The 223,170-nt window shown below is 32.3% G+C and overlaps 2 protein-coding genes, 1 non-coding gene and 1 pseudogene across 7 annotated transcripts; 3 read left to right on the top strand and 1 right to left on the bottom strand.

Annotated features, from left to right (window-relative positions):
- Positions 1–24,453: 24,453 nt before the first annotated feature.
- Positions 24,454–24,526, top strand: TRNAT-CGU (transfer RNA threonine (anticodon CGU)). The gene has a single exon. It is a non-coding gene; the product is annotated as a tRNA-Thr (tRNA).
- Positions 24,527–28,836: 4,310 nt separating this feature from the next.
- On the top strand, positions 28,837–29,538 carry LOC118199183 (elongation factor 2 pseudogene; annotated as a pseudogene).
- A 15,866-nt stretch (positions 29,539–45,404) lies between these two features.
- LOC118199184 (pseudouridylate synthase RPUSD1-like) lies at positions 45,405–59,489 on the bottom strand. 2 transcript variants are annotated; one of them, XM_035370988.2, is made up of 2 exons: positions 59,351–59,489; positions 45,405–46,384 (listed from the first exon to the last, which is right to left on the bottom strand). In XM_035370988.2, exon 2 carries the CDS (start codon positions 46,368–46,370, stop codon positions 45,528–45,530), a length of 843 nt encoding a protein of 280 aa, XP_035226879.1. In that variant the 5' UTR covers positions 46,371–46,384; positions 59,351–59,489; the 3' UTR covers positions 45,405–45,527. The 2 variants fall into 2 exon arrangements, with proteins under 2 accessions (XP_035226879.1, XP_035226877.1); XM_035370986.2 differs by having other exon boundaries at positions 59,438–59,484.
- A 242-nt stretch (positions 59,490–59,731) lies between these two features.
- LOC118194710 (uncharacterized) lies at positions 59,732–205,738 on the top strand. 4 transcript variants are annotated; one of them, XM_085820658.1, is made up of 31 exons: positions 59,732–60,070; positions 78,391–78,479; positions 78,995–79,100; positions 80,986–81,055; positions 86,185–86,327; positions 90,059–90,199; positions 114,200–114,348; positions 119,715–119,796; positions 120,238–120,309; positions 120,415–120,501; positions 128,171–128,317; positions 129,685–129,823; positions 132,794–132,927; positions 136,344–136,421; positions 136,580–136,750; positions 140,266–140,568; positions 142,308–142,496; positions 142,884–143,008; positions 144,942–145,019; positions 145,115–145,267; positions 153,539–153,635; positions 155,896–156,156; positions 156,449–156,625; positions 180,263–180,391; positions 181,677–181,877; positions 183,717–183,859; positions 183,939–184,031; positions 188,611–188,668; positions 189,148–189,262; positions 195,130–195,257; positions 201,233–205,738. In XM_085820658.1, the coding sequence occupies exons 1-31, from the start codon at positions 60,011–60,013 to the stop codon at positions 201,671–201,673; spliced, it is 4,359 nt and encodes a 1,452-aa protein (XP_085676784.1). In that variant the 5' UTR covers positions 59,732–60,010; the 3' UTR covers positions 201,674–205,738. The 4 variants fall into 4 exon arrangements, with proteins under 4 accessions (XP_085676784.1, XP_085676780.1, XP_085676788.1 ...); XM_085820654.1 differs by having other exon boundaries at positions 132,791–132,927; positions 156,449–156,622; XM_085820662.1 differs by having other exon boundaries at positions 132,791–132,927; positions 183,942–184,031.
- The last annotated feature ends 17,432 nt before the right edge of the window (positions 205,739–223,170 follow it).

The following is a 223,170-nucleotide window of genomic DNA, read 5'->3' as shown; positions in this document are numbered from 1 at the left end:
GAATCTGAATTATCAATAAAATTCTTTTAATAATATGCGATTCTATTTTATTTTTTTGTTTAATGAAAAATTAATTTAAGCGACAAATCTCTTACATTTAGAAAAATTTTCGATTTTCGAAACGAGTTGCTGTCAAAAGCGCATCTTCTCGTTGCTGCATATATTTATTTAAAGCAAACTGCTTGGCGCGTGTGCTTTTATATTTGAAAAGATTCAGAGAATTTTCAACATGGAAATAAAGTTATTAATTTTACTGAATTTTGTGGATTCTTTGTGTTTTGAGGTAAAATTCAAACCATCAGATATGTGATAACCTTAAAATAAGGGTATATATAATCAGGATTTTGCGGCCAGACATTCCCAGCGAAATAAATTACAAAAAATTATCTATGTAGAATTAATGTATATTCCGTTTAGTATTTTAATTTATCAGTGTTATTACACATCAGTTTATCAGTGTAAGTTATATCGAGTTTTAGTTGTGTTCGATATAAGAATTTTATTTGGTTTATATAAATCCGATTCGTTTAATAATATTATATTTATTAAATACTATTTATTAGGTTTTCAAATCTGTCAAACCCAATCAATGGCCTCCTGGCTAAGATATCTGATTATTGCTATTTCGACTCGTATTCGAACCCATACAAACGAACTGGTTGAATTTTGTGATTTCCCCTATGTGTAACATGAACATGAGTACGTTTTACTTAGAAAGTCGTCCATGGAGACATTCATTGCCTTCGGCTGATAGATCTCGTTTCCTTTGCCATACTCAAAAAATCTAAAACTTTTTCAAAAACACTAACAGATGCATATAACAAAATAAAATTAAGTAAATGCATATAAGAAAATAAATTAAGTAAATGCGTATAAAAAAACTGAAATAAATGTATATAACGAAAAAAAAAAAAAAAAAAAAAAAAATGAGGTAAAAACAAATTTTCAATAATTTTTCAATACAATAGTTTTTAAATTGCTTGTTTTCAAATTTTATTTCATTTTTATGTATGTGCTAATATACAGTGTATGTGTGCGAAAGTGCGCTTGCTCGGCATATCCATATATATTAATTAAATAAATCTGATTTGAAAATGCATGCACTAACGCGCTATTCTCGTAATTTGAAAAACACTAAACTATTGTCTGAGAAAAATATTTATAAAGAAAATTAAATTTCGTCTCCTTACTCGATGCTGTGTAAAAAATTTAAGTAAGCTTATTAATTTTTTTCTTCTTTATTAAAAACAAATTAGTTTATTTTCATTTATATATGAAAAATAACAAAATCTTGTTGTCAGAATGGAAATTCTTAAAAATATGAAGTTCGTTTTTTTCGAACAAAAGTTTCTGAGAAATTTCTCTAGGTCAGCAGATAGTAACAGGACCACTGACTGCTTTGTTTGAAAAACCCGATGAAGTGGATGATTTTACCCCCAAAAGGTTTTCTTTAACAAAGCAGATGCGGTCCAAATGGCTTTTCTGAGAAGCGTTCGTATTTGAATAGCTTGAAGCTTGAAAGCTTGAGTTGGAAGATGTTCCCGAAGTCAGACAGCAATAAAATTTGTTATAGATATTTCTTTCTCTCTGTGAGTTCTTGAAATCTTGGGATGGGTGAAAGTTTATTTTGTTTTACATATATAAGGAAACTGCATGTAAAGCAAAATAATTCAAGGCACCCATTGTATGTTAATCATTGTACGTCCCCTCAGCTCTTCGGTTGGGTATTAAGAAAAGAAATTCCTATACTGCTTTTGTATTACTTGTATAGTGAAAGATTTGAAAAAAATAGCTTCATATGAAAAGTTTTTCTCCGATGAACGAATACAGCTGAAACATGTTTCTGTCTTCAAGTATATCCACAAAACATGAAATAGTATTGTACTCTTTTGTATTCTATTGCATTTTTATATTACTTCGTGGTAAATTTTTTTATTCTTAAATTTCTCTCTCTCTTTTCTTATAATACACAAGTACTCTTTCAAATATGGCTGACCTATGAACCTAAATTTTTATACTATAAAATTATATTCTTGAATACATGCCTGCAATTAATACTAAGAATACTATTGATAAAATTCGTGATATAATTAATAATGAAAATACTGTTTAAGCTAAAAACCAATTTGAATCTTTTTTTCATTATAGGGTAACATGAGCCAAACAATTTTCGTTAGAAATATACAATTATGCTAACTTGACACATCAGATAGAAAATATTTTATCGTCATCATCGGCTATGATAAAAGATTTATACGCTTAAGATTTTGGATTATGATAAAGCACACAGGACCTATTTGTCTAAGGGAAAGGAAGTCTTCAGAGTAGATTTTTTTTTTTTTTTTTGTGGGAAACAAACTGTTAATTCACAATCCATTGTACTTATGAAAAACCCCTAAGCCTCCCATGCAGCCGCTAGAATTTACCGGTGCTCAGCTATCTTACCGCTTGGAGACTAGTTGGCTTTCTGAACTTACGCAATATCTATCTGAATTTGAATATTTGCAAAAAACGAGCAAAATAAAATGACACATTGTAAATAGTACATTTTACTGAAATCAAACATTCTTTGAAAAAGGAAAATTAATTGTAAGGAATAAGATGGATGCATTTAATTAAACGGCGGGCGATAACAGCGCTGATCATATGTTTCGTATAGGAAATCATTTTCTTCGTGTTATCGTATAACGTTGCGCGCCTCTAACTTGCCGCAACCAAGAGGTGACTGTGAAAACTTGTATAAAAGATAGAGTCTTGTAAAGGGTTTAAGTCCCTTTTTATTCAACGTAATAAATTACAATTGCGTCCTCTTGACGCTTACAGACGGTGCCAACTTGGCAGTCAAATAAAAATAATAACCTGAAAAGAAAGTAAAGACAAGATTCTAACTACGAGGCTCTCTAAAATAACTAACTCACCGCGTTTTACAATACCGCTGCTAATTCAGCAGACTTGAAGCTCACTGGAACGATGACCACTACTTCCCGCCAAGCACATAGGCCGCAACGCGGGGTTCTTCAATTCTCGCTAACTACCTCCGCGCTCGCTAAGTAAGAGAATCTCTCACACCGAACTTGTTTCCTTCTATTTAAATCAGAATACTTCCGCTGAAATTTGAATCCTTGCGCGTTCTACTCAAATTTACATATTCTGGCATTCGCAGTTCCAGGCGAAAGTAAGGCTTGACAGGAAAGATAGTTTAAACTTAAAATAAATATTAGTTAAAATAAATATAAACCCTACATTTGTCGCTGCCAGAATTTGGAAAACTTGGAAGCAGGTCCTACAAACGACCTGTTGTAAGTTTCTCTAATTCTGAACTAACTGGCGAGAACCTCGTTTACACACAAAAAAAAAAAAAAAAAAAAAAAAAAAAAAAAAATCTTATGTAACAATTATATATTAAAATTCTGTTACTCGTTACAAAGCTTTCTTCTTACAGCAACTTTTCCTGGACTTCATCAATCAATCTTGGTCTTTCCTTCCAGCATCTGGAAGGAATAAGTATCAGTATCTTTCTACATACATTATAATTTACACTTTCTTGACACAATAAATTTTTGTTTTTAGCGATTCGTTTTTCTTAGTTATTGCTTACTTCACATTCATTCAATTTTTCAAGCATTAATTTAACTTTACCCTGGCTCTCCACCGTGTGTGGTGTCAAACGGGAATATTCGTGTTTTAGTCTTACAACACTTCCCCTAACCACCATGATTTGTTAGAATTCAACAACCAAATAGACACACCCTACTCGACATTCTACAACTCAATGAGCTACTTTAATATTCTTAAAAATTCAAATGTAGGTGGAGAACCCTACAAAACACATTCATTCTAACTTCCCCCTCATTCATCTTTAAACATGCAGGCTTTCGCTCTAAAGCATGAATTTACAGTTTAATACTTAAATTTTGACTTCATTGCTTTTAAGCATTCACTTTTAGCATCTACAATTTTATGCTTCTAGACTAAATTCTACTTTTACATAACCTTCAAGTATTTACATACATTTACAAAATTTTATACATATGCTTTTTACAATTTACCATAAAATGAATAAGAGAAAATAAATTTTTACTTTACTCATTCTTCGCCAAGCTGGCGGCACTGAAAGTAAAATTCTTATTAATACAAGAATACGAAGTTATTTTTATCTTCGGCCAAATTTTGGCTTTAACATAACAGAATTAGTCTTTCGACCAACAGATAATGCTTGTTTTTAGCTTTTACACTTAAAGAAAATAATACTTTTGCCTTAGCTAAATAAAGTAAAACAAAACTAAGTCTAAACCGAGACATATTGACTTTCGTCAAAACATAGAACTTCGTACTTATGCATAACATTTCGGAACAAAAGAGAAAAAAAAAAATTATAGAAGGTTTTAACTTATCTTTGAGTTTTCGATGCTTGAAACTCCGTCATCCGTTTTTGGCAAAATTGATCCCAAGTTAGAGGTTTCATGGATGTCAATCTTCTCCTTATTGATCTCCGAGTGTCGTCCACGTTGCTCTTTCTTTCGCGTCCTCTACATGCTGGCCTCTTGACGGAGTAATCGTCTGGTTGTTGGCCTTTGCGTTTTTGCCTGGGACGGCTGGTCTTGACGTCCTCCGGTCTGGAGTCCTTCTTGAATTTCTTATGTTCCTCGTATTTTTGTGCCTCCTGCTGGCGTTTCAGTTTCCGGAACGGCGGCCTTGCTGGCACCTGACTCTGTGGCCGTGTGCGCGTTCTCCTTGATGTGTAATTTCTCCTGCCATCCTTTGTAGGTGGTGTTTTTCTCTTTACCACGGTTTCTTTACCCGGTTCATCTGTATTTTTGTTTTTCTTAAACGCCGGAGTTTGAAAATCATTTTTTCTTTTTGATACCGACGTCCGGGTTGTAGAAGTGCTAGGTCTCTCTTCAGTGCTCCGTTTCTTGGGTGGTGGAATAGTTGTTGCAGTCTCTAACCCTTCTATTTCGTTTAGACTTGAGTCCTGCAAGAAACTTTTAAGGATTTCAAAATCATTTGGATTATAGTATTTTTTCACCTGGTCGGGATTTGCTTTACAGATTTCCCCTCTGTCGTTCTTAAGATATAATACTACCCCTTTGATTTCCTGAATTACATAGGGGCCTTCAAACTTTGGAGCTAGCTTTGCCATAAAATTGTCTGGGGCACTTGATAAAGAAAATTTCCGCTTCAATACTTTATCCCCAACTTTAAAATCTGCTTCACGACGTTTTCTATCATAATATAACTTTTGTCTATTTCTTGCCGTATCCGAGGTTTTAAGCGCCTGATCAATCAACTTTTGCACATCTTGTTGTTTAAACTCCTGCTCTCTTTGTTGCACAAAGAATAATTTATCTAAAGGCGTAATTAACTTTCTGCCTAAAAATAATTCTGCTGGAGTTTTTCCCGTAGAATCATGATGTGCCGTTCTTAAAGCATAAGCTAATTCATTTATGTAGCCATCCCAGCGCTTGTGATGTGTGCTCACGTAACTGCGAATTATTTTTACTATGTTTTATTAACTCTTTCTGCTATGTTAGCCTGTGGTCTATACGGAACCATTTTGATATGGCGTATGCCAAGTCCATTGCATATGTTTTCAAATACTTGACTAATGAATTGTTTTCCGTTATCGCTAATGACTTTTATCGGTGCACGATATTTTAAAATGTATCTGTGTAAGAATGCATCTGCGACTGTTTTGGCTTACGCGCGTTTAAGAGGAACAATTTCTGTCCATTTTGAAAAATGATCTACTATTACTAAAAGAAAACGATTTTTATTTAACTCGCTCTGGGGGAAGGGACCAAGGAGATCTATTCCTAAAATTTCATTCGGAAATGTAGCGCGAATGCTATTTAAGTACCCGGCCGGGCTGTAATTAATATCATTTATTAACTGACATTGATTGCAGGACCTGACATACGCCGTTACTATTTTGTATAATTGCGGGAAATATACCGCCTCGCGTACCCTTTTTATAGTCTTTCTGACCCCGAGGTGGCCCGCTGTTTTTTTTCGTGCAACTCCCTCAAAATGCTTAATCGAAGCGAGGCTGGGATGACTGGCTTATACTCAAGATTTTCGTTTGTTGTTTTCGTATAGAATAATAAATTATCTATTATTTCATAGTTTTTTGCTCTATTTCTTATCGCATCGATATCTGTGTGCTCAAAGCTTTCGGGGTCTTTCAAATAAGCATAGATATTTCCAAATTCAGGATCAGCTTTCAGTTCAGTAATAACCGTATCTCTAGAATCTAAAATTTTTGAAGTCAACACAGCGCATTTAAGTTCATTTCCTTCGTCGTCCAGTTTTATACGAGAAAGTGCGTCAGCTACATTGTTTTCCTTACCCGGTTTATATTTTATTGTGATATTATATTCTTGGAGTTTTAAAGCCCATCTTATTAACCTGGGCGTTAGGTTTTTTTCCCGAGTAAAGTCTACCAACAGCCGCATGATCCGAAAAGACTGTTACTGGCGATTTGCCGAAATAAACTCGAAATTTGTGTACAGCCATTAATACGGCTAATGTTTCTCTTTCTGTAGCTGTATAATTCCTTTGTGTCTGATTCAATGTTTTACTAAAAAATGCCAGCGGATGGTTATTTTGCATAAGAACCGCACCCACCGCATAGTCTGACGCATCTGCTGCAATTTCCAGGTTTTCGTCCCCCTCAGGGAATTTTAAAACAGGGGCATTAATAAGCGCTTCTTTTAATCTTTCAAAAGCTGTGTTAGCTTCCGCTGTCCACGTAAATTTACTCTTTTTTCTTTTGATTACTAAGAGTGGTTCAACAATATTAGCGAAATCTTTTATGAAAGATCGATAGTAAGAACATAATCCAAGGAAAGACGAAAGTTTCTTGGCGGTGTTGGGCGGTGGGAAATTCTTAATAGCTTTTATTTTTGAATCTTGCGTTTCTATACCCTTTTGCGAAATTTTATAACCGAGATATTTAAGTTCTTTAGTTGCGAACTTGCATTTTGAGGCGTTAATTGTAAGACCGGCCTCTTTTAATAATTTAAAAACTTGTTCGAGGTCATTAATGTGTTGTTCCAACGTACTACTCGTTATAATTATATCATCTAGATAAATTAAAGTTGATTTTCCTAGGACAGGTTTAGAACAATGTCCATATCTCTCTGGAATGTTGATGGGGCCCCACACAACCCAAAGGGCATGCGTAAAAATGCATAAGTGCCCGATTTTGTTGTAAACGCGGTTTTGTGTATATCTTCGGGTCTCATAGCTATTTGATAGTAGCCAGACGTTAAGTCCAAAGTAGACATATATCTTGTCGATTTGATCAGTCTAATGATCTCGTCTATAACCGGCAAAGGGTAAACTGGAAATTTAGTGATACTATTTAGTTTTCTATAATCGATAGCAAACCTCCAAGCCCTTTTATCTGAAGGAGGAAACTCGTTCTTTTTCCTACATAGTACGACTAGACTTGCGTACTCACTATTTATGGGCGTTATTATTTTATTCTTTAACATCTCCTGAATATGTTCTTCGATGATTAAGTCTTTTTGTTTATCATAGCGATACGGTTTAGTCCTACGAGGTTTTTCGGCATTTAATTGAATCTTGTGAGTCACGATTTGACAGTTTCCTGGTTTTTCTGAAAACAAATGAGAAAAATTACTCACCACTTGCTGTATTGCTTTACTTTCCTGGTCATTCAAATGGCTAAGGTCCAATTCAGGTGTCTCCACAGGTTCCACCACCCTCTGGTCCCTCTCCAGCACCACGGAACTATCTTGAAAATTTAATTTGGCCCTCGCGGCCTTTAAAAAGTCCATACCTAAAATAAGAGAGTGTTGCAGGTGTTTCACCACAAAAATTAATACTTTGAGATTTTCCTCTTTTACCTGTACGTTTAATGATACTTTCCCGATGCAGTGACATGTTTTTCCTTGCGCCGCTATAATTTCCGTATTTCTGGTTTTAAATAGTCGTCTCCTATAAAAATTCTTTTTGAAGAACTTTTCACTCATGAAATTTCCTTCTGCTCCTGTATCGATGAGGGCTACTGGTACATCGCCAACCAGGACTTGTATAATTGGTAGCTGTGAGTTTTTTACGATGACTGTATTTAAATGTCTATTTGAGGGTTTTTTTAAAACTTCCGGGGTCTGGACCCTCCCTTTCACAGGCCCCTCTAGTCGTTTAAAGCTTTCCTTTCAATCTGTGTCTTCTGGGTACGCGGATGCTTATTTTCAAATTTTCTTTTTGGGCCTTGACCTTCGAGTTTCGATGCGTTAGCTTGATAGTTCTTTCCCCCATAAGAGCGATTTCCATTTCTGGTTTCCTCATTTGAAGATTTCCTTCGGGTACTTTGAGAATATGTTTCCCCTCTCGCTTTTTCCGCTATTCTGCGATTTTGAAACTTCACCGCCAATTCGAAAAGTTCCTGCAATGTGTTTGGGTTTCTAATTTCAAAGTAGTCTTGGACAGCGGGTAACAATCTTGGTAATATTATTTCAATAATCTCCGCATCGGGTTTTTTACCATACAGCATATCCGTTAGCTTGATTTTTCGTAAAATAAAGTCCGTCAAATCTGCTGTATCCCGTTGACAGAAACTATATAGCTCGGCTTTCAGCCGTGCGCGATCTTTCACTATGGGGAAGGCCTTTACTAACGATTTTTTGAAATTTTCAAATGTATACGTCGGGCTTCCAAATTCACCTAGAAGAAATTTGCCTATATTTTCCACCATAGCGCGGCCTGTCCTCTTAGTGCTGATGTGGCGATGGCAACTTTTTGTCTTTCAGGCACAGGGTAGAGCTGAAAGTGGTTTTCTATACCTTCTAAAAATACGGACACCGAATTTTTTCCGTCGAAATAGACGTTTGGCTTGATTGATGCTCTCAAAGTCTGGACCAGGTATCCAAATCCTTCTAACTGCGTTGTCATTTCTTGGTGTTGTCCAGCGGCTTCCATCCAGTTTTCGGCCATTTCAGTTCGATAAGTGTTCGGGCGCCAATATAACGTTGCGCGCCTCTAACTTGCACGCAACCAAGAGGTGACTGTGAAAACTTGTATAAAAGATAGAGTCTTGTAAAGGGTTTAAGTCCCTTTTTATTCAACGTAATAAATTACAATTGCGTCCTCTTGACGCTTACAGACGGTGCCAACTTGGCAGTCAAATAAAAATAATAACCTGAAAAGAAAGTAAAGACAAGATTCTAACTACGAGGCTCTCTAAAATAACTAACTCACCGCGTTTTACAATACCGCTGCTAATTCAGCAGACTTGAAGCTCACTGGAACGATGACCACTACTTCCCGCCAAGCACATAGGCCGCAACGCGGGGTTCTTCAATTCTCGCTAACTACCTCCGCGCTCGCTAAGTAAGAGAATCTCTCACACCGAACTTGTTTCCTTCTATTTAAATCAGAATACTTCCGCTGAAATTTGAATCCTTGCGCGTTCTACTCAAATTTACATATTCTGGCATTGGCAGTTCCAGGCGAAAGTAAGGCTTGACAGGAAAGATAGTTTAAACTTAAAATAAATATTAGTTAAAATAAATATAAACCCTACAATCGTATAACGGAAAATATCCACAGATTATATTTTACAGTTTTTAAGAAGTCATGGGTTATCTGCTTTAAGAGAACACCTTCGTGGGCAATTTTCTAAATAAAATTGGCTTGAATTCACGTTACGCATCGAGAAAATCATAAATACCACAAGCAGCTAAACTGTTCGGTTGCCAATAACAAAATACCAACATCCAGCAATCTTATTCACTCAACTATAGTGAACTTAAACTAATGTTTGTATATTATTAGTAGTATTAAAATAACGAAAATATTTATTCTAATAAAAATTTTTGTTTGAATATCCTCCCTAGTAAGGTATTTCCTTTGGTTGGAGATTTGTCAACAATAAATGCTATGTTTAAACAAGACATTTATTTAGAGCATAATGCTTCAAAAATGTATGCTGGGATCCCTAGAAAAAAAAAATATCGCCGGAAAATATATCTCCGAAAAAATATTTAATTATTCATATTCTTATGATTAATTATTAAATAATTAATAACTTTTATAATTATTAAATGGAATGCTTATTTATACTTTACCAAATGTACAGCAACACTCTTTCTTTACAAAAATACCATATTGAATAAATTATATTAAGCTAATAAGTAACAACATTGCTTTGTTTAATTAAGATACAATAACAAGCCGAACAAACATTAAATTGGAAGTCAAACAACAAAAATCAGCGTTATATTTTCAAATTTTCACAATCTAATTTTCATTATATCTTATCTCGTTTATTTGCGCTTTTGCAGCTGAAGATGATGGTTCGGTAAAACCATCGAAACTAGTCCTGTGAAAATTTGAAAATATAACGCTGATTTTTGTTCTTTGACTTCCAAATTAATTGCTTTGTTTCTTATTAATATGTCTCATCCTTCCTATTTCGTATAAAATTTACTAGTGTTTCTTGGATCGGAAAGCAAGAATTTTTAATTTGAATCCATAAATTTATGATACACTGAAAACGGTTTCATGTTATAATTCCCTTTCTGAATATCTTGAATGTATATGAAAAAGTAAAATGCAAAATTAATATTAATATTACCACCCTTAAAAACACCCAAATATTTCGTTTATTACTCTCTTAAAACTACGTAATAATTAAGGAAAAAAGAAATTATTTAAAATAATTATTAGTTGCCTGCAGTTGAAGAATATAGGAAAATGCAGAAGGTTTTAAAGATTTTTAATTAATGACAAAAATACAGAAAATCGGAAATAATACGAAATGTTTCAGCAATATCTCAGAAGGAATGAAAATTGCACCAGATATTTGTCAGAATATAATTTTAGTGATAGCAGTTTAATCAGTCTGCATTGAAATTCCGGTGATAATCAGTGACATACAGATTTAGGTTACTTAGGTTAAAAATGCGTAATAATTTAAAATTTAACCGGGTAAATTTTAAAACCAATTTATTTGAAAACTATCAGCTTCGCTGCGAGCCTTCGTCTGGCTTTTAAATGTACCGGGAAAATGGCTGAAGGGAACTCCAAACGTTAAATTTAAAAACTGCGTAGGATTTTACTCTGCAGAACAACTTCATAAAAAAAGTTATTACGTATAACAAAATTACAATGAAATAAGCAATGTCCCTTAATACAAATATTAATTATCCTAATAAATAAATTAACCAAATTCCCTTTGCAAAATCTTAAGAACTCAAATGGTATAAAGGAGGTTAATAACTTTGTTTCCTAAAAAAATCAGTCAAAACTTTTCAATATCTTAAAAACAGTGAAATGAGCAATAAATAAAATAAAGGAATGCAAAAAATTCTGAAAAGCAAAGTATAATTAATGATATTTTATCTTATGTTTTCAAGGGAAAAAATTACAATGAAATAAGCTATATCCTTAATACAAATATTAATTATCCTAATTAAAAAATTAACCAACTTTCCGTAGAAGAACAAAAATCATGTAAAACTTTTCAATATCTTATAAACAGTGAAATAAGCAAAAAAATGACATGAAAGCAGCTCAAAAAACATAAAATTCCGCGCAGAATTTTACTCCACAGAACAACTTTATCAAAAAAAAAAATATATATATTTATATACTCGTAAAAATGACAATGAAATATGCCAATCTCTTAAAAACAGTGACATAAGAAATACGATGAAAAATTGTTGCCAAACCCATATTTCTAAAAGAATGAAACTATTCAAAATGATGCGATTTCATCAAAAATCTATCAACAACAATAAGACAGGAAAATTGTTGCCCAAATCACATTTTTAAAGATGTGAAATGTGAGAAATGTACTCGGAAGCTTCATTTAAAAAATCTTTTAAAAATACAAAATATTATAATTTTTCCAAAATTCTTTTTGTAAAAGCATTCGCAAGGATGAAAGTTTAACGTGTCCAAAAACCAAAGAAAAATAATCTGTACATTTTTAAAAATAAACTTTTTTAGAAAAAATCCCATTGAAAAAGTGTTAAGCTCCCTTTGTTAAATAAATTCGTATTTAATCGATTTATTGAAACACGAAATTTATTTTAAGTTCGTAAAATAGCTAAGTGCCTACGTTTCATGACGATGTGAAAATGGAGTGTGTAGAGTAAAATCTCACTTTCCTATAGCACATTATGTTTCAAAATGACACGATTTCGTTACAAAACATGAAATAAAAAAAATTCGAATTCGAATTTCGAAAAAATCGCTTCGAAGTGCACTGGCTCTTGTGTAGATGTACCTATGTACCAAATTTCGTAATTTAGCTTACGCGCAGCGCGAACGAAAGACGCGCACACACAGACAGACTCTTTCTTTTATTATATGTAGAAAAGATATGTAGAGATAAGATTCTTTAAGAGAAGGAAACTTTCAAGTTTCGCAGCTGTACCCCCTGCGGCATTAAGACGATCATCACGGAGAGTCTAGCCCTTTGCAATTCTCTTGAGAGCTCACAGGTACTGAACAATATATAGCAATCAATCTCACTTAGCGGAATCATTGAAGTAAAATTCTGGGAGGGATGGGAAATAACAAAAGAACTGCTTGACAATTTTCAGAGGTTTAGGGTTATTTTCGCGACATTTTACGGGAAGTTCGGTCCAAAACTAGCGACAGTTTTAAAGAGATTCGCAGATAATCACTCGACAAGCTAAGGGTTAATTGCTATGTATAGCCAAGACTTTCAGCTTTAATTAGACACCAAGTTCGTCAAGATCGGATCATCCAGTAATTACTAAGAGACTAATTACTGCCTCAACGCGTCGTGCACGTGGTAATTCATATCGAACTGTGCTTCCAGATTCGCATAGCAGCCGCCGTTGCCCGATGTCACTGGTGTTTAGTATCGTCGGATGCGGAATTTTACGCTGAGCAATTTGACAGTAATTATGTATGTGTGCGGTCAATGGATGCCGAGTAATTGATTTTTAATTGCTTTTACAAGTTTTTGACCGTGAACTTTGACCTTTTCCCCGTCCCTACGGTCAGTTAGAAGCATTCGACCCCCGTCGCCTGTTAACCCGAGTGATTTCCTGTTGTCAACAAAGGGAGAAAGAGGTACTGGAGGCAATTAAACGAATCGCTAATTAAGCCCCTAATTGGCCTAGCGATTTTGTTCAAACGGATTCTTCTGATTCAAGCCATGGGCTGTATGAGATTGTAAATTTGAAGAAGATCGGTCTGCTACTTCAAAAGTTACTGTTTTTCCGGCATTACCAGGACTTAGGATTATCGTCTTCTACAATAGTGATTAATGCAGTGTGTGTGTGCTTTTTAATTAATTCTGTGCCTGTGTTTATCAATTGGATTACTCTGCAGAACTACCTATAGTGTACAGCTGATGCACAGAAGAAGTATCGCAGCCAAGTGCATTTCTCTGCAATTTGCTTGCTAGTCACTATTGATTATAGCACTCAACATTTATGTAATAAAATGTACCTGTTACATTTAACCCAGCAATAATACCAATATTTCCTAATAATATACAAGGCATTTTTGCGGTGTTCTTAAAATGGAAGTGTGTTTTTGTGTCAAATTAACGTGAAAGCTATGTACGTGGTACAGGTGAAAAGTGATTTAAAGTGTTAACGTGAAAGTGTTATTAAGTGTTGATATTGCATGGTGAAAGTGTTTTCAAGTGTTAAGTGATTTACGCGAAAAGTGATTTAAGGTGTTTAAGTTCCGTCAACGGTGATTTATAGTGTGATTTAAAGTGATTTAACGTGATTAAAAGTGATCCAAAGTGTTAACGTGTCTGCAATTTGCGTGCTCGTCACTATAGATTATAGCACTGAAATTTATGTATTAAAATGTACCTGTTACATTCAACCCAGCAATAATACCAGTATCTCCTAATAATATACATGACATTTATGTGGTGTTCTTAAAGTGGAAGTATATTTTTGTGTCAAATTAAAATGAAAGTTATGTACGTGGCACAGGTGAAAAGTGATTTAAAGTGTTAACGTGAAAGTGTTATTAAGTTTCGATATTGCATGGTGAACGTATTTTCAAGTGTTAAGTGATTTACGCAAAAAGTAATTTAAAGTGTTTACATCCCGTCAACGGTGATTTATAGTGTTATTTAACGTGATTAAAAGTGATCCAAAGTGTTAACGTGTCTTCAATTTACTTGCTGGTCACTATTGATTATAGCACTCAATATTTATGTATTAAAATGTACCTGTTACATCCAACCCAGCAATAATTCCAGAACTTTCTAATAATATACAAGGCATTTATGTGGTGTTCTTAAAGTGGAAAAGTGTGTTATTGTGTCAAATTAACGCTAAAGTTATGTACGTGGCACAGGTGAAAAGTGATTTAAAGTGTTATTAAGTGTTGATATTGTATGGTGAAAATGTTTTCAAGTGTTCAGTGATTTACGCGAAAAGTGATTTAAAATTTTACGTTCTGTCAACGGTGATTTATAGTGTGATTTAAAGTGTTTTAACGTATTTAAAAGTGATCCAAAGTGTTTACGTGAAAGTGATATTACGTGGTGAATTCCATCAACACTGATTTAAAGTGATTAAGGTGATACAAGTGTTAACGTGAAAGTGATATAAATGTGTTATTAAGTGAAAAGTGCTCAACGTGTATCGGTGATTCAAGAATGACACGTAACTCATCTGCACAGTCGGAAGGAGAGCCTCAGATGCAAAGGTCGGATTTCGATCCGCAAGAGATACTCGACAGTGACCAAGACCATCAAGGCAAAGTTCACCTGCTCTACGAATTTATAAGAAAGACAGCCAGCACTTGTAGAAGGGGCAAATTCCTCCTACCTCAAGATCTTCGTGAGCGACTGCTATGTGCTCTGGATGCTCTGGAAGCGCTAGCCTTGAGATGCCCACACCTTGCAGAGAGTCCAACCCTAGCAGACATAGGAGTAAACACGTCGACGGTTCTTTGTTGTGAACTTGCTCACTCGATTCAGCAAAATGCAAAAAGACAGGTGAAGCAGCTCCATGCAAGTAAAGATACTATACAGCAGGATGAGCACCCGGTTATAGAGGGCAAAGATGGCCAACCTACGTACGCGCACGCGGTAAAGCGGAGATGGAAAAGGAAAGTCACGAACATGCCGACACTGCTGATCCTCCTAAACGTGATGAACAGAGTGCGGATATACGCGGGGTACTAGAAAAGCATGTCCAAATTGAAGATGTGTGTGTCAACCTTCGGGGCATCACGAACTTAAGTAGTGGAGGTGTGGCGGTGCGATGCAACAACAAGGATGAAGTACAGAAGCTAAGTCAGTTCCTAGCTCAGCACGATAACCTAAAGGATACAGTACGCACGCGTATACCACGGAAGAGAACACCGAAATGCACAATCGACAATGTACCGTACGGCACCTCGGAGGTGGAAGTACAAGAAATGCTACAAAAGTCTTGCAAACTTGGGAATGAAGAGCGCAGAGTCCTCTTCAAGCGCCCGGACAGAAGGAATAGAGCCACAAAGTGGGTGATTGAATGTACCCCTGGTGCCTTTCATGTCCTCATGTCCAAACGAAGATTGTTCCAAGGATGGAGGGAACATAGTATCTACGAGTTTACAGGAGCCAAGCGCTGTTTCCGCTGTCAGGACCTGGAACATACGTCGAAAGAATGCTGCCACAGGCCTTACTGCGCTTACTGCGGAGGCTGTCATGACATTAACGAATGTAAGGCGGACTGCCCTGAATGCATTAACTGCATCATAGCAAACAGAGATTCAAAAGTTAAAGTGGATACACACCATGCAGCGTACGCAGCAAACTGCCCAACATTCCATGCGCACATCCAGAAGATTAAAGCACGTACTGACTACGGCGAGGACAACTAATTTAATAGCCCAGCAAGCAAGGCATCGTCTACCTACTACAACAGCCAGTTCACTTAATAACAAGCGCACCTCTAGGAAGCAAGTCAAGTATTTTCACAGTTAGTAATTTTACCTTAAAAGTCAATTAATTTACAAAAGTAATGGAAGTGAATTCAAGAACAGAAGAAAGCAATGTGCTCAAGTTTGTCCAAATCAACCTCCAAAGAGCGCGCGCGGCTACTGCACAGCTAGTGCAATATGCTATGGAGGAAGAGGCGGACTTCCTTTTAATTCAAGAACCTTTTCTTTATGCAGGGCAAGCAGCAGAATTACCCCTCCAATGGACCGTCATCCAGGATTCAGGAAGTGAGGGAACAAGAGCGGCAGTAGTTTGTTGCCACAGCAGATGGTTGCCAGTTGTGCTAGCAAAGTCAAGAGACATGGTCACAATTGCAGTCGAGGCTATGGGACTGAGTGTCCTGGTCACGAATGTTTACATTCCACCTACAGTAGACGTTTCTCCCACATTAGATGCCTTGCAGAATATCCTTACGTCCTACCCGCATGCACACCATGTATTGGCAGGAGATTTTAACTCTCATGAGGAGGACTTCGGATATCCGACCACAGACCCAAGAGGTAGAGAAGTTGTGGACTTCATTGCATGCAACGGACTCATTCTTCATAACGTGCCGGACAGTCTGCCGACCTTCGAGACCCAAATGGGAAAAGGATGGCCCGACATCACTCTGTCAACAGCGCGTCTGGCTCAGAAAATACAGCACTGGACCGTAAGTGACACTCCCTCAAACTCGGACCATCGCTATATAACGTTCCAGATAGGTCAGCCACATGCGCAGTTTATGAACAAGCGTTATAGAACCAATGGCAGTAAATTAAAACAACTTGTAAGCAGGCTAGGACCAGTACTAGAGCAGGTGGACGAGGCACTTATGAAATGTCAGAACATAAAGGATGCTGATGACTTAACCACCAGTATGATACGAGATATTCAATCTATCTGTGATGCCACCCTAGGCCTGAAATCACCAAAAGTTTTAAGAGTGGCAAACTGGTGGACGAAAGAGCTCCGTGCACAGCGCAGTCGCACCAGGGCATTTAGGCGTAAGATGAAGAGCGAAAGAGACCTAGACAGGAGGCAAGCCCTTAGTGTTCTTTAGAATAAAGAGCAAGCTCAGTATAAAAGGGCAATTACAGCCGCAAAACTTGCCAGCTGGAGGGAGTTCTGTACTAAGAATGTAGAAGTCTATGGTGCTCTCCACAAGATAGCTTCGAACAAAGTTTACAGACCACCGGAGCTAAGAGCCTTTGCAGGGCAGCAGGCTGGACACATAACAGAAATCATGCTTAGGACAATTCTTGACGCCGTACTTCCGGAAGAGGATATTACAGATCCGTCCGACCACCAGACTTATACGCTGCACACATCTGTCCCAGATGACATGCCATTTACGGAGAAGGAAGTCTCCGCAACGATCAAAATTCTCCCGAAAAGTAAAGCCCTGGTCCGGACTCAATAGACTATCCAATCTTGAGAGCAATACATAAAGCAAGATCCGGCATTCTCACGCGTTATTTTAACAAACTGCTAGCACTGCAAAGCTTTCCGGAACCTTACAAAACGGGGCAGGTTGTGCTCTTTAAGAAAGAAGGGAAGGATCCAAACAGCCCATCTTCTTTTAGGCCGATTTGTCTTCTCCCGGTAATAGGGAAACTCTATGAGAAGCTCCTAGTCCAGCGGCTTAAATTTCATATGACGCAGAGTGGGGCAATCTTTGACGCACAATATGGATTCAGAGAGCTACGCTCAACGATTGCTGCCCTATCAAAGATAAGAGACTATATCAGCCACTTGCATGAAAGGAAACAGCATGCAGCGGTCCTATGTCTGGACCTACAAAGCGCATTTGACTCTCTGTGGTGGCCCTCAATTTTAGAGGCACTGCACCAGGCAAGGATCCCAGATAACCTCTTGCAGGTTTTCAAGCAATACCTGTCCAATAGAAAGTTCATAGTAACACACACTGGCGGTGTCATAACCAGAAGCCAGACAAAAGGCTGTCCACAGGGATCGTGTGCGGGTCCAGACTTGTGGAACGCAACTTTCGATTCCATCCTACGATACGAATGGCCGTCCCATACACAGATAGTAGCCTTTGCGGATGACGCGACCTTTGTGGTGGGCGGCAAGAGTAGAGATGAACTGCAGCAAAACTGCAATGATGTAATTGATACCTTCTCTCGGCTATGTCAGGAGAAAAAGCTAATAATTTCTGAGGCAAAATCGAAATATATAATTTATCATAAGCCAGGCCAAACTTTAATAAGAAACCCAACCATCCAGCTTAATGGGAAGACCATCAAAAGGTTCAGAGAACTAAAACTCCTGGGTATTATATTGGATGAAAAGTTCACCTGGCTGCCTCACCTTAAAGCCCAAAGAGAAAAGGCTCGCCGAATCGCAAACAATCTGCAAAAAATGCAAAGCCCGCACTGGGGCCTTCGGCCCAATATCTACAAGATACTTTACTCCACTGTCCCGGAGAGGGTCCTAACCTACGGAGCAGCCATCTGGGCAGCCCCGATGACAGTCAGAAAGGCAAAATTGCTAATTAGTGCACAGCGACCATTTGTCCTGGCCATAACGAAGACCTACAGGACAACGTCGACTGCGGCCACTTCGGTATTAGCAGGGCTTATGCCGCTCCCAATCAAAGCGCAGCAAGAAGCCTCAATTGCAAAGGTGATGCAACTCCAACAGCCATGCACATATGGGGATACATGCTATCTGCCAGAAGTCTACGAAACACGCAGGTCCAAACTAAGCACACATCCGTCGGAATATGGACTGGGCATAAGGACTTTCCTCCACTCACCAGCGTTAACCCCGCGCTTAGACGGACCAGGGGCCGTGCTTTATACAGACGGGTCAAAAATTGATAACGCTGTAGGCAGTGCCTATATAGCCTATATAAATAGAAACATAGCAAAGGAATGGAAGGGCCGTCTGGGCGCACAAAACTCAGTGTTCCAAGCGGAAGTAGTTGCCCTCACAAGGGCAGCGAAATGGGCAATTGACACACGGCAGAGTCGAGCTACGATATTTACTGACAGCCTGTCAAGCATTTATGCTATCAACAACCCTCTCCAGCGCTCCGCACTAATCTCGCACCTGCAAGAAGTCCTCCGTCTACAAGAAAAGTCAATGAGAATCCAAATTTCCTGGGTGAAGGCGCACGCCGGAATCCAGGGAAATGAAGCAGCAGACGCTCTTGCCAAGAAGGCTGCCCAAAACGAGGAAACGGAGCAGATTCAGGTGCCCCTGCTCCGGCCATGCCTAAAGAGACAAATAGAGGAGTCCGCCATTGGAAACTGGCAGAATGAATGGGACCAAATCCCGCAAGGCCGCAGAGCATATGAGTTCCTGCCCAAGGTAGAGGTGGACCGGCTCATCTCAGCGCCCTACCTCACGCGATATATAACAGGCCACGGCCCCTTTCCGACGTACTTTGCAGAAAGGGATCTAGCAACAACTGATATGTGTGTTTGTGACAACGTGAGCTCACCAGACCATTATGTCACGGAGTGCCCCTTGACAGCAGAATGGCACATCAAATTCCCAACTACCAATGTTCTGCCTTTCAAACGCCTTCTCGTAAAACATCGAGGCACGCGGCAAAAGCTTAAAAGCATAATGGACAAACTAGAAAAAATGGGCATAGACCTCTGCAGGCCGGTATAGGGCACATGCAATAAACACAATTGGCATAAAAGCGTCTTACAACTGTGAAGTCTCTAGATGGTTGCAGGGCCAGGGTAATACCCGAGTAGTCATAGAAAGCCGTCCGAGTGCCCTGTCCTGCTGTCACCTGTACATCCGGAGGACAACCGAAGAGCAGGTCACTTGACAGATGGAGATCGCGGCCGAAGAGCATATGGGATAGAGAATAACTGGGGCTCTCGTGGACCGCACTACGATAAGCAAAAAAGAACATGGGCAGCTTGCGATCCCAGTCTTCCTGGTTCTTGGAAACCATGAGCGAGAAGTGGTTCAGGATTGTACGATTAAACCTCTCAACCATGTCATCAGACTGCGGATGTAACTGAGTCGTCTGCGTCTTCTTGATTTGCAAATAAGTCAAAAAGTTCCTTGAACACAGGCGAAGTGAATTTCCTGCCTTGAACGGAATGAAACGGTCGAATCCTAAACCTGGAAACCCAGCTCTGTAACAGAACTCCAGCTGTCGTGATAGCCTCTTGATCTAGAATTAGGTATAGTGGGCCACTTCGTAAAATAATCCATGATAATGAGGATGTATATGTTGCCATCCGTAGTCTGTGGAAAAGGTCCGAGTATGTCGACGGCAATTCGCTCGAAAGGCGCTCCTAACATTGTATCGCTGCAGCCTTAGCCGGCAACGCCGCTTCTGTCCTTTCTTGGGTGCGCAAGTATCACAAAATCGACACCGCTTCGCCGCATCGATTCTCGCCGAACTCCAGAAGAAGCGCTCTCGAACATTGTTTAGTTTCTTCATATAGTCGAAATGCCCACCTGTTCGGCTGCTGTGTATTTCCTTCATAACATCAGGTATTCGGTTTCGAGGAAGTAGCAGCTGCCATCTCTTATTAGTTCCATCGTCGCTTTCCCATAGTCGAACTCCGAAGTGGAGTGAGTCCCAGACTTCCCTTCCGAAGTGGAGTGAGTCTCAGAGAGCTCAGTACTTTTTAGTTGTAATACTGAAGATGAAAATGCCCTGCCACTTCGGGTTTTGTACTGGATTACTCCTTCAGCGCTATTATTCTCCCCGGATCTGGATAGGCTGATGTTGAAGATGTTATTTGCCGGATGCTAGGATTCGCCAGCCCCTACTTAGCCTCGGCTCTTGAACAATGCCTGTAGTGTGCAGGACAAGACTTCCCGGATAAAGCATCCACATTCCCGTGGGAGGAGCCTTTACGATGTTTTATCTCAAAGTCATATTTTGGAGTCTTTGAATCCATCTGGCGATTTGTCCTTCAGGATTTTTGAAATTCAATAGCCAAGTTAGGGAAGTATGATCAGTCTGCAATAAAATTTTTCTGCCATAGAGATAATGATGGAAATACTCTATGACCTTTACGATAGCGAGCAATTCTTTACGGGTGACGCAATAATTCCTTTCCGGTTTGGACAAGCACTTACTCCAATAGGCTATTACTCGCTCTTGACCATCAATCATTTGGGAAACTATAGCTCCCACACTTTCGTTGCTTGTATCTGTGTCTAACATAAATTGTTTGTCGGTCTGGGGATATGCGAGCACGGACGTAGATGTTAATACCGCCTTCAACTGATTAAAGGACTTTCGCAATTTCTCTCAAGGGAGGAATTCCCCCTGTTTGAAAACCCCTGGTATAGCAGATATCCCTCGAAAGGATACACGTCGTCAAGCTATCAAATAAAGAACGGCAATTAGGTGCTTTTCTTTCTTTCCAGTGCCGCACCTCTGCTTTTAACTGTTTTGTTGCGTAGAATCAATTGTTTGTAATTTGATACTGAAGGAGAGTTTACTCCTTTTCAAACTAAAATCCAAGTGAATTTAGATTTTTTCCTGTCCATTAAGGTACAGATATAAATACAAGTGTTTCAATAGCGGACCCATCAGCCACCGAACGGTAAAATCACTGAACGCTGGAATTTCGACTTGGGTTCAATTACTGGCAAATGAGGTGGTAGTATGGGCGTTTTCACCCTTTTTTTCACCTGTAACGTGAATACGAACTAGTTTTCTCTAGAAAGCCTTTCCCGAAGTTCTATTATTACATTTTATTAAAGTCTAATCCTTAGGCAAGATAACCATCGACTGCTTTGACTTAATCAAATACACTAAACCGTCTTTCAAATATTGAGCGAACCCTATAATTGGAAAATAATTACAAAACAAGAAACATCAGCATTTTCTTTCAGTTTGTAACAAAGCACAGAGAGTTTCGTAAGGCCTGTTCAAACTTAAAAAGATTTGAAAAAAGTCAGTTTGAGAGCTGAGAAGATTTAAACTTTAACCATTTTTAACTAATAGATAAAACATTTTAGAGACTGATGTAACTTTCAATATACCGTTTCAATCTGTTTCAGCTGTTTTAATGACTCTTCTAAAAATGCACAGTTTAACTCCTCTGTTACCACTCTTTTCTGTTAACAATCAAAGACATATTTCTATTTTTGTATTTATTCTCCCCTTTTCTATTACTTTTTATTAATGTCTAATTGTCAAACTTGTAATTAAAAAATGTATATATAGTTTAAAACTTGATTTTATTTCAATTTCTTCAATTAAAAATTGATACTTTTATGATTATTTAAAAAATATGAAAACTTAATAAACTAAAGGGTTGTTAATGAAGCAGCGTTTCATAGTGTAAAATATCTTCTTGGAGATACTTATCAATTGACGGAAATAACAAAAAATGCTACGAAAGGCTTGATTATTATTTCATTGAAAGAAGAAACTAGACAGAGATAAGTATAATCGGATTTTCCACGCACACGTGAAACTCAAAGGTTAATAATCACGTGCGGAGGAGAGCTATCGTATGACCTTTTTTGAACCGCAGTTTCATGGGAAAATGAGAACGATTTGGCCCTTTCTTAGGTGATGCAAAAACAAGACGCCGTTGTTGAATCACTTGTTTGTTCAGCTGCTCCAAGGTCCTCGACAGCGTGGTGCCACAGATAATTATGTTAGAGGAATCTGACAGGATAAATCTATCTGGTTTTACATAGCTTAAATATTGTTTTACACTACAACGTGTTTCTGAACATAAAAGTCGCTGAAAATTGGATGAACAAAAATTAGAATTGAAACAAATAAAATATTCCAGATATCTGAGCTAATCGAAAAACAGTGAACACTCCTGTCTTAACCCGTGGGTAACCAAGGTTTAAGACAATTCTGTGGAGGTGTTCGTTTAAGAGAAACTGTCATTTCTTGATGATGTTTTAGGCTTGGATTTATTCTGTTTAAGAGTTTGGTGCCTGCTGTAGAAAAATACTGCAGCAAAAGTGTGGTATATCAGTTTATCAATGCCACTTTATTAATAAAATTATGAACTGATTACAAAGATAGAGAATACTCTAGCAAAAATAATATTCATTTATATCACATTTTATAAAATGCTGTGAGTAAATAATATTTTAAAATGTGCAAAAAAGAGCATTTGTATAAGATAGAGCAAAATTATAATTTGATATACTAGGTCGTCGGTCATGAGTCGGTCAAAGCTGATCCTTCACCCCCCCCTCATATTTATGGCAGGAGTTGAACAGAAAAGCCTTCATGCTGTGTTGGAACGTTTCTCATTACTGAGTTTTCTTGTTCAGCTGAATTGATGTCTACTGAAAGATAGAAATTACTGATCACAATTTTCAGGAATTTGGAACTTAAATAAATATAAGAGAGAAAATGTAATGGAATTTGCATGATGGAATAATACCAGGGAGTTGTGAATAACATTTTTAAACAAGAGTAGAAAAAGCATAAAACTACGGATTGCTTGAATATAAAATATAAAGGGATATGATTCAGTAAAGAAATTCTGAGAAGACTATTATATTATTCTTTTAGAAAAATGTTCGATTATGGCAGAAGTTTTTACATCTAAGGCATTTCCATTTCAATTCTATGAAGAGATGGACTGGAAATGCATAAATTAGGCGCTAAAAATTTAAAATGAGTTAAAAATTCATAATTTTCATTGAAAATATTAAAATTATTATTAACAACCACTGCATATTTGTAAGCAATGTCAATCAAATAAAATGTTAAGAAAAAAACGAAAGTTATTAAGTAATTACTCATAAGAAATTAATGCAATATTCTTTCGAAAAATATCAAATTCAGACATATTAGGTTGCAAAAAATTTTGAATATTTTATTATTCCACTTTTAATTTAATTCTTGCATATTCTTGAACAGATGCATGCTCTATGCAATTAAAAGCAGTTAAAAAAATGACTAGCAAGCCATTAGCGCGGCGAGCCGTCTAGAATAATTATTTGTAACGTCGTGCATGTTTTGCTATCACAAAATGTACGCGACGTTGAAGACTGTTAGGTGAATTATCACCAAGTCTTTTAAAGTACTCCAAACCCAACAGATGGAGAAGGGGGTGAAAAAGCCTTTATTAACTCAAACAAAGGTTAACAGTGGCACCAACTCGTGCTTACAAAACTCAACACTTTTGGCTTAACTTGGAAGTTAAGTATTGTCTCACAGGTTAACTATCACGCAAGCTGGCTCTGACTCGAAAATCGGCGTAACCAAGCCTAACGGCAAGCATAGCTGAATGCTGCAGAATTATAATCGCTAGAGAATCAAAAATAGCAATGTGGCCTTCAGGCAGACATAACACGCTTTGATTTCACCTTCCAAAACTTTCCTTCAAATACTGCCTTGTTTAACCTAATATGAATATCGCGTGTGCTGGAAATTTTCATTCTGGCAGGGAAATGAAATGAGAATTGAAAGGAAAGGTACTTAAAATAACGGGTTAGAAAATTAAACAATACATATTATAATACATATATACATTTATAAGGTATTTCTCCCGCCTCCTTAGCATGCCTTCGTGGTGCAGTGGTCAGCACGCTCGACGCGTATTCGAGAGGTCCGTGGTTCGAGTCCCTGCGAGGGCATTGCTCATTTTTCACCTCTCCTGCTTTGAAATAACCTAATACCTCTACAGTGGCGCACGAACTAAAAAATATGGTGAATGATGATTCTTCACCACCAGCATTTGGCGATTGGGTCCCCTAAAACCCCAATCACCCTTTAAAAGGGGAATTATTTAAGGTATTTCTCCCGTCTCCTCATCATGCCTTCGTGGTGTTGAGGTCAACACGCTCGACGGGTATTCGAGAGGTCCATGGTTCGAGTACCGGCGAGGGCGTTGCTCATTTTTCACCTCTCCTGATTCGAAATAACCTACTGTCTCTACACATTAATATATAGTACATTAATTAATGAGTACAGTTATGTAATTTGACGAGTCTAGCTAGAAATAAATAAAGGAGATTAACTCTGTTTGTTGCTTTTAAATCGCTTTGTTCAGTGTTTCTCAAACTTGTTTGAACTGGAGATCACTTTTGTGAATTAACACGTTTTGCAGATCAGCAATTTTTTAGCATATGTTACTACCAATATAATTATATATTTTTAAATACAATAAATAGTAATTTAACTTATTTAATATATTTGTATAAAGTTATAAAGTTAACAGAAGAAAATTTATATATGTTTTTAATAGTTCAAGGTTATTAAAGCTTGGATAACTTTTGATCTTTTTATTTAAATTGACACATAGTTAAAAATAAAATGATCATGTGATCAGACGACCGTTAATCACGCCGAATGTTAAAAATAAAATGATCATGTGAGCAGACGGCGTGATTAAAAGTCGTCTGAATTCTTTTCAAGGCAGGCCTTGCGGCAAATATTTTATGAAAAAAACTTTAGAATTTTTGTGTAACATATTTTTTGGCTTAATAGATTTAGTTTATTCTTTTTCTAAGATTACCTGATTAATTATACTTGGTTTATAATTCAATCTAATATGTTATGTACAAGACATGTTATGAATGAAAATGACAAAAATTTGAACAACACGGTCTTGCGAGAATCTCGTTTAATTTTTTAGTGATGAAGCTAATGTTTATTTTTTCATGGTGCCGAAAACCCGAGAAGGTTGTTTGGATTACTTCTTTCGGATTGCACTAGGCTAAATTTTGAACACTTGGATTGCAGGTACTGTAACTTTGTAATTTAATAGTTTATTTATCACTTGAATTGTTATTACTTTCAATTTTGTTTCGTGTATAAATTGGAAACTCTTGACAAGTTGAAATCAAAGAAGAAAGTTATTAGGAGTGCTTTGCACAAAATTAATTAATAGAATTGACTCTTATTTTGATAGTCTGGATATTCATAAAGATGAAAGCGTTATGGAGAATTTGTCGGAATTTTGTTAAGTTTAGAAGAAAACAGAATGAACTTCTAACTTGAAAATCAAAGATTTAATTCATGACAGTACGGTGTTCGAAATGGAAATTCAAAATTCCCACGAGTATAATGAATCTATAAGTAAAGTTAAATTCAAAATCAAAACAAACTTAAAGGTATGAAACTGAACATTTTAAATCTTCTCAAAATGTTAACGTTTGTAATTCGAATATTTGCAATACATCATCTTAAATTTGCCTAAATTACTTATTCCCGCTTTTAACGGCGATTCTAGTTTATTTCAAGAATTCTTTAATAGTTTCTCAAGTGCAATTGACTCTAATGAGTCATTAAGTAATGTTGACAAGTTCATATATCTAAAATCTTTACTTTCGGATGAAGCTTACAAAATTGTTTCGGGATTCGTGGTCACGGACGAAAATTATAAATTATAAATGTTTGGATTTGTTAAAGGAGCGATACGGTAAACAAGAACACTTAATTAGTTGTTTCATGAATAAATTATTAGAAATTGAGCCGGTAAAGTTTTCTTCAAATCTCCTTGCACTTCGAAAATTGTATGAAGAAAGTGAAGTTAGTATAAGAAATTTAAATTCTATGGGAGTTGCATGCGGAAATTACGCTCATGTGCTAATACCAATTTTATTAAAACAATTACCTCAGGATTTAGCAATAGAATTTTATCGCAAGAATGTTCCTAAAAATTCTAGTGGTATAAATCAGCTAATGAACTTTATCAAACTTGAAATGGAATGTAGGAAAGCTGCAAGAACTGTTTTTGGGCTTTCTTTAAAGACACGGGAACCTTTAAAGGGAAAGGATCTCAACCTCAGGCTAGATTTAAAACCAATATTCCAACATCCTCCCCGGGGGTCGACGCAGAGCGCTCTGTGCAGTACTGGCTAGGATCTGTACCTAGGCAGTCTCGGCCACGGGGTTATAAAATTTATGAACTTGGCGGTTCCCAATGGTCCATGGGGTGGGTCTCATGCTCACTCTTCATGGGCCGGATGATGTCAGTCCCCTCCACCAGAGTATTGGTAGCCAAATAGCACCTGGGCCATTGAGCTTCCAGTCACTGGTGCCCTTGGTATTCCATATAAAGCCTAAGAAGATGGGCTTCCCGTGTAGTGCTGTCAGGTAGCCATTATAACGGCCAGTCTTCACTCCAAGTTCTCAAGCCCACCCCACTGTGGTCTCGGTCTGGCCGGGACGGAGATTCTGACTGGCCCGTGTTTAGCGGTGGGAAATAAGAGGGAGCCTAAAATGTGTTGGTGTCTCAGGGGTGTGGGACCCTGGGCCCAGCAAGCGTGTACGATGTCATCTTAGGGTGACGTACCAGTCCCCGAATTTTTATGAATGAATTTAGTTCACGGGCGGTAGTATGACATTACAATTACAATATTCCCAACATCAGCTGCATTAAATACGGTAGTGAAGACGTGCAACTTTTGTAATTCTAATTCTCATTCACGATTAAAGTTTAAAACATTCACCAATGAACAAAAGCGATACAAACTAAAAAAGGAGGGACGTTGTTATAAATGTTTGGTTAAAAAACATTTAATTTTGCAGTGTAAAGTAAAAATAGAACCTTGTGAAATTTGTCAGAGTTTGCAGCATAATTCATTATTCTGCCTCACAACAAGGAATAAACATACATCGGAAATCAAACCGTCAGTAAAGGCCGAACTTATTCAAAGTTCTGATAAACAAGCTGTGACGTCTTCTGTATTTAAGTCACAAAACTATGTACAAAATTACACTACTTTACTTCAGACAGCTTGCGTACAAGTGGAAAATAATTCTAAACGGTTAAGTGCATTGATGTTATTTGATTCGGGCTCTCAGAAATCATTTATTCCAAAAGATTTAGTAAGGACTTTAAATGTACAACCCTTAAAGAAAGGCTTTTAGTTTATACTTTCGCAAAAGATAACCCTTATTAGAATGATTTTGAAGTCGTTAATATAACTCTTAGAAGCAAATATCCTCCTTATTCTAGCATAGATATTCAAGCTTTAGTAACTGATGAAATCAGTGGAGTTCATATGTATTCTAATATCAAACCTGAATTATTAAAAGATTTAATTCCACACGGCTATGAAATTTTTGAAGCATTACGAGATGCACTTAACCAATTAGATTTATTTTCCACTTGTACGCAAGCAGTCTGAAGTAAAGTAGTGTAATTTTGTACATAGTTTACTCTTAGGCGCCGATCTTATGTATTCGATGCTAATCGAAGAAGTTAAAAAAATAAATAAAAACTTATATATTCAACAGACATTATTCGGTGATACTATGACAGGGAAGATTCCGGAAAATCGTCTGCATAATTCTACTTCCCGTTTGAAGATTGCATGTACTTCGGTAGAAAATGATTTGACATGTTTGTGGACTTCTGAATCCTATTTTCTTGAGAATGGAAACCAGAAAATCTCGGATAATATTACAGAATTCGAAACGCAGCTACGGTTTATAAATGGAAGGTATGAGTCACCACTTTTATGGAAGTCCGAGACTTTAAGAGAAAATTTCTCTAGTAATTTAGAAATCGCGACAAAAAGATTTTTTGCATTAGAAAAGAAGTTTAAGGCTGATGAGTTATTATTTAGATTATAATGCAGTTATGAAGGAACAACTAAATGACGGGGTTATTGAATTGTGCAACAATAGTTGTTTCACTGGATACGTAATGCCTCATAGAGAAGTTTTCAAGAAAGATACTTCTAGTACTAAACCTAGGGTAGTTTATGATGCCAGTAGTAACCAAAGAAGTTGTAATAGTCTTAATGAATGTCTCCTTCTCGGAAAGAATTTAAATGCTAATCTCTTAGATATTATTTTGAAATTTAGGGAACATAAAATTGGATTCTGTGGAGATATTGCACGGGCATTCCTTTAAATTTAAGTCACGAGAGATGACAGAAATTATTTATGTTTCCTGTATTATAAAAACTGTGATCCCAATGGTCACATGATTATGTATGTTTCCAAAATGGTACCGACTAATAACAAAGGACGTTTCTATGCTTTTGGTCGTGTTTATACGGGTACTGCATCTTCTGGCCAGAAAGTGAGGATTATAAGACCAAACCATAAACCTGGCAAGAAAGATGATCTTGCAGAAAAAGCAGTTCAAAGAACTGTGCTGATGATGGATCAATACGTAGAGCCCATTGAAAGTGTTCCTTGTGGTAACATCTGTAGTCTAGTTGGAGTGGCTCAGTATTTGGTTAAAATTAGTACTATCACAACATTCAAAGAAGCACATACATGAGAGTGATGAAGTTGTCTGTGAGTCCTGTTGTAAGAGTTGCTGTGGAGTCCATGCATCCTTCTGATTTTCTAAAATTAGTTGAAGGTCTAAAACGTTAACTAGATCAGATCCTACGGTCAAGTGTATTATAGAAGAATCTGTGAGCATATTGTTGCGGGTGCTAGTGAATTGCACTTGGAAATTTGCTTGAAAGATCTGGATGAAGATCATGCTTGCATTCCTCTCAAAAAGACCGATCCTGTTGTTTCATACAGAGAAAATGTTGCTGAAGAATCTAACATTATGTGTCTGTCAAAATCTCCTAATAAACATAACGGACTTTACATGAAAGCTGCTCAAAGGGACGTTTTCTCTGAGGAAATTAATTGTTTGAAGAATGGCAAGCCTTTACCAAAAGACTTTTAAGTTGTTGTGCTTAAACCCATTTTTGAATTATGAAGATTTATTGCGAGTGATAGGAAACTCATTTATCTACTGATGAATACCTATTATACTACCGTCAAAATCTAAACTCACTGAGTTACTGATTTGGGAATCCCATAATAAAGTATTTCATTCCGGCGTATCTCATACGCTGGTGCAGGTGAGAGAAATATATTGGATACTAAAGGCCAAACACAGTTATAAAATATCTTCTGGGTAAATATGTTATTTGCAAAAGATTCAGCATTTCTTCAGAAGATCAGATGGTTGCTCCATTACCAGCTCTTCGAGTGGAACAATCAGCCGCATTTGCAGTAATTGGAATCGATTATGCTGGTCCGTTATTTGTGAAAGATAGTAAAAATGAGTAATGTATTCTATTGATAATCTGTGCTGTTACAAGAAGTGTTCATCTGGAACTAGTTAGTAATATGATTCCAGATGCATTTTTTGCTTGACTTCCTACGTTTTGTATCTCGAAGAGGATTTGCAAGTAAAAACCGAGTCATCAGTTATTACAACCTTACCTGTAAAACTTTTGTACAGTTTAGAACTTCAGAACTAAAGTGTTAATCTTCAGTGTTAATTTACAAATATGTATTCTGAATATATCTTTTTATGGCTGTTTATTATTTTTGAATTATTATGTTAAAATTTGTAATTCTAGCAACTTCCGTGCACAAATTTAATGATTTAAAATGTGCTTAAGTTCCCGGTATGCTTCACGAAGGCATGATATGCTCTCTTAGGGGGCCATTGAATAATTTTCTAAAAAAGGTAAATATTGTTTCTTTTGAATTTGGATAATGTTATATTTAAATTGCTTAATGTTTCATTTAAATTCTCAGTTATTTAGATGATATACGTAGGTTGGGGCAAAAGTCATGGCAGCTATTTTTTTTCTTGAAGATACCAGTCCGGTTGGAAAATGTGACATATACAGACGAAAGGACAATGTCTTAATTACATGTGTGGACAATGAATAGCACTGAAATATCGTAACACACGAATTTATTACGGTAGTATACAGGGCAATATGACCTTTACCGTGCAAAAGAATGATAACAGAATACACATAAAGTTGACATGAGAAACCTGGGCCTAAAGACCCTCAATGTAGTCCCCTGCTACTGTCACCACACGCTGCCAACGATGTCGGAGGCGCTAAATACCATCAGCCTCAGCATTTGCCGCACCATGTGTGAATCGGGTCATCTGTTGGCGTACAGCATTAGCAATGTCCTCTCGTGTTGCAAACTGCCTACCACGTATTGGTTCCTTAATCTTGAGAATGAGATCAAAGTCATAGGGCGAAAGGTCAGGAGAGTACGGTGAGTGATCCGATTCTTCTCATCCCCAACGTCAGAGTAGCTGCCGTACACATTCTGCTTTATGTGGTCTTGCATTGTCGTGCAGAATTATTGCACTGTCCACAAGATCTTGACGTTTATCCCGAACGCCACGACTTACCTGTCGCACCAGGAAGTCCCTGTAATACTGTGCGGTCACTGTCCTGCCATGAGGAACAAAGTGGCAAACAATGACACCCCTGACGTCATACGCGACGATCACCATCAATTTGACTGGGAAAGGATTCTGACGGACCTTCTGCTGCCTTGGTGATCCAGGCTGTCGCCACTCCGCGGACTGACGTTTCAGTTCTGGTTCCTATGCCCTGGCCCAAAATTCATCGATGGCGATTATTCGTGACAATAATTGATCGCCGTCCTGTTGCCAGCGTGCAAAGTGGTCGGAGCATATTGCATAGCGAATCCACCTTTGAATTTCCGTCAGTGCATGCGGTACCCACCTAGAAACGTAGCTGTAGCTCATTACGCAATATCCTGTGGACAATGCGTTTCTCGATGCCACTTGCCCTCTCTAACTACAGTAGCGTCCATCGTCTGTCTTCATCCATGAGGTGCTCGATGAACGGCACGTGCCAAGTCGGTCCGCACACTCACCGGTCGTCCCGAACATTGCTCATTACTGGTTGACACACGTCCTTGCTGAAACTTTCCTACCCACCGTGCTACTGTACGATATGGTAGGGCATTATTCGCAAGGGCTTCTACTAATTCACTGTGACATTCCATCGCATTTCTCCCTCGGAGAACGGCTATTTTGATGTAAGCGCGCTGCTCAACACTGGTTACTTCCATCTCGCACGGCACTCACCAACTGACTGATTTCAGAGCCCTCGCTACCACAGAGCCAGCTATCACAGAGCCATCTGTTGTTCTGCATACACACTATGCCTGCAGAACTTCCACACGACACATATACATTTTGTGATCCGTTCACATATCTACAAGAAAAAAATAGTGCCCATGACTTTTGCCCCAACCCTCGTATATTTTCTTGTGTCTGGAACTCGAGTGTTTTTGCAATATAAATGTATACTTTTCGCCATGATACAGGCTTCCGACCTAAGGTAATTGCGAGAACTGTTAAACGGAATTAGTGCCTGGCCAGTGGAAGTATTCAACCTCTCCATCAGCGTGCCCTACATGTCAGTGGCATTTAAATTCAAAATTCAAGAGTTACAGAGTCACAGCAGTATGAGGTATACATAATCATCTGTGCCAATGGCTACGAATATACATTTATTAATATACATTTATAACGTTGCGCGCCTCCAACTTGCACGCAACCAAGAGGTGACTGTGAAAACTTGTCAAAAAGATAGAGCCTTGTGAAGGGTTTAAGTCCCTTTTTATTCAACGTAATAAAATTACAATTGCGTGCTTTTGACGCTCACAGACTGTGCCAACTTGGCAGTCAAATAAAAATAATAACCTGAAAAGAAAGTAAAGACAAGATTCTAACTACGAGGCTCTCTAAAATAACTAACTCACCGCGTTTTACAATAACGCTGCTAATTCAGCAGACTTGAAGCTCACTGGAACGATTACCACTACTTCCCGCCAAGCACATAGGCCGCAACGCGGGGATCTTCAATTCTCGCTAACTACCTCCGCGCTCGTGCAGTAAGAATATCACACCGAACTCGTTTCCTTCTATTTAAATCAGAATACTTCCGCTGATAATTTGAATCCTTGCGCGTTCTACTAAAATTTACATATTCTGGCATTGGCAGTTCCAGGGGAAAGTAAGGCTTGACAGGAAAGATAGTTTAAACTTAAAATAAATGTTAGTTAAAATAAATATAAACCCTACATTTGCCGCTGCCAGAATTTGGAAAACTTGGAAGCAGGTCCTACAAACGACTTGTTGTAAGTTTCTCTAATTCTGAACTAACTGGCGAGAACTTCGTTTACACAAAAAAAATCTTATGTAACAATTATATACTAAAATTCTGTTGCTCGTTAAAACTTTCTTCTTACAGCAACTTTTCCTGGACTTCATCAATCAATCTTAGTCTTTCCTTCCAGCATCTGGAAGGAATAAGTATCAGTATCTTTCTAAATACATTATAATTTACACTTTCTTGACACAATAAATTTTTGTTTTTAAACGATTCGTTTTTCTTAGTTATTGCTTACTTCACATTCATTCAATTTTTCAAGCATTAATTTAACTTTACCCTGGCTCTCCACCGTGTGTGGTGTCAAACGGGAATATTCGTGTTTTAGTCTTACAACACTTCCCCTAACCACCATGATTTGTTAGAATTCAACAACCAAATAGACACACCTTACTCGACATTCTACAACTCAATGAGCTACTTTAATATTCTTAAAAATTCAAATGTAGGTGGAGAACCCTACAAAACACATTCATTCTAACTTCCCCCTCATTCATCTTTAAACACGCAGGCTTTCGCTCTAAAGCATGAATTTACAGTTTAATACTTAAATTTTGACTTCATTGCTTTTAAGCATTCACTTCTAGCATCTACAATTTTATGCTTCTACACTAAATTCTACTTTTACATAACCTTCAAGGATTTACGTACATTTACAAAATTTTAATACATATGCTTTTTACAATTTACCATAAAATGAATAAGAGAAAATAAATTTTTACTTTACTCATTCTTCGCCAAGCTGGCGGCACTGAAAGTAAAATTCTTATTAATACAAGAATACGAAGTTATTTTTATCTTCGGCCAAATTTTGGCTTTAACATAACAGAATTAGTCTTTCGACCAACAGAAAATGCTTGTTTTTAGCTTTTACACTTAAAGAAAATAATACTTTTGCCTTAGCTAAATAAAGTAAAACAAAACTAAGTCTAAACCGAGACATATTGACTTTCGTCAAAACATAGAACTTCGTACTTATGCATAACATTTCGGAACAAAAGAGAAAAAAATTTATAGAAGGTTTTAACTTATCTTTGAGTTTTCGATGCTTGAAACTCCGTCATCCGTTTTTGGCAAAATTGATCCCAAGTTAGAGGTTTCATGGATGTCAATCTTCTCCTTATTGATCTCCGAGTGTCGTCCACGTTGCTTTTTCTTTTGCGTCCTCTACATGCTGGCCTATTGGCGGAGTAATCGTCTGGTTGTTGTCCTTTCCGTTTCTCCCTGGGACGGCTGGTCTTGACGTCCTCCGGTCTGGAATCCTTCTTGAATTTCTTCTGTTCCTCGTACTTTTGTGCCTCCTGTTGGCGTTTCAGTTTCCGGAACGGCGACCTTGCTGGCACCTGACTCTGTGGCCGTGTGCGCGTTCTCCTTGATGTGTAATTTCTCCTGTTATCCTTTGTAGGTGGTGTTTTTCTCTTTACCACGGTTTCTTTACCCGGTGCATCTGTATTTTTGTTTTTCTTAAAAGCTGGAGTTTGAAAATTATTTTTTCTTTTTGATACCGACGTCCGGGTTGTAGAAGTGCTAGGTCTCTCTTCAGTTCTCTGTTTCTTGGGTGGTGGAATAGTTGTTGTAGTCTCTGGATCTTCTACTTCGTTTAGACTTGAGTCCTGCAAGAAACTTTTAAGGATTTCAAAATCATTTGGATTATAGTATTTTTTCACCTGGTCGGGATTTGCTTTACAGATTTCCCCTCTCTCGTTCTTAAGATATAAGACTACTCCTTTGATTTCCTGAATTACATAGGGGCCTTCAAACTTTGGAGCTAGCTTTGCCATAAAATTGTCTGGGGCACTTGATAAAGAAAATTTCCGGTTCAATACTTTATCCCCAACTTTAAAATCTGCTTCACGTCGTTTTCTATCGTAATATAGTTTCTGCCTATTTCTTGCCGTATCCGAGGTTTTAAGCGCCTGATCAATCAACTTTTGCACATCTTTTTGTTTAAACTCCTGCTCTCTTTGTTGCACAAATAATAATTTATCTAAAGGCGTAATTAATTTTCGGCCTAAAAATAATTCTGCTGGAGTTTTTCGCGTAGTATCATGATGTGCCGTTCTTAAAGCATAAGCTAATTCATTTATGTAGCCATCCCAGCGCTTGTGATGTGTGCTCACGTAACTGCGAATTATTTTTACTATGTTTTTATTAACTCTTTCTGCTATGTTAGCCTGTGGTCTATACGGAACCATTTTGATATGGCGTATGCCAAGTCCATTGCATATGTTTTTAAATATTTGACTAATGAATTGTTTTCCGTTATCGCTAATGACTTTTATCGGTGCACGATATTTCAAAATGTATCTGTGTAAGAATGCATCTGCGACTGTTTTGGCTGACGCGCGTTTAAGTGGAACAATTTCTATCCATTTTGAAAAATGATCTACTATTACTAAAAGAAAACGATTTTTATTTAACTCGCTCTGGGGGAAGGGACCAAGAAGATCTATGCCTAAAATTTCATTCGGAAATGTAGCGCGAATGCTATTTAAGTACCCGGCCGGGCTGTAATTAATATCATTTATTAACTGACATTGATTGCAGGACCTGACATACGCCGCTACTATTTTGTATAATTGCGGGAAATATACCGCCTCGCGTACCCTTTTTATAGTCTTTCTGACCCCGAGGTGGCCCGCTGTTTTTTCTTCGTGCAACTCCTTCAAAATGCTTAATCGAAGCGAGGCTGGGATGACTGGTTTATACTCAAGATTTTCGTTTGTTGTTTTCGAATAGAATAATAAATTATCTATTATTTCATAGTTTTTTGCTCTATTTCTTATCGCATCGATATCTGTATGCTCAAAGCTTTCGGGGTCTTTCAAATAAGCATAGATATTTCCAAATTCAGGATCAGCTTTCAGTTCAGTAATAACCGTATCTCTAGAATCTAAAATTTTTGAAGTCAACACAGCGCATTTAAGTTCATTTCCTTCATCGTCCAGTTTTATACGAGAAAGTGCGTCAGCTACATTGTTTTCCTTACCCGGGTTATATTTTATTGTGATATTATATTCTTGGAGTTTTAAAGCCCATCTTATTAACCTGGGCGTTAGGTTTTTTCCCGAGTAAAGTCTACCAACAGCCGCATGATCCGAAAAGACTGTTACTGGCGATTTGCCGAAATAAACTCGAAATTTGTGTACAGCCATTAATACGGCTAATGTTTCTCTTTCTGTAGCTGTATAATTCCTTTGTGTCTGATTCAATGTTTTACTAAAAAATGCCAGCGGATGGTTATTTTGCATAAGAACCGCACCCACCGCATAGTCTGACGCATCTGCTGCAATTTCCAGGTTTTCGTCCCCCTCAGGGAATTTTAAAACAGGGGCATTAATAAGCGCTTCTTTTAATCTTTCAAAAGCTGTGTTAGCTTCCGCTGTCCACGTAAACTTACTCTTTTTTCTTTTGATTACTAAGAGTGGTTCAACAATATTAGCGAAATCTTTTATGAAAGATCGATAGTAAGAACATAATCCAAGGAAAGAAGAAAGTTTCTTGGCGGTGTTGGGCGGTGGGAAATTCTTAATAGCTTTTATTTTTGAATCTTGCGTTTCTATACCCTTTTGGGAAATTTTATAACCGAGATATTTAAGTTCTTTAGTTGCGAACTTGCATTTTGAGGCGTTAATTGTAAGACCGGCCTCTTTTAATAATTTAAAAACTTGTTCGAGGTCATTAATGTGTTGTTCCAACGTACTACTCGTTATAATTATATCATCTAGATAAATTAAAGTTGATTTTCCTAGGACAGGTTTAGAACAATGTCCATAGCTCTCTGGAATGTTGATGGGGCCCCACACAACCCAAAGGGCATGCGTAAAAATGCATAAGTGCCCGATTTTGTTATAAACGCGGTTTTGTGTATATCTTCGGGTCTCATAGCTATTTGATAGTAGCCAGACGTTAAGTCCAAAGTAGACATATATCTTGTCGATTTGATCTGTCTAATGATCTCGTCTATAACCGGCAAAGGGTAAACTGGAAATTTAGTAATACTATTTAGTTTTCTGTAATCAATAGCAAACCTCCAAGCCCTTTTATCCGAAGGAGGAAACTCGTTCTTTTTCCTACATAGTACGACTGGACTCGCGTACTCACTATTTATGGGCGTTATTATTTTATTCTTTAACATCTCCTGAATATGTTCTTCGATGATTAGGTCTTTTTGTTTATCATAACGATACGGTTTAGTCCTACAAGGTTTTTCGGCATTTAATAGAATCTTGTGAGTTACTATCTGGCAGTTTCCTGGTTTTCTGAAAACAAATGAGAAAAATTACTCACCACTTGCTGTATTGCTTTACTTTCGTGGTCATTCAGATGGCTAAGGTCCACTTCAGGTGTCTCCACAGGTTCCACCACCCTCTGGTCCATCTCCAACACCATGGAACTATCTTGAAAATTTAATTTGGCCCTCGCGGCCCTTAAAAAGTCCATACCTAAAATAAGAGAGTGTTGTAGGTCTTTCACCACAAAAATTAATACTTTGAGATTTTCCTCTTTTACCTGTAAGTTTAATGATAATTTCCCTATGCAGTGACATGTTTTTCCTTGCGCCGCTATAATTTCCGTATTTTTGGTTTTAAATAGTCGTATCCTATAAAAATTCTTTTTGAAGTACTTTTCACTCATAAAATTTCCTTCTGCTCCTGTATCGATGAGGGCTTCTACTGGTACATCGCCAACCAGGACTTGTATAATTGGTAGCTGTGAGTTTTTTACGATGACCGTGTTTAAATGTCTATTTGAGGATTTTTTTTAAACTTCCGGGGTCTGGACCCTCCCTTTCACAGGCCCCTCTAGTCGTTTAAAGCTTTCCTTTCAATCTGTGTCTTCTGGGTACGCGGATGCTTATTTTCAAATTTTCTTTTTGGGCCTTGACCTTCGAGTTTCGATGCGTTAGCTTGATAGTTCTTTCCCCCATAAGAGCGATTTCCATTTCTGGTTTCCTCATTTGAAGATTTCCTTCGGGTACTTTGAGAATATGTTTCCCCTCTCGCTTTTTCCGCTATTCTGCGATTTTGAAACTTCACCGCCAATTCGAAAAGTTCCTGCAATGTGTTTGGGTTTCTAATTTCAAAGTAGTCTTGGACAGCGGGTAACAATCTTGGTAATATTATTTCAATAATCTCCGCATCGGGTTTTTTACCATACAGCATATCCGTTAGCTTGATTTTTCGTAAAATAAAGTCCGTCAAATCTGCTGTATCCCGTTGATAGAAACTATATAGCTCGGCTTTCAGCCGTGCGCGATCTTTCACTATGGGGAAGGCCTTTACTAACGATTTTTTGAAATTTTCAAATGTATACGTCGGGCTTCCAAATTCACCTAGAAGAAATTTGCCTATATTTTCCACCATAGCGCGGCCTGTCCTCTTAGTGCTGATGTGGCGATGACAACTTTTTGTCTTTCAGGCACAGGGTAGAGCTGAAAGTGGTTTTCTAGACCTTCTAAAAATACGGACACCGAATTTTTTCCGTCGAAATAGACGTTTGGCTTGATTGACGCTGTCAAAGTCTGGACCAGGTATCCAAATCCTTCTAACTGACTTGTCATTTCTTGGTGTTGTCCAGCGGCTTCCATCCAGTTTTCGGCCATTTCAGTTCGATAATTGTTCGGGCGCCAATATAACGTTGCGCGCCTCCAACTTGCACGCAATCAAGAGGTGACTGTGAAAACTTGTCTAAAAGATAGAGCCTTGTGAAGGGTTTAAGTCCCTTTTTATTCAACGTAATAAAATTACAATTGCGTGCTCTTGACGCTCACAGACTGTGCCAACTTGGCAGTCAAATAAAAATAATAACCTGAAAAGAAAGTAAAGACAAGATTCTAACTACGAGGCTCTCTAAAATAACTAACTCACCGCGTTTTACAATACCGCTGCTAATTCAGCAGACTTGAAGTTCACTGGAACGATTACCACTACTTCCCGCCAAGCACATAGGCCGCAACGCGGGGTTCTTCAATTCTCGCTAACTACCTCCGCGCTCGTGCGGTAAGAATATCACACCGAACTCGTTTCCTTCTATTTAAATCAGAATACTTCCGCTGATAATTTGAATCCTTGCGCGTTCTACTAAAATTTACATATTCTGGCATTGGCAGTTCCAGGGGAAAGTAAGGCTTGACAGGAAAGATAGTTTAAACTTAAAATAAATGTTAGTTAAAATAAATATAAACCCTACACATTTATTAACTGTATACATTACATATAATAGCATAATAATAGACATATTGTATCCACACAAGATTCACATCAACTTCAACCATCTTTGCAAAGAGTATATAATGTGAAGGCGTAATAGTAATGAAAGGCAGGTGGGATCTCTTTAAAATAATAACAAGATGATATAATAGTTTAAGTACAGGAAAAATAGTTCGCTCTATTTCTACATGACGAAAAGTACTTGCTATTTACAGTTTATAGATCATTCATATTTAGTGTGCAAGAAATGTACATTAACAAAAATAAGTATAACCAATGCATTTTAAACAGTACTGGAATGAAATTGCAATAGAGATGTAACAAGTGCAATACAGTAAGGACATAACAGAACATACCTAGGCAAAGATAGATCACAAAAATGACAATAATTTACAAATTACCGTCACAGTATATATTGATTTACTTACTGGGGTAGTAAAATAAGAACTATATATTGTATTGTCAGCATCAACGGATACAAAGCTATATATTATACTGTCAAGATCATCAGAAAATACTAAACGATCTTCAATTGAATTTGATTTAACTGGTAATACTTATAAATGTGCTTCCCTAGTTACTACAGAGATTTATCGTGCAGTAAAACATGGTAACATTAAGTGTGCGAAAGTGGTTAATACATAACATTCCCATATCTCAAGATACGTATCACTTCTTATGCTGTCATAAGTAAGACAGCATAAGAAATTTAGTACAATATAAATATACACATTTGAAGTATTATAAGGATATTAATACAAAATTAATAAAAAATATAATGTAATATAGTAAGTAAAAACAATAAAGCAATTGAGTTATAGTGTTATCCTAGATTATTTACAATTAGGTTACATAAATAGTTATGCAATTCAAAGAATTGAGAGATGATTGCAAATATTGCAGTGCAGTGTAAGACATAATGAAACTACATTTTAATAAGTCGGCCCCTAATGTAGTTCTATGCTCCAGAGAGCTTAAATGAAGCGTGTGCTCTGAGCACCACTGTAAAATGTTATTAAACTTATTTAAGTTACCAGAGTGTTCCATCAGGTGTTTGAGCCAGGCAGTTCTGTGAGCATCTGTAAGTCTTGCAAGTCCAGTCAAGAAGGTAGTAGTGCAGGAGAGAAATTTTGTTGATACCTTTTTAAGATAATTAAATGTCCTTCTACCAGTAGGCGAAGCATTTCATCTACTTTGCCACTGTATAAGAAGCTGTATATGAATGTATACTGTTTATATACAAGTTTGATGAACCCCCTGTGGGTTCATCAAACTTGATGAACAAACTTGGTGGGGGAGCAAGTTGTTAAAAATAAAATGATCATGTGATCAGACAACAGTTAATCACGACGAAAGTTAAAAATAAAATGATCATGTGATCAGACGGCGTGATTAACGGTAGTCTGAATTCTTTTCCCGGCTGGCCTTGAGGCAAATGTTTATGGATAAACACTACAGAATTTTTGTGTAACATATTTCTTGGCTTACTAGGTTTATTTTATTCTTTTTCTAGGATTACCTGATTAATTATACTTGGTTTATAATCCAGTCTAATATGTTATGTACGAGATGTGTTATGAATTAAAATTACAAAAATTTGAACAACACGGTCTTGCGAGAATCTCGTTTAATTCAAGTGATGAAGTTAATGTTATTTTTTTCACACATTAATGAGATGGATGAGGCTGCCAATTCTTGCATAACTGTTCCATGTTTGAATTATGCTTGTAAGAAATATCATAGCCATAGTTCTTTAAATATCTCTCTTTATTCCTAAGATATGGAAAGTCCATAGCTAGGGTCACCGGAAATAAATTTCATAAAATGTTAGTTTTTCTAGGAAACGCTTTAAACCATTTCCATGCACAATGTCCAAATGCTGAGAATTTCAGCTATAATGTGGTATTCGCAATTAATTTGAATTTTCTTTTAGTCCTTTTGGGAAACCTACCAGAACTACAACGGCAGGCTTTGAGCATCATCTGTGGTCTGCGGTTCACAAGTTGACCTAGTTCGTTAATCAGTAAGTTAATCTAACGGTGAAAGAAAATGGAAGTTGTCGAATAGATCACACTAGCGCATAAAAGATTAAAAAATATTTTATTTCTGGCAGTGGAAAACATTTTTTTTTTCAATTGCTGATATTATTGTTGATAAATTCTGAGCATAAATATCCTAACGCTTTCCCGAATAGCCATATAATGCCTTTAAATTGCATTTGTTTATGATATGAATTTACTATGTCTTTGGCGATAAACGCTGTCAAAGTTGGTGATTAATCTCTGATCGCTGACAAAATTGACAAGCAGAACTTTACTTTTAATTACCAAAAATACTTTTCATGTTCCTCCGTAAAAACAGCTGTTACAAGTGTCACTTTACTAAATAATGTCGATAATTGTTAAACATCACAATTACCATCTGTATGAAATGTTATGCTTCGTTCTACGTAATATTTAATATGACAGGTAAATGCTTTTTCTTTTTTACTTCCTTGTACGAAGTAAAAAGGAAGTATTGTAATCGCGAAAAGTTTCAGTCATCATATTTCAACGCAAATATCCATTTATCCATTTTCACAGCTATCGAATGCAATTTAACGACGTTTTTGCGTGGCATCTGTATATAAGGACAGGATAAAGGACTCATCCCCCCCAAAAAAAAATTGTAAAACTAATTTAAAATGAATTTTGAAGAGAATTTTTCGTGGCGTCTGTGCGTACGTATGTATCTCGCATAACTCAGAAACGAGTAGCCTCAGAATGTTGAAATTTTGTATATAGGACTGCTATAATATGTAGATGTGCACCTCGTATTTTGGTTGCAATCAGCCGCACCAAAAGTATATAAATATATGTATATATCCGCTCTGTTACTCGGCTCAGTGATCTGTTTTATTATTCTTGTATGTTTGTAAATTGTGCATTCTTGCTTTAAAAATGATTGAATTATGTTGTTCTTATCTTCCGGTTAAGGTTTTTATGCCTTTAGTAAATCTGTATGCAATATTTTTAGAATTATCAACAATTTAAAAGTTGTTTAAGTGCCGCTAAGCCTAATAATTTTTTCCATGGCGGCCATTGCTTGTTTACATTTGAAACAGCATAATAGTAGATTTGTTGCCAATCTAGAGAAAGTAAGCTTCGCAATAACAAAGATAACGACTTTTTTATCATTGCGAATTAAATCATGCTTAATCCATTCTGGAATTTCTTCGAGGAAATAAGTGTTTAAGATTTATTTCATAATTTTCAAAACAGACATTTTCAGTTTTTATGTACCTTTTGCCTTGTCACGTAGTGAGAACTGAATTAATTGAATGAGAAATACTGAATCATCTGTGAAAACCTTTTTCTTTTTGTAGCTAGTTGTTCTTTGCTTAATTCCTTGTACACATCGTTTTAGATTTATTATTGTATTTGAATAGAACATGTGGCAACGATTAGACAATTCTTAAGATGATATAAATTTTGTGCATTCTAAGTTAAAAAATGAATGAAATGTTGAAATGTAACGGTGTTACATGAACCTAGCGCCAGAGTGTCACTATGGTAAACAGAAATATAGTGAATTTTAAAGAGTGCATTTATTCTAGTGTGGTTTATGCGCTATCAAAGAGGTAGATTTAATTTAATTCATTAAGTTTAAATAAAATGGAATAAAAATGCGTATAATTAAATATTCCGTACAAGGAAGTCATGTGGTGCTCACATCAGATTTTTTTAAATATTGCGATGAAATGCCCAGCCGCAGTAAGATAGCTTCCCCGCAAGGCGGGTTTAGGTTTGCCAGCATACGTCAAGTAAGACAGGGCTGACATATGTGGCGCGTAATCGCTCATTTGGTGACAAAATTGTAGGAACGAATTCTTACCAGTTTGGCGCACACTGTTCTCGAAGGCAGGCCAAAAGCTATAATCCTTGTCTCTACACGGAATAGTAGTCCAGTGTCGAGTGTATCGCAAGTTGGTGCATCGTTGAGGCTATCGACTGTATAGTCGAGTGAATCCCGAGTTGTAGCGCGGAGAGTCTTGAGCGTACGTTGATTTCCGAAATCGACCAAACCGAGTCGGGAGCTGTACTTTAGTGCTTTGCCATGAAGCTGTCTTCACAGTTATAGCCTGAAGGCTGTGTTGCAGATTGTTTCAGCTTGTCCTAGTTTTTCCATGACTGTAAACGTGTTTTTGAAACTGTCCAGAGTAATACTGGCTAATACATTATGTTTTAATGCTTCATCAGGTGCTGTCCTCAATCACTCCAAGACGAATCCACGAACCCGTAAGAAACGCAAGAACTGGTGTCAGAAGTGGGATTTGTGAGTGGATGCCAGTGACCCGCCTACATTAAAAAGCTACGGCGGAGGAAATGAAGCTGATGGTCTTCTTAGCAGCTGTCAAAGTCGAAATGGAAGAGATCAAGGCCGAGATAAAAGCTGGATATGAAGAGGTGAGGGCTAAGATGAAAGCCGGACAAGAACAGCTGCGAAAGCAACTTCAACAGGTGAAAGTGGAACTTAAAAGGTGTGGAAATGATAGAAGTGGCATCTGAAGAATTAAAGGATGAAGAAACCAAGGAAGTTGCTGATGAATGAAACATCTAACGATATTAAAGAAAGAGAAGACGGGAAAGAAGCTTTTGATTCTTAAGTACTTGAAGTAGAAAGGGATGAATGTGAAAAATGCGACTGTTAAATTCGTAGCAACTGATAGAGGAGTTACGAAGTCGCAGTCAGCAAGTACTGAACCATCTGAAAATGCATGTGATGCAGAGATGACAGAAGCTGATGTACAGCTTAAGCAGAGTGTTCCAGTTTGGAAAGAAAATACTCCGACTTCACAAAATAAGTGTGTGTCTCATAATCCAAGTTGTAGAGACACAAACTTGATTCTAAACCAAGATACTTCTTTTTGTAAAGAATCTGATTCTGTTCATAACTGTAATGCAAAATTTGGAATTGATTCCCTGGAAATAGAAGAAAATAAGGCATGTACCAACTGCTAAAAATACCGAGGTGAACTGTACACATGATGAGAATAAACTACGGAGTGGTAACCAAACTGTTTCAGATCTTCCTGTGGATGAAAAGTTTGAAAGGACTGAATCTTTAAATTGTGATATGCAAAACAGAAATACATTTGAGAACTGCAGTGAAAACGTATTTAACCAGGGTATAAATTAATGAAAAGACTGAGGCTGAAATTCATTGTGCACTTTTAATTTGTATAATTTAAAATTGTTATGTGATTAATTTGTGTATAAAACTTGTACATAGCGTAAATATTTTTTTCTTTAGTTTTATTACATTTTGTTTGTATCGAATTTGGCTTCTGACCAAGGATTGTACTGCCCGGTAAGTGCAGTCCTTGGGAGGGAGCAGTTTTACGAAATGCCCAGCCGTGATAAGATAGCTTCCCCGCAAGGCGGGTTTGGGGTTGCAGAAAATGGCAAGGGTAGGCAGGGTTGACATATTTCGCTATAGACGAATGGAGAACATTCTGGAACGAATTCTTACAGGTTTGGCTCAGAATGTTCTCGAAAGCAGGCCAAACGTTATATAAAACCCTGCCTGTACGCGGAGTAGCCGTCTAGTATCGAGTGTATCGCAAATTGGTGCATCGAGAAGTGTGCATCCTTGAGGCTATCGAGTGCATCGCGAGTTGTAGCGTGGAGTCTTGAGAGTACATTGAGTTCCAAAAACGACCGAACCGAGTCAAGAGCTGTACTCTAGTGTTTTGCCGTGAAGCTGTCTTCACCGTTATAACCTGATAGCCTGAAGGCTGTGTTGCTGATTGTTTCAGCGTGTTTGTCATAGTTTTTCGAAAACTGTAAACGTATTTTTGGAGCTGTCATGTGTAATAATGGCTAATAAATTATGTTTTGATTCTTCATCAAATGTTGCCAATCACTCCAAATCCACGAACCCGTAAGACACGTAAAAATATGTTAAATATTGTTGATAATTTCTGATTCCCATGTACTTATGACATTATAATGAGCAGTAACGCGTCATTTTGGTGTTGGCGACAATTTTCAAAATTGCGCTAAGGGCGACCGTATGCTAGGATTTTACCGAAATCCCACAAGCATACCTTTTAAAACCGAGTTTAAGACAGCGATCACGGTTTATCTATCAGAACCGTTGAAATTTGAAATATAACAAAGCACATACGAAAACAGTGACGTTGGTCATCAAAACTGAAGAAATGTCACGCGCACGTGGTTGCCAAAGTTTGACGCATTCTTAAACTCTGATGATTAACCAAGTTGGTTTTGATAATATGTAAGTAGTACCTGAAAATCTGTGTAAATGCAATATTTAATAATGTGATATATTACTAGATCTGTTTTTTGATCATGGGAAAAATTGCAAGAACTTCAAATAAGATTTATTATTTAATTCCTCAATATTCAAATACAAAACAGAAGTACAAGAGAAAACAATAAATCAATGAGAATAAAAAAGAAACATTTAATTAAAAATTTCAACAAACTTTATACAACAGTAAAAGTTTCATCATTCAAATTATGAAAAGTTTGTACAGGACACCACTTGTTTCGAGAATCATTTTCCGTAAAAGGATCATTAGTAGAAACGTCCAGATTTTCCATTTCAGATGGCAGAACTAATCTATATGAATGCAGGAACATCCGATAAGGAGATATATCTTTTCTATTACTATATGTGTAATCACCTATGATGGTATGTCCGAGTTCATGACAATGAACACGAAGCTGATGACGGCGGCCAGTTATTAATTTCAGTAAAAGTTTTGATGCTGGACTGCCATTATAGAAACCATGTTGAAGAACTAATAATCTTGAAACTGCCCACCGTGGATTTATGCAATATTCTTTATCAGCTGTACACATGCAATGTGAATATTCTTGTCTAGAATCATAGCCAATTGGCTTGTCCACAATTAAATGCTCACTTTGAACATGGCCATATACTAAAGCTAAATAATATTTCTCCGATTTTTTAGAACTCATAGCTAGATAACTTTGCTTAGCAGCATTTTTATTTAAAGCAATGCACAACACACCGCTCGTAGAATAATCAAGTCGATGACAAAAGCGAAATCCAAACTTTACACTTGGGTCGGATAGAGCTTTAAATTTATGATTTAACTGAGTAGCTACAGTAACAGGATGTTGAACAGATGATTCAGAATTGATTGCTATGTCACATTGTTTGTTGACAACTAAGAAATTGTCACTTAAGTGCAAAATTTCTAAATCATCTACAATAACAGGTTTGCAACCCATTACGTAAACTTTCATAATATGTGATATCAGCCACCTTGAGTTTACTTCCAGTTTGTGAATTAGAGACATAGGAATGCAATAAGCTAGAAAAGAATTTTTACAGAATAAATATCCTAAATCGGATTTTCAATTTTAATTAAAGTATAAAACAACAACAAACGACCTTTAAAATTGATCCACATATATTATGAAAAATAATAAGTAAATTTATCATTGACATAGTTCTAACTATAAAATTTGTAAACCAAGACTAATTCCTGAATTTCCTTTTTTTGAAGTAATTTTTAAATCTAACACAGGTTCCTCAATGTAATTTGAAACCAGTGAAAATTTACCAAAATTTCTTTTTAATAGGTTAATAAAAATTTTAGTGTAATGTTAAACAGTTAGAAATAATATACAGCACCCACGAAGAAAAAAATAAAATAGGTTAAAACAAATTTTAAAAAAGACAATAGTTTTAAAAGTAATAAGATACATTGAAATCCTAAGAAAATTAATTTTATTTACTTTACATACCTATACAAATAATTATTTAAATGTTCCAGCTATTCTTATACATAGGATTTTGAAATTCATACATTACAAATAATTTTAGAGTGTAGCTAACTCATTATTTTTAACCCTGTGCACTTGAAAGGTGGTTCTTGACTGCCACTTGATTTGATCCGGTAACTCGAGAGGTGACTCGGTTTGATGCGATAATTCAAGCCGTAACGATGTTTATTTAGATTTGATTTGGCCGGTTGGTTGGTTGATTTTTAATGGCACAAAACCTTGATTAGGTTTGGTTTGAGCAATATCACTTCAAGAGTATATTCAGCAATACATGCGTATAAAACAAATGCTAATTTTTTAACTTAATTTTTTAAAGAAAAGATTTATTGTTATATATGCGTGTTTGTTGTTAGTTAGAACTCGAAAGTCGTGGCAATAGGAATATTATTACGGAACTCAATAAGCATGGAATACAATGAAGGAATCAGTTCGAGTGAAGATGAGTTCCATTTTTCGTTGATGAAGAACGAAATTACGTCTGTGCATAGATATCTTGACCATAGAGAGGAGGACAGCATACTGATTATAGAGATGAAGTAAGAGGTGTTATGAAGGGAAAAATTCAGGTTAACAGATAATGAATGTGAAAGCTACAATGATTCCGCAGAAGACACAAAAAATTCAGAATATATAATGAGCACAGAATCCGAAGACATACCGCAAACAATACAGTTTGTAAACGGCGAAACAGCCGCAAGGCCACAGTGTCTTCAGATAATAAAAGAACCATTAGATTTCTTGAATTGTGTATGGGTGAATTTCCTAAATTCACCAAATATGCGGAAAATCGTCCCGAGTTGCTGGTTCGCCCCTAGCGAAAAAGACCTCGAGTGCAAACGGTTAACTTTGGTACTCTATCCTCTTCTGAGATTTTGATCTATTGCAACAGAAAGTTCATGCACTTTCATTTCTGTTAAATACATTCTGCGAAAATATTTTGGCAGAATATTTTTGCTCTCTGAAGAAATTAGTCAAGTCTAAAAAAATACATAGAATCTTTCTTGTTAGTAAATATATGTCAATATTAGGATCTTTGTTGTTAGTAAATATATGCCAATCTTAGGACAACAAATTTAAATTTTAAATTAAGGTGCTTTTCTTCTTCATATCATTTGCATTTATTTCGGGAATATAAAATATTATCTACTCAGCAATTTCTTCTGCATATTTATTTTCAATGTTAAATATATTTTATTAACTTTTCAGCATTTAAATCTTTTTAAAAACATTAAAACTATGTCCATAATATATTTTTCAGCCCCTATTACTACTACTCAGTAGCTAGAATAATTAACTCAAATCTGAAAGAACTGAAATTCAATTCCAAACAGATGCCAATATTGCCAGTTTACATTATATTAACTTTGGAAACTAATTAAAAATTTTTTAGATCATAAAAAAATAAAGATTTCAAACTAAGGTTTACTCACTAATTTTTTATGACAAGAATATGGTACTTTCCGATTCTTCATATTTCTACAAAAAATCGCTTAATAATGACTTACTGACAAAAAACATTTGCTTGGATATCATTACAACACATATGTACTGTTCTCGTCATAAATAATAGCAAAAAGAAACACATAATAAAAAACAAAAAATCTGAGAGAAAACAAAAATTTAATTTTTACATTTTCACAGTAGGTGATATTTCTGCCTTTAAAATTGCTATGAAACAATCTCATGCCCATTCTACTTGTATAATATGTATGTGAGAAGCCTCGGTGTGAATAGGCTGTGTGTACTCAAAAGTATTTCATAAAACGGCAATTCTACTCAAAGTTGAAACCGGGAGTATGGAAAATCAGGAAGTACCAAAAGTATGAATAAAATGGAGTAATCTGCATTCTGAAAATTTGTCTTATTGAAACGTCTGTCTGCTATTTGAAATTTCACTTATTAGTGATTTTTCATTTTCTTTTTTTCACATGTGCTGCAAGAAGAGACTTTTTACATTTCAGTCTACATATGTATTCTCAAAGCACCCCTATTTTTAACATTAAGCACATAAAAATAAAATGCAAATGTTAGTAACTATTTACGTTTGTATGCCATATGATTATCCATAAAGAGATGAATTAACTTAGGAAGGAGAGGAAACTATTCTGATGTTTAGTTCAAACATTAAAAAAAAAGTATTTTCAAGACTCAGTACACTTAGATTTTCAAAAGCAATGATCATTAGAATTATCTGGATTAACCCATAAGATATGACACACAAACAGAATAAAATTTTGTTATATGTTCTGGCTAATGAAAGCAAATACATGGAGTTGATCCCAACTGAGAAGCCTCCATATCAAGCAGGAGGTGAGCAAGACAGTGAAAATCACTTCAGAGAAAGGCTACAACGAATTCCTTTATGTTACTAGCTGGAAGTCTCAATCTTGGAAAGGAGGCTCATACAAAAACAGAACTCTTTCATAGATCCCCATTGCTGAACGGGCTCAGGTACACAGAAACGATGATGGAGCAGATAACAGTGATTATGATACCATATTCTTGGCTGTCAGGTTACCTACTCGGACAGGCAAAGGCACTAGAATTTGGGACAGAATAAGCTGCTCTTTCTGCTGTCATAGTATGAAGCTAAGACACTGTATGCAACCCCAGAGAAAAGAGATACTTGATCTTACTTCTTTCTATATAAGTATCAAATTTGAACAAATGCTAAATTGCACCTATCAAGCATATCAGCAAACTTTTTATTTCAGTTTTCACATGTGTGTGATGTAAAACATTTTGAAATCAATTACAGTCATTTGAATATTTACAAACTTCATTATTAATGAACATTCATTAAACAAAATTATTTCACTTTTCCAGTGAAATAATAAAGAATGCTGAGTAGATTATGCTTCTCTTAAAGTATACAATGGGCCCACAGAAGTACTTATCCAACCTTTATTTGTGCAACTGTTGATCATAGCTATATACTTCTAATTACAAAATATTTGAAATGATACAGATTCCTGTTTTCATATTTCTAAATTTAAAAAAAAGGTATCAAAAATTAAATCTTAACTTCCTACACATTTCTCTGATAACTCTACTTATATTTAGGAAAATTTTATACTCATTATAAAAAATAAAGCACAAAACGGTACTTACGTATTAACGCAACCAGGCCAAAATTCGCATAAATCGCCAAATTTGGCGACCCTACTTACGGCAACCCTACGTGTTATACGTAGTTTTTCGTAAAGAAATTATTTTTCTTACTGGTTAGATTGAATGCCCTGAAATACTTTAACTACTTTTTTGCAGAATTACTTTTTTGGTTACTGTACCTAACAGAAGCGCCGTTACCCTCATGGAAAAAATTTGCGAAAATATCAAGGAAGGAAGCATCATTTATTCGGATTGCTGGAAAGGATACAATACAAGTGAGTTCGAAAATGCTGGATTTCTGCATGGAACTGTTAATCACAAATATAACTTTGTGGATCCCAACACGGGCGTTCACACACAACATGTAGAGCGCATGTGGGGCTCAGCCAAATGGCGCAACAAAAAACAGAGAGGAACAGCCCGTCATCATCTTGACTCATACCTTATCGAATTTATATGGTGCCAAGCTCAAGCTGTTAATGGCGAAGACGGTTTTCAATCAGTGTTAAAAGCAATAGCCAAAAGATTTCCGCCGAAAAAATAATTCTGCAACTTATTCAAATTCGAAACCGGAAGGGTTTAATTGCTGTATTAAAAATTATCTGTAATTAATAAATGTACATTTTCTTTCTATTCATACTTTTTTACTCAAACTTACAAATTGCGCCAACCTGGTTGCGATAATACGTAAGTACCCACAAAACATCTGATTTCTGTATAATAAATTTTGAATTTGTACTGAGGGATCAGTTAACAAATAATTTAAGACTAGTTTGAGATTGATTTTTTCTCCTCTTAAATGCCATTCAGTTAAACTGTTTGTAACCTACTGTTCATAATTTTGCTACATTTGGCATTGCAAAAGAATTTTCATACAAATAATTTATGAGTTTTTTTCAAAGTGTAAAAATATGTTATTAATAGATTTTATGAAGTACTTTAGACTCATAATCTGGTAATTGTAAACCTTTTAATTTGAATTATAAACATAATTCAAATTAAAAGGAATAATATTACAAATTGGCTGTGTGCCAATACTGAAACCTGCCAGTGTTTCCCAAAACACTAATTCTATTAGATTGTATGAAGTTTAAGGCGATCAATATTTTTCACAATAATCTGCATAAAAATATTTATTACTTAATCTCTTAACATCAGAAATCTTTCTTTTAATTGATATTTTATCTTTAGTTGCATACACATGCAAATATTTTGCTCTTCAACTTGTGTATGGCACCTGGAATAATCACCAATTTTTAATATCAAATATTTCGGTCAATATTTTTGTAAGGGAATCAATATTTTGTGTTTTATGATGCGTACAAAATTTTCCAAAATATAGGGGCCGGAAGGATTTGTAAAAATTTAGATTTTTTAATTTTTATAAAACTGAGTTCTTTAAGTTTAAAAAATGCAAAAATGTTAATCTTTACAGCATTTAAAATATTTTTCCAACTGGAAGTATATATTTATGACCAGTGGAACTTATGTAATGGTTGGGTAAGGACTTGATGTAGACACTGTGTATGTCTTAGATTAATGACTCTTAACTTATTTCCAATAATGACATACACTTAAATAAAAGCTCATGATATTGTGGTACATCAATTTAGAATTTAAATTATTATAAAATATTAATCTTATTAATGTGAAGTGTTAACAAGACAAATCTAAATTTAAATCAATGAAGTGAATGCAAATCTAATTAAAACCAACTTTATATAACATAACTTATGGCCAAAAAAATAAATAAATAAGATAAAAAAGAAAAATAAATAAATAAATTCTACAAGATGCACACAGTTTATAAATTTTACAATTTTAAATTCTGGTATTAATTTATAAAGAGTTATACAGATAGCAATAATAGCTGTTCCTCATTCTGAGATCAAGCTGAATGTGCAGACTAAATGATGTTGCATGCATTAAAAATTTCCAAGAGCCGCTTAAAAATAAATAAATAAATAAAATTTAAAAAATACAACTAATCTGGAAGTAATAAGTAATCTGGAAGCTTTCAGATTTTATATTATGCTCAAAGAGGCTTTTTTTTTTTTTTTTTTTTTTTTTAAACATTTTGTGTGTTAAATTTATTTACTAAATATCATGTTCTCTCCTTAAAATTCAATTCAACAGCAATATTGCAAAATAATTTTAAAATTAGCATATCTTTAGAATTTCTGATACAGTCTCATGTGCTAGAGATAAAATTTCCCCGCCCCCAGTGTTCCCATTGCTCGCTTTGAAATCAGTTGAGTTTCTTGAGAATTCGTTAAAGTTTTGCAAAATATGAAATAGATAATAAAACAAATTCCTTATTCCAAGTTTAGACTTCCAGATGCTCATATTCTACTGAAGGACAATTTATTGAAAATTTGAAGTCTATAGATACACTATTTTCTTTCGCAGCGCGAGAAACATACATACATTTGTGCAGATTCTTCATTATTTAATTTCTTTAAGAATAATGCAAGGGCTCTAATATTTAGTGGCAACATTTTGAAAAATGAACCGGCATTTATAGTGAATCAATGCAAAATTGCCCAAATGAAATAAATAGCCCTTCTGGGCTAAAGCTCTTTCGGTTAAAAAAATAAATAAAATAAAATCTGAAAGCTTTCAGTTTTACATTATGGCCAAAGGGGTGTTTTTTAACATTTTGTGTACTATCTTTATTTATTAAATATCATGTTCTTCGCACTTAAACCATAAAATTCAGTTCAACAGAAATATCACAAAATAATTTTTAAATGAGCATATCTTTAGAATTTATGATACAGTCTTGCGCGCTGTAGTTAAAAATATTTTTCCCCGTACATGTTGCCATTGGTTCGTTTTAAAATCGTTCAGTTTGTTAATAAAAAATTCATTAACAGTTTTACAAAATATGAAATAGATAATAAAAGAAATTTCAAATTTGGGCTTCCAGATGCCCATGGGTGGAAACGTAAGTTATTCAAAATTTGATGGCTCTAGGTACTGTTGTTTTATCACAGTATGAGAAATATATATACATTTATGCAGATTCTTCATTATTTAATTTCTTTAAATATAATAGAGGGCTCTATTATTTGGTGGCAACAATTTGAAAAGTGAATCAATGTCTATAGTGAATCAACACAAAATGCCAAAACAAAATTAATAGTCCTGGGCAAACTGCTCCTTTGGACTAAAAAAAAAAGTTTTCAAAATAAATATGTGATAAATAAATTTTTGATTGGAAAAGTAAATCAAACATTACTGCACATTCGACAATTTGATACAAGCTTGACCCAAAATCAAATTCATTGATGATTACATGGTAATTATACAATAAGTTGTAATTTCTGTTTGGCATAAAATACATACACACTTAAAAAAAATTTTGAAACACCATAGTCAAATTAAAAAAAAATCCTTATTCCATCCCAAAATTATAATACATTGCCTCTGTTAATACAATTCATTTAATTTCCTCTCTGTTTACCCTTACCTCACTGTAGTCATATGGCATTACATTTGCTATTATAATTTATATATTACTTTCATTGTGAATTATAAATGGAACTCATTTCCAACAAATCGTAAATATGACTATGCTGATATATCAAAGATTACATGGTTTCAGATTTCACTCAGTAGAAAAAAAAATTTTCATAACACTTCTATTCAATAAAATATAAACATGCAACATAAAAAGACCACAGCTGAATTTTTTATGGAATATATTCCAAAATCCGAGAGCAAATGCCAAACAACTTCTAAAATGCATATTTTCTAATGTACTGCATATAATTCTAAAAAATATATATATACACTCTCAAATACAACAGCAAATTTACACACCACTTTCCCAAAAATTTATATTTGTTTCACAATTTTTGTCTGTTGCATGCCAAAAATGAGCAATCCTGTTATACTCTAAAGATAAATTTTAAACAAGAATTAGATAAAAGATGATTAAATTAGCAGCCTAAAATGATAGTATGATTTTCGTATCAGTTTAAAATACATAATGTTAAAAACTGATAGAAATAGTGAAAGAAAAAAGTAAAGCGAAAAATTAATTTCTGTTACATACAAAATTCTCCAAATAGCAAAATGGAAAGATCTCCAATAAAATTTACTTTCATGCATTATTATAAACCTGAATAATAGTTTCTATCTAGCTTTGGAATGCTCAACACATTAATTGCCATTTTTATTTCAACTACTCACAACAATTTATTAGTTTAACAGACCACTCACATTCGTGACATGCATTCAGATTTGGCTGCATGTAAAATTTTATGATAATTTTACGTATAATTGAATAAAATAACGGTTTCAGGTGGCCCAGAGGCACACAAAACTTTGGCTGAAAAAAAAAAAAAAATTATCCCTGAATGTTAATATTACATGAAATAGATTAGTTACAATCCTGCAATTAATCAGGGGGGAAAAAAACCTTGCAATTTCATGAATAAAAGTAAAAACAACAAATCAAACCAAATATAGTTAGCTATTTCTAAGACAATCACTCATGGGACAGACAATTTCGGTCTCCTGTGGAGGTGATCATCGTACAGAAGATGACTACCAATGATGACAGTTACTGATTTGCATAATGGATTATCCTATTTGAAGCTCTTGGAATTTAATAAAGAAAATACAAACGTAGAGCTATGATATATCAAATTATTAATACTATTATATTACTAGTTAGTTACAAATTAATCACAACAAATAATAGGTAAAAAAAATTTAAAATATGACTTTTTTTATACTTAATTTTCATAAATACTCAAAGTATATATAAATTTTAAATAATATTAAAATGTTTATGTCTCTAAAATAAAAAATTCTTAGAACTAACATTTGTTAAAAAAAAATTTTATGTATATAATGCGTGCTGTCGCCAAGAAAGTCTGCTTGGCGAGATTTGCGCCAGCAAAATGGAAAAGTACCCTTTAAAATATAGAAAACAGATCTTAAATGGGGCAGGAAGTGGCAGATAAATAACTTCTTTTTGAAAATAGTTTGAACTTTGTCAATATATCAACCACTTAATTTCCTAAATTATGAAAAAAATTCCAACCACCTTCCTAAATTATGATCCGTTTCAAGTTTTACAGGTCATATACAATTACTCTTGTCAATCAGGATTTTTGATTTGCAGAACACTTCACTTTCAGTTTAAATATACTGTCATTTTTTTAAACATCTCAGTTATAACAACTTGTTTATTAATAATATATTTTTTTTTTCTAGCTAAAACATTGGTAACTTGGGTCATCGCAACCTTGAATATAAGTGGTTAAGTGGGTACTGAGTAATAAACACTCATCATTATTCATGTTTTAGAAATCATAATTTTATTAATGATGGTATGATCTATCATATTAGCAGAGCCAGTTCCATGCATAGGTAGCCCATACCTAGGACTACTAACTAAGGACACCAACTACACAATCACACAAATTATTCAAAACAGTGCTCACAAGCAATATATAAATACATACAGTCAAAAGTCGTTAATCCGGACTCGTCGGGACTTCGGCGATTCCGGATTATCGATTTTTCCGGATTATAGATCATCAGTTTAAATCTCGTAAGATGGCATGCAGAAATTCTAAAATTAAAAATATGAAACCGTAATTTATGAAATAAAGAACAATTATGATCTAAAGGGTATCAAAATTTGCAAAAAGAAAAAGCTTAATATTTATTTGTTTACTTTATTAAACATTTCTTTCAATGTAAGTTGTTTAAGTTTTGCTTCGTTTCATGTGATAATACTTTCTCTTTAATTCTATTAAACAGACATAATTTCTTGTTCAGTTACAAAGTTCCGCTGTTCAAGTCCTATAATTGCTGTGTCTAGAACACCGATTAATTTGTCAATCGAAATTTTTTCGTTTTCAATAACCTCTGTCACTTTCTTCGCTATCGAAAGCGAATTATAATGACGAGGAACTTGTTTTAAATCATATCGAAGACGGAGCATATCGAGATGAAATACTACATTTGGTAAGGAATTATAAGCCAAATAAAATAAAAACATCTGCGCTGAAGATAAGGATAGTGTTGACAGATCAACTTCCAATTCATTACGCGCCCGCCGCGGCGATCCCCCCGCCGAGCAGCGTGAAATTGATAAACATATTTCGGATTTCAAAACATACTTTCGCTTTAGATCCTTTACATATTAACAAATATATATCGGAAATTCTATTTGATATAATCGAAAGTTTAAGCTTACTTTTATAAAATTGCTCTTACAGTCTGCAAAAAATAATAAGTCGGATCCAATTCGAAAATTAAGGAACCACGCAATCATCAACATTAACTGAAATAGATAATTAGATAATTTTACCTTATACATCCATTATACATAAAACGCGCACGCGAAAACGTATTCTGCACTTGCGCACACTCATATGCGCAGTCGTAAAAGGTCTTACGCGCTCGCGTAAACGCCTATGCGCATGTGTCAACGCGGCGCATGCGCAGAAAGTTTTTAGTTTTGAGGTCCGGATTATAGATCATTCCGAATTATGGGTGTCCGAATTAACGACTTTTGACTGTATTTCCTATTGGATTATTAATAAGTCTAATACACATGAGGCACCAACTGTACTGTTTGCATGTAGAACTGAAATTGCTGGAAATCAGCCTGCATATCAGTCTGCCCAAACAATGTATGGAAGAATCAGTATGTATAGTTCAGGAATGCAATAAATCATTTAAAGTATTAAGTACATTAAATATAATGTGATATATTACTGTGCCGAAAATGATAAAAAAAAGCTTTTGCATCATAGATACATAATTTAATTCTGCTTGAAAATATTTTAAACTGATATTAAACTTAAGAGGTTTTTGTCAATCACAAATAAAAGTATTTGATAATCTTGGTTGGGTTCGGGAATGACTTTCTTACAGAAGTATAATAAAATTATCAGATCTGATATTTATGTTCGCTAAAATACTAGTGACTTTAAAAGGTGGTTGCTAGAAGAGGGTTCACTGTATTTAAATATAACCATAAGGTAACAAAGTCAGATTAAGTGAAAATAATTAAATTTTATAACTTGATATCATATTTCGCCATTCCTCAGTTATTCAAAATACAGTGATAATTTTTTGGGTTGATCTTTACATTATGGTAACTTGGCGTTTTTTTGGCGACCAACTCTCCTACAGCAACCCTCTATTTTTTTTTCCCCACCTCCATTTTGTCTTCACGAAGTAAAGACATGTTTCTTTTCTTTTTATCTACTGAACACTTCTTCCAACAATCTACTAGCCGAATTACACTTATGCTAGAAATTTTATCTAACAAAACTGCTTAATCATGACAAATATTCACTGCAAAATTGGGGAAAAGTGCACAATACCATACTCCTTACGTGTTTTTCAAAATAACACATACACATAAACCATGTACACGCCGACTTATTTTTACTTAAAAAAAACATCTCAGAATTACACAAAAATGGCATTGCGCACACTCTTCACTATATCCATGTACACTGCTTTTTTCTCATAAATTAGAAAAATTTTACGAAAATACATGACAATTTTCTGAATCTTTAAACCCGGTAAAAAGAACATATATGAAATTACCTGATCGCGAAAAAGTTTATACCCTTTCCAAATATGAACATTTCCACATATAAAATAAATAAAATATCCAAAAACTTTTACCTCTAAATCATCTATTATAATATACACGTCACCAACGAATTCATACCGCAAGCATTACAAATACAGTGTCAAATAATTAAATTATTTCCATGCACGTTTACTTCAAGTTAAACATATACCAAATTCCTACAAACATAAAATTCACAAAATAACTATAATTTAATTAAAATATCACTAAACCATGTACATGTCGACTTATTTTTACTTAAGAAAACATCCCAGAATTGCACAAAAATGGCATTGTGCACACTCTTCACTATATCCATGAACACTGCTTTTTTCTCATAAATTAGAAAAATTTCACGAAAATGCATAACAATTTTCTGAATCTTTAAACCCGGTAAAAAGAACATATATGAAATTACCTGATCGCGAAAAAGTATATACCCTTTCCAAATATGAACATTTCCCCGTACAAAATAAATAAAATATCCAAAAACTTTTACCTCTACATTATCTATTATATTACAAACGTCACTAACTAATTCATACCGCAAACATTACAAATGGTTACAAATACTTAGTGTCAAATATTTAAATTATTTCCATGCATGTTTATGCAAATTACTTTACTTCCACTTTACGTTTAGAACAATGCATAAAAATAATATCCTCAAATAATTAAAAATACTAACTTACCTACTCTTCTTCAGAATTTTGATTACGTGTCCGATAAACTTTTCTTATTTCTGTTTCAGGATCTTTAAAATCATACTTACAGTTCACACCAAGGTACCAGGTAAAATAAATAACTTAATAAAACATCTTTACTTCTATCTCGCACAACCTTAAAGAAACACTTCTTACTACCCCTTTCAATCCCACTAAATACCCATTTCGAATTCACTTTAGTTAGGGCCATGGGATCCAAAAATTAACGAACACTGTTTCACACAACACAGAATAAAGCCAAATACAAAATTTCCAGATTTTTTCCCGATTTCCCCCCTCCCTTTTTCGATTAAAGAACCGTAATTCGTCCATTAATATCACATGACATATCCCATGATCTCTCATTTCCCTCACACAAAATAATGCGTAATTGGAACTGAGTACTGCTCACATTATTACCAAAGTCCCAGGTAGTAACCTTTATCGCCTCCAAAATGTCGCCAAACTACCAGTTACCATATTCTAAAGATCAGCCATTTTTTGCTATTTAACTTAAGAACAGTATACCTTTGTTTCTAAAAAAAAATATTTTTATCCTAAGAGAATTCAAGTATTATGTAACATATATGTAACATGCGCATATTATTTTGGTTCAGCTTTCAAATAGCCGATTAAGAAGGATATAAGAACAGCCTTTTCTTTTTGAAGTAAAATAAGGAGCACTAGTGGAAAGAAATCTTGAAAATTTATAACATCCGAAAGACATACCAATACATAAATATCAACACATAAAATATCACTAAATAAAATATCACCATAAAAGTATCAATAATAATTATGTCGAAATGTTACAAAATATATTTGCGACTTAAAATGAATAATCACCATTCATAAATTATAATTCAGCTTCTTTACCTAAGTGTTAATGACAAATGCTATGTATATAAAAAAAAAAAAAAAAATTAAGTCTGAACTCCGGGAATACAGGGATAAACACTTAAAAAGACACCACGCACAAAGAATAATTATTTCAATTTATATATATATATATATATATATATATATATATATATATATATATATATAAAAGAAGGACTTACACAATAAGGAATTTTTAATGATATAAAAACTACAATTTATTCAAAAGTTAAATAGTTTACAGATATAATTTATTAGAATTTTAATACCGAAATAGCAGTTTATAACAAACAGCGGGAAAAAAGCGTAAGAACAGTTTTTGTTAGTAAACAAATAAGTTGAGGTGTTACATTATGAGCAACAAAATTAAATTTATGAATATTACGCCTTATTTCTAACCGAAAATTTATTTGACAATTTTATGAATTCATATTTTTATATTTTTAGTATTATTATGCACATGATAAAATTTTAATTTCCTCTTTAAAGACTTTTATAATTAAAAAAAAAGCACACACCTGTTTTTATCGAAATCGAATCGAATCGTTTCGTAACAGTTTTTTCTTGTTGATGTGTTGACCGTGATATTAAAGCTTTTTATTGTTTAACGTGTATTGTTAAATTAATGACCATTGTTGTGCAATCTCAGAATTTTAGTTCGCTCTGAGCATTTAATTGTTTATTTGTACCTAATCTAAAGTACTATAAAATGAGTTATTTGAGATCTTAACCTTTTTATTTTTGACATCTCTGACTTTAAACTTGACAGTACAATGTCAGAATTTTTTTCCCAGCTTGATTATTTCGTTATACCTTTTATCAAGGAAAAGAAATGACTAAAAATGACTACCGGAGCGGTTTCAGCCGTCGGAACTTTTATGAAAAGTCCTTTAGTTTCTTGGGTACGTATCGTAACCACGCACAGTGTAAATTTCTCTTTCATACGTTTTATATGCTATTTAAAAATGTTTCTTACAGAGAAATATTAAATTCTGAGAAAATGTTTTATTTTTCTTGTGTTTTGACGTGTAATCGAATTGGACATAAAATATTAGGGCTGATTTATATTTGATGTTTCGCTAGCTATCCTGGAAATTCATTTACATGGAATGATATCGTTTTCATTGCAGTTTTTATTCTTCACGATCTTATTTCGCATATAAAATATCGAGAAAAGAAAAGTTAAGTATTTATATTGAACTTTGTGCATTAGGTACTATGTGAGTTTTCATTAATTTGATAATTTGGTCCTAATTTTATATAATAATTAAGCTTTAGAGTTAATTAATTATATTTTAAAGTTAAGCAATTACATGCATGAATTTTACAATCATGTAGCAATTTTTACAAGTTATTACTGTAGGATTATAGCTATTTGGCACCTTGCCAAATTTGTCAGATTATAGAAAATTTATAGCATTCAGAGTATTAAACTTCATAAAGAAAATTTATTATTTAGTTGTATGAAATAGTTAAATCGTGTAATACATATACCATTTTTAGTGCATGATAATCTAAAGTGGTATGCTCCATAGTGACTTCACACATTTTTTCATGAGATTTGGAAAAGTATATATTGACTGCCTGTTTTATAAAATACCTCAAATGGATTAACAGGTGCTTGTTTTTATAGTAAATGTTAATATCAACAGATTGATATGTACTGTTGCTCATATCAAGTTTTATTTATGAATGTTTAATTTTCTGCAAGAAAAAGTTATTTGAATATTTATGTTAAAATTTTGTGCTTACCATTATGAAAATGGATTAAATACAAGCATTTCTATATTTAAATAATATTTAAATAATCTTGTTAAAAGCAAGCATATGATGGCTTTCTAGAATTTGATTATGATATAAAATTTAGCACCAAATTTAACTATTATTCAATTATCATGATTATTTAATATTGATTGCTAGAACTGCATGATACTTTGTATTTACAAGGAAAGGTTATAAACTTTCTAAACTTTTTCATAATTATTTTCTAAACGTTTTCATAATTATTTCTAAACTTTTTCATAATTTCTAGTATTTTCTAAACTTTTTCATAATAATTTATTTTATTGAATTATCTCTGCTATTTAATCCATTTAAAATTGTAGGTGACTGAATGGTGCATATAAACAAAATAAAATCACAGTAACATTCTAATGTAAATTTATATATTTAGAATCTGTGTAGATTTTCTTTAAAAATGTTCTTTTAATTAATGAGGTTAATCATGAAAACATATTAAATCTTTTTATATATGCATCAACATGGCTTTTCTCAAGTAAGCAAAAAGTAGATTTAATATAACAAAATGCTATTAAAGTGTGTTAATAATTAATTTATTGTTCATGATTAAAATGTTTACTTTATTGAATTGGTACTATAAAATGTACATAATACTGCACTCTAAATATAAAATATCTAAAATATCGGTTGATCTTTACAATATGGTAACTGGTAGTTTGGCGACATTTTGGAGGCGATAAAGGTTACTACCTGGGACTTTGGTAATAATGTGAGCAGTACTCAGTTCCGATTACGCATTATTTTGTGTGAGGGAAATGAGAGATCATGGGATATGTCATGTGATATTAATGGACGAATTACGGTTCTTTAATCGGAAAAGGGGGGAAATCGGGAAAAAATCTGGAAGTTTTGTATTTGGCTTTATTCTGTGTTGTGTGAAACAGTGTTCGTGAATTTTTGGATCCCATGGCCGTAACTAAAGTGAATTCGAAATGGGTATTTATGTATGTATTAATTTAATGTATGTGCTCATTTATATTTTAAGTAGTGTTTTTGAATTTAATTATATTTTAATTAAATGATAGTTATTTTGTGAATTTTATGTTTGTAGGAATTTGGTATACGTTTTAGTTGAAGTAAACGTGCATGGAAATAATTTAAATATCTGACACTAAGTATTTGTAATGGTTGCGGTATGAATTCGTTGGTGATGTGTATAATGTAATAGATGATTTAGAGGTAAAAGTTTTTGGATATTTTATTTATTTTATATGTGCAAATGTTCATATTTGGAAAGGGTAAATACTTTTTCGCGATCAGGTAATTTCAAATATGTTCTTTTTACCGGGTTTAAAGATTGAGAAAATTGTCATGTATTTTCGTGAAATTTTTCTAATTTATGAGAAAAAAGCAGTGTACATGGATATAGTGAAGAGTGTGCGCAATGCCATTTTTGTGTAATTCTGGGATTTTTTTTAAGTAAAAATAAGTCGGCGTGTACATGGTTTATGTGTATGTGTTATTTTGAAAAACGCGTAAGGAGTATGGTATTGTGCACTTTTTCCCAATTTTGCAGTGAATATTTGTCATGATTAAGCAGTTTTGTTAGATAAAATTTCTAGCATAAGTGTAATTCGGCTAGTAGATTGTTGGAAGAAGTGTTCAGTAGATAAAAAGAAAAGAAACATGTCTTTACTTCATGAAGACAAAATGGCGGCGAAAAAAAAAAATAGAGGGTTGCTGTAGGAGAGTTGGTCGCCAAATTTTCGCCAAAAAAACGCCAAGTTACCATAATGTAAAGATCAACCAAAATTTCTCATCTTTTATTATGGACATAATTTTATGTGCCTTAACAAATCACTGAGGTGTAATATTTTCTAATAATTAAAAGTCGCTGATTTAATTAAGAAGCCTGCATGTAAATTTTTTAAATTAAGCCTGTTATGTATAAATAACTTATGTCTTTTAATTTTGTTCAAATAAAAGTGCAGTGTTGTTATTCTTTCTGCTGATGTGCGATTTAAAATGTAGAATATCTGCAGTTTTCAAGAAAAGAATAAGCTATTAAAAATTTTAGTTTATACATTGATATATGCATATAGATTTATAAGAAAACTGTGAAAAATCTATGATTCGTTTGTAATATCATAATATGATGTATTAAATTTGCATTAATATTAACAAATGTAGGTACACAGCATATATTGTAAGATAATAAGAAGCAAAATGTGATTACTTTAACACTAGAACGACGGGAAAATCTTACCTGTTGGAAGGGTGGTAAGGGGTCATTTTCATCCTTCAATGAAAGTACTGAAATAACAACGGTAAAACAATTTTAAATGCCATACATTGGCACAAATATGTACTTTATATGTATTTCATAATTTATATTTAATATTAAGTTTGATGATAGTTTATTGACTTGTTAAAGTACATAATAGTTTATTGACTTTTTAAAATACTATAAATGTATCGAGTACATGGCATTCAATTGGATCATACTATGATTACTCAAATAACTCATTAATTTGATATAAGAATTGATTTCAAATAAATGGTTTTACAAATTAAAACTAATGTTAACTAAAATAAAACACAATTTATATAATAATATTTTTTATGTACATACTCCGAGGATGATTCACTCTCTAAATCCAGAAATGAGAAATGTTCTCTGATGTTTCGGTTATATCATTATATGTGTAGTTGAATGGAATATGTAAAGCATTTCATTTCAATTCTACTTGATGTTTAAAATATTAGAGATTGCACATATGTATTAAGAATTAATGCAGTTGATACAAAAATAATTTTAAACAATTTTTCCAGTGCATTTTCCGCACACAACTTTGGAACAAGATGCTCAATATTGAGATTTGTTTCCTTTGCATCTCTGTACTTGACACTTTTTTCTCTTTATATCCATTTTCTCTTTTTTTTTTTTTTTTTTTTTTTTACTTAGGAGGGAACTTTGGGAGTTTTCAAGCCATATGATCATGAATATCCACACCATACTTTGTTGCGTTGTAAAATGCTATTGAAACGGGCAACTTCTTGAGACTGTCTTCACTTTTTACAGTGGAATGTAATGAGCTTAGTAGAAAAACGCTTTTGTTTCTTTTGCCTTAATAGATGATAAGTGTGATATTATGATGTTCCACTATTGTCGATGACTAAAGATTACTATGCATATTTTTCAAAGATATAGGAATTTCTCTTCTTTTCTTTTTCATTGTACCGACCAAAGTTGTATTTTTGATTTTAGCATTTCTGCTAATTTAATACCAGTAAAATAGTTACCCGTGGTAATATTCCTCCCTTTGTTTAGACGTGTCTCCATTAATTTTATGACAACATTTTCAGACAAATGTAATTGAGGATTTGCTGTTTCATCTTTTCCTAGATAAAGAAATCCATTCTAGAGGTATTTAGTATCAACGTCGACAGATAACCAAAATTTTATTCCAAATTTGTCAGGTTTATTAGGCATATATTGTGTAAATCTACACCTAGCTTTAGATGGAAATAATTGTTCATCAACTGTAATATTTTTTCCTGGCCGGTAGCACGTTTTGCAGTTTTCAATAAATTTGTTCCACATGTCTGATGCAAGAGCAAATATATCAGTCTGTAATTGAGTAAATCTTATGGTCTTTTCATTGAACCTTAAAAGTTGTTTTATTTCTTTGAATCTATCTCTTGATATAGTTTCTTTGCAAAATGTATTCCCCATGCTTCAGCCCACAAGGAATATAAATCTAAGCCCTTTGCTCCTATTACTCCTCAAGCATACAATATAGCAACAAAAGCATCTAACTCAGCCAGAGATAACTTCCAGTCTTTATTTCGAAGTTGCCGATGAGCTTAGGATTCTGTAAATTATTTATATGCAGCAAGATATCATCATCAATAAAAAGCTTGAAAGCACTAGACACTTTGTCCTCAGAAACACAACTCTTTGCAAAAGATGTCTGTCTTGCTGTTTTTTTAAGAACATTATAAGCAGGAACAGCAGGAGCCGCAGACTGAATTTTTGGAATTTATTTCATTCTATATAGTGTTATCAGGAGCTGTAAAAACAGTTTTGCAAATACCCTGATCAATTTTTGCCCGTTTATTTCTTCTGAGTTCTTCCTTTACTTCGCTGTCCTCAGATTCACTAATAGTTTGTGTCTGGAATTCATCTTCAGTTTCTACAGAAAAATTATCAATTTCACCTTCATCAGACTCATTCTCAGATAGCTTCTGCAACAATTTTATAATTTCTTCATCCCTAAGACCTCTTTTCCGCTTATTAGACATATTTTGTAAAAGTTGAAAAAAATAGAAAAATATCGGACTATCAGAAAACGATAGAAAATATATTTTAGCATATGATTTTCACAGCGTAAAGGAAAGGTGATACGGTCAAAAGTCATTAATCCGGACTTGTCGGGACTTCGGCGATTCCGGATTATCAGTTTTTCCGGATTATAGATCATCAATTTAAATCTGGTAAGATGGCATGCAGAAATTATAAAATTAAAAATATGAAACCGTAATTTATGAAATAAAGAACAATTAAGATCTAAAGGGTATCAAAATTTACAAAAAAAAGAAAAAAAAGCTTAATACAGTCAAAAGTCATTAATTCAGACACCCATAATCCGGAATGATCTATAATCCGGACCTCAAAGCTAAAATCTTTCTGCGCATGCACCGCGTTGACGCATGTGCATAGGCATTTTACGTGTGCGCGCAAGACATTTACGACTGTGCATATGCGTTTGCGCAAGTGCAGAATACGTTTTCGCGTGCACGTTTAATGTATAACGGACGGTATAAGCTCTAATTATCTATTTCAGTTAATGTTGATGATTGCGTTGTTCCTTAATCTTCAAGTTGGATCCGGCTTATTATCTTTTGCAGACTGTAAGAGCAATTTTATAAAAGTAAACTTGAACTTTTGATTATGTCAAATAGAATTTCCGATGATTTTTCATCATCACTGTCCTCACTTGAATTCTCAGGAGGTATGCAATTGCTATTATTGTCATTACCGTCCTCGCTAACTCTTTCGTAAAGTTCTGGATGACTTAGATTATTAGCGTAGTACCTAATTTATTTTTCACTAAGTGGTGTTTTCCTATCCATATTGGTTATAAAATAACACACACAAGGAAGACAATTGTGATGTGCTCGGTACTCTATCTCTAATATTACTAATGGATTTATACATAGTTTCTGACTCAGCTCTAGCAAAGTGACAGGTTGAAGTGTTTCTGTGCATGAATTATCTTGCAGTTGGCTTTTTCAAAGAGACTTTTGTTACATACAGCAACTACGAGATCAAAATTGGCTTTTTAGTCTGGAATCACGAAAAGTTCCTTGGCAGTAAGCATGTTAATTAAGTTAATTTACATTATTTTTTCTTTCATATGATAGCTGTGATCTATTTTAGTTTTCTTATCATTGCATAAATATATTTTATGTAAAATCAAAGTAAGGAGTATATAAATAGTAAAATTCAAATTTAAATTAGTATTAATTTCAAGTAAAAGTCTTAAACTTTCAGTGATCATCGACAAGCTCGGCTGTCGTTCTAGCTATGCACTGCAGTGGGCAGAAACAAATTCAAATTTAAGGCTGACAGATATGTATTTGGGAAGAAGGAACTGCTTAATGTTACTACCACTAAAGGGTTAAATCCTTATCTTTCAAAAGGCAGTGTCACTTTCAGAAGGAAACTATTAAATGCAATCATATTCTTCCAATCACCAAAATTATTACAGTAATCTAAATATAAAGAAAATTTTTCCTGTTGTAAAATACTCTTCTGAAAGCCATATGCATCTTCTAGCCTTACATTGGGAAAACATATATCTTTTAATATTTCCATTAACAGAAATTGACTGTGATGGTTAATGATTATTTTGCATGAGTTTGTATTATAAAAACTCAAAAACTTGATTTTTTATAAATATAATTTTGGCATTTTATTTTAAGCATATATAATGTATTTAAGGTGTTTAGATTTATTTCAGTTATAATATCAATTTACTGAAAATAGTCATTATTATTTTGTTTTATACAGTCAAAAGTCGTTAATTCGGACACCCATAATCCGGAATGATCTATAATCCGAACCTCAAACCTAAAATCTTTCTGCGCATGCGCCGCGTTGACGCTTGCGCATAGGCGTTTTACGCGTGCGCGCAAGACATTTACGACTGCGCATATGCATCTGCGCAAGCACAGAATACGTTTTCGCGTGCGCGTTTAATGTATAACGGACGTTATAAGCTAAAATTATCTAATTATCTATTTCAGTTAATGTTGATGGTTGCGTTGTTCCTTAATCTTCGAATTGGATCCGGCTTATTATTTTTTGCAGACTGTAAGAGCAATTTTATAAAAGTAAGCTTGAACTTTCGATTATGTCAAATATGTTGGCAGTGGTGATAAAGGCAAAGCATGTTTTGCTTCCCTTAAATAAAGCTAAGACTAAACTAAATAAAATTCTTGTTTTATTCCGTAAATAAAATAAAAGAGCTAATACTGTAGCCTTTACATTTTAAAATCATTTGATTGAAGGCAAACTAGCATAATGCTAACTGATAATCACACAAGAGAACAAGATTCGCCGATACCGGCGTACATATATATTATACTTGGCCAACCCGCCGATCTTGGCGTCATCGGCCAATCAGCGGCAACCACGTTAGCTTACCGCCGATCGACCTCCGATCAAAATTTGCATGTGGAAAACTAAAGCCAACAAACGGCCCTCTTTTCCCCATGCAAAGACAAAAACAAAACTTTCACAGAAGTTCATAGTTCAATTCTATTATACGAATACACTTATTGTCTTTAAACACTGAAAACATCTAAACAAAACTTTCTTAAATTAACAGCAGTTGCTGCTTTTGTAAATAAGTCGGCAGTATTTAATTTACTGGTGATAAATTCAAGGTCAAACACTCCATCATTTACTAGTCTTCTAACAAAGTGATATTTTACGTCTATGTGCTTAGTTCGGCGATTTTCTATTGGCGATCTAGAAAAATCAATGGCAGACTTGTTATCACAAAATAGCTTACACTCTTTTAAACTAAACTTTAAAATTTCATCTTGTAAGACATTTTTCATCCACATTAATTTCTTCGCTGCTTCAGATAAAGCGATATACTCTGCTTCCATAGTTGATAAACTTACACATTTTTGTTTAACAGTTTTCCAGATTACCGGTACTTCATCTAAATATAATATAAATCCTCCCATGGACACGCGGTCATCTCTATTACTTGCATAATCAGCATCTGAATAACAATATAAATTTAGATGTTTAATCTTCGATAAGTTTAACTTATATAATTTAGTACTATTGAGATAACCAAGCAATTTCAACAATGCTTCCCAATGCCTAATTCCAGGATTCTCCTGAAATTGTGATAAGATATTCACTACATATGTAATATCAGGCCTTGTCCTGTTAGCTACAAAAACTAAACATCCTAACAGATTTCTAAAGGGTAATGTATGCATTTCCGCAACTTCTGCACTTGTAGATGGACAATCTTAATTTTGTAAGAATAGTGCCCTTAGCTATGGGAAGTGAAGTTATTTGTATCTGGAAATGTTTAAATTTTTCAAAAATTTTTTTGATATATTTTTGCTGATGTATAAAAAACCCATTTTCATTCTCTAAGAATTCAATTCCAAGTAACGTTTTAGTTTTGCCTAATACTTTAAGATAAAAAAACTTACTCAGCCGTGAAATTACTTTATCTATACTATATTGATCTTTACTAAAAATCAAATATCATCTACATATAACAAGAGAATTACATTTGAACCCTTATAAACACAATTACACCATTGTATTTTCTTAAAATGTAGATTTTCTAAAGTACTTTCAAATTCACAAAACCATTCACGGCCGCTTTGATGTAGACCGTAAATGGCTTTGTGTAATAAACACACTTCATTTTTCTCTTCAATAAATCCCTCTGGTTGGGTCATATATGTTTTCTCATTTAGGTTTGCATATAAATATGCATTCTTTACATCTAACTGACAATTAGTCCATCTATATAAACATACCAGTATAGTGAAAAATATTCTTATGATTGAAAAATTTACTACAGGACTGTAAACGTCATCAAAATCTTCACCTCTTTTCTGCCTGAATCCCTGTGCTACTAAGCGTGCTTTGTATCTAACCACTTGATTCTTTTCATTTCTTTTTAGCGTATAGACCCATTTGTTTCCTATTATAGTTTTATTTTCTGGCTTTTCGACTAATTCCCAAACCTTTCTTTTCTTTATTGTGTCGATTTCTTCTTTCATTGCCTTATCCCATTCTTCGGCATTTACTGATTTTCGTGCTTCTTAAAAATTTTGTGGGATAACTATTTCTACGGAATTTGCCTCTTCAGACACAGAGCTAGTCTCCTGTTCTACGAAATTAACTTTCCCCGAGTATTCGTTTTTTCCACTAAAATCAAACTTATCTTTTTCATATTTAATATTTCTTGCCTCACAATACTTTTCAATATCATTATAGGATCTAAAATGGGTGTCTGTTCCCTCTACATAATAATATATATCTGTACGTGTTCCATCTGGCCTTTTAACTGCTTTTCTTTGCCAGTTTAAGTCTGATACTTCTTTCGGAGTAGATTTGTCATCTGACAACTTTATTTCTTCTCTAGAAATTTCCTGTTCTTCATCTGATTCTGCTAATTGCTCAGATTCCTCTAATCTTTTAAATTTAGGTTTTGATTTCTGTTCCAGGATGCCATTTGCTGCATACAGTTTTTCATCGAACTTCACATCACAGATTTCTATTAATTTGCGTTCTTCTGGCAGCCATATCCTATAACCCCTAGTTTCCTTCACATATCCTACCATGATTCCTTCTTTGCACCTCATTTCTAATTTATTCCTAATCTGTTTTGGCATGCCAACATAGGCTTTACAACCAAATACCTTAAAATAAACAACACTAGGTTTTCTATTTAGGAACATTTCATAAGGGGTTCAGTTGCTTTTATGACAAACTCTGTTCCACGTATGTACGAAACAGCCAAGAGCTTCTGCCCACCATTCTTTTCCCATTTTACCATCATTAAGCATAGCTTTAACTGCGTCTAATGCCGTTCGGTTAAAACGTTCACACACACCGTTCTCTTCTGGGGTGTACGCGTTCGTGCGTTCAACATTAATTCCATTTTCGGCTAAGTACCCTTCGAATTGCCTGTTACAGAATTCCCCACCATTATCGGTGCGTATACTTATTAATTTTCTATTCGTCAGTCTTTCCATTTGCCTATGATAATTCTTAAAGTTGTAGAACGATTCGTTTTTATTTTTCATACAATACACTGTTACTAATCTACTATAGTCATCTACAATAGCAAGAAAATATTTACTCCCATCCTTAGATGGAACTGGTAGTGGGCCACAAACGTCTAAATAAACCAACTGCAATGGTTTATCCGATCTCTTCGGAACAGATTTAAAAGTTATTCTACTAGATTTAGCAATAATACACGATTTACACCTCTCTATTGGTTTTTCAATTTCTGGTAACCCTTTCACGCTTTGATTCTTACTAGTTTTCTTAATATAATCAAAATTTACGTGGCTAAATCTCTGATGCCATAGCATTGCATCGTCTATTTTATTTAACTTTCCAATTTCTGTACCGTAACTAGCTTCCCTTTTACCTGTTGCATATCTAAATGGTTTTACGTGATAAAGTCCATCATATCGTTTAGCGTAGCATAATCTATCCCAATTATTAAAGTATATCCACATCTTCCCTTTTGAAATCACAAAATGAGCACCAGCCTTTTCGAACCTTGCTCCCGATAATAAATTTCTTCTTAGATTTGGATTATATAACACATTATCTAACTCAATCCAATTTATTCGATTGCCTACTTTTACTGCAAATTTGACAGTACCCTTTCCTAGTACTTTACTTTCACAATTTCCTACAGCTAAAGACATACGTATATCGTTTATTTCTTCGAAATTTGTCATTAAATTTCTATTATTACAGAAATGAGTTGTAGCTGCAGTATCTACGACCCAATTAAATTTATCTGCGTTACCTCCTTTATCTGTAGTTGTTACATAATTTTCTACTAACATTAATTCTTTATCTTTAAACTGTCTATTTTTATCGTCTATTTTAAACTTCTGATTTTTACTTACATTTTCTTTACATTGAGCAATTAAGTGCCCAAATTTATGACATCTGAAACAAGGTCCTATTCTCACATTCCCCATTTTTTTCTTAGATTTAGTTTTATTTTCAACTTTATCTTTCCCTGCGTTTAAACTAATAGTATTAAACACGCTTACCTTGCTGTCTTCTAAATCGGCAATTACCTGGCGAAGTCGGCTTTCTTCCCTTACCAGCTCTTCAGCAATTCTTTCCAGCGTAAAATCTTCGTCCTTCCACCTATAGATCAATTGTACAATGCCGAAGTATTCCTGGGGTAATCTCCTTATTGCCTGGAATCCTTTAAAAAGATCTGCCAAGTAAGTTGTGACCAGCTTCAGCCAACTTCTTTGCAGTCATTCTTATTCTTGCGATGAATAATCCTATTTCTTCATTTGGCGTATATCTAATACTAAAAAATTCATCCAGTAACTGAATTTTCCTTGCTCTTGTTTTGGGTTCGAATTGCTTCTGTAGAACTTCCCATGCTTCTTTACCACTTGAACATTCTTGTATCAACGGCCTGAACTCAGCTTTAATTCCGTAATATAATGTAGTGAAGGCTCTGTTCTCCCTCAGTGTGAACTCCTGCTTTTCACGCCTTGTTGCACTTTTATCTAATTCTTCTTCTTTGTCCTCTCTGAAGCTCCAACAATTTCTATCCAGTAACAACATTTTCATGTCGACTTTCCATCGATCCCAGTTGTCATGGTTTAACAACTCAAAACCTTCAGGTAGTAATGACATCTTCAATTAAGTGTGAGCACAACGACTTGAACAAACTTCTAAGACAGGTCAGCTTCTTTTCGTGGATAACGGCCCTCTTCACCTACATTCCTTCAAAGCTGAGTTGAACTGGATGACTGATTAGCTGTTGGCACTGGGCCCATAACCCTGTTGGCAGTGGTGATAAAGGCAAAGCATGTTTTGCTTCCCTTAAATAAAGCTAAGACTAAACTAAATAATATTCTTGCTTTATTCCATAAATAAAATAAAAGAGCTAATACTGTAGCCTTTACATTTTAAAATCATTTGATTGAAGGCAAACTAGCATAATGCTAACTGATAATCACACAAGAGAACAAGAAAAACAAGATTCACCGATACCGGCGTACATATATATTATACTCGGCCAACCCGCCGATCTTGACGTCATCGACCAATCAGCAGCAACCACGTTAGCTTACCGCCGATCGACCTCCGATCAAAATTTGCATGTGGAAAACTAAAGCCAACAAAATAGAATTTCCGATGCTGGAGCTCCCAAATGATCTAGAAAACGAAAGTATGTTTCGATGTCCATCAAACAAAAAATGCATAAAGCCATATCCTTTGTTTATCTAACCGTTTCGAAATCTGTTTATCAATTTCACGCTGCTCTGTGCGGGGGGGGGGGGGGGGACATCGCGGCAGCGCGCAATGAACTGGAAGTTGATCTGTCAGCACTATCGTTATCTTCAGGGCAGATGTTTTTATTTTATTCGGCTTATAATTCCTTACTAAATGTAGTATTTAATCTCGATGTACTCCGTCTTTGATATGGTTTAAATCAAATTCCTCGTCATTATAAATATCACGAATACAAATCAAATAGTTTTCTGGTTGCAATTTTCTAATTTCGGCTATGCTAAGGTATGCTTTACGCATGCACGCGTTGAAAGGAATGTTTAAGAAAGTAAACAAATAAATATTAAGCTTCTTTTTTTTTTTGTAAATTTTGATACTCTTTAGATCATAATTGCTCATTATTTTATAAATTACGGTTTCATATTTTTTAGATCATAATTGCTCATTATTTTATAAATTACGGTTTCATATTTTTAATTTTATAATTTCTGCATGCCATCTTACCAGATTTAAACTGATGATCGATAATCCGGAATCGCCGAATTTCCGACGAGTCCGGATTAAAGACTTTTGACTGTATTTATTTGTTTACTTTAAACATTTCTTTTAATGTAAGTTGTTAAAGTTGCTTCGTTTTATGTGATAATACTTTCTCTTTAATTGTATAAATAGACATAATTTCTTGTTCAGTTACAAAGTTCCGCTGTTCAAGTCCTATAATTGCTGTGTCGAGAATACCAACTAATTTGTCAATCGAAATTTTTTTGTTTTCAATAACCTCTGTGTCACTTTCTTCACTATGGAAAGCGAATTATAATGACGAGGAATTTGATTTAAATCATATCAAAGACGGAGTACATTGAGATGAAATACTACATTTCGTAAGGAATTATAAACCAAATAAAATAAAAACATCTGCCCTGAAGATAAGAATAGTGCTGACAGATCAACTTCCAATTCATTGCGCGCGGCGACGTTCCCCCCCTCTGCCGCAGAGCAGCGTGGAATTGATAAACAGATTTCGGAATGGTTAGATAAACAAAGGATATGCCTTTATCCATTTTTTGCAGCAATTCCACTTTGTGTTTAATGGACTTCGAAACATACTTTTGCTTTGTAGATCCTTTACATATTAGTAAATATATATCGGAAATTCTATTTGACATAATCGAAAGTTCAAGCTTACTTTTATAAAATTGCTCTAACAGTCTGCAAAAAATAATAAGCCAGATCCAATTCGAAGATTAAGGAACAACACAATCTGCAACATTAACTGAATTAGATAATTTTAGCTTAGCTTATACCATCTGTTATACATTAAATGCGCATGCGCACATGCATATTCACAGCCGTAAAGGTCTTACGCAACGCATACATGCGCAGAATGTTTGTAGCTTTGAGGTCCGGATTATAGAATATTCTGGATTATGGGTGTCCAAATTAACGACTTTTGACTGTAATGAACTTGACCGCAGAATTCATATGTACTGAAATATTGATTTGGGATTACCAAGAAAACATCTGTCCTAACTGTTATCACCTGCAGTAAGGAAGCTGAACTAACAAATGGGAAAATACATCTGTAAAATAAACTGTTTCTGAAAAGAAATGTAAGCATGAAAAATCCTGCATCTACCTTCCTTGCAGTATTTTCTTCAAATGAATAGATTATTGCAAACAAAGGAAGAACAACTTACTTAGACATTACAAAGTAGTGAGACCACCCAGATTTTTATCCCTCTGGGAGATGGTATGAATGCAATCGAAAAATCCTTATCAGTGAATGTTTTTCATGAGTTATTTGACAATGCCTCGAACAGAAAGAGGAATAAAAGTAAAGGCGTCAAAATGACCCCCGTCCGCTGTTTTAAGAATACATGCCAATATTTCAAAAACTAACAAACCTAGAATGATGAAATTTTGTTTACAAATATTTGTTATCTGTTTAGAAAAAGTCAAAAAATTCCAAACGATTTCTTCCAATAAAACAAAAGTAATCAATGGTCAAAAGTGTTCAGGTGTCAAAATGACCCCTACCACCATTCTAGTGTTAAAGTAAAATTAAAAATTAAACAAATGCTTTATTTTCAAACATGTTGAAGCTTATTATTACCATTAAAAGACAGAAAAATTTTTATTGAAGATTCATGTATGTTGATAGGTTATAATTTTGAAATAGACTTATTGTATGGAACAGGACTGTCTATTTTTCAACTGTGTGTGATTTCAGCATACAAAATTAAAACAAAGCTTTATCCAGAGTGTTTCAGCTTTTACTGAGCAAGTCAGCTGTGAACATTAAAAATACTTTAACATTATGATTAATAATGTATAGTGTAAAAGAAAGATTAATGTGCATTTAAGATTTCAGCTCTTTTAAAGTTCCAGTTTTTCGGCATTTAATTGTGATAATATAAGAAATTTAAAAACTTATGTTTAAGAACAATAAAAAAACATTGCACGATATTGCAATTGAGATTAAAATTGGTAAAAGTATAGTTTAGGGTACTCCTTGGCGAAACTTGCCGATTTTTGGCGGTACATGGATACTGATTTTGTGCAATTCTTTGACTCGTTATTTTGTCTTGCAAAGCGGCGATTTTTGCCAAAACCAACTACACAAAGCCAAAATAACAAGACAAACAATTGCACAAACTCGGTATCCATGTACACATCGACTTATTTTCACTTTAAAAAAAACCCTGAATTGCACAAAAATGGCATTGCGCACTCCTTTGACTTTATCCATGTACACGTCGACCTATTTTTAAAAAATATCCCAGATTGGCACGAACTTGCATTGCGCACTCCCTTTACTTTGTCCATGTACACATCAATATATTTTTCACTTAAAAAGTCAAAGGAGCACCAAATTCTACAATATAGGCAAACTAAAAATACATAACCTCAATCAAATACATTTTAAACCTAACAATAAAATAACATAAAAAAGGAAAAACATGTTATGCATTTAAGCACTACCAAAAGCAAATAGTCACTTACCATGATTTTCGAGTTCGCTTCGTACACCCAGAGCCACGTAAAAATCAAAATATCAATCATACTCAAATGACTTTTTTCAAACCAGGTACTCTTTCTGATCGAATGCTTCACATAGTGACCATCTGAACCTTTCTTTCTACAAACCCATTCAAATCCATCTAAACGGTTTTAACACACACCGCAAAAACGCTTACAAAATATCCCATGATTCAAAATTTCCCAGAATCATGCATCCGATTACATTACAATAGGGTTTCCATAACATTCAATTAGTCAGGCTACCATAAATGAAACAACTTGGCGATAAATTAAACAACAACTTCGCCATAATACAAGGGGTACCTTAAAGTCTACTCTATCCCTAAAATTATGTGATCAGAAATGAGACCTATTTAATTAAGAAAGTAGATAGTAATCAGTGCTGAGCTGCAAGAGGTTTGTGCGAGTGCTTTATTAAATTTGTCTCATAATTTGCGAGAGTCTTATTCATTTTGTTTGTTTTATTCCAAGAAAACCGTGTGTGTTGTATGCCAGAATTAAGTCTAAATGCATTGTAGATAGGTAAGATTTAAATAGGTTCTGGAAAATATTGGTTGTTTTCAAACGATTTATTGTTGGGTGTTAAACTGTTATGTCAAGACGGTTGATCTTTAGATTATGGTAACTTGGCGATTTTTTGGCGAAAATTTGACGACCACCTCTCCTACAGCAACCCTCTATTTTTTTTTTCCCGCCGCCATTTTGTCTTCACGAAGTAAAGACATGTTTCTTTTCTTTTTATCTACTGAACACTTCTTCCAACAATCTACTAGCCGAATTACACTTATGCTGGAAATTTTATCTAACAAAACTGCTTAATCATGACAAATATTCACTGCAAAATTGGGAAAAAGTGCACAATACCATACTCCTTATGCGTTTTCAAAATAACACATACACATAAACCATGTACACGTCGACTTATTTTTACTTAAAAAAACATCCCAGAATTACACAAAAATGGCATTGTGTGTACTCTTCACTATATCCATGTACACTGCTTTTTTCTCATAAATTAGAAAAATTTCACGAAAATACATGACAATTTTCTGAATCTTTAAACCCGGTAAAAAGAACATATATGAAATTACCTGATCACGAAAAAGTATATACCCTTTCCAAATATGAACATTTCCACATATAAAATAAATAAAATATCCAAAAACTTTTACCTCTAAATCATCTATTATATTATAAATGTCACCAACGAATTCATACCGCAAGCATTACAAATACTTAGTGTCAAATATTTAAATTATTTCCATGCACGTTTACTTCAACTAAAACGTATACCAAATTCCTACAAACATAAAATTCACAAAATAACTATCATTTAATTAAAATATAATTTAATTCAAAAACACTACTTAAAATATAAATAAGCACATACATTAAATTAATAAAAATTAGCTTACAATCCTAATTACTTTAAACTAAATCATTGCTAATAACAATTTTCCCAATAATACCAAATTACTTTACTTCCACCTTACATTTAGAACAATGCGTAAAAATAATATCCTCAAATAATCTTCTTCAGAATCTTGCTTACATGGTGGATACACTTTTATTATGGATTCAATAAAATTATTGAACGATTTTTTCTGCGAAACTTACGCTCATGCACCATTCAACCAATTCTTTTGAATTATCACACAAACGCATTAAAAATCTAGAATTCACTTTAGACAACACCATACAATCCCAAAATTATTCAACCCTACTTCACACAACACACAATGAAGCTTAATACAAAATAATATACAGCCACAGATATTTTTCCAAATTCCCCCCTTTTCCGATTAAAGAACCGTAATTCGTCCATTAATATCACATGACATATCCCATGATCTCTCATTTCCCTCACACAAAATAATGCGTAATCGGAACTGAGTACTGTTCACATTATTACCAAAGTCCCAGGTAGTAAGTAACCTTTATCTCCTCCAAAATGTCGCCAAACTACCGGTTACCATATTCTAAAGATCAGCAGTCAAGACAAATTGGGATAAAGTCCAGTTGTTTAATTTTTTGTTAAAAGATGAAAGATATGATTTTCCTTGACTATAACATAGATGAGATTTAGTAATAATAGTCTTCTAAAATGGGAAGCCATTAAGAGAATTTAATCCTCAACTCTAAAACTTTTCGAAAACACGTAATTTTGTCTTAGAACTTCGTAGAAGATGAACTCATATGAATGAAGAAGAAAATAATCTGTAATAGAAAATAACCTGTATTTGGGCATGAACTGCTCTGCATTAATTTAGTGGGTTTTTTTTTTTTTAATTTTGTGCAATTTCTTTAATAATGCATTAATTATTATTTTAAAAAAATTAAAAAGTTCTTTATTAAAGTGTTTTCTGATTTAAGCAAAACTGTTTATATTTTCTTTTTTGTAAAAAATAAAACATTTAATTGGAATTTAATATATTTTTTATAAGAGAAAATGCAAACTCCTTATTAAAATTCTCATCACTGATTCCAATACAGCGTAGAATTTAATTGAATAATCCATATCCGATTAAATACTATACTTCAGTGTCAGTTTATTGTGAAGTTTCAAAAACTCTTCAGCTGTATACATAGAGGATAAATTTTGCTTTTGAGGATGAGTGCATAATATTCATAAAAAGGGCTTTGAGTCTTCTTGATTGCAGTTTAAATTAAATTTGTGCATTGACAACAAATTTTACCAGTTATTTATTTTTTTCTCTTTTCCCAGTTTGAAATTTTATAATTTATATTTTAATTATATGTATGCTAAGAAAAATATGGTTCTTCAACACAGATTTTCAAATTTTGTGATAAAATAACAAACATGCAATATGAATATTAATTATATATTATTCAATCAAATATATTAATTCTTTATAGGCTAAGACATTTCAAGATGAAGAAAAAAAAGTACTCGAGTACAGGTGTCTGTGTGATGGAGTTTTTCTGTATAATATTTGGCTAGAAATGTAAGCATGTATTTTATCAGTATGCATTATGCAGAATTTTTAAGCAGAGTTGACAAACTAAATTGAAGGGCTCTTTAATATATTTTTATGGTAAAATGAATATATTTAAAGAATCTAATTATTTTCTCTTTTATTTATTTTTTTTTGTACGAAAGCCAAAATTATTGTATAATTAATATCAGAAGCACTGAAACTTATAGTTTATGAGTTAATTGTGCAAATATGAGTTTATCTTATGCAATGGTACTGTTATAGTTTTCTTTCTTAGGACTTTTGTCTAAAAGTTAACTTTTTTTTTTTTTTTTTTTTTTTTTTGTAATATTAATAAAATAAAATTTGTGAAATGGTATACCTTGTGTATCTCATGGCTTAAAAGTTTTTGTTTTTATGTACAATTCTCTTATTGGCACTGTCATATAAAATTTATATAACCTAGTAAAAACTTCAGAAAATTCTAATCAAAGATATTATTTTAAGTATTTTATGTAAGTTTTAAAAAGTTTGTAATTTTGCAGTGATCCTCATCCTCCTTACCATGGAATTAACTCATCAACTGATGATCTTGCAACTCGTATACGAAACTTAGATGTTCTACTTCATAACATAAAAGCTTTTTATGAGGTATAGTTATTTTCATGTTTATTTTTATGCTACAAATATATGTTCTTTTAAATCTCTGAGCAACATAACTAACTGACTTTATCCATTCATGGGATTTTTTTGTCACTTGGTATATGTTAACTAATAATTTTAAATATTTTGTTTTCTTGCTTTTTTTAATAATGTAAATGTCATCCTAATGAATGTAAGTTTATGAAAATAGAGACTAAATAAATAATTTTAGAAATTTACCTAATAAATGCTGTTTGAAATACAAGTCCTCATGACAGGTCTGAAAACCCATGTCGTTCAGAGGGTTAAACTGTTTTATACTTTGCTTTTATAATAAATTCTATATTATACTACTGTTGCTTTTCCTTAAAAAAGGTTTTTTTTTTTCATTATTTGTTAAAAATATATCATTTTATATTTTTATAAAATACTGAAAAACATGTAGTTCTAACATATTTATTTTCATTTGATGATGAAATTTAGCATTTAGTTGTAAAAAGGCAAAAAGTATGTGATGTGTTGCTAGAAATAAAATTTATAGGTAAAAATGTATTTAGGGGTGCCCCTTGGTGAAAATTTGTGATTTTTTGCAGTACATGGACACCAAGTTTGGGCAATTCTTGTTATTTTGGCTTTGTGTAGCTGCGATTTTTGGCAAGTCAAAAAATTGCATAAACTCGGTATCCATGTACACATCAATCTATTTTCACTCAAAAAAGAAAAAATCAGACATTTGTACAAACTTGGCACTGCACACTGACTTGACTTTATTCATGCACACATTGATCTATTTTCGCTTAAAAATCGAAGGAGCACCCAATTCTACACTAGAGCCAGACAAAAATATATAATCTCAATAAACTGAATTTTAAATCGAATAATGAAATAACAGAAAGAAAAAAAAAACACTAGTGTTGCGTCTACACACTAAACAAAAGAAATATCCACTTACCTTATTTAGAAATTTCTCTGTCTTTAGTCTGTAGCACACAAAATTCCTTAACAGCATCCAAAAAAACTTTCCTCAAACCCTGTTCTCTTTCTAATGGGACACTTTATGTGGTGACCATTTGAACCTTTCTTGCGACAAACCCATTTAAAGCCATATGAACGATCTTTACGTTTGACCATACACATTTCCTTCGTACAAACAGGGCACTTGTAATGGCTACTAAGTAAACTTTCATTTACACACCAGTCAATAAATGCTTTCCCCCCCTTTCATTCCAAATTGTAATTTCAAATTGTTCAGCCATTTTCCATGTAAACCACAAAATAAGCAACGTACTTCCTAATCAACATCCAACACATGAACAGTCCTTACAAATTTTTTCCCATCAGTTAAATTCACGACAATCATACTACCAATTACGTCATAATAGGGTTTCAATAACATTCAACTATTCAGGTTACCATAAATAAAACAACGACTTGGCAATAATCCAAGTGGCATCCTTAAATATAGGCTAACCAAATTTATATATTAATACTCTGCTTTTCTAGATTTCTTGTTTAACTGTGCTAAACTTTGGAAGAAATTGACTAATTTCATAAATGACATTTTCAATCACTCGATTTATTCAGATGATGATAATGTGTTTTTTGATTAATTGAATTATGTTAAAGTAAGATTTCTCTCATTTTCTGTGTATCCTAATATCTGCAGTAAAGCAAATGTATTTAAAAGATAACTTGAGTTTGTGACTGAATATATTTTTGGAAGATTATTATGCTTTAATTTGAATAAAAAATTTTGTGAAATATTCATCAATATATTTATTTTAAATACATCATGAACTCTTAAAATGATGAAATTTATAGGGATATAATTAAAGTGACATGTATTTATGATATTTTTGGTCATTTTATAAATTTAAGTATATTTATCTTATAGGAAGTTCTTGGTCAGTTATTGTTGACAAAGATTCCTGATATTCTCACCTTGGCAAAACTGCATGATGAACGTAAGTTTTACATTTTCTTTAGTGATGAGTTTCTGCTTTTCAGAAATTTTTTTTTATATGAGTTTGTATTATCCTTTGCAGTAGGACTGGTACATCAATTAAATATACAGATTTAACATGTTGACTGCCAACTACAAGATATCTTGTAGGTTGTTTACTTTTCCAGGATGCCAACTACAAGTTATTTCGTTACTTCATTACTTGCCATATTTGTACTGCTACGAGGAAAGTTGTAGTATAACATTGTAAGTATGAATAGATGGCCTCAGGAAAGAGAAGAAAAAAGTCAGATTTGTCTTTAGTGAACAGAAAATACAATTATACAAAGTTTTTTCAAAAAGAAAAAGTGTATACAAGTTTATTCAAGCAGAATAACATTTGTATGGTTTGTGAAAATTTTTAAAATAGTCTTCTACACAAAGTACTGGCTTCTCTTGGCAAACTGGACAAAAGTAATGTGTTTGGCAGCATTTTTTAGCTTTGTTACAAACTCAACATGGCTTTGCATGGCACAGTTTTTTTTTGGTTGGTGGAATACTCTGTAAATAATGAAACGTAAATACTTGTTCAAACTCTTCTCCAATCAAGGAGTTGACAAATGCTTGTCTAAACTTTATAAGTTTTATTTTAAAAGAAGTTGTTTTTTGAAAAAGTTGTGCACATTACATATATATGTCTCCATAATATGTAAAACAATCTTTTAGTTCATCTAATAGTCTTTCTTAGAGATGTGTAGTATGACAGCATTGGATCTTATCAACCAATGCTAGACATTGCTAGGCTGAAGTCCTGAATTATATTCAGTTTCATTGCAATTAGAGACCTCTACCATTTCAACAACATGCATATTTGAAATGGAAAGACACCTTGCTTGTCTTTCCATTTGCATACAGTAAGAGGACCATTTTGCTGGGGGGGGGAACCCTCCTCTCTCTCTTTTTATTTTTTAGTTTTTGATTTACCACATCTCTGGGATTCCTCTTTCTATTATTTCATAGAATTCCACACGCATAAGTTTTTTGTGTGGTTTGTCATTTTGTAAGCAGAATTAAGAGCAACAGAATTATAAAAATTATCCATGTATATTATATAGCCCTTATCGAGATAGTTCTCAAGTAAGTGTAAGACATCAGTAGTATGACCTAAATTATTACTAGATTCCTCATATTTTCCATGGTAAACTTTTATTTTCATAATACCACCATAGGATTCACATAGCACATACAGCCTGACACTGTATTTGTGCTTTTTATTTTTTGTGTACAGCTGGAAATGCACTCTTCCACGTGACACAGCATTGATTTGTCGATACAAATATTTTTATTTGGCGCATACTATCATTGAAATGATTTAGTATAGGTCGCACCTTGCATCTAAAATGGTATTGAGTTATCACCGAAGTGAAAATACTCCAATAACAATTGAAATCTATTTCGACTTGTACATGATCACGAAAACATTACATTATACATTTTGTGTCTACTCCAGTAATGTTCTGTTGAAGGAAAAAAGCAAGGGCCCATTTGTAACAAAAGTTGGCTAATCTTTGGAAAATGGTAACAGGTAGTTTGGAATATGGTAACAGGTAGTTTGGAATATGGTAACAGGTAGTTAGTACATTTTGGTAAGGCGATAAAGGTGTACTAGCTAGGACTTTAGCAGTGTACATGGATAAAGTCAAGAGTGTGTGCAATGCCATTTTTGTGCAATTCTGGGATGTTTTTTTAAGTGAAAATAGGTTGACGTGTACATGGATACCGTGTATGTGGAATTCTTAAAAACGCGACAAGCAGTTTGCGATTCTGCACTTTCTCCCAATTTCGCACCTAATCTTCGTCATGATTAAGCACTTTTGTTCCATAAAAGTTCTAGCCTAAGCATAATTCGGCTAGCAGATTGTTGGAGAAGGGGAAAAAAAAAAAAACAAAAAAAAAAAAAAACATGCCTTTACTTTGTGAAAACAAAATGGCATCCAAACAAAAACTAGCAGGTTGCTGTAGCAAGGTTGGTCGCCAAATTTTCGCCAAAAAATTGCCAAGTTACCATAATCCAAAGATTAACCAAAAAGTCCAAGAAAAACTTTCATTTCTGCAGTGCTAACATCTTTCCACTGGGATAACCTCATAGAGGTTTTTTTTTTTTTTTAATTTAATTTAATTTTATTTTTTTTTATTTATGTTTTCCAATTTCTTATACAGTGTATAAATTCATTTGTTCATCCAATAATGCAAGAAATTTTCGAGAAAAAAATAAGTCTACCAGTGTTTGTACTATAAGATTTGTTGTATCTAACTTCAAATCAATATTTTCTTGGAAAATAAATAGTTTGGGAATTTAGCAATTTTCTGTCCACAAATTATCATTCATATTTGGAGTGGTTTCTTGAAGAGCATGGTGCCTGTCTTTAGGTTCAAGAATCATCTTATTTTCAGGTTTGGAGATGATTTCATCATCACTGTCCTCACTTGAATTCTCAGGAGGTATGCAATTGCTATTATTGTCATTACCATCCTCGCTAACTCTTTCGTAAAGTTCTGGATGACTTAGATTATTAGCGTAGTACCTAATTTATTTTTCACTAAGTGGTGTTTTCCTATCCATATTGGTTATAAAATAACACACACAAGGAAGACAATTGTGATGTGCTCGGTACTCTATCTCTAATATTACTAATGGATTTATACATAGTTTCTGACTCAGCTCTAGCAAAGTGACAGGTTGAAGTGTTTCTGTGCATGAATTATCTTGCAGTTGGCTTTTTCAAAGAGACTTTTGTTACATACAGCAACTACGAGATCAAAATTGGCTTTTTAGTCTGGAATCACGAAAAGTTCCTTGGCAGTAAGCATGTTAATTAAGTTAATTTACATTATTTTTTCTTTCATATGATAGCTGTGATCTATTTTAGTTTTCTTATCATTGCATAAATATATTTTATGTAAAATCAAAGTAAGGAGTATATAAATAGTAAAATTCAAATTTAAATTAGTATTAATTTCAAGTAAAAGTCTTAAACTTTCAGTGATCATCGACAAGCTCGGCTGTCGTTCTAGCTATGCACTGCAGTGGGCAGAAACAAATTCAAATTTAAGGCTGACAGATATGTATTTGGGAAGAAGGAACTGCTTAATGTTACTACCACTAAAGGGTTAAATCCTTATCTTTCAAAAGGCAGTGTCACTTTCAGAAGGAAACTATTAAATGCAATCATATTCTTCCAATCACCAAAATTATTACAGTAATCTAAATATAAAGAAAATTTTTCCTGTTGTAAAATACTCTTCTGAAAGCCATATGCATCTTCTAGCCTTACATTGGGAAAACATATATCTTTTAATATTTCCATTAACAGAAATTGACTGTGATGGTTAATGATTATTTTGCATGAGTTTGTATTATAAAAACTCAAAAACTTGATTTTTTATAAATATAATTTTGGCATTTTATTTTAAGCATATATAATGTATTTAAGGTGTTTAGATTTATTTCAGTTATAATATCAATTTACTGAAAATAGTCATTATTATTTTGTTTTATACAGTCAAAAGTCGTTAATTCGGACACCCATAATCCGGACCTCAAACCTAAAATCTTTCTGCGCATGCGGCGCGTTGACGCTTGCGCATAGGCGTTTTACGCGTGTGCGCAAGACATTTACGACTGCGCATATGCATCTGCGCAAGCACAGAATATGTTTTCGCGTGCGCGTTTAATGTATAACGGACGGTATAAGCTAAAATTATCTAATTATCTATTTCAGTTAATGTTGATGATTGCGTTGTTCCTTAATCTTCGAATTGGATCCGGCTTATTATTTTTTGCAGACTGTAAGAGCAATTTTATAAAAGTAAGCTTGAACTTTTGATTATGTCAAATAGAATTTCCAATGCTGGAGCTCCCAAGGGATCTAGAAAACGAAAGTATGTTTCGATGGTCCATCAAACAAAAAACGAATTGCTACAAAAAATAGATAATTAAATCAAATCCCTCATCATTATAAATATCACGAATACAAATCAAATAGTTTTCTGGTTGCAATTTTCTAATTTTGGCTATGCGTTAGGTATGCTTTATGCATGTGCGTGTTGAAAGAAATGTTTAATAAAGTAAACAAATAAATATTAAGCTTCTTTTTTTGTAAATTTTGATACCCTTTAGATCATAATTACTCATTATTTTATAAATTACGGTTTCATATTTTTAATTTTATAATTTCTGCATGCCATCTTACCAGATTTAAACTGATGATCTATAATCCGGAAAAATCGATAATCTGGAATCGCCGAAGTCCCGACGAGTCCGGATTAAAGACTTTTGACTGTATTATAAATACTAACTGATCAGTTTTCACATTAAGAAATTTAATAATATGGTTTTGTTTTACTTAAGAGAAATCTTCTTTTTCCCTTTATTGCATATACAGATGTATCAGTTATAAATTAAACACATTTTTTCAAGCATGTGTATATTTTGTGTAACTTGACTTAGAGTTTATTATTTCTATGTATTTCCATGATCCTTCATTATTTAGTTTTGTATTCATTATTGCATATTTTTTAACTATTTACGGTATTTTCTGAGAATCTGCACCCCCACCAAAAATTTACAAACTCATTGTGGTCTTTGTAGGGCATTCATGAACTCGTAGGCTGCTAATTTTTTGGCAACCTAATGCACAAAAGGCAACAGCCTTTTTCAAAATGGCTGCTCAATATGAATTGCGTACAAAAGCAGTTGATCAATAACATTAAAAAGCAAGAAACGTCAGTAATAAAATTCATATCTTATTGAGAAATCCTTCTGTATTTTTTTTGGGGGGGGGCTGTTTTCTTATTGTGGATACAATGATCTGCTTTCTCCTTAAAAAAACTTCAGAGAATTACACAGACTTGGCATTGGGCACTGGTTGAAATGGACATGTGCCACCTGCATACAAGGTTGCCGTATAAATATTTTTTAGTAACATCGTAAGTTATCACATAACTTTGCCTCACAAATACTTTTTTTAAATACTTTTTTGTAACTTATTGGTAGGCTGCAGATATCCACTAGTATAACTTCACATGATACTCAAAACAAAAGCCATTTTTCTGTTTTTAAGTCTTGCTTTTAAAATTTTTGCTGTATAGATTCCAGCATTAGTGAAATGGAAAGCTTATTGCTCTTGATTTTGGGATGTGCTGTTCAGTGTGAAAGGAAAGAACATTTTATTGAAGTTATTAAGTCTATGGATCTTGAAATACAGCATAAAATAGTGGACTACATACAGCAAGTATGTAATTTTATGAATTTGACTTATTAAAGTTTTTTCTTTAATAATATGCTTTGGCATTTATTTTATATATTTTATGCAATTGATTTTAATCTTTATTTAAACTATTCTTAAAGTATTAAATAATATAATATTATGATTCAGTTTTAAGAATTTTTTTTTTTTTTTTTTTTTTTTTACCTGTATGTAAAGGTTATTGATCTTTTTGATCAATAAAGTATAAGTTGATTAAGTATCTAAGCTTGATGTAGTTTTTCAGATGGTACAGAGTTACTATCAATTTAACAAAGTTAATCTATCAATTTAACATATTTGAACATTACTTCTATAGCTGTGTGGGAATTAAATTTGCATTGAAACTGAATTAAGGTGTGTAATTTGCCAATAGAAAATGTTCAAAATGACATCAGAGAGGACCTTAGTAGTTACTATATGAGAGAGAGCAGGACTGTGTAATGGCAACACCTTCTAGGTAGTTACAAGCAATACAAGATTTATGTATAAGCTACACAAGCTGTAGCTTAGGGTCCCCACTTTCTTAAGGGCCCCCCAAAATTAAAATAAACTATAAATATAGTATAATATAAAGGGCCCCATAGCCCAAATAACTTAGGGCCTTATCAAGTCTAAATCTGGCTGTGGTTAGATGGCCTGAGCAGGAGAGTTTGACATCTTTTGCAGAAAACTGGTTGCTCATGGCTTTGTTCTTGCTTTCACTGCTTGCTTTGTGCATTGATTTACTTACCTCCAGCTGCTCAATTTGCTGTTTATTACTAGTCCCCACCTGCAAAATGCAACATCTTCAATATCGACACAATCAAGATTCCTATATCATTACTTCTAAATTTACTTCATTACACACACACATATATATTTAGGTAATAAAATAAAGCTAAAGCTTTCCTAAATTTTAGTTTGATGCTTTTAATAAACTTGGATTTTTCATTAAATATGATTATTGTTTCATAATTCAGTACACAGCGAACTTCAAGAAGCTGCTTTATTTTAAAAGTAAACACTAATATTTAAAATTTAATAAAAATCTCTTACAGATGATCACCGTGAGAACAACCAGCATTTCTGAGAACTTAGGCAAACATGCAGACCTGAACATTATTTCTCCAATGCAACAACTTTTGCAAAAGACCAAAATTATTTGTAACTATGGGTGGTCATCTTTAGGGAGGGATCAAAATTATTTTTAGATCCAGTCAAAATTATTTTAACACTTACTTCTATGTCAGTTTTACAACTCAGTTCATTTACCTTTCTGAACGGATGAGCTAACTTTAAATGAACCAATAGCTCCTTTTCCTTTTGTCTGAACCAGGCTTCCACCCACCACAGCACTCTTCAAATACTTTTTGATAAAAAGTGTCAAATGGTCAATATCTACATCTTAGACCAAATGATAAATGTGTTTATAATCCACAATTATGTAATTTCGGTACTTCTCCGTTTTGCTGGCGCAGGCGATAAATTCGCCAATAATAGTACAACTGATGCCAAACGTAATATCCTTGCTGGTAACCTTTTACGCCTCATTTTCAAAACAATTCGCAGCCATTTCTTATTAGATTGATTGCTTCTTTCAATACTGGCATATAATTACATAGAAATTTTACCAGATAGTTAAATTTTATGCCCTAAGGCCATTCGCGGTAATTAAGTCAATTAGGATGCAATCACACCGCTCATCCGAAGGCGAAAATATAGAAACGGCAAAGTTGGGTTAAATTCATCCATTCTTAATGAGAATGTACTAGCAAAGTAAAGCACTGCGGTTTTACATAATTTCTGAGTAAGCTATTTGTATGAATTGAAATAATTCTTGCATTTAAACTTGTATTCCAAATTAAGATTTAACTTGAAATTAATGTAGATAATTACTGAGAGAATTAGATTTTTTAGTATAGTTGACGTGAGATGAGATCACTTACGATCATGTGATATGAACCGGCGAATCAGGATGTTGAAATATGAAAGCATAGTAAATTATTAAATTAATGTCTTTTTACAAATTTATTGTCTTTGTTTATTGGCTTTTTACAAAATTTTAAACAATATTAAAATGTTTATGCATTCAAAATAAAAATTTTTTAGAACTAACATTTGTTAACATTTTTTTATGTGTATGCTGTCACCAATAAAGTCTGCTTGGCAAGATTTGCGCCAGCGAAACGGAAAAGTACCATTATTTCTTATTTGTACCTTTAATTTATATTTTATTTTTAATCATTAATATATACATGAGTAACAATATTTATCCATAATTAATAATTCATATTTATAATGGGTATATTTATTAATAATTTGTATTTGATTATCACAGTGTTTGATATACCCTCATACTAATTTAAATTTTTAACCCTGTGAATGCCGTGACCGGCTTTATCCGCGCATGAGATTTTTTTTGTCACTTGATATATATTAGCTTATAATTTAAGATATTTTGATTTCTTACTTTCTTTAATAACATAAATGTCATCTTAATAAATGTAGATTTATGAAAATATAGACTATACAAATTTATCTAATAAAAGCTGTGTAAATATAGATCTTCATGATAGATCCAAAAACCCATACTGTTCAGAGGGTTAAATGTGATTTTGAGGTTATGATATGCTTGATTTTGAAATGTCTTAACATGTTAAATTATTGATATGTTTTTGGGGTAAAGTGATTTTAAATTTTCATGATTCAGAATTTTAAGCATGAAGAATTTGAATCCTGAAATGAAATTTTACAAAAGAATTATTAAATTGTTTTTTTTTATGTTGTCATAATTTAAAGCATGATGCATGTAGATGGAATTTAAAATAGAGAAGAAATTTTAATAATATTATGTGTTAGTGTTTTCACTTTGATGAAAATATTTCTGTTGGAACTATAAAGATTTTTGAAATTCAAAATTCATTTGAGCAAACTACATCCAACATTAATATACATGATTAGTAAATTTTCATTTTCTTAAAGATGAACTAATTATGCAGAGTGGAATCTATCAATTTAACATATTTGAATGTTACTTCTATAGCTGTGAAGTTATAGTGTGTTCTATAGCTGTGTTACTTATTACCATATGAAGATAAACTCATATGGATGTGAATAGTGAAATTTTTATTTTATTTTAGGGGTAAACATTATGAAAGTGGTTATTAATTTTCTGAAGTTTGTTAAAACAACTTTATGACAAGCCAAAAACTTTTACAGATGATTAAGTTACTTAAAAAAAATTGTCCTTGTAGGAATTGTACTATTTTTTTAGTTTAAATTAATGACCATAAAATTCAAATATGGTTATGTATTTCATAAACCTTGATGGATAATTTATACCTAGTAAATTAAACTAAACTCGGTGACATAACAGCCCAAATGGGCCAAGCCCTGCAGTGCCCAAAATCTGCTTTCTTGACTGTGGAATCGAACCCCGAACTTGTTGTGCTGCTAGGCTTTTAATACTTAATAAGGAAGGCTAATTGTTCTTAGTGTCAGCTATTAATTCATTTTTATATGATATCACATTTTGATATCTCTTAAGAAGTAGCAAGCACATTTTAAGAAGAAATTAGACAGATAGAAGTTCATCCTGTTGCTATCCTTAAAAATTATTTTTCACTTGTAATTTTAGAATACTAACTCATTAATAATATTTAGTTTTTATGAGAGGTGTGTCTAACTACAGTAATCTAAATCACAGAATTTATTATTTTCTAATTTTGTAAACATAGATTACTGATAATCCAGAAGCCGTTTGGACCAGTGAATGGATGGAATTGAGTCTTATTCCTCCTGAAGATCAAGAGCACATGTACAGTCTGTTAATACAACATCTGCGACGTCTAGTCAGAGAGAAAGATGAACTATCACAGGTAAAAGAATTTTATCATATATTTTTGTTCTTTATGTCAGTTTACTATTTAATTTATATAGAACAGTGGAATGATTTCATATGTATCAAAGTGACTGATTTTCAGTATTTTGAATAGTGCAAGCAATTTTAATTAACATCGAATGAATTTCAAGATAAACGTCTCCATTTTCTACAAAACTATTGAATGTTGTTATTTTAAAAATTTTGATGTATGACAACTTTTTTCAAAACACAGAAATTTCACTTTCAGGGAAAAAGGTATTCTCGATTTTAAAGATTCTGTATACTAATTACAAATAAAATTTGTGTAATCTTTGTTTATCTATAAGTAGCTGCAAAATTAAAACATTTACTCTGAAGATCACATTTTCATGTGATTTTTTATTCTATATATGACTTAAAAGAATATTTTGCTTAATTAACAAAGTATTCAAATGAAAGTATAAAATATAGTCTTTAGTTAAGTACAATGAAACTATAATCTTTACTTAAAAGTACATTAAGTTTTTTATGCGTCAAGCACCACATTACTCTTTCAACTATTGATTTGCTTTTAGAAATATTAGTTTCATAAATCTGTAATATAGTTTAGTTTTGTCTTTTTAGATTTTCCAGGTTTTTTTTTTTTTTTTTCAAGTCTCATTTGAGATAAAGATTATGGGAGAGATTTTGCTGATTTCCTAAACTCATGTATATTTTTATGCAGCATTGAAAAAAGTAAGAGCACAGGAGAAAATTTCAAAGTTGAAATTTTATAAACATGTAACCTTTGTAATGGATGTAACCTTTAATCTGGATATACTTTGATGTATATAAATTAAGAGAAATGCAGCATGGATTTTTAAAGTTTGGCCTGTGTTTCTTCATGCTGTGCAGATTGAATTGGGTGTCTTTTGCATAGTTGTGTCCATTAGGTAATCCCATCGGTATTGCCTTCATATACGAGGGCTATCCAGAAAGTAGATTACGTTTTGGAATAAAAAAATAAACAAAGTATAGGAAACAAATTTTATTATATACAGATGAAAGCCACACTCAAATACTACTTTTCTACATAGTCACCATACAAATTAAGGCATTTATCGTAGCGATGTACGAGCTTGGAAATTCCTTCGTCGAAAAATTCGGCCGCCTGCGCCTTCAACCACTTCGTTACCTCTTCTTGCAGCTGTGCGTCGTCATCAAAACGCTGCATAGCCAGCCACTTCTTCATTGCTGGGAATAGGTGGAAGTCGCTCGGTGCCAGGTCGGGACTGTACGGCGGATGAGGAAACAACTCCCACTTAAAAGATTCAAGAACTTTACGAGTGACATTTGCCGTGTGGGGCCGGGCGTTGTCGTGAATCAACAAGATCTTAGAGCTCAACATTCCTCTGCGCTTGTTTTGAATTGCTCTTCTGAGTTTTTGGAGAGTTTGGCAATACCTTTGAGAGTTTATTGTAGTGCCTCTTTCCAGCAAGTCCACCAAAATTACACCTTTTCTGTCCCAAAAAACAGTCGCCATCATCTTCCTTGCCGACATTGTTTGCATGCATTTCTTGGGTTTTTGGGGAGAACTTGTGTGCTCCCACTGCATTGATTGCAATTTCGTTTCACAGTTCACATGTTTCACCCATGTTTCGTCACCAGTAACGATGCGATCGAGTAAAGAGTCACCATCCTTATGGTAAGCGTCCAAAAAGTTCAACGCTGCAGCCATTCGCTGATTTTTGTGGTCCTCTGTCAAGATTTTTGGAATCCATCTTGCACAAAACTTGTGGTAACCAAGCTTTTCGCTGATGATTTCGTGCAACAAACTTTGCGAAATTTGTGGAAAACTCAAAGAAAGTTCCGTTATTGTGAAATTTCGGTTTTCACGGACTTTAGCATCGACTTTTTCGAGAAGTTCGGCGGTCACTATGCTGGGTCTCCCACTTCGATCTTCATCGTGAACATTGGTTCGGCCATTTTGAAATCTTATGACCCACTGATGCACTCCACCTTCAGTGATAATGTTGTCCCCATACACTTCACGAAGCTGCCGATAGATTTCTATCGGTTTACAGTTTTTTGCAGTCAGAAACCTTATTACTGAGCGCACCTCGCAGCTCGCGGGATTTTCAATTAACGCAGACATTTCAAACCGTCACAGTATCTGAACGGAGCACAGCACGAACCTCTCACTAGCACGGCTAGATGCAGACTGAGCTGCGCAACGCTCTGACCCCAAGATGGCCGCGCTAGCCCCGCCCCTAGCGGACACAGACGGAAACGTAATCTACTTCCTGGATGGCCCTCGTATTTTACTAATTTGAAACTTTCTCTGAAGTTTAGGATTAATGCTTTAAGGGATATTGAAATTTTAAGTTGCTCATAGGTATTACTTATTGTAAATGTGGCTAAGTTCTAATGATCTATAGCATAGGCATTATCATTAATATGGTTTCTCATTGCCATTGTCTTTTGTTTTGGGAAAAATATCTCTACTTATTGCTAGTTGTGCAACACTTCCTGACTCCCATTCATCTGGAAATGTGTGAAGAGTCATACGAAGTTAGAGAAAATGTAAACTTACTCAGAAAAAGTGCAGGAAAGTCTGAATATCCCACCCAGCAGTCATGGAAATAAGAATACAGATGACTCCTCTCGAATAATTAAAAGAAAAGTTTTTAAATTGCAACTGCTAAACGAAATTGTACTATAGAAAAGAATCAAAGAAGAAATGTAATATTTGTTTTTCTTTAAAGTATTCCGTCTGTCTCCTATGGCCAGTGCTGGATTTATGTATAAGCTGCACAAAGCCCCCACTTTCTTGGGCCACCCTCAAAAATTGTACCATATCATATATAAAAAATATTGACTCGTATCCCTCATAAAGGGCCCCCATAGCTCAAATAGCTTAGGATCTCGTCGAATCTAAATTCGGTTCTGCCGATAGCATACAATTTTGTCAATGTATAGTTCTCTTATTCTACCAATTAGTGAGGCCATAGTCATCCTTTTCTTTAAAAACATAACTGTACTGCATTCTTTAGAAGTCATTACTTTGTGTGGTTGTACATAAAAATTAAAAATTATTCATAAATTTAAAATAAATAAAACAAATAAATAAAACAGTAAATTCCGCTAGAGTTTAAAATAAATAAAACAGTAAATTCCGCTAGAGTAATTTTAAGCTCTGTAGTTTTATATGTGAACATTTATTTTTATGAATTATGCCTAGCATTTTTTAAAGTATCTGGAGGCACATCTTGCCATGATCTTGCAATGCTCACAGCAGATTTTATGTTAAAATATTTAAAAAATTCTTGAATAGTCTTGCCATTATTCAAGAAATTAAACGTGGATTTTTAAAATGCGACTTCATATTAGCACTTTAGCGCATACACTATTCCGATATCCATAGGCTGAATGATGGGCATACATTTTGGAGGAAGGAATAACATGGATATATTATCTTTCATTAAAAGTTTAAGTGAAATATGAGCTGAACAGTTATCTACAATCAGGGCAATTTTTGCATCATCAGATAAACCAACCCGAATTCAAATTTTGTGGAGCCTCAGGTATGAAATGATTTTCAAACAAATCATACATTAATGCTTGTGTCATCCGTACTCTTTTATTTGCATGATATATAATGGGAAAACCTTTACTCCTTTAAATGCTTGAGGTCATGTATTTTTTCCGATTACAAAAAGTGTACACTTGTGTGTTCCTGCAGCATTTGCACCTGCTAAAATTGTTAGTCTGTCTTTGAAACCAGTTGGAGCCTTTTCTGTAGAGGTTGCCAAGTTATACATATTGCCAAAAAAGACCAGTTTCATCAACGTTGTAAATTTGTCCTGGAGATAACGTTTCACCATTAATGAGTCCAATAAATTCATCTGCAAATGGTTCAGGAGCTTCAGTATCAGCTGAAGCTTTTTCAACTGAAATTTTTAATTGCATTATACCACAGCGATTTTAGAATTTGGTTAATGAGCCTATTGAATATGTGCACTCAGTTTTTAAGTTCATTTCTTCATAAAATATTTTGGCTTGAGCCATTAGCATTGGACCTGTTAATGTCACGCCCTCGCTGTATCCCCACATAGCATAAAAACATCCTTGGGATATCGAGCATGTTGCTCGCGGAATAGGCGCACATCCTCAGGACATCCCAGAATATCCCACAAACCTCCTAAACACCTCCTCCCGAGTGCTTAATGTCACATCCCAGTACATCCTCAGGACATCCTAACTAAGTCCCATTGACAGCTTACGGGATTTTATTAGGATATGAACTCTTACTTACTACATCCTCAGGACATCTCACTAACCTCCTAAACACATCCCATTATATCCTAAGAACATCCTATCTATGTCCCATCAACAGCATATGGGATGTTATTAGGATTTAAAGTCTTACTTACTACATCCTCAGGACATCCGATAATATCCCAGTTTCCTCCTAAACTCATCCTCCTGAGTGCTTAATGTCACATCCCAGTATATTCTTAGGACATCCTATCTAGGTCCTACCGACAGCGTATGGGATGTTATCAGGATTTGAAATACTAGTTACATATCCCTTTAACCTCTCAAATACATACTCTCAACTGCTTAATACCCAGTATATATACAAAGAAACTTCCAGTGAAAGTATGTGAAGGCGTTGTAATGATCTAAAACCTACTTATTTTACACAGACAGTCTCAAATCCTTCTCCTGTGGTTACTATGGAAAAATCAGAAATGTTGAGAATATTTATACAACTTATTTTGTTTTTAAAACAGAATTTGTGAATATATTAAAACTGAGCAAGGAAATTAAAATGAATTATTAATACAAAATATTATAAGAGAATGCTTTTATTTTTAAGATATTAAAAATCTTTCGATCATTTTTAAACATCCAATAGCCCCCAAATTGAAGTATTCATAATTAAACTATTTTACAAAATCAGTTTAATTTCAGTTAATTTGTATTAAAATTCAATAATAAAATTAGCCATTTAATAATCTTTACATAAATGAATCATCTTTCTTTAAAACATGTAAAGAAATTTTAGTGTTTTGATAGACTGTTGGGAAATTGTTAAAAGGAATAAATTGTATTTTTAAAACTAAATCAATTCCTAGCCACAGAATAAATAAATATGTTTTTGTAACGTGAAAATGGTGCAAGCTGTTTTATATATATAATATTTAGTTGTAAAAATTATGTTCTTGACATTATGTTAACAATTCTTTACATCATTCAAAAGGTAACTCAATGAGCTTTTCTAAAATTCTATCTTTCTGCTCACACAATTAAAAAAAAAAATCCGAAAGGTCTCAGATTTTAGCAGTCACTCAAAAGGGCTCAAAGTTTATGAGTACAATGATTATAATACAGATGGGGCAGTGGAAATAGCAAAACATTTTATAAGTTACTGACACCAGAAAGTTAAATATCTTCTATATATTTGAAAAGTGAAAAACTATATCATGTAATTATATAAAAATATTAAATGTTTTCAATTAGATACAGTCAAAAGTCGTTAATTTGGAGACCCATAATACGGAATGATCTATAATCCATACCTCAAGGCTAAAAACTTTCTGCGCATGCGCCGCGTTGACACATGCGCATAGGCGTTTACGCGTGCACGTAAGACCTTTTACCACTGCGCATATGTGTGTGCACAAGCGCAGAATATGTTTTCGCGTGCGCGTTTTATGTATAACGGACGGTATAATCTAAAATTATCTAATTATCTATTTCAGTTAATGTTGATGATTGCGTTGTTCCTTAATCTTCGAATTGGATCCGGCTTATTATTTTTTGCAGACTGTAAGAGCAATTTTATAAAAGTAAACTTGAACTTTCGATTATGTCAAATAGAATTTCCGATTCTGGAGCTCCCAAAGGATCATACAAAACGAAAGTATGTTTCGATCTCCATCAAACAAAAAGTGGAATTGCTGCAAAAAATGGATAAAGACATTAAGAATGTGACAGAGAGGTTAGTGAAAACGAAAAATTTCGATTGACAAGTTAGTCGGTATTCTCGGCACAACAATTAGCAAGACTTGAACAGCAGAACTTTGTAACTGAACAAGAAATTGTGTCTGTTTATAGAATTAAAGAGAAAGTATTATCACATAAAACGAAGCAACTTAAAACAACTTACATTGAAAGAAATGTTTAATAAAGTAAACAAATAAATATTAAGCTTTTTTTTTGTAAATTTTGATACCCTTTAGATTATAATTGTTCTTTATTTCATAAATTAAGGTTTCATATTTTTAATTTTAGAATTTCTGCATGCCATCTTACGAGATTTAAACTGATCATCGATAATCCGGAATCGCCGAAGTCCCGACAAGTCCGGATTAATGACTTTTGACTGTATATCATGAATTAAATGCATTTTAAATCAATCAGATTAAAAAGTAAAAAAAAAAAAAAAAAAAAAAAAAACATTGTTAAGAACTGCGTGTATTGCTTTTAAATAGCTTGGCTTGTTAATTGATAAGAGATTAGATTTTAAAGATAAATATGTTAAATTTTGCCAAATGGCAAGACTTGAATGAAAAGCGAAACAAGTTTACAATTGACGATATGAAGTCACATTTCGAGACTAATAGCCTTTTTGGATTAAAAAAAAAGTTCTGAAAATCATTTGCACTTGTGTTTTGGTATTAGTTTATGCAAAATTCAGTAAAATGAAATTTACCAGTTGAAATCAGCACCAAATTAAACTTTGTAAATTCTAGCTAAGTTAAAGGTTATCTCATCCAGAATTTTATTACTTATCTTATCCAGAATTAATTTATTCATTTCAGAACAAAATAACACAGTAATTTCCATTTATATGACAATCAATATCAAAAATTTAAATCTGCATTTTATGCAACACAGAAAAACTCCAAAAGAAGATCTACTGTTTACCATGCAATTAAAGCATTTTATTCTGCAATGAACTCTACCAGTTATTAATACTTCTAAGTATATTCAGTTTACACTTTCTGCTTAATATATGCTGTGTAAAATTTTCCATAAATTTATTAATTCATTTTATTTTGAGGTGAGCTGTTATTCAACTCTCAATGTTAACGAAAATATTTAGTTCATTTTTTATTCGGTCTCAAAAGAGAAATCAAAATACGTGTATTTATGTACGTGTTATAAATACGTGTATTTATGAATCAAAATACATGAGAAATAACAGTGAGAAAAGCACTACTACCTTAATCTGTGATTATATATAACAAATGCAGTGAATTATAGTTAACAGATAGTGAAAATATTTATATTTCTGAAATATTTCATATATAACATTTTCAGTTTCGCATATGTGGCAGTTTGAGAATCTTTTATGTATACCAATTTTTTTAAATGTCTAAAAATTTTTGTATTTTCAAGGAAAGCTTATTCTTTCACCTTTAGTATATAAGTAATGGTAATTTACCAGATAAAATTACTTAATGGGGAATACAGAAAAATATCTAGCCACTTACCTTTGCGACTTCATCTGCAGAGAGACTAAAAAAGTAGTTCAGCTAAATCTGTTATAATAAATATTTATAATAATGCTAAATCCTGCAATAACTATTAATATGACAAATTTTGTAAACCTATTTATTTAGATGAAAAATAAACACATTCAGAAATTTATGGCACTATATTATGTTTAACAGAGGAAAAACACTTTTCAAAATTCAAAATAGTTTTTATTAATCTAATTTATGACATTTTCTTTAAATTCCTAAAAAATAATCTTATATCCATGTAAAAGAGGAATATATATTCTTATGTATATAAGAACTCTTGATAAACTGGATCTCCGCCATTGATTAAAAAACGTAAAATATTTTAACATCTAGTACCTATAAACAGAGTAGCAATTATTTGATTATTCGATTATAGTAAAATAAATATGGGGGATGCCTTTTAAAATTTTTTATGTCAGAAACTAAACTCAAACCACCAGCTGAACATATGAGCAGTTTTATCAATCAGCCACTGTTAGGTAACCTGGATACCAAATCAATATATAAAGTTGCCAAGATAAAGAGAGAAACAAAATTATGATAATCACATCTTACCTAATCATAAAACTTTTTAAAATTTAATGTGTATGCAAGTCCAAAAAGAGTGAGAATGAATTTATTTTGCAACACAAAGTAAAGTTATCTTGCAGAAGCAAAAAAAAAAAAAAAAAAAGTCTCATGAGATTGGCAATTAAAAAATAATTAACTGCATCTGTTAACATTTATCTGACAACACATAAGTAATTGTTAGCCACGTGCAGAAAATAAAATCTGATCATGATAAGAATTATGTCCAGATTTTATTTTCTGCACAGATTAGATTTTATTCATTTTAAAGTTTTGAATTTAACTGCAGAAATCTACCAAAAAAGTATATTTTATGTTGTAACAGTAGTAAATAAAAATGTGGCTAATCTTTACTGCATGGTACACCTTGGTTTCTGTTTGAAAAAAATCGCAAAGTGGTATTGGTTGTTCATGAAATTTGGAAGCCCGTTGTGTCAAATAAGTTTTTTGGTAACCCTACTGTTGATAATGTTGGCGAAAGTAGCCTCGGGGGGAAAAAAAGTTTTTGTCAATAAAATGGGGTTATTTCCACAAATATTGCCAACATGTTGTGATAAATTTAGTTTTGGGCCATTTTTTGTAATAGTAACCCTTTTGTATGGACCTGGGTTTTCGGTTCTTACCATTCTTTTCAATTATTGTAATTGGTTGCATGTAAGTGGTATGGTCTTGTATTTTGAACTTGCTATTATTTTGGTGTGGGTACCATCATTTGAGTATGTCTGAGGTGACTAAGAGATGAAAAGTTTATTGCTTGCCTGTATGATGGAGGAGATGGTGGGAAGCTTAAACGTATGCATGTGAAAAAAGGTATGTTAAAAAATGACGTTTCATTTATTTATTCGTCTCTGTGTGTTAATTTTTGTTAAAAGATTTGTTGTTTAATGTTTTTATGTTAGGAAATATGTATTTTTTGTAACTTATTGCACTTTGTTTTTGTATTTTTGGTTGTCTCTGTGTGTTAAGACAGCAGCGAATTTTTTGTGGTTAACATGAGAGTTTTAACTTTCTAATTTTCTTAAAGTGAAAATAGATTGATGTGTACATGAGCAAAGTTAAGGCAGTGCACAATGCCTAATTTGTGCAGTTCTCTGTTTTTTTTTTTTTTTTTTTTTTTAAAGTTAAAATAAGTCGATGTGTACATGGACGCCGAGTTTGTGTACGTCTTTGACTTCTTATTTTGGTTTTGTGTAGCGGCCATCTTGAAATTGGTGCCGATCTTGGTAAGTAAAAAAAAAAAAAAGATTCACCAAGGGTTACCGTAAATTTTTACCAAAGATGTTCTACCATAATCACCATTTCAGTGGTTTAAACACTAGTGGAGCAGTATGCAGAGATGAAGATTGAGTTTTGTTTATACAGCATGATGGTTTAGGCACTCCAGCCATTACGGTGAACAAGATTATAATAAACATAGCCACAACAATTGTCTATAAATATTGATGTATAACACTGCATGAACTAATAGATTTCTTATGCTAGTATATACAGAATCCTTAATCGAAGTGAAAATAAGAAGAATGTGCATGCATTTCCTTTAATTGAAACATGGGTTTGACCATACAAATCTCAGCCTTACGGGACATGCCACACTATTCAGATAGACAGTAAATAGTGCTTGTGTTGTTTTTGTTTCTTAGAGCTATGAAATAAATATACTTCTACATTTTTATTTTTTTCTTTTCTTGTTTCACATTTAGATTACCTATCAAAAAGTAAGCAATTTTGATATTATTACAATATCTGAGTTAAAATAACATTCCAATTAACAATTATTGGACATGTTAAGGTAATGAAAATTATAAATTAAGTTAAAAAGTAACCCTTAATGTGGCATATTTTTGAATTAAACTCTGTCGATTTTAAAAACAACAAAATGTCCCTCTTTATTAGGGAATTTAATTAACTAATTTTAAATATGGAGTTATATATGAATTTTTTCCCTTGCATGTTATAATAACCGAAACAAAATTACACTGATACAGTCAAAGTTCTTAAATGCAAGTACATAAAATTTACTTTAGCAATTTTAAGAGATGAGACAGACTGAACACACAAATAAATTTCTATCAAAGAATAATTTATTAAATTTGGCCCATTCCATAGTAAACTTTAACCATTAGATTACATAATTACACCATGTTATCAGTTTGAAAAGCAAGTCATATGCCTGATCTTGGTTTTAAAAGAAATACACAAAATAATATATAGATTATTGAAAAATGATCTATACCAGTGTTTATAGATATGATTAAATGTAACAGAAAATTTACTGTCACAACCACATTTTTAAGTGAAATGTATAATTTTAACATTTTATAATATTTAAGATATGGCATTAAATGCAAAATTATGTGTATGGACATAAGTTAGTAAATTAAAAAAAAATAATAGTAATGAAAGAATGAATGTCATCAAAAATTTCAAAACAAGCAGAATTTAATTTAGAAGACTTTTACACACTTATGATAAATAAATTTGAAACTTCTTCACCCAAAATTAAATTATAATTAACTAAAACCAGTTTGACTGACCTCCCACAAAATCCTTCAGCTGCAATTTTTTCAAGCTTGAAAACCAAATTCTTCTCCACATGGTAATAGCAGCTTAACCAGTTGAAATCCCTACAGAAAGTTTGATAACACAATAATAGAACTAATAGAAAAGAAAAATTAACACAAAGGTATAGAACATCATTTAAACTTAACATTATTACAAATTTTGGTGCTTTCTGACTATCTGCAAAGCTGTGAAAATTGGCAAAATGTTTGTTTGGTATGGTTCATATCTACTGCTCTGTTCACAAGTAGTAATTCAAATAAACACTTTATAAGAAACAAGAAATTTTAGGATGCACACACACAAATATATATATATATATATATTGGGTCAATATTCACATATTTTTCATCCAACGGAATACTATTCAGAAATAAAGATTAAATATAAAGCATGTAAATACGTGTGTTTGTTATGCATATTCATAGTTTGCTATTATCGTGTACATAGTCTTGCAGTTTTAGCATAAGTTGAAGCTGTGAGGGCAGATGATCAGAAAGTATCAGAATTTTTCATGTATGTGTAAGAAAAAATTGCCCTGACAATAGTATTTCAATTGTTTAGCACTGACATTTACATAGTGCATTAGAAATATATAGTAATATATATATAATAGAAAGATAATTGCATACTCATTTTTTTTAAATGACAAACTTATAACAATTCTTTCACATATAATTAAACAGATTTCTTTCACATGAACATCTAAAACCCATTCTTAACTAAAAAATAAATAATAAAACCATGTAAATTTCTTATGAAGCCCATCATTTCAAAAATGTCCATTTCTGAAAGTTCCCAGCGTTTCTCAGTATATTATTAAATTACTAAATTAAGCATCCATGATCGTCATGTTCGCTAATGTGACAATATCTTTCATACTTCTTTGTTACAACAAGTAAGCTTCGATAAATCTTTAACTGATACATGCTACATTTGTCTAAATTTTATACAAATAATAAAATTAAATGATCTCTTTATAATATATTCAAAGAAATAATTTTGTATGAAAATTTGTATGTTACGTAGCAAAATAATGTCCTGATTAATGATTCAGGAAATAATTCAAATTTCAGCTTGTGTTAAAATAAAAAATATAACACAAAGATAAGGAAATTTCCTTATGAACAATGCATTTTAACATTATTCAATCACTGGTGATCACACAGTACTGAATGCTTCAATAAACATTACTGTAATTGTGTTATTTAAAAGACTGTAATATTTTAATTATTTCCTTAATTAAAACATTACACTTTTTTCCTCTTCCTCTTTCTAACACCAAAAGAAAACTCAGATAAGAAATATAAAAATATCAGTAAAAATAAATTATATTATTGAATGACACTTTACATTAATTACACTTATGCATATATTATTTTGTTATAAATTATTTCAAAATCAAAGAAGAGAAGGAGAAGAAACTTTAATATTGGCATTTCTAAAATAATATAAACATTAATAATTTAATACAGTTTGTTATTTCAGGCAAAAAGAATTCACTTTTCTGGATAGCATTTATACTTTCATCTCACCTTCAATAAAACATTAACAGAAATGCATATAATTTAAACACTAGTTTATTTTATTTATCAGACAGATTATGTCAACTCAAACAAACCTATCAGTAAAATTCAGTAGAAATAATTCTGAATGTTAGACAACTTGCAAGATTCAACAAAAATTATCAATACTTTTATTATAATGACAATATTACAGTAAGATGAACATAAAATTAAACTGCATATAACTCTAAAATAAGCCAGCATATAATAATGGCGCATTGGTTTCTAAAACAATGGGCTGGATGAAAAAATCCATGTATCATGGTAGCTATTCATATTCTTCAGCTTTCCTAATATTCTCATGTTCATTTTACATTACATAACTAAAGTATCTAAAATACAATAAAAATGCAAACAATATTCATGAGAGAATGTTAAAAGCAATCATAAGCATTTGATTGAATAACCATATTTTGTCTTCTTGCAAGCTGACGCTTAAAATGATATGCAGTTTGAAAAATGCTTAATCCTTTAATAAAATATTCAAAAAAGATTAAAAAAAGGTACTGTTCTGTTATCAGGACCGGGTTCAGAAATGTATTTATGTAGGCTTGTATATTTGTAAATGTTGCTTAACAAGTAAATCATAGGTTCGAAAATCTGAGCCGACACTTTTTAAAAACACCAACATTTATTTTCATGCCATTTCTAATTCTACAAAATCTTAAATGCAACTAACTATCAAACAGAAAAGCAGACGTAGACGTAATGATGCATCATCTGGGCACGTGATCCTCGTGACAGACGAATTCTTTAGGGTTGCCACAAAAAGGCAGTGTGTCGCCACAATTCTCCCACCTTTAGAGTGGATGGCTATACACTCAAAACATAAAACTTACATCAATATAAATGAGGGTTATATAACAAATAAAATTATTTAATACATAATACTTAATAATAATCATAGTACTTGACAACAAAATTAATACTGATGAATAATACAACAATAATAGCACAACAAAATAAATCATTATAACTCAAAGACATGAATTACATTATTCGTGATTTTAAGGTCCAGTATCTTTCTCTTAAATGCGACATCAACAATGTAGTACCTGCATGCAACAAATCTTTGTGTACACTTAATATCAATAATTTGACTACTGGATGTTCAGAAGGTAATATGATGGGGAACTTAAAGCTGTTAGAGTCGTCACGATAAGCAACAATAGACTTAGCTTTTATTAGACCCTGACTATTGACAAATGGTCTGAGTTGTCTTAGCTTATCATCTGTTTCACCATTAAACGACTATTTTTGTATTAATAACATTAAAGCTATTTCTCCCCTTTCTATTTCAGATACAGTCAAATCCTTAGAATGGTTGTTATTATTATTCTTATGTACATTATTATAAAATCTGAATATCCATGATAACATTCTTACAATTTTCTTAAATGATGAGAAATACTTATAGTACCATCCAATACAATTACAGAGTTGCCAACTCTCCTGATTTAAGCGGGAGACTCCCGCTTTTCGACTGCTCTCCCGCCAACCCGATTTACGATATATTTCTCCCGACTTTTTCTTATTCTTAAAATTTCTCACGACTTTTATGAAACTTGGCTTAATACTTTGTTATATGAATAAAAACAAAGTGCTTTTGGATGTCTGAAAGCAGTTGAATTATTCTACATTATATCTAAAACAAAACCTTGCTAATCAGATAGCTTCTGCTTTGTGAGTGACAGCATTATATGTATCCAGAAACGTCGTTCTCCAGTTCTCCAATGGGCTTCGAGCTCCACTGCATGTTAGCTGGCATATATTAGCCAATGAGGACAAAGTAAATTGTTATTTGGACGTGCTTTAGTTATTTCTTTCATTTTGTCCAGAGTTGTGTGAGTACACGTGCCTTAGGGAAATAGTTTTAGAAATTATCATCTTTTGCTACATCTGCGAGAAAGTGAAATACTCATGTACGTTTCAAAAATCGTACACAGTTAACTTTCATTCCATTATTTCCTCAAAGAAATGTAATAAATTTGCGATGTGTACCACCCGTCGTTGCGATTTTTCGATTTCGCATGGTGGAAGGGCGGATGTTCTCAAACATGTACGTACGCAAAAACACAAGGATAACATGAGTTGTTTTTAAAAAAACGGAAAATTAAATTTTTCTTCGGAAACAAAGGACCAAAAAGTTATTAATGCAGAATGTCTGTTCTCTGCCTTTTTACTGGAGCACATCCTGCCACTGAATGCATCGGATCACGCTGCAGCTTTATTTAGAAAAATGTTTCCCGATAGTGAAATCGCTAAAAAATACTCAAGGTCCAAGAATCAAAACAGGATCAATTGTTAAAGAAATGGGTTTGAAAAATAAATCTTCAGTTATTGATAGCATTAAAACAGCTCCTTTCTGCCTCTCTACGGATGGAAGTAATAATACCGATTCAAAACTGTATCCAATTGTTTCTTTTTTTGATCCAGAGTCTTCAGAAATTGAGTGCAGTTTACTTTATGTTCCTACTTTAGAAGGACATTTGACAGGCTTTAATATAGCACAGCTAATTATTAAAACTTTAAAAGAAAATGCAGGCCCTCTGGATAATTGCTTAGCACTTCGTGCCGATAATGCACCATTATTGGTAGGCTTGGAAGACTGGTGTTGCAGGCATCTTAAGAAAAGGAAAATTCAGATTATGAGGTGCACCTGTCACCTCTTAAATTTAGCAGCTGAAAAAGGGGCAGCTTCTTTACCCATAAATGTGTATGAACACGTCGTTGATATTTATTATTATCTTGAAAGGAGTTCTAAAAGGAAGGAAAAATTGAAACAATCCATCCAAGTCTTCATTCAAGTTTTCTAATTTTAACAGCTGCATAACAGCAGTTTACAATTAGAAAACTTGGATGAAGTTATAAAATCAGCTAGGATTGACACCCAGTGGAGTTTAATTGGAAAAGTGAAAGGTGCTGATGGAACTGTAAAATATAGTGAACTGTCTAGAATTGTGTTACCATCTTGACAGTTCCCTATAGTAATGCAGAGTGTGAAAGGATTCTCAGTGTTGCGAAAACGAGGACTAAATTTAGATCTAATATTAGTGATGACACATTCGAAAAACTTTTATTAGCGAAAACAGGCCTACGTGGCAATTGCTGTGAACAAAATTATGAAGTTTCTTTCTTAAAGAAAGCAAAATTTGCCACTGTTTATAACATTTGTACGAAAACTAAAGTGTCTTTTTTTTTTTTTTTTTTTCTCTTAAACGATGCAAGTAATAAAAATGTTTTTTATGTGTAAGGTATTTTTTGTTGCTTGCATTTAAGAATTAGTTACTATTTAAAGTTAATTCATTATTAAAAACTATATTTTTATCATTTAAAAAGTCTTTTTAACATTGTGAAAAATCTCCGGATTTCTTAAAAAAATCTCCTGATTTTTGAGTGTCATAGGTTGGCAAGTATGCAATTATCACTCTTTGCCAACGTAACAATAACTGTCTTACGTATTTCTGAATTAACCAAATCCTCATCTGGTTCATCATTAGATTTAGGCCAATTTGCCTCATCTTTCCGTAACCAATCAGGTCCCTCCCACCATTTTCGTTCTATTAATTGATCTGCATAACAACCTCTAGAAAGTAGGTCAGCAAGATTGAGACTACCAGAGACATGTCGCCATACAGTGGCAGAGGTCAAAGACCTTATTTCCTGTACACGATTAAAAACGAAAGCTCCCCAACGTTGATTTCTTCGTATCCAACTTAAAGCCGTCGAGGAGTCAGTCCAACAATGAGTACGAACTTCATGTAGGCCAATATCATTAATAACAGAAGACAATAACCTAGAACCAATATTACAAGCAAGAAGTTCTAATCGAGGAATCATAATAGGTTTTAAAGACGCTACTTTCGATCTTGCGTGTACCAAACTAACCTTTACCTTTTTGCCACTCTGTACTCTTAAAAAGACGCATGCACCATACGCACTTTTACTACTGTCACAAAAGAGATGTATATTCACAGCTTCATTAATAGGTCTGAGACCTATCCATCTAGGTATTTGGATACTAGATAGCAAGTACAACTTTTTAAGCCAAAACCTAAACTTTTTGGTTAATTCATCGGGAAGAATATTGTCTCATTTAAGCCTTAAATTCCAAGTTTCCTGTAAAATTAGTTTTGGAATCAACATTACAGGAGCCGTATGCCCTATAACGTCAAACACCTGATGAGCTACTGCTAAAACTAGTCTTTTAGTAACTTTTAGTAACTAATAATTATTTGTGATTCATTTACAAACTTTCTCATTTCTATTTCTGAATCCATACTAGCCACACAGTTATCTACGTAAAAGGATGTTTTCAATATCTCTGCTGTATGACTTAAGCTTTTGGGAACTACACTCAAATGATATTGTATTGTAGCGGCCAATAAATACGGACTACACGTAATACCAAAAACTACCCTTCTATGCCGATACAGTTCAACTTGTTCTTGATTATCCCTACTGAACCACATAAATCTCAAAAAGTCTCGATCTTTTTCCCTTATAGATATTTGCAAGAACGCTTTTTCGATATCTGAAGTAACACCAACGTAATTCTTGCGAAACCGATTAAGAATCGAAGGTATAATTTCAATTAAATTTGGTCCAGTAGATAAACAATCGTTCAGTGATGGGTAAACAGGCAAATAAGAACTTGCGTTAACCACTGGTCTTATACTCGTGCTACTATTTTCTTTAACAACTGCTCTATGAGGTAAATAATGTACACCCTTATATTTATTCTTATCTAGTACTTTTTCAATTATCCCGAGTGCTAACCAGTTCTGGTAAACGTCTCCGTAAGCGTCAAAATTTCCCGTAGTCATTAATTTTCTTTTAGTACTTACAAGACATTTTTCTGCTATCACTTTGTTTTCGGGTAAAAGCGAGCTATCTGACACCCAGGGTAATGCTACTTCGTACCTTCCCTCCGAATTTACCGTAAGAGTCTCTTCAAAATATTTTTGCGTATCCTCCTGTAACTGAGTTTTGGTTTTACTTACGGAAGTTTCACTAATACCCAAAACATCTAACTTCCAGAGATCACTTATACATTGACCCTTCACTAACAGAGAAGAAATTAGGAGGGATGCAGTATTTATCGCAGTTGGCTCAGTGCCAGTAAATTTATCCATAACAGTCCAGCCTAACTGCGTATGCACCGCGCTGACGCTGCACGTAAGGGGAACAATTTTTCCAGTTAACAACTTACCAGCAAAATCCGCACCAATTAGTAATTTTATCTCTTTATCTACCTTACATGTACCATTTTCTAAATCACTTAATTTGATACCATGTGACTTGAGTTCGCGTAACCACGAACCAGATGGGAGTTGTTTAATTTCAGAACAAATTTTGTTTTGACCAAGTACCTCTAATTTACACTTATATTTACTATATATATTGCTTACTTCAATAACATAGTTTTTATATACATTTTCTGAAGTCTCAACTCCACCAAAAAGAAATTGCTTAATTTTTGATTCACCAATACACTTACAATTTAACCTTTGAGCAACATCATTACATAAATATGATTTCATAGAACCACTATCATAAATTGCTCGTACAAACATTTCGTTAGAACCATTCTGAATTTTTACAATTAAAGTTTGAAGATATACGTCTGATACCTTCACATAGTTATTAAAAATGCCTGTTTTGTTTTCGTCATTCCCTAACTTTGTGACACTTTTTGTTTTTTGTTAGAAGGCAAATCAAGACACATAATCACAAAATGTTGATTTTTACATAAGTTACACCTATGTTTAACTGTGCACTGATTTGCTCTATGGTTTTTCTTAAGGCACACAAAACAAACATTTTTAATAATATCTTTCTTACATTCTAAACTCATTAAAGATGTATCTTTACAACTTTCAGACAAATGGGATTTTTCACAAAAAATACAAGTATCAGACTTTTTATACTTTTGAAAATTTTCATTACACTTACTACTATTTGCATTAATTAGTTCACATGCAGTTGGAACAACAGATTTTGTGTCAAAAAACTTATTTTTCTTATTACTTACTTTATCAGAACTCAAAACATCACGAGTAAGTTTAACTCTAAATTCAGTTTCTACTTCCCTTTTTAGAAAATCAATTAATGACTCTAAATCACTCTTACCTGTTGTTTCAGGAGACATACCTCGTTGTCTTTCCCAAATTTGTATTAAATCAGCAGGAAGTGCTGATTCCACTAAAGGAAGTAAAACAACTGCAAATTTATCTTTAGTTAAACCGAGTGTTTTCAATGCGCGTGGTTGAGTTTGCAACTTGTCATAAAGAGTTAATAAGTCTATTTTTTGTTTGTCAGTGATTACCAGTTTTAATAGCTCTCTAACATAAATTTAAATTAAAACATTTTCATTTCCAAATCGTTCTTTGAGATACTCCACGGCTTTTTCGTAATTTTCTTCCGTAGCAGGAAAACTCTCCACCATTGCTCTTGGCGCAGTCTCAGGTTTCGTAGATTGTAGTAGATAATGAAACTTGTCTCTCTTGTCGATGCGAGTATCTTCATGTATTTTACTAAACCTTGTCCAAAACGTCAACCACTTTCGGGAGTCTCCATCAAACTTCACCAGTTCGATCTCGGGCAGTTTCTGTTTTGCGGCTGTAACTATTCCAGATGAAGAACCACTATTCATTGAACCAGTAGAAGGCTGTGAACACTTATCCTTTTTCCTGTTGGCTTTTACTTTCAACGTAGATAATTTATCGTAATATTCTTGAGCTACACTAAATTCTCTTTCGTATTCTTCTTCAGTACAGCCTTTTTTTCTGTAGAAGTTCCAAAAAAGAGTCATCTGTATTTCGTAAAGTTTTATACTTCTCTGAAATTTGATCTAAATAAATTTCTAAATCGTCCAAATCCAGAGAATCTGATCGTATCAGTTCTTCTAACTTATTAGCTGTTTTCGTAAATTATCAAGTGTCGAAATCGATAATGTCACCCTGTGACATTCATGCTGGCTAGGCTCGCCAAATTTGTTGCTTAACAAGTAAATCGTAGGTTTGAAAATCTGAGCCGACACTTTTTAAAAACACCAACATTTATTTTCACGCCATTTCTAATTCTACAAAATCTTAAATGCAACTAACTATCAAACAGAAAAGCAGACGTAGACGTAATGATGCATCATCTGGGCACGTGATCCTCGTGATGGACGAATTCTTTAGGGTTGCCACAGAAAGGCAGTGTGTCGCCACAGTAAATGTATGTGTGTGTGTATACATGTACACATCTATGCACATACTTACAACCCAGGTTCATACATTTCCGAATCCGGTCCCGATAACAGAACAGTACCCCCCAAAAAACTGAAAACTTCCAATTATCCATGTTTTAAAATTGAATTAAAAACTAGATTAAGATAATGTTTCAACCATAGATATTTTGAACAAAACAATGCAAACTCTTATTTTTGTACAATCGTTCAAACTATTTATAAATTTATTGCTGCAGTAAAATAATAAGCAATCTGATCACACATAATATTTTCAAACTGAATGCATAAACTGGACTAAAAAAAATTCAGTCATAAACATTTGGATAGCAGGACAAATCGGATATTTCAAAAAGACAGCCATTGAGATATACATGTAATTCACGACAGAACGGTAACAATTCATAAAGCTGTGATAGCTAACACATTTATTTAACTGTCAAAATGACATAAATTCGAAAATCAAAAAGTAAACATACAAGTATTGCAACTGAACTTACCTTTCATGCAACAAAAAATATCCACAGAACAAGTAAACCTCATGGCGCAGCCATCTTGGATTTCGTTTCAAATCAGACGGACGTTTACGGATTTGCGGAAGAATACAAGGAACTAGTAGTTTGCCAGATACAATGTGCTATGACGCGAAAGAATATAGTTCTGCAGAACTTCCTACATTATTCCGTAATAAACAGTACTATTTCATAATTTTTTCTTTATCTCATTAATTAATTAATAGGGAAATAGCTGAATTAATTTTCAGTGAAATATAAAATATTGCATGTACGTGACGATAACCTTCTGTCCACCTTCTGTCATCTGTCTGTTCCACTGAGAATATAAACACAATTTGGAATCTGAGAGTATTAGTAAATAAATGTATAGAATATTGCCTCTCAAATGACCACTTCTGAAAGTGACAAATAGTTCTGAGATTATAAATAAATATTGATATTAAGCATTATTTCTCTAAGATGACTATCTCTATATAAGACCAAAGCTTCTAGAATCTTGGGTAGTCATCAGAGAATTATTTTTACTGCGAAATTATCGCACGACTGTAATTCAATATCAATAACACATCGCACGATTGAAAAATATTTTCCGTCCTGTAATTATGAGGTATTTCTCCCGCTTTCCTAGCGTGCCTTCGTGGTGTAATGGTTCTGCACGCTGGGCCGGTATTTAAGAGGTCCGTGGTTCGATTCCCAGCGAAGGCGGTTGCTAATTTTTCATCTCTCCGGCTTCCCAAAAAAATCCTAATGTCTCTACAGTGGCGCCCGAACAAAAAAGGTGTTGGATGAGGTATATCTGCACCCAAGATTTAGCGATTGGGTCCCCTTTAACAAAAAAGTCCCCCGTTAAAAAAGGGAGTAATATAAGGTATTTCTTCCGCTTTCCTAGCGTGTCTTCGTGGTGTAGTGGTTCTGTACACTGGGCCGGTATTCCAGAGGTCCGTCGTTCGATTCCCGCCAAAGGCAGTTGCTAATTTTTCATCTTTCCTGCTTCCAAAAAAATACCTAATGTCTCTACACCCAAATTAAAAAAAAAAAAAAAAAAAAAAAAAAAAAAATTGTTTCCGTAATTAAAATATATATATATATATATATATATATATAATTTTATCTATATTTATAGTAGGGTTTGTAATCTGTAAGTAATTATACATGTAATTTATACATTTTTATAAAAAATATATGTTATTTAGAATTTAGCAAATATTCTAGAAAATGCTAATCCATTGAAAAAAATATTTTCCATGACTAAATTAATTTTTAAAAACATCAGAAAAAATAGCAGTTAAAATTAATAACAAAATAACAAGAATAAATCATCAATCATATCAATATTTTTAATGTACAGCATTTAGAAACAACTTAGTAAAATACGTATGAAAATTAAATAATGTGCAAGTTTCAGATGTGCAATGTCAAAAAATTAAAACTGGTAAATTTGAGAACAAATATCCTCAGAATGTTTGACAACCGAAGTCCTCCGGACAATGCAGTATGAATGTCCTCAGAATGTGAAATTTGTGAAGTCCTCAGGACATCTGAGAATCAACATCTTCAGGACATCCTCTCATATCCCGGGACATAGCGACTTAAATAAGACACCCTCAGGATGTTAAATTATGATCTCCTCAGGACATCCTAAGTATGTCCCGGGATGTTGCGACTTAAATAGGACATCCTGAGGATGTTTTGTGCTATGATGGGTTTCTGTTTAACCATTCAATCATCACTTTGTCATGATCATCACTTTTAGCTTAGCAAATAATTTTTCTATTAATCATTGCAAGTGGAGTGTCTGAATCCACAAAATATTCATAATAGTTCCTTTTTCTGCTATGCCATATGCAGTTGACTTTTTAATGCCAAAATCCTTGTATAATTTTGAGATGGATATACCTATATCCATTTTTTTTTTTCAGCAATTCCACTTTTTGTTTAATGGACATTGAAACATGCTTTCACTTTATAGATCCCGTTTCAGCTCCAGAATTAGAAATTCTTTTCGACATAATTGAAAGTTCAAACCTTAGTTTTCAAAAAATTGCTGTAATTATAACAGCCTGCAAAAAAAATATTTAATAAATAAATTCCCACATATACTTAAGCTTACTGAAGGCTGGCGCTAGATACTTTGCTGCCAGATGCAGTCTGTGTGGGTCCTAAATTCTGCTACCAAGTGCCTCCCTAAGTTCTAAATATTTGCCACCCCTTAATTTTGGGTCCCAATGCTTTCCCTAAATTCTAGAAATTTTATCATCCCTTAATTTTGTTATTTGGTGCTTCTCTAAATTCCAAAAATTTTGTCTTCCCTAAATTCTGCTGCTTGGTGTGGCCATATGAGCTCTGGCACTGGTTCTGTGTTTATGTGAATAAAAAAATCAGTTATTCTTAATTGAAATAACACTAATTGTAATCTTTTGGCCTATGAGTATCATTAACAAAATCTATTTTTAAGATATGGAAAAAAATTAAAAAATTTTTTTTCCTTGTCAACATTCATCGCATTTAACTCTATAATCATCCCCAAACGTAATATCAACATAAAAGGTTTCTATACTCTTGTTATTCAGTCACTAATATAAAAAAAAATTGTTTAGGCATTGCTGCATGAGTTATTACTCAAGTTGTCATGTGTTGATAAACATAGGTGGTGAAAGCAAAATATAATAAATAATGATTTACAGTGTTGGTGTCAGGGATATAAAATATTAGTAGTTAAAAATGTTTCTATCTAGAATGTTTTGGTTTGAGATGTAAGCCAAGCAAATATGCAGCTATGGATCCAAATTATTGATCACACAAATTTATGCTAAAATGATTGTTTCTTCAATAATGAAGGTATTTTATTTAGTGCTGATGTTTTCTTATGGGGAAAAAATTCGAATGTGCATGCCTAAAGCATAAAAAAAAATTCCTAGCAGAAATTATTGTTGGTGGGGTTATTTCCTTAATTGATAGACATGACTGGTCATATTACAGTCAAAAGTCTTTAATCCGGACTCGTCGGAACTTCGGCAATTCTGGATTATCGGTTTTTCTGGATTATAGATCATCAGTTTAAATCTGCTAAGATGGCATGCAGAAATTATAAAATTTAAAGTATGAAACTGTAATTTGTGAAATAAAGAGAAATTATGATCTAAAGAATATCAAAATTTACAAAAAAAAAAAAAAAAAAAAAAAAAAAAAAAAAGAGCTTAATATCTATTTGTTTACTTTATTAAACATTTTTTTTAACGCGCGCATGCGTAAAGCATACATTGCGCATAGTCGAAATTAGAAAATTGCAATCAGTAAACTATTTGATGTGTATTCGGGATATTTATAATGACGAGGAATTTGATTTAAATCATATCAAAGCCGGAGTACATCGATAGGAAATACTACATTTCGTAAGGAATTATAAGCCGAATAAAATAAAAACATCTGTCCTGAAGATAAGGATAGTGCTGACAGATCAACTTCCAGTTCATTGCGCGCGGTGATGTCCCCCCCCACCCACCCACCGCAGAGCAGCGTGAAATTGATAAACGGATTTCGGAATGGTTAGAGAAACAAAGGATATACCTTTATCTATTTTTTACAGCAATTCCACTTTTTATTTGATGGACATCGAAACATGCTTTCGCTTTGTAGATCCTTTGGTAGTTCCAGAATCGGAAATTCTTTTTGACATAAGCGAAAGTTCAAGCTTTCTTTTATAAAATTGCTCTAACAGTCTGCAAAAAATAATAAGCCGGATCCAATTAGAAGATAGAACAATGCAATCTGCAACATTAACTGAAATAGATAATTAGATCATTTTTAGCTTAGCTTATACCGTTCGTTATACATTACACGCGCATGCATAGACGCATATGCGCAATGCGTTAACGCATGCACAGAAAGTTTGCAGCTTTGATGTCCGGATTAAAGACTTTTGATTGTATTATTCGATTATTATTGTTGCTTTATTAAAAAAGTATTGGTATTTTTGTGATAATTGAAATTCATTGAGTAAAAATATGAAACATTTGGAGAAGTTGAATTTTGAATTGCAGTTGCTTTTCCATTTTTCAGAAAGTTATACATTCTGCTCTACAAAACTTGTGCCTCTCTTCTGGGACCAGCCCTATTAGCCCTTCTAGCACAAGCAACATGGATAAATCCCATTTGATAGTTGAACTTGCTGATGCAAAAGCTAGACTTAGGAAACTTCAGCAAGAAGTGTAAGTTTATAATTTGTTTGGTACTTTTGCTTTATCTGCCTGCAGGTCTGGCAGTCATATCTTATTGTATTTTGTTGGCCATTTTTAATACTGAAATTCTGTTTTTGAGTCTCACGTTGTTTGGTTTCATCATGTGGCTATTTGAATTACCATCCGCTGAAAAAGATTCGATTGAATATTTCCAGCAAATACATTATAGAGGCAATAGGCAAAACAGCTTCTACCTGAAATAAACACTAATCGACATAAGCAATCCCCCTTCGACACTTTTTGTGATTATTTTCATTGTTTTATTATGTGTTACTATATCATATTATTTGTTCTTATGATATTGTGGGCAGATAAAGGAAAAGTAACATTATTTTAATAGTAAAATTTATTTTTATACTTTTTTCTTTTACAGAAAAATTGGATTCTGTTCTACATCGTTAAATTGTCTAGCAGTATATGGTTGATATCAATTAATTTTTCCTATTTTTATAGAAAACTATCTTTTAAGCATTTTCCATTAGAAAGTATTTTGTGAGATTAAAAAAACTTCCTTTAAATTGATAACATTTGAATGCTTTGTATATTTAATTTACTAATTAATCATTTTGAAAAAAATGTATTTAAAATTGATTCTAAGCTGTAATCTAATTTATACTCTTCTGTTATTGGGGCCGTATTGAGAAATGTATGTATGTATGTGCTCATGTATGCATGTACACACATATACAGTGTCTCAAAAAAGTGATGGGACACTTGTGCTTTACAAAAGGAAACTGTAGTAAAATAAATTTAAAAAACAGTAAAAAATTTTTGTGGGTGTGTTTCGTACTTAAATTTAGTAACAATTATTACATAACATACATTTTCTCAAAATATTAAAATATTAATTTAATAAAAATGCAATTGTTTAGAACGGAGCAAAAAATGGCACACATAAGTGATGGGACACTTACTTTTCCATCAAATATTTATCCAAAAATTTTACTTTTTAAAAAGTTTTAATATTTGTTGGATTTCCTTTTCTTTTTAAAACATGATTCAATCTTCTTGGGATGGATTCCACTAATTTTTTTGTGATTTCTGGAGTGATTTTACTCCATTCTTCTTGAAGCACCGATTTTAATTGTTGTTTTGAAGAAATGGTGTGTTTGCGAATTCTTGATTCCAATTCTTGCCAAATATTCTCTATAGGATTTAAGTCTGGAGATTGTGGTGGTGTTTTTATTATTTCAGGACAGTTATACAGCAGCCAGAGTCTAACGTTCAAAGCAGTGTGCTTAGGGTCATTGTCCTGGTAGAATTTAAAATGATATGAAGGTAGAATTAAAATATGTTATGCTTATGAAGGTTCAATTTTCGCGCTGAAGATTTCAAATTTTGATTTAAAATGTCAATATTCTTTTGCTGATCCATTATACTGTCAATAAAAACAAGATTACCAACTCCAGCGGACGACATACCACCCCCATACCATAACTCCTCCTCCACCATGTTTTACTGTTGGCATCAAGTTCTGTTTGCGAAATTCTTCCCTGGGTTTTCTCCACACCAAGATTCTACCGTCAGAACCAAATATATTAAATTTACTCTCATCAGCAAATATAACTTCATTCCAGTAATCAGAATTCTTATTTATGTTGGATTTTGTGAAAGCCAGTCTGAGTTTTCTATTCTTTTCACTCACGAAGAATTTTTTCCTGGCTGCTCTACAGTGATATCCAGCAGATCGAATTACTCTTCTAATAGTCTCAGGATTAACAATTACTCCATATAATGCTTGTAAATCAGGAACAGTTTTAGGAGCACTCATTCTTGGATTTTTTTTTAATATTTCGAACGATAATTCGCTTTATTCCATTGAATAGTTTTGATGGTCGGCCACGTCTTCTTTTATCCTAGATCATATGATTCTTTTTATATTGTTTAATGATATTGAAAACTGTTGAAGGACTCAAGTTAACTGTTTCAGCTGTTTCTCTAATAGATTTTCCACGTTCAATATGCAAATTAATAACTAATTTTCGAATTTCAGGCAAAGTTTCTTTTCGTTTGCATTCATAGCTGCACAGAGCTAAAAAACACAAAAATTCCAAAACAAACTGGAGAGAAAGACTGCAGACGATTTTATAAATTATTGCCAATTGCTTTTGAGTAAAAATAAATACCCCAAAAGATATTTTTATTGCTTACTTCAGATGATTTTGTTGCATAGTACGTAGTGTGCCATCACTTATGTGAGCCATTTTTTTTTGCTCCGTTCTAAACAATTGTATTTTTATTAAATTATATTTTAATATTTTGAGTAAATGTATGTTATGTAATAATTGTTACTAAATTTAAGTACGAAACACACCCACAAAAATTTTTTACTGTTTTTTAAATTTATTTTACTACAGTTTCCTTTTGTAAAGCACAAGTGTCCCATCTCTTTTGTGAGACACTGTATTATCAAAGAACTCATATTATCAAGTGCGATGACGATTGCAAACACTACGTATTATAATGGAAATAGATGGATGTGTACATGGACACCGAGCTTTGATGTTTTTCGAGCGAATACGGATCGTTGTGTACAAAGGAAAACGAGATAATGTGTGATGACGAGCTGTAATGTAACGTATTTTATATGCAATGTTTAACATATCATTTATGTATTTTAAATTTGTATTGTTGTTTTAATTGTGAATTATATTTAAGACCATTTTTCAGTTAAACTGTATTTTTAATTTTTTGGTTTTGATATGTTTACAATGCTTTCCGACTTACGATATATATCGATAGCCCGACGATCTACTCAACAGTAGCAAAACTGTAAACTTTGACCCTATAAGTAACTTTTACCTCATTATTATAATACGTAGTGTTTGCAATCGTCATCGCACTTGATAATATGAGTTCTTTGATAATACAGTGTCTCACAAAAGTGATGGGACACTTGTGCTTTACAAAAGGAAACTGTAATAAAATAAATTAAAAAAAACATGTAAAAATTATTTGTGGGTGTGTTTTATACTTAAATTTAGTAACAATTATTACATAACATAAATTTTCTCAAAATATTAATTTAATAAAAATACAATTGTTTAGAACGGAGCAAAAAATGGCTCACATAAGTGATGGCACACTACGTACTATGCAACAAAAATCGTCTGAAGTAAGCAATAAAAATATCTTTTGGGGTATTTATTTTTACTCAATAGCAATTTGCAATAATTTATAAAATCGTCTGCAGTATTTCTCTCCAGTTTGTTTTGGAATTTTTGAGTTTTTTATCTCTGTGCAGCCATGAATGCCAAACGAAAAGAAACTTTGCCTGAAATTCGAAAATTAGTTATTAATTTGCATATTGAACGTGGAAATTCTATTAGAGAAACTGCTGAAACAGTTAACCTGAGTCATTCAACAGTTTTCAATATCATTAAACGATATAAAAAGAATCATATGATTCAGGATAAAAGAAGACCTGGCCGACCATCAAAGCTATCCAATGGAATAAAGCGAATTATCGTTCGAAATATTAAAAAAAATCCAAGAATGAGGGCTCCTAAAGTTGCTGCTGATTTACAAGCATTATATGGAGTAATTGTTAATCCTGAGACTATTAGAAGAGTAATTCGATTTGCTGGATATCACGGTAGAGCAGCCAGGAAAAAATTCTTCGTGAATGAAAAGAATAGAAACCTCAGACTGGCTTTCGCAAAATCCAACATAAATAAGAATTCTGATTACTGGAATGAAGTTATATTTGCTGATGAGAGTAAATTTAATATACTTGGTTCTGACGGTAGAATCTTGGTGTGGAGAAAACCCAGGGAAGAATTTCGCAAACACACCATTTCTTTAAAACAACAATTAAAATCGGTGCTTCAAGAAGAATGGGGTAAAATCACTCCAGAAATCGCAAACAAATTAGTCGAATCCATCCCAAGAAGATTAAATCATGTTTTAAAAGTAAAAGGAAATCCAACAAAATATTAAAACCTTTTATAAAGTAAAATTTTTGGATTAAATACTATTTGATGGAAAAGTAAGTGTCCCATCACTTATGTGAGCCATTTTTTGCTCCGTTCTAAACAATTGTATTTTTATTAAATTGATATTTTAATATTTTGAGAGAATGTATGTTATGTAATAATTGTTACTAAATTTAAGTATGAAACACACCCACAAAAAATTTTTACATGTTCTTTTTAATTTATTTTATTACAGTTTCTTTTTGTAAAGCACAAGTGTCCCATCACTTTTTTGAGACACTGTATGCACATACATATAGGCACATACATACCTATATACACATTTCTGAATCCAGTCCCAATAACAGAAGGGTACTCCTAATTTATTGGATGTTCATTGATTCCTTAGTATCAGTGCAGAAATACACTGTGTATATATATGTAGTATCTGTAAGTGCGACACAACCACCAGAGGGCCTCACCAATGCGCCAGCAGCGAGGTGAAAGAGGAGTATGACAGAGACTTTCTTCTGCTATCCCACATGAAGGTGGTGAGATGTCTGTCTACACGTGAAGGTGTAGAATAAGAAACTGTAGTTCTCCACGCCAAGGTTGTAAATTGAACTGTATAATACATCAGCAAGTGCGATTAGGCACTAATCGGTTATGTGATAACACTGGCAAAAGCTATACAGAATCCTGTTTGTATCAAACGGCACTTGTATTTAATCTAATTTGTACCTCTTCTGATTTCCTTTATTAAATGTTCTGTGGTGTGGAAAACAACGTTGGAATTGTTATTTAGCATCTTCAACTCCCCCACTACACACATATATATATAAAGATTCATGTAAGAGATGACATTACATTTTTAAGGCATTTAAAAAGGAGGGGAAGGATTTGCAAGTGATATGATTTTACATATGTTTGAAATCTCACGTATATGAGCAGAAAATGATCTGGAGAAAAAATGATTAAGAGGCCTAAACCTTTTTTGAACTTTTTTGAGATAAAATAAACTCTGAGTAATCTGTTTTCTTTTCATGTAAAAATTTAGGGATAAGTAATATTATATGGAATGAATGAGTAATGTTTTTCAGATTAAGGGAGGGAGACATGATCTTCTATAGGTTTATGTAATATTCTTTTCAAGAAAAATTTACTTACGTTTAGATAGTAAAATAAGTATAATATTCATGTTGTCTTATTTTCATTTCTGTTATTACTTTTGTAAGCTTTTTTTTTTTTTTTTTTTTTTTAAATTTCTAAACTGTGTGATCTTCTTAACTCTTAAGTATTATTTTGTAATTCTATAATATTTTTGTAATTTAGTTAATTAGTAAACACGTGCTATGTTGCTAAATGCAACTTTTGAATTCAAAATGTATTATGCTTTATGAAGCTTTTATTTGTATTATACAGTGAGGAAAAAAATGAAGGAATAACAGAATTAAAGGAAGAACTAGAGAAATCCAAAGAATCTTTATGTAAACTTCGTCAAGAAGTAAGTGTAGGCTTAACATGTTTCTCTATTTCTAAAATTATTTCTGAAAAATAATTGTACTTAAAAATGTATATAAGTATATTTTTTACTATTAGTGTTGATTTTTTAATAATGCTCATTTTAATTTTTAACATTATGAATATATGTGTTATATTTAGAATTTTATTAAAACTTGATTCTGTATAAAAGTATGCAATTTTTTTAATGCTTTTTTAGTGCTATTTCAGGCTGTAAGGAATGCATTACTATTTTAAACCAATGATCACTGATCTGTGTTATTTAGGCCATTTTTATTCACTTTTGTATAATTTTATTATGTTTGTTCTACTTGAAAATATTGACTTTGTAAGCATTTACAAACAAATACTCAAGTAATGTGTGTAATATTTCCTTCTTGCTTTTAATTGCTAAGTCATTTTTTCCCCCTCCCTTTATTTATAGAACTTAGAGTTAATTCAAGATGCTCGCACAGCAAAAACTTATCGAGATGAAATAGATATCTTAAAAGAAAGGGTAAGCTTAATTTTTTAATTTTTAGTTCCTTCAATTGTTAAGTAGTATTTGACTGTGCAATAAATAATTTCTGACTGCTATTTTTATAATATTTTCATTTTGTAGGTTCGTAAAGTCGACCGTTTGGAGAGTGAAATTCAAAGATACAAAGATAAAATGAATGAATTAGATTTCTACAAATCCAGAGTTGAAGTAATTTTGCTTTTCCTTATTGTATTTAAACTGTCAAAACAAGAGTTAGAAGAATAATTTTTTTAGCATTTATCCTAATTTTATTTTGTAACATAATAATATATGTTGTATAATTATTATGTTTAATAATATTAGGAATTCTTTGATCATTGTTTCATTTAAGTATGTTATTTGAGTGTCAGAAAATCCTATAATTATGAAATAGAATATTTTCTTGTTTAATTACTGAATCAACCTTCAAAGCATTTTTTCTATGGTTCAAAATATTATCTTTGTTAAGTAAAATTTATGAGTTCTGTTTTATGAACATTGAATAAAGTTTTTTAATAATGATTTTGTTAATCCTTATTGCATTAATGCTAAGCAAAATTTTCTGTTTATAATTTACATTGCCTTTATTATATCATTCAGTTTATAATTTACATTGCCTTTATTATATCATTCAGTTTATAATTTACATTGTCTTTATTATATCATTCAGTTTATTAGTATCCTTGCTATAAAATTACATTTACAGTAACTTCTTAAATCCAAGTATTAGAAAAAACGATGTTAGGCTAACTTAAAAAGCATTATATTCATATATACAGATCACAGTATTCTAATAACAATGTGTACTTTTTTTTAGTTCAATACTTTTTTTTATTAGTTAACATAACATAACATAACAATAGGGGCGCTTCCTTCTTATGAAAAGAAGGAAAAGAGTTTAGGCAATATTGCCCATTACTCTTCCGCCATTTGATCATTTAAATCAAGGGATTTAAATGGTAACTCCCATAAAAGGTAAGTAATAAATAAATAGATAAGATCCCAAACTGACACCAAGTCTATAGTATCAGCAAAAGATCCCATTTCTAAGTTCAAGGTGTCGGTTGGATCGTGAAAACTTCCCTATTGGATGAAAAACTGATTCAATCCCTCCCAAACCACCAAACGCAAATTCTTGACCAAACAAGAGTGCGATGGAGAGTCAAATAAATAAATAAATAAGGAGGGCAAAGGTGCATTCTCAAGCCAAATGGCCAGGTAGTGTATAAAGATTTGATATCTATTTTCAAATTATATTCCAAAACACAACTATGAGAGGGAAATGCTTGCATAGTTTCTTTTCAAGAAAAAAAAAAAAAAAAAAAAAAAAAAAAAAAAAAAAAACCCTCACAGGGCATCTTAATGCTTGTTTCTTGTGGTTTCAAATTCACCTTACCTGTAGGTGTTTAGTATACATCAGAAACCCTATTATGCCAGAGAGCCCTTTGTATAGAAGGGCTTGATCAAAGGTAATATAGGAAAACCCAAGGAATTTGTTTCTAGGGACAGAAAACACCGGATATCGTCCCAGAAAGTGAAAAGGTGTTTCCTCTTCTTCTTCACCAGCTGGGCAGAGAGGAGATTCGACAAGACCACATTTGTGGAGATGCTTATCCAGATAAGCATGTCCAGTAACAATTTGAATTACCTGGCGTAAGTTAGTTCTACTGTGGTGTATGAGTTTACCTGATAAGTTAAGTGTACTGAGCACCAATTTCGAATGAGCATAGTCTGGTACTTTAGACCATATATCATCATGTTTGTTCTTTATCCAGCTTCTTACTTCTTTTTTAACAGTTTGATATGAAACTGGGTAAAATGGTTCTGGGCCAGACATGGGTAGTTGCGAAGCATCTTTAGCTACTTTATCAGCTAGTTCATTTCCAGCAAAACACAATGACCTGGGACCCAGACTAAACTAATGGTATTATGGGCCTGAGCCAGAGAATTGAGATCTTGAGTACAGTTCAAAACACAGTTTTGTAACTTGACACGATTATCCAGGGCAATGATGGCTGATTGGCTGTCAGAGAGAATATATATATACTTATCAACTGTATTTTTAGCTAAGAACTCCCTGGCGACCATATTGATCGCCAGAACCTCGGCTTGGAAAACAGTTGTTAATTTACCAAGGTATAGATGAAATCTAATGAAAACTTCTTCAGATCCCTTGGTTCTTATAATAGCTCCAGCTCCAGTGAAGTTGGATTTTGATCCATCTGTCTAACATTCAATTGATCCTGTTGGAATTAGGTCAATTAGAGATTCTATCTCGTTCCTTTTTGGTATATGAGTTGAGAATAGTTTATCTGGAACTATTGTTTTAGTAATTGCATCTTTGTGTATATATATTATAGGGATCTCATTGCCCAAGTCCAGACATATGTCAATGTGGCTTTTCAGGTGGCTTTTATGACCAAAACCTGTCCTTTAGCACCATGTGCCATTTTTATTCAATCTATACATGGCTTTAATTGCTTCTCCGCTCAAGAATAATTTCAAGGGTGGAATTTGCAGTAAAAATTCTAATGCAGCAGTAAGGGTACTATTTAAAGGCCCACTAATACTTAGGCAAGCAAGTCTTTGCACCTTTTGTAAAATGTTTAAATATGTGCGTTTGTTAATAACATTGATCCAGACCACGCATCCGTAAGAAAGCATTGGCCGGACTATGGCAGTATAAATCCATAGAGTAGATTTTGGGTTAAGGCCCCATTGTTTACCAACGATTCGCCTACAAAGTACTAGAACATTTGTGGCTGTTTGTGCCTTTTTTTTTATATGGGTGATCCATGTAAGTTTACTGTCCAGGTAACATCCTAGGTATTTAACGCATTCCTTACGTCTGATAATCTGGTTACCCAGATATAAATCTGCCAGTTTCCATTTCCTTCTCCACGTGAAAACTATGACCTCAGATTTTTCAGCAGAGAAAGAAAGGCCATTTGTATCACCCCAGTGTGAAACTTTATTTAAGATCTGCTGAGCTTGATTATGTAGGGTTCCGATATCGAAACCTTGTAATAACACAATAAGGTCATCTGCATAAGCCTGTGACATGCCAGGTTCCTCCCGTAGAAGTACTAAGAGTGAGTCGAATACCAGGTTCCACAGGAACGGAGAAAGAATACCATCCTGCAGACACCCTTTAGTAATTTCTCTCTTTACTTCATAGTCAGTGAGACTAACACAGATATTCCTGTTTTTAATCATGAAGATGACCCATCTAGTTATCATAGGGTGAATATGACTTCCAGTAAGGGCCTTATGTATTTTCTCGAAACCGATGTTATCAAAGGCTCCTACAATATCCAGTAGAATCCCAATGGCAAAGTGTCCGTCTATAATTGTTTTTTCTATTCTTCACACGAGTTGGTGTAAGGCGACTCAGTGGAGAAGCCAGGCCTAAAACCGTGTTGGTCTAAGCCAAAGGTATGGTTCAGATTATTATCTGACTGGAGGTGCCAGAAAATCAATCGCTCCAACAGCTTAAGCTGGAAGGATGTTAGCGTGATCATTCTAAAAGAGTTTGGTTTCTCATATGTATCTTTTCGTGGTTTAGGAAGAAACACACCTCGTGAAGTTCTCCAAACCTTAGGAACATATCCTAAAATCAAACTGGATTTGAATATGTCCACGAGAATGTGGCCAAAAATATCCCAGCCTTTCTGAAGCAGAATTGGGTAAATGCCATCGTTCCCTGGAGATTTAAAGGGAAGAAATACATCAAGGGCCGCTTTAGCCTTTTCAAAATTCACGATTGTCTTAGCAAAATCCAGTCTAATGGATTATGAAGTAGTTCCAATGGATTTTCCTAGGAATCAGAGGTGACACTTTTGTCCCCCAGATGAAAATTCAACATGGTCTAAAGTGTATCCAAAGGGTTTATAGTATAACTGCCATCAGGTCACATAACCGATGAGAGTTGAGACTCCTGAGATCTTTTAAGAATCTTATATACTCTGGCAGTCTCATGGTAGGACAGAATGTCTATGCAGAACGATCTCCATGAGTTGTATTTAGTTTTCCTGATTTCACTTTTAAATTTCCTTTGTAGAATTTTGAAGTTAGACTAGTTAACTTCAGATTTATTTCTAACTGCTTTCCTGTGAGCTCTCCGAACCTCTAGGTGGAGGCTTTCAAGCTCCTTGGTCCACCAAACTCTCTTGCTAGGAGAGTACTTCCTTCGTTTGAGAGGGCATGATGCATGATAAGATTCAATAATGATATTTATCAAATTGTTTGCTTGAGTATCAAGCTCTTCGACTGTACAATTATTGTCTAAAACCTGAAGGTTAATGACATTAAAAACCAGGAAGTCCTTATAAAGGTCCCAATTTGTGTTTTTAATGTTTCTGAAATATTCAGCTGGAATTTCATCTCTAATACAAAATTGTATAAGGCGATGGTCAGAAAGTGAGGGATTGTCACTTACATGCCAATTCTCAGTAAGGTTATAAATATCAGAAGAAGTTAATGTGAGGTCAATAACTTCTTCTCTTCTTCTGTTAACAAAGGTGGGGCGATTTCCCCTGTTTACCCAAGTTAGGTTCGTATTCATTATAAGTTCCATGAGTTTTTCTCCTCTAGGATTAGTATCAGAACTGCCCCATGACAGGTGGTGAGCGTTAACATCACCACCAATAACCATAGGAATATTGTTTATTTCACAGAAACTCACAAGATCTATAAATTCTTGCGGATTGTTAAGGTCATAAGCCATGTAAACCGAGCAAAAACAAATGTTTCCTCTCAGTGAACTGTTTATGTCCTTAATTATAATAGCAGTTAAGTCCTCTGATGTAAATTGGGATAATTTCATAGCCTTTATATTTTCAGAAATGTAAATGCTAGTTCTAGGTTTTTTATCAGGTCCCTCTGTCGAAAAGAAGTGCGCGTTCATGGGCCTACCAAGGATTTTACCCTTGTACACCCAAGGTTCTTGAATTAAGGCAACAAAAGTGCCTTGCTTACCTAATTGAGCAGCTAAATTGTATGAAGCTGCTCTGCTATGTTGCAGGTTTAATTGACTAACCTTAACCATTAAAACAGGTTAAATGAGAGAAAAGAACTTACCCTGAAGGATTTTAGGAGAGACTTAGTTAAAAGCCGCATCCTTAGCATACTACTTCAAAGGAAGTAGTGACAGGGGAAAACTATTCAGATGTCTTCTCCAGAGCCTCCAAAGAAAGCTCTGGTTCCGACTCCTTTTCGGTCTCCCTTTCTTCCGTCAACTGTTTCTTCGGAGGATCCTTGGGCGGAGGAATTGATTTCTCCTGTTGCCTTGGTTCCTTCAGCTGTACACAGCCACGGGCACCACAAAAAAGTTTGAAATTCTGGGGCTCCAGATAATCCATAAGCTCATGTTCCACTCCCAGCACCAAGGTATTACCTCCGTCTCCAGGGATAACTGCCTTGATGGCAATCTTCTTAACATCCAGGCCCTTGTTACAGGCATCAAGGAGCTTGATGTTATCTTTTGGTGACCTGTTACCAGGAAACCAAGCGAAAAACCTCTTCATGGGGGGTCTGTCCCCGGGAGCCATGGCATGATAACCGGGATGGTTTTCTTCAGGGCCAGGTAGATCATTAATTAAAGTCTTTAGGACGTCCACAGTCTCCTGGTCCTCACATGCAATGTTGAGGCCATTCGGCTGCAGGACTGTTTTGTGGACCCTGCAGGTGGTGATAGAGCCATCGATAATTCGGTCATCAATTATACAGGTGATGAAGTCTGAATCCACCCATGTTATGTCTCTGGAGTCATCCTTGCAGACGATTCGCAGAGTGATTGCCTTTCTTGCAGCTTGACTATATAGCCGTCGTTTCTTGAGGGCCATTTCTGGGGTGTCACCAGCAATGTGTTCTCTCTTACGAGACTCTTCATTGCTTGGATGGTTCTTCCTCACCGGTTTGGAGGTCACTCCAGAGGTCCCAGCTTTATCTGTTTTCTCCTTCGCTCCCTTCTCCCCAGAGATCGAGATCCCTTCCATGGCCCTCTTCAGCCGTTTCCACTCTTTCTGGCGTTGCCTTTTTTCTCTTCTTTTATTTAAAACCTCCGTTATTGGTGACTGGTCATCCGCTTGCGCATCTGGCATAGTACTTCTGACAGAGGAGTCAGTATCTATCCCTACTGGGTTCAAGGCGTCCGTGTCCAAAGGCACATTCACCCTTTCACCAGCGGTTCTGGTTTCTGTAGTCCTGAAGAGAAGAGCGTCCGCACCCGAGGGCACATTCACTCCCTCAGAAGGAACTACAGTGGTTATAGTGGGGATTTCAGAAGATGCGTTTTTATCTAATTTTGTATTGCAAGCATCCATTTTGGTATAAGATTGAAAGAAGGGGGAGAAAAATTCCTTCCGATTTTCTAAGAGCCAGTTTGGAGGGGCTAGCCCCAGATTCAGCAGCCAGTATTGACCTCGGAAGAGCCCTCCGCTCTGCCATGCAGGACCCCACCCAGTCACCACCTGGAATTACAAGGCAAGCAAGATTATACACCAGCTGATAGAGCAGCTAGGACATGCTGGTTAGGCTGCCCCAGGCTCCTGTACTATCTGGCGGCCTGAGATGCAAAACTCAGCTTTTTTCCTGTATCCTCTACATGGTTGCTTCCTCCAAGACCCCTCCTCTCCAGATCAAAGGTCCTCGGAATTTCAAATCCTCCCCACAATCGCCAGTTTTCCCAGGGAAGAGCGGTCCATTGGGTCGTCATAAGATTACTCATCATCAGACCGAACCTCATCCCACTAAACCCCAGTATGCCACAGGACTTTGTGACAGTTACCCATTTAGCACCACCCAGGGGGCACGTGTGACTTAAGGATAATCACGGACACGGGTAACATTACCCCCCCTTTTTATTAGTTAAACTGCAAGACGTTTGTGTCAAAGCGCTTTTGAATTGTAATGCCTATTATTATTATTATTATTATTATTATTATTTTCTGAGTAGAAAGATAAGGCACAGTACAACAAAAAATATTTTTTTAGAATAAAGCACAATAATACCGTAACAGACAGTATGTTTTTGGAATAAAGTACAATATCTGAAATTGTGAAAATTAACAGTTGTGTTAAATTGCTATAAGTAGAGGTTTAACGGTTAATTTCTATTTGTCATCAAAGGCAGAAATTCTGTTAGTACTTACAAAACATAATTTTAGATAATTACAATCTCTTTTGCTATATAATTGCTTACTATTTAGGTGAGACAGCGTTTGACAGACTTTAATCATCATTAGCAGTTGTGCATCTTATGTTTAAGCTCTGTGTAAGAGACTCAGAAAATGTTTTAATTTTCTAATAATTTCTAGGTGACTTTTATACAAATACCGTGTAACTTAATCCTCTGAGCTCCATGACCGGCTTGTTGCAGTCATGAGATTTTTTGTGATTTTGTATATATTAGCATGTAAATAAGTAATTATGTAAATTTAGCAAATAAATGCTGTTTAAATACAGATCTTCTTGACGGATCCAAAAATAGATGCCGCTTAGAGGATTTAGCATTTCAAAAATTCTGTTATTGCTGTTAGAAGTAGCACATTTACAAAGCTAATTATAATGTTTAGCATTTAAAATTTCATCTGTCCTCCTTGTTGTATCTTTTATAATTTATGTTTGTAATACATTTTAATTTAGTATTAAAGCAAGAACTATCAGTAAACATTTATTGTGGGTGTATGTATTTGATATGCAATTTCTGCACTAAAATATTATTCAAATAAAATTTTTTTCTATATTGTGATTTGGGAGTTTTTAATTTTGATGTGCATATGTAATAAAGTCAAGGTACATTAATGTTTAGATTTTCAATTTATTTGTTGTATTTTACGTTACTTAATTTTCATTTTAGGAACTAAGAGAAGACAATCGAATTCTTGTGGAGACTAAGTCTATGCTTGAAGAACAGTTAGAAGCTAGTAGAAAAAGAGCAGAGCAAGTTGTTGAATTAGAAGCTGAAATTCTGAAATATTGCTCTCAAATAAATGAACTTAACATTGTATGTCAGATGTTTATATTTAAAAGTTTATGTTTATTTATATTGTATTTCTTTTTTATTTTAAGGTGCAACCCTTAATTAAAAAAGGAAACAAAAATATTTAGTTATAAGAAAATAAAATCAAAGAATTAAAATGTTCGAATATATCTAAGATATCTATTTTTAATTGTTGGCTTTTATTTATTAACAACAACAGTATATCTCTTTAAACTAGAAATGTTAATTACTTTTGCATCATTAGTAATTTGAATGAATCTGGAATTCTGAAACACTGTTACCGTAATTTCTGGAAGAAACGCTGCAGCGTTTACGTGTTTAAAACTTAAATTTTCAGCGGGTGCGGCGTTTAAATGCACTAAAAATAAAATATTTCCTATGATGGTCATTGTGCATAGTTTGGATGGCCTTGTCATTGTGCATAGACTGGTGCTGTTCCCACACAAAAGACCACTCAGTTGCTTTTTGCCAATGTTATTTTGTTTACATTCTTTCCCTTGAACAGACCTACATGCCTTATTCACCCTAAACGAGATCTCAGAACAATAACATTCTTCCCCCTTTCAAATCAACATTCTCATCAGTTTGAATAGCTCTCCTCTGCCATTCCATGAATCTTCCAGGACCCATCCTCTCCCCACCCCTGCCTTTTCTGCAATTTTTTTCAAAGGCGGACACGACTTCACCTGCCTCGCCTCCCAATAAGGAACTCTGATGTATTTCCCCTTCAGCATGAATGGATTTATCTTGGCATTCTGCCAAATACAGATCCCATCAGTTTCGGTACAAGTACTTGTTGGATAGTTTTTAAGTAAGAAGGGAGCGGAAAATTTTTGAAAATGTCTCTAAACGACACAGAAGCTAAACATTTCTTACCTTTAATTTATTTTTGAGTTATGGTTTCATTTCATGCATTTTTCTTAACTGGTATGTCATATATCAGGACTTAGGTTGAGTTTTTGCATCTATACGGCCCACGACGATGTCACGCGCAGTTTAATCTATTGCGGCGTTTCTGTGTAATTTTATTTTTTTCCCACCATTTTTCTCGAGTGCAGCGTTTATGCTGATGCGGCCTTTCTTCCGGAAATTACGGTAATTTGAAGATGTACCTAATTTTAGGAATAAAGGGAAAAAAAAAAAAAAAAAAAAAAAAAAGGATGCATGTCAGAATCAAAGAAATGCAGTATTTACCAAGATTTTGTTGTTTTTATATGAATTAATGGTAACAACAAAAGAATTTAGTAAACATTTTAGATATAATAATATTGTTAGAGTCTGTATGTTGGATTTTTACATTAAAGCATATTTAATCATTCACTGCATATACCCCCCTCCAGAATTTACTAAAAATATTTTATTTGACAAAGGAGCGTGATTCTGACAAAGAGAAGATACAGCAGTTGTTAGAAGAAAATGCTCAACTTCACATTGAACGAAAAGCTTCAATGGAAGAATTGGTTCAGCTGCAAAGTGAACTTTCTCAAGCATTTACTCATTCTTCCCCACGTAAGTTGAGCAATTGAGCATCTGATTTTTATGTTATAGTGAAAAATAATTATATATATCATACCTGACAACTCTCCTGTTTTTTCATCACACCCCCATCTCCTAGTAGGTAACCAGATCTCTTGATTTTTAATTTTGAGTCTTTTTAAGGAATTTTTACTAGCTATTATACAAATCCTAGCTTAATTAAACAAAACTAGCTTAATTATACAAATCCCACTCTTTCTTCTTTTTATAAGGATTCAAGCAAAGTTTAATTAGTTAATATTTATATTAACTAATTTTATTTTACGTCAAAAATGATTCATTACTACTTTACCCAACAACTGTATTGATATTATTTATTTTTATTTTCATTGCATTCAACCACTTGCTTACTTTGCCTGTGCACCGTGCAGGTGCTGCTTTTGGACCTTTACTGATTTGCCCCTATGCTATACAGGCAATCTTGTTTCTCTGTTGCTTTCACAGCAACAGAGAAACTAATTTGATATTAAAAATAGAAAAGATACCAACGATCTTTTCAGTTTTTAATATCAAATTAGTCATATAGATGGCAGTAGATGTCCACTGAGCGGCATTTTACAGGCTTGTTTTTTTTTTTTTTTTTTTTTTTTTTTTTTTTTTTTTTTTTTTTTTTAAATTTTATGTTGTTTCACGTGATTTGCATAATTCAGCGAATTTTTATCTTTCAGAGCTTAACTTTTCACGTATATTTTAGTGTTGATTTGATAACTATAACTTTATTGATGCACAAGTAATTAAAATTGCTTTTTACCATAAAATAGTGGTTGATACAGAATGTATGCTTCTAATATCTTGCAATTCAGACTGTGATTTGATATCAGAATCTGAAACATCTGTAAGTGGGTCTGTCTGGGAGTGGTGAAAATTCTCTAGATGATTTTGAGTTTGAGCATAGTAAAAGTTCTCTAGATGATGATTAAAAAAGGGGGTAAAGATATGAATTTACAGTTTCCATTGAATTTTATCGTTTGGCTTACTGAAAGACATGCAACTTTAAAAGATAAAGGAAAGTTATTTCTGGATGTTGACCAGCTCTCCTAACGCTAGGAGAAGGATATTTTTAGAGGTGTTTTAACTTCCAGAGGAAAAAAGAAAAAAAAGACCCCCAATGTATGTTCATTGAAGTAAAATGACAGTAACAAAAGAATTAGAAAATGGACTTGCTATTTTTATTTGGACTGTGCCTCTTACTTTGTTTTAAGATATATCACACTAAATCAGATCTTGGAGAAATGTAGTATTTTTAATCAAACAAAACTGTAAAGTAATCATAATTTTGTATATATACAACTGTAAATGTAGCTTTCCTATTAGGTGCTCATGTAGGAAGAAAAGGCAATTTCCCAGGAAAATAAATTTTATGTGCAGTAAAAACGTTCCAAATGCTTAAAAACAAAACATCAATTTTAAATTTTCCTATTTGCAAATGTAAAATGGGGGGGGAGATTTATTAATTGCTATATAATTTATAGCAATTTGTTTTCGATAACCTCAATTGAGAATTATAAAGTAAATTTAAGTTAATTTTTTTTAAATGGCATCACTACGCAGCGTGAAAACATTCTTGATTTTTCATATTTCAATGTTGGCAGCCTTGATATGTATATACAGTCAAAAGTCTTTAATCCGGACTCATCGGGACTTTGGCGATTCCAGATTATTGGTTTTTCTGGATTATAGATCATCGGTTTAAATCTGGTAAGATGGTATGCAGAAATTATAAAATTAAAAATATGAAACTGTAATTTATGAAATAAAGAGCAATTATGATCTAAAGCGTAACAAAATTTACAAAAAAAAAGCTTAATATATATTTGTTTACTTTATTAAACATTTATTTCAATGCATGCATGTGTAAAGCATACATTGCGCATAGTCGAAATTAGAAAATTGTAACCAGAAAACTATTTGATGTGTATTCGTGATATTTATAATGACGAGGAATTTGATTAAAATCATATCAAAGACAGAGTACATCGAGATGAAATACTACATTTAGTAAGAAATTTTGAGCCGAATAAAATAAAAACATCTGCCCTGAAGATAAGGATAGTGCTGACAGATCAACTTCCAGTTCATTGCGCTCCGCGACGCCTTGCCCCCAGCCCGCAGAGCAGCATGATATTGATAACCAGGTTTCAGAATGGTTAGAGAAACAAAGGATATGCCTTTATTCATTTTTGGCGGTAATTCCGCTTTTTGTTTGATGGACATCGAAACATGCTTTCGCTTTATAGATCCTTTGGCAGCTCCAGAATCGGAAATTTTTTTTGACATAATCGAAAGTTCAAGCTTACTTTTATAAATATGCTCTAACAGTCTGCAAAAAATAATAAGCCGGATCCAATTAGAAGATGGAACAATGCAATCTGCAACATTAACTGAAATAGATAATTAGATAATTTTAGCTTAGCTTATACCATCCGTTATACATTAAACGGGCATGCGTAAAGGTATGGCTTGTGCGCATTATGCGTTGACGCTAGTGCAGAAAGTTTGTAGCTTTGAGGTCCGGATTAAAGACTTTTGACTGTATAAGTAAAATGCAAACTGAATTTTCTAGGAATCAAACTGATAATTGTAACCAAAATAGCCATTTGAAGCATTATTTAATCTGTTTTAATATTTATCTCATCATCTTCTGATAACATTATGATTGTAGAATATGTTCAGTGTATATTGGGACAGTTTTATTATTAATAAAATTTTGCTTATTTATTAAAAAAATTGCTATGATTGGCAGCATATTATAAGAAATTTGTAGTTTGGTATTGTTGCCTGTAAGATTTACTATTCGTAATGTTCTGGCATAATAGTAACTTGTAAATTATCTTTAGTTTAAGTGATCTATGATTCTAACAAACTGCAATTATTTTACATTTGTAATTGTTCTGTTGTCCAGAGAGCTGTTAATTATTTATAAAAATTGTTTGATTACAGTAGAAAATCATAGTCTAATGGAGCAACTAAATACTGATGCACAAACTCGAGTTCTGCAATTAGAATTAGAAAATCAAAGGCTTCGAATGTTAGTTGAAAGTCTGAATCGTTCTCCATCTTTTGAAATTACTGATCCTGTAAGTTTTGGAATATTTTTTCAACAATATTGAAATATGCTTTTAAAAGAATATTTTGTAAAGTGTAATTATACAATAATAATTTTTGACTCTATACAAGAGTCAAAAATTAATGTTAAATACAAAGGGCGATAAAATGAAAAGGTACAAAACGACGTAAAAACGTAACAGTTAAATATTCCGCCATGGGAGAATGTAGTGATACATCTCGGGATGCGATTGGAGTCTCTGACTGGGATCGGAGCATGTGCGGTCGCCTGCATGTGCAGGAGAGAGCAGAGGCTCTTAGCCAAAGCGGCGTCCAATTGATGCGGCACTCCGTATGAGGACAGGATGGTGTTCGCATTGCAAAATTCGACGACTGAGGAGCAGCGAGGGGTTATCCGATTTCTGACAGCAGAAGGTGAGAAATCGGATGCTATTCATCGCCGGATGGTGACAGTTTACAGGGAGAAATGTGTCTCTGACAAGTCTGTCAGAAAATGGAGTGCCCGTTTTCGTGCAGGCCATGAGAGGGTGAGTGATGACCGGAGACCGGGCTAGGCATCACTGTCATCACGAGCAATCTCATCGACAAGGTGGACGACCTAGTGAGAAGTGATCGGCGTGTCACATTGCAAATGTTGGCAATGAAGATGGATGTCAGCTATGGAACCGTGTGGACAATTGTTCACGACAGGTTGCGATATTGGAAGGTGTGTGCCACTTGGGTTCCGAAGCAGCTCACGGACCAGCAAAAAGAACTGCATATAGGGCTAGCACTGCAACATCTGTTTCAGTATCAGGAAGACCCCGCTTTCATGGAGCGGATCGTCACAGGTGATGAGACCTGGTGCCATCAGTACGAGCCAGAGACAAAGCGAGACAGCATGCAGTGGAAGCATGCATCGTCACCTCCCCCTAAAAAGTTCAAAGCCGTGCCATCAGCAGGCAAGGTGTTGCTCACCGTCTTTTTCAACGTTCAAGGTCCGCTACTTGTGGAATTCCTCGAGCACAGAAAAACCATTAACTCTGATGGGTACTGTGAGACACTCCGACGCCTACGCAGATTCATCAAGAGCAAAAGACCAGGGCTGCTCACGGAGGCTGTGGTTCTGCTCCATGATAACGCGCGTCCACATGTCTCCAGAGTCACACACATGGAACTGGCCAAGTTCAAGTGGGAGATGTTGGACCATCCACCCAACAGTCCGGACATGTCGCTCTGCAATTTCCATGTGTTTGGTCCACTGAAGAAACGCCTGACGTACTCAAGGACGCTGTAAAGGAATGGGTCTCATCACGGCCACAGGAATTCTGAGAACAAGGAATCGTGCGGCTTGTTTATCAGTGGGATCATTGTGCTCAGGCCTATGGTGTATATTTTGAATAAAATCTACATTTGTACCCACCATGTCGTTTCGCACTTTTTCATTTGATCACCCCCTTGTATTTTATCGTTATAATCATTAATCATTATAATTTATTTTTTATTTATTTTTATTTTTTGAAATTTGGAAATTATAATACAAATTGGATTTCATTTTACTTAGCTAAGTTGTTCCTGAAAATCATCCTGCTTTTTCTGTTTTGTCAAATTTTAGTATTTTTTCCCTTTGTTATTTTCTGGTAACTTAATTAATTTCCCTCTCTCACTCTGTACTTGACCTGTGCATTCATAATCTAATGTTTACAGTCATAATTTTGTCATTGTTTTCAATTTTATGAATGTATTGAAGCTGAGAATTTATTCTGATATCTCGCCTTACATTGTATGTTTGATATTAATCTCGCAACCTGGTATCTCGCCTTATATTGTATATTTGATATCAAGCCTTATATTGTATGTTTTTAAGTTATGCATGAAATAAATATGGCAATATTTATTATTAATGCCTGTCACGAGTTACATTTACATGGATGGCATTTTGATGCTTAATATGGCACATACATCATTTTTAATGCAGTGTGTGTTGGTTTTAATAATTTCCAAAATGATCTTCTATTTTTAATGCTCCTTGGTACAGACAGATGATGGATGACAGTATTCTGTAACTTTAAAAGATAACCTCCTCCTCCCCATACATTGTGAAAACCTAGGAAACTTTCAAAACTGTAAAACTTTGTAAAACAACAACAAAATTTACTTGAAGGCTATTCAGGTGTTAGTGGATCCACATCTTTAGATTTCAGAAATTAGGTTTAAAATTTTCTTAAAATGAAAAATAGCCTAATAATTATAATAGAAATTGGAAAATTATATGAAGTTTTTAGATTTATTTGCTAGTCATAAAACACGAGACTATTCTCTGAAATAATTATAAAAATTTTCATCACATTAGTATTTTATTATCAGTAAAAGACAACATCAAGTGTTATTTTAGATCTCTTTCATTACAGAAAAGCTTGATAGTAAAATTTGTTTAAACACAGGAAATATGGTCTCTTAGATCAGTTAGTTCAATAAATAAAGAATTAAAATACAATGACGTTTCAAGTATTAAAAAAAAATGCATTGAATATAAAGGTAGCCAATAAGCAACAACATTGACTAAGATAATTTCAGATTAGTTTTTATCTTTTAATGTGAATTCATGTTCCTATCTGTACTTACATAAGTTAGAATCAAATTATTATTCCACTTCCATTATAACATATTTTGTTTCATCACTTAATTATTTACTCTTAATTTCTTTTCTTTTTACATATTTGAAGTGTAAATAGTTTGACTATGTATTTGTTTGCAGCATTTAAATTTTGTTCTTTTATTTTAATTCGTATAATATTATATTTTTATCCCAATTTAAAGTAGTTTGATATACCAGTTCTAAATAACAGAAAAAAGCTTCATTAACACACATTACTGTTAGAATTTAAAGTAGTTTTAAAAAATAAAAATAATAAAAAATTTCAGTTGTTTCTTTTGGCACACAACTCTTAACTCTGTGAGATATGTATTTTATTTGAGATTATTCAGTTGTATCTGTCATTCAGTGTTGCTTGTTGCATACCTAAACGCACTCTTATATGTGCTTTCCTGTGAATTATTATTATTATGATTAAAATTATGAAATATTATGATTTTGTGCCTGAACTAGTGACGAGAAGTTTTTAAAGAAAATGTAAAATACTTATCCCAGTGTGTATTGATTCCAACTTATCTATTTCACACTTTTCCCCTGTTGTTTCATTTATTGAAGTCTGTGCTTGAAAATTGTTTCTTTTGATACTGAGACTGGATTCAACTTTTTGCTAATTTCTGAGATGATATTTTTGTTCCACAGAAGTTATTTTTGCAAGCAGGTAAAAGATTACAATTTATTACATGTGTTGTAAATTATATGTGCTGTAACTGTTATGTAACTTTTTTCATCTGTTTTATTTCAGTTTTAATAAATAATAAAGCTATTCCTTAGTTTTCTATCTTTCATTTTCAGGAAAGTATGAAGGATATGGAAAATTATATGAATAATTTGGATCTTAATAGTTGGAAGAACAAAGAGACCTTTGAAAATGTAAGCTGGACATTGTTATGAACATTTGTATTGGGAAATTCTGTGTGGTACCTTTTAAAATCTGCTGTATCCATAGGAATTTTTTTTCTTCAAATAAATGTTTTTAATATAAAAGTTATAAATGTTATACAGATGGTTTCCCCCCCCCCTAATTTTAGATTGGAAGTTTAAAAAAGGAACATAAGGCCTTGAAAGAAAAGAACAACAATCTTGAAAAAGAAGTAGCTGAATTAAAGCTGACTGTAAAAAAGCTATCATCATTTGAAACTCAGTGTAGTGAATTGGAAAAACTGGTTGGAGAATTGAGGCACACTTTGAAAGTTCAACAGGTATAGTTGAGGCTTGCAACCTGAAATATTAGATAAATTATGTTAAATCTGTGATAAGTTATGTTAAATCAAATCTGTGATTGTTTGGATATTTTTCCTATACATATTTATTTGAGGTAAGTCGAAAATTATATTACTCTAGAACTGATTATTTCATAAAATTTTTAAGAAAAATATTATTTATGTTATAAATATTATTTAAGCTTTCAGAAGCTTTAAGCTTTTCATTTAGAAAAATATTATTATAAATATTATTTAAGCTTTCAGACTGTTTTATTTTTTATTATTTTTTTAATTACTCATTTTATTAAAAGTAATAAAAATGCTTCTGAAGAATGTGTAAGTTACGCTAGCTACCTCTGGCCAATGGCATGTGCATTAAAACTTTAAATTATTTTGAAGTAACCAGTAATTTAACCTTCAGCAGTAAAAATTTTTTATTGTTGTATATGTTGGAAGAATACATAGTTTTTATAATTTCAGTTTTGGGTAGTGGTGGATAAAACAGTATAACTATACTGGCAAATACTAACCCTTTACCTTTTAAAAAAGTATATTCTGAAAGACAGAAAATATCCCACATTCAGTTACAAGTGCATCTTAAAGACTGAAGAACGTAGATAGCGTATCTGAGTGATAGTGATGCTAGTATACACGGTTTAGAAGTTGCGCATATATTTCTTTGTTTGAGTAAAATTTATGCAGGTTAGTAGTCTAGGGTTAAATAATTTTAAAAGTTAATTAATTTGATAAGTATATAATTATGAAGAAATTTCTGAAATGTTAATCCAGTCCTTTTTTGTATTTTTTTTATTATGTGTAACTTATTAATTGATATCTGTGTAATGGGACTGTCTATTCAGTAATTAACTACATAACCCATTCATGGCAGCCTGCTTAGACACCGAACCACTCTCTTGGGACGGTATGCTAACAGGATGCTCTGTCTTTTAGGGACAGGCAATTCATGCTCCTAAGCCTAACTTTGGAAAAAAAATCACATAAATTAAATTTGTGGTCCAATTGTTCCAATTTTTAATACATTATGAGAGGAGCACTCAGATAGTTATCAGAATTATTTAAAAAATTTTATGAAATAATCAGTTCTACAGTAATATAATTTTCGACTTACCTCAAATAAATATGTATGGGTTTTCCCATACATATTTATTTGAGGTAAGTCAAAAATTAAATCTGAGATTAAATCAAATCTGTGATTGTTTGGATATTTTTATATCCAAACAATCACAGATTTGATTTAACATACTCATTATTAAAAATCTCTCATAAAAAAAAACAGCATGTATAATCTTTGACTTACCTGAAATAAATACATATAAGCAAATAAATATATCATATTAGAATCGCTATATCTATCACTTTCCAATTTTGCAAAAATATCAGTGTCAGAAAAAAGACTCATTTATCATTTATGTATACTCTCCTTTGTTAAATATTGTTTTTGTTTTACCATTAAGGTATGAAAAATATTTCACTGAAGAATACAAAATATCCTTAACCTTAGAAAAAGGTCTAAGGGGAAGAAATAAAATCTTTAAAATGATAGCATATGTACCCTGGTATATTACCCCCTCCCTCCCCTCAAAAAAGTATTACAAAACATCGAGAACATGGGCATTGGTTCGTATCAACTGAAGCAGTTTAAAGAGTCATTATATTGCCCAAAACCCTTGAATCTGGCTCTCATTTTGAAATAAAATACCCAAAATAAGAAACATTGCTAAGGAATGAAGGTCAACATACTTCACTTTTGGTAAATTTCACTATAACAGACATACAGGATAAATAATAATTATTAAATCAGAACAGAAGAGAATCTTTTTTTTTAACAATTAAATTTTCTATCTTAAAAATGTGCTACACCAGACCACAAAATGAATTTAAACTGTGTTTTATGTATGACATGCCCAGTCATGAGATAATGTTTGATGTCGATGCATATATGGCAAGTCCGCCGTGAAGGGGTTAATGCATTCAAGTGATTAACATACAATAACACGGCGAACAAATATTAATTTAAAGTCAAACAACAAAAATCAATGTAATATTTTTCAAATTTTCGTAGGACTAGTTTCGATGGTTTTACCGAACCATCATCCTCAGCTGCAAAAACGCAAATGAATGAGTTGCGCTGCGCTTTTGCAGCTGAGGATGATAGTTCGGTAAAACCATTGAAACTAGTCCTGTGAAAATTTGAAAAATATTATGCTGATTTTTGTTGTTTGACTTCTAAATTAGCATTCAAGTGAGTTAATTTTGATGCACCAAACTAAATTTTTATGTGTGCCTCAGTTAAGATGTTCGGCAATTTCTTTCACATATGAATGTAAATGTTTATATCTGCTACAGTTTGAGCCTACTTTCTTTAACTTCAGAAAATTTGGCATCAGCACATATCAGCTATTTGATTTGCACATATGTCTTTTTTTTTCTGTCATTGAGACAAAGGGCATTGCTTTTGTTTCAGTAGGCTGTATTGAATTGCAGTCAGCAGGCTTTGTTTTGCATTTACACATTCATGTATATTAACATTTTTGCAATTTATCTTTAACCATGTTATGGGTAGTGATTGAGACTCTTACTCACTTTAGATGATGATGAAGCTACTTAGTTCCAATCATGCTTATTTTTTTAATTGCCCATGCTGCTTGGTTCAGCAGTATATGTAATAAGACAACTTTTTTAAAATATACATTTTTTTGGGTGGATAATTTATGTTAATGTGCTTTTATGTGTAATAAAAATAAAGGATAAAAAAATTAACAGAAAAATTATCACTTTCTGAATTTGTTTTTATTGCATTAAGAAATTAAAATTTTTCCATTACTAATACTCAGATGTCTTATTTGGACCATGTTATCTTATTTTCCATGTATGTGTTGTCTTATTTTCTGTATGTTCTGCAACTCTGAAAATGTAGTGTTATGAATTTTAAACTGTGGCATTAGGTCAATGACAGGAGCTGATACTTTTTGATATTTACAGTTATGATTTGCTTTAGATGTTTTTACTTGCGAAATATATAATAATAAGTGAAATTATTAGAGTTACAATAACGGGGTGGAAAAGAACCCATTAGGGATCACTCATTGCTGTTAATTAGCATCAAATTCAATCATTTCACACTATTAAATTTTGTATTTGATAATGTTGACTTTTTTCTAATCAAGAAATGTTTTGTTAATATTTTAAGATTCTCTGCTTAGATTTTAAAAGTGCTATTCTAGGATTTTTTCCCTCTATCTTGGTAGTAGTGGAGAAAATGTTGTAAACATTTTGAAAATAAAAATAAGTAGACGCATAATTAATAAACTTTTGTTCTAGTTTGAATCACCCCTCAGTATTACTTGTAAAAGTGTTGGAAATTTCTCCCTTAAATATGTTTTGCATTTGTAATTAGTATTGACATAAGTTTCACAGTCTGTGAAATGAAATTTCACTTTGGAATGTGATGCCTAAAAATGTGTAATTTTAATGTTTCCTTTATATTCCAGTCTGAAATAGCCAAGTGTGAGCAGCTTGAACATAATCTAAACTCCTTAACTACTGAAAATCAAAAACTTCAAAGAATTGTTGAGACTAGTCAGCAGAGAATAAAGGATTTGCAGCAAGATCTACAAGCAACTGAAAATGAAAACCAAAAATTGAATAACAACATGGAAAGCTTGAAACTTTCTGTTCGAAAGTATCATGATCTTGAACGGGAAACAACAAACCTGGAGACTATAAATCATCGATTAGAACAAGAAATGAAAGGACTTGAAAAGGAGAATAATAGACTGAAAACTGCAATTGAAGTAAGTCCATTGTGTTACACATATTTGAGTTAAAAAAATAAAACATTTTAACATCTTAAAACACAGTAAACCAATTATTTGATTAATTAGAAATTTAAAACTTTTTAAGATTTTATGCCACTTCTCTGAAACCTATCAGCAGAATAATTTCAGTATCTGTCTTAAGTGTAATTAATGTCTTTTTTGGGGGGTACTTTCTGGTTATCTGCACCCCATATTCTGAAAAGTTGTGAATTCATTGCTGACTAAGTTTCTCCAAGCTAATATGCAAAAGGCGAGAGCCATTTTTAAAATGGGAATGCATGGAGATTTCCATAAAAAAACTTTGAATCAATAAAATCAAATAAACCAGAAATATAATGAAATGCTAACCTTTTTCAAGAAGATTTTGTGCAATTTTTTTTTTTTTTTTGTGTGTGTGTGTGTGTGCTGTTCTCCTCATGTATACAGCAGTATGTTTTTCCTTATAAAAATAATCAGAGAGTTTTGAAATTTTTTATCCATAAAATATGATCATTTAATAAATAAAATGCATTGCATTCTTTTTCATCAGTAGCAAACTTCACAGTCTCATGTAACAGTTCTTTGCCAGAAAGCAAAACACACTGATCAGAAAAATGACCATTGATTTTGGAAGGTGGAAATTCATGCTTATCTGCTGCACACATGAACGTAACTGGGATGTTACATAAAAATACAATTTAGTAATGCCATAAGTTCCTTATTTTGGCAACATAGTCATAGTGCAGGGGTGTGGATAATGAGGAACTCCCCCCTTTTTTTGAACAACAGCTGCATTTGTAAACTGTTGTATTTAATTGTGTACAGATGTATGATAAAGCTTTGTCTTTTCTCATAATTATTTATTTTTAATGTATGTCATGCTTTGACTTTTCTGCCATTTAACATTATATTTAAAAACACCATGTGTTAGTCTCAGAAATCTCTTTACAACATTTATCTTCTAATAGCTGAAAAAATTTAATATTAAAAATTTCAAAATAATTAGTGTTAAAAGAATTAAATATAAAACAGTATGCTAATTAAGAAAAAGATTCTGTAGCATATGACAGAAATATTTCCTGCTAATTACAAAAAAGTTGCAAATGTTCATAAAAATTATTAATTGAGAATATTATAAATTAAAAAAGTTATTGTTTTTAAATTGCTCAGTTTGTTTAATCAGCAGGTAGATTTAAGATCTGTTAAAGATCTTATGGTTCCTGAAATGGCAGTATGTTAACAGGTATCTAAATGCAAAGACACATGGAAAATAATTTGATGGATTTTTTATTACAACACATTGCTTGTAATTAACTCTGTTTATTAATCAATAGCAGACTGGTTAAATTTAAAAAAGTAAATTAAAGACCTAATGGTTTGCCAAATGTATGTGAGAGAACATGGGAGATAAAAATCTTTTGTTTCATTCACTGGTGTAAAAATATTTTGTTTTATTCACTGGTGTAATTGCAAATGCTGCTTCTGGATTCTTTCTAGAATTATCTTATCCATCATATTAGTCATGACAAGATTTTGGGTGTTACATGAAAATAATGCAGCTCTTCCATAGTGTTAAAAAAACTAGTGGAAAATTTCAAAACTATAATTTTGGCATTTTTTATTAAAAACTAAATATTATATTTCCAAAACTTTCTATAATTGTAGTTTATCAACATAATGCTTCAAAAATGTATTGAATAACTTTATGCTAATGTATCTTTTTTCCTTTGTTTCAGTCCAAAGATTTAACTATCGAAGAATATGCATCTCGTGTGTCATACCTTGATAGAGAAAATAAGCAGCTTTCTAAAGAAGTTGAAAACTTAAATCAGGTAGCTGCTAAAGTTCGTGAGTTAGAGCGGGAAAATAAAGATTTAAGTCAACAGACTGCTGTTGATAAAAAGTCCTTAGAGGCCTTAAGACAAGTATGCTATTAAATATATTAAAATACCTTTGTATTATTAAGTGATATTTAATAGCCATAAATCACCTTTAGTGGTTTTAAAGGATTTGTAAAAAATTTTGGTTATTAAAATTATAAGGTTATGTTTGAAAAAAATCTCTCTCTTTTTTTTTTTTTCCCCCTAGCTTTTTTTATGTAACATGACCTTAAATATATGTGTTTTGTCTAAAAATTAGTTGTTGTGTGAGTTTATGGTAGTGTGTATTAAGCATTGTGTCAAATTAGTTTTTGAAGTTATATATGAATATTTTAACTAATAATATGCAAATAAAGATCATATATGTACTTAAAATGAGATTAATAAATGTTAGCATTGAATTTCAATAAAGATCATGATTTATCAATTTAGGATTTAGTGTCTGAAAAGATTGCCAACCAAAGACTGACCAGCGAAATTTATAAAGTCAAATCTAAAATTGAAAACTGTGAATCTCCTCAAGAACTTTACTCCTGTGATAATAGTTCCCAACAAAAGTAAGGTTTTAGAGCGAATATTCTGTCTGTGTGAGAGTTATATTTTCAGTATTTTCTTTTACGTCTGAGATGTAACTAATGTGAGGATATCATTATATACTTTTTTATCTTTGCTGTGAACATATGTATTGGACAATTGCTATTGTGCATTATAGCCACATGATTAAGTGGCATCTTAATTTAGTAATCTGGGAAGAAATTTTTTCATTATTTTGTGACATCTGTTCATAGTATATGAGAAATAAACCATAATTTCTGTATTAAAAATACTATATTATTTGTGTTTTTAAAGATAAAATAAATACTTAGAAGAATCTTAATATCCACCAGGTGTTGCAACCTTTTTTGGATACTGCAAAAAATTAACTAAAAATTTTGAAATTATGGGTTATGGATTGGCATTGCTAAATTTATTGATTTCTCCTTAAATTTGTGATACAGTTTTTTTAAAATACATATTTATTATAGCAGCTTTCTAATCAAACAAAAATGTTATTATTATTTATTTTTGGTTTATTTTTTATGTATTTTTCAAGTGCTCCTTCTGTGTTTATGTTTTATAATTCATTTTTATATATTGTTCTTTATTTTCGAAACTAAAGTGGGTCACTTGAAATTATGAAATGTGTCATTCAGTGATCTGCAGTTCATAAGTTGTCTAGGTCTGTTATACACTAATCAAAGATTCAGAATGTTAGTTTTATAACTTTCGAACATTTTTTTATTTAAAAATATTTCTAAGTCATTAGGATTATTTTGAAGTAGGAGACATGCAGTGCCTTTGCTGGGATTTTAAACTCATGACCTTCTGTTTGCTAACCAGCTGTTCTCGATCGACTACAAAGGCACATGATAAGGAGGGAGAAAAACCTTACATTCTTCCTCACTTTAAGGGGGACTTAGGAGGAGGGGACCCAGTCACCAAAATCCTGGTGGCAACTAATTATAAGCCATATTTTTTTTTTTAGTTCGGGTGCCACTTGTAAAGTCATAGATACATAGAAATGTACTGCAGTGCCGGGTTCAAACTCACCCGGGTTCAAACTCTGGACCTTCTGATTGCTAGCTAGATGTATTTTCCAGTGAAACCATGAAGACATGCTTAAAGAAGGAGAAAAATCTTATAAGTTAGCTATATAGAGTTTACAGTTCATAAAGCTCACAAAAAGCATAGCAGGTCTGTTGGCTTCCTTTCAGTTATGGTGCATAAATATTTTCATTATTACAATCCTTCAATTAATTATTTGCTCCAGCAGCATTTATCACATTTTACATTTAATTTACTAATTGATCACACATTTTACTTATTGCATTCCTATATGTTTTGTATTATATTATTGGATTGTACAGATTTATATTTAATATAATAATGTTTATAGCTTGTGAGAAAATATTCTTAGACAACATAATGTTTTGCATTTGCAGTTTTATCCAATGAACCTAAACCAAATTCTTATCAACAAGCAACTTTGTTACCTAATATAAAAATATCATATCTACTACCATACCTGCATACTGCATAGTTGTATAACTTTAAACTATTCAGTATTGTAATCGCATAACTATTAATGATTCAGTTCTTGTAACTTTCAAACCATTATTATAATTTTCAAACCATTATGAAGATAAGAGATTTTTATTGTGTAAAAGTTATCTTGTTTTATCATTCCATTTAGATGCATTTTATTAATAGTTATATTTTGTCATTTTAAATGTTGACACCTTATGCATACATCTTGAGCTCTAAATGGTTTTAGTAAAGAGAGGCTGTAACTTAATCTTAAAAACTCATTTTCAGTAATGCAACACAGACTGGATAAACTTAATTTCAATTGAGAAATGAAGATCTCTCTAGTATAAGCCATATTTAATGTTTAGGATGTTTTTATAATATTTGCTATAGCTTGCTGAGTAAATATTATTTCTCATGTAGTGAGCTAAAGGCAGCTGATAAATTTTTATGTGATAAAGAACAGAAGATTGAAGAATTGATTATATTTCCTAAATACAGGTAAATGATATAAGTGACTGAATTACTTCCTATTTTTCTTTTCATAATGAAAAATTTCTTCAAAGCATTTAATTATATTGTTTTAATTTTTATAGCTTAGACAATAACAGCACTTCAGATTTTCAAAAAACTTCTCTTGGGAAGCAGTTGGATCTCATTTTGCAAAAATCTCCTGAGGCTTCCCCTAATTTAAATCAAAAGCGGATGGATAATTCTTCAGAAAATGAAGAGAAATGTGTATCTAATGTGTAAGTTTATTTGCATTTATTCAGAGTTCAAATGTGTATAATACATGTACACAGCTCAAGGGGGAAGGAAAAAAAAAAAAAAAAAGACAGCTCTATATCTCCCGTTCTACTGGGCCGATTCACAAAATTCAAATTGCGTTCTTTATGGCTCAAAAGCGCAACTTAGGATATATATTAGATTTATATATAACACTATTCTAACATAGGTATTTTGACACAAAATCGGACTTTTTCTGAAATAACATACCATTTCTTTTACATATTTCGATTCTACGACTCAAATTATGCCTAGATACTAAATTTTGTAAAATTTGGTGCAAAATTTATGGAGAAATTCAACAGTTTATCTTGGCGCTTTTTTTTTTCAGTTGCGCCAAGATTGATTCATTTGCCGAAATTCTTAATGTATGGCAACCTATTTTCCTTTTCCTTGAGCAGAAAAAAAGTTACAATCGTTCCTTTTTTCAAATAATGCTCTTCATATTATATTTTTAATTATAATTGTTATTACCTTAAGTAATTTTTTTCGAACATTTTAATTGTTTAAGTTGCACGGTTTCTTTCGAATAACTATTTTAAAAATTTCTTTTTACCCATTCGAACTGCATAGTTTAAATAAAAGGTGCATCATTTATTTTTTTTTTTTTTTCAAATAGTTTTCTTTATACTATTCTTTTAGTCATACTTACTATTTTAGGTAATTTTTAAATTTTTACTTTTATTTTAATTGTTAGTGTTGCATTGTCTCCTCAGATAATTATTTTAAAATTTTCTATTTATTCATTCAAACTGAGCATTTTAAATATATTTATTAATATAAATTTTCCAGAATTTGATTTTATTTATTTGAATTGCTGAATTGCGGTTCTTTCAGAATACTTTGTGTCGCAGACGATGGTGCATCTGAAAACTGAATATATTAAAAGAGAAAATACATTAACCCCTTAACGCATTTGCCCGTGTCTCACACGGGCGAAAGTTTCCGGCAAATTTGCACATGCCCGTGTCTCACATGGGCGCCCTTGTATCTCGCGTTATTTTATTTCTAATGCTTGTCTGAGATCCGTTCCAGTAAAAATAAATAGGCTAGATCATAATTAAACTTATTTGACATAGATGGCACCACTATTCAGCATTTTTCTTGTGTAAACCACGTGGCGCATTTTGATGATTAGCTATAAGTTTGCTAGGAATTCTTTGCTATAAAGTAGTCGTTTGGTGTGGAAAAGGTAATATATCCATTTTTATTACGTAAATATAATAAAAGTAAGCAGTTAACTGCAAATTATATTACTAAGTGATTTTGTAATTTAAAAAAAGTTATCTGAAAATGAGCGACTCTGACGATGACAATTTTGAATATGCCAATTTATCAGACAGTTTAAGCGATGAGAGTGATGATTTCTTGAGTGATGGAAGTGAATCGGAAGATAATGACAACGAGATTTTGGATATAGCAAGGAATTGGTATCAAATTAGTATAAATCAACCAAACGTTGCACCACCGAGATTTCGATTTGAAGCTAACCCTGGCTGTTGTTTTACTCTGACGGATTACGATGATGCTTTGTCATACTTTGAATTATTTTTTGATAACTCTCTCATGGACATAATTCTAACTGAAACAAACAGATATGCATTTCAACATCCAGGATCATCACAGAACCTATGGTCACCAATTACTATGGAAGAATTATACATATTTTTAGCCATAACTATACTACAAGGTATAATTAGAAAGCCTGAGATAAGGATGTATTGGTCAAAAGTTGAAATTTTTCAATCACCTATTTTTCCGAAGCTCCTTAGCTTTCGTCGCTATTCTGAGATAAAAAGATATCTTCACTTCTCTAACAATGAAACTTACGATGCTGAGATTCACCCCCATCCCAAGCTCAATAAGATATGGCCTGTATTTGACCATATAAATAAAAAGTGTTCTTCTCTATATACACCGGAAAGAGATATCACGATAGACGAAAGTCTACTACTGTACAAAGGGCGAATGAAATGAAATATATACCACTGAAACGAGCTCTTTTCGGAATAAAGATGTACCTTCTTTGTGAATCAAAAACCGGTTACTTATATTCATCCATTATATATACCGGAAAAGGAACGAATCTGAGCGATGCATATCGAGAAATGCCGGTATCAACTCAAGTAGTGTTGTCACTGATTGAACCGTTATTAGATAAAGGGTACTGTTTGACGACTGACAACTTTTATACTTCTCCACAATTAGCGGATTTCCTGGTAAAACGTCAAACAGATACCTACAGGACTCTGAAAAGTACCAGAAAAGAAGTTCCATCTGAAATTAGAAATAAAAAATTGAAAAAGGGAGATGTTATAGCGTTTCAGAGAGGAAAAGTAATGGCGATGAAGTGGAAAGACAAAAAAGATGTCTGCTTTCAACAATCCATAACACACATCAGGAAAATACAAGTAAAACAGCCAATGATGGCACTCAAATAAAGAAACCGAAAGTTGTAATTGATTACAACGATACAATGGGAGGCGTTGATCGGCTTGATCAGCATCTCCACGATTACCCAACAACAAGAAAACGAGGAAAAAGGTACTATAAGAAAATATTTTTCCATCTTGTGGATATATCCGTATGGAATTCATTTGTACTATATCAAAAAAAACGGAGGAAAACGGGACCATTTGGAATTCCGTAAAATGCTTGTGGAAAAATTAATTGAAAAATACCATTCAAAAGTGTTACCCAAAAGAACAGGTCGGCCTGGTTACCAACCTGGGCCTCTGAGACTAACTGAAAGGCACTTTCCCGAATTTGTACCACCTACAGAAAAGAAAGCGGCCCCTTTGTAGAAATTGCGCCGTTTGTTGCAGTAAAAGAGATGAGAGGGGTAAAAAGATAAGGAAAGAAACAAGATACTATTGTAGGAACTGTAATGTTGGACTTTGCGCAGTACCATGCTTCATGGTATATCATACCAAACTGAATTTTTAGTCAATTTTATGTTTGCAAGTATGAAAATTTGATTTAATTTGATTTTAATAACTTGAAATTCAAAATAAACATGTAATCAAATCGTTTTCACTTTGTTTGTATAATATATAAATATATTTTTAAATTAGCCTATACTTGTACCCCTGTATGTTGTCTTTTCTAATACAAAGGAGCATAACAAAAGACAACTTTAAGTGAAATTATTCCAAAATTAAAAATAAGATTTTTTAATTAAATTTTTAGTTAAAAATTACTTTTATTTGTCGATCATGTCTTAAAATGCACTAGAGAATATGATTATGCAAGAAAAAAAATAGGTGATTTTTTTTGACCGAAAATTAGAAATTAATGTGTGCCTTAAGGGGTTACACAGTTCACATGCCTTTCAATGTTCCGTTCAGAAAAGATATATAAATGAGAAAGCTGTATAACCGACATTTTAACTTAGGATGACTTGCATTCACTGCTTTAAACAGTTTTATCATTGTGCCCATTGCTTTACACAATTTTATCCTACATTTGGTTTCTTAAAATGTTATTCATATTTTAGTCAAATATTTTATTTTTGAAATCGCAAGAATCAAATATCCTAAGATTAAAAAGTTTTAAATTTAAAAAAATACAAATTTGAAATTTTACGCAAAAAAAATTTTTTTTTCATGCATTCTGCTTCATTCTTGCTCTTTTCCTTTAGGCATTTTGAAAGTATATTAAAAAGCATCCAACTTTTCGAAACATGCAGCCCACCCGTTCGTGGGATTCAAACCTCGGACCGAACCACCAGTGTTCAGCGACTTTACCGCTCGGCCGCTGTTTCATCAGGAGGAAAAAAAAAACGTCTTTAGATGACATCCACATACATTACTGGATAAACTCCTGAATCTTCAAATAATTCGACTGAGAAATCATGGGATTCTCCGTTTATGATACGATATGATGTTCTATAACGTAAATTTATACAACCATATATAGTCTAAAACCAGTCGCTTTTCACTTTAATCTGCAATGATATCGTTTTTGTCTTTTCTGTTAACACAAGCTCAATTGATGGTGTTTGCTGGTGTACACGTCCAAGTGTTTTCTCTTTGAACACCTAAATTCTTTGAAGTATCCTGAAAGTATCTTCAAAAGCGTCCAACTTTCTGAAACATCTTGGTATGCCTGACAGCCAAATTTCCCTGCAAATTTTTGCTTACTTTTTCCCCTAATTTTCTTATTTCCTTCTACAGTTATTTTCAGTGCTCACACAAGAAAACTAAGATTTTTCGATTGCTAGATTTCCATAAATTTTGCATTCTTGTCAATTTTTTTAAAATATCAATTACATGAATTGCGTTTCAGCTTTTCATTTTTAGTAATTTTAAATATAAATAAAGTTTAAAGCGAAGTCCAAAGGATAAATATTTTAATTAAAAGATTTTTTGCTAAATGACAAAGAAATAAAACAGTCCAGCATTGTTTAATCTGTACCACAGAGTGACCCGGCTCTTATATCGCCTGAAACGAACTAAATCATATTAAAGACCATGTTTTTTTTATACAATCTAAAATGCGAGAGAAAAATTAGCTTCTTAAAACATTCTTTCTAAAAGGAATAATATAAAAATTTATATTTATATATATATTTTTTAAAGCTAGGACTTGAACCAAACTGTCAAACTTTTAAAGCTTAATTTATATGGTGGTTATAATTAAAGTTCCACTTTGAAATGGTCATAAAAGGAAAACTACCAGACTAAATGCTATCAAAGTTGGGAATCATGTAAAGGAGGTTATATGAATTTATTTTCCGTGGGAAAAAAAGATTTCAAAAACTCACCACCAGGGAAAAAATGGCACTGTGTGCAATATTGTTAAATGAAATAAGACATGAAAACATCGGTTTAAAATGTGTTTAATTGTTTCCGAAACGTGTTACAAAGCATGTTCAGTGTAGCAGCCAGCATTTTCCGAAAGTAAGTTAAATCCTGTTATTGCATTCTCAACATCTCTTAGCATATCGGGAGGAATGTTACGGACATGTCGGTGTATCACATTTTCTATTTCTGCCAAATTGTTTAGATTATCACCATAAACAGTGCTTTTGAGATAACCTAATAGCCAAAAGTCACGGAGGTTGAGGTCTGGTAGGAAGCCTATAAGACGTTCATTCGGGAAATGTTGCCTAAGTAACTGTGCGACACATGTGAGGTGGCCCTGCATAAAAATCGTAGTATCTAAAATGCCATGTTACTGCAGTTCATGTATCACGAAACATTTTAACATTGACTCTAAGTGAGCTGCAATCACAGTGGTCCAGCTGTCGACTGCTCTTTAGATAAAAATGGTTCAGTTATGAAACTAGCTGTCATTCCACGTCAAACGGTGTGGAATGACTGCTATGCAATGGAACTAGGTAGGTAACATGAGGGATTTCTTTGGCCCAAATCAATTAAAAGCGTTTTGAATCAGTATCTTCATATTTTAGGGCCGAATTCAGGCTTCAAAAATTACAAATTAGCGATCTGTAAGAAAACGATTTCCAGATTGTACGCACTTGTGCGAGTGATTTGTGATCTCACATTTTCTAATCGCTAATTCGTGGTTTTCAGGGACAAATTTCTCCCTTACACGGATGGCGCACTTGACAAATGTACTTAGGATAATGGACCAAAACTGAAAAAATTTCTCCTTCCTCCGAAAATAAAATATTGAAACTTCGACCTTGAATTTATTTTATTATCGAAATATTCAATTTGACTTATCTTCTAATCCTAGTTCTGACAACAATTCTGTCAAAAATTCCGGAGTACTGAAGCTAAAGTAAAAGGTTTAGTATATATTCACCATATGTTAATAAAAATAGATTATAGAATTTACACTGATGCAACTTTTTGTCTGAATGCACAGCAAATAATGGAAGAGAAGGCTTGTAGAGATCTGTTTTTGACATGCCTCTAAAAGTAGATGTCATACTCCTTTTGTCTCTTAAATGTAAAAAAACTTTCCTTTGAGAGGCAACTTTAGTTTTTGGAAAAGAAAAAAAAAATCACGAGAAGTCAAATTTGAACATGCAGGGCGATTAAGTACACATACTTATTTTCAGAACACAAGCGGTTCTCCGATTGGTTACTGAATTGTGAAAAGAGGCATTCTCATGCAATACAAAACATTTAGAACATGTTTTCTGACTGAATAGCACAAGATTAAAAGTCATCTGCTTGATTCACAGCCATTTACAAGTCACCTACTCAGGCAATTGCAGAATCGTTTTGATCCTGAGCTTGTAAGACAAACCTAATATCATTGGATTTAAGCACTTCTTTAATCTTCTGAGAACATTCCTTCTTTAGCTCATATTCCAAGAATATTAAGTGAACACAATTATTTAAAAAAAAAATAAAGCAATGCAAATAAAACACTGTTCAGCATGAAAATCCTCCCTACCAAACTAATGTGTTATTTCAATAATTTCTACCTATGTAACCCTTACACTGACCTGTAAATTGTTGTATCACATAGCAAAATCTAGAGAACATCAACATGTTTTGATTGATTGCAAAGCTGGTATGAGCATGTACATATGCAATATATAAGATTTTATAGCATACTGGGGTACAACGTTGCTAAGGTCAATAATTTTGTCTAAGTTTAGGGATATTGTGCATAATCTGACAATACAGCAATCATGTAGTCACTTCTGGTATTCTTGATACCTGATGTTTCTAGAAATCACCAGATGTACGAAACGGTTATATAAGCAGCTAGCAGGTCATTGGAGGATCAGTATTGGATATATGAGCAAAGTGCAAAGAACTAGCAAATAGCGAAAGTGTTGTAGTAATGCTGTTATTTTCACTGTTTGTAAACAATGCCATTGCAATTCTGTGTGAACAAACTGAACAGTTTCTGTTATAAATGTGGCGAAGTGACACCGAAATCTCAACGAAAGACTTTGAGCCCACTTGTAAGAAAAGTCTGTGAAGTTATATTTTGAGTGCAAGTTGGTGATCAAAACAAAACTTGGGCTTCCAAACTTTGCTACCAGCTTGGCCAAGAACCTGAACAGGATGGTTATGGCATTCTCACAAGCCTATAAAGTTTGGAGTGCCAATTGTTTGGTGGGAACTTCAGAACCGTATTGATGCTTGCTACTTTTGCATAATCCCGAGTTTTCTTACTGAAAGCAAACATAAAATTGTACAGCCTAATATCTCCTGCTTCTAGCATATGTGCCCCTAAGCCTCCAGAAAAAATACGAAATCTACTCGAAATCCGAAGAGATGACTTTTAACCAAAAGGTGCTCTAAGTTTTCAAGAAAAAGATGATTACAAATGTAATAGCAGTAACCATTTTATATCTCAGGAAGTGCTTTGTGGTCTTATTTGTGATTTGGATCTTCCCAAAACAGAGGCACAGCTGGATCTAGTTTACAGCAGTGGAATCTATTTAAAAAGGTGTGAAAATTTCCATATTTTGGAACGGTCAGTCTATGCTGGCGGTATTTTTCTTAATAACAATGACTTAGTGTACTGTCGTGATATCCCGGGTTTAATGAATGAACTTGGCTTTTCTTATAAACCTATGAAGTGGTGATTGTTAATTGACTCTGTGAAGACAAGCCTAATGGCACTTATTGTTTAATGGAAATGAACAACCATCTTCCTGTGGATCATGCTGTAAATAGGAAAGAAACGTACGAGAGCATGCGCATACTTCAAAGCATAAAATATGAAGATCATAAATGGAATATTTGTGCCTAAAGGTTGCACTACTTACAGGACTGCAGAGTGGCTATACAAAACATTATTGTTTCTTATGTGAATGGGACAGCAGAGTCAGAAACCAATATTATGTCATTAAAGAATGGCCGTTACGTTAAAACATGGTGCACAGTCTGAAAAATGTCATCAGTGAACCATTAGTAGAGCAGCAGAAAATTTATTTACCTCCTCTGCACATAAAAATAGAGAAGGAAATGCTTTTCTTTATTTGAGATGGATATTTGCATGCATAAGTGAGGCAAAGCTAAGTATAGTTTGTGTTTCTCATATTTTATATTCTTCCTCCCTTCTCTAAAAACATATGGGTGATAGGTAAAATTCAAACTCGTATTTGAATTCAGCACTTTTACAGTAGGCACAAGAAAACCCAAAAAAAATATCAGGGAAGTATAAAAAATTTAAAAATGCAGAATGGTGTAATCAGAAAATATTAAATCTTGAAAAGTATAAATAAATGACTAAAAAGTTGTATACATTTTTTTTGGTCATTTATGATCTAAGTAATGCAATTTTTTTCCTTATAGATTAGATTCTTCTAATGAAAAAGAAGAATTAGGTCTTTTAACCTTAAGAGAGGAATTACAGGAATTGAAAGCTGATGTTTTGGAACTGGAAAAAAGAGTATGTCTTTCTTTCTATTTATTAAATGAGTTCAGTTTACTTGTCCCGTTTAAAATTGATAAAACTAAGAAAAAAAGCTTGCTCTAATTGTTCTGTATGCAAGAAGTTACTCAGTTTTTAAAAGTAAAATTACTTTTTGCATATTTTTTAATTTTTGCTTTTTAAATTGGGCATAAAAGTGTCTGTCTGTAGGAATATAATATCTGAATGTGTTCCTTCTGAGAACAAAACTCTATATAGCCTTATTATTAAAATAATTAAAATGTTGAATTACAATTCTGCTGTGTTAGCCTGGAAAGAACATTCTCATTGCAGTTAATATCTCAGTGTCATAGGTAGGGAAGAAAGTATAATTTGAGAGAAAATAGTATTTTATATTTACGTTGTATCTAGAAAGGAATTGATATTGGTACTTTGTGATTATCTGCATCCCCCCTCCAAAAAAGGTGCCAACCCTTGTGACTATTTTTTACCAAGCTAAAATGCAAAAGACTACAGCCATTTTCAAAAATGGTGGTATACCAAGAATTACATAAAACAGCAACCAGTGAACAAAATTAAAAATGCAAGAAACATCTGTAATAAAACACTCACCTTTATTGGTACTTATATGACCATGCCAACTAGGAAAAATTAGCTACCATTGAACCATGAAAGTTGTACAATGTATTTAGGCCCTCAGGTTTCACTAGAAACTCTGTTAAAAACATTATAAACTTCATGCTAATGGTTGTTCCATTCTGTTGCTGTTTGTGGGGTCATGTCAACCTGTTTTTCCTGTGCAGCAAATGTTAATTCTGTCAACCAGGTGTAAATGAACCAGAGTTCAGTCACAAATTCTACATCCCTTGAACTCACTTCCCCCCCCCCCAATAGAAGAAAAATACAGTAATAACAGTTAACTTATATCCTTATTTAACAAAAATAAAAGACGGGTCTTGTCCAGAATCAATCAAGGCTATGTTAAAAAAAAACACAGATGTTATGATTGTATTGTGACATCACGCTTTTACGTAATTGGCTCTAAATCACAGTGCTTGGCAACAGTGTTATGGTGGATGAGATAACAGATAGGTACTCTGCCTTTTTTTTTTTTTTTTTTTATTGTTCTCCCCCATGTACACAGCAATCTGCTTTACCTTGGAGGGGAAAACCATAGAACTGCAGAAACTGCATATCATGTACAACCTGGCATTGCACATGCTGTCATTTTCTTTGTGTATATAGTAATCTGTTTTTGCATAAAAGGAAATTACAGAATAGTGCAGTTCAGCTCTCTGCATGTGCTGTTGTTTCTCCATGTAAACAGTGATTTATTTTAGCTTAAAAAACATGAGAGAATTCCAAAGCTTCAACTTACAAATTTGGCAAAGTGCAGCTTCATGGAATGCAAATTTTTGCATTCTCTACTATTGAGGAAAAAAATGCCATATTTTTGAAGAAATGCAGTGCTTTCCTTTTCATCAGCTGACAAACTCTGCACTTGCACTGGTCATAAATAACCAGTATTTGTCTGCTATACTCATGTAGATGCCTGGGCTGCCACATAAATACATTTTGGTGACATAGTGTGTAGCCTTGTGAATACTTTTCAGGGGATGTGGATGATCAGAAAGAACCCTGAATTTAAAAAATAAAATACAGATTATTATATATTTTTTTTAAAATTAAAATTTTTGTACAAAGTACACTACATGTGTTTCAGTACAATGTCATCTTACTGAAATTACATCATTTGTATTTGTTTTTATATTTTACTTCCATAATTAAAGGTATGTTGTTTAATGCAAATAACCCAGTATGATGTTTAATATAAGTACATTGACTCAGTATTATCTTTCATGGTCAAGTTTAGTAAAAGATATTTAATTTTTGATTTTATTTTGAATAGAGTACCAGGCATCATATATCAGGTGATGCTTTTAGTTTCAGAGAGAGATGGGAGTTCGGCTTATTTCCAAACAAAAAATATATTTCCATATTGTAATAAATATTAGAGGGATATACTTTTTTAAGGAGAGTTATCAGTTTAGGATTTGTTATGTTAAGGTATGTTCACTGCATGTGTATGAGTAAAACATTGTTGGTACATTTTTGTCTAGCATTTTTATCAGCATATTGTTTAATTAAAAGTGTTGAACCTGTTACTGTGGATATTTTCAAATACTTTTGAATAATTTAATTTTGCTCATGTAATGAAAAAAGTTATGATTGTTGTTAAAAGAACATTGTTATATTTTTATTACATTTTTTTTAACAGAAATCATTTATTGAAGAAGAAAACTATAATTTAAATAATCAGATATCAAATTTGAAGGATCAAAATAATAACTTAAGATCTCAGTTGGATTCAATGGAGCAGCACCTTGCTTCTGTAGTATCTCAGAATAATTCTCTGCAATCAAAATTAGCCAAACTTGAAGTAGAAATTACTGTTGTATCTTCTCAGAACAAGACACTTGCATCTCAGAATTCAGCATTTCAAACACAAGTTTCAAATCTTGAAGAACAAGTGAAAAAGGTACGCTGTTGATTATTGAAACCTCCATTAGAATATAATTTTGTATGCCCATCATAGGTAGCATGTTTACTTGATTTTGTCATTAAGTTTTCTGTTTAGTTAACTATAAAAATATGCAAGTATTTTCCTGTATGTGAGGGAACAGATTGTAGCCATATCAGATTTTATTACTCACAAAGAATCTTACTGTTATCAAAATAAGTCTAATATTTGTTTAACTAGTTTGAATTGTGTATGTTTTCAAATAACCTTTTTAACTGTTTTGCATTTTGTATGTTTGTTATCTTTTAAGGCAAATCAGCAGTATGCAGAATTAGACAACAGAAACAGGTGCATGGCAGCTGATCACGAATCTCTTCAACACCTGCATGAGCAGTTAACCAATGACTATGAATCTCTGGCAAAAATCCATAGTTCTCTTAAATCCCATCACAAGAATCTAAGAGGAGAATATAATGATTTAAAGGTGGTACGCATATTTTTTATACTGGGTTACTCTTTTTCTCCTTCTTATATGTCTTGGCTTTGGTATTTCCATATTGTATGCATGAAAGGAATAATGTATTTTTGATATTAGTGACTTAACTTCGAATGAATCTCATAGTAGTGAAAGCCTATTATATATTAAAACCCATTAATACACTGTTACTAAATTGCCATATTAATATTAAAACATTAAATCTGTAATTTATGTGCTGTTACGTATGATAGATGCCAGTGAAATGTTTTGTTAGAAATATTTCAGAAAATACAGATTCTGTGCTTTTTACATAGTGTAAACTTCGAACTTTGAGAACAGAAACTCAGAAATTCAACTCAAAGCTGACATGCTAAAAGTTATTGAAAGCAACACTGAATTGACACATACTGAACTCAACTGAGTGCCAATCAGTTATTCATGTATTTATATAAAATTGCAATAGAAGGGTAGCTTAATAGAGTTAATCTAGGAAATTCCAAATCTAGAAGGGTTAATCTAGGAAATTCTAAATATCATTACTTGCTTCATTATCAGTTAGTTACTGAAAATATTCCTGCACTTTAGAAAGTATTTTTCATTACTCTAAAATATCATACTCTATTGGGAAATTTCCCTCATGCTGTGGACTAGGTCCTTTGTTTGCTGTGTCTATCAGTGATATGATGGATGTGAACTCTGAATACTGTTGGTTTGACCCATTTTCTAATCCTGGCAAATAAGCCTGCTGTAAGAGTTTTTCAAGGATTTCCTTAAGCATAGTATAAATGCAAACCAGATTTCCTTTGAAAATTCTCACAAAAACATCTTTTTCTGAGGCAGATAACCATCATTGCTTTGAGTTAATCAATTAACCAACCAACTAACCTTTATGTGTCTCATTTACAGATTATTTCAGCAATCTTAGATCAGGATCTTCAGTTTGGTTTCTTTTTAAGTAATTTTCTGATAAAGATGATAGTAATTTTCCTAATCATTAAAAGGTCACATGCAGTTATGGAACAGTACTAATTTTTTCATTGCAGTGGCTAGTATTATGTCAATTTTCAAGTGTTATTTTGGTTTTCCTTTTGTTGTAAATTGCTGTTGAAAGAGGTAATTGATGGGAAGATTGAGGAATTGAGTGATTGAATTGAAATTGATGTGATGAATTGAGGAAGATGCTGCCAATTTACAGAGTTTTATTTAATTACTGAACAAACAGAATATTTTATTTTTAAGATCATCTTTATAATAATTATATCTTCTTTGCTGCAGTTTGAATTTTTAACTGTGTTTGCTTGTGTGCATCTTGCATTTATCTGTATCACGTTATTGTTTCTTGTCATTTTTTTTATTTTCTTTATTTTTATTTCTGAGTTTATGGACAATATTCTTTTAAGTGATTTCCCTTTCTTGTGTTAAACTGCCTATTCTGTGTTCTTACTACTTTAAATAATAGAATTGATAAAAATCCACATTTTCTTATCACCTAGTTCTTAATTGTGGAGAGAGTTTCCATTATGTATTCAAAACCATAGCTATAGCAGAATTAGTATTTATCTCAGAATCATTCCACATTAGTTTCTTCGTCACACAAATACAAATTTAAAAAACACACACACACACACAAAAAAAAAAAAAAAAAAAAATAATAATAATAATAATAATAATTTGGGGGGCTATATTGATGCTCACAGAACTTGTCTCAGAATCTTTATATTTCTAAGGTAATGCATTTCTAGCATTTCTTGAAAGTCAAGAAGCTATGTTAAGTGAGTTATATTATTATTTTTACTTATTTCTTTATTCTTGTTTGAGGGTTTCACTAGCCTATTACTTAACTTCATCATCATCATCTTGAATAGATATTCAGAGAATTTTCTTCAAACTGCATTGCAGCAGAATGCTAATTACAAAAGGTTTTACAATTTTTTTTTTTTGGGGGGAGGGGGAGGGATTTGTTTCTTCCTTTGATAATCACTTTCACATTATTTATTCTTCATTGATACTTTCTTCTCTGTCTCTTAGATTTCTGTTCAGGAACTATAATCTTCTTATTCATTGTAGAATGTTTTGTTTCTTCTACTTTAGAAATTTATTTCATCTTTGAAGTAAGTGGAAGTTATTGATTTAATATTAGCTGCAGTAACTGTAGTTTCTTTAGTCTTACTCACAACTGTAAATTAGTATTTGATTGCCTCCTCTATTCTCATTTCAGTCATGGTAAGAACAATAAAGTTATTTTCTGATATAGCTGCAACAATAGATTTTAAATTAATGCTAAGAGACATTCAGAATCATAAGTTGCTTAAGCAACTTAAAATGATTATGGACAGCATTTCATTTTCATTTCAGTTGGTGTTTACATATTAGTGTCTGCTTCTGACACTAATTATTTTCTAAGGATTTGTGAATAATCTTCTGAGTGAAGAAGTTCATAGTTAACAGAAACTTAACTGCTATCAAAACTTTAAATACTGTACAGTTATATATGTTATGAAGTAAAGTTACTACATACTATATAGTTGGTCTCTATATATATACAGTTAGTATATAGTACATATATAGTTGGTCTCTCTATATATACAATTAGTATATAGTACATATATAGTTGGTCTCTCTCTATATACAGTTAGTATATATTATGAAATAAGTTTACTATATATATGTCATGATAAAAGCAAAGGAAAGGACGGAACACTGTAGATGCTTGATTAGATCCATATTGAAGAAGAATTTTGATTGCGTAGTATTTAAAGAACTTGGCAGTTGAGGCAGTTTTAATTCCATTTTTATTTCCAATTGATATTTGTGGCCACAATCACTTTGGCACTCTAGTTATGCCTATTCAAGAACATTACATTTTTGATATAATTGAGAAGGAAAGCAAGCCACCGAAATTACAGCTTAGCAGAGTAGAGGGCAAAAGCTGAAGTGCGTAGTTATGCAAGATGGAAGCACACGAAGAGAAAAGTTTTGGTTTACAATTCAGTGATTGGTTGTCAAGAGGCATCTGGTATTAACGGTTACGTAAGATCGCATGATTAATCTGAATGACGCAATGCAGATAAGTTATTACGATTTTAGAATAGAGAGGAAGAATTAATGTTTATAGTTATAATTCTGATTCATACATTTTTATCTTACATATTCCCCCCTTCAAAAAGAAAAAGGCGTAGCGACAGAGAAGCCTTTTTAAAAGAGTTAAAACACTAGCAAATTAAAAAAATATATATATATAAATAAATTATAAAATTTTGATCCTGTAAAGTATTATTTATAAATATCAATTTTTTTAAAATAAATTCTTAATTTTTAGAGTCCTATTGAATTTTTCAACATTTCTTTTTGTTTGAGAGTTCACATAATCATAATTCTTCAGGGAAGGTTCTTGTTATCGCAGAATATCACAAAATAAACTTTTACATAATCATTACTTATAATTTAATGTAATGCACATAAATATTTATAATACTTATTTCTATAATGATAAATTATAATTTAACATGATAAATAATAGGATTAAGATCTTCAGAATTTATGGTTTCACCGTTATCATCTTTCATTTACAATTCCTGATTTTACCAAACTGGAAGTCTCGCAATACTTCTAAACAAACATATCCATCAATAGGGCTGTCCTCTTGAGCTAACCAGCGTGTTCTCTGCACTGGTGGCCCAGGGTGCCTAGGCAGTTACTTGAAAAGGCCTCCGTTCCTCGCATTAAGGTAACTGGCTTTTGAGAACTGCACTAATACATTCCATAATAAAAAATATAATAATAATAATAATATAAAAAATTTACATGCATTCATAAAATGAGAGCCTCCAGCATTATCTTGCATGAAGAGGGTAAAAAGAACAACTGTACAGAGGTAATTACAGGCCTCTGTTGAAGGAACCAGTACACCCTCATCATACTATACTTAACACACAATAACCCCTAAATTTTAACATGCATTTACCATAATTTCATATTACATATTTGTAATAATTTCACTTATTTTTTACACCTTTATTTTTAGAATAATTATAAAATTCGTATTCAAAATTTTCAACAAAATTTCAAAAACATAAAAACTTATCTTAATATCCTTCCCTATGAATAATTTCGTTACTTAATTTGCTTAATTTTTCGTTAGCTTAAACTTATTTATTTATTCTTGTTTGAGGGTTTCACTAGCTTATTACTTAACTTCATCATCATCATCTTGAATAGATATTCAGAGAATTTTCTTCAAACTGCATTGCAGCAGAATGCTAATTACAAAAGGTTTTACAATTTTTTTTTTTTTGGGGGAGGGGGAGGGATTTGTTTCTTCCTTTGATAATCACTTTCACATTATTTATTCTTCATTGATACTTTCTTCTCTGTCTCTTAGATTTCTGTTCAGGAACTATAATCTTCTTATTCATTGTAGAATGTTTTGTTTCTTCTACTTTAGAAATTTATTTCATCTTTGAAGTAAGTGGAAGTTATTGATTTAATATTAGCTGCAGTAACTGTAGTTTCTTTAGTCTTACTCACAACTGTAAATTAGTATTTGATTGCCTCCTCTATTCTCATTTCAGTCATGGTAAGAACAATAAAGTTATTTTCTGATATAGCTGCAACAATAGATTTTAAATTAATGCTAAGAGACATTCAGAATCATAAGTTGCTTAAGCAACTTAAAATGATTATGGACAGCATTTCATTTTCATTTCAGTTGGTGTTTACATATTAGTGTCTGCTTCTGACACTAATTATTTTCTAAGGATTTGTGAATAATCTTCTGAGTGAAGAAGTTCATAGTTAACAGAAACTTAACTGCTATCAAAACTTTAAATACTGTACAGTTATATATGTTATGAAGTAAAGTTACTACATACTATATAGTTGGTCTCTATATATATACAGTTAGTATATAGTACATATATAGTTGGTCTCTCTATATATACAATTAGTATATAGTACATATATAGTTGGTCTCTCTCTATATACAGTTAGTATATATTATGAAATAAGTTTACTATATATATGTCATGATAAAAGCAAAGGAAAGGACGGAACACTGTAGATGCTTGATTAGATCCATATTGAAGAAGAATTTTGATTGCGTAGTATTTAAAGAACTTGGCAGTCGAGGCAGTTTTAATTCCATTTTTATTTCCAATTGATATTTGTGGCCACAATCACTTTGGCACTCTAGTTATGCCTATTCAAGAACATTACATTTTTGATATAATTGAGAAGGAAAGCAAGCCACCGAAATTACAGCTTAGCAGAGTAGAGGGCAAAAGCTGAAGTGCGTAGTTATGCAAGATGGAAGCACGCGAAGAGAAAAGTTTTGGTTTACAATTCAGTGATTGGTTGTCAAGAGGCATCTGGTATTAACGGTTACGTAAGATCGCATGATTAATCTGAATGACACAATGCAGATAAGTTATTACGATTTTAGAATAGAGAGGAAGAATTAATGTTTATAGTTATAATTCTGATTCATACATTTTTATCTTACATATTCCCCCCTTCAAAAAGAAAAAGGCGTAGCGACAGAGAAGCCTTTTTAAAAGAGTTAAAACACTAGCAAATTAAAAAAATATATATATATAAATAAATTATAAAATTTTGATCCTGTAAAGTATTATTTATAAATATCAATTTTTTTAAAATAAATTCTTAATTTTTGAGTCCTATTGAATTTTTCAACATTTCTTTTTGTTTGAGAGTTCACATAATCATAATTCTTCAGGGAAGGTTCTTGTTATCGCAGAATATCACAAAATAAACTTTTACATAATCATTACTTATAATTTAATGTAATGCACATAAATATTTATAATACTTATTTCTATAATGATAAATTATAATTTAACATGATAAATAATAGGATTAAGATCTTCAGAATTTATGGTTTCACCGTTATCATCTTTCATTTACAATTCCTGATTTTACCAAACTGGAAGTCTCGCAATACTTCTAAACAAACATATCCATCAATAGGGCTGTCCTCTTGAGCTAACCAGCGTGTTCTCTGCACTGGTGGCCCAGGGTGCCTAGGCAGTTACTTGAAAAGGCCTCCGTTCCTCGCATTAAGGTAACTGGCTTTTGAGAACTGCACTAATACATTCCATAATTAAAAATATAATAATAATAATAATATAAAAAATTTACATGCATTCATAAAATGAGAGCCTCCAACATTATCTTGCATGAAGAGGGTAAAAAGAACAACTGTACAGAGGTAATTACAGGCCTCTGTTGAAGGAACCAGTACACCCTCATCATACTATACTTAACACACAATAACCCCTAAATTTTAACATGCATTTACCATAACTTCATATTACATATTTGTAATAATTTCACTTATTTTTTACACCTTTATTTTTAGAATAATTATAAAATTCGTATTCAAAATTTTCAACAAAATTTCAAAAACATAAAAACTTATCTTAATATCCTTCCCTATGAATAATTTCGTTACTTAATTTGCTTAATTTTTCGTTAGCTTAAATTTCGTTACTTAATTTGCTCACACATAATAATGAAAAATTAGAAAAATTAATGAACAAGAATTTCAGATTTTCTCAAAACAAATTGCAGAAATTTTAACCAAAGTTGAAATGAAAACTATAGAATCCGCACCACATTAAATTATTTAATTCCTGAGCTAGATTCACACGAATGTAATAATTTTTGAGCTGTTGAAAAAGCGGAAGTGCAAATAATTTTCTGTTGCACATACTTGCAAACACTAACTCGGATCGACCTTGAACCCGCTGTAATGCTTAATTCCTAAACGGTAATTCACTGATGATTTCCTTTTCACTAGGCATTCGAACTTCTCAATTTATCGAGATATTACTTTCAATCTATAAACACTACGCATGATTATTATTATTTTTTTTTAAGCACTTGCACCACAGCAGAAGAATGATCTGTTATTTTTTAAACACTGATAAAACAAATTTGATGATTCACTTCTTTCACATTATCTTGGATTTATCACAAAACGATGATTTGAAGAGCTGAATTAAATTTTCCATTGAGGTTTCAGGCTGCAGGAAACTATCCTGTCGACTTAATTGTCATGATAAAAGCAAAGGAAAGGACGGAACACTGTAGATGCTTGATTAGATCCATATTGAAGAAGAATTTTGATTGCGTAGTATTTAAAGAACTTGGCAGTCGAGGCAGTTTTAATTCCATTTTTATTTCCAATTGATATTTGTGGCCACAATCACTTTGGCACTCTAGTTATGCCTATTCAAGAACATTACATTTTTGATATAATTGAGAAGGAAAGCAAGCCACCGAAATTACAGCTTAGCAGAGTAGAGGGCAAAAGCTGAAGTGCGTAGTTATGCAAGATGGAAGCACGCGAAGAGAAAAGTGTTGGTTTACAATTCAGTGATTGGTTGTCAAGAGGCATCTGGTATTAACGGTTACGTAAGATCGCATGATTAATCTGAATGACGCAATGCAGATAAGTTATTACGATTTTAGAATAGAGAGGAAGAATTAATGTTTATAGTTATAATTCTGATTCATACATTTTTATCTTACATATATATATATTTGGAAAACTGAAGAATAAATTATAGATTTTTTAAGTAACAACATAAGTCTTTAATTCCAAATGGAAAACGATTTGAAAACATACAATGAGAATAATTTTATTTAATCTTTAGAAAGTAGCACTAAAATCAAGTTTCTTATTGAAATTAATTAAGGGCCCAACTGTTTGTACATTTTCTTGTGTATTAAAATGAGGGAATCTTAAAAAATATTCTAGCTTTTTGCTTAACTTGCAAATACCATCTAAATATAAAAAATTTGAATACTTGTTAAAACTTACCAGTATGACAATATTTGATCAAAATGTCACAAAGGGGCAACAAATTGTGATTCCATAAAATGATTTTTTTGTTTTTGTTTTTGTTTGTTTCACCAATGTGAAAAGATAAAATTTCTTGAATTTATTATATATTTTAGTGTATTATTATATATACGCTGCTAAAAAAAGAGAAAAAAGGGGGGGACGGTGCTATATCTCCCGTTCTACTGGGCCAATTGACAAAATTCAAGCTGTGTTTTCCATGTCTCGAAAGCGCGACTTAGGATATATATATTAGATTTATATATAGCACATTTCTAACATAGGTATTTTGACACAAAATCGAACTTTTTCTGAAATAACAGAGCAATTTTTTTCCATATTTCGATTCTATAACTCAAATTATACCAGAATGCCAAGTTTTGTAAAAATCGTACGAGTAGATTTTAAAATATTAGCTCTCAAAATTTTACCTCCTCAATGTTAATTGAATTTGGCAAATATTTATTAATATCTCTTTTTTTAATAAACTTTTATTATTTTTCCTTTCACATTTCAAAATTTAGGTTCATTCCAAATAAAATTTACCCATCTTTTGTGTTTTATTTTTTAAATTTCTATTTTTAAATAATTTTTATAAATTTTTCGAAAAAATTTTTGAATTATAACCTATAAAATTTTTAGCGTCATCTTAAAGGAGGTGTATTTCTAAGCATACCTGCAAAAAATTAGACTTTTTTATTCAAAATTTTCTAAGATATACACGAATTTACATATTTTCGCATTTTGAAATTTGGCATCTTTTTTTTGAGCGATAATAACTCCAAATGTTGTTTATGGATTTTTGTTACAGTGAATTGCCACAGCTATTTTTAACCTTAAATTTCAAATAACATTTTACAGAGAATTAATTATATATGAAATTTTTTCCCTCAATGATGCGTAATAAATATTTATTAATACTATATGAAAAGCTATTTTTTAAATTATAGATGATATTATTCAAATTTTTAGCTATTTTTTTTTAATTTCTCTCTTTTTTCCTTTTTTAAAAAAAATATTTGTAAGAGTAAATTTTTATCTTCGGCGTTTTATCGTCTGCTACTTTACTTTAACTTCATTTAAATTGAATTGTCTAAAACTGAGAACTTTCGTTTTATGTTTATTTGAATTTTATGAAAATATTTTATGACATTAACTGCATAATTTATTTCTAAACAAGCTGTTACTTATGAAGTGGCTGAAAGAGCGGCTGATACTATCATCCATATTTTTAAAGCACAGTATATTTTTATAGGAACATAAGATTTAGAATAATCATTTTTACAGTCAAAAGTCGTTAATTCGGACACCCATAATCCGGAATGATCTATAATCCGGACCTCAAAACTAAAATCTTTCTGCGCATGCGCATAGGCGTTTAGGCATGCGAGCAAGACCTTTATGACTGCGCATATGCGTCTGCGCAAGTGCAGAATACGTTTTCGCATGCGTGTTTAATGTATAACGGACGGTATAAGCTAAAATTATCTAATTATCTATTTCAGTTAATGTTGATGATTGCGTTGTTCCTTAATCTTCGAATTGGATCCGGCTTATTATTTTTTGTATTTGTTTGTGCACAAGTTTTGTAGAGCAGAATGTATAACTTTCTGAAAAATGGAAAAGCAACTGCAATTCAAAATTCAACTTCTCCAAATGTTTCATATTTTTACTCAATGAATTTCAATTATCACAAAAATACCAATACTTTTTTAATAAAGCAACAATAATAATCGAATAATACAATCAAAAGTCTTTAATCCGGACATCAAAGCTGCAAACTTTCTGTGCATGCGTTAACGCATTGCGCATATGCGTCTATGCATGCGCGTGTAATGTATAACGAACGGTATAAGCTAAGCTAAAAATGATCTAATTATCTATTTCAGTTAATGTTGCAGATTGCATTGTTCTATCTTCGAATTGGATCCGGCTTATTATTTTTTGCAGACTGTAAGAGCAATTTTATAAAAGTAAGCTTGAACTTTCGATTATGTCAAATAGAATTTCCGATGCTGGAGCTCCCAAAGGATCTACAAAACGAAAGTATGTTTCGATGTCCATCAAACAGAAAGTGGAATTGCTACAAAAAAATGGATAAAGGCATATCCTTTGTTTATCTAACCGTTCCGAAATCTGTTTATCAATTTTACGCTAATCTGAGCGGGGGGGGGGGGGAACGTCACGGTAGCGCGCAATGAACTGGAAGTTGATCTGTCAACACTATTGTTATCTTCAGGGCAGATGTTTTTATTTTATTCGGCTTATAATTCCTTACTAAATGTAGTATTACATCTCGATGTACTCCGTCTTTGATATGATTTAAATCAAATTCCTCGTCATTATAAATATCACGAATACAAATCAAATAGTTTTCTGGTTGCAATTTTCTAATTTCGGCTATGTGTAATGTATGCTTTACGCATGCGCACATTGAAAAAAATGTTTAATAAAGTAAACAAATAAATATTAAGCTTCTTTTTCTGTAAATTTTGATACCCTTTAGATCATAATTGCTCATTATTTTATAAATTACGGTTTCATATTTTTAATTTTATAATTTCTTCATGCCATCTTACCAGATTTAAACTGATGATCTATAATCCGGAATCGCCGAAGTCCCGACGAGTCTGGATTAAAGACTTTTGACTGCATAAAAGTCAAATTGTGATATAAACATACAACTAACTCTCTAGAGACTGAATTAATGGAAGTAATGGAATAATGGTTATGTAGAAATGATCTGCAGCTACTTAATGGCTGGATAAGTCAGCAGGTTCTGTGGACAAGTAAGAATAATTATATAAACGACACTCAACATTCTGGATTCAATTAAGAACGAGGGTACGATATTTATTAAAAGAATTTAAGAAGTTTTGAAACATAAAAAAAATCAACTCATTTTTTATCCTAAAATGTATTTTTAGGTGTAGCATATTTTCATTATATCCTTAAAATTCTAATTTAGAATGTAATTGTCAATAAGTGGATTCTAATCATCAGTAATATAATAAGTAATTATTACGGTTATTAATAAATCCTTGTTATAAAGTAATTGAAAATATTTCAAAAAACTTTTTCTGAATGCAAATATTTCTAATTTTATATTAATCAATATTGCACACGATATTATTTATTTGCACTTCAATTCTTACCGTCCGCTCTAGTAGGAGTTACAAATCAATTATATTTAATTAAGGAATGACCACCTAAATTTAGAAACAGCGTACCGTAACAGCAATTAAATTATTGGCGGCGTATCTTTCATGTTACTACCGATTGGCAAGCTACATGATTTTTAATGAGTATTCGGGTTTTGCTATTAACTTCACTTGGAAATCGTGCTTAAACTAGGTTAGTTGGTTATTTGAACATAGAAAGAAGGAGCTATTTGGTTAAGATGCTTTCATAGAGAACCTTTTTAAAGGTTTGGTTTGGTTTATTTAATTACGGCAAAGCACACTAGGGCTATCTGCCTAAGGGGAGGGATGCTTTCGTGGAGGACTTTCTAAGGGAAACTGGCTCATATACACGTTACACATGGGGAAAACCACAAAAACGCCCATGCAGCCAGCCTGTTCGCGGGATTCGAACCTCGGACCGAACTACCAGTGTTCAGCGACTTTACCGCTTGGCCGCTGGTGGGCCAAACCTTTCTAAAGAGAACCTAGAAAACTACGAAAACCAACCATGCAGCCTGGGTTTGACTTTGCTATAAACAATTAGTATTTAACAATCTTCAAATGCTAGGCAGCTGGTGAGGCTCCAATTTGATATTTTATTTGTAAATATTTAAAATATTGTTGTGTTCTTTGACACAAAGAGCAGAATTTAATTTTTGTTAACTTGTTAGTAAACTACCAAGCCGTAGTGCAAATGAATATTCAATTTCTTTTGCAATAATCGTATTCACTTAATATTCTTGGAATATGAGTTAAAGAAGAAATGATCTCGGAAGATTAAAGAAGTGTTTAAATCCAGTGATATTAGGTTTGTCTTACAAGCTCACGATCAAAATGATTCTGCAATTGCCTGAGTAGGTGACTTGTAAATGGCTGTGAATTAAGCAGATGACTTTTAATCTTACACTATTCAGTCAGAAAACGTGTTCTAAATGTTTTGTATTGCATGAATGAAAATGCCTCTTTTCATAATTCAGTAACCAATCAGAGAACTGCTTGTGTTCTGAAAATAAGTATGTGTACTCAATCGTCCTGCATGTTCTTCAAATTTGACTTCTTGTGATGTTTTTCTTTCCCAAAAACTAAAGTTGCCTCTCAAAGGAAAGTTTTTTTGACATTGAGGAGACAAAAGAAGTATGACATCTACTTTTAGAGGCATGTCAAAAATAGATCTCTAGAAGTCTTCTCTTCCATTACATGTTGTGCATTCAGACAAAAAGTTGCATCAGCGTAAATTTTATAAACTATTTTTATTACACTCTGATTACTTTATTAACATGCAGTGAATATATACTAAACCTTTTACTTCAGCTTCAGTAATTCGGAATTTTTGATGGAATTGTCGTCGGAACTAGGACTTGGAAGATAAGTCAAATTGAATATTTTGATAATCCAATAAAATCGAGGTCAAAGTTTCAATATTTTATTTTCTCAGGGAGGGGAAATTTTTTCAGTATTGGTCCATTATCCTAAGTGTATTTGCTTTGATTCTTTATTTTTTCCATAAAAGCGAAAATTTTACGTATGGTATATATATAACGCTGAGCCTCAAATTAAAATTTAATAATATACAGGTTGATTATAATTAAAGTTCCACTTTGAAACGGTCATAAAAAGAAAACTACTGTATCAAATGTTATCAAACTTGGTAACCATGTAAAGGAGGTCATGGGAATTTATTTTCAGCGAAAAAAGAAAGTTCAAAACCTCACCACCAGGGGAGAAATGGCGCTGTATGCAGTATTGTTAAACAAAATATGGGTCAGAATCTAACTTAACCTTTTGTTACACGGGTTTAATATGTTGTATACCCTTAAGAAACTTTGAAGTAAGCAAATTACCATTTAAAGGCGTTAAATTCGATAAAAGTCGAGTGCACCATCCGTGTAAGGGAGAAATTCGTCTGTGAAAACTATGAATTAGTGATAAGAAAATGTGACATCGCAAGTCACTCGCACAAGTGCCTACAATCTGAAAATCGTTTTCTTACAGATCGCTAATTTCTAATTTTTTAAGCCTCAATTCGGGCCTAAAACATGAAGATGTCGACTCAAAACACTTTTATTCGATTTGGGCCAAAAAAATTCCTCATGTTATCTACCTAGTTCCATTGCATTCTCCTACTGCATTCTATTGCATAACTGAACCATTTTTCTTTGAAGAGCAGTCGACAGCTGGTCCTCTGTGATTGCAGCTCGCTTAGAGTCAAATTTAAAATGTTTCGTGATACATGAATTGCAGTAACAAGGCATTTCAGATACTACGATTTTTATGCAGGGCTGGGCCCCACCTCACTTTTATCGCACAGTTACTTAGGCAACATTTCACGAATGAACCTCTCATAGGCCGACATTTCCCCACTTCCCACCAGACCCCAACCTCTGTGACTTTTGGCTATGGGGTTATCTCAAAATGTACCATGTAAATTAAACTTTAAAAGTTTGACAGTTTGGTTCAAGTCCCAGCTTTAAAAAAATATATACAAGGTTCATACGATCCTTAAAAGTCCTTAATTTTTTCAAAAATGAATTTTTGTTCCTTAAAAGTCCTTAATTTTGGCCAAAATGAATAAACGGTCCTTAATTTTGCTCATTTGACATTTCTTATCATTTCTAATTATTGCCATTCTAAGTGTTAATTATGATTTCTCATGAATATGAAATTAAAATTACACGGCTCTTAACCAATCTGTTGGCGGATTTGCGATGCAAACGATTAAAAAAAAAAAAAAAAAATACCTACCCGAACGAAAGTATCAGTGTCTGATTGGCTATTCACCCAATCTTTCGAAACAGGTGTTATCCATAAATTTAGGCAGATTGTCATAAAAGCATGAAGCCGGAAGTTCTTTAAGATGCGAAAGTGATGATGAAGGTGCTCGAGAAAAAAAAAAAAAAGCGGGGGGGGGGGTTCTGAAAATATTTGCCAAAATTAGAGCAATTCCAACCTGGAAGGCCACAACCCTTCCAACGCCAATAGGAACGAGATGCCTGGAAAGTGCATTTTCAATAAACTGTGGCTTCATCAAGCTGACTACAAAGACTGGATACTGATGGATGACAATCCTTAAATGTGGTCTTTGTGTGAAACAAATTGAAATTTCTAAAATGGGAGAGTCAGCGCTGAAAATTGACATGAAAATTAAGTTTCGTTTTATCATTTCAATTTGTTTTTACACGATTTTGCTTAGCGTAATTTCTGTGTTTGTTTCAATTAAGCCATAAATTAATTTTTTATCACCTTCTATGGAGTTTATTCTCTTTTGCACATACTATATGTATGGGATATCGGGATTATGAGTTTATTTCTGCAGAGGGTCTGTTATCGATTTCACGGGAAATCTGTTGCTCCATTTCGATTTTAGGTCGCCAAGGGCAAATTCGGTAACGCTAGCCGAGAAAAAGTGAAGTTCGGAAATACGTTTTGAAGCTTCATTAGACAATTAAGTATTTGGTTTAAACCTATGTTGTTGATAGTAATGCATAATTTTTGCTAGTGGCGATACAATTATTAGTTGAAAATAACTAATTAAAAATTTTTTAATATTTTTAAAGCTGAAAACAACTAATTGAAACTAATTTTCCTGAATTAACTAGATGCAAAATTAACTTTCATGAATTACTAAAGTTATTGGGTAGTATACAGTACAAAGTCTGAGGTCTGGACTTTTCGGGACTTCGGCGATCTCAGGTTTGAGATTTTTCCGGATATTAGATCATTTTAAATCTACTAAGATGGCATGTAGAAATTATAAAATTGAAAATATGAAATCGTGATTTATGAAATAATGAAGCATTTATGATTTAAGGGTATCAAAATTTACAAAAGAAAAGAGCTTAATATTTATATGTTTACTTTATTAAACATTTCTTTCAATGTGAGATGTTTGATTTGTTTTCTCTGCTGATACTTTAGACTAATACTATAGACATATAATTTCTTGTTGAGTTATTAAGTTCCATTGTTCAAGTCCTGTAATTGCTGTGTCGAGAATTCCGAATAACTTGTCAATCAAAATTTTTTCTCGTTCATTAACCTCTCTGTTACTTTCTTCACTATCGGTATCTGTATTTTCTGGATTTAGAACCATACTACAGATTTCGCCCTCCGTTAATTGATTGATGATTGGGGCATTGTCATCGCAATGAAAAACTTCTGTTTAACTTCCCTAAATTCTGCCGCCTGGTGCGGCCATGCGAGCTCTGACGCTGGTTCTGGCTTTATGTGAATAACAAATCAGTTATTCTTAAGTCAAATAGCACTAAATATAATCGTTTGTCCTATGAGTATCATTAATTAGTTATCTATTATCTATTTTTAGCATAAGGAAAGAAATTTCTGTTAAATCTCCCCTTGTCAACATTTTAGCGCATTAACCTTAAATCTGTAATCGGTTAATACTGTGTTGTTTGGCGTCGCTGCATGAGTCATCACTCAAGTTGTCATCCGTTGATAAACATGCGGTGATGAAAGCAAAATACAATAAATAATGATTCGCGATTTCGGCATCAAGGATATAAAATATTAGTTGCTGTAAAATTAATAAATGTTTCGGTATGAGATTATGCCAAGCAGATACGCAGCTATGGAGTCAAGTTACTAATCACACAAATTTATGCTAAAGTAATTATTTCTTCAATAATGAGATATTTTATTTAGCGCCAAACTGAGATTAAGAATCGGGCTTTCTGGCATGTTTTTTTATGATGAGGAAAAAAATCTAATGCGCATGCCTAAAGCATACCCCTTCCCTCCAAAAAAGCCCTAAAAAATTGGTTTGTGGTGGCTTTGAGGTCTGGATTTTAGGTCATTCCAGATATTGGATGTCCTGATCTCGGAATTTGTACTGTATATATGTATATGTACTGTATACATATATATTTTTTCAGTATACATTTCTTATAATATATAGGCCTTTATATCTTCATGTACATTCACTGATCTTATTTATATTACTTTTATATTTTCTTTGATTTGTTTTTACAAAGTTTGCATTATTTATCTTTTTTTTATAATCTTCTATGTTTATTTCAACTTTACTTTGAATTCGATTTCATAATGACAATTTCCAGTGTTTAATTTCTACAAATAATATAGTACTCAAATGCATAAACATGAAAGTGTTGGGGACGATTACTCGAGTTTTATAGGATTTCTCTACAGTAATTGATTTTTACTCCAAATTGAATTGACTAAAATGCTTCATAAGAATAAGTTCTTCGAGTATCAGCATTGGTTCATAATTCCTACTATTCGCGGAAATATTTGGCCTGACTAGAATTGCCAGTTTGGCTTTAACTTATAACTCGAGTAAAGACGAAACACTTTCGTATTTACGTATTTTTATCAATTATTGTTCATTGAACGGGAATTGGTTTGTTCCCCTTGAAAAGTCAACTAATTTCCGATCAATGACAATGATTACATGTTTTTAATTTTTCCTTTTACAATTGAAATATTATTCTTCGTGATGATTTAACTCCAGTCCCCGTTAAAACATTATTAACATTTTGCTTTCAAATTTCTTCAAAACATCTTTCAAAATATAACTTACCAGTATGGATGCACACTATTAAAATAATTCTACTTTAATTAAACTTAGGAGATAATATAATCAATTAATCAATACTGTTTAGGAAATAAATTATATATATATATAACATATATATGCGATACTTAATTTTACTAATGCCTTGCATGTAATGCCCCTTTTAGCTGCAAAACATCTTTCCCTTCTGAACTGCAGAGTTTCTTCTAACAGTATCATGAATTTTGTCAGTATCATGAAGTTAGAAGAACCATCTACTTCAGGAAAAGATGTAACTGCTAATTCAACATCAATAAGTGTAGAAAATAATAAAATCAATTCTTTTCTTTTCAAATCTGAAGTTACAGATGCAGAAATATTGTGGGCTTTTAATTGCATCAAAAGCCACTATTCTTTTAAATCGTGTGTTCATATTGGGCCATTATTCACTAAAATGTTCCCGGATAGTTCCATTGCAAAATAGTTTTCATGTGGTGAAAAGAAATGTGCTTATATCTGTTATTTTGGTCTTGGCCCTTATTTTAAAACTTTGTTACTAAAGCATTGTAAAAATGCTGAGTTTTTTACATTACTATTTGATGAGACTCTTAATCTGACAAATCAAAAGAAGCAACTAGATATTTATGTGAGGTACTGGCATCACGAAAATAAGGTCAGAACTCAGTACCTTACTTCTACATTTATAGGGCATGCAACAAGTGAAATTATTTTATCCAAATTTTCTGAATGTTTTGAAAAACTAGACTTGTCAAAACTCTTACAAATACCGATGGATGGTCCTGCAGTAAACTGGAAATTTTATGATTTATTGCAACAGGACTTGACAAAGGAATATAACATTTAATGCTTGACATTAGGGACATGTGGTTTACACATTCTTAACAATGCTTTCAAGCATAGGATGTCATCCACTGGCTGGGACATTCCATCATTCTTATCCTCCTTATATTGGATTTTTAAAGATTCTCCTGCAAGACGTGAAGATTTTTTAAGTATATCTGGCTTAAAAAAGCTACCTGTGAAGTTCTGCTTTTACCGATGGTTGCAAAATGTCCCAGCAGTTGAAAGAGCCATTGAAATATGGGATGACTTGCTACTGTACAGTAAAGAAGTTGAAATGGGGAAGTTTAAAAAAAAATTCATCGAAATCCTTCTCAAATATTTTGGAGGCAACTAAAGATAAAACATTTCTTAAAAAATTAATTTTTTTTTTCTCTCTCTGTTGAAAAAAATATTGTCTTTCCTTGAATATTATTAAAGTGATAAACCACTTATTCCCTTTTTTGCTGAAGATATCTTAAAACTTGTAAATGATTGCCTTCAGCACTTTAAAATTTTGAAACTAGAATATTCAAAAATAACTAAAGCAGAAAATCTTTATAAATTTAATTTTAATGATCCAAATTGTTATAATGATAAAAGTAAAGTTTATTTGGGATTCCTTGCTGAGCAGTTAATGAATGATAAATGCCGCAAGAAGGACATTTCACAAGCTGAAAGTTTTGCATTGAAACAAGAAGGTCAACAATGTGTCTTAACAGTACAACACTTAACGTTTAAATGTCCAATAAATTATTCTCTTATTCGAAATGCATCTTGTATAGACCCACGATTGATAGTTAAAAGTCCAGAAAAAGCCCAGAACAAAATGAAAATAGTTCTAACGGTATTAATGCAGAATAAACGTGTTTTACAAGATGATTGGGATGAAATTCTGCTGCAGTTTGGAGAGTTTCTAGACAAAGTAGTTAAGACAAATTTACATGAATTTTCTACTTTTGATCTTCAAAATCTTTCTCTTGACACATTTCTCACTTCTTATTTTCTTGATTTTCACTATTCAAAAGTATGGAAAATAGTGAAAATGATTCTTATCTTGTCACATGGACAGGCCTCTGTGGAAAGGGGCTTCTCTGTAAATAAAGCAATTGAAATTGAAAATTTAAGTCACTCATCATACATTTTTCAACGCACAGTATTTGATTACATAAAATTTTCTGGAGGTGTTCTTAATATCGAAATTAATAAAGAAATGAGATCAGCTGCAGCTTCTGCATATGCAGTATTTAGAAGAACAAAAATCTTTAACTAAATCTGAAAATTCAAAGAGGAAACGAAATATCATTGAGGAAGAAAATAATTATATGAAGCAGAAGAAAAAATTTCTTCAAAGGGACATTAAAGATATTAATGAAGAAGTAGATGAAGCTGAGACCAGCATGAACATTGATTTGTTTATCAAAGCAAATGAACTTAGAAGAATAGTTAAAAAAAAGGAAATAGACATAAATAAATTAGATGTTAAAATAGCTGAAAAGATTTCAGATTTAAAATAAAAGCACAAATGTTTTGTATCTTTTATTGTACAGTTTATTATTCTAGTATCTTTCAAAAAACCAAGGAAATAAATTGTATGTTTACAAATCAGTTATTTTAATCTGCAAAATATTCTTACATTGTGATTAAAATAATAGTTGACTGTGTTTAAATAAATATCAAATAAGTTAAATAATAATCATGTAAATCTCTAAAATAGTGACTGTTATTAGTGTAAAATACACTTATACATGTTTTTAAAGAAATTATGTTCCTAATTTAATGTTATCTACTTCATAACTTGTAGGGAGTTAGTTTAATTTTCAAAATTGTTTTATTTTAAGTATTAAAGTGAATTTAATAATAGTGCATAATACACACTTCTGTTAGTTTCTTAAAGTGAAATTACAAGCATGAAGTCGGTTGTATGGATAATTGCTTTATTCTATTCTTTTTTTTTTTTGTTTGTTTGTTTGCTGATAGGTCCTTAATTTTTTCTTTGATGGTCCTTAAAAGTCCTTAATTGTCATGTAAGGAAATGTGTACGAACCCTGATATATATAAATATAAATTTTTATATTAATCCTCTTAGAAAGAATGTTTTAAGAAGGTAATTTTTCTCTCGTGTCATAGATTGTATAAAAAAACATGATCTTTAATATGATTTAGATTGTTTCAGCCGATATAAAAATCGGGTAAATCTGTGGTACAGAATAAACACTTATTTCTTTGTCATTTAGTAAAAAATCTTTTAATTAAAATATTTATCGTTTGGACTTTGCTCTATACTTTGTTTATAGTTAAAATGTCTAGAAAAGTAAGAGCTGTCTTCAACTGAAACGCAGTTGACGCAATTGATATTTTAAAAAAAATGGACAAGAATGCAAAATTTATGGAAGTCTAGCGATCGAAAAATCTTAATTTTTTTGTGTGAGCACTGAAAATAACTGTAGAAGGAAAAAAGAAAATTAAGGAGAAAAGTAAGCAAAAATTTGAAGGAAAATTTGGCTGTCAAGACATACCAAGATGTTTTAAAAAGTTGAACGCTTTTGAATACACTTTCAGGATATTTTAAAGAATTTAGGTGCTCAAACAGAAAATACTTGGACGTGTACACCAGCAAATACCATCAATTCAGCTTGTGTTAACAGAAAAAACAAAAACGATATCATTGCAGATTAAAGTGAAGACTGGTTTTAGACTATATGGTTTGGTTTTAGACTGGTAGTTCAGTCCGAGGTTCGAATCCCGCGAACGGGCTGGCTGCATGGGCGTTTTCATGGTTTTCCCCGTTTGTAACATGTATACGAGCCAGTTTCCCTTAGAAAGTTCTCCACGAAGACATCCCTCTTCTTAGGCAGATAGCACTAGTGTACTTTGCCGTAATTAAATAAACCAAAACCTCTTGTTGAAACCAGCCTTTCCTTTCATCTCATACCTTCAAAATGCTAACCTCTAAAGTTTGATAAAGGCTCTGACTTAAATACTGATGAAATGGATTGAATTGGATTATGAAGTTACGGCAAAGCAGGGCTATCTGCCTAAACGGAAGGATGCCTTCGTGAAGAACTTTCTAAGGGAAACCAGCTGGCATACATGTTACACATGAGAAAATCCACAAAAACGCCAGTGCAACCAGCCCGTTGACCGAGATTCGAACGCCGGAGTGAACTAACAGTGTTCAGCGTCTTTACCATTCGGCCATTTGTGTGTCTTTATGAAATGGAAAGCGATAACTTTATTTAAAATGATTGTCCAAAATACCAAGATGTTTCGAAAAAATGGGTGCTTTTTAATATACTTGCAGAATGCCTGAAGAAAAAGAGCAAGAATAAAGCAGAATGCCTGAAGAAAAACTGTTTAAAGCAGTGTATGCAAGTCATCCTAAGTTAAAATGTCGGTTATACATCTTTCTTATTTATAGATCTTTTCTGAACGGAACACTAAAAGGCATGTTAACTGTGCTTTACTCTATTTTCTCTTTTAATATATGCAGTTTTTAAATGCTTTGTATTCTGGGTCACAAAGTATTCTTCCAAAAGAAACACAATTCAAATAAATAAAAACAAATTCTGGAAAATTTATATTAATAAATATATTTAAAATGCTCAGTTCGAATGAATAAATAGAAAATTTTTAAATAATTATCTGAAGAGACAATGCAACACTAACAATTAAAATAAAAGTCTAAAAATTTAAAAATTACCTAAAATAGTAACTATGACAAAAAATATGGTATAAAGAAAACTATTTGAAAAAAAAAATAAATAAATAAAAATAAACGATGCACCTTTGATTTAAACTACGAAATTCGAATGAGTAAATAGAAAATTTTAAAACAGTTATTCGAAAGAAACTATGCAACTTAAATAATTAAAATGAAATTTGAAAAAAAAATTGCTTAAAAGTAATAACAATTGTAATTAAAAATATAATATAAAGAACATAATTTGAAAGAAGGAACGATTGAGTCTTTTTTTTCCTCTCACGCATTACGTAAAAATCGAAATGAAAATAGGTTGCCACATATTAAGAAGTTTGCCAAGTGAACTAATTTTGGCGCAAACTGAATAAAAAGTGGCAACATAAATTGTTGAATTTCTCCGGAAATTTCACGCTAAATTTTAGGCATAATTTGAGTCGTAGAATCGAAATATGTAAAAAAAATGGTATGTTATTTCAGAAAAAGTCCGATTTTGTGTCAAAATACCTATGTTAGAATAGTGCTATATATAAATCTAATATATATCCTAAGCCATGCTTTTGAGACATGAACGCAATTTGAATTTCGTGAATTGGCCCAGTAGAACGGGAGATATAGAACTGTCCCCTCCCCCCCCTTTTTTTTGAGCAGTGTACATATACACCATTAAATATTTCTGAACTGTAATAGTATTTTATATATTTTGTGCTTAAATAATTTATGTTGTAAAGTTGTGTAAGTTAAATAAACATGCTATTTATGCTATTGTGATGTTATAAATGTAATTGTTCTCGATTAGAAGTACAGGGGAATATTATGCATACTGACATAAAATATAGATTTAATTATAAATGCTATTACAGTTTTCTTTTAATCATCAGTAATCTGTTATTTATCAGATAATGCACAAAACATTTTAATATTTTATTTTCTTATGACAAATCTATACTAACATGTGAGTATATGTTTTTGATTCCAGTCAGTTGTTGGATAATTTTCTTCCAAATTCAATGCCTTAATAAAATTAACTGTTAATTTTTTAAATTGCTTTCTGTGTAATGTTGTTAAATAAAAGATGTAAAAGGTTAAATAACTTAACAATTCAACCATCCAAAGATTTGCTCTTCCTGAGATACGCATGAAGAAAGCATATTATTTTGAATATAATTCCAAAATGCCAACTGTAAATAATGTTATCCTTTTCTCTTGTGATTTGTTGCCTTAATGATTTAGGCTCATTTCAAGATGCACACATATATGCATGTATCATTCAACATATATTAAATATATAACTTGGCAGGTTGTAGCTTCGCAGGTTTTCATTCTAGCAGAATTCGCGTGTAACATTCAGAAACATGTCATGAGTTCCATGACCACTCCATGATCATGAATGCTTAAAAGAACTATTATATATGAGCTGGGCTTTTTCATCTTATAGTTTATCCTAAAGAAACAAAGAATACAAATTATTGAAAATGATGTAGAATGTTTAATTATAAAATGTGTTTTATAAAAATTCTTTCAAATAAGTTTAGAACTTAAAAGGGCTCTTTTCAGGGCTACCCTTCTGTCAGCATGGTATCTTGAAAACATATCTTTCCTATCCATAAATATAAGAAAGTATCTCACTGGAAAATGTGCTGATTTATTCTTAAATAGAAGAAATCTTGCACTGTTTCATGTACAAAAATATATTGATTAAGAGTTTGAATATATATGTGTGCACTTATATATATATGTATCATCAATTATCAGCACAATATCTGATTCCAGCTAAAAATAATCTCAAAGCTTGTAGGATTTAAAAATTTTGTGTGCGAGTGTCATATCATTTTGCAACATATCCCGAAAATGGATATTCTAAAAATGAAAACTATGCAAGCTGCAATGCCTAACACTTTGAAACTCTGTAGTTGAAAAGTGGTCAACTTGGGTATTTTGTCTTTTAATATGAAACAGTCATTTCTATAAAATTTTAAGCATCTCAATATTTATAATAAATTTCTATTCCCACTTCTTTTTATGCATCTTTCTGATTTTGAGGGTCACCATACAGTTTATGTTCTCAATCTTTGAAGTTCAAAATGTGCCTGTAAATATTATACAGAATAAGAAATTATTAATGTGAATTATCAGTTTTAGGCTTGAATTTCAAGTATGATTTTTGTATTATATGCTTATTGGAAAAAATGCAATAAAAAATCTCTTATCAATGTATGTGCATGATTAGTTGTAAATTCTGTCCAACATGATTTGGTCATTTGATTAGATATATATATATATTATATTGTGAAATATCTTTTCATATAATTATGCTCTCTTTAATATTCATAGTATTAAAATTTACTGTTTTAAAATTTTGTGTATGATTTATAGTCATATAAAATTAAGTAGTTTTTTTATTCTTAAAATTATGAGCAGAGAAAAGGATTTCTAGGTGGTAAAATTTAATACTTTATATATTTTGCATGTGCATGAAATATATGTGTATGAATTATAAGTACTGTATTTAAATTCACAATGTGTTTCCTAGGAAAAACTACAGTCTGCTTTAATATCCTATGAAGAAGTTATGAGGTTAAGAGATGTTCTTGAAGAAGATGAATCTAGATCTGACAATCGATTGCTTAATACTTTGAGAAGTGAACATATGCAGTTAAAGGTAAATCTTTTAGTAACGTCAGTAGCTTTAAATTCAGGAACTAAAATTAATAAACTAAATCATCTAATAGGTCTTTTACCTATAAAAAAATTAAAATATTAAAATAGTTAAGACACAATAACACGCCGAGCGGTTTTGCAGCTGAGGATGGTGGTTCAGTAAAACCATTAAAATTAGTCCTGTGAAAATTTTGAAAATATAACGCTGATTTTTGTTGTTTGACTTCTGAATTAGTATTAAAATAGTTGTTAAAGACTTGTTGTACTTTTATAGTCATGGCAATTATTGTGAAATTATATCTAAAACAGAGTATGAAAATAATCTTTTAATCCTGAAATCCTTTATGGCTGAAAAAAATATTTGATTTAAATATCTTAGAAGATTTTAATTAATCAAAGAAGTGGGAACCTACACAGATTTCTTTGAAATCTTAAAGCAGAATTTTAGCTAAATTAAAATTTCAGATTGGCATATGTATTCTCACTTCTGCTAAGTAATATTTAAAAATTCAGTTCCAGAAAAAAAATTGAAATATTTGAAGTTTAGAAGTAATGTTTTATATCACACTTTCAAGTTAAAAAAATAAATAATTAAATTGGTGGCACTTTATTTAAATGAATTGAATGATATCTATTTTTACAAGTGATATAAATGATGAGTGAAACATCATTCATGTTTTTGAGTTCTTTTTGGCTGAAAAATAACTGAGTCAGAACTTGGAAGTATATTTAAGAAAGATTTTGAGACGTTCATCTTTTTAAGAAAGTTGATGTTTTAAGGAATGTTAAACCAGAACAGTACAGAGACTTAAAGAAAACAATTAGCTTGGATATTTGCATAATCATAATATAACTTCTTTATGGAAAGGGCAAGAAATTAAATTTGGGGTCTGCCAGTTTGAGGCATCTATCTATCTTCTGACAGATTTCTTTTCAAAATGTTTTGCAAAGAAAAGAGTTTTGAAGAGCACATCTTTTATTTCCATTTCCCCTGTAAATGAAACTCTTCTGAAACCAACTAGAATATAATTGAAAATTTGTTGATAACATAGCTAAAACCACTAAAAAATTTGCTAATAATGTAGCTAAAACAGATTGAAGAGCAAAGGTTAAACTTACTTTAAAATATTTATTGTCTCCCCCCTTCCCCCATTTTCCCCCTTCAATTCTGTAATTTAGTATTGTTATTTACTCTTATTGTATTTCAGTTTCTTTAATATTCATTTTTTCAATATTGTGCATAAAATATTCAGCATTTTTTTTTTTTTTTTTTTTCCATCTCAAAGGATCAGTTGAAGTCATTAAGGGAGACACATGAGGAAGTTACAAAAGAACTGAAAGCTTTGCAGGCTGTTCATAAATCTCTTAAAACTGAAAACAATGATCTGAAACTTAAGCATACTGCCATGCAAGGTGAACTAGTAGAATGTCAGAATGAAACATCATCACTAGATGTTGAAGTTTCAAAACTTACCAGTTGTTGTGAAGTAAGTAAAAGCATGTGGGTGTAGTATAATGATAAGGAAATACAGTGAAATCTGTGAGATATATAAGAACACACAGATTTACTTTTTGCACATTTTCGAAAAAATTAAGTCAAATTGATTGCTTATTTTATAAAATATCATTATATTTGTGTATGTAATAATTTTGAACTGTCATATATATTAAAATTTCTTACGTTCAAGCAATATTTGCACTTTGAAAATTGCAGTATCATAAGATGATGTACAGTTGTTCACAAGGTTATTTTACAACTCTGCTATGGGCCTGTTCTTACAAGTATGCCTCCTAATGGTTCTTCATATAGTGTTATCTCCTTTTTAGTTGGTTATCATTCTGATTTAAATCAGCTTGCACGCAGAAGCAGATTAATTTTAGCAAAACTTTGTAAGTTGGAATTAAAGTTAGAATGCATGCTGCAAAGAAAGTTAACTTAAATGATAACATTAACAATTTAGACAATGATCTTTTTAATATTACAATTCCCAATCAAGCTTGACTGTCAGTAAAACTTAATAATTTTTATCACAATTTAACTTAAAAGAAGCTGATTGCTCTTTGGTTCTACTCTTCTTCCCTTTTTTCTTTTAACATTTCTCTTTTATTTTCTCTTTCAGTTTGTTATTTATTACAGCTCATGTATTTGCTTAATTTTATATCCTTTCTCTTGGTTGTTTATAGTTTACATGTTCTTTATCTCATGAGCTTTTGTTCCTGGCTAGCATTTTAAGTAGATTTTTTTTTTTTTTTGGCTTTGCTTTGCTTTTTGCACTAGGTTGCCACCTCCTCATCATGAAATTTTAATTATTAAAATGATTGTTACTTTTCTTTTCTGTACCCTTTGCCAGCAGCTATTTTTAACAAATTTAAAGACATTTTTCTTCTTACATATTTTTATGTACAAAAATTTAATAACTAATGCTTTCTATTTAATAGCTTTGTTTTGATTTTACTTAAGGTGCATGATTAGTTTATTTTAGGTGGCTAGTATATCTAGTTAAAAATATTTACTTTTATTTATAATGTATCTGCATCTTGTCTTTAAGACTCCAGGAAATGATATTCAATTTCTTTGTTTTTCTCTTTCTTATATGTATACTACCTACCTAAAATAGTTATTTAAAAAAAAAGAAAATAATGATTTTAATGAATCCAACAAGTATAGTTTCATGAGCCCAGCTAGTAATTTATAATAATAGAGATGGAGAACTGTGTTTGTTTCTTTTGAATTGCTTAGTTTTCAATCAATAACAGATAGATTAAATTGGAAAGAAAAGTATATTATGCTTTTCTGAATGGCAGCACATTGTTGTAAAAAAAGTATTTTGTTGCAAATAGTGGCAATTCATTTCTTTTAAATCATTGATTTTGTTTATTTAAGTTCAAAGACAAATTCTTATGCTTTGCTGAGAAGACTCATTTCTTTTAAATTGCTGATATTTCTGATGAAATTTGAAACATAATATCTTATGCTTATATGCAATACACTGCTGTTAAATCACTGAGTTTGTTAGTCAAAATTTTATTAATTTCATATGAAACATAAAATAAATAAATAAAAAAATTAAATTCAGGCCTGAAGGTGCTCATGTTCAGGTGGATGACTGTATCTTTAAAATTTAGTGGTTCTGTATGCTGTCATTTTTCCACAGTACACATACATATATACATATATACGTATATGCAAGTTCTTCATTATTTTAAAAACAATATATAATATTTTAATTAAAATTATTAAAGAAATTAGTTAGCATGATCTTTCATGGTTAATCCGGGGTTGTTCTTAGACTTCAGAAGCATGTTATTCAAATTTATTTTTACAGCTACTATCACAAAAGAATTCTTTATTGGAAGAGGAACAACAGTCTTTGATGTCACATGTATCTATATTATTGGAACAGTACCATGAGCTTTTATATCAAGTTATTTCTGAACAGGGCCAGTTTCGTAAAGAAGAAAATAGTTTGTAAGTTTCACATATTGTTTTTTTCCTCTGTAATAATTAGAGTACTTTCAAATGCCATATTTACACAAAATAATTTCAGTAGAGAGAAGTTGCGGGAATTGTGTCAACAAAAAGAAAAACTAGAACAGAAAATTTTAGATCACTGCAACAAATTACAAAAGTCACCAAAAAGGTACTTATATTTAGTTATCTTCTCATCTGTAATATTTATTAATTTTTATTGTTATTTTGTTAGTTTTGTAGTTACTAAATTGGCTAACATATACATAACTTAAAAGATTTCAAAACATTCTGCATGAACCCTCATTTACTAAGTTTAGATCATATTATATATATCAAATATGGCATTCATGGTTTCATAATGCAAAATCTGTTATTAAGTTTATTAGTTTTTCTGTAAAGGAAGTTCCAAAGAATACATGCCCTTTCTTCACTTTTGTAATTTTTAAAAATTAGCTGAAATTAATTAATAAATAAATTTTTTGGTGAAAATGTGCTTTAGTCCACTGCTTGGCGATTTTCAGTAGTGACGATTTTTTGAAAATCGGCAGTAAAATCTCAGAATACATTGCGTAAACAAAGTTGCTAAGGCGGAGCTAAGTGATGTCCATAAATGGGTGGGACTAAAATTGTGACGTCACAATGTATTCTCTATAGTATAAGTATAATAAATTCTTTATATTTTAAGGTATAATAATGCAGTAAGTGAATTGTACCAGTTATTAAACGGTTAACATCGTCGCAGTCTCTCATATTTGTATTTCATACAGCTTCAGTATTTTCAAAGATTTTAGAATTTATACAAATAATAAAAGATTTTTATTATTAAATTTATTGCGGCAATTATATCAGAATGTTGCAAATTATTGCGTGTCTTTTAAATAAAATAGTATATATATTCCAATTTGCATTAAATCTATTAATATAAAGGCTTAATAAATTTCAAGACTTCCCCTTTGATGATTTTTTTGATGCTGGATTATATTCTGGATAGCTACTAGAAAAATACTAACTCTTCTTTTGTGAATGATTCAACGTAAAATAAATCATACACATGATTTTGATTTTTTTTTTGGGGGGGGGTTATATTGACATAATATTATTTACATTTTTAGTTTAAAAGGACAATCATTTAAAGAACAATATCCGATTACAGCCGATTCAAAAACTACCCAAAATCGAGTTCAAGTTCTAAAAAAAAGTGCTAGTTCTACAGTTATTGTCTGGTTTCTCTCTGTAGCCAATACGCTCGGATCAAAAACTATTTCCCTTTTTTTTTTTTTTTTTTTTTCCCCCCTTTTCTTTTACCGGAACAGTTGCCAACAAATTTAAATTCTTATTATCATACATTTTAATTTATCATTTTTAAAAATTACCTTGTTGCTACGTAACGACACAATCCGTTAGGTACTAGTAAGTAGACAATCTTCATTATTTTCTAAAAATTTTAAACTTTAATAAAAAAATAATAAATATTTTTATTGCAGATCAACATCATACGCAGCTTTCACTGTTTCTTAAATTCTTAAATCACGTCATATTCTATAGTCATACTAGAATTCTATACATTTTACAAATAAAAAAATCTAATTTCTCACAATGAAAGAAAATAAACACTACAAATTTGGAACACTAAGCAATGCTTCACACACATATTATCAATGAACTCATATTATCAAGTGCAATTGCGATAGCAAATACTACGTATTAAAATAAAAAAAGTATAAGTTATTTATAGGGTCAAATTTTGCTACTATTGAGTAGATCGTCGGGTTATCGATATTTTTCGGAAAGCATTATCAACATATCAAAACCAATCAATTAAATACAATTAAAAAAAGATGTCTAAAGTATAACTTGCAAATAAAACAACATTGCATATAAAATACGTTACATTACAGCTCAGTATAACATTCAGCCTCGCTTTGTTCATGTGCACAACGATCTGTATTCGCTCGAAAAACTTCAAAGAATTGCAAAAACTTTGTCGATGTACACATCCATCTATTTTCACTAAAAAAAATCAGAGAATTGCACAAACTTGGCATTGCGCATTCCCTTGGCTTTCTCCATGTGCAAGTCGATCTATTTTTACTTAGAAAACATTAGAGAATTCCACAAACTCGGCATTGTGCGTTACATTGGCTTTTCCCATGTACACATCCATTTATTTTCACAAAAAAAATCAGAGAATTACACAAACTTAACATTGCGCACTGCCTTGGCTTTGTCCATGTGCAAGTCGATCTATTTTTACTTAGAAAACATTAGAGAATTGCACAAACTTGGCATTGTGTGCTACATTGGCTTTGCCCATGTACACATCGATCTATTTTCACTTTAAAAAAACATCGGAGAATTGCACATACTCGGCATTGTGCACAACCTCGGCATTGCGCACTGGTTGGCTTTGCCCATGCACACATTGATCTATTTTCACTTAAAAAATCAGAGAATTGCACAACCTCGGCATTGTGCACTGCATTGGCTTTGCCCATGTACACATCGATCCATTTTCACTTAAAAAAACATCCCAGAATTGCACAACCTCGGCATTGTGCACCACATTCGCTTTGCCCGTGTGCACATCGATCTATTTTCACTTAAAAAAAAAAAAAAAAAAAAAAAAAAAACAGAATTGCACAAACTCGGCATTGCACACCACATTAGCTTTGCCCATGTGCACATCGATCTATTTTCACTTCCCAGAGTTGCACAAACTTGGCATCACGCACAACCTTGGCATTGCGCACCACATTGGCTTTGCCCATGTGCACATCAATCTATTTTCACTTCAAAAAACATCCCAGAATTGCACAACCTCGGCATTGCGCACTGCATTTGCTTTGCCCATGTACACACTGATCTATTTTCACTTAAAAAAAACATCAGAGAATTGCACAAACTTGGCATTGCGCACTGCATTGGCTTTGCCCATGTACCTATCGATCTATTTTCAGTTAAAAAACATCAGAGAATTGCACAGCCTCAGCTTTTGTAATCTTCTAGGATCGAGCCAAAAAGAAATACAAAATATTAAAAATAAGCAACTTTAAAACGAACCATACAAGAAAATTTTTTTCACTTACCCTTTTCAAGAAAAATGTAAAATCTTTTTGATGGGTTTTATATATATATATTGAATGTATCTCAGGGGGAAACTCTTTTGGATCCTCTCCTCATCTTTAAATAAATTTACTAACATTTTATACTCCGTTTCCATAATATATGCAGAAAGAAGGCAAAAACCCACAGGGTAAAAAATACTCGATTAAAAAAAGAACCACCACATAAGAACATTCAAACCACAACAGAATTAACTGCTCAAATTAAGAAGTAAAAATTTTTTTTAAAAATTAAAGATTTCAGATTTTATATTACGCCTAAAGGGGCGTTTTTTTAACATTTTGTGTATTAAATTTCTTTATCAAATACAATGTTCTTTACACATAAGCCATAAAATTCAGTTCAACAGCAATATCGCAAAATAATTTTAAAATTAGCCTATCTGTAGAATTTCCGATACACAGTTTTGTGCTTTGCACATAAAAATGTTCCCTCCCCACATTCTGTGTTGCCGTTGTTCGCTTTGAAATCTTTGAGTTTGTTAATCAAAAATTCATTCAAGTTTTATAAAATATCTTTCAGATAATAAAAAGAATTCCAAATTCCAAGTTTGGGCTTCCAGACGCCCATATTAGTTTGGAAACATATGTTATTCAAAATTTGATGGCTCTAGGTACCGTTGTTTTATCACAATGCGAAAAACATTTATGCAGATTTTTCAATATTTAATTTCTTTAAATATAACACAGGGTGATAACATCTAGTGGCAACAAAATAACAACACAGCTTCAAAACATCGGGTTAGCCATGTTAGCACGTTTATTGCCCATTGGAAAACAATTGCCAAGCAGTGGGCTAAACTGCATTTCAACCAATTTTTTTTCTAATATCAAGTGCTGAACCATTTTATCAGAAGGACAAAACTGTATTTATAGTAATTGTTTTATTTGGTTTCCGTTTGGGATTAGTAAAGTTTAAAAATGGATGTAAATTAATTGTATGTTAACATGAAGGAACACTATCAAATGAATTGAACATTATATATTAAAAATATAAATATAATATGGTTTTTCAAAAGGAGGAAAGGTCTGTAAGAAATCTTAAAAACTATATTTTTTTTTAAAGAATAAATTCTTATTGTTGTTGTTATTATATTTGAGCATTTATATATTTAAATGGCCTAAATTTTTCCACTTGATGCAGAAATGATCATCTGTAGTATACTATCTCAAAGCAGAATTAGGATTAATAATTCATTATTTACCAATTCTATTTTATGAATAACTATTTTCAGTGAATTAATTCAAAAACACAAGATATTCTTGTAGATTTAAGTTTGAGCATATAATTTAGAACAAGTTAGTTAATTTTAATTCTAGGAATTCTCTGCATTTCAGAAATGTTTTATTTTATTCACTGTTTATTACATTATTTATCACTAATCATCATCTTACATTGCTTTTTTATGATTAGTATAATGTTGATAATGCAAGCGCGTAATAAAATTTTAATTTGTATATCAATTTTAATTTAATATTTATATTACTGATCTGCATATGTAATGATATAATAAAAGGCAAGATTGATCAGATATTTTTATTCAGGTAAAACTTACAATGTGAAATCTGCTTGTAATAAAATTTAATATTTTAAAATTACTGTTGCATAATTAATTTTGTTTCTAGGAAGCTGACTTCTGGTGGCTCTTTACGCATGAGAAGAACACGCTCTGCTTTTCTCAGAGTAATTTTGCTTCTTTCTTATTTTAAGTGTTCATGATAATATTTACAACAAAATGCTTTTTAGTAACTTATATGAAAATGTATCTTTCATCTGAGATGGGAGAATCTTTCATAATTTGGCTGATGTGTAGCAAAAATACAAGCTAACTTCTCTTGAAAGTCCTCAAATAAAACATCTTTGAAGTGCTTTGTCTTATTAATGAAACAGACATTTTAAATCCTCTCATGCTAATACTTTTTTCAGGTTCCAGTCTGTAGCAAATTTGTTTAGTGCTCAGCTGTTTTAGTCTTTTTCTCATGTGTAACATAAAAGTAGGCAACTTTGCTTAAAAAAAGTACACCAACAAAGTATTCACCTCCTTTCATTTCTTTTTTAATCTACATTATGAAAAGCCTCATAAATTTTGCTTTAGTTGCCTAAGTTTAATTTTTATTTGGTTTTAAGATTGAATATGATAAGTTTTGATTATTTTGTTGCAGAATTCAAAGCACAGTGATCCACTGAGTTCACAGTCTGACAATTCTACAGATTCAAGCTTATATTGTAGTCTTCGCCGAACAAATAAGTCTTTGGGATGGCCTCACAAAAATAGAGGTATGTTATATCTTTCTAAAAACACTATAGTGGAATGTTAATGTGATAATTCATGATTTTAGAATATTATCTCCTTAGGAGATACTCATTTCTGAGAATATGATTAATAGTGATGTCCAGTGTTTATGTTTGTTTATGTTCTTAGAAACATTGCTCAATTTAAAAGAGGTATTTCCTATGAGTAGTTTCATTGTATTTTTTTTTTTTTTTTTTTTTTTCCCCCGGAAGATGAAACCAATGCACTTTTCAGTCATGGCCGAGAAAAACTGCTGCTAACTGGAGTGAAAATCAGAATGGGCTTGAACCATAAATGTTTGATTTGATTCATGTCAGGTAAATTTGGAGGGGAAAAAATGACTTGAAATTCCCCAGAATGTTCCTCAAACCACTCCTTGACAATTTGTCCCTTATGACATGGTGCATTATCTTGTTAGTAAATGCCATTACCCGCCAGAATTGCTGTTGTCGTGAAGGGATGCACTTGATCTGCAATGTCAAGGATTGTTTTATGGGAATGATGGGTTCAAATGTGCCTCATGAAAACACCACGCACACCATAATACCACCATTACTAACTGTGCCCCTGAGTGCTAGGATTTCCATTGGAAGTTGCTGAATGCACACTCGCTAGTCAATATATTGACCAGAAAACATGATTCAACGTACCAGGCGACTTTCTTCCATTCTTCTATCATTGTATGCTCATGTTCGTTGGCCCGCTGAAGCACTGTTTGTGATGACATGTCATCAGCACTGGGATACTATTTGGGTGCCACCTACATAGGCCCATATGCAGCAATGTAACACTGCATAGTGTGTTGAAAAAAACTGTCTAAGTCACCACTTTTGTAGTTGCTGGTGATTTCAGTCATTGTAGGCTTTCAGTAATGGCGAACAATGCTTAACAATCTCTCTATCAATGGGCTGTGGTTGTTAAACCACTGGCTGACTGACTTGTCATTTCACCATCCATACACCACTTTTGATAAGTACCCACAACGGCTGCACATGTGCAACCCACCAAATGTGCCATTTCTGAAGTTAGTCATGGTTGCCACGCTACCTGGAGAACCGGGAAAAGTCAGGGAATTCGAAAATTCACCAAAATATTCAGGGAAAGGTCAGGGAATTTAAGTATTTTTGTCAAAATCTGGAAAAGTCAGGGAAGTTCATACAACGATCCCGCCAAAAAAAAGCGATTTTTGCGCCGACGTTGGAAGAGGTAACTTTTTTGGCGAATTATGTATCACGTGAGTGTCATTCGGGTAGCTGGCATAGAGCCAATTTTCGCAGTTCCAATTTGATTGTCTTTTAGAAAGGCAAAGCAACTTTCCCGCAACTTTTGGTTTCCAATATTTTCGAGAATCGCATGTGCAGTGCATGAACTAAAAGTACCTGTTCTCGTATAAAACAAAATGGGTTTAATCCTAGTATACGGTACCATGGAGGTTAGAATCAAAGAATATGTATTGTAAAGAAGGAAAACCTCTCTGCAACAGACGTGGCTGTGGCTCCGTTCCATCATAGAGGGAAAACAGCTGTGCATGTCTGATATATCTGTCGCCAAAGCTCAAAACCGATGTTGAAGTTCGAAGGTCACGTTATCAAGAGTTCATAAAATGAATATCGTTTAAAATTTCTTTAAGCACTTGCGCTAAAAAGACGTGCCACGCACATCAAGATGCTTTTGTCTCAAACCTCGAGCGACATGAACACCATGTCGATAAGCATTTATCGCAAAAATGAAAATAACGTGGTGCACACGTCGCCTAACAACGAAATTGTTTATTTCTCGAGTTACAGCTCTGGATTGCACTCGCAGATGCGGAGCGGCGTAAATGAGACACTTTACGGCTTGTTATATTGTAGCGCATGGCACCGCAACCGTGAAGTTTAGTCTTAGCGCAAGTGGTTAAACTCTAAAGGAAAAGAAAATATTTTTTGGCGCAAGTAAATTAATTCATGGATTAGTTATTTTCAGGGGAAAAAAAAAAAACTACGAAAATCCGTTTTTAAAATTATTGCGAAAAATCCAAGAAGAAACGTCCTTTGATAAAATGTTTCTTCTTGGATTTTTCGCAATAATTTAAAAACGGATTTTCGTAGTTTTCTTTTTGTCAAAGAGCGTTTCTTCTTAACACGTGTTTCTCAATTTCCTGTACACATCGCGGAGAGGGAAATTCTCGCCGCCAGGTTCCGTCGCCAAATTCCTTGGCAAATTTTCCCTCCGCATTCTAGCGGCATAATAGCATTTTACTTGTATGGAACCTTTTCTTCTTTACATAGACGTTCTTTGGTTAGAATAATAATGGGATTTGGCGACATCTTGATGCGCAGTAAATGGGTCATTTTGGTCTTGGCGACAATTTTCAAAATCGTGCCAAAGCCTTACCGTATACTAGAATTTTACCGCAAAATCTTTTTAAACCTTTTTTTCTTTTTAATAGATACCTTGCCATTTTGCAGTAAAATAAAAAAATAGTATCAGTCAGTCATCTAGGCTAGCCATGTAATATAACTATATTCGCTAAAATATCGTTGATTATTTTAATTCAATTTTTAAGTAATTATTTTTATGTTATTCATATAATTTAATGTTGCTTCTTCCCTCTAAATTTATTTATTATTAGTAAATAATATTTCCAAATTTCGGGAAATTTTCTCTGGCATAATCCTGAAATTAATTATAGCAGTATGATGACATACCATCACGAAATTTAATGCACATATTTTTTCCTTATGTATGCTGCAAAATAAATATAAAATAGCTCAATTTATTAAAATAGATTTCTTTCTTTCGTTTAGCTGCAGAATGTCTGCAAAAAAAGCCTTATTTTATTCCAGATTGGGAAGATTCTAATCTCAATCTTCAGTGAAGAAAACAACAACTATTTTAATTATATTTGTGTTAAGTGTTAAGGTGCCTTTTAAGAACATACCTCACGCAAATTAAATTTACCTAAAATCTAACCTAACTATTTAGCATTGCGTTGTGATTTATAAGGACCGGATTAGCCTCGTGTTGAACTGGTGATGATCATGAGTAATAATTAAATAAAACATACATTTGTTATCCAATATATATATCTTAAATTTTATTAAGTTTCTTAAGTGGAAAACTAAACAAAATTATCAAACAAAGTATACCAAGAATAATTAAGAATAAATGTCCTCTGGGAGTTATTGAATAATTAAGTGAATTTGCTACACAATACAAGTAATACCATAATTAATTTACCTCTTAGCACAGCCAACATACATTACGAGGATAGACTGGAATTTTCTTGAAACACACCTGGAAAACCTGGAAAAGTCAGGGAATTTCATTCTCCTGTTTGAGTGGCAACCCTGGTCAGTGTTCTGAGGCATTGAGCCATAATGATTTGACCCTGATAAATCAGCTGCTTTGCTATATTAATTCGCTAAATATTCTACATGTGAAGTGCATGTGCGCTTTATATACTCCAGTATCAGCCATACATACGCCTGTGGTTTTGTCTTCGAGTTAGCTCATTGCTCTAGGTGAGGGTTGGTCATAATGTAATGGCTCTTTGGTGTATGTATACTATATATATACTATATGTGTGTGTAAACTTTTCTTAGATAAGGGTTGTGAAAGCATTTTAAGTCATGAGCCATTTCACTTGTGGAAATCTGTTATGAATAAATTTTTTCAAGTGTGCATTAGGTGGAAACAGTAAATGAGCATATACTGTAAGTGGGCAGACCAAGTAAAATTAATAAGAAAAATGACAAAAATTAGGAGCAAGAATTTTGCAATTCAAATGCAGATGTCATTTCATAGAGTTTAAACATTATTGCCAAAACTTCATTAATTACATTGGATCAATTTCTAATATTTAGTGGTAATTTCTATAAAGTGGTTTGTACTCTTCAGAGTAGTTTCATGGATTACATTTTCAAAGTTGTTGTGCAGTAGTATAAATAAAAGAAAAACTATGGGGAGAATTTTTTGTTGTATTGTAAGCATTTTGTACTGAAGTTTTTTAAACTTTTTTTGTTTGTTTGTTTGCTATTTATAAATGCTGAATGTTTAAAATCTGTGAAACGCTTGATCAAAGTCAGTTTAATTACAAAAAACTAATCAATTAAATAAATCAATTTAAACTAATCAATTAAATTCATTTTGAAAAATATTAAATGCATTAACTATAAAATTAGTAGCATTGCTTATAAATTAATTAAAGTTCCCCCCCCTTTTAAGTTTACATGAGCACATGTATATGAAAAATTCTCTTATGTAATTTTTTTTAAATTATAGCCAGTATGACATAAGTAATACTGCTTATAAATTAAATAAAGGTTTTCCCCCTTTCTTTTCTTTTATATTTACATAAGCACATATATATGAAAAATTCTCTTATGTTAATTTGTTAAAATTGTAGCCAGTATTACGTCTGCTGATATTCTAAATCACAATTTCTTTTAGGAATATCTCTGTGGCTTCCATCTATTATAGTAAGCCATTTGAGGGTTTTTTTTTGGGGGGGGGAGTCTGTTTCATGTCAGACTGGTTTTGATAATTCTGTGCTACTTATCTTTTCTTAGTGTAGCTAATTTTATATTAATTTTCTACTGGAAATTAAAATTTGCAAATATTTCTATATAAAATGCTGATTGAGTACTTGTGAAATTTGGTTTAGGTGGTAAGCAAGTACAAATATAAATTGTGTTCTGTTGCTTTATTTTTGCAATATTTAAAGAAATTATAATTCTGATTTTATTTGCATATTAATTTTACTGTCCTACAGACATATACAAAAAGCTGAAGTAATTTGAATATGGGTACTTCCTTATAACAGTGGTCTCCAAAATTTAATCACTAATCAACTAAAAATTTGTTTGCAGATAGTACAGAATGGCAGTTTCAAAGCTCTTGAGCTATTTTATATGTTTGTAAAAATCTTGATATTTATCTTCCTGTTATTATTAGACATATCCCAGTAGGTTCTGATTAAATTTTGATAAGAAAAAGTACGATTTTATGTTTAATTATGATGAATTTCCTTTTGGTATTTTCTGTTATCTGGACCGGATTCAGGAATGTATGTATGTATGCACATGTGTATGTGTCTATATGCATATATTTACATACTTATCTACATACATATATACATGCAAACATGAACAAATACATCCATATATACATGCATACATTTCTGAACCCGGTCGCAATAATAGAAGAGTACCTTCCTTTTTCATGAACAAAGCCAAGTAAGTAGTAATTGATGTAAGTATAGGTAGCTGACTCTTAAGTAATTCAAACTCATAGATGTAACATGTAGTGAGCTGTAAAAAACATACGCTGAGATTTCGGCAGGATATCTCGGTTAGAGATTCAATCGCGAGGGTTGCTATATTATTAAGGAAGTACCTGAATTATGTTATCATTTTAACAAAATTTGCATAAAATGTGTTACAGCTTACATCCATAAAAAATCTACCTTAAGGGAAAAGAATATCTAATATTCATAAACTCGGAGAAAATAAATATTTGATTTTTAGCTACATCATTAGCCATTTTAGCATTTATTATTATTATTATTATTATTATTATTTTGAAATATTCATTGTGAGTTTTTTTTTTTTTTTTTTTTTTTTTTTTTTTTGTGCAAATATTTTTGCCCCCCCCCTTTTTTTTCTCATATGAAAGGAATATTTTTTGGATATCTGTATTTATTTTAACTATTTTATTTCTCATTTTAATTGTGGTTAAGGTAACAATTTTTTTGTATGTGAAACCCCTGTCAGATTGGTTTGTTAATATTTAAAATAGTTTGTTAATATTTTTTTTAAATTCTTTTTGCTTTATTATCTCATACGTTCAGTGTTTTGTAATTCTACAGGAAGTTTATTAAATCCAGAAGATTCTTGCCAAGAGGATCACATACCCGTGAGAGATGTTGGTCTTGCTATTCAAAAAGATGGAAATATTGAACAAAATACTTTCATTCCATCAGACAAAGGAGATCTGGTGAGTAAAGTTACTATTTACTTATGTATCATCTAATATGTGAACACAGAGGTCAGAAAAAAAAAATTTGTTTGCAGATAGTACAGAATGGCAGTTTAAAAGCTCTTGAGCTATTTTATATGTTATTAAAAATCTTGATATTTATCTTCCTGTTATTATTAGACATATCCCAGTAGGTTCTGATTAAATTTTGATAAGAAAAAGTACGATTTTATGTTTAATTATGATGAATTTCCTTTTGGTATTTTCTGTTATCTGGACCGGATTCAGGAATGTATGTATGTATGCACATGTGTATGTGTCTATATGCATATATTTACATACTTATCTACATACATATATACATGCAAACATGAACAAATACATCCATATATACATGCATACATTTCTGAACCCGGTCGCAATAATAGAAGAGTACCTTCCTTTTTCATGAACAAAGCCAAGTAAGTAGTAATTGATGTAAGTATAGGTAGCTGACTCTTAAGTAATTCAAACTCATAGATGCTAGCATAATTAATTGTTCTAGTAATCAAACCATCAAAAATATTCCAGAAAATCAGCTTTAGAATGGATAAAAAGTAGACTGGAAAACCAAAAATTAAAAAAATTCAATTATTTTTTTAATTTAGCATTACATCTGCAAAAAGTTGGATGAATATATGCATTGCTGTGATAAGATCTTATCAGTAGTATTCCTATTAATTTTCGATATTTTAACTAGTGTTTCACTTTATAATAGATATTTGAATTCCTTACTGTATTAAAGCTGCATAAGCACTAAAGTACACAAACGCTCAGTCAAATGCAATTTTTTTTTTTTTTTTTTTTTTTGGTTGTTGTTGTTGTTGTTGACATGTAACAGGATTCAGAAGCACAGACTGATACTTCATAAAATTCTTTTCACTTGTTGCACATTTCATAAATAGCTTTAATGATTTCTTTGTTATTTAGTTATCAAGAGGCTTCCAAATTATTGTCAAATGAGGTATAAACTGCTAAAGTTACATTTTTATGTCCCCCCCTCACCAAAAAAAAATTGAGATTTTTTACTTTTCGTACTCCTATTATCCTTGGAAGGGTGTCTGAATTTGTCATAGCAAAAGCATTTTAAAAGAATAAAAGCTCCTTTTATGGATTTTATGTGACCATGGGCTAGCCTGTTTTGTAATAAGAAGTGGCTAATCAAGTATAAAGTAAATAAAAAGTCATGTACATTAAAAAAAGAATGAAAAGAAAAATAAATCTCAATATTGTTTGAACTGCCCAAAGTTAAAAGCAAGTATTTAAAATTTATAAGATTTAATTACTTCTTAAATGAGGTTTTGGGAGGCTTGAGCTTTTATTAAATTTATCAAATTTCACATTAACCTGAGTTAACTGTAGTATATTATTTCAAATGCATACTTTTGTGTATTTGTATTGAAAATGCATTTTTATTGCATTTATATCTAATAATTTGTTTTTAGCACAAATATTGTTGAGTTTCTACTGGTTTGTGGATTTGACATGATTAAGACAACACTTAATGAAAAATGAAAACTCAATTTATTAGCCAATATTACTCAGGACAGCTTGAAAAAACTACGACAAGCATGCTGAAACAACCAGCAGCACAGCCTTCAGGCTATTATAACAGTGAAGGCAGCTTCATGGCAAAGTTCTAGAGTACAGCTCCCGACTCGGTTCATCGTTTGTGCAACTCTCGAGACTCTCCACGCTACATTTTGTGATGCATTCGGCGATACATTAATGCTGGACACTTTCAATGCACTGCCGATAAACTCTCATGATGCACTAACTTGCAATACACTGACAATACACTCTCGCGATGCATTCAATGACCAACTCGACACTAGATTGCTACTCCATGTACTGGCAGGCTTTATATAGCTTTTGGCCTGTCTTCGAGAACATTCTGGGCCAAACTGTTAAGAATTCGTTTAGGAATTTTCTCTATCCGTCTATGACATATTGCCAAATGAGAGATTTCATGCCAAATCTGGCAACCTAAACCTGCCTTGCAGGCAAGCTATCTTACCACAGCTGGACATTTCGTAACACTGCTCCCTCCCAAGGACTGCATGTCCTGGGCAGTACAATCCTTGTTAAGAAGCCATATTCGATACAAGCAAATAGCATAAAATAGCTAGAGAAACAAATATTTACACTATGTACAAATTATATACACAAATTACAGCTCATAACAATTTTAAATTATATAAATTAAAATTCAGAATGAATTTCAATCTCAGGCTTTTAAATAAGTTATACCCGGGTCAAATACTTTTTCACTGCAGTTCTCAGATGTATTTCTGTTTTGCATACAACAGTCTCACAGGAAGATCTGAAACAGTTTGTTCATTCTTCTGTAGTTTATTCGCATCATGTGTATTATTCATCTCCGTTGGTACATGCTTATTTTCCTCTATTTTCTGAAAACCAGTTCCGATCTTTGCAGTTATGAACAGAATTCGATTCTTTATGAACAGAAGCATCCTGGTTCAAAATCAAGTTGGTGTCTTTACAACTTCCATTGCGAGACACACACTTAGTTTGAGAAATGATTATATTTTCTTGCAATGCTGAAACACTCCTTAAGATGTATATCAGCTTCTCTCATCTCTGCATCACGTGAATTTTCAGATGGTTCAATACTTGCTAATTGCAACTTCGTAACTTCACTATCAGTTTCTACTAACTTTACAGTCACATTTTCACTTTCTTCCACCACTTCTTCAGACATTTGAGAATCAAATGCTTATTTTTCATCTTTTATTTTTTCATGTTTTCATTCTTTTCTTTAATCCTGTTAGGCATTTCATTTATCATTTCTTTATCTTTTTCAGACACGTCACCACCAACTTCCTTTATTTTTTCATCCTTTGATTCTTCAAATGCCACTTCAATCAGTTCCACATCTTTTTTTATTGCTCCAGTTTCTTCTGTAAGCTCCACTTTCATCTGTTGGAGATGCTCTCACAGTCTTTCTCGGCCGACTTTTATTTCTTCTTGTTCGGCTTTTATCGCTTCTCGTCCAGCTTTCATCTCAGTCCTCATCACTTCATATCCAGCTTTTATTTCATCATATCTGGCTTTTATCTGATACCTCATCTCTTCACATCCAGCTTTCATCTCTTCTAGTCCGGCTTTTCCAGCTGCTAAGAAGTCCATGAAGTTCATTTCCTTCACCATGGCTTTCTCCTGCATGTGAGCACATCTCTGGCATTTCCTCGCAAATCCTACTTCTGACACCATTTGTTGTGTTTCTATGGGTTCGTGGATTTGGAGTAATTAACGACAACACTTGAAGAATGAAAACACAATTTATTAGCTAGTATTTCTCAGGACAGCTCCAAAAACATGCTTACAGTCATCAAAAACTACGACAAACATGCTGAAACAATCAGCAGCACAGCCTTCAGGCTATTATAATGGTGAAGACAGCTCTTCGGCAAAGCACTAGGGTATAACTCCTGACTCAGTTCAGTCATTCTCGCAACTCAGCATACTCTTGAGACTCTACGCTACAACTCATGATGCACCCGACGATACACTCGGTAACCTCATCGATGCATAGCTGATAAACTCTCGTGATGCACTAACTTGCGATACACTGACGAGACACTCTTGTGATGCACTAACTCGCAACACTTGACAACCAACTTGACACTAGACTGCTACTCCGCGCACAAGCAGGGTTTATATAGTTTTTTGCCTGCCTTCGAGGACAATCTGGGCCAAACCAGTAAGAATCCATTCCAGAATGTTCTCCATCTTATAATGACATATCGCCAATTTTGTTGCCAAGTAGGGGATTTCGTGCCAAATCAGGCAACAATCTTTCAGATGTGCCTTCCCTTGTCATTTTCTGGCAACCCGGCGGCCTTATGGGGAAGCTATCTTACTGCAGCTGGACATTTCGTAAAAATATTTTATAGTTTCAAATAGTGATTGAGATGAAAATTCTTTTATTAAGATCATTGGGGAAAACTGCATTTCATACACATTTTTTTTCCTATTATAATTTTGTTTCTTATAATTTATATAGATGTGATGCTTCATATTATAATGATATAAAGAAGATTTATAGCACCACTTCTCGATACGGATTATTACACATTGCTAAGAAATTTAATAGCAAACAAATTTTAAACAAAACTGTTCCTAGTATTTAAAACTAAATGCATATGTATTAAATTGAACATTGTGTGAATATATATATTCAAACAAATTTTAAACAAAACTGTTCCTAGTATTTAAAACTAAATGCATATGTATTAAATTGAACATTGTGTGAATATATATATTCATTTTTATTTCAAACTGTCTTTTTAATTCAAAATTAGAAAAAAAAATTTTTTACTAAAAAATGTACATGAATAGTTTAATCTTGGATCTGTGTATGAATCAAGAGAAAACAAAAATTAAATGCATGTATAATTTATTGATGATAAAAAAATCAATTTATTTTCTAATGATATTTATAATATATAAATTTTGTAGTTAAAATATATATTTTGTTGTGCCAGTTTGGAATTCATTTTTGAAAATTTATTAAAACAATAATATTTTTAGTATAATTTCTATTACTTGAAAAAATTAAGGTATATATGCAATATTTCTGGGAACATAGAATAATAATCAGCTTGTAGTCATAGTGCCTGGGAATGTAAGGCGGTATCCAAATGACGACGGAGAAGAAGTTAGCTGTTTTGATTCCACATCTTTATTCAATTCAAATGGCAAATCATTATTCTTTTAGATTCTCCTAGATTACGTATGCAATAGTAATTTAAACAAAATAGGATTGACTTAAAATTTACTGCGTCTTACTGTTCGAATAAAGAGAGGTAGATGGGAAGAACGGGAGCAAAGATTTGATAACAGCAGGAGTAGAAAAGCAGCCTGACGAAAAATGGCACAAACTCTGCATTTATAGTAGCAGTTATATAACATGCCAGAGTGTTCTCGAAAGTACTGATCTAGAGGGAAGATCCTGAAATTGTGGAAAGTTAATTAGAGGTTGCCTGTTCACGTAGAGCTAAGCCATCGTATTTTTTATATTTTACATATATAAGTTGCTACCATTTCAAGAAAGCTATGTACAAAATTGCTCCTGGCATTTTTTTTCTCTGTGAGTATATAAATGGAGTGTATAAGGCAGCACAAAAATGCATTCAAGTTAAACACATCCATTTGTTACAATAACTGTGAATGAGCCCTTTCAGATGTGTCTTCTAATCTGAGTATACCTTTCCTAAAGTTCACTTTTCATTTTATTAGGTTCTTCAGTAGCATTGGTGCAAGAATAGGGTTAAAATTATTAGTTCATAATTTCCATGATGTTAATATAGATGTGTTGTAAAATTATTCCTATTCAAGGTGTTGTTCAGTGTTGAATCGCAACAGAATCCACTATAGCTAACATCAGGTTGCAAGAATCTTTAAACAAGAATCTTAAAGATGATCTTAAATAAAATCTTAAAACAAGAATCTCCTGAATATCAGGTTGCAAAAATCTTAAAGATGCACTCTGTGAACTATCATTTATATGTATTTGAATAAGGAAAGCAAGCTCTTGGACTAAGACAATCTGTCCATAGCAGTCAGCTTGTAGAAGTCGCCTTCTCTGCTGTCTTTCAGTTCATTAACATTTCATTAAGTTAATGAAATGTCAAATTATGAATCAAGTCAAATTAGATGCTAGGCAGTTCAGATGAATCAAGGGTGTCATATTCAATGTTGTCATTTCTGTTTAGGTTATAATTGTTAGAGAAAAACTTGTTTAATCTTTGAGATTACCTTAGATTAGCATCACGTTCACAGATTAATTACAGTTTAATCTTTTAGATATCTTTTTCTACTAGAGAAAAATTCATTAAAATATCTATTAAATTAATGCATTTGATGTAATGTAAATTTGAGAATATTCAAGTGTTTACAAATAAATCTATTATCATTTCTTTCTTTTTTAGATAAAGTCAGATCTTGTAAACGAAACTGGCCAACAGCAGCACACAACATTAGAAAATAACATGACTCTGAACTTCATTACCAATCTGACCAATCCAGATGGGCTAGGCTGTGCTCCTGGTCACACGTTTTCCAGGAGTGCTTCTTCCCAACAAATTTCACCATTCAGCACAGCTCGAAGCCGAACCACAAACAACTTATTCCAACCATTGTCTTACATGTCCCCTTCAAATGATGTTTTGCGTTGTTCTCAGGTGGCCAATAAACCAGCACGTCCCTTGTCAGCATTTTGTTCTGATACAAACAGTAATATCGATACAATTGAGGCTTCCAAATTTTCTAGGACTAAAACTGAAAAAAGTAATGAACCAAATAGTTCTCGTAACATGACAAAGGAAAAGTCACTTGAAAATTCAGTGTGGTATGAATATGGCTGTGTTTAACCTTGACAGAAAGTATAGTTAAAATTTGTTTTGTGTTCATCCATGCACACTGAATTTTTTTTAAATTTGTATTAATATATATTTTTTAAATTGTTAAAATGAGCGAGTGTAAAAAAAAAAAAAAAACATTGCTTCTTTTTGTTTTTGAAATCTATGAATTGTGTTTCTTGACTTTTCTGTCAGTCTTGAGTGTTATGCAAAATATTTTTAATTCTAAGAAGTTTGTTTATTGTTAAAGAAAATCGTGAATTTGCAAGTGTTACTTAATTTTTAGCATATATTGCATAGCTTGTTTAATTTTTTTTTTTTTTTTTTTTTTTACTGTTTTTACACAGAATGTATGATTTATCAAGTTATATCCAAGGATAATTTTTGGGCTCTTATTTTTTATCATTTGATAGAAGATATTGCAGAAGACAGAATAGGTTTTTATATAATCATAAGTATTACTAGAAAGGAATTTTATATGCAAAATATATGACATAAGAAAATTCTTAGACTAGAAGAGAATTTGATTGTGATACATACTTATAATATGCATACATGTATTCTAAAATACAGTGAAAAATTTTTAAACTATTAAAAAAATAAATCTAAACATGACATGACAAAATTTAAGCTACATTAATAGCTATCTAAAAAAGCTTTTTAACATCAAAGCTTGAATTTCAGAATCAAATTTAATTAAACAAATAAATGGCAATCACAGTAGGCTCATAAAGACAAATTTGACATATAGAGAAATTTTTTTAAGCGAGTGCTGTAAGTATGAATGAAATCTTCAGATTGGATTCAGTGAAGGAATGCTATAACAAAGGCATGAAACTGTAAAATTTGATGTTCATATAAATGATATGAACATAGCTTAGTGAGTTTTAAATTAGGTTGCATAGATTACGTGTTCACAGTTTCAGTTTCTTTTGCTACTAGAAACTGATTTTATTACTCAATGATTACATGAAATATTTTTAATTTGAAATATTGTATCATTTTAGAAGGCCTAAATTTGACTTGTAAAAATAGTCTATATATTGATTATATAATATATATATATTATATGTACCTACATGTTTAAACTTTCTGTCTGTGAAAATCTGTATTTTGCCTAAGTCCAGATTAAACAGCTTTAGAAATTATCAATTTGCTATCTTGCAAATGAATATCAAGAAACTTAGTAAAAATGAAAATTTATATAATCAAATAATAGCATTTAATTCTGCCCAAATTAACTTTAGGGTTATACTTTCTGCAGACTTGTGCCTTTCCAAAAATTATTGTATTCAAAATTATTTGAAAATGTGTTACAAATTTTAAAAAAAATGATAAAAAGTATATTCTTACTTAAAAATTTGAATAACTTGATAAAACATTGAATTGACTTTTTCAAGAAATATGTAATTTTTCAAATTTGCAATTCTTATTTTATCGAGTTTTTGAATTTATTTCTTTAGATACTGTGAATAACTTACATTAATTTAATTAACTTTCATTATTTTTTTATTAAATTTAAAAAATTGATTTTTGTTCTTTTATGAGATTTTAAATAATGTTTTAATTTGGAGCAGTTTTACTTATTCAAGCTCAAAAGAATTTACTCTTCAGTTTTTACCATATTTTAACACTTTGTTAAATCTCCTGTTTCACTAATTATAAGTGACCTGCTGGCCAGGCTGTAATTAAATATGTGTAATATAGCTGTCAATGTAAAATAATTTTGCTTTCTATTAAAAATATTTTTTGAATTTAACATGTTCTTTTATAATGTATCATATTAATTTCCCCTTCAAAATGTATTTTGTGTACTCTGAATGTTCACCTTGATTGCACTAATGTTGACTTCACTAAAATTTCTTAAATTAGAATAGATAAAGTGGTTTGAATGTGATTGATGTCATTTTAAGATTTCAAAGAACTGTTATGAATTAACCTTTTCAGCTCATAATTGTTAGATGTGTAGAAGCTATTATATCTAAAAGCTACAGAAATTATATGAAATTTAACGTGTGTGTGCTTACTTGATGGTGCTATTCAACATCCGTGCAAGATATTAATTCTTACCTAGTATAAGTAGCAATGAATTTTTTTTTTTTTTTTTTTTTTTTTTTTTTTTTTTTTTTTGTTAATAATATAAACTTTGAGAAGTATAATAAAAATAAATAATCCTATATAGAAAGGGCAGTATTGCATCTGAATCACACATTGTTGTAAATAATACAAATCCAAAACTAAAATGTATGAACATAACATTAAAGAAAGCTTTTCCCCCTTTTCATTAAGTTATTCTATTACATAATTAAGAACGACTGAAATCTTTCAAAATATAGTTTTAGATATATTTTCCATTTGCTAATATAATTCACATAATCCTTATTTTCAGAGTAGATGTGTAACAATTATCAAATAATCAATTACTATTGCAAATAAATGTAATCAATTTTGTTATTTTCCTGAATAAGAGAAACTGAGATTGTATTTTTAGTGTATATTTTTTAGATATGGACAAATGATTAGTTATACTACACATTTTTTTCATGCATGTTGTGTAATGTAATATTTTAGTTTATATCACAATTAAAAATCTTATTAGGTACTGTATGTATTTACTAATAATAAATATTTAAGTGTCGTGTCACTTAAAAACAAATATTGTGTTGTTGGACTAGATCTTGCGTATTTATGTGCAAATGAAAGTGCAACGTTTCGGTGATATTTCTTTACTGCCATTTCTCAATTCAAAACATATTTAATAACAGTCATGTGATGCTTTATATACTTGATTTTTAAATCCCACATGTGGTGTAAAGATAAATTAATGTGGCATTATATGCTGATTTCTGCTATATATTGTTAAAAAAAAATAGCTTTATACCATAAGAATATTTTATTCTTTAAAGTTTATAATTGCAGCAATATTCCATATTTGTAGTTTTATCAAAGTTTTTTTATTTAAATTGTAATATTTTAATTTGAATTAGTTAAAATGAAATATGAGTAGAACCATCATATATATTTCTTTGAATTCAAACAGCATATATTATAAATTTTCATTGACTTGCCACACAGCATGGTTGCCATACATGAAAGCATAATTTTATTCCCAGCCATTTAAATGTAGCTCATTAGTACTCTTATTAAAGTAATGCATTATATTATCTTAATAAATAATTAATTTATGAAATAATTGGATTGGGTATTTGCTTAAATATGTGCAGCATGTGTAATCTGCTTGTTTAAAAAATTACAGTAATTGAAGAAAGAAGCTGTACGTAAATTTCATGAAAACAGTTATATAACATGAAAAGTATAATCCTTTGCCATTAAAAAACTAATTCAAGTTTTATATTAAACAAGTCTAGGGCTTTATTTATAATTTGTAATATATATATATTTTAAGGCAATATTTATAAATATTAGAGAATGTTTGTTTTTAAGTTTTTAGAGGCAGGTATATGTAAAAACATTCTTGATGAAATTTATACATAATGTTTTTGCAGTTTCCTAAATGAAGTCTTTCAGAGTAATTACATTTTTTTAAATCAAAATGCAAGTTGTAAATATTTGAATAACTTTAATTAATGGCACATTTTAAAATTCAAGCACAAAATTAAATACTTTGCACCTTATATTGTTGAACCATCAAAACCTTATATGCATTTTATGAACTTTTCATTACTACAATCAGTAGTTTCAAAATATTTTGAATTGTAACATTTGTATAGTAATAAGATTATGCGCCATGTGAATGTGATTTTTTTTTTTAAATTTTAAATGTTTGTTTATTCAGAATTTATATTTCTTAAACATCATGTTTAGAGTGAAGATTGTATAGTTTAATACATTAGATACTGTGATTGTGATTTGTATAAAAACTGTGCTTCATTTTAAATGTTTACATTAAATGTTCCATAATCATTTAATGTTTTTGCTAGAGAAATAATAATTTATATCTTCCATTCACTCAGGTAGAATGAAATATATATATATAAATAAAAATTGTGTGGCTATTATTTGTATTAGGAATATTTGAATGTATTATGTCAAAATAAAATTTTGATCTCGGACAGACATGTAGATTTCTGGACTTTTAATTCAAATTCACTTTTGCTTCGGATTTGTTTTTATTTTCTATATAAGAAGTAGGGATATGGATTTATTTTTGTGCAAATCTGCCTAAAATCCACTTTGACCATTTTTTAATGATACAATATTTCAAGCCTCACTGCTTGGACTTAAAAAATACTAGAAAATTACAATAAGGGCAGTAAATCTGCATATTCATCTAAATTGGGTATAAATTATTTAGTTCAGTAGCTCCCAAAGTAAGGGGCAGAAGACAATTTTTGATAGGTAAAAATACATTTTTACTCTGTTTATTTTGTTATATGGTATAAATTCTGAAATTTGAACTCGTTGGGACTTGAGATTCAGGATTAGGGATTTTTTCAGATATTAATTAAATCAATTTAAATCTAATCAGATAACATGTAAAAAATATGAAATAATGAATTATTTATGACCTTAAGGAGTCAAAATTTTTGTTTAATTCGCTTCATTTTTTGCGTTAATACTTTCTGTTTAATTCTATAAAAAGATATGATTTCTTGTTCAACTATGAAGTTCCACTATATAAGCCCTGCAAATTTCTACTAAATTGTCAGTCGATTTTTTTTTTTTTTTTTTTTTTTTTTAATCTTAATGACCTCTCTATCACTTTCTTCACAGTAGATAGTGCTATTTTAAAAATTTAGAATCATACTACAGATTTTGCCATCTGTTAAATTGATTGATGATCTGGGCATTTTCAATGCAGTAAAAATTTAGCATCTTTGTTTATTACCCCTCCTCCACATTTTTTCAAAAATTCCATTAACTGGCAATGTTTGCTTTTTGTTTGTAATATCTAAACACCTGAAATTTGCAGCAATCGTCATAAAGCTTTGAGCATCTGCTGTACACTATTGGCAATATATCATGAAATTAATTACAAAAGACATGCTGTTCAGCTAAATGTTATCTTGCTTCTGTTGCAAACTAACGATATTAAGCCTGAATTATATTAATTATTTATTGTACTTGCACCTATTTCTCACACATTCTTAAGGCTTAGGCAAGCCCTGAATAAATAAATTCCCACATATACTTAAGGCTTATCCAAGGCTGGACTAGACATTATACAGCCTAGTGCAGTTTCTGCAAGTCCAAAATTCTGCTGTGAAGCACCTCCCTAAAAGTTTTGCATACCAGTGTCTACCCTAAATTTTAAATATTTTGCCATACTTTAATTTTGCTGCCTGATGCTTCTCTAAATTCTAAAAATTTCGCCTCCTCTAAAATCAGGTGCCTGCTGCAGCCACACTAGTTTCGACGCCGATCCTGAGCTTATCTGAATAACAAGTTAATCTTTTTTTTTTTTTTTTTTTTTTTTTTTTTTTTTTTTTGCACATATATGAAGAAATTTCTTCTCCTCAACAATTCTGAGCAGGTTAGCTGAAATCTGTAATCATTGTGAAGTGTAATGTCAACATAAAAGGTTCCTTCTTTTACTAATATTAAAATTAAAAAAAAAAAAGTTTTGACTGTGGTGCGCAAGTCATTTCTCAAACCTACAATATGTTGATAGTTATGTAGTGATGAAAGCAAAAAATACAAGGTCCGGCTATTAATTTCCAGGACTTGTGGAATAACTTGGAAGAAGAAAAGGTTAAACACATAGCCATTTTATGATTCAAAGTAATCCCCATCAGCCATAATGCACGTCTGTGCTCAGCTGTACAAATTTCGGAAAGAAGTTTTAAAGTCCTCTTTTGGAATGCTCTTTAATAGTGATGTTACAGTTCTCTTGATGGCTTTGACATTCTGAAATCTTGTTCCCTTCAGCGAATTTTTCAGCTCAAGAAAAAGTCTGCGGGTGCTAGGTCTGGAGAGTATGGTGGATGCTGCATTTCAACGACACCATGCTGGGCTAAGAATCGCCTCACAGGCAACGCAATGTGTGGGCAGGCATTCTCATGTAGCAGCAGCCAACTCCCAATTTGTTGAAAATGAGGCCTCACTCTACGAATTCGTTTTTGAAGTCGGTCAAGAACTTCTGTGTAGAACTGCCCATTGATAGTCATGTTAGGAGGAAGAAATTCATGATGAATGATTCCATTGCAATCGAAGAAAGCAATTAACTTGATTTTGGACTTTTCAAATCGAAATTTTTTCTGTCTTGGTGAACTTGGAGACCGCCATTCGGAGCTTTGACGCTTGGTTTCGGGGTCATATTGATAACACCAAGACTCATCTCCCATGACTCTCCTATCCAGGAATGCAGAGTCAGCATCTGCTTGTCGATAAGTTCCCCACATGTGTCACATTTCAGCTTTTGTTCGTCCCTTAAAAGGTGAGGAACGAATCTGGAACAAATCTTGCATTTGCCTTGGTCTTGCGTCAATATTCGCCGAACTGTCTCTTTGTCCATGTTGAATTCATTGGCAAGTACTCGAATAGTCAATCGACAATCACATTTCACCATATCGCAACCTTTTTCAGTTGCTTCCGGCATGTGTACGGACGGCGGCCAACCTGTGTGTGGATCATCTTCGACGCTTTCGCGCCCGTCCTGAAAGCGTTTTAACTATCCAAAGTTATTGAGCGAGATAATGCTTCCTCGCCGTAAACTTGTTTTAACATTTCGTAAGTTTCCGCAGCTGTATTGCCCAATTTGAAAATGTTAATTCTTTGCTCCATTTTCACTTTGACAATAGGAATTTAAGAGCTATGTTTTAATGTGCCTTTCCATGGGAACCACTTACTTCAGAATGGCGCCAATTGCACTGCACATGCGTAAGAAAACGCTCTTCAATATGCAATCATTAGCGCCATCTTCCGACTTTTCGTTCTCCTACAGTTACGTCAGTCCTGGAAATTAATAGCCAGACCTTGTAACAATGATTTAGAAGGTTGGTATCAGTGAAGTGAATTATAAATTGAGACTGTACACATGGTTTAGTTTGAAAAAATATCAAATGAGCAAACATAAAGCATAAAAGAAATTTCTTTAAAAAAAAAGATTGCTGGTGATCCAGAGGTCGGGACTTCAGATCATTCTGAATTTCAGATTTTGTGCTGCAGTATATATTATTTTTAATTACCAACTGTTAATAGTTACATATATTTATTTCATTACTTTCTTCTGTGAAATTTTCTTTAAAAGTTTTTTGTGAAGGTATAACAAAATATATCATTAAATCTGACTGTGTAACTTATGCAGTCACACAACCAGGCATATTTATTATGAATGAAACATATTTCACTTTACATTTAAAAAGTATTACATTTGTCACTACATTGGTATTTTTTTGATTGGATCTGGCTGGAAAAAGTAACTTTGAAACATGAAATTACCTTTTAATATGCTTGTTACAACACTTTATTAGCTGAAGAGTTATGGCTTGCAACAGCATAATTGTTTTCAAGTGCTCGAGCTCTTGGCTCCCCCCCTCGAAAAAAAATTCTCTATTTAAAGCATAAGAATTTCTACATTCATGCAAATTTATGCTCTAGTAATCTATTTAAATATCATTGATGCCAATGATGAATTTATTTAAAATATGTATTTTATATTGGATAAATTTTTTAAATAAAAATCGTCATTTAACGTTCAAGTACAAAAAAAAAAAAAAAAATAATGTGATGGTGACAAATCAAACCCACCTAGCATATGCTGTTTGCATTTCTAATACAAAATTTTTCCAATATGAAGAAATTATTTTTGTTTTATCTTTGAACTGGTTCCATCTTTATATATAAATACTATTGCGTGGGTACGGGTTCGTTATGAATTGAATGCACATGTCCGATGAAAAATGAATAAAATTTATTATTATCGCAACAAATAAATCAAAAATTTTTAAATTTCCTCAGATATTCATACAATATCCCAATACCTCACAGCAGTTATCTTTTAAACTACTAAGAACGTTCAATAGAACTAATTCAAAACAGAAATGTAGAGAAAGCTAATCCGATTTCACCACGAATTCGCTGCAGTAAACAACAGTTTTTTAAACTAAACTGAGCTGAGGTGTTCTTTCTCTGGCTTTTATAGCTTTTTAAATCAGCCGTACGAGATTGTTCTAGCAATTTCTCGAAATCAAAAAGAGATATTTATTCATTAAATATTAAATGCACGTGCTATTGTATTTTTAATTTTCCGGCTTAGCTTTCTCCGTCACGTGCTGAACTGCATGGGGAATAAAGCAATTTAATTTATATTTCTACTAACATTAGCTATTTAAATACCAAATTCGTAACATTGCTCCATTTCCAAGGACTGCACGTCCCGAGCAATACAGTCCCCGGACAAGAAGCCAAACTTGCAACTAAGGCATAAATGCAATAATAAACATTACATTACAATAAAAAACAACATGAACAATAAATGCAAAAACTAACTTAAATCAAATACTAAATACAAGTCAAATCAAATGCACATTTAGGAAAAAAAAGGACCATGGTCTTACACTATTTACAATTATTTACACTACATACTATGGCCATAGAAACGAGCTATCCTGTAGTAATGAACAACTTTAGAGTTCAATGACTTAACAGATCCAAACCATGAAGTCATTCAGCCTGTTTAGGACTGTGTACAGACCATCCCAAGGTGACAGTAATTTCGGACAGAGTCCTTTCCATTGAGTCGGATTCCACAACCACACCTTGTCTCCTTCGTGGAATTGATGTCCAGTAGCTCTCGTGTTGTATCAGGTCTTCACCTTTTCCGTCGCCAAGTTGACTCGCTCTTGCATCACTTCAAACTGGGCCTGGAGATCTTGGTTGTATTCTTCAGGCGATAAAGGTGCACATGGAGGGCGACCAAAGAAAAGATCACAAGGCAGATGAAGGTCATGATTGAAGAGCATCAGAGATGGAGAATGGCCAGTAGTCTCGTGTTTCTCTTCGACCCTAGTATGATTTCGGCAGCTTTCTGAGCTGGGTCTTTTAGAGAATGAGTCGATGTTTCCAGGTGAGGATCCCTTCTGATGATGGATGGTTTTATCCTCTGATGCTGAAAGCAGTTAGTTTGCTGTTTTTGAGGTCCCAGGGAAAATGATATTTCTTTAAAAAGTCCAATCTGAGTAATGCAAGGATATGTAATATCTGCCACATATGCTGTGTGATAGTAGGCGGCACTTCCAAATGTGAAACTTCCCATCTATAGCGATTTTATCACCTGAGGCAATCTAGAGGGTATGGCGTCCAAATGAGTTTATCCTTAAACTGTTGAGCTAAATCTCTCCGAATGATGATAACATTAGCTCCTGTGTCAATGATGATATTGCAAGGAACTTTATCGATATACCCATTGATGGATAGTCCATTACTTTTGCCACTTGTTCCAGAAATCTTGAGAGCTTTAAACCAGTGTTTATCATTCTCTGGCAACCTCTGTTCCTTGATATTGTCATTCATTTGTTTCCTCCGTCGTTGCCGGAAAATGGTCTTAATTTCTGAGCTCTGGAGTGTTCTGCAATACCCTCAGCTCCAGCACTTTGGTTTCTTGTCACTCCTTTTCCGTCCCATGGTCCCATTTAATTGTCCGTTTTAATCGTTTGCCTTATTATCCGTGCTGTGGGGTGTTCTGCAGTTACAAAATATATCATTAAATCTGACTGTGTAACTTACGCAGTCACACAACCAGGCATATTTATTATGAATGAAACATATTTCACTTTACATTTAAAAAGTATTACATTTGTCACTACATTGGTCACACTACATTTGTCATTTCGTAGACAAATGTAGTGTACATTGGTTACACTACATTTGTCACTTCGTAGGTGGCCTTCAACTCTGCAGTTCCAGCATTTTAGGGTTTCTTTTCACCAATATTTTGTTTCAAGTCATTCACTGGTCTTGTCAAATCATCTGTTTTATTTTCCGTGCCCTGGGGTCAATGCCATTATATGTGGCCTTCAGCACCACATCTCCAAAACTTTAGAGCCAGTCCGTTCTCACTCCTACTTCATATCAAAGCGTTGACTTGTCTGGATAAATCATCTAAACGAGCCATCAGTTGATCCACTGGCTTGTGGACTTGCACAGCTCTGAGTGAGTAACGATCTCTACGAGTTGCTTGCTGGGCTGCCTCGAATTTCATAGCATACAACAGAGCACTTTTTACATCTTTACCATCTGATATTCATATGTATTTCCGAATCCCGAATGCTATTGATGAAGTACTGCAGCTACAGGATTTTCCTTGTTTGTTGCCACTCCGAAAAGGCAAGATGGAACAGCCTTTCATTATCCGTGGCGAGCTCCTGAAGTGTTTCTGCGGGCTTCTGTTGATGGGATTTTAATTGAAGCCTGCTGTTATCTTTTACACATTTCTTGCCAAAGCACAGCTCCAACACACCGAATAGAGCTTTGAAATCAAGTCTCTGGTTTTCTGAAAGTTTCTGAAGAATATATGTAGCGTCTGCTCTCAGAGAAGTGATGAGATGACAGGCCTTGGCTTGGGAATCCCATCCATTTGCCAGGAGGTTTTCCCATCATATGTGGATAGCTTCAGAGACGGATGAGCAGCCATCGGTAAAAATTTTAAACCTTCAGAATTATTTTGTGCTGTCGCTATACACTTCTTGTGTGTTCACTTCATTAGGTGTCAACTTCTTTGGCGATGGCAGCAGAAACCCTGTCATCAATTAGTTGTTGGATGGCAGAAACTCTACCTTCTATTCATTGCTCCACAGCAGAAACTCTTTCTTCTATCTGTTCTTTTACAGAATAAACTCTTTCTTCAGTTTGTCCAACTTTATCCTCAACCGTGTCTATTCGGCCTTCCATAGCCTCAAATTGGTTTTCTATTATGCAAGTAATTTTCTTTTTTATTTCCTCTTTACTTATTTCAATCTTTTCTTGAACAGCCTTCATTTCTTCCTGAACAGATACTTGACCAGCTTCTATCTTTTCTTTAATGGATTCCTGTTCTGTTTTCATTTCTTCTTTAACAGAATCTTTCATCTCTTCTTTAAATGCAGCAAAGGCTGCCATGAATTGCCTTAACTGTTCTTCCATCGCTCTTGTGGTTGGCATTCAATATCTGACTTCTGACACCAAAAATTGTTGCATGCGTATGGGTTCGTTATGAATTGAATACACAAGTCCGATGAAAAATGAATACAATTTATTATTATCACAACAAATAAATCAAAAATGCTTAAATTTCCTCAGATAGTCATACGATATCCCAATACCTCACAGTAGTTATCTTTTAAAATAATAAAAAACGTTCAACAGAAATAATTCAAAATAGAGAAACGTAGAGAAAGCTAATCCGATTTCACCACGAATTTGCTACAGTAAATAACAGCAGTTTTCTAAACAAAACTGAAGTGAGGTGTTCTTTCTCTGACTCTTATAGCTTTTTAAATCAACCGCACAAGATTGTTCTAGCAATTTCTCAAAATCAAAAAGAGAGATTTATTTATTAAATGTTAAATGCACATGCTCTTGTATTTTTAATTTTCTGGCTTAGATTTCTCTTAACATTCGTCATGCGCTGCACTGCTCGGGAAATAAAACAATTTAATTTATAATTCTACTAACATTAGCTATTTAAATACCAAATCTGTAAACCTCACAGCAGATCTTCCCATCTGTATATATTAATACTTTGTATGTTAATTTATATGAATATATTACAGTCAAAAGTCGTTAATCCGGACTCGTCGGGACTTCGGCGATTCCGGATTATAGATCATCAGTTTAAATCTCGTAAGATGGCATGCAGAATTTCTAAAATTAAAGATATGAAACCGTAATTTATGAAATAAAGAACAATTATGATCTAAAGGCTATCAAAATTTACAAAAAAAAAAGCTAAATATTTATTTTACTTTATTAAACATTTCTTTCAATGTAAGTTGTTTAAGTTGCTTCGTTTTATGTGATAATACTTTCTCTTTAATTCTATAAACAGACATAATTTCTTGTTCAGTTACAAAGTTCCGCTGTTCAAGTCCCGTTAATTGCTGTGCCAAGAATACCGACTAACTTGTCAATTGAAATTTTTTCGTTTTCACTAACCTCTCTGTCACATTCTTCATGTCTTTATTCATTTTTTGCAGCAATTCCACTTTTTGTTTGATGGACATCGAAACATACTTTCGTTTTGTACGATCCTTTGGGAGCTCCAGAATCGGAAATTCTATTTGACATAATCGAAAGTTCAAGTTTACTTTTATAGTATTGCTCTTACAGTCTGCAAAAAATAATAAGCCGGATCCAATTCGAAAATTAAAGAACAACGCAATCATCAACATTAACTGAAATAGATAATTAGATAATTTTAGCTTATACCGTCCGTTATACATAAAACACGCACGCGAAAACATTTTCTGCGCTTGCGCACACACATATGCGCAGTCATAAAAAGTCTTACGTGCACGCGTAAATGCCTATGCGCATGTGTCAACGCGGCACATGCGCAGAAAGTTTTTAGCTTTGAGGTCCGGATTATGGGTGTCCGAATTAACGACTTTTGACTGTATATCTGAATTCTGGCATTTTAATTTAGAAGATATAGCAGAAACTGATATTGCTCAACATTGGAATTTTTAAATTTCATCTTTATTAACCAAAAAAAAGCAAATTTAAAAACAATTTCAAACAAATCATTATTTTTAATGATGCTTATATTTAAAATCAAGCATCATTAAAAACCTACTGTTTTATTAGCAAACAATTTACACACAAGATAAAAATCTGTGGAGACAAATGCAATTATTACAATAATAATAAAATATTCGAAAGTATTTTTACAAATTGCTTAACTTTAATTGCAATTCAAGGATATATTAAGGTGAAATAATATACTTTACCCAAGTGACTGGTTTGATTTGCTTGAATTTGGGAAAGCAAACAAGAGCTACCTGCATAAGGGTAGAGATGTCTTAATGGGGGACTTTCTGCGACAAACTAGTTCATCATGTTACACATGGGAAAAAACATGAAAATGCCCATGCAGCCAGTCTATTTACTTTGGCTTGTGTTAAACTATCAGTGTTCAATGACTTCACCACTGGTGAGCCCATTTACCGAAGCAAATAATATTTTGTTTGAGTTGTCCTACTTCACCAATGAAAATTAGAAAATATACATAATATACATATTTCAAAATGTTTTCTAAAAGAAACAAACAAAACACTGCTGGGCTCAATTTTTATTTACATTATACAATAATAATACTTTGTATCTACTTACAGCAACTTGATTAGCAGATTGTGAAGCTAAGGCATATCACAGGGAGTGAATCACTTAACGTATAGGAATACTAAAAGGTTTCATTTCTATCTACAATGTACAATACCAAAATATAATAAATAAAACATATATTAGCAATGATCTTATTTTTAAGTAACTTTTTTCTACTTAAGTTCAAGATGAGAAGTTTGTACAAATAAAAAACTGGTGTTATAAAAAAATATGAAATTCTTTTATAATAGGAGCACATTACTCCAGAAAATGGTTCCATGGTAGATGTGGATATTGTTTAAATGAACATGAACAGGAAAGGCATTAATTTGGAATGATAGATAAAGTAAACCTGAAACATAAATGATAATTTCATTCATAACTGCAATTTTGCTAATTAAGAATATACAAACCAAGTATTTCAAAAAATTTTGCATGTAATCTATTACTTAAAAGTTGCCAGGTTAAAAAAAAAATTAACCATAACTATATCAAAAAAAAGTTTAAATTGCAGATGGTAACTGAATTATATTCATGTATATGTGCACTTTTTGGAATGAGTTCAAATTAAAATTCAAAACTAAATTGAAATGGAATTTGATTTTATTTATGAATTAAAGAATTTAAATTTGAAACAATAAACAGTGATTATTTAAAAATAATGAAAACTACATTTGTTTTTATGATACAAAATATGTTTGTATGATACTTTTCAAAACCAATTCTCTGCACACCTTTTATATTATACATACTTGTAATTTGGTCTATAATGCATCTATCTTTTAAATTTTGATCTTTTCTTTTGTCTTAATATGAACCAAAAACTTAAATTACCTAAATGAGTAACCGACTTATATATATATTTTTAAAAAGTTCAAAATATATAAGAACATAAGCTCCTATTTAAAAAAACTCAACAAATAAAATTTACAAGTTTCTCAGAATATCTTTATGCAGGGTAAGTAAAACAGAAGGAGGCAAGAACACAGTTAGACAAGACACAAAGAAACCCACTTACAACACCCAGCAAAATAAATTAATTACAGCAGATGGTTATTTAAACTGCAAAACAGAGATATTACTTTCAGTTACACATATAAGACAATATATTTAATAAATCAAAAATCAGCTATGAAAAATTTATAACACGTACATTACAGAATATATATTCTCTATATTTATCCAGCCAAAACTGTAAAACTGCACCCATATTTGAGAATTATTAAAAATGCATGTATTACTTTGCAGCAGAAAATTAACAGTTCATTTTTGAAATAAAGAAAATTGCTACAGTTTTTTTTTAAAAAATACAACTTTTAAAGACTGCATTAAAACATTTAATTCCAGAATACATTATCCAAAATTAATAATTTTCCAATATGAATGCCTTTCATGTATAGTTCAATTAAGCTATGCTGTATAAATTTCAATAGCAATTTCCTAACAGTTTATGCCATTTTAAATAGTTGAAATTTTAAGCCATTTGAAAACTTGTAAGTTGAAATTATTATTCAGTATATGTTCGTTTAAAAAGTCATAAGAATGCAAAAGTTTCTTAAAGTAATGACTGATAATTGAAACAGTTGAACTCCAATGCATATTTACAGATGCATAACTTACGTATAAACGTTAATGGACGTAAACTTTGAATTTAAAGTATTTTGAGAAATATAGGGAAAAAGGATAGCTCTGAATATTGGGAGATAAAAGATTAAAGAATTTTAGATAAGAATGCCTGATTTCTCTAATGTGCAATTTCTAAACAAAGATTTATTATTAACTTCCTCATTCTTAAATATACTTAAGAACTAGATAGTACTGGACAATAAATGAAATACTTTGGGTAAATTATATATCAAACAAATTTTAAAATGAAATTAATATATTTATGCTATTTACATATCAATAATGCCATTGTATTATATATATATATACACAATTTACAGTCTACTTCTCTTTTAATTTCACATAATATCTTTAAACTCTTAACAATGAGGTTTACAAATTCAGAATACATTAAAGGTTTTTTTTTTTTTTTTTTTTTTTTTTTAATTTTTAATTTTTATTTATCAGAGGCAATATATAATCTTTCCTTGCATTTTAAATCTACAAGTGCAGGGGAGAAAGATGAGATAGGATATAGTAAATAAATAAATAAGAAGAAAGAGTACATTATATTTCAGTAAAATAAATTATTATTCACACTATTACTGTATATATTTTTAAGTTTTAAATCAAATTTTAAATCATTTTTGCATACTGAAAATTAGTAGCTAAATAGAATTAATAGAAATTTACTGAGATGAACCTTTTATATATAATAAATCTGTAAACCTGATATATAACTTTTCGACATTTTACTTTGTTTTCTTAAATTGTAACAGGCACAGCTTCCAACACTGAATGACATATGTTCAAATAATACATTTTTATTTTACACGCTTTGTTCTTTACTGATTATATATATAAATATGCATCATGGAAAAAAGATACTTTCATTCTTTAGAAGAAACTTATAGTAACCATGTCGGAAAATTATTTACAATGCTTGGAATTCCAGTGCTTCTCAACCAATGCTCAACTCATTTTTTTATAAAAAAGATGAGTGTAAAACTATGATTATGATCATTAATACTTCATACTTACTAAAATCATTAAGTATTACTAAACAATATATTAATTATGCATATGTGAGGAAATAATATAATAGTTACTATCTACTTCATATTAGGTTAAAGGTAATTAAAACTACTGGACTTATCATCCATAGTGCATTATTACTTAATGGATCAGTAATTGGTGTAAAGAAATTAAATAGAAAGTAAATAGAAATTTCTATAATATATAAATAATCTCTCTTGGCAAAATTATAGTATATATAATGAGCCAGCCAAAATGGGGTAATCCATAATAATAAATTACGATAAGAAAGATTATTATAATCTAAGCAAAAACAGTATCTTATAATAAAATTGATCATAAAAGGCCTTAAAATAAACTAATTATAATGTAAAAATATCAGGAAGACTTCGTACACAGATATTACAAATTAATAACAGAAAATCACTATTAAATAAAAATTACATATAAATAATAAGCATTGCTATTCTGCCATTATAAAAATTATAGCTTAGCATTGCAATAGTGCTTATAATATACAAGGTGTGGCTATTAATTTACAGGACTGCTCTAATAACACCAGAAGAGATGATGTAAAAAACGTAACCTTTTAATATGTTTCGAAGTAATCCCCATCTGCCGTAATACACTTCTGTGCTCGGCTGTATAAGTTGTGGAAACAACTTTTAAAGTCCTCTTTCGGAAGGCTCTTCAATGTCGACGTCACATTGCATTGCCAGTGAAGAGGTTTTGGGCCAAGCATGAGGTCGTGGAAATGCACCATCCGCCATACTCTCCTGACTTCCCCGCAGACTTCTTTTTGTTTCCCAAACTCAAAACTGTGATCAAAGGAACACGCTTTGTGGATGTTGAAGACATCAAGAAGAACATGACGTCGACATTGAAGAGCCTTCCGAAAGGGAAGGATTTTAAAAGTTATTTCCACAACTTATACAGCCGAGCACAGAGGTGTATTACGACAGGTGGGGATTACTTCGAAACATATTAAAAGATTACTTTTCTCACATCATCTGTTCTGATGTTATTAGAGCAGTCCTGGAAATTAATAGCCACACCTTGTATAAGCTTATAATAACTTTATTGCAATGCTAAGCTATCCAAAAGTAATAAGGATTACCTATTTTTACCCCTCTCTCTAAAAAAGGAGTTATTTATTATTTAAATTATTTATTGCTCTTGGTACATTTTATAAGATACAAATGTGATATATTTCATTGTTAAGGGTATATATGTATCCTCTCCAAGGCTGATTTTTTTTATTTAATTAGTATAACAGTTAAATGAAAAAAATAATACAACAAACTGTTATATTCAACAAACTGTTATATACATTTCTGAAAAAATAAAATTAATAAATTTAAGCTTATGGAGCTTGATTTATTTATTTAAGCTATTATTTAAGTTTGATTATCTATTAATACTCAAGAAATGACAGACATTTAAATAAATAATTACATACAATATCATTTCCTATATTTTGATTGAAATTCCTTTATTAAAAATATAATTTTATGCTTATTTAAAAAAATATTCTTTTTTTATGAAGTACATTATAAGATTTTTGATCAACAAATTTCTGGGAAGGGGCATTTTTTTTTTTTTTTTTTTTTGATTGACTGTTTTAACACAATGTTTTTCTAAATCAAAATTTTCAAAATTATTTTGATGGTCATAAAAATAAAGCTATTCACGTTAAAGCAAAAAAATTTGAATTGCATTTACTAAAAATGTGGCATCCATAAAATAATGCTTCTTAAGTTTGAGGAAATATAGGAAGATTCAAAAGCATCTAGCAAAAATGTTAAGACGAATAGAGAGGGCTGAAATAAGCAGATTTTTATAACAGAATGTGTATGCAGAAATGGCATGTTGAAGGGTTATAGGCTGCTATTGAGAGATAAATAAGAGCATTCTGCTGGCATAAATCATAATTCTCTGGGTGTGCTTTTTGAGCAGTATGCATTGCTATACAAAAGCAGAGCTTGCCGATATGAATTTTGTTTATGGGCCAATGGCTAAAATGAAACAGCTGCTCTAAAGGACATTGAGAACATTCTCAAGCATATTCTTCCATTCACAGCCCCATAAATAAATGCATATTAGCAAATTCTGTATTCATATGGTGATGCACATCATTTAAAATATGTATATGGAATGATGATTTCCATAAGCAGAACTTTTTATCTACTGCTCAGTAAAACATTTTGCCACCTCAATGCATTATTTCTAAACCCACATTACATCACAAAATTTCCTTATTTCATTTCCCTTTATTTGCCTTCACATTTTTTCCAGGTATTTTTGAATCATCACAAATACTATTTACATCACTCGGAAAGTATTTTTAAAAAGCTTATATTCAAAATTATTTTGAGATTCGTTAAAGAATAGAAATAGGTAAAGCAAATTCATTTTCAACATATCTGATTTAGCATAACTTTTCAACTCCTTTCTGGAAAATTAATAGAATAAAAAATTAATAAATAAAAAGCTAGCATTTTTAAATTCCTCCATATGTAGCCAATTACAATTAACTGAAGTCACTTCGTAAGATTAGAATTTATTCAACTAAACATGTTCATCATTAAAAACAAAAAAGAATAATTTTTTACGATAGTTTTGAAATTAATTTTACTTTCTGAAGTAAAAATTTAAAAACCTGTAATTTTTCTGCACATTGACTTGTACTACACTTTCAATGCTAATTATTATCATGGTTTCCAAAACAAAGGCAATTTGTGGTAAGGAGAGATAGATAAGAAAAATTTAATATTGTTTCAAATGAAAGAGCATAAATAATTAAATTTTTTACTTTAACGGTTTGAATTTTTTTAATACTGAAGGAAGTTCCCATTTCTAACTTATTAATGCTGAAAACTTACTATTTTTCATTTATGCAATATTAAGTTCAGAGTTATACAAGTTTATCTGCACTAGAATGGTAAGCTTTTTTGCCATGTTTCTTTATGAAACACCATCATAGCATATTTAAAAAAAAAAAATAAAAAAAATTATACCATTTAAATTTTAACATAAAAAATTTTTACTAAAATTAAATTTTAATATAAACACTTTTATTTAGAAAGGCTCAATCTAACATTTTCAATATGCTCAATCCGTTTTATATATATTTACTTCTTTTAAAAAGGATGGTAGTATTCAATAAAACTAAAATATGTTAGTATTTGATAAAGTAATATTTTCAATAAAGAAGGTTAAATTTAACAATCAATTAAATGGCACTGATATTCTTATCAATTTCAAGCTGAAGCCACAAAATCTATATTTTATTTTAGTGTAAATATAAACCAATTTTAAAAAATGAAGGAAACAGAAAAGTGTATCGAGATATTCAACCTAACAAATATAACCTTCTGAAATAATATCTAATGTACTTTAATCAATGTCTGTGTTAACATTTGAGATCACAACAAAATGTAGATTATCTAGAAATCTCATGGAAGATGAAGACTATAAAATTATATTTCTTACATTTATGGTACTTGATCAAGAAAAGCTGATATGGGATTGAGATATTTCTGTTTTTGTGCATAATACTGTTAACTAAACATTAGCATAAAAAGGAAATATACATCTCTTTTAGATAGATTTTAATGCATCTGAAAAAAAAAAAAAAAAAAATTATGGTTTAGTTTTTTTATTATTTTATCATTATTTGCATAGCATTATGTTATTTATCTAACTTATAACTGTACACCTTAAATAAAGCATTTAAGAAACTAGAGCTATCACATCTAATATATTATTTATCAAACAATCAAATAGAAGGTGCACTAATATGTACACTTTGAAAAAAGAATAATTAATATGCTTAATAAGTAGTTCAAATTAATTAATGATAATTATTAATGCAGAGAATGTTGAATGATAAAACATTAATAAGTCACTGTTCCAAAGGGATCAAATATGTTCACTATCATAAAATACAGAACAATAAGACTGGTGAAAGATAAAATCCTAACTTTTTACTCATGCTTTGCAATCACTAACAATAAGATGATGAGAGAATGCTAATATCAAAGAAAAAGAAAAGCTCAAAACAGACAATAAGGTACAAATAATTTAAGATTTAAATATGTCCATACACATATATTCAAATTACATTTTTACAGTATATAAAAGATGCTCTGAAATTTTTATGTACATATATATATATATAAAACAAAACATAGGAGCAGAAACTGAAAAAATGCAGAAAAAAATGGAATGCAAAAGAAATGTAATTACATTAAATAAATTAAACATAAATAGCTTGTAAAATAAATATAATACATAATAATATTGCACAAACCACAAAATTGGCTGCTTTTGTAAAGTAATTATTATATACATAAAATAAAGGACGGTAAGAATGTATATAAAGAGATGTAAAACTAATAAAAGGTAAAAATACTTATGTAATAAAATATGTGGCAATTAAATAAGAAAAAGTTTCACGCTTATCTAATTCAAATCATTTTGATTATTGCTGTAAGGTAATTCTACATGTCAGCAAAACATGATTTTTTATGAATAGCACGATTTTAAAGATGATTTTGATAATAAAGTAGTTGCATCGTAAGTTAGTTTCATTAAAATAATCTAGAGAACTGCCCAAGATATTATTTTTAATATAAAAAAGTAAAAAAAAATGCAAATCTCTTTTTAAATTAACAGCAATCTTAAATTTACACCATAAGTTTTAAATCACTGCAAAAATAAAATTCCAGGATAGAGGTTTTTCTAAAAATGATGCAAAGACAGTTTCTGTTAATATATTAAGTTAGATTTATAAAACACATATGAAAAAATAGGAACAGTCTTTTACAATTTGAAATTAAAAAAGCAAAAATGCAGTTTGTAATTTCTTATATAACAGCATTAATTATAACAGAAAAGAGTTAAGTTTGTGTATTAAGATACAAAATGTTCATCAAATATTTTTTAAATAACATAATTTATTATAAATAGTCAGCACAGCATTTCGCAAACTGCACTATTGACTTTCCGACTAAAATGTATGAACAAAGTGAATATGTTTATTTATAAAATAATATGCAATATACATGATATCACAAATATTCTTCTCAATGCAGTGGGAAGCTTAATGTAAAAGACTAATTCCTTGAATGAATGCTTTATAAATTGTTTAATTATACAACCCACATGAAAGGAATATGTACATATTATCATTTAAAAATAATTTTAGTAAAAAAAAGCCTTTTCCTTTTATAAAATATCAAAAAACAGTCTGAATAAATCTTTATTTATGTAAAATGAAAATATTTTTAAAAATTTATATTAAAATTATTATTTGTATGTGTAATTAAATTATTATTTGTATGTGTTGCAATTTAATTCGAACTGCAGAGAAATTTTATTACAAATAGTCTTGAGAAACAATGTTAAATGTAAAAAAAAAAAAAAAAACTTGGTCAAAAAAATTTTGAATCTGAATATTTTAAAATATTACTCAAAATATATAACTCGGTAAAGTTAAATTTATTAAACTGAAAAATTAAAAATAAATACTATTTTAAACGATGATATGTAAAAGCTACTTTAATTTAGAATTCATATTGTAAAAAATTATTTAATAAGATCCTATT

This window comes from Stegodyphus dumicola, chromosome 1 (genome assembly GCF_044657685.1).
Source record: "Stegodyphus dumicola isolate Sdum_Otavi_A_Nest chromosome 1, ASM4465768v1".
NCBI lineage: Eukaryota > Metazoa > Arthropoda > Arachnida > Araneae > Eresidae > Stegodyphus > Stegodyphus dumicola.
This window is presented reverse-complemented; position numbering and strand designations above follow the sequence as displayed.

What these genes read in the sequence shown, in the direction of transcription:
- LOC118199184 (XM_035370988.2), bottom strand. Translation starts at nt 46,370, where the DNA reads ATGTCTCTAATTCACAAACTGGAAGTAAACTCAAGGTGGCTGATATCA.
- LOC118194710 (XM_085820649.1), top strand. Translation starts at nt 60,011, where the DNA reads ATGACTACCGGAGCGGTTTCAGCCGTCGGAACTTTTATGAAAAGTCCT. An exon ending in TAGATATCTTAAAAGAAAGG is followed by an intron (nt 120,310 to 120,414) that starts GTAAGCTTAATT and finishes TTCATTTTGTAG; the next exon opens with GTTCGTAAAGTCGACCGTTT. An exon ending in CACGCTCTGCTTTTCTCAGA is followed by an intron (nt 188,669 to 189,147) that starts GTAATTTTGCTT and finishes ATTTTGTTGCAG; the next exon opens with AATTCAAAGCACAGTGATCC.